This window comes from Macaca nemestrina, chromosome 7, assembly GCF_043159975.1.
Source record: "Macaca nemestrina isolate mMacNem1 chromosome 7, mMacNem.hap1, whole genome shotgun sequence".
In the NCBI taxonomy this organism is placed as follows: Eukaryota; Metazoa; Chordata; class Mammalia; order Primates; family Cercopithecidae; genus Macaca; species Macaca nemestrina.
Genome location: NC_092131.1, coordinates 175,363,306 through 175,651,663, shown reverse-complemented (window position 1 = coordinate 175,651,663; position 288,358 = coordinate 175,363,306). Strand labels below are relative to the sequence as shown.

The following is a 288,358-nucleotide window of genomic DNA, read 5'->3' as shown; positions in this document are numbered from 1 at the left end:
CCTGCCCTCCGCCCACTGCTCACACAGGGCCATGCCAGGCCAGGTGACTATCCCCATCGCATGGGACAAGCCTGCAGGATCCCTGGGCCTGGCCTCCAGCTCCTTCAGACCCATTCCCTGTTAGGCCCTCCCATCACCTTGGGGACACAAGAACCGCAGGCCACAGCTGCTCCTGGAACCGACCAGCATCTCCTCTCACCTGTGCAGAGGTCTGCAGCTCCTGCCTGGACTGCCTGGAAATGTTACAGCTGGCTTTCTCTCCACCTGTCACGAGCTGAAAGGCCTACGTAGCAGAATCCTTCCCAGACAGCAAACTACGCCCCTCCCCAATCTTCACATGCTCTCCCAAGTTGAGGGACCCACTTGCATTTCCATCTCTGAACAGCAAAGAAAGCGAAGAAAAACCAAACAGGGGGGTTGCCTATAAAAAGCTGTCTCAACGTTTACATCCTGCCCCACGGTGATTGGGAGCAGACCCCTAACCCTCCCAGGACAACTCCTGCTCTGGTTGTGTTGACTTCATATTCTGGCTTCTGAGGCCACTCGGAAGGCCCGGGGCACAGACCACCACAGTGCAGTGAGGACTGAATGGGCTCCATGGTCTTGAGAAAGAAACGCCCTCAGGAAGAGAAGAGAACTCAGAAGGAAGGTCCTCTCAGATGAGAAGGCGTGAAGGTCCCTCTCTCCCCGCGTGGTCCACGTACCAGAAACTCTAGACTGGCTTGGGAAAGCTCCCAGAAGGGAGGCCAGCCAGCAGCAGGTTATCTCATTTTTGTTCTTAGCTGTGATCCTTCCCCTTGTGCTCTGTCCAAAACTCTGGAAAAGTCACATTTAAATATTTCAACGTGACCTCTTGTGTCCAGGTGTGATACTGGATATTGAGGGAGAGCAGTGTGTCCATAGTTGGGCTTCAGGGATTAAAGGAGAAGGGGGCGTGCCTCTGAGCTCAGCATGGACAGCAACACCACTCGCCCGGATAACTTCATGACCCCTGGGGCACTGATGAGGTCCAGAAGATAGGGGCACGCATGTGACACATGGCTATCCTTCTAAGGGAGGCTTTCCAGTGCCTCCAGCCTCAGTGCAGGTTCCATTCACCTCACAGAAGCCCATGCAGGCTCCTGCCAGACGCCCACTTGCACACAACAGGACCCTCACCTGTGGGGCAGGATGTACATGGAGCAGGCGGCAGTGCTGCCAAATGTGGACAGGATTCTTCTTGAGTTTCAGATAAAGGTGGGGTGTCAGGAACACTCCAGAATGGGCCCTTGCGGCAGGGTCAGGGAAGATCCGTCTCAAAGGATGTTGCCTGGGCACTCTGGCCCTTGGGCCTGGATGGTAACAAAGTCTGGGCCAGGGACAGGCTGGGGACTGCAACTGGGTCATCTGTCCTATCCTAGACTGAGAGCAGGACCAATTTAGTGCCCATCAGTCAGAGTCCGCTTTGGAACCGAGATGGGGCCGCAGGGGAAGGCGGAGCAGCAGGGAGTACTCCTCTGGCTTTCCAGGTGAGGAAGGCTCTGTCTCAGAGAGGTCTGGGGAACTGTCCATGGTCATCCGGTTCCAGGGCTGGTATGTCCAGGCAGTGCCCAGGCTTGTCCTCTCTGCCCACCAGCCATGCCCAGACAGAAAAGCGCTAAAGTCACAACTGTGATCTGTGTGCTTTTATTTTTTTCTCTTTGTTCAACTTTTCTATCACCCCTGCTCCAGAAACTCCTACGTATGGCAGAGTGCTTTCCACTGAGCTCCCTTTTGAGGCGCTGGTCATCGTGCAAGCTTTTAATGCACAGCCATGCACACGGTGAATTTTTACACCATTTCCCTCAAAAGGCAGAGCCCCAGGTGAGCTCGGGCAGTAGGGGGTTTCCGGTAAGAAAGAGAGAAAACAGAAAGTCTCAGAAGCTGCAAGGACAGGCCTCATGGAAAATTGAATCGCCCTTGTCAAAAAGCAAACGCATGACTCCATACAAATATAGAATGGACGTGTGTCGCTGCTTTATTTAACTCATCAGTGAAGAGTCCAGCAGGAAGGCAAAGTTGGTTCAAACGGAGTTCATGGAACAAGGTCTAGAGCATCAATCAGAAAGGAAAGAGGGAAAATGTCACTGAAATAAGTTTGCCAAGTGGCGGCAAACCTGGCTGATGTCCTAAAGTGGCAAAAGGAAAAACAAAATAAGACTGAACAAAATGCTGAAGGCTTTGATATGATCTTCTCCACTGGACACCAATAGTTTGCATCTCTACTGACCACAAGCAAGTTCACCAGTCACCTCACAAGATCTAGGCTTGAATGGTGCAGAATCTAAAATGACCCCAGGGCTTTTCACCCTAATCCCTGGGACAGGAAACATGATGAAACACCTTGCTCACAGTTATACTCCCTTATCTGGCAAAGGAGATTTTGCAGATGTAATTAAGGCTACCAAATTAGTTGACTTTGAGGTCATCAAAAGGGAGGTTGTCTGGGTGGGCCTACTTTAATCACTCTTGCCTTGAAGGCCAAGAGTTTTCTCCGGCTGGTGGTAAAAAGAAAAGTCAGCAGGTGGATGTTGTGGGGCAGGGGGAGTCTTGAGTAGGAGGTTTTAGGTTGTTCGGATGGAGGGGCCATGTAGCAAGAACCTGAGAGCAACCTGAGGGAGCTGAGAACCAGACCGGTGACCGGGAAGGAAATGCGACCTCGATTCTACAATTCCACAAAAGCTGCCAACAACTTGGATGTCACTCAAAACTAGAGAAAACAAACAATAATTAAATAAAGCGGGGCAAGAAGTGCAAGAACAGCTCATCTCATAGTTCATTCATAACCTTCCCAGCTGGCTTCTGGATCCCACGATCTCTGCCCCATTCCAAAGAGAAACACACCTGACAGGACACCCTTCCATCAAATCAAGGTTGTGTTTTTCAAATATTTTTGACCAACACCTACACTGTAAGAAATATACTCAAAATTGTAGCCCAATACATGTGTGTGTGCGCGCACACACACGAACAGACACATGCACTTGAAGCTAAAGTTTCACAAAAAATACCTGATATGATGTACTACAGGCTGAATCATGTCCCCCGCTCCCCACTGCCGCAAAATTCTTATGTTGAAGCCCTGACCCCCAGGACCTCAGCATGTTCCCTTATTTGGAGAGGGGGGTCTTCAAAGAAGTAAGTTGAAATGAACTCATACGGGTGGGCCCTAATCCAGTAGGACTGGTGTCCTTAGAAGAAGAGGACATGAGGACAGACAGATGCAGGGGAAAGACCATCAGAGGACACAGGGAGAAGGCATCTTGCTGTCTACAAGCCAAGGAGAAGGCCTCGGAAGGAACCAACCCTCCAGGCACCTTGATGTTGAATCTTGAGGCTTCAGAACAGTGAGACAATCCATTTCTGTTGTGTAAGCCCTCCAGTCTGTGGGACTTTGTTTTGGCAGCCCTAGCAAACCTAATGCATGATGCATTCCAATAATTTCTAACCTATTCCTTTTCTTTCCTTCTTCTTTAATGCTGTTGGAGACAAAATCGATTCTAGGATCACAAATAGACCACACATGCAGGTTGAAGAACTGAGAGAAGTCTAAGATCCATTTTCTATCCCAGTAATTGAACACATATTACTAATAGCTTCAGAAATGAAAAAGTCCATATATATATATATATCCAAATGAAAAAGTCCATATATATCCAAAACAGAGAATCACCTTGAGGGAGGGAGGCTAAACGTAATGGCTTTAACAGAGGAAATGCATTTCTCCAATCATCCCTGACACAAACATAATGAATGATACATTCCGATGCTCTTTGAAGAAGTAAATGAACTCGAGTTGAAGAAGAGTAAAGCAACTTTTCCAGCTCCTTCTGAAGCAATGATCGAGAAAGGTCTTGGTATCTCCATGTCACGCTGCAGAGAGCAAAGCCAGGAGTGAGCCAGGATTGAACCTCTAGGCTTGTGCTGTCCATCCTGGAAATTTTGGGAAAGAAGAGTGGGTACCTCTGGGGCTGGGAGAAATCTCTTCTCTAACAAAAAGGCAAGAAATTATGCCAAGTTGGGTGTGGTGGCTCATGCTTGTAATTCTAAAACTTCGGGAGGCTGAGGATTGCTTGAGCTCAGGAGTTTGAGACCAGCCTGGGCAACAATAGTAAAACTCCGTCTCTACAATTTATTTTTTTTTAATTAGCCAAGCTTGGTAGTGTGTGCCTGTGGTCCCAGCTACTCAGGAGGCTGAGGTGGGAGGATTGCCAGGCATTCAAAGCTGCAGTGAGCTGTGATTTTGCCTCTGCACTCCAGCCTGGGTGACAGAGTGAGAAATTATACCCACATCAGGTGAAAACCTGCAATATTTCTAAGAGTAGAGTATTGCCAAAATGACACCGTCCTGCTTCCACGAAGAGCTGGAAAACCACAGTCTCGGAGTAAATATCATCATGATCTTCCACATCACATACTGCATGTAACAGGAGGGGTTAGAATAGTCATGAGAATATGTGTCTGGAATGTCACGGCTTAGTAAACACATCCCACAGATAGCATGTTGAGGCCTATTGGATCTCTCATGAGTTGGGTGTTGGTGCACAGAGGGGCCTGTACAGGGTGAGGGTCCCACGCCCTGGAGCCAGGTGGGCGTGAGGGCCAGGGCCACATGGTGCGTGCCCCCTATCCTAGCCCAAACCTGCGGTGAGCCTCTACTTCTTAGAGCTCACTCTGTACTGAGGGCAAGACAACACTGCTTTAAGCTGCAGTGGGGGGTAAATATATTAGTCCTGGGAAGCACTTAGAATGGTGCACATCCCCACCCCCACCCCTTCTACCCCTCACTCCCCCAGTCCCTCTGTCCACCCCATCCCACTGTTTCTGTCCCAGGAGTGTCAGTCCTTATTATGTGAACTCGAAACACCCAAGGCCCTTGTGAAAATGCGGGTTCTGTTTCAGTGCCTGGGGTGAGGCCTGAGATTTCACTTTCTTAACTGGCTCCCAGATGATGCTGAGGACGCTGACCTGTGGGCCCTGTTTTGGGTAGCAAGCATCTAGAACATGCGACAGAAACTGCTTGTTCCTCAGAGACAGAAGAGGTTGAGTACAGTTAAGCAATTTTACATATCTATTTTTTTAAAAAACATGCTTGGATGTCGCCGTGCAGGAAGTACAAACCAAGGGCTGTGTCACACCTCCTGGCCAAGCCAATCACAAAGTAAAATTCCTGTGTGAGTCCACTCACATGAGGCACCTAGAATTCATAAAGACAGAGTCTTTGGGGAGGGAAACATGGTCTTTAATGGGGAAAGATTTTTAGTTTTGCAATATTAAAGAGTTCTTGAGATTGGTTACACAACAGTATGGAATGTGTTTAATCCCACTGGACTCTACACTTAAAAAATGGCTAAAATAAGTGCCTTGGAAGACCGAGGTGGGAGGATCACTTGAGGCTAGGAGTTTGAAAGCAACCCAGCAACAGAAACCGTGAAATCTCCCTCCAATGAATACCCTCCACAAGCTACCCCAAACCAACATGAACACAAGGTTGTGTGAAGGTGCGCTTGCTCTTCAGACACCTCAGCACAGTCCTCTGACTTCCTTCCAAGTGGATTGCTGTCATCTCTACAAAAATTTAAAAAATAACTGGGCATGGTGGCATGTGCCTACAGTTCCAGCCACTGGGGGAGGCTGAGGTGGGAGGATGGCTTGAGCCTGGGAGTTCTAGGCTGCAGTGAGCTGTGATCACACCATGCCACTCCAGCCTGGGCAAAAGCAAAATCTTGTCTTAAAAGAAACCAAAAAAGGCTAAAATGGTAAACTTTATGTTATGTGTAGTTTACCAAAATTTTTAAAAATATATTTTTTAAAAGATTTCTTCAAGGAGTCCTCCCTTAGGATACGATGGGCCTAGAATGAAGATCTCTCTCCTCTTCCCTTGTTTCCACCAGGGGCTCATCAGCGGTGGCTTGAGGCAGGACATACACAGAACTGTGAAATCTCCATCCAAGGAATGCCCTCCACATGCTACCCCAAACCAACATGAAAGTGAGGTTGTGCAAAGGGGAGCTTGCTTTTCAGACACCTCAGCACAGTCCTCTAACTTCCTTCCAAGTGGGTCATGGCATCTGATGCCCTATGGAGCTGGTCCTGCACCTTTAATGTTGGGGGTGTCTTAGTCTGTGTGTGCTGCTATAACAAAATACTGCAGACTGGGTAATTCGTAAAGAACAGAAATGTATTCTTTCACAGTTCTGCAGGCTGGGAAGTCCAAGATCCAAGCACCAGCAGGTTCAGTGTCTGGCGAGGGCCCAGGTCTCTGCTTCCAAGATGGTGCCTGTTGCTGCATCCTCTGAAGGAAAGGAAGGTTGTGTCACCACATGGTGGGAGGCAAAAGCACAAGCCAGCTGAATGCTCTGTGAAGCCCCTTTTGTGAGGGTCTGATCCCACTCAAGAAGGAAGAGCCCTTGTGGTCTAATCACCTACAAAAGTCCCTCCTCTTAATACTATGACATTGGCCATTAAGTTTCCACACCTGAATTTTGCAGGGGACACGTTCAAACTGTATCAGAGGGCCTCACAGCCAAGCAGAGTTCACTTGATTAAATACATACATCTTGGTACTGCAATCTTGTTATATATCAAATACAGGCACAACTGGGGAAAATCAGGAGATGTTTTTTGGGGATAAGAAGGATAAAAGTCCAACCTTATGTAGTAAGACAGTTTATCCTTAACTGGCCAAATGATAATTCTTCCTTACTGAAATCAGTTACTATCCCATCCATCCATCCATCCATCCATCCATCCATCCATCCATCCATCCATCCCTCCCTCCCTCCCTCCCTCCCTCCATCCATCCCAGCTGCTGGCTTAAAATGTGTCTTACCTGAAAGCTCTCTCAGACCACAGTGTGGGACAGAGGCCTTCATGAGTGCTTCTCACACCAGCACAGAACTTTGTATTATTCTTACTTGGAGGATGTCAAATTAAGTTTATTCTTATGAAAAGAAATTGTTCATGGGAAAGTCACAGGTTTTAAGAGAAATGAAATCAAGATGCCCGTGAGTTGCGCATTTAGAATGCTAGTGGCTATCTTCAGGAGTCTGTGACAAATGGTCATGTCATCAGGCTGTCAAATGCTCCAGCTGCCTTCCTAGACTCTTACATAATTCCCAGACCAAGATAGATCCCATTCTCCTTTTCTACATCTTCCCGCTGCAAACTCTGGCCTCAGATAAGAATACTGCTTTGGCAGGGGATGTACTGTTATTAGAAATAAAGTTAATTAGGAAACCTTTGTGTCTAACCTGTTGAATGTATGAAGTACAATTCACTTTCTGCATCAACTCTCAGAACTGTCTGTGAATTGAGCGGCAGGGGTGAGGAGTGGCAGGGGTGAGGCTGAGCTCACAGGAGGCTAGGTAAGCATTTTGCTTCCTGGGATTCAAAGAATTAGGTCCATGCTGTCAGGGCCCAAGCTTTGCTCTCCGTCTCTTGCTGCCTGGACATCTCTCTCCCCCGCTGTGTCCCTTGGACTGTCCTGGGACAGCATCCTCAAGCCCTCCCCTGTCTTCCATGTCTGCTGTGCCCCATGAATCGCAAGGAAGCCCATTCGCCTCCATGCAGCCAATCAGCCCTTAGCCTTTCTCTCTTTTTTTTTTTTTTTTTTTTTTTTTTTGAGACAGAGTCTCACTCTGCGGCCAAGTTGGAGTGTGGTGGCGTGATCTTGGCTCACTCTAACCTTTGTCACTGGGGCTCAAGTGATTCTCCTGCCTCAGCCTCTCAAGTAGCTGGGACTACAGGCACACACCATCACACCTGGTTAATTTTTTTGTATTTTTAGTGGAGACAGGGTTTCACCATCTTGCCCTGGGTGGTCTCGAACTCCTGAGCTCAGGAAATCCACCCACCTCAGCCTCCCAAAGTGCTGGGATTACAGGCATAAGCTACCACGTGCGGCCCGCTCCTTAAATGTTTCGAGTGTTTGATGACTGACCATTAGATTTTGGTGAATATTAGATTTCGACACATAGCATGCATGTTCTAACATCTTAGAACCATTCTTTAAAATCAAATACAAATTTAGAGGAAGGGACATGATGTTTTTTCCAATAAAAACAGGAAAATGGACTTGGCAATGACTGCCTCTTAGGCAGTAAATGATTGAAGAGTGACTTCATTTCAGAAACATAGCTGCTTTCATCTTTTGGTAAATGAGTCTATGACCTTTCTCAGGGCACATAAAATAAGGCTAGACATTTTGATAAAACTTACATCTTTATTCAAAGTCCAGGAAAAGAATCCAAATGGAACGCAAGGCAGTGTTCTTCAGGCTAAGCCTTTTTTTTTTTTTTTTTTTTTGAGATGGGGTCTTGCTGTGTTGCCCAGGCTGGAGTGCAGTGGCACGATTTCATCTCACTGCAAGCCCTGCCTCCCGGGTTCATGCCATTCTCCTGCCTCAGCCTCCCGAGTAGCTGGGACTACAGGCGCCCGCCACCACACCTGGCTAATTTTTTGTATTTTTAGTAGAGACGGGGTTTCACCCTGTTAGCCAGGATGGTCTCGATCTCCTTACCTTGTGATCCACCCACCTCGGCCTCCCAAAGTGCTGGGATTAGAGGCGTGAGCCAACACGCCTGGCCAGGCTAAGCCATTTTTATTGAGCATTTACCCCCAGAGGGAGTTCTACAACCCACTGAAAGCCAGGCCTGACTGCATCCTCCCAACTCCCTGTTGTCAAGAAACCCTGGGCTGGGTACGGTGGCTCACCCCCGTAATCCCAGCACTTTGGGAGGCCGAGACAGGCAGATCACTTGAGATCAGGAGGTCAAGACCAACCTGGCCAATATGGTGAAACCCCTTCTCTACTAAAAACACAAAAATTAGCCGGGTGTGGTGGTGCATGCCTGTAATTCCAGCTACTCGGGAGGCTGACGGATGAGAATTGCTTAAACCTGGGCAGCAGAGGTTGCAGTGAGCTGAGATTGTGCCACTGCATTCCAGCCTGGCTGAGAAAGTGTGACTACTGTCTCAAAAGAGAAAAAAAAAAAAAAAAGAAAAAAGAAAAAGAAAAGAAACCCTGTAGCTAGCAATGTAAGCTGCGCTCCACTAGCTGGCACTGTCGTTCACAGCACACTGCAGGCCTCTGCACCTTTTGCCTCCAGTTTACCACGGAGCCCTGTGCCACTCAGCCTTCAAGTCGTGTCCCTCCCTTCAGAGGCCTTCCACGGAGCTCAGCCCCTCCCCAGGACTTGGAAGACGGTGGCAACAGACGAATCTACATATAGGCCTGGCATGTGTGGGCTGCATCAGCTGGAGTTTGAAGGAGAGAATCCGATTCAAAAGAGAGCCGGGAAAGTGGTACTGAGAGAAGCAAGGCAGATGGCAGCGCGGAGTCTGAGAGCCAGAGGGGCACTTTCAGCCTCAGGAGACGAGCCTGGTGCAGGTCTAGGGCCTGAGACGGGGCAGTGGCGGGCAGAGAGTGGCTTCCTTCCTTCTTCCCTACTGTCTCCCTCCCTTTCTGCCCCCTCAGGGGCAGCCAGCACACAGAGCGCTGCCACCCTCCTTCAGGTAACACTTCATGCTTCACGTTGCCCTCTCTGTGTGGCCCCAGTTAACACACAGTATGTAAAACAAGGCGTTGAGGTGAGACCTCTACTGAATTACAGTCATACTCTGTCACGGTCCTCGTGGCACCTTTTCTTTGTAGACTCAGAACAAGACCCAGAGCACATGGGACGATGAAACCTGAGCGTCAGGGTGGCAGGAGCTGTCAGTGAGGAGTGAAGCAGAGAGAGAGGGACAGACAGCACCACCCACCCTGCCACGGTGCAGTCAGTGAAGGCAGGGGCTGGGCGGACTCAATGCATTCACCCAGTGAGTGGGTCGCTCTAAAACACCATCATTTTTTTCCAAGGCAATATTAACATTGGCAGCTTTTAAGAGCACCTCAGAATCTGCTCAGAACACATGAACCCCTGCCTGACTCCTAAACCATGGGATGATTTAGGAGACCTGAGTGATGTGCCCAAGGGTAACAGCTGAAGGAGAAGGGGGCGGACACGGTGTATTCCCAGACATTCCCCACTCCCTGTCAGCTCCGGGATCATAAGCCTAGGTGGCAGCCTGGGAGTGGTGCCCTGGGAGCCACATTTGTTTTCGTAGTACTATGCTTTGCTAATGTTTGGGAGGAGGACAGCTAGTACATCACACACGGGACAGCTCTGCTGTGCACCGGGACAATCCCCCTTCCAGCTGGGAAACCAGTGGGTTCTAAAAGGACACTGAACACTTTCCTCTGGAGCGGAGCAAGGCACTTTTCGGTTTTGGCAGCCCAAGGACGAAAAAGCCCAACCACATCCTTCAGTGGAGGAGAGACGGAAAGTCGATTTTAGGGACTCACTCTCCACCCTTTCACTCTCCACATCGCACAGCCACCCCCAAGACCAAATGGACAATTGTAGTGTTATTTTAAGATTTAAAATGTTCCAGAGTTCTGAAACACCCTTGAGAACTTTCAAAACAAGCTATTTCTGTCCTTTGAAGGTTAGGCCAACATTTAAACTTCTACCTGAATTGTCCAGCTTCTAGCATAGTCAAGCACTTCCCAGCTTCTCCAGAGAAAGCTGTGTTCACGATGAGAAAGTTCTTACTGTGCAGTGATGTGGGGTGACACTGCTGGGGGTGGGCAGAGCCCCAGAGAGACTGTTGGAGATCACATGTTTCCACAGGAGTCCTGAAGAAGTGCAGAGGTGGAATAAGATCTCCTTCTGTTGGGCTTCTCCCTCTCCACCAACACGCTCTAAGCTCCCTGAGAAGGCCTAACATTGGTGTGGAAACCATATCTTCATACTTCTGTGGGTCACAAACAAATTTATACACGAACAAGACAAAAGATCATTTCTGTTTCTTTTATGAAATAGAATAATTGTATGCTTTTTCTGTTACCAAACGCAAATTCACTGAACTGTAGGAATTTTAAAATTTACGAAGTTAATCATGAATGCACTCCAACCTCTTTTCTTCTAACTCAGCCTTAGAATGTCAGAGATAAGGATGTTCATCCTCAATCAGGGGACTGGCCCTTTCTTTCTCCTGCTCCATTCTCATGCAGGAGTGATTTGTATGCACAAAGGACTATGTTAGTGAAGAGAAGCTGATGCTCACATGAGGGTCAGATGCCTCTATGCAGTTCACAGTGAAATATGAAAATGAACGTCAGCAAGCAGTTTGGTACAAAATGGGATATCCCTACAAATAGCTGGCATTTATTGAGGACTCACTATTGCCCCAGAGACTTTCTAAGTATATTTACTAATTATACTCATGGGGTAGGGTTTCTCAACTTCAGTAAGATTGACACTTTGAGCTGTGTATTGTAGCATGTTTAGCAGCATCCCTGGCCTCTTTCCACTAAATGCTAGTAAGATCCCCTCCCAAGTCATGAAACGAAAACTGTTTCCGTACATTGCCAAATGTCCCCTGCGAGTTAAAACCACTATGCCATAACCCCCAGGTGAGAAACCACTGCCCTATGACTGTCCCATGAAACATGAAATGGTTGGCAGGCCTGGAAAAGTTACTTGGACCTAAGCTATGAACTGGGAGAAATGTTCCCAATGTCTCTGAACACAATAGTGTATGTTGGGAAAAGCCCTCCAGGGAAATTAAGGGGGCAAATTCTGGTTAAGAAAGAATTCTGGAAGTGACATCTGCAAGATGTCAGAACAGGAAGTGCCAGCCCTTGTTCCCCTCAGAAACACTGATTTAATAACCATCCATAGATAAAATTACTTTTCTGAGAGCTCTGGACTCCAAGAGAGAGTATTCAACACCCTGATGGGGCACAGAAATGAGAAAAGACACATTGAAAAGGGTAAGAATATTCTTACTTTACCCGACCAACCCTCCTCCAGGCCAGTAGAATGCAGCACCAAGAGAGATCTCCTTGGCCCATAAGTTCTCCCATGGGGGAAAGAGAGCATGCAGTGAGCATCTGACTCTTCTGTAGCCTTTTGGTTTACTGCCTGAGAGGCTCACTTCTGTTATGTCTCACCCAGAACACGGAGTAAATCAGAAAGGCTAGATTGCCTGGGGACTGCTAAGAACAACAAAAATAGATGAGGGCTCTCAACAACCAGCATGCAGACCTCAACAGCATGCTCGTGGTGCACAGCAGCAGGCCACCTGCCCATGGATCCCAGCAGCAAGCCTGCTTACCCACTGACCCCAGCAGGTGGCCAGCGTATAGATCCCACCAGCCAGCCCACTCAGAATCTCTGGCCAGCCTGACTGGTGAAGGGCTTTCCCTGCTGAAGTCAGCCTGTAAAGATTAAAAGAGATGACTCTTTCTTCAAAAGTACAGGCACCAATGCAAAGCCATAAGGATCACAAAGAATCAGGAAAATACAATGATGCCCAAAGAACACAATAAACCAGTAACTGATCTTTAAAAAAATGGAGACCTAAGAACTGCCTGGAAAAGAATTCAAAATATGTGTCTTAAATAATCTCAGTGAGCTATTAGAGAACACAGAAAGAAAGTCACATGATATCATGAAAACAATACATGAACAAAATGAGAACTTCAACAAAGACATAGAGATGATAAAAGAAAATAAATTTTGGAGCTGAAGGACACAATGACTGAACTGAAAAATTTCAGAGGAAACTTCAACAGCAGACTTGATCAGGTAGAAGAAGCATCAGTGTGCAAAAAGAGAGATCATTTGAAATTATCCAGTCAGAGGAACAAAAAAAAAAGAAACAATTTTTTCAAAGTAAAGAGAACTTAAAGAACTTATGAGACATCATTAAAGGTACCAACATATGCTTTATGGGATTTCTACAAAGAGAAGAGGAAGAGAAAGTGGTAGAAAACTTATTTAAGGAAATAATGGCTGAAAATTTCCCCCATCTGGGAAGGGAAATAGACATCTAGTTTCATGAAGCCCAAATAACCCCAATTACCCAATTAGAAGAGTAAAAAGAAAAAAGAATTTAAAAAAAGAATGAATAGGGCCTACAAGAATTGTGGGGCACCATCAAGTGAACTAATTTCCACATAACAGACATTCCCAAAGGAGACAAAAGAGAAAAGGGCCTAGAAAACATACTTAAATAAATAATGGCTAAAATTTTTCCAAATCTGAAAAAAAATGACACCATCCAGGTACAAGAAGCTCAGAAGTTACCAATAAAATTTAGTCCAAAGAGGAAATCCTAAAGGCACATTATCACCAAATTTACAAAAATCAAAGACAAAGAAAGAATGCTCAAAGCAGCAAGAGAAAAGAAACATACCAAATGCAAGAGATACTCAATACAGCTTTCAGTGGATTTCTCAGCAGAAACCTTGCAGGCAAGGACAGAGTGGAATGCTGTATTTGAAGTACTAAAGGAAAAAATTACCAACCGAGCATATTGCGCCCAGCATAGCTATGCTTCAAACACTAAGGCAAGATAGACTTTCCCACACAAACAGAAGCAGAAGGAATTCATCATCACCAAATCTGTGTTATAAGAAATGCCAAAGTTGTACACATGGTAAACACAAAGCAAAAACCTGTAATAGATATATTATAAATAAATGGCACAGAATCAAAACATACCACTAGAAAAAAATCACTTAACCATGAAGGAAGACAGTAACAGAGGGAAAAAAGAAGAAAAGGTCTAAAAAACAACCAGAAAACAAATAAAATGGTGGTAATAGACCCTTACCTGTCAATAATAACCTTGAATATAAATGGATTAAATTATCCAGTTAAAAGACAAAGAATGACTGAATGGATAAAAAGCAAGACCCATGGCCAGGCAAGGTGGCTCATGTGTGTAATCCCAGCACTTTGGAAGGCCAAAGTGGGCAGATCACAAGGTCAGGAGTTCTAGACCAGCCTGGTCAACATGGTGAGATCCCATCTCTACTAAAAATACAAAAATTAACCAGGCATGGTGGTGTGCACCTGTAATCCTAGCTACTCAGGAGCTGAGGCAAGAGAATGACTTGAACCTGGGAGGCAAAGGTTGCAGTGAGCCAAAATCATGCCATGCATACCAGCCTGGGCGACAGAGCGAGACTTTGTCTCAAACAAACAAACAACAACAAAAAACAAGACCCAGCTATATACTATCTACAAGAAACTCATTTCACCTAAACCTGTGTGATACAGCAAAAGCATCTCAAAGAGGGAAGTTCATAGCAATAAATGCCAACATAAAAAGGTAGAACCAGTGGAGGAATGTGGAACCATGGCCACTATAGTTGCTGTTTGCAGTGGTCTGGGGAGGAAGAAGTTGACACACCTCGTAATGGCTGCTGTTAGCCTTACACATCCCAGGACTCACGTGGTGCTATGGAGAAGAGGTTGTTCACAATATAAACAGATATCCACCAATGAGGACCTGTCCATTCCAATGGAAAATTCTTATAAAGAAGCCCTTAAGAAATGTATCTTGTGTGGAAAGCATGTAGATTTTAAGAATGTACAGCTTTTGTCCCAGTTTATTTCTCCATTTATTGGATGCATTTGTGGAAGGCACAAAACAGGTCTTTGTGGGAAGAAACAGAAAGAAATCACAAAAGCAATTAAGAGACCTCAAATAATAGGGCTTATGCCAGTTACATACAAGGATGCTGCATACCTCAAGGACCCTAAAGTTTGTAACATCAGATATCAGGAGTAAATTATACCATGTTACCACTAATAAACTTATTTTACAGTTAAAAAAAAAAAAAGGTAGAAAGACTTCAAATAAACAGCCCAATGACACACCTCAAAGAACTAGAAAAGCAAGAACAAACCCAATGCAAAATAATTAGAAGGAAAAAAATAATAAAGATCAGAGCAGAAAAAAATTAAATTGAAACCAAAGAAAACCATATAAAAGATCATTGTTGTTTTGTTTTCTGTTTTAGTTTACAGAGAGTTTATTCAAGCACAAAGATTTAGGACTGTAACCCAGGACATGCTTCCAAGTTGTCTTGGGGAGTGCTCCAGAGAACAAGCAACAGACTCAAGTTTTTAAAGAAAACAAAGGATGAATCAGGAGAATGGGCAATTACCAAAGTTGTTCATCAGCAATTCTCATTGGTTTACGAAAATGACATTGGTTAATGATTGGCTATCCATTGTTCAATGATAGTGTGTATGGCATTGTATGGCTACTTGCTGTCAGTTAGTCTAAAGCCCACATAGCAGGTGGCTTCAAGAGGTAATTATCTCACTCAAGCGGTAGTGAGACTTGACTGCTGTTACATTTTAAATGCTTTTCTGAGCCTAAAAATTTAAAGATTTATTTCTCATTTCTCCCTTTTGAGCAAAATCTTTCTTTTTGAAAGAACTGATCAAAATCTGAGTGTCAGAAAGCTCACTTCTGAGAGTCCTGTCTCACACTGAGGCGGGAAGGAGGAGAAGTCTCAGTGAGGAATTTTTATTTTAAGAGCACTCAAAAGTAAAATTAGGATGGCATCACAGAGTGGCAAAGAATGGGACCTCAGTAAGATCCTTGATTTATCACCTGTTCAATCATCTCTAGTCTTTGGAAATGCCATCATTTCAGTTTTCTTGGAAGAAGTAATATATAAGGATTATAAACAAAAAGAGAATTTGTATGAAATAATGAAAAAAACAAAAAGACCAGTTTCATTAGGGAGCCAACTGAAAACATCATGAAGAAAATTAAATCCAGGTTCTTCTTTAGAGATTTGTTGTAGCCAAGAAATAATTCAGAGCTTAGTCCAAATTGTAAGAAAATAATAATAACTCAGAAACAGTGGTCAGGGCTAGAATCTAATAAAAAATGTGTATCGTTTCCTGTGAAACAGTTTTTCTTTCTCTAGTTCCCCATTTTTTACCAAAGGTAAATATTAGTAGGACCAACTGACTTCTAAAATAAGTGTCCACATGACATTTGACCTGCTTATTTGTATGAAATACAACAAGAATAGTGATTAGCCCTAAAGACAGCTTTGTAAGTTGGCTTTACTGGAGCTTTTTCGTAACAAATTTCAGATTAGACTTCCAAAGCCTCTTGAGGCTGGGAAGCCAAGCCATGAATTCACCATTAGACTTTGCTGTAATACTTACACAAATTGGGTGAATTCCTGTCTTCTCAAGGTCCCTAATTATCCTGAGGTTCCTGGGCCTGTCTGAATTTGATATTCTTTTCTTACTGTAAGGTCAGGAACCTTATAAGAGAACCATATAGACAATGTACCAGGCCAGTCTTTCTCCAAGTCTATTGGTCTTATAAAGCCAATTTCATTCCCTCAAGGCAGTCTGGTCATATCCGAAAATGTGACATTCCAGTCATTATGTTGTGGAAAACAGATTCTTATTGAACTTATGAAAATATCTATATTGCCATAAAATAAGAACATTCAAATAGTTTCCAAATTTTGGAGAAATCAGGTCGAAAGAAAGGCAAATGTTTTAACTTTGCTCATAAAACTCTACTTTACCCAATTGCTATAAGCTATAAATACCTCAAAAAGAAAAAAAAGTTTGGCTCTGAAAACAAAATAGAAAAAGAATTGGTAATGTTTCAACCAAAAATGTCATAAAAAGCATTTCAGTTTTCTATCAGTTCAGTCCCATGTAATTAACTTTTGTTCTGCTTGATGTTGGGTTAGCAATCCTCATGAGAACATCAACTTTTTATCATTATTATTATTATTATTATTATTATTATTATTTTGAGACAGAGTCTCCCTCTGTGGTCCAGGCTGGAGTACAGTGGCACAATCTCAGCTCACCTCAGCTCAATCTCCACCTCCTGGGCTCATGTAATTCTCCCCCCTCTGCCTCCCGAGTAGCTGGGACTACAGGCATGGGACGACGTGCCTGGCTAATTTTCCTACTTTTAGGAGAGACAGGATTTTGCCATGTTGCCCAAGCTGGTCTTGAACTCCTGGGCTCAAGTGATCCACCAGCCTTTGCCTTCCAAACTGCTAGGATTACTGGCACGAGCCACCACGCCAGGCCCACATCAGCTTTTTAACTGAAGTCCTGAAAGTCTTTACCTATTCCCATGGTATTATCTTGAAAGTTATGAGAAATCTGTGTTCACAAGTACTTGTCAATATTCCTTCTATGAATTTCCTTTTGCTGACTTGTCAGATTCTGGGTTCCCTTCACTGCAGCTTCAAGCAGAATGGCTTTGGTGTCCTACTCACGGTGCCAAAACTACAGGGTCCAAGGGAAAATGTCCCCTTTGCCTCCTGAAAGGTTACAATAGCTACTGCAACCTTCGACAGGTTCAGCTGGACAAAAACAGTCCATGCCCATACCAGGATGCCAGCTGTCAGTGAAGCAGCAGGAGTCAATGGAAGCCTGCTTCAGGTCCCATCTTGGTCACCCAAAGGTCAACTTATGCTTACTAATTTATTAAAAAGGATATTAAAAAGACACAGATGAAAAAGTGCATAAGCTAGGTCTGACAGAAGTGATTCAGAGCTTCCACGCCCTCCCTGGGCATGCCACTCTCTGGGAACCTCTATGTGTTCAGCTCTCCAGAAACTCAAAAATTTGTTTTTGTGTTTTTTTTTTTTTGAAAAGATAAACAAAATCACCAAACCTTTAGCTAAGTAAAAAGCAAGCAAACAACAAACAAAAAAACAAAACAAGAGAGAAACAAATAAATTAAAACAAAAATGAAAAGGAGACATTACTACTGATACCACAGAAACATAAAGGATCATTAAAGACTATTATGAACAACTATATGCCAACAAATAGGAAAATCTGAAAGAAATAAATACATTTCTGCACAAATATAACCTACCAAGATTGAACCATGAAGAAACAGAAAACCTGAACAGACCAATAACAAGTAATGACATTGAAGTACTAATAAAAACTCTCCCATTAAAAAAAAAAAGTCCAGGACCTGACAACTTTGGTGCTGAATTCTACTAAACATTTAAAGAACCAGTACCAACCCTACTCAAACAATTCCAAAACATTGAAGAGAAAGGAATACTTCCAAAGTCCTTCTACAGTGTCAGCATTTCTGCAATACCAAATAAGGATACAACAAAAAAGATAAGGATACAGCAAAAAAAGATAAGGATAAGGATACAACTAAAAAGAAAACTACAGGCAAATATTCCTGATAAATATAGATACAAAAATTCTCCACACAATACTGGCAAGCCAAATTCAACAACACATTAAAAAGAATATTTATCATGATCAAGTGAGATTCATTCCAGGGATGCAAATATGGTTCAACATATACAAATCAACAAACATGATACATCACATTAACAAAATGAAGAGCAAAAGCCATATGATCATTTAAACAAATGCTGAAAAAACATTTTGTAAAATTTAACATTGTTTCATGATTAAAACTCTCAACAAGCTGTATAAAGAAGAAACATATCTCAACACAATAAAAGCTATATATGAAAAGTCTACAGCTAAAATCATACTGAACGGTGAAAAAGTTGAAAGCCTTTCCTCTGAAATCTGTAACAAGACAAGAATGCCCACTTGCACTATTTTTATTCAATATAGTACTGGAAGTCCTAGCTAGAGTAATTAGGCAAGAGAAGGAAATAAAGGACATCCAATATCCTTAACAAGCATCAGTACAAAAATGCTCAACAAAATCCTGGCAAACTAAATCCAGCAGCAAATCAAAAAGCTTATGCACCATCATCCCCAGGTTGCAAGGTTGGTTTGACATATGCAAATCAATAAATGTTATTCACCACATAAACAGAACTATGGATAAAAACCACGTGATTGCCTCAATAGATGCAGAAAAGGCATTAGATAAAATTCAAAATCCATTTATGTTAAGAAGTCTCAATAAACTAGACATTGAAGGAACATACCTCAAAATAATAAGAGCAATCTATGCAAACCCACAGCCAACATCATGCTAAATTGACAAAAGCTGGAAGCATTCCCCTTGAAAACCGGCATAAGACAAGGATACCCTCCTTCACTACTCCTATTCAATACAGTATTGGAAGTTCTGGCTATGGCAATCAGGCAAGAGAAAGAAAGAAAGGGCATTCAAATAAAAATGAGAGGAAGTCAAGCTATCCCTATTCAAAAATGACATGGTCCTGTACTAGAAAACCTGAGTCTCAGCCCAAAAGCTTCTTAAACTGATAAACAGCTTAAGCAAAGTCTCAAGAAACAAAATTATGTGCAAAAATCACTAACATTTCTATACAACAACAACAGTCAAGCCAAGAGCCAGATCAGGAATGAACTCCCATTCACCACTGCCACAAAAACAATAAAATACCCAAGAATACAGCTACTAGGGAGGTGAAAGATCTCTACAATGAGAAGTAGAAAACACTGCTCAAAGAAACCAGAGATGACACAAACAAATGGGAAAATATTCCTTGCTCATGGATAGAAAGAATCAGTATCGTGAAAATAGCCATACTGCCCAAAGCAATTTATAGGTTAAATGCTATTACCATTAAACTACCACTGACATTCTTCACAGACCTAGAAAAAACTATGTTAAAATTCATATGGACCCAAAAAACAGCCTGTATAGCCAAGGCAATCCTAAGTACAAAAATCAAAGCTGGTGACATCACATTACCAGACTTCAAACTATACTACAGGGCTACAGTAATCAAAACAGCATGATACTGGTACAAAAACAGACACATAGACCAATGGAACAGAATACACAACCAGAAATAAGACCACACACTTACCACCTTCTGATTTTTTACAAACCTGACAAAAACAAGCAATGGGGAAAGGATTCCTTATTCAATAAATGGTACTGGGATAACTAGCTGGCCATACGCAGAAGATTGAAATTGGACCCCTTCCTTACACCATATACAAAAATTAACTCAAGATGGATTAAAGACTTAAACGTAAAACCTCAAACTATAAAAATTCTGGAAGATAACTTAGGCAATACCATTCAGAACACAGGCATGGGCAAAAATTTCATGACAAAGACACCAAAAGCAATTTGCAACAAAAGCAAAAATTGACAAATGGGATCTAATTCAACTAAAAAGCTTCTCCACAGCAAAAGAATCTATCAACTGAGTAAGCAAACAACCTACAGAATGGGAGGCAATTTTTGCCTGCTATGCATCTGACAAATGCCTAATATCCAGCATCTATAAACAACTTAAACAAATTTACAAGAAAAAAATAACCCCGTTATAAAAGCCGACAAACGACATGAACAGACATTTTTCAAAATAAAGCATACATGTAGCCAACAATCATATAAAAAAAAGCTCAAAATCACTGGTCATTAGAGAAATACAAACCAAAACCACAATGAGATACCATCTAATACCAGTCAGAATGCTACAATTAAAAAGTTAAAAAATAACAGATGCTGGTAAAGTTGTGGAGAAAAAGGCTTGCTTATACACTCTTGGTGGGAGTGTAAATTAGTTTGGCTATTGTGGAAGACAGTGTGGTGATTCCTCAAAGACCTAAAGACAGAAATGCCATTTGAACCAGCAATCCTATTACTGGGTATATACCCAAAGGGATGTAAATCATTTTATTATAAAGACACATGCACATGTATGTTCACTGCAGTACTATTCACAATAATGAAGACATGGAATCAACCTAAATACTCAAGAATGATAGACTGGGTAAAGAAAATGTGGTACCTATACCCCATGGAATACTGTGCAGCCATTAAAAAAAGAACGAGATCATGTCCTTGGCAGGGACACGGATGGAGCTGGAGGCCATTATCCTTAGCAAACTAACACAGGAATAGAAAACCAAATACTGCATTTTCTCACTTATAAATGGGATCTAAATGATGAGAACAGATGGACACATAGTGGGAAACAACACACACTGGGGCCTTTTGGAGGGTGGTGGTTGGGAGGAGGGGGAAGGTGAAGAAAAACAACTAATAGGTACTAGGCTTAATATTCGGGTGATTGTTGGGGAACAGGCCCCCAAATCTGGCCATAAACTGGCCCCAAAACTGGCCATAAACAAAATCTCTGCAGCACTGTGACATGCTTGTTGACGGCCATGACGCCCACGCTGAAGGTTGTGGATTTACCAGAATGAGGGCAAGGAACACCTGGCCCACCCAGGGCAGAAAACCGCTTAAAGGCATTCCTAAGTCACAAACAATAGCATGAGTGATCTGTGCCTTAAGGACATGCTCCTGCTTCAGATAACTAGCCAGAGCCCATCCCTTTGTTTCCTGTAAGGAATACTTTTAATAAATCTATAATCTATAGAGACAATGCTTATCATTGTCTTGCTGTAAGTAAATATGTGAGTAAATCTCTGTTCAAGGCTCTCAGCAATGAAGGCTGCGAGACCCCTGATTTTCCCCTGTACACGCTGTATTTCTGTGTGTGTGTCTTTAATTCCTCTAGCGCCACTGAGTTAAGGTCTCCATGATCGAGCTGGTCTCTGGTCTCGGCAGGTAATGAAATAATCTGTACAACAAACCCCCATGACATGTTTACTTATGTAACAAACCTGCACTTGCACCCCTGAACTTAAAATAAAAGTTAAAAAAGAAAAGGAAATAAAAGGCATCCAAATTGGAAAGGAAGAAATCAAACTGTCCTCGTTCACAGGCGACATGATCCTGTATTTAGAAAAACCTAAAAAACTCCACCAAAAAACAACCGGAAGTGATAAATGAATTCAGTAAAGTGGCAGTATACAAAATCAACACACAAAAATCAGTAACAGATTTATACACAAAGAGTGAAGAAAGTGAAAAAGAAATCAGGAAAGCAATTCCATTTACAGTAGCTACAAAAAATACCTAGAAATAAATTTAACCAAAAGAGTGAAAAATCTCTACAACAAAACCTGTAAAACACTGATGAAAGAAATTAAAGAGGATATAAACACACATGTGAAAAGATATCCCATGCTCACAGATTGGAAGAACTACTATTGTTAAAATATTCATACTACCCAAAGTGATCTACAGATTCAATGCAATGTGTATGAAAATACAAATAGCATTTTATTTTATTTTTTTCTGATACAGGGTCTCATTCTGTCACCCAGGCCGGAATGCAGTGGCATGATCACAGCTCACTGTAGCCTCAACCTCCCAGACCCAAGTAATCTTCCCACTCAGCCTCCCAAGGAGCTAGGACTGCAGGAAGGTATCACCACACCCAGCTATTTTTTAAAATTTTTTGTAGAAACAGGGTTTTCACTATGTTGTCCAGGCTGGTCTCCAACTCCTGGCCTCAAGCAATCCTCCTGCCCGAGCCTCTCAAACTTCAGTGATTACACGTGTGAGCCACTGTCCCCAGCCAGCATTCTTTAAGAAATAGAAAAAACAATCCTACAATTTGTATAGACCCACAAAACACCTTGAATAACCAAAGCAATCCTGACCAGAAACAACAAATCTGGAATCACTATCTGACTTCAAAATATACTACAAAGCTATAGTAACCAAAAGAGCATGGTACTGGCATGAAAACAGACACATAGACAATGGCACTGCAGAGAGAATCCAGAAATAAATTCACATATTTACAACCAACTCATTTTCAACAAAGGCACCAAGAGCATGCATTGGGAAAAGGACAGTGTCTTCAGTAAACAGTGCTGGGAAAACTGGATAGCCACATGCAGAGTAATGGAACTAGAACCTTATCTCTTATTACATACAAAAATCAAATCAAAATGGATTAAAAACGTAAATCTAAGATATGAAATTATAAATTTATTGAAACAAAGCATGGAAAAGAGATTCAGAAAATATGTCTAGGCAAAGATTTTTTGGTAAGACCTCACAAGAACAAGCAACACAAGTAAAAATAGGACAGGTGAGGTGGCTCATGCCTGTAAGTAATCCCAGAACTTTGGGAGAACAAGGTGGGCAAATTGCTTTAACCTAGGAGTTTGAGACCAGCCTGGATGACATGGTGAAACCCCTTCTCAACAAAAATATATATATATATAAATTAGCTGGGTGTGGGGCATGTGTTTATAGTCCCAACTACTCAGGAGACTGAGGTGAGAGGATTAGTTGAGCCCAGGAGGTTGAAGCTGCAGTGAGCTGTGATCACACCACTGCACTCCAGCTTGGGGAACAGAGTGAGAGACCCTGTCTCAGAGAAAAAAAAAGTAAAAATACACAAATGGGATCATATCAAGCTAAAATTTCTGCACAGCAAAGAAAACAACCAACAGAGAGAAAAGATAACCTACAGAATGGGAGAAAATATGTGTAACCATCTGCCAAAGGATTAATAACCAGAATATTAAGGAATTCAACTCAATACTGAAATTAAAATAATCTGATTTAAAAATGGGCAAATGATCTGAATACATATTTCACAAAAGAAGACAAATAATCAATAGGTATATGGAAAAAATGTTCAACATCACTAATCATCAGGGAAATATAATTCAAAACCGAAATGAGACACCATCCCACCCTACTTTAAATGGCTATTATCAACAAGAAAAAAACAATAGCAAATGTTAGCAAAGGTGCAGAGGAAGCGAAATGCTAGCACGCTGTTGGTGAGAATGTAAATTAGTACAAACACTAGGAAAACCATGCGACAGTTCCTCAAAATGCAAATCCAGCAATCTCACTGCTGCGTATACCTCTACAAGAAAGAAAATCAGTATATGAAAGAGATATCTGCACTCTTGTGTTTATTGCAGCAGTGTTCACAATAGTCACGTTATGAATTTGACCTACGTCCATCAATGCATGAATGAGTAAAGAAAATGTGGCTTATACACAAACGGAATTCTACTCACCTTTAAAAACAAGGAAATTCTGTCATTTGCAGTAACATAGATGGAACTGGAGGACATTATGTTAAGTGGCATAAGCAAGGAACAGAAAGACAAACATCACATGCTTTCAGTCACATATAGGAGCTAAAAACATTGAGCTCATGAAGGCAGAGAGAATGATGATTACCAGAGGGTGAGAAGGAGAAGGGGAAGGAAGCAATTTTAAGAAGTCTGGTTAATGTGTACAAAATTCAATTACAACCAGGCGCAGTGGATATTGCCTGTAATCCCAGCACTCTGGGAGGCTGAGGTGGGAGAATTTCTGAGCCCAGGAGTTTGAGACCAGCATGGGCAATATAGCAAGACCTCATCTCTGCAAAAAATAAAACTAAAAAACTAGCCAGGTACGGTGTTACATGCCTGTAGTCCTAGCTACTTGGAAGGCTGAGGCAGGAGGCAGGAAGGAGGATTGTTTGAGCCTAGGAGTTTAAGGCTGCAGTGAGCAATGATCATAATACAGCACTCACAGACTGGGCAACAGAGTGAGACCCTGTCTCTAAAAAAAGAAAAATCAGTGGAGGGAGGTAGAAATTTTAAAAAGTAAAAATAGAAATTCAACTACATAGAAGGAAAAAGTTCTAGTGATCAATAGCACAGAAGGCTGACTATAGTTCACAATTTTTTTTTTTCTTTGAGATGGAGTCTCACTCTGTTGCCAGGCTGGAGTGCAGTGGCGTGATCTCGGCTCACTGCAACCTCTGCCTCCCAGGTTCAAGCGATTCTCCTGCCTCAGCCTCCTGAGTATCTGGGATTACAGGCACATGCCACCACGCCCAGCTAATTTTTTATTTTTTAGTAGAGATGGGGTTTCAACATGTTGGCCAGGATAGTCTTGATCTTTTGACTACGTGATCCACCTGCCTCAACCTCCCAAAGTGTTGGTATTACAGACGTGAGCCACTGAGCCTGGCCCACAATAATTTATTTGTACGTTTTGAAACAGCTAGAAGAGAAGATCTGGAATGTTCCCAACACAAAGAAAGAATAAATGTTTGAGGTAATGGATATCCTATTACCCTGATTTGGTCATTATACATTGTATACGTGTATCAAAATATCACATATAACCCATAATTACATATAATTATTATGTATAAATGAAAAACAAAGAATTTGGAAGATATTTCAAGACAAATGAAAACAAAAACACAACATATTAAAACTTATGGGATAAACCAAAAGCAATATGAAGAGGGAAGTTTATGACAATAAATGTCTATAAAGCAATAAAAAAAGAACAAATATCTCAAATAAACAAGCCAACTTTACGTTCAAAGAACTAGAAATAGAGGAACAAACGAGGCCCAAAGTTAGCAAAAGAAAGCAAACAATAAAGATGAAAGCAGAAATAAATAAAATAGAGAATAGAAAAATATCAGATAAAAATGTAAAAGACTATGAGTTGGTTTTTTTAAAAGATAAACAAAATCAACAACTCCTTGACTAGACTAAGAAAAAAATAGAGAAGACTGAATAATATCAGAAAGAGGAGACATTAAAACTGATACCACAGAAATAAAAAGGAATCGTAAGATACTACTATGAACAGTTATATGCCAACCAATTTGATAACCAGAAGAAAAGGATAAATTCCTAGGAACATACAACCTAAGAAGACTGAAATCAACAAGAAATAGAAAGCCTGAAATAGAAATCAACAAGAAATAGAAAGACCGATAGCAAACAAGGAGATTGAATCAGTAATAATAATAATTTGGAAAACCTTCCAACAGAGAAAAGCCCAGGACCAGACGGCTTCACAAATACATTTTACCAGTCAAAGAAGAACTAACCCCAATTCTTATTAAACTATTTTTTAAAAAATGAAAGAAGAGGGAACACGCTCAAATGCATTTTATGAGGCAAACATCATCCTGATTCCAGTGCAGACAAAGACAACACAAGAAAACAAAACTCCAGGTCAATATCTTGTGAACACTGATGCAAAAATCTTCAATAAAATGTCACCAAACTGAATTTAACTACATACTAAAAGGATCATACACCATAATGAAGTGAGATTTATCCCTGGGAGAAAGGATGGCCCAACATACGCAAATCAATCAATGTGATATTGATTATTGACAAAATAAATGGTAAAAATCACATGACTGTCTCAGAAATGCAGAAAAAATATTTGAAAAAAATTCAATATTTTTCATGATATAAACCCTCAACAAATTAGGTATGGAAGGAACTTACCTCAACACAACAAAAGTTAGTTATGAAAAGTCTATAGCTAACATTATACTCAGTGGTGAAATACTGAAAGTTTTTCCAGTAAAATCTGGACCAGGCAAGGATGCCCCCTCTTGCCACTCCTCTTAAACACAGTACTGAGAATTCCTAGCCAGAGCATTTAGGCAAATAAATAAATAAAAGGCATCCAAATTGGAATGGCAGAAGTAAAATCATCTCTGTTTGCAGATGGCATGACCTTGTATGTGGAAAACCCTAATGATTACACACACACACACACACAGAAAAACCATTACAACTAATAAACAAATTCAGTATACTTGCAGAATATAAATCAACATATAAAAATTAAGGCTAGGCACTGTGGCTCATATCTGTAATCCCAGCATTTTGGGAGGCTGAGGTGGGCAGATAGCTTGAGTGCAGGAGTTTAAGATAAGCCTGGACAGCATGGCAAAACCCCATCTCTACAAAAATTACAAAAATTAGCTGGGTGTGGTGGCATCCACCTGTAGTCCCAACTACTTGGGAGGCTGAGGCAGGAGAACTGCTTGAGCCCAAGAGGTCGAGGCGGCAGTGAGCCATGACTATACTATTGTACTTTAGCCTTGGTGACAGAGTAAGACTCTGCCTCAAAAAAATAAAATACAATAGAGATGTAGAAAAAAGATTAGTTGCATTTCTATACACTAACAACAAACTATTCAAAAGGAAAATTGTATTAGTTCATTCTCACACTGCTAATAAAGACATACCCAAGACTTGATAACTTATAAAGGAAAGAGGTTTAACTGACTCACAGCTCTACATGGCTGAGGAGGCCTCAAGAAAATTACAATTATGGTGGAAAGCACCTCTTTACAGGGCAGCAGGAGAGAGAATGAATGCGGAACAAAGGAGAAAGCCCCCTGTAAAACCATCAAATCTTGTGAGAACTCACTCACTCTCACGAGAACAGCACGGGGGGAATCTGCCCCCATGATTCAATTACCTCCCACCAGGTCCCTCCCAAAACGTGTGGGGATTATGGAATTACAATTCAAGATGAGATTTGGGTGGAGACACAAAGCCAAACCATATTGGAAATGAAAGAAACAATCCTAGTTACAATAGCATTAAAAATTAGGAATAAATTTAATCAAAGAGCTGAAAAACATGTACACTAAAAACTATAAAACACTGATTAATTAAAGCAGATGCAAACAAATGGAAATACATCTCATGTTCATAGATCGAATGATTAATACTGTTAAAATGTCCATATTACCCAAAACTATCTCTATATTTAATACAATCTTTGTTTTTCTTGTTTTTTGGGGGGGTTTTTTTTGAGATAGAGTTTCACTCTGTCACCCAGGCTGGAATGCAGTGGTATGATATCAGCTCACTGCAATCTCTGCCTCCTGGGTTCAAACAATTCTTGTGCCTCAGCCTCCCAAGAAGCTGGGATTACAAGCATGTGCCACAAAGCTTGGCTATTTGGTTTTTGTTTTTGTTGTTGCTGTTGTATTTTTAGCAGAGACGGAGCTTCATCATGTTGGCCAGGCTGATGTCGAACCCCTGGGTTCAAGTGATTCCCCCACCTCAGCCTCTCAAAGTGCTGAATTACAGGCCTAAGCCACTGCAATCAACCTGAAATCTTTGTTAAAATCCCAGTGTATGTTGTACAGAAATAGGAAGGGTAATTCTAAAATCATATGGAATCATAGGTAAAGCAATTTAGAGCAAGAAAAACAAAACTGGAAGTATCACATTACTTAATTTCAAAATATATTACAAAGCTGCAGTAATGAAAACAATATGGTACTAGCTTATAAAAAGAGATACAGACTAATGGAATAGAATAGAGAGTGCCAAAATAAACCCAGGCATATACAGTCAACTGATCTTCCACAAGGATGTAAGAATACACAATGGGGAAGTGGCAGGCTTTTCAACAAACAGTTTTGGAAAGATTGGTTACTCACACGAGAAAGAATGAAGTGTATTATTATCTCATAATATACACAAAAATCATCTCAAAATAAACATTTAAATATAAGATCTGAAACAGTAAAACTAGTGGAATAAAACATAGAGTTTTAAAAAGCTTCTTGACAATGGCCTTGGCAATGATGTCATGGATATGGCCACCAAAGCATAGGCAACAAAAGCAAAAATGGACAAGTGAGATTACATCAAACTAAAAAACTTCTGCATAGCAAAGGAAACAACAAAATGGAAAGACAACCTACATAATGAGAGGAAGTATTGCAAACCATGTATCTGATAAAGGGTTAGTGTCCAAAATACATAAGGAACTCCTACAACTTATTAGCTGTTTGATGCAGAACTGTACTGCATTCTAACAGCAAGCAATGTTCATTCACGGATATATGAATTAATTGGGAAAGAATTCTCATCTGTTTCATTAAGTGATGCATTCCCAAAATAATTTTAGTAATTATTTAATAACAATTGTAATGCATTTGTTGTTTTGATCAGTTTACATATGTGACAGAGAAGTATGATAGAATAATCAATAAAAAACATCAAGAAAAAATCAGTATTACAATAAAATTGTGTGGGAAAGTAGAAAAAATAAACAGAAGAAAAAACACAATTTACAGTTGCCAAAAGTTTTGTCCGTGTACTTTTTTTAAGGATGATAGTGTATTTCATATTACTGGAGCACTTAGATTATATTGTGTACATTTAGAGTATATACATTTACTATGTATATAGAACACATATTAACATATATAGTTTATATGTACATAAACACACATACACACAGAGAGACAGTAATACTGTTTCCAGTTTTTACTTTTAACAAAATTGAATCAAGTAGTCAGATTGAAAATGATTTGTTTACTGTAGCCTTGTAGTATAGTTTGAAGTCAGGTAGCGTGATGCCTCCAGCTTTGTTCTTTTGACTTAGGATTGTCTTGGAGATGCGGGCTCTTTTTTGGTTCCATATGAACTTTAAAGCAGTTTTTTCCAATTCTGTGAAGAAACTCATTGGTAGCTTGATGGGGATGGCATTGAATCTATAAATAACCTTGGGCAGTATGGCCATTTTCACGATATTGATTCTTCCTATCCATGAGCATGGTATGTTCTTCCATTTGTTTGTGTCCTCTTTTATTTCACTGAGCAGTGGTTTGTAGTTCTCCTTGAAGAGGTCCTTTACATCCCTTGTAAGTTGGATTCCAAGGTATTTTATTCTCTTTGAAGCAATTGTGAATGGAAGTTCATTCATGATTTGGCTCTCTGTTTGTCTGTTACTGGTGTATAAGAATGCTTGTGATTTTTGCACATTAATTTTGTATCCTGAGACTTTGCTGAAGTTGCTTATCAGCTTAAGGAGATTTTGGGCTGAGACAATGGGGTTTTCTAACTATACAATCATGTCATCTGCAAAGAGGGACAATTTGACTTCTTCTTTTCCTAACTGAATACCCTTGATTTCTTTCTCTTGCCTGATTGCCCTAGCCAGAACTTCCAACACTATGTTGAATAGGAGTGGTGAGAGAGGGCATCCCTGTCTTGTGCCAGTTTTCAAAGGGAATTTTTCCAGTTTTTGCCCATTCAGTATGATATTGGCTGTGGCAGCATGGTACTGGTACCAAAACAGAGATATAGACCAATGGAACAGAACAGAGTCCTCAGAAATAATACCACACATCTACAGCCATCTGATCTTTGACAAACCTGAGAGAAACAAGAAATGGGGAAAGGATTCCCTATTTAATAAATGGTGCTGGGAAAATTGGCTAGCCATAAGTAGAAAGCTGAAACTGGATCCTTTCCTCACTCCTCATACAAAAATTAATTCAAGATGGATTAGAGACTTAAATGTTAGACCTAATACCATAAAAACCCTAGAGGAAAACCTAGGTAGTACCATTCAGGACATAGGCATGGGCAAAGACTTCATGTCTAAAACACCAAAAGCAACGGCAGCAAAAGCCAAAATTGACAAATGGGATCTCATTAAACTAAAGAGCTTCTGCACAGCAAAAGAAACTACCATCAGAGTGAACAGGCAACCTACAGAATGGGAGAAAATTTTTGCAATCTACTCATCTGACAAAGGGCTAATATCCAGAACCTACAAAGAACTCAAACAAATTTACAAGAAAAAAACAAACCACCCCATCAAAAAGTGGGCAAAGGATATGAACAGACATTTCTCAAAAGAAGACATTCATATAGCCAACAGACACATGAAAAAATGCTCATCATCACTGGCCATCAGAGAAATGCAAATCAAAACCACAATGAGATACCATCTCACACCAGTTAGAATGGCGATCATTAAAAAGTCAGGAAACAACAGGTGCTGGAGAGGATGTGGAGAAATAGGAACACTTTTACACTGTTGGTGGGATTGTAAACTAGTTCAACCATTATGGAAAACAGTATGGCGATTCCTCAAGGATCTAGAACTAGATGTACCATATGACCCAGCCATCCCATTACTGGGGATATACCCAAAGGATTATAAATCATGCTGCTATAAAGACACATGCACACGTATGTTTATTGCGGCACTATTCACAATAGCAAAGACTTGGAATCAACCCAAATGTCCATCAGTGACAGACTGGATTAAGAAAATGTGGCACATATACACCATGGAATACTATGCAGCCATAAAAAAGGATGAGTTTGTGTCCTTTGTAGGGACATGGATGCAGCTGGAAACCATCATTCTTAGCAAACTATCACAAGAACAGAAAACCAAACACCGCATGTTCTCACTCATAGGTGGGAACTGAACAATGAGATCACTTGGACTCGGGAAGGGGAACATCACACACCGGGGCCTATCATGGGGAGGTGGGAGGGGGGAGGGATTGCATTGGGAGTTATACCTGATGTAAATGACGAGTTAATGGGTGCTGACGAGTTGATGGGTGCAGCACAGCAACATGACACAAGTATACATATGTAACAAACCTGCACAATATGCACATGTACCCTAGAACTTAAAGTATAATAATAATAAAAAAAAAAAGAAAATGATTTGTAATGGATTATTATGTAATTTAGGGCATATAACTCCAAAGACATCTAAAGTATTGAATATCGTCATAACATACATGTTATATATATACACACACACACCATACAGTATGTTATGCAAATATATATACCTATATACATATACCACATATACTCTGTGTGTGTATATATATATAAAACATATACTACATGTATATATATTAAGTGTATATAAATATATATATAGTTAAGGGTCAATGTTTCTGATATACCAAAAATTACATTCTTTTCAGATATTTAAACTTGGGGTGAAACACGTCAACAGCCATCTTTGGAATGTGTAAAAAGGTATAGTTTTTCAGTGTATTCCAGTAACTATGATGTTTGAGTGGGTATGTTTTTCTGACATACAGAGGTGTACATCTTCTCTATGGTTGAATCCCATGTTTGTTTGTGCCATTACTTTCGCTGCCTTGGTGCTTAGCTAGTCCTTCCTCGTTTAGTTCTATCTTCTAGGGGTTTTAGTAGCTCCTTGGGAGTGTCTTTTAACAGAACAATCTCTGACGTCTCTCACTGATTCCATTTCCTAGTAACATCAGCACTTACCTTTCTGAGACATTTCTCAATGTCTTCCCACCACGGCCTGCAAGCCTTTGTGCTCTCCTTAAGAGAGTGTCCTGTGACTGCATACCATCTAGCATATTTTTAAGTTGATATTTAACATTTTTATCGTACATTGAAATAGTTTCAGCATATGGCATATGTTGACATTACAAAAATTACATGCTCTTTTAAATGTGTCCGGTGGAATCTAAACAGCCTGAAAATTCTATACCCACCATCCCCCAAATTTAAAAATGTGTGAATATGGCTGGGTGTGGTGGCGCACGCGGGTTATCCCAGCACTCTGAGAGGCCAAGGTAGGAGGATTGATTGAGCCCAGGGGCTCCAGAACAGCCTTGCAACACAACAAGACCTTGTCTCTACAAAATTTTTTTTTTTAATTAGCTGAGCATGGCAGAATGTGCCTATAGTCTTAGCTACTCAGGAGGCTGTGGTAGGAGGATTACTTGAGCCCAGGAGGCCAAGGAGGCAGTGAGCTGAGATCACATCACTGGACTCCAGACTGGGTGACAGAGTGAGACCTTGTCTCAAAAAAAAAAACAACAAAAAAAAGTTTGTGAACAATCTCCTCCTTAAGTACCCATTTTTCTCCTGCAACTCCTGTTTTCATTCCTCTTCCTCCACAAAATTTTATTATAACAATTTCTTACACTTAAAACTCTGCTGTACGTCACACTATCAGGTTTCTTGCTACAAAAGCTATGGATAAAAACTTAAAATTTTAATTTTCTTCAACATGTCTCTAAATGTTAAATAAGTTTTTCCAGTTATTGTAAATGATTTATTCCAGTTATCGTGGTTAACACTCAATTCATAAAGGTAAAATGACTACATTATAACTTGATAATTATTAATAGTGAAAATATACACTTATCAGAAACACGTAACGAGATAAATGATACCAAGACTGTTTTCAAATTACTTTATGTATCCGTGGATGAATATTACTTACTGGTAGCATGAGATACGATTCGGTATCAGTTGGATTCCTATTTCTTATATAGGTCAGCATGGAGAAAAACTTTACATGAATAAACACATCTGAATGGAAAGTGTTTTATTGTAAAGATTCCACTCCTTCAGAGTTATATGCTGAAAATTACATGACGATTGATCATAAAAAAATATTTTTGAGACAGTCTTGCTTTGTCACCCAGGCTAGAGTGTAGTGGTACAATCATGGCTCACTGCAGCCTCAAACTTCTAAACTCAAGGGATCCTCCCACCTCAGCCTCCTGAGTAGCTGGGATCACAGATGTGTGCCCCCACGCCCAGTTAATTTTTATTTTTAGTAAACATGGGGTCTCACTATGTTGCTCAGGCTGGTCTTGAAATCCTGAGCTCAACCAGTCCTCCCACCTCAACACCCCAAAGTGCTGGGATTACAGGCATGAGCCACTGCACCCGGCCTAAAAATTTTTAATGATCTAATCCATCAGTTTATAAATTGACTAGATCCTCCTTCAGTTCATGGAAAGCAAAGAACTAGAACAATCTGACTTGCCAGAAGATTAGTAACACAACCATTAGTCACTCACTTTCTCACACTTTCCCAACACTGCAAATATCCTCTGGTGGGCGGGCTGCGCCTATGGCCAGGGAGGCCTTCCTCCTCTGGGCTGATGCAACATTGCCCTGCATGGAAAGATCTGCTTGGGGAGGGAGCTGGGTGCTGAGGAGGAAAGCGGGGAAGAACTGCGTCTCCATCATGGCCTGACCAGGAAGATGGTGTTAGGTTCTAGAATACAGCTTGCTTAACACTGCCTGTGCCCTTGCAAACTTTGTGTCTTGCTGGGGTTTGTAGATCCCAGTCTGCAAATGGCAGCATTGTGTAAATCCCAACTCCTTCAGGCAAGGGCAAAAAGCACATCACCTCAAACTGTGTTTTGTGTTCTTTCTTTTTTGGCAGGGGGCCTAATGTTTTATAATTTACTTATTCATACATTTAGCAAACTGTTACAAAGGTTCCTACACCCACCTGACCCACCCTTCAGCTGAGAGCCCCACTCATGCTTGGTACCCAGGAAACTGCAGGCCTGGCCTGGAAGCACAGCAGCTGAGTGGCACATTGCAGGGGATGAAGAGCCAGGAGGATAAACCAGCCTGGGGGGACCCTGAGGGCAAGAAACATGAGATGTCCTCCAGGGGAGAGAAGCAAGAAGCCAGTGCAGGGAGGATCAGCCTGGAACCCAGACTGACAGCTCTTCCTTTCCAAACACAGCCCCCAAGAGACGGAGAACCCAGGTCACCCCATTTCCAGACAAGCAAATGCCACTGCTTTTGTTCTTTCACAAACCTGGTTCCCTTGACAACTAAGCTAACTCCCCAGCTACTCAGGAGGCTGAGGTGGGAGGATCACTTGAGGCCAGAAGTTCAAGACCAGCCTGGGCAACATACTGAGACCCCCATCTCTATAAAAAAAGAATATAATTAGGTTACAGATCATATTTTAGTAAACTTGTTTTCAGCACAATGTCTAATTTTAAAAACAACAATGTACTCTTAGTAGTCAGACTTGGACTATTGCTGTTGTTTAAAAAAATACAAACACCTGGCTGGGCGCAGTGACTCACGCCTGTAATCCCAGTACTTTGGGAGACCGAGGCAGGTGGATCACAAGGTCAGGTGATCGAGACCATCCTGGCTAACACGGTGAAATCCCGTCTCTACTAAAAATACAAAAAATTAGCCAGATGTGGTGGCGGGCGCCTGTAGTCCCAGCTACTCAGGAGACTGAGGCAGAAGAATGGCGTTAACCCAGGAGGCGGAGCTTGCGGTGAGCTAAGATCGCGCCACTGCACTCCAGCCTGGGCGACAGAGTGAGACTCTGTCTCAAAAACAAAAAAAAAAACAAAAATACGCATACCTTTTTCTCCAAAAGAGATGATTCTGAAAGTTTTCTGGCAGGAAGCATCTCTAATGTAACTGGAGTTAATGAATGATGACTTAGGTAAAAGACACTTTCTACCCACGATGGCATGCCAGCCTCCTGGTCCGCCAGGGAGAGCTGTGGCCTGCAGCCCAGGGGTCCTGAGGGTGAGCTGACCCAGGAGGACCACGTGGACGGCTTCACGAGATTGCCTCAGGTGGAACGGCACAGCATGGAAGGCAAATCAGAGGAGGAGTGACCTCTTCTGTGGTTATAAGGAAGACAGGTGAGGCCGAGAGCTTGAAGAAGGGCTTGCCGCTGTCCTGACATTAAAAGGCTTGCTCATTATGGGGATCACGAAGCTGTTTCTTAGGTTGTTTGGACTCTTTGTGGAGCACAGATGTGACACCCTCACATCCTGAGGCTGGCATCTCGGGTTTTTTGGCGGTGAGTCCCTGAAGCCCCCTCGAGTGAGCCAATGACAGGAGTCCATGGGATACTTGGCCAGAACCCACATCCCTGGAACCTGGGCTGTGTGGGGCCCTAGACTAAGATGTTTCCTCGACCAACCTCCAGCCAGGCTCCTCTGAGCCCTCTTCTCAACAAGGCCTCCACCCTGGCCTATCAAGACGTCAGTTAACACTAACACAGCATCCAGCAGCTCATGGCCACAGCCCTAGAACGACACCAGCCCCACTTATTTATAGTCCCTACCTCAGGAAACTCAAGGCTGCCAAAAAATTCCCTGTTCCAGCCAATACCTGCAGCTACGGCCCGTCTCCAGGCCTCTGTGGGACATCTGGAGCTAACTTCCAGTGCCAGTTAGCAGCCCAGTGGGGCCAGCCCCTCCTTCCTGGGCTTTGCAATTTCTCACTTCCTGATTCCAGCAAGCCTTCCCTCACCCCTCCCTCCTCCCTTGGAAACATCCACTCACTTCTGTACACATCCAAACTGACTTCAGTCCACACTGCAACCTCTTCCCCACTTCAACAGTTACTGCTGTGGAAATCTCTCCTGACCCTCTCACTACTGCCTGGCTTTGTCTGTCTTTGACACTCTGGGTTCAGGTAGGACAGGGTGTGCCCGGCCACAGCTCCCTCCAGTGGCTCGGGCTGGCCGGCTTCCTGCCGTGTGTGAGGTTTCGGAGTGGCGGGTTTGTTCCGCTTTGCGTCATAGTTTTCAGTCCCTCCCAATATCCCGACCTGTGGTCACCACAGTCAGCCCAGGCCAGCAACTGACCCTGGTTGGAGGTGAACACCATGGAGCCCCCCTCACGTGTATAAAACCCTGCCCATGCCCCAGCAATGGCCACAGGCTTCTCACCTCCATTCAGCCCCCCTATTTGGATCCCTACCTTTAGCCAGCTAGCCAAGCCCTCGTCGTAACCCAGTATTTGTATTCATTCTCCAAAGAAATTTTGTCAAATGGGTCATGCGTTTCTTTTTACCCGCCTCTTAGTGGTTCGGCTTATGATCAGAATCTAGTGCTATTTTGTGGCCACCGGCCCCTCATTGGCCCCTTCCTCAAACCCATGCTGGATCTGGAGTGAAATGCCCTCAGGTTGACCCCTGCTCGGAGCCCAGGCCAGGTGAGACCGGCAGGTGGGTGCACTGGGAGATCACACCCTGGTTGCTGGAGGGAACCTTTGAGCTACAGCAACATGCATCAGTGTGCACCGAGCCCTTCCTGTGCACCAGCACTGCAACTAGAGCTTTCTAAGAATTGTCTCACTCCATTCCCCAAGAATTGTGTGGCTGGGGGGGATATGCTCACCCACCTTTTGCAGATGGCAGAGAGTCTTGCAGAGCTGCCAGCATTCCTGAGGCTCACACAGCCAGCCGTGCTGGGGCGGATGCTCCGGCCTTTTGTCTGGCTCCAGAGCTGGGTAGCGCCTTGTAGTACATTCCCAACAATTTCCTCATCGGGAGGTTTCCTAGCAAACCAACCTCCCTGCATATGTGGACACCGTGATGCATCAGCCCTGTCTGGTTCCTCCCAAGCTGAAGGCACCCACTCATGAACTGCCCTTGATATGTCGGGGCATCTCATGTTGCACTGGGTTCCTATTTCCATGTAACCACATTTCGCCACCTAAACAGTGCCTGTTTGTTATCTCATGGTTCTGGCAGATCAGGACTCCAGACAGCTTTGAGCGGAGTCCTCTGCTCAGAGTCTCTCAGGCTGAAATCCAGGCATCAGCACAGGCTGCAGGCTCATCTGAGGCTGGGGATCCTCTTCCAGCTCACTGGTGCTTGGCAGGATCCAGCTGGGCTGTAACATTGAGGTCTGTATATTCTCACTGGCTGTCAGCCAGGGGTCACTCCGAGCTCCCAGAGGCCACTCTCAGGTTTGGAGAGTGTCAATCAAAATATGACAGGGCAGCGGCTCACACCTGTATTCCCAATATTCACAGAGGCAGAGGCAGAGGCAGGAGGATCGCTTGAGCCAGGAATTCTGGACCTGCTTGGGTGGCATAGTGAGACTCTGTCTCTACAAAAGGACAAAAAGAAAAAAGCAAAACATGGCACCTGACTTCCTCAAGGCCAGCAGGAGGATGTCTATTGCGGCCTCTCGTCTCCTTTAAGGGATCACCCAATTAGGTCAAGCCCACTCAGGATAATCTCCTTTTTATTGACTCAAAGTGAACTGATCAGGGACCTTCAGTTCCCTGATCCACATTTGCAAAGTCCCTTTTTGCCTGTTCACACGGAAACCGTGTTGTCTTCACAGGACTATCCCACACTCAAGGAGAGATGCTATTCAGAGCATGTACACGAGGGTGGAGACGTTGGGAACCATGTTACAAGTCAGCCTACCGCACTCCCCATTTTCAAATTCTCCCAGCCCCTCTTTCCCGGGGCCACACCTAATGCTGGAATTCCTCACTCCCTCCCTGGAACTTAGAAGAGTGAACTTCACTCCCACTTAAAAACAAGGACAGCTAAACGATGGACCTGGTGTTGTAAAACTCAGGAGACTGTACTGCCTTCGTGCACCAACCGGTGACAGAGGAGTAAGTGAATCTGCGAGTCGGAGGGGTACACTCCACTTAAGACTCATGGAGGACGGGCACCCTCTCCCCACCCAGGCCCAGCTGCACACCGTTCTCACACTGTCGCTGTCAGACTGACCTCTGCCCATTCAAAGCATGGCACAGAAGCTTGGGCACTGCTTGCTTCCTTGCGAGGGCTGAAGTTTGTCCAGACAGATGAGGCTTTGCTCAACACCTCGGCTCCAACCACGTCACATGGTTCCTCCTCCGCAGTCAGCATTGCAGACTGGCTGAATCCCAAACGCCCCACGACTCGGGCAAAGGAAAGGCAGACCTTCTGAGACAGAAGGGACACGGCGAGTTATCCCAGGGCGGCTCGTGTAATAGGTATGATCCATCCACGAGAGTGACTGTCCACTCCCAGAGAACAGAGGGAAACGGTAAACAAGCCTGGACTCCCAGCTTACTCCACTCAACGAGAACTGCGCCTCGCCTGCTCCAGAGTTCCTGTGTGGAGCCTCCCCAGCATTCAACGAGAACCCACGAGAACTGCGCCGCGCCTGCCTGACAGTTCCCGTGTGGAGCCTCCCCAGCATTCAACGAGAACCCGCGAGAACTGCGCCGCGCCTGCCTGACAGTTCCCGTGTGGAGCCTCCCCAGCATTCAAGGAGAACCCGCGAGAACTGCGCCGCGCCTGCTCGAGAGTTCCCGTGTGGAGCCTCCCCAGCATTCAATGAGAACCCGCGAGAACTGCGCGGCGCCTGCCTGACAGTTCCCGTGTGGAGCCTCCCCAGCATTCAAGGAGAACCCGCGAGAACTGCGCCGCGCCTGCCTGACAGTTCCCGTGTGGAGCCTCCCCAGCATTCAATGAGAACCCGCGAGAACTGCGCCGCGCCTGCCTGAGAGTTCCCGTGTGGAGCCTCCCCAACATTCAATGAGAACCCGCGAGAACTGCGCCGCGCCTGCTCGAGAGTTCCCGTGTGGAGCCTCCCCAGCATTCAAGGAGAACCCGCGAGAACTGCGCCGCGCCTGCTCGAGATTTCCCGTGTGGAGCCTCCCCAGCATTCAACGAGAACCCGCGAGAACTGCGCCGCGCCTGCCTGACAGTTCCCGTGTGGAGCCTCCCCCAGCATTCAACGAGAACCCGCGAGAACTGCGCCGCGCCTGCCTGACAGTTCCCGTGTGGAGCCTCCCCAGCATTCAACGAGAACCCGCGAGAACTGCGCCGCGCCTGCCTGACAGTTCCCGTGTGGAGCCTCCCCCAGCATTCAACGAGAACCCGCGAGAACTGCGCCGCGCCTGCCTGACAGTTCCCGTGTGGAGCCTCCCCCAGCATTCCACGAGAACCCGCGAGAACTGCGCCGCGCCTGCCTGACAGTTCCCGTGTGGAGCCTCCCCAGCATTCAAGGAGAACCCGCGAGAACTGCGCCGCGCCTGCCTGACAGTTCCCGTGTGGAGCCTCCCCAGCATTTAATGAGAACCCGCGAGAACTGCGCCGCGCCTCCCGTGTGGAGCCTCCCCCAGCATTCAACGAGAACCCGCGAGAACTGCGCCGCGCCTGCCTGAGAGTTCCCGTGTGGAGCCTCCCCAGCATTCAACGAGAACCCGCGAGAACTGCGCCGCGCCTGCCTGACAGTTCCCGTGTGGAGCCTCCCCAGCATTCAAGGAGAACCCGCGAGAACTGCGCCGCGCCTGCTCGAGAGTTCCCGTGTGGAGCCTCCCCAGCATTCAATGAGAACCCGCGAGAACTGCGCGGCGCCTGCCTGACAGTTCCCGTGTGGAGCCTCCCCAGCATTCAAGGAGAACCCGCGAGAACTGCGCCGCGCCTGCCTGACAGTTCCCGTGTGGAGCCTCCCCAGCATTCAATGAGAACCCGCGAGAACTGCGCCGCGCCTGCCTGAGAGTTCCCGTGTGGAGCCTCCCCAGCATTCAATGAGAACCCGCGAGAACTGCGCGGCGCCTGCCTGACAGTTCCCGTGTGGAGCCTCCCCAGCATTCAAGGAGAACCCGCGAGAACTGCGCCGCGCCTGCTCGAGAGTTCCCGTGTGGAGCCTCCCCAGCATTCAATGAGAACCCGCGAGAACTGCGCCGCGCCTGCCTGACAGTTCCCGTGTGGAGCCTCCCCAGCATTCAAGGAGAACCCGCGAGAACTGCGCCGCGCCTGCTCCAGAGTTCCTGTGTGGAGTCTCCCCAGCAGCCATCAGCACAGCAGCCATCAGCAGAGCATGCAGCTTTAACTTGTGCCTATTAACTGATGTCTGCACGTGGTGAAGGAAGAAATTCACATGGTTCAGAAGGGCCCTCAGTGAAATCACACGCCTTCTCACTCCACTGAGGTAACCACTGGCCATAGCTTCTGGCTCCGGTTCTTCTGTGAGTTTCCATTTATGTCTTTTTCATGTAAGTCCTGAGAGATTTCCCCGGCTTAACTTCCAGATTTGCAACTTGGTGTTCAGCCATTCCCGATTGATTATCCTGCTCTAACCTCTGGCTCATGTTTCATTTATCATGTTTCAGAATTCCAAGAACACATTCTATTTCTCTAAGACTCCTTTTACATAGCAGTCCCTTGTCATTTTAAAGCTGTATCTTCCTGTAGTGTGTGTGTGTGGTGTGTGCATGTGTGTGTGTATACACAGTCACTTGTCACTTAACAACAGGGATACACTCTGAGAAATGCTCATTAGGTGATTCTGTCATCCTGCAAACTTCATGGAGTGTGCTGACACAAACCTAGATGGCGAAGCCGCCAACACATCTAGGCTGTATGGGACAGCCTACTGCTCCTAGGACCCAAACCCATACAGCATGTTACTGTGCTGAATACTGCAGGCCGTTATAACACAACGGTAAGTATTTGTTTATCCACATATATCTAAACATAGAAAAGATGCGGCAAAAATGTAGTCTAAAAGATGACAAATGGGACCGCTGGATAAGACCATTACCGTGAATAGGGTTTGCAGTACTGGGAGTTGCTCTGGATGAGTCAGTGAGTGGTGAGTGAATGTGAAGGCCAGGACATTACTGTAGAATACCGTAGACTTTAGAAACAGCATACACTTAGGCTGCACTAGATTTATAAAAAATAGTTTTTTCTTCAATAAGAAACTAACCTTAGCTTACTGTAACATTTCTACTTTACAAACTTTTAAATTTTTTATAACTTTTTGACTCTTGTAGTAACATCTTAAAACACAAACACGAAGTCTTTTGTTTCTTTATATTCTAATACTCTAAGCTTGTTTTTCTATTTAAAAACTTTATAAAAAACCTTTTTTAAACTCTCTTGTTAAAAGTTAAGACACAGCTAGGTATGGTGGCTCACACCTATAATCCCAGCACTTTGGGAGGCCGAGGCAGAAGGATTGTTTGAGCCCAGAAGTATGAGACCAGCTTGGGCAACATGGTGAAACTCCATATCTCTAAAAAATACAAAAGTTAGCCAGGTGTGGCAGTGTGCACCTGTGGCCCCAGCTATTCAGAAGGCTGAGGTGGGAGGATTGCTTGAGCCCAGGAGGTGGAGGTTGCAGTGAGCTGAGCTCACACCACTGCACTCCAGCCTGGGCAACAGGGCAAGACCCTGTCTCAAAAAAAAAAAAAAAGAAAAAAATGAAGACACAAACACACACATTAGCCGAGGCCTACAGAGGCTCAGGATCATCAATATCACCACCTTTCACCTCCATAACTTGTCTACTGAAAGGTTTTCGGGGGCCATGACATGCTTGAAGCATGGCTGAGATCGCCCACTGCACTTAAGCCTGGGCAACAGAGTGAGACCCTGTGTCAGAACATTAAATATATATATAAAGAACAAGCCCTTCTTCTGGAATACCTCCTAAGGGAATGCCTGAGGCTACTTTACAGTTAACTATTTTTTTTTTATAAGTTGAAGGAGTACATTCTAAAATAAAAAGTATAGTAAATACGTAAGCTAGTGACATCATCTTTATCAAGTACTTAGTCTTTATTATCAAGTATTTGGTACTGTATGTGATTGTATTGCTATACTTTTATGAGACTGGCGGTGCAGTCGGTTTACTTTCACCAGCATCACCACAAACACATGAGTAATTGCATTGCACTAAGACATTAGGATGACTACAATGTCACTAGGAAATAGAAAGTTTTTAGTGCCATTATAATCTTATAGGACAATGACTGTGTCCATCACTGAACAAAATGTTATTATATGGCACATGACTCTGTGTGTGTGTGTGTGTGTATGAGTGTATATATATATGTGTGTATGTATGTGTATATATGAGTGTGTATATATATGAGTGTGTATATACGAGTGTGTGTAAATATATGTGAGAGTATATATATATAGGCCATGTATATATAAACACAATATAAACAATTGTATTACACACATGCACTCAATTAATATCTGTGTCCAATTAAGTTTCCTCTGTTCTCTGGATTCCCTCTTGATCTTCCTCCCTTCTTGGTAGTTTTCCTCACACTTCAGGTTTTCTTTTGAGGACTGCAGAGTTTGGTACAGGTGGTGAGGAGGGCGGAACCCTCTGGCGGTCAGGTCAGGCAAGGTGTGCTGGTGGAGGGTGGGCCGTGGGAGCCTTGTCCCCAGCACGGTCAGCTGTGCCCCATCAGGACCAAGGGCAAAGGGTGGAAAGCAAGGACCCAGCGCCTTCAGTGAGCCCACGCAGTGATTCACCAGATCCCCCCACCACTGCTGCTCTTTTCCCTGAAAGACCCCGGCTTATTTCTCATGTCTCCCAGGGAAAAACCCTGCTGACCTTCTCACCTTCAGACTACAGTTTACCTCCTGCTTCAACACTCAACCCCACTCTCAAAGTCCTCTCAAGATTTCCTCAGAATTTGTGGCCCACTGATGCCCCTTTTCTGCGTTCCTGCATCTGTGTGTTTTCTTTCTTTTGAAAGTCTCTTTTCTGTCATTTCATTGAGTCTCCTGGAGGAGACGACAGAGCTGCAAGGGCCCTGCCGACTGTGGCCGTCATTGTCTCTGCACCCACTGCCTCTGCCCACCTTGTCTCTTGAGAGCTGGGGCTTGGGTGTTGGCTGAGGGCTTTGACACCCTCTTGCATTCAGTAGATGGAAATTCCATGCCTTCCCTGGGGAAGCAGAGACCATGGCCTGCACGTGGTTCTCAGTACTCAGAGGGCCTATAGTGGACACAGAGCCCAGGCCCCGCTTTCAGAGATGCTGATCCAAGAGGGTTAAGATGGACCTGAGACTTCAGCCAGGGTGCATGGGGATGCAATGGCAGGACTCTGACCACTGTCGCACAAGGCTGTTGAGGAGCAAAGAGGCCTAGGTCTGACCTCTGTCCATTACTTCCTCGCTGTGTGCCCTTGGGGGAATCTAGCTCAGCTCTCCAAGCTGTAGAAAGGAAAGGAGAGTGGTCCCTACCTTCTGGATTTGATTGGATGATTAAATGGTAAAATGCAGCACAAGAAAGAACATAGCACATGGCATGCGCTAAGTGGATGCTAGCTGTTAGAATGACCATCTACGCAGTTGCGTGAACCCCAAGGTTCTCCATGCTTGTGTGGCTGGTGTTGGCAGGTTTCCCCGGGTGCTGAGGTTGGATACCACTTCTGGGGTGTCCTCAGGAGCCAGTGGAGCATGGAGGACAGTCTCTTCCTTCATGAAGGCCTCTGGTTCAATGCCAGTGAACCCTGCCTGATGGCTTTTCCTGGTCTTTCGGACTACTCCATGGATGGCGGCCTGTCTGCAGTCAGTGCTCTTTTTATTTTAACATTTTTGTAGCGGCAAGGTCTTACTATGTTGTCCCAGGCTGTTCTCAAATGTTTTTCCTCAGGGGACCCTCCTGTCTCAGCCTCCCAAAGCACTGGTATGACAGGTGCGAGCCGCTGCACCCAACCAAGTCGTCAATTTCGGCAGCAGGCAGAATACTCTAACTCTCTCAGATAATTTTCCTGTTTCTCATCTACTATTCTTGGGAAGACTCAATACCAAATATATTAGAACTTTGCCCAGATTCGAAGAAAAGGCAGTGAGGCTACTGAGTCCTTCATTGTACTGTCTGATTGGATCAGGTGAATGCTGTGGTTGGGGCCACATTCACATCCCTGCGTGCATTCTCTTTTCTGGGTGCCTTTGCAGGAGAATGTTCTCCAGAGGGTACTTTGTGTCAACCCAGCACCAAATAAACAATTGTTCTCTTTCTTTTTCTTTTCTTTCTTTTTTTTTTTCTTTTTCTTTTTTTTTTTTTTTTTTTTTTTTTTTTTTCCACTGCAATGGAGGCTTCCACTGAGGGAGAGAGACTGGACTCAATCACCAAATATTTTTTATAAATATCTGTCCTTGGTAACTAGTGCCTTCATTTTCTGTGAGGAAAAAGAAGTAAAAAGTCACATTGTTAGGAACACTGATCTACAACTAGAGATGTAAGGACATCTTCAACACGAGGAAGAGTTGGATAATAACTCCAGAGATTCCCAAACAGCCCATGATTGCTGGATTCAGAACTGGGCCTATAAAGAGAACAGAGATCAAGACCAGAGCTCTAGCTGCTGCCAAAATGAGCAACAGGAGTTTTCCCCACTTTGAAAAGATGAGAAGATACCAGCTGGTGATAAATCAGGTGATTGCGATAAAATGGAAAGTTTTCCTTTCTGATCTAACAGGAGTGTCAATGGTTGGAAAAGAAAGCTGCTATGGAATATCAGTGTAGGTGGGTCAAAGTTCATCTTGATAAATATCAAAGGAAAAAATGACTTTGATTTAAATCATTGGTACATAACCCTTCAAAGGAGAAAGGTGGTTGCTTCAGAGGACCCCCTTTATTCTTTTATCCTGCTGTGGAACTGAAAGATGAAAACATCATTGTGACAAAATAGATGTCAATTTAAATAATGTCTACTCTGGAAAACATGATCTTATCGAAGAAAAAGGAGGGAGGGAGGAAGGGAGGAAAAGGAAACAGCACAGTGATTCTGAGAATCAAGGAGATTATTTCCTTCTGGCACAAATGCAAAAGCATGAGATTATTAAAAATTAGATTACTATGGAAGAATTTGTTTCCAATTCATCTTTGCTGTTATCTCAGTTCATATTTTAATTACATTCCAGGGAAAATTGAGTGATTTATTTCTCTTTTAAAAATTTTATGATGCACCCTCCCTGGTCCCCTGTGAGTCTGACCTGGACGCAGCAGGGCCTTCCTCACATTGCAAGTCTACAAGGAACACAGAAGGAACTTTCCTTGGACCACAGAGCCCAGTGGTGCTAGCATGGCTCACCGCTTGTGTTATACCCCATGGCCACCTGGGATTGGCTCTAGTATTGCAGACCATGGGCACCCTGGTCACCAAACACTCCTACCCCAGCAGCCTTGAGATCAGGAATGTGGTTGCCACCTGGCAGTGAGGCTGGGAGAGGCTGCCCTGTTAGAAGAGTTGAAGTCACTTTAGTTCAGATATGGAAAGTTTTTCAAAAGTCTTTTCCAAAAGAAACTACTTCTCAGTATTTCTATCATTCTTACATATGTACTTTTGGATACTGATTTAGAATGAAGCTTCCTTGCTGTTACTTTGTTCTCAGCTCTACCATGTGTTGGACTCAGTAGCACTCCCACCTGTTACATAGTTCACTTGAGCTATTGGTATGATGTTTATTAAACACAATAATAATAATATTCCTCTGACCCCAACAATGTTTAAAAAGAATTATACACCACAGCCAAGTGAGATTTATCCCAGGTATGCAAGGCCACGTCAACATTTAAAAGTCAATTAATGTAATCCATCACATCAACAGGCTAAGAAGAAAAATCTCATGGTTGTATTATAGATGCAGACAAAGTATTTGACAAAGTCCAACACTCATTCATGATTTTAAAAAAACCCTCAGCATACTAGGAATAGAGAGGAACTTCCTCAACTTGGTAAACAATATCTACAAAAAGCCTGCAGGTAACATATTAATGGCGAGAAACGAGAAGCTTTCCCACTAAGTTCAGGAAAAGCAAGGATGTCCCCACTCACCTCTGCTTTTCTGTATCATCCTGGAAGTCCCAGCTAATGCAATTAGACAACAAAATAAAATAAAGGTATGCACATTGGGAAAAAACTTCTGAGACTAGTGAGTGATCATAGCAAGGTTGCAGGATACAGGGTAAATGTACAAGTGGACTTTGAAATAATAACACTCCTTTGTGATCATTTCGATTTGAATTCCCAGTGCTTAAGTTAACATGCAACTTTTTTTAATTTTCTAGTTGTAAAGTTTCATCTTTCTGTTTTCTTCAGCTGTTCTCTGCCCCTGCCCTGTCTTCCATTCCAAGCCCACGGCCCGGGAGCACAGTGAGTGAGCAGGTCCCTCTTCCTTGCCTGTCCCATCCTCATGGAGAGCACACATCAGTCAGCAGGAGCTCCATGCAGTGCTTAGCTAGTCACAGCTGCCCTGGGAAACAATTACAGGTAAAACAATAATTTGCTTATAGTTTTTAGTGAAATGTATACTTCTGTGATTAATAAATAGAAAATGTGAAGGTCAAATGCAGTAAACTCTTGTGGTTTGGAACACCATATTTTCTCTTGGGAGAGAAGGAAATTAAGAACATTTTTTTTCCTCTAATTACACAACAGTAAAAAATTGATTCCCTTTGTGGTAGTGAGGATTGGTGGGGAGGGCAGCGGGGAAGGCAGGCTTTGAGAATTTTAAAGCATAAAAGATGACATTCCTTTAAAGGATTGCCACTTTTTATCACGTGATAACTTAAAACATAGAATTTGGAATTCATACAATAACAAAACTATGTTAGGTGCGCCTAGATCAGCTCACAGGTTCTGGTAGTGTTACACTCCGGTTCTCTAGAAGTGCTGCATGAAGAGTCCAAGCTAGATATAAATTTACTCATTTAACTTTATTTTAAAGAACACCAGGGTGAGGTTTTCTACTTTGAACACGAACCAGGTTAACTTGGAGTATGAGGCTCTAAGGATCCCAACTAGTTGATGACATTTTTAACATATTTTCAACTGAAATGATGAAGAATCACTTAGTACATCTGAAATCAACTAATCGTAACTCTTTCTATGTACATTAACCGTTACCAATGTTTATCTCCCTCCTGCCCCAAGATTTCAAAGGTTCATTATTTCCATAGCTGTAAAAATCCCAAATGTCTTATGTTCTCCCGTCTTCTGAGTCCAGCCCTCATTTTCAGTCTCGTTTCCTGTGGTATCCACGGCACCCCTTTTCTACCCCAACATTATTTGTTCCAGCACCAAAACTCATCACTGTCCCACAAACCCACCACACGCCTCCTTGCCTTCTGCTCTTCACACATGGCATTCCCTGTCTGGCTTTTTCTCCTCCACACAGCCTCTTGCAGCTACTAGAATCTGATAACTCTTCAACACCAATCGCAAATGCCACCTCCTTGTGAAAAGCTTTGAATTCCAAGTGAACATCTTCTTCTGTTCCCCCTTGACATGGGATTCCAATCTAGCATTGATCACACTCATTCATTTAATGTAATTCAGCGTTTTACTGGACCTTGGTGATTAATCCAGCTCCAGCACCGATGTTTAGGCACTTTCTATGAAACGGTTCCTGCCCTCTAGGAACTTAGGGTTTCTTCCTTGTGTTGTAGTACTTTGTGCTCATTCTTCATTAGATTGTAAGGCTACCTAGGGTAGTACTTTTCAACTTACCTTTGTGCCTAGGTTATTGACCAATGGTAAAGGAAGACAGGTATAAATGCAAATTAACTCACACCCAGGAGGCTGCTCTCTGTACCTGTGGGATTCCAGACACTCTGCCTTCAGAAAGCAACCCAGTAATTATAGAAGACCTGAATGTACAAGTTGATCATAATGTTCATATGGAAATATAAACAAGTAAAAGTCACCAGAAAAACTCTGGAAGAAATAACAAAGGACTAGCCCTGTCAGATATTAAAATATAGAGTTCTTTCTTTTTTTTTAGATTATGCTCATTCATTTATTTTTCATCTTATCCTCATTACATTGGGATAATGTAATGAGAGGAGGAGTCATGCACCAGTGTATAGATTGTGCTATTGCCTTACTTTCAGGAAGAATTAAGATCCAGGTTCTAATTGTCTCCAAGTTCAAGATCTGGAGGGGAGTCAGAAGAAGTTGGCTGTTGCTGCTGGGGGCTGGGGGCAGCTGGGAAAACAGCAGGAGGAAACAGGCACGGGGCTGACCCTTAGGTTCATGTTTCAGGACTCCCATCTGGGTATCTGAGGATCCTCCATGGAGATCGTACATGGGGGCTGACAGCAGCCCCTTAAAGCAATGGGGATGACAGACCCGGAACTGGTATCGGGAATTGCAGGAACAACCATATCTGCACTGAGAGGACCTGAAAAGACCTTGTCCTTCCATCTGTATCCCAGAATCCTGGCAGGGCCTCTCCATGAGGACAGGGCCAAGGCTGGCTCCTTGGCCCACTGCTGGCCTCATGAGTGGCCCAGTGTGAGTCCTGCTCTTTCCAGCACCTGTAGACATTGTTACCAGCTCCTGTTGGTGCCTCTCTGCTGGAGGCGCTGGGCCATTGTCTTGGACCATTCACGATCCTCTTCCTCAACCGTTTGCATTCAAGAAATCTCCATTCTTTTAAGAAACGCTGGATCTCCCGGTCACTCTTGGTTTTAATTGACTGCATCTGTTGGTTTTTCTGGTTCCTTGGTTTCTTTTTCCTTCTTTACTTCCTGGGGTTTTCTCGTAATTTCAGCCTGAAGGCTCACTGTCTCCATTTTTATTCCTGAGTTTTTTGTGCAGCCACAGGGTCTAAAAGCGCAGGCAGAGAGTTGGCACAGCCTGTGCTCTGCTGGAATTCAAGTGAGTCAGGAGTGCCCGAATGGAAAAATGTGTTTGCTCCTCTCTGCTCCTGACCAGCTCTCTCTGAAGCTTCCTTAATTAAATTTGCTAATTTATTTTATTAGCAAATAAAAGGATGGCAGACCAGTGAAACAGAATGTAAAGAGCTGAAATACAGCCAGGTACCCATGGAGATAGAGCAAATGATACAGACCCAAAGTCAGCAAATAAAAGATGGAATCCTCAAATAAATATTTTGGGGACAGATAGCTATTTAGAAGTAAAATTAAATCCATACCTTACTCTCCACACTAGAACAGTATATTACAAATGTAACAAAAATCTAAATGTAAACCAAGTGCAGTGGCTCATGCCTGTAATCCCAGCACTTTGGGAGGCCGAGAAGGGAGGATCCCATGAGGCCAGGAGTTCGAGGCCAGCCTGGGCAATAAAGTGAGACCCTATCCCAATTTAATATATCTTTAAAAATCTAAATGTAGAATATTAAGACTATCTAAAATCTAGAAGAAAATATAAGTAAACTTCTTTATCATCTGGAGTAAGAAAATCTCCCTAAATATAGCTCAAAATTCGAACTTCCTAATTATGACTCAAAATTCAAAATGTATGAGCTTCAAGTCAGTGACAAGTAAGAAAAAAATTAAAAATAAAGTAGAAATTCAAATTTTAGAAGCAATGAAAGACCAATAATAGAAAGATGGGCAAGACATCTAAATAAAGAGTGAGTTCCCAGGGGGAAAGCTGTAAATAGCCCTTAACCATATGAAAATATGATCAATGTCAAACAAAATAGAAGAAATACAAATTGAAACCAAACTGGGATCATTTCCCACTTACCAGGTTGACAAATGCAAACACTGATGACAAATGATGCTGAGAGGCCCTGAGAAGCAGGCATCCTCAGATATTGAGGGCGGCACTGCACAACGGTGAGCAAAACTGCATATGCGCTTACTCATGACCCTGCAAACACACTTCCTGGAATCTAACTTAAAGCTACATTTGCAAAAATGTGCAAACATGTAGGCAAAAGGGTATCTACTCACTGCAGCCAAAGGCCAGCCAGGGACAGCCCACATGTCAAAACAGCAGGAAACTGATGGAATACATTATGTGTGCAATGCAATTGTAAAAAGGAAAGAGGAATCTGGGCAGGGGTTATGTTGAAGTTGTTATATTATTCTCTTGAGTTTTGTATTTCTTTTGGGAAAAAAGTATCATACAATGTTAAATTCTGCACCCAGCCCCCGCCCCCAGGGAGACGGGTCCTGAGAGAAAGTCGGGGCATCTTTTATGAACACAGAGATCTGAGGGTGGCCTGTGCCTCTTCAGGAGCTCACAGCAGCCTTCTAGTTGAGGAGTGTTAATAGAGTTTCCAAAGTTTGAAAGTCACTGCTGTATAAGACTCATGCCTGGCTACTTTACAGAGAAATATTTTGTTGCCATCGCAATTCTTTTCCACTCTTCAAATTTATGAGCCTGGCTGCTCTTCAGACATCCCCTGGCTGCATCCACTTCAGCTGGCATTGTCCCTGGCTGCCGGCATGCAACTGCAGTGAAATGTGTTGCTACAGCTTGAGTTACCTCTTGCCTTTTCAGTACTGAATAGCCCCAAAGTCTCTCTCTCTCTCTCTCTCTCTCTCTCTCTGAGCCCTTAGGAAGCACTGCTCATGGGAGCTAGGGCATTACTAGGACTGCTAGATGTCTTTCGCAGCCAAAACACACAGCCCCCACAAAATCCCCACCCACTTGCCCCTGGCACTGAAAAGCAGCAGCCATGCAAATGAATACATGAAATGGGTAAAAGCTTTGTGTCCAGACAAAAACTTGCACAGGGATGTTTATAGCAGCTTTATTCATAACTGCCAAAACTGGGAAGCAACCACCATGTCTTTCAGCAAGTGGGTGGCAAAATAAACTGTGGTACATTCAGAGAATGCAATATTATTCAGTAGTAAAATGAAATGAGCTATCAAGCCATGGAAACACATGGAGGAAAGTGACACACATGTCACAGAGTCAAAGAAGTCAATCCGAAGAGGCTACCCGCTGTATGGTTCCAACTGAACGACATTCTGGAAAAGGCAAAACAATGGAGACAGGAAAACGATCAGTGGTTCCTGGGGGCTAGAGGAGAGAGAGGGATGGGTAGGAGGAGCACGGGATTTTTAGGGCAGTGAAACTACTCTGTACAATACTGCAACAGTGGATACAGGGCATTATACATTGGTCCAAACCCACACAATATACAACACCAAGAGTGAAGCATAATGTAAACTGTGGTCTCTGTGTAACGATGTATCAATGTGACTTCATCAATCATAAAGAAAGGTGCCACTCTGCTGGGAATGTGGACGGCCGGGGAGGCTATGCTTGTGTGAGGACCCTCTGCTCTTCTTGCTATCTTGCTGTGAACCTAAAACTGCTGTAAAAAGATAAAATATTTTTTTTTAAATGAGATTTTGTTGATAAATAGAATGTGTTAGAGAAGTGGTTATGTGCCCATTAAGTGGGAGGTATGTTATGCAGAAATGCCAGCTGCGTAATTTGACCATCTCATGATTTCTTATTCCTACAAAGACAGACGTGGCTCATAGCTTGGTCCACCCAATGCAGAAACAGTATGAATAAGCATTTCCATTCTAGCCTAAACACCTTCCCCCTAATGCTTCCAAATCCTTTATTTCCTTTCCCAACTCAAAAGCAGTAAATTGAAGGTAGTAGTTTTAGGATCCTATCTGAATTTTCCACATAACTAACTTTTCTTTTTTCTTAAATCTTGGCAACTTATGAATCTGCACATGTTCCTCTGCCTTGGAGACCTTAAAAAGATTCTAGTGGTCAGGCGCGGTGGCTCACGCCTGTAATCCCAGCACTTTGGGAGGCTGAGGCGGGTGGATCACGAGGTCAGGAAATCAAGACCATCCCGGCTAACACGATGAAACCCTGTCTCTATTAAAAATACAATAAATTAGCCGTGGTGGCGGGTGTCTGTAGTCCCAGCTACTTGGGAGCCTGAGGCAGGAGAATGGCGTGAACCCAGGAGGCGGAGCTTGCAGTGAGCCGAGATTGCACTACTGCCCTGCAGCCTGGGCAACAGAACGAGACTCCGTCTTAAAACAAAAAAAAAAAGATTCTCGTGACATAATAAATTCTGCCTTATTTCCACCCAAGATCAAAAGCTCTTCACACTTAGTTCCACAGGACTGTGGGGGCAGCAGGTGACCTTAGTGGTTGATGTGAATCTCTCAGAGGCTGGATGCCTCGGAAGAGATCAAGCCTTAGGTCTTCCTTCCTGTGCATGCCACTCTGCAGCTAAGTCTCAGAAGGGCATCTGTACTCACATTTGCAAAAGGTAAGCCGAGCATGATGGCTTGCACCTATAGACCCAGCTACTCCGGAGGCTGAGGCTGGGGGTCACTTGAGACCAGGAGTTTGAGACCAGCCTAAGCCACATAATGAGACTCTGTCTCTAAAAAACAAACAAAAACCAAATTGTTTTAAATTATCAAGCCATGGTGGCATGTCCATGTAGTCCCAGCTACTCAGAAGACTGAGGCAGGAGTTTGTTTGCTTGAGCCCAGGAGTTCAAGACTGGTGAGCTAGGATCAGGCCTCTGCACTCCAGCCTGGGTGTCAGAGAGAGACTCTATCTCTAAAAACAAACAAACAAACAACAACAACAACAAAACTTGCAAAAAGTCATGATGGGCATGGAGAGAAGGCACTGGCAAGGAGATGGCTCCCTACAAGTTTCTTACGTCTTCCCTTACACGCTAAATCCTGCCCTCTTTTCCTCCTACCTGGATAATGAGTTTCTTCCTTTGTCCTCTCTGATGTACATCCCACCCTCATTATCTTCCCTTTAGTCTACTTTCCATGTTGTCATTATGAAAACTCTGGGAAGGAAGGAAGCTTCAAAGTCAAAATCCCCTACTGTTCAAAATTATTTAGGAACCATGAAGTACCAGTTTTCCCCATCAGATGAGCAAAAGAGACAAATGGATATTATCTTACTGGTTTGGATGTAGGGACATAGCTCACTCCATGCGGTGGCAGATACAAACTCCATGCAGTGGCACAGCATTTTGGAAGGACTTCATCTATTCAAATTCAAAAGCGTGTTTCCTTTGATAGAGACATCAGTTCTAGGAATCTAGCCTGTATCAATTCAGTCAGTGCACAGAGGTATACATGTAATCTGTGTTGGGGTCATATTGTTTGCAATAGAAAACCACTTGTATGATCTAGATGCTTATCAGTATGTCACCGGTCAAGAAGGTTTTGAAAACACTTTGCTAGAGAATGCAACAGAGCTACCATAAAAGGTAAGATCCATACAGCCTGCAAAGAAAGATTCTCCGTATTGTACTTCTGCTGTTATATGATAAGCAAAGACCAGGGTCACATGCTGCTTTTGTAGTTCAGCCGTATGGACTCCCAAGGTGTAAACACCACCCTCCATGGAATCATGGCACCAGACTCCTCAGCAACCTCAAGGACAGGTTTCAGAGTAGCAACTGGACTGTGTCTCACATCCTTGCCTCAGCCCAGTAACGTTCTTCCTGCAGAATCTTACCCTGGCTCACACCTCTCTTTCATTCCAAAATACAAAGAAGAGCCATGATTCCATCTCAGATCAAATCTAGAAAATAACAGTTATACATCGAGGCCTAAAAAAAGAAAGAAAGGACAAATATTGTAAAAACAAAAAATATAGTGGACAGGCTAGGTGCAGTGGCTCGTGTCTGTAATCCCAGAACTTTAGGGAGACCAAGGCAGGAGAATTGCTTGAGACCAGGAGTTTGAGACCAGCCTGGACAAGAGAACAAGACCCTGTTTCTAGAAAAAAACAAAATAGCTGAGCATGGTGGTGAGTGTTTGTGGTCTCAGCCATTCAGGAGGCTGAGGTAGGAAGACCTCTTGAGTCCAGGAAATTGAGGCGGTAGTGAGCCAAGATCACACTACTTACTGCACTCCAACCTGGGCAACAGAGCAAGATCTTGTTTAAAAGATGAAGGAAGGAAAGATGGGAGGGAGGGAGGGGAAGGAGGGACGGAAGGAAGGAAGGAAAGAGGGAGGGAAGGAAGGAGGGAGGGAGGGAAGGAAGGAAGGAGGGAGGGAGAGAGGGAGGGAGGAAGGGATAAAGAAAAGGAAAGCTCACTAAGGAACCAATAATGAGGAAAGTGTGAGCACAGCTAACATTCAAGAACAACAGCCATTTGGAAAAATGGCTGCAAGTAACAAGCAAATAAAAAAGCAACAAAGTACAATTTTTACATAAGTCAAGAAACATAATGATAAAAACCCTGGGCTCCAGAGGCTCTGTGGAATCTGCTGTACTGTGCATACAAGTGAAGTCCCCACACCCTTTCCCCTCCCAGGCAGACACTTCCCCAAGCCAGGCATAAGCACCCAGATCTGCTGGCACAGAATGGGGAGGTTGGGCAAGACTGTGTGGGAACGGCACAGAGATGAGGGCCTGGGAGAAAGCATGGGTGACTTGACTAGAGGCCTTGAACTTCCCCTCTCACTGGCCTTTTTCTTCAAAACAAGCCAGCTGACCATCCCTCCACCCCTCCATGTTCCCTGCTGCTCCTGATTGATGGAGAAGAACAAACACATTCATTTCCTAACAAACACCCAAGTGGTGAGACAGCATGTTGATCTGAACCGACATGTTTATCATTCCATCTTTCCCCATGGCCTTATTTCATTTCGGCAGCTACTCGAGGTCTTGTCTTACCAGCTCTCGAATGTTGGCTGGGAGAGGAGGGGAGACCTAGTGTTGGAGTTCTCAGCCTTTGCATCCCAAAATAGACTTTTGAAACTTCATGTGGAGAAAGAGAGGCCTCAGGGAAGCTCATGAGGAAAAGGCGTTCCTCTCACCCACTTCATCCCAGACTTGGCAAAGATGCCAGAGTCCAGGGAAGGAGGAAAGGAGAAAACCAACACAGAGCATTCTGCACGGCAGGGGGCCTAGTGTCCTGCGCTGCACCCACAGGCCTGACTGAGCGAGGAGGAGCAGAGGGAACTCCCTTTTCCTTTCCCTCTCAACTTGGCCCAGTCCCTTCCTGGCTTCTGCCCACCACAGTCTTGGTTCCCTTTGATTCAGTGTTTTGTTATAGCTGTATTGGTTTCACTATCTTTCATCAGTCCTATAACCTCTCTTCCCAACTCCTCTGCCTCCCTTTTTCTCAAAATCATACACCTTTTTTACACTGACAGTTCCTGACGTACAATGGTTTGACTTAGACTTTTCAAACTTACTGTGGTGTGAAAGCAATACACACTCAATAGCAACAGTACTTTGAGGCCAGGCATAGTGGTTCATGTCTGTAATCCCACAAGTCTGGGAGGCCGAGCGGGGTGGATCCCTTGAGGCCAGGAGTTCGAGACCAGCCTGGGCAACATGGTGAAACCTCATTTCTACCAAAAATATAAAAATTAGCCAAGCATGGTGGCGGCGGGCACCTGTGGTCTCAGTTGCTCGGGAGACTAAGATAGGAAGATAGCTTGAGTCTCGGAGGTCAAGGCTGCCACAGAGCAAGACCTTGTCTTACAAAAAAAAAAAAAGAAAGAAATGGTAGCTGGAGAACACACACAACTGTTCTGTTTTTCACTTTCAACCATATTCAATAAATTATCTGAGATATTCAACGCTTGATTATAAGATAAGCTTTGTGTGAGATGACTTTGCCCAACTGAAGGCGAATGTACACACTCTGAACATGGGTGAGGTGGGTTAGGCTGAGCTAGGATATTCAGCAAGTCAGATGCATCACATGCACTTTCTACTTAAGATATTTTCCATTGACCCCCGGTTCATTGTGACGTAATCGCATCGTAAGCCGAGGAGCATCTGTATTATTACTATTATTATTATCGTTATTATTATCATTATTATATGTGCACACCAAATGTTTCTCAGTTTCTCATTTTCTTTTCCCAATTGTCTCATGTATTCATTTTTCAAATATTTATGGATAATCTATGCGCCAGGCATTGTTGCAGGCACTGGTGCTACAGGGGTGGACAAAGTAAACACGATTTCTCTCCTTTCCCTCTCATGGACCTCATATTCAAATAGGCTGGGGTGATGTAAAAATGGTATCAACACATAGACCATAACACCAGATGGTGATGAAGGTTCTGAAGATAAGTCAGTCTGGAAGAAGGAAGCTGCCAAACACAACTGGAGAAGTGTCAAAAAAGTACATGCCAGTAATCTCAGCACTTTGGGAGGCTGAGGCAGGAGAATTGCTTGAGACCAGGAGTTGGAGGCTTGAGTGAGCCATGGTCATGCCCCTGCACTCCGGCTGGGGTGAGAGAGACCCTGTCTCTAAAAAGTAATAACAAAATAAAATAAAAACAGACTGACTTGAATGTCCATGCATTAGGAAAGGTCTTTGAGAAAGCTGACAGCCTAATGCAGTGACAGTGGCAGTTAGGCATCAACTGCTCAGACTCACAGATCTACAGATTATTATAAGGTGGAATCCAATATGCTGTGTACAGCAACCGCATTAAAGTAAGGATATCCATCACAGCCAAAGGGCGTCTCCCAATAAGGGGCCAAGAGAGGGCAGGGCAGGCTCCTCATGCTCCCTCTGAAAGCACTCGGCCAGATGCACACTCTCTCAGATCAGGACCTAGGAGCTACAGAGGCATGCACTAGGCAGGCTGTTAAAGCCAAACCAAGAAGCAGAGCCAAATTGGGAAGGGGAGGTGCAAGGACCACAGAGACTGAGTGCAGGCAGCAGAGGCAGGCATGGGGGGTGGTTGTGAGCTTTGTATATGTATTTTGGTTCATCTTAGTGTGTCCACTTAATGGAGCTAGAATAAGTCAGCAATTTCCCTGTGATAGTCCATAATTAAAATAAATAATACCATGTTAACCAAAGAAAAGACAGTTGAATAAGAGGTTCTTGGCTTCATTAAGCCAATTAGGTCAGTTTCCTTCTGGGAAAGGCACAATGATTCCTACCGTGCCAGAGAATTCAAGTGAACCCTGACAGCTCTCAGGATTAGGAAGTATTTGATCAAGCATGGAAGACAGGTTTCAGGGGTGGCTAAAGAGTGTCTGAGCCTGACCGTGCAGATGCCACGTGTAACTACACTGTGGGAGGATAGCATATATGGAGAGTAAGTCGCCCAAAGGGCTTCTGATTTTTGACTTATTATAAAAGCATACTGCGCATTCCAGAAAATGCACACATCATAATGTACAGTTAAAGGATTACCACAAAGTAAATACCGTCATGCCAAGAAGTAGAGCACTGCCAACACTACGGAAAATCCCTTATGCTTTCCCCAGCCACTGACACCTTTCCTTCTTAAAGGTAACCACAAAAGTAAAAAGAAATGCAAAAACCCAGGTAACGCATGCTATTCAACTAACAGAATATTACAAAACCCCACAAAGTTTCCTTAGGGCCCTTTCCAATCATCTGCCACCCCTCAATACCAGAGGCAACCATTATAGGCTGTTTTCCAAGCTACATTAGTTTTGCCTATCCATGAACTTCAACTAAATAGAATCAAACATTAGGGAGTCTTTTATTTCTGGCTTCTTTCACTCAGCTTAATGCATTGTGATTCATCTATGTTCTTGAATGTATCCTTAATATTATTGAATAATAGTCTCTCATATGGAAATAACACATTTTGTTTATCTGTTCACTTGTCAATAGACATTGCAGTGGTTTCTAGTTTTTGGCTATTTTGAATAAAGCTGCAATAAACAACCCTTTTAGGTACATACATTTTCATTTATCTAGAGTACATGACTAGGACTAGAATTGCTGATCACAGATAAATATATTTCATTAAAACAGAAACTACCACACAGAGTTCCAGAGTGGTTGTGCTGATGCCGGACAGGTGAGCCCCCAAATTGGGGCTTAGCCTGGCAGGGTTCTTGGCTTCACCCAGGAAATAATTCAAGGGTGACCCAGCAGTGTTAAACAGCAACTTTGATGGCAGCACAGTGCACAGCAGCAGCAGCAGGGGTACTGCTCCTTGTGAAGCAGGGCTAACCACAGGCAGTGTGCCCAGAGTAACATCTCAGGGGAGTTCTGCAGTCATTCTATACCCACTTTTAATCACAGTCAAATCAAGGGGTGGATTATGCAGAAATTTCTAGAAAGGATGGTAACTTCTGGGTTGTCAGGTCATTGTCATGGAAAGTGGTGGTAACGTCTGGGTGTTGCCATGGCAATGGTAAACTGCCATGGCACTGGTGGGCATGTCTTATGGAGAGGTGGTTTTGCCTGTTGCCTGTTTCGGCTAGTCTTCAATCTGGTCTTGAGTCTGAGCCCCGCCTCTGGAGTCAAGTCCCGCCTCCCACCTCAGTACCAGCTTTACATTTCCACCTGCAATGCATGAGACTTCCAGCTGCTTCACATTCTTTGCCAATATTTGGTGGTATCATTCCTTTTCACTTGAGCCATTCTAATGTGTGTGTAGTTGTACCACCTGGGCCTAGAGTTTCCTTTAGGGGAAGGACTTTGATTTTGTTTTTATTTCTATTTTTATTCATTTTAAATTTGAAATGGACATTTGGACTGTTGCCCAGGCTGGAGTGCAGTGACACAATCATGGTTCACTGCAACCTCAACCTCCCAGGCTCAAGCAGTCCTCCTGCCTCAGCCTCCCAGGAAGCTGGGACTAAAAGTGTTCACCACCATGCCCGGCTAATTTTTTTTTTTTTTTTTTTTTAAGAGAGATGAGATCTCACTATGTTTCCCAGGCTAATCTTGAAATCCTGGGCTGAAGTGATCCTACAGCCTTGACCTCCCAAAGTGCTGGAATTACAGGCATGAGCTACTGCATCTGGCCTAGGACTTAGATTTTGAATTTAATATCTTTAACTGATATAGAGCTATTCAAATTTTCTCTTCATCTTGCACTGGTTTTGGTGAACTCTGTTTTTCAAAGAAATATCCCGTAACATCTAATTTGTTGAATGTATTAGAAGTCTCCACTATGTTAACTTGTTATTGTTTTAATAACTATACTTTGTAGTGTTGTAGTGAGAGTGTAATTTCATTCAACCTCCACTTGTTTGCTATCAGTGTCATATATTTTAAATTTGCATAAGTTAGAAACCTCACAATAGATTGGTATAATTTTTGCTTGAACAATTGTTTGCTTTTCAAAGACATTAAGAAATTAAATATAATACAGTATCTTTTTTATTTTATATTTACAATATCCAGTTTTGTCCACTTCTTTTCACCTGAAAGAACTTTTAGCTTCTCCTCTAATTCAGGTCAGCTGGTGGTGAATTCTCTCAGCTTTGTTTATCTTAAACTGTCCTATTTCACATTGATTTTTGACAGATACTTCTTCCTGGATATAGAATTATGGGTTGATGGGTTTTGATGAGAAGCAGCTGAGTTTATATGTCATTCCTCTCTATGTAACATGTCTGGTTTTCTCTGGCTACTTTAAAGATTTTCTCCTCTTTTGATTTTTTGCAGTTTGACTCTACTGGGCCTAGTTGTATTTTTGTTTTATTTATCCTGCCTGGAGTTTTCTGAGCTTCTTGGAGGCTTATGGAAGCTTATATTTTAACCAAATTTGGGAAATATTTGGCCATTATTTTCTCAAAACATGTTTCCGACTCATTCTCTTTCTGTTCTCCAAGACTCCATCTCTCCATATATTAGACTATTGAATATTGTCCTACAGATCAATGAATCTCTGCATACTTTTTCTCCCTAATATTAAGATTGGATAATTTGCATTTATCTATATGAATGTAAGCAGAGTATGCTTTGATCATCTTCAATCTACTGTTAGGTCCATCCAGTGAAATCTTCATTTCATACATTTTACTGTTCTAGAATATCCATTTAGTTCTTTTTACAGTTTCTACTTTTTCCACTGATGTCCCCTTTATTAAAATTTATTATGACCACCTGATGTAAATGACGAGTAGTTGGGTACTGACGAGTTGATGGGTGCAGCACAGCAACATGGCACAAGTATACATATGTAATAAACCTGCACGTTATGCACATGTACCCTAGAACTTAAAGTATAATAAAAAAAAATTTATTATGACCATTATGTATGCTAGGTTGCTGAGAGTCTTTTTCTTTTTGGTCTTCTTTTAGATCTGTGTGTTTTATTCTGGCAGTCAGTTAATGTACCGGTGGTTCAGCTTGATCCGGCTGAGGCTTGCTTCTGGACTTGGATATTGATATTGTGGGTCTAAAGTAGCCCTTACTCTTTCTTTCTTTCTTTTTTTTTTTTTTTTTTTGAAGCGGAGTCTCACTCTGTTGCCCAGGTTGGATTGCAGTGGCGTGATCTTGACTCACTGCAACCTCTGCCTCCCAGGATTAAGTGATTCTCCTGCCTCAGCCTTCCAAGTAGCTGGGATTATAGGCACGTGCCACTATGCCTGGCTAATTTTATATTTTCAGTAGAGACAGGGTTTCATCATGTTGGCCAGGCTGGTCTCGAACTCCTGACCTCAGGTGATCCCCCTGCCTTGGCCTCCCAAAGTGCTGGGATTACAGGCATGAACCATCGCCCCTGGCTGAGTAGCCTTTACTCTTTGACTGATGTAGTCCTGTTGCTCAGGCATGGCCTTGCTGTGGTCTCACTTGAATACTCAGAGTGTTCAGCATTCTGTTTCTGGCAAGGCAGAACTCCTGTGTCTCCCAGCTCTCCACGCACTATACAGCCTCTGGAATTTCCGTTCAATCTAGCAACTGCTCACTGCCAGGTCTTGCAATTGACCTACACATAAGCATAGCTTAGCATCTAGCCACTTAAGTGGACACTGTGCGGACTTTTAAACTCCTTCTCTGCGCAGTTCCCCATTCTTTCTGATACCCTGTCCTGCAAATTGCCACCCTGAGCTCCAAGCAAGGCCTCTATTATGCAGTGAGACCATCGATCATGCTCTGGGTGGATTCCACTTCCTCTCACCTCCAGCTGCAGTTTGGAAAATGCCCTCAGGTGGCAAACAGAGGCAATTTTGGTGCCCACCCTATACTTTCCTCTTTCAGGGATCACAGTTCAATCTTGCTGTTGCCCGGTGCTCAGAAACAATTGCCTTGGCTGGTCACCATGGCTCATGCCTGTAATCCCAACACTTTGGGAGGCTGAGACAGGAGGACTGCTTGAGGCCAGGAAAGCAGCCTGGACAGCATAGTGAGAACTCGTCTCTATAAAGTAAATAAATAAATTAGGTGGGTATGCAGCACATACCTGTAGTCCCAGCTACTCTGGAAGCTGAGGTGGGAGGATCACTTGAGCCCCGGAAGTCAAGGCTGCAGTGAGCTGTGATCGTAACCACTGAACTCCAGCCCGAGCTGCAGAGTGAAACCCTGTCTCAAAGAAACAAAATGTCTCATCTATTTTGCCCATATTTATAGTTGTCCATGGTGGAAAGGTTAGTCTGGTATCAGTGACTCCATCATATGGCAAGAAATGAAAGTAAATTGCCAAGAGTTTCATTGTCTTTTTAAATTTGTACTTTAATGATTTACAAACATCATCATATACTGGTTATATTTTACAACATGTTATCCAACTTTTAGAACAAACAAAAAAACACTTCAACAAATATAAAGTAAGGAAACAGATTTTTAAGTAGCTTGGTTTTCAAAAAATTCATTTTGAGGAAAGCAGAGTCATGGAAAGGTCTTCTGCTGGCGGTGCTGCTACACTACCTTCCGCCACGCCAGCAGAGCCCCTGGATGCTGGGATCTAAGTGCATTTGGCAGACACAGCTGAGAAATAGATGTGTAATGTTCATAAAAGAAACAGTTTAAAAATGCATGATTTACTCCAGTCTGTACCTATGTTTTTTATATTTTTGTCTTCTGCAGCCCTCTCATTTCCTTGGAGCTTATTAATTATTGCACTTGCCAGAGTCATCATTCTAATAATAAAAATGCTAAATCTAAACTTTCACTTTTTTTTTAACTGAAACTCTCAATTCTGCCTGTAATCTCAGCTACTTGGGAAGCTGAGGCAGGAGAATTGCTTGAACCCAGGAGGCAGAGGTTGCAGCGAGCCGAGATCGCGCCATTGCACTCCAGCCTGGGTGACTGAGCAAGACTCTGTCTCAAAAAACAAACAAACAAACAAAAAACAAAAAAAGCCCTCTCAATTCTACTGGAAAATATAGCCTAAGGTTCTTTTTTTTTTTTTTACTTTAAGTTCTGGGATACATGTGCAGAATGTGCAGGTTTCTTACATAGATGAACATGTGCCATAGTGGTTTGCTGCACCTATCAACCCATCATCTAGGTTTTAAGCCCTGCATGCATTAGGTATTCATCCTAATACCCTCCCTCCCCTTGACCTCCACCCCACAACAGGCCCTGGTGTATGATGTTCCCTCCCTGTGTCCATATATTCTCATTGTTCAACTCCCATTCATGAGTGAGAACATGTGGTGTTTGGTTTTCTGTTCCTGTGTTAGTTTGCTGAGAATGATGGTTTCCAGCTTTATCCATGTTCCTGCAAAGGACATGAACTCATTCGTTTTTATGACTGCATAGTATTCCATGGTGTATATGTGCCACATTTTCTTTATCCAGTCTATCATTAATGGGCATTTGGGTTGGTTCCATGTCTTTGCTATTGTAAATAGTGCTGCAGTAAACATATGTGTGCATGCATCTTTATAGTAGAATGATTTATAATCCTTTGTAACCCAAGTTTTATTTCAAAAAAAGTTAAAAGTTTCAACCAAGCCAGAAGATCATAACTACGGACAAAAGAAAGAGAACATGAAATACTCAGTTTTCTACATGAGTAGCTAAAGTATATAATATATGTGCATTACTTTTACTCAAAGTTACTTTTTTCTTATGGAGACAGACTCTTGCTCTGTTTCCCAGGCTGGAGTACAGTGAAATAATCATAGCTCACTGCAGCCTGCAACTCCTGGGCTCAGGCAATTCTCCTGCCTCAGCCTAAGAAGCTGGACTACAGATGTGTGCCACCATGCCTAGCTAGTCTCTTTGTTTTTAAAATTTTTTTGTAGATACAGGTTCTCCCTCTGTTGCCCAGGCTGGTTCTGAATTCCTGGCCTCAAGTGATCCTCCTGCCTCAGCCTCCCAGAGTGTTGGGATTATAGGCATGAGCCACGGCACCCACGCTCAAAGTTGCATCAAAGTTGCCTTTGCAGTATGGAAGCCATTTCTCTTTATTCTAACTGCCTCTAATGAAGCAAACATGTTTCATGTGTAGATTATCTGCAGCCAGATGGGGAAAGCATTTAGGATCTAGAACTTGTCAGATAATAGGTGTAAAATTATGTTTGGGTAGCTGAAGAGCAAAGGAAGTTGGTAGAATCATGTAACGCCTCACCACATCTAGGATACAGAACTAACACACTGACATAACTCAAACAAGAGCCTCTTTTACCTGGCCCACTGCCTCCGTCCGTGCTTATTCCTTACCACACCTAAATTCCAGACACTGAAACTCTTGCGAAAATACTTGGTGATCTTATGCTTTACTTCCACCGCTCTCTCTGCTGCGCCTCCTTCTTGTTTCTGAGTGGCAAGCTCCTACTCTCCTTTTACAACCCAGTCAAGGATGGCCTCTCGACTACCTCTCTCTGGGTATATTATTATTATTTTTTATTATTTATTATTTTTGATATGGAGTCTCGCTCTGTCGCCCAGGCTGGAGTGCAGTAGGAGATCTTGGCTCACTGCAAGCTCCGCCTCCCGGGTTCACACCATTCTCCTGTCTCAGCCTGCCTCGTAGATGGGACAACAGGCACCCACCTGCATGCCCAGCTAATTTTTTGTATTTTTAATAGAGACGAGGTTTCACCATGTTAGCCAGGATGGTCTTGATCTCCTGACCTCGTGATCTACCCGCCTCGGCCTCCCAAAGTGCTGGGATTATAGGCATGAGCCACCGCGCCCAGCCCTCTCTGGGTAGTATTAACAGTTCTCTGACTTCCAGAGCCCTTGGGAATCAAAAAGGAAGGGCTGAGGTGGTATATTACAGCAGAGATGGAAATGCAGTGGGAGGGAGAGCGAGACCACCCAAGACCACCCCACAGCAGGGAGAGTGGAGGAGGTGGCCTGGGCGGGGCCTCTGGCCTGTGGGCTGTTGAGGAGACCACAGCTGGCACTGAAAGCCTGCCTAGCCTCACCCTGTGTAGCTCCTGGGGGCGACACCTGAAAGCCGTGGAGGCAGGCAGTGCCTGCAGACAGGCCGGAATTGGCTGGAGCCTCGAATGCTGCTCCGCGTTCTGCCCTTTTTCCTTGGCTTGCTGCCCGCAGTTGTCATCCTGAACTTTCCGACAGGGAATTCCTTTCCTGTGTTTAGATATGATGCTGAGCCTTCTCAGAACTGCCCTGGTAGACATCCCTTCCCGGGCAACGGCCCAGAACGCATCTGTGTCTTTCTAAAACAAGGATGGGCTTCTTGACTCCTAGAGGGGCAACAGAGGGTGTGAAGGGAAAATTTCAGACTTAACACTTGAATGTGGCTGGGGAGGGTGATGTTTTGTTGTAATACATGTGTCTCCTCCGCTCAACATGGCTCCAGAGGGCAGAGACATAGCCCTGTTTAGCATGGCTGACGCAGCATATCCACCACTGTTTGTTGCTTGTCTGGAACTTCTCAGAACGTAAAGCGAACAAACACACTGCTTCCTTGCTTCCTTCCCTGAGAGTGTCTTTCCTAACAAGCAGTCACAAGTGGTCTGCAGACCACACCTGAAGTAGCACTGACTGTGTGCATCCTTGCACTCCTGGGGGTTATTACACAGCATGGCACATAGTGGGCGCTTCATGGCATTCTCTTTGTGAAATAGTTATTTTCATGAACGAGTTGAAGTTTAGAACAATCATGAGAGGACTCAGGCCTTCTCGGGAGAGTGGATCTTCTCTCTTCTCATCAGTAATCACTTTCCTTTCTTAATTCCTTCTTCAGTAAAATATAATAGCACATTGCTGTCTCTTGCTATCACCCTCTTTCTCTGTCTCCATCTATCTTATACATCTAATAATATATTACTTGTCCAAATATGATTTGATTATTCAATAAGATAAAATTGAATGTCCCTTTTTTCTTCCTTGTCTTGCTATCCACTATCCTCCTGCAGCTGGTCATAGCAACACTGACTCAACAAATGACTTAATCAGTCTTGCTTCTTAGGGATTACTATGGATTCAGCTATGTCCTTCTCAAATTTATATGTTGAAGTCCTAAACCCAAGTATCTCAGAATGTGACTTTATTTGGAAATAGGGCTGTTGCAGATGTAATTCATTAAGTTACGATGAGGTCATGCTGGAGCAGGTGGGCCCTAATCCAATGTGACTGGTGTCCTTACAAAAAGGGGGAATGTGGACACATACATGCGCGCACACGCACACACACACACATAGAGAGAGAGAGAGAGAGAGAGAATGCCATGTGACCATGGGGGAAGATACTGCAGTGATGTCTCTGCAAGACAAGAAATGCCAAAAATGAGCAGCAAACCACAGAAGACAGGGGAGAGACCAAGAATAGAGTCTCCCTCCCAGTACTCAGAACCAGCCAACTCTACTGGAGCCTGGATTTCAGACTTTCGGCCTCCAGGCCTGTGAGACACCTCGTTTCTGTTCATGCCATCTAGTTGGTGGTGCTTTGTACAGCAGCCCTGGTGAACGATACAGGAGTGTATTCTACACACTTGGTTCATATCCCACAAATGGGGCCTAACATGTGACCACACCTATCCTTTTCCAGCTTCCTTTCTTCACTCAGGAATGTGTGGACATCTTTCTTTGCCAGCACATTCCATTCTACCTCATTTTTCTGTACCCCATAAACATGTACAATTATGTGCCAATTATTTTTAAAACATTTAATGGACACATAGTATGGACTTATCTTTTCTCTGTTAAAATGTTGTGGCCAGGTGAGGTGGCAAACGCCCATAATCCCAACACTGTGGGAGACTGAGGAGAGAGGATTGTTTGAGCCCAGGAGTTCAAGACCAGCTTGGGCAGCATAGTGAGATCCTGTCTGTACTAAAAAAACTAAAAGAGATCCCTATGATGGACTCCTGTATTGAATCTGAGTGGTGTTCACAGGAAAAATTACATAGAACTAAATATACATACACGCATAGTAAATGTTGAAATCTAAGTTATTTTATTAATTTTAATGATTAATTACTATTTAATTATATGTTTATATTTTAAATAAATTTTGATATAAAATATATTATTTGACTATAATTATTTAAATATATCAACATTTAGTATATTATAAATATTTGAAAAATCAGGATTATTTTAATTTATTAATTTTATTAATGTTAATTTTCTCATTGTAATATATTTATATATTCATATGCTTTATAACTAGCATATATCTAACATATAATGTTTGTATTCCAAATGATATATCTTAAAGGTGGGCCGCACACACACACACACACACACACAATTTAAATTCCACTATCAAAATATAATCATGAGAGAGAGATCTACTCTGTCAATTAAAGATATTACTTCTGATGGCTTTCACGCAGGAATTAGCCAGGCATGATGGTATGCCCCTGTAATTCCAGCTACTCAGAACGCTGAGTTGGGAGGATCAGTTGAACCCAGGAGGTTGAGGCTGCCGTGAGCTGAGATTACACCACTGCACCCTGGCCTGGGCAACAGAGTGGGATCCTGCCTCAAAAAAAAAAAAAAAAAAAAGGAGAAGAAATAAAAGCAAAAAGAATTTTCAAATGTTATTTACCTTTAATATGATAATATGTTAGGCTTTCATGCCACAGAAATAGGACGTTTTTATGTCGTTCATTTGCTGTTTGTGGCTTCTGGGTCTTGTCCTTGTTTAGAGAAATCTTCCCCCTCTAACACAAATATAACACATACTTCTCTGGTATTTCCCCTCGTTAAAATGTTTTAATAATAAACACCCTAGGTTTAATTTTAGTTTATGATGTGAAATAAGGATTTGACTTTTCCACCCAAATTGTCCATATTTTCAATGCCATATGCTATACAGTACTTTCTTCACTCCATTGATTTCAAACTCCACGTTTCATCACAGACTAAATTTCCATACACACAGAAATGTTGCTGAGTTCTTATTTTTGTCCCTGGTGTGCATTCCTGCGTGAAAGCCACCAGAAATAGTATCTTTAATTGACAGAGTAGATCTCTCTCTCTCATGATTATATTTTGATAGTGGAACTTACATTGCTTCTGTGTGTGTGTGGGTGTATGTGTGTGTGTGTGCGGCCCACCTTTAAAATACATCATTTGGATACAAACATTATTATATGTTAGATATATGTATATATAAATATACATATATTATATATGTGTATATATACATGTCTATACCAATAACATATTTATATACATATAATATCATATAATATATATGTGTGACATATGCTAGTTATAAAGCAAATGACTATGCAAATATATTACAATGAGAAAATTAACATTAACAAAATTAAAATGATTTTTCAAATAATATTTACAATATAATGTTAATATATTTAAATAATTATAGTTAAATAATATATTTTATATCAAAATGTGTTAATCATTAAAATTAATAAAATAATCAACTTAGATTTCACCATGTACTGTGTGTGTATGTATATTTAGTTCTATGCAATTTTTCCTGTGAACCCCACTCAGATTCAATACAGGAGTCCATATAGGGATCTTTTCCACCACCCTTTATAGCCACAGCCATCTCCCTCTCTCCCCACTTTGTGAAAATTGGCACCACCAACTAATTTACCCTCCATCTCTGTTGTTTTGCTGTTTCAAGAATGCTACATTAGGCCAGGCACTGTGGCTCATGCCTGTAATCCCAGCACTTTGAGAGGCCCAGGTAGGCAGATCACTTGAGCCCAGGAGTTTGAGAAAAGCCTGGGCAACATGGCAAGATCCTGTTTCTACAAAAAATACAAAAATTAGCGGGGCGTGGTGGTTTGTATCTGTAGTCCCAGTTACTCGGGAGCCTGAGGCGGGAGGATCAGTTGAGCCCAGGAAGTCGAGGCTGCAGTGAGCTGAGTCACTCCACTGCACTCCCCTCCATGCAACAGAGCGAAACCCTGTCTCAAAAAAACAACAAATAAAAAGAATGCTACATTAATGGAATTGTATGATATGCAGACTTCAGAGATTGGCTTTCTTCACTCAGCACAAGTCTCTCAAGATCCATCCAAGTTGTGTGCTTCAATAGACCATGTCTTTTTATTGTTGAGTAGTTAATTCCACAGTGTGGATGCACCATAATTTTTTATCCTTTCACCTGTTGGAGGCATTTAACTTGTTTCCAGTTCTGACTATTATGAATAGAGCTGCTATAAACATTTACGTACAAGTTTTGTGTGAATGTGTTTTAATTTCTCTAGGATGAATGCCTACAAGTACAATTGCTGAGTTGTACGGTAAGCACATGTTTAGTTTTATAAGAAACTACTTTATCACATACATAAGTATGCTTAACAATATTGTGCTTCGTATTGCTAGTAGTATTAGTGCTCTGCAAAAATAGTATTGTACTGCACGTGGTCATCTGGGACCTACATCCAACATAATGTTTCCAAGATTTCTCCATGTTGTCATGTATAACACAACATAGTGAGACACCATCTGTACTAAGCCCAGGAAGTCAAGACTGCAGTAAGCTGAGATCATGACACTGCACACCAGCCTGGGCATCAGTGTGAGTCCCTGTCTCAAAGAACATGTTTGTGTGTATATATAAATATATCAAGCAAATGACATATCTTTGTTTTCTTTCCTCTCTTATTCCCTTATCATGTAACTATAAGATATATTGAGCCAGGTGCCTTGACTCACATCTGTAATCCTAACACGTTGGGAGATGGAGGCAGGTGAATGGCTTGAGGTTAGGAGTTTGAAACCAGCCTGGGCAACCTAGAGAGACCCCTATCTCTATTAAGAAGAAAAAATATTTTGACTTTATATCAATATTTAAGTATTGCTAATTTTACATAATACTATTTAAATTATGGGATATTGACTGGGCCCAATGGCTCATGCCTGTAATCCCAGCACTTTAGGAGCCTGAGACAGGAAGATCTCTTGAGCCCAGGAGTTCAAGACCAGCATGGGCAACATAGTGAGACCCTGTTTTTGTAAACGTACATATGTACATACATACATACATACATACATACATACATACATGGTTATCAGGAGAAGAGTAAACATTACTCAAGGACTCTACCTCCTCTTCTGGAGAAGGGATGGTTTAAGGAAATGCATATGGATGCTAAACTGACAAGGGGTAGATTTGTGAAGATTAATTTTAAATGTTAATTTGACTAGATTAAGGGATATCCGGATAGCTGGAAAGGCATTATTTCTATTTTATTTTTATATATTATGTTATGTTTTATGATTTTTGAGATAAGGTCTCACTCTGTCACTCGGGCTCCAGTGCAGTGGTACAGTCATGACTCACTATGACCTCAAACTCCTGAGCTCAAGTGATCCTCCTGCCTCAGCCTCCTGAGTAGCCTGGACCACAGGTGCATGGCACCACACCTGGATAATTTTTTTACTTTTTGTGAAGATGAGTCTCGCTAAAATGTCCAGGCTGGTCTCAAACTCATGGGCTCAAGCCATCCTCCTGCCTTGACCTCCCAAAGTGCTGGGATTACAGGCATGAACCATGATGCTCATGCAATTTCTGGGTCTGTTTAGTGAGGGTGTTTCCAGAAGAGACTAGCATTTGAATCAACAGACTGAGCAAGAAAGATCTGCCCTCATCTGATGTGGGCAGGCACCATCCAATCAGCCGAGGGCCTGGATAGAACAAGAAGGCAGAGGAAAGGCGAATCACCTTCTCTTCTGAAGTGGGCCATCCATCTTCTCCTGCCTTGGACATCAGCACTCCAGGTTCTCTAGCCTTCACACACCAAGACTTACAGCAGTGGCCCACCGGGTTCTCAGGCCTTTGACCTTGGGCTGAGAGCTACACCTTCAGCTTCCCTGGCTCTCGGACCTCAGTACTTGGACTGAGCCACACCGCCGGCTTCCTTCATTCTCCAGAGGACACATCATGGGACTTCTCAGTCTCCATAATCCTTGTAGCCAATTCCCACAGTCAGTCCCCTCTCATCCATCCATCCATCTGTCCATCCATCTATCCATCATCATCTACCTATCTATTCTATCTATCTATCTATCTATCTATCTATCTATCTATCTATCCATCCATCCATCCTCTATCTACCTATCATTTATCTGTTATCTATCTACCTAATCTATCATCTATTGTCTCTATCATCCATCCATCATCTATCATATCTATCCATCCATTTAAATATCTATCTATCTATCTATCTATCTATCTATCTATCTATCTATCTATCTAATCTATCCATCCATCTACCTATCGTCTCTATCTATCCATCAATCAATCATCTATCTACCTATCATTTATCTATTTATCTATCTGTTATCTATTTAATCTATCATCTTTATCATCCATCCATCTATCATCTATCATATCTATCCATCCATTTAAATATCTATCTATCTATCTATCTATCTATCTATCCATCTATCTAATCCATCCATCTACCTATCATCTCTATCTATCCATCCATCTATCATCTGTCTATCCTTCTATCTATCCATCTATCTATCTATCTGTCATCTATTATTTCTATCTTTCTATCTATTAATATCTATCTTCTTTCTGTTTATCTGGAGAATCCTGACTAATACAGCTATTTTATAGTTAATTTCTTGAGTTGAAAAAATAAATCCAGCTGGAATATTAGTTTGGAAAATGTATAAAATGAACTGGTTACTTTCAGAGTTCCATTTAGGGACATGGCATATTTTATAGATACTATTGGGATCTTTATCACATTCAGTAAAATTTTAAGTTGACTAGTCATGTGACAACATACTTCTCATCTATAATATTGGGATAAACATTCTTCTGCCTCAACGAATGGCCAGTAGGGTGGAGAAAATGACTAAAATGAAAAGCACATGCCTGGCTGGTGTTACATGTGCCACACAGGCCAAATATTACTGCTGCTGTTGTTTGCTATACTTATTTGCAAACATCTTGAACTAGTTTTTGTTATTTTTCCTTAAATATTTTATTCTAAAAAAGAGACCATTTTGTTCATTTATTGCATTTTCTAATTGTCTGTTGCTTGCATGGGAGTAACTTATTGATTTGTACATCTTTATCATATAGTTAGCCTCATTACTAACCACTTCCCTGATAAAACCACAGTTTATTACCTGGGCGTGGTGGCATGCCTGTAGTCCCAGCTACTTGGAGGGCTGAGGTGGGAGAACCACTCGAGCCCACAAGGTCAAGGCTGCAGTGAGCCATAATTGCGCCTCTGCACTCCAGCCTGGGTGACAAAGCCAGATCTTGTCTCAAAAAAAAAAACAAACAAACAAACAAACAAAAACCTCACAAAGTTGCAAATAGTGATAGATTTGGCCTTTATACCTATAAATATTACTATAGAATAAAAAAGAAAACTACAAATAAACTATTTTCCCTTGCAATTATGCTATCCAGTGTTAATAGCAGGTTTTGCTAACCTTGCAGAATCAGTTGAGAGGGTTTCAATATCTTTCTATACTGCGTTATAAATAAAATTGAGGAATAAACCATTTTGTAAACTTTGTCAAATGTTCTTCATTGCGTGGTTTTGGAGGATGAGATTCTGAGCACCCGTTCAAGATCTTCTGGAGATTGTTAATCTATTCAAAATATATGCTTATTCCTTATTAATTTATATTTTGTTTATTATATAAATACATGATCGTGATATCAAGGTAAATACTTTTTCTTTCAGCACACAAGCACAAGTGTTGTCTCTCTGAGTCTTTGCTTGCCTGGAAGTGGATGTGGAGCCCTGGGTGGGTGGTGTAGGAAGAGGTGCCTGGAGAGTCGCAACCCCAGCTGGGCTCAGCTCTCTGGTGTCTTCCTTCTGCCGGGTCTTGGTTTCATCATCTTAGTTGCCCTGTTAGTTCCCCGTGGCTTTAAAATATATTTTTTGTAAGCATTTTGTCCATCTTTCCTAGATGTCTCCTGAAGGGTTATCCCAATTTTCTTGGTCTGCTATTAGCACAGGCAAAAGCGAGAGGGATTTTTCTGGATCCACCCTCTCATTTTTGCCAGCCTCTTCTATATATTTTCGTTTCTTTATTTTATGCCCTATATTCTGAAAGAATTCCCCAATATGATCATCTAGATTGTTAATGTTGCCACTTTGTGTGTGTGTGTTTTTTAAATTTGTCACCTGCTATGCTTTCTACTTCCAAGACTTTTTGGCTGTTCCTCATTTACTTCTTTTCCATGGCAATTTTATGGATGGGCTGGTCTGCTGGATATCTAAGGACAGTAATGGTGATTTCTAATGTTATTGTCTGTGTTCTGCATTGGCTCTTTCTTCTCAGAGAGGGGGAATTCACTTGGGTGAAGTTTGCTTTTTTCTTTCATGCTACCAGTTGTTCTGAAACAATCCAGTGACTCTTGACTATAATATAGATTCATGCGTATCATGGCAGATAGAGACCAGAGGTCCTTAAACCCGGCTGCAATTGGAATCACGCAAGCAGCTTTTAAAAAATTTGGGTGCTGGGGCCAGGTCCCCATGTGTACGGAGTCTGGAGCGAGGCTTGGGCATTGCTTGGGCATTAGAAGCTCATCAGGTAACATTAAGGAGCGGCCGGTCTTAAGAGCAACCACTTGAAATGACCAGCTTGGGACTTGGAGTGGCATCCGGGATGTAGCAGCATAGCGGCCTCGCCATTCTCCCAACTGCGCCTCATCCTAGAACAGCCTGCTTTCTCTGATTTTGAGCCTTCTCAAAGGATCTACTGGAAAAACTCACTTTTTTAAAAAAAGCATCCTTGTCTACTTAACTCTGTAATGTGTTTTCTTTTTTCTTTTTTTTTTTTTTTCTTTTTGAGGCAGAGTCTCGCACTGTCTCCCGGGCTGGAGTGCAGTGGCATGATCTCGGCTCACTGCAAGTTCCACCTCCCGGGTTCACACCATTCTCCTGCCTCAGCCTCCTGAGTACCTGGGACTACAGACGCCTGCCACCATGCCCAGCTAATTTTTTGTATTTTTAGTAGAGACGGGGTTTCACCATGTTGGCCAGGTTGGTCTGGAACTCCTGACCTTGTGATTCGCCCGCCTTGGCCTCCCAAAGTGCTGGGATTACAGGCGTGGGCCACGGTGCGTTGACGATACATTTTCTTCCACGTGTTAGACTTTCCCGCTAATGCGTTCATCTGTTTTACATATTCCTGATTCCCTCAATATCTTCTGAGATATCTTTTCGTCTTCTGAAGGTGCTCGTCCCCAGTTCCCCAGCACAACTGTACATTTATCTTTTTGAAAAATATCTTTTTGTTGTTGTTCTTTTTTAAATTATACTTTAAGTTCTAGTGTACTTGTGCACAACATGCAGGTTTGTTACATATGTATACATGTGCCATGTTGGTGTGCTTCACCCATTAACTCGTCATTTACATTAGGTGTATCTCCTAATGCTGTCCCTCCCCGCTCCCCGCTCCCCACAATAGGCCCCAGTGTGTGAGGTTCCCCTTCCTGTGTCCAAGTGATCTCATTGTTCAATTCCCACATATGAGTGAGAACATGCGGTGTTTGGTTTTCCATTCTTGCGATAGTTTGCTGAGAATGATGGTTTCATATACACCATGGAATACCATGCAGCCATAAAAAAGAATGAGTTTGTGTCCTTTGTAGGGACATGGATGCAGCTGGAAAATATCGTGTCTTTTTAAAGGAAATTTAGTTTGGAAAAAGGGAGAACAAATTATCTCAGGCAGGCATTTCAAAATATGAATTCCTTAGAAACGATGGTATGTGGGATAAGGAAAAGCTTAAAAATAAAATATATAAATCTTTGCTTATCTCTCTAGCTTTTTTTTTTTTTTTTTTTTTTTTTTTTTTGACGGAGTTTCACTCTTGTTGCCCAGGCTGGAGTGCAAGAGTGCAATGGTGCAACCTTGGCTCACCGCAACCTCCACCTCCCTGGTTCAAGCGATTCTCTTGCCTTAGCCTCCTGAGTAGCTGGGATTACAGGCATGCGCCACCACACCCGGCTAATTTTGTATTTTTAGCGGAGATGGGGTTTCTCCGTGTTGGTCAGGCGAGTCTGAACTCCCGACCTCAGGTGATCCGCCTGTCTCGACCTCCCAAAGTGCTGGGATTACAGGTGTGAGTCACTGTGCCCGGCCAGAATTTTGTATTTCTAGGATTATGTATGTAATCATAGATTCAGCTTATTCAATCATTAGTGAATTACTTTTATCTAAAATTCCACAGCTCTGTATTTTGGAACTTTTTGGGTGATGCAGAGGTCATATTAATTAATAGATAGCATCTGTGCCTGCTTTTTCATATTACAAATTTCAGAATCTGGCTGGACCCAGGCCGGAGGATTGCTTGAACCCAGGAGTTTGAGGCCACCCTGGCAACATAGGGGGACTCTGTCTCTTTCTAAAAATTAAAAATGGAAATTATTCCTTTATTTATTTTTGAGATGAAGTGTTGCTCTCTCACCCAGGCTGGAGTGCAGTGGTGCAATCTCGGCTCACTGCAACCTCCACCTCCCTGGTTCAAGCAATTCTCCTTCCTAGGCCTCCCAAGTGACTGGAATTATAGGTGTGCATCACCATGCCAGGCTAATTTTTGTATTTTTAGAAGAGACGAGGTTTCACCATGTTGGCCAGGCTGGTCTTGAACTCCTGACCTCAAGTGATCCAGCCCACCTCGGCCTCCCAAAGTGCTGGGATTACAGGAATGGACCACCATGCCCAGCCAAAAAATTAAAAACATTTAAAATAAAAAATTTAAAAATGTCAGAATCTGTTATGCCTATTTGTAAGGGCAATCACTAGAGTAAATATTAAACAATGCTGTCAGGTTAAAATGTTTTAGACTGTGATTCTTATTGCATAATTACTTACTTCACCAGCCATTAGAGGTACTGATTCTTGGTACCTGAAAACTGGAAACAATCTTGATGATTGTCTCATTCAGTTCTTAGTTGGAAAGTAACACCCAGAGTCTCTTCTCTGTGCTCTGTTTATGCCCTGTGCGCATCTGGTGCATCTAGGTGCGATCTCATCACATAGCTCTAAACCGCAGGTGTCTCCCAGCATCCCCCACAGCTGTGTCACCAGTGCAGACCTTTGCTGTCATGTCTGAGTCTTCGATATGCCACTGCCCACTTGCCGTCTCACACTTAACATGGCTGATGCTGAGCTTGCATTTTCTCCTTAAACCTGTTCATTTATTTTCCTCACTGAAACATCCAACCTATTGGCCAGTCACATTAGCTCTACTTGGAAGACGTACTTCCAATTTGTCTATGTGTGTCTATCCACTGCCAGGTCTAAGCCACCTCTTAATTTACACCTCTCCTGCTCCAACTGTGCTCTGAATCGATTTTCTGTCTATTAAAAGAGAATATAAGATCCTCTCATCTCATGCCTCTCTGCTTGGGGCAGCCTCTGGCTTCCTATTGCACTTGGAGCAAATCTAGAGACTTGTTCCTTCCAAAGGCCAGTGAAGCCCCAAACGCTAGCCACTCCGCTGTTCCTTATGGCTACCCTTTCCTGCACCCAGACCTGCTCTTGACCCCAGACTACATCTCCAGCTAAGCTTCTCCCCTGATGTCAGATTCCTGCACCACTGCCAGCATGACTCCTGCTCCTGAGGGCTGGTGAGCACATCCAGTTCTGCCTCATCCTCTGTCTTCCCAGCTCAGTAGATGAAACTTGGGTTTTTAGCTGCTGGGCCACCCTCACCTCCTTTCTTGCACATCTCACAACCAGTCCAACAGCATGTCCCGCATGCTCTGAGGCCATGTCCCACCTCCACCATGGCCACCCAGCCTGAGCCTCAGCGCCTTTGCAGGATCACTGCAGTGACCGCTCGCCAAGACGTCTCCCTTCTTCTGCTCTGGCCCTCTACATTCTATTTACAATGCAGCAGGGGTGATCTCTGGAAACCTCGGTAAAGCCACTTGATGCCCCTGCTCAAAATCCTCCCAAGGCTTTCGCTCTCGCTCAAAAGCTAAAATCCTCACCAGGATCCAAAAGGCCCCACATGACCCCACTCGAGGCCACGTCTCCAATCTCCCACTCAGCTCCAGCCACCCCGGCTTCCCTGCTGAGCCTGAAATCCCTGAACGCACCCCCACCCCGCCCCGCGCTTGCCATTTCTTCCCTAGATGCCTGCACGGCTTGTGCCCCCAGGCCTCCGCTCGTGTTGCCGGGAAGCCTCCTCGGACCACCCTATTGACAGGAGCAGGAGCCCACCCCTCCCAGCCCTGGTTTCAGGTGTCCCTTCAGTTTCTGAGCCATCTTTGTTGGTATTCCCAGGTGAGGACTAGTGTTCTGGGGAGCAGAGACTTGCTATGTTTCCCAGGTGTCCCCATCGCCTAAAGCAGAAGCTGTGGGTTTGAAGGTTTTGGAATGAGTGTGAGGCAGCGGCCCCACCTGTTTCTTAAACATATGGCGATTTCTCCTTCTTTGGGGCCTTTTTGACAGAGCTTCCCCCTCTGTCTGGAAGCTTCTTCCACCTGATCTTGTCCCATTCAGGTTTCAACTTCAATGCCCCTCTGTGGAAACGCCCTCCCTCATCCCTCCCTAAGCCCTCCACGGGGGTCTCATGGTTTCTCGTTCGGTTGCTGCAGCTCCATGACAACGTCTTGTCTTCCCTAGCCCTCCGATGAATTCCTGTGCCTGGAACATTGCTGGGCATAAGGCAGGTGATGAGTAGGTATTTGCCAAACAAGGACAGTTACAATGGTTCGCAGGGCCTATGGCAAGCCCTTGTTAGAGCCCTGCGGTGCAGATGGCCAGCCCTGAGTTGACCAGACCACATCAGAGCCTTGTCCTCGTCCCGACAGGCCAGGGTCTTAGAGTCCAGCTGGCAGAAGACACCTGAGCTCAAAACCCCTCCAAGTTTCCCTGGATCACACAGCGTAGAGACCTTTCTGGAGGTGAGCAGCTGAGCTAGGCCCTCCTGGAAATCCTGACTTTGGACTGGGGAAGAGCAGGTGGAAGAATATTCCAGACTTGGGGACCATTGTGACTCACAGAATCTTGGAACCTTAGGGTGGAATGTGGATGGGATGAGCAAGGACTGTTCTGAGAAGGATAAGGAGACCTCTTGCCTTGGGGCTGGGTCTGAACCAGGGAGGGGCTGAAGAAAATCAGCAAGTTGGTGCCAGTTCCCCTCAGGGCCTCAAGGGACCTCTGCCTGAGGAATCAGCATTTGGCTTTGTAAGCACCAGGATACTCCTGGAAGCTCCAGGGTAAACAAATGGAATGAGGCGGTAATTACTTTGGCAACAGTGTGGACTGGCTGAAGCTAGCAGTCTGGGAGGCGCGGACACCCCTGGAGGGTTTGGGCCAAGGGTCCACAGGGGATGCCTGTGAAGACAGGAGGCCACTGTGGAAGTACAGGGAGGCCGAAGGCCTTGGGGGTCACCCGGTGGGCTGCTAGAGGAAAACAGGGAGCCATGAGATGTGAGGCTGCGAGGCTGCGGGTGCTGTGGGCCTTCATTCGCAGTTGATGCTCCGTTTGGGTTACTGCTGATTGACTGTGAGACCTGACTCCTTTCCCTGACAATACAGATTTCAGCCAAACTCTTCCCTGATCTGGGCCTCTACATCTTAAAAGCACACCCCTGTGACTGGGGGACGGGATTATTTTCTTCATACCTGTCACCACTCTACCTTCTAACACTGGGGAACATTGTGGATGGTGGCAAAACTGGGTAACTATGTAAGAATGTCATAACTGGACCCGGGTAAGCCAGGATGCGGGAGAAGAGGGCCTCCCCAAGCCAGGGTCCTGGGAAAGACTTAAGTGATTTGAGTCCATCCAGGGCAGGGCCTTGTTAGCAGGCACCCCCAGGAAGAGCCTGGGACCAGGGCCAACCCTCCAGCCACGGCCTCCTGGGCAAGAAATAACTGCTTCTCATCTCTGTACTTCTTGAGTGGGAGGCAAACAGTCATAGCCGTGGGACATCTGTGGGGTCTCACTGCGGACATGGGGGACTCCCAGCTCCTTTTTCCACGCCGAGCTTATTCTCCTGCCCCCTCTCGGATGCCCCATGATATGGAGGGAAGCCCTTCGCCCCACACTTCTGGGACACACTCCTGACCCTCCCCTCTTTTCCCCACAACCATCCTCGCCTCCCCCGCCGTCTGGGCCATGACAGCCACCTCAGAGCTACAGCGCACAAGGAGCGTTTCGGTCCTCATGATTTCCCAGGGAGGGAAATAGAGACTCAAATACCTGCAAACCAAATCCTATCTTTGCTATAGCGATATATTTCTCCTTTCCACGAAAAAAAAAACAGAAAAAAGAAAAAGAATTTAGGAGAGGAAGGACAGTGATGATGATGGTGGAAAGGAAACTGTCTAGTCCACCCAAGAACGGAATCTGAAAGTGGTGGTGGGGGCTGGGCAGGGGGGGTAGGGAAGAAGGTCTCAGAGGCAACGCGGAATCGCCCTTCCCAGGGCTCTCCAGGAACGGAGGTCCTCCGTAAAAAAGATTTAAAAAATTGGAGCACTGGATGCCATGGCTCCTTTGGATTCTGATTCCAGTTGATCAGCGGAGTAGGGTCCTAACCGGGGTCTCCCAGGTCGTTTCGCCGTCCAGGATGAAGCAGATCTGGCCCCTGGAAGGGCGCGCGGGCTGCTTGGGGACGGGGCGCCTTTTCTCGCGCCTCGCGGCGGTTTCCTCTCTCCTACTGCAGCCAGCGCGCGTTTGCAGTGTTTTGGGACCGGACTGATGCTTCTGGGAAACGAAACTAAACCTCTCTGAAGTTTCCAGCTCGGGCTTTTTTTGTTTCCCGCTATCTGGCGTGGCCCAGTCCGGGCGCGGAGCGAGGGCGGGGCCGTGGCCACCGCGGCGGAAACGACCCGGGCCGGGGGCGGGCGGCGCGGACAAGGGGGCCCTGTGCGGCACCCGCCCCGCCTGCGCCCTGGGGACTGCGGCCGGGCGGCGGGGCTGGACGGGAGTGGACGGGACTGGGCGCGGGCCGGGCGCGCTGACCGCGGTCTCCGTGCGTCCCGCAGGCGGGGAGCCCGCACCGCCGCGCCCGGGCAGCGAGTGATGATCACCTAAGAGGCCGGCGCAGGCGGGCGTGAGTGGCGGAGGAGCCGGGCGCGGCGACACGCGGCCATGGAGCGGGAACCGGCGGGGACCGAGGAGCCCGGGCCTCCGGGACGGCAGCGGCGCCGGGAGGGCAGGACGCGCACGGTGCGCTCCAACCTGCTGCCGCCCCCGGGCGCCGAGGACCCTGCGGCTGGCGCGGCCAAGGGCGAGCGGCGGCGGCGGCGCGGGTGCACCCAGCACCTGGCCGACAACCGGCTCAAGACCACCAAGTACACGCTGCTGTCCTTCCTGCCCAAGAACCTGTTCGAGCAGTTCCACCGCCCGGCCAACGTGTACTTTGTCTTCATCGCGCTGCTCAACTTCGTGCCGGCGGTGAACGCCTTCCAGCCCGGCCTGGCGCTGGCGCCGGTGCTCTTCATCCTGGCCATCACGGCCTTCAGGGACCTATGGGAGGACTACAGCCGCCACCGCTCCGACCACAAGATCAACCACCTGGGCTGCCGGGTCTTCAGCAGGTGAGTCGGGCGGGCGGGCGAGCGAGCGCTGGGTGGCCCGAGGCAGGGCGCCCCGGGAACTTGGTGTTGGGCGCGGTGATTGGCAGGGGCTGGGCGCTTGGAGGGCAGCTCCACTCAGGGTGGAGGGCCCGGCTGCGCGGGACCTGGGGCCAGCCGAAGCCACAGCGCCGCCAAGGCCCCTCTGCGCCCCGGCCGCGGCTAAAGGGACGCCCTGGATACGGGGACGCGTGGGGAATCCCCTGTCACCCCGTGTCGGAGCCAGAATGATCCCAGGGCTAGAAACCGACGGCCGCGGACATCCTCATCCGCAGCCGCCCCCATCTGAAGTGAAAGGCAGGGAAAGCCAGCCTGGCCCCCTGGCCTGAAGTCCCCGCCTCAGCCCTCGGCCGGGCACAGTGATCTGGGAACAGCCGGCACCAAGTCCCTGCCTCAGTCCTCAGCCGGCCACAGTGGTCTGGGAACAGCCGGCACCGGACAGTAGAGCTCAGTCTGATAACAGCTCGGCTCGGGACAGCAGCAAAGTGAAACTGCCGCCAAGTCCTGATGTGCCTGGCACAGCTCAGGTACCAGGGCAGGGAAAATAACAGCAGTGTCCATCCTCCACTGTGAGCCATGAGCCGTCAGCCAGGCACCGCCCGATAGCTGCCTGCCTAATTTTTTTCATCTTAACTTGCTTCCTCGGGGAAAGAGGCTATGGGGGGTTTGTGAGCCCTGCTACAGGCAGTACTGGGGTGACCCTGCGATGGACCTCTCCTGCTCTTCCCTCCCTGAGTTTTAGAGTCTCGGGCGGGCCTGTCCAGAGGCCTGCAGCCTTTTCAGCCTTTATGCTCTCCACCCCAAGAGAGCCCCTTGGTAGATCCATCTTGGAGCTGTGTGCAGCAGCCTGGACCACCTCAAGGCCCTGTCCCTGAGAAAGGTGGGTCGTCTTAGCTTTCCTCCAAAGCTCAGCCCATCCTTACCTCCTGCCTCACCTTGCTTGACCCTGTACAGGGACTGAGATGGGCTTCTGAATAGAACATTAGCGGTATCTGGCTTCCATCATGCATGGGGAGACCCCAGGAAGCCCTATTCCCTCTTAGTGGCAGATTGTTCCCCTAAAAGAGGAGGGTCACAGTGGTTCTTGCCTCTTAGAGGCAGGCATTCTTGAATGCCTTAGACACAGGCACTCATGGCTTGGATGAAGCCATGGATGTGTGCCTCTGTAGCTGAGTGCCTTTCTCCCTCCCAGCAACACTGCAGTGGTTATGCTCCATATTTATGTAAACAGAGTAAACGGGTTCAGAGAAGTTAAGTAAACCTGCCCAGTGTCACACAGCAGCAAGGTCGTAGTACTCAGATTTGACCCAGGTCTTCCCGACTGCACAGCTTTTCGAATATTTCTGTGCTCGTGTGAAACTTTTCTCAGAGTCACTGGAGGCGCTTGTTAAAATAACAGTTTTCCAAACTGTCTCACTCAGCAGGCCTGGGATTGAGCCCAGGAATGTATTAGATTAGTGTGCAGGTGACTCTTATATGATGGCTCACACTTTCAGAAACACCTCTCTGCCTGCTCCCAAGCCTTGCCCTTTGGCCAGTCAGCAAGCGTCACCATCATTGGAGCGGGCTGTGGGATTTCCTGGCACCTGTTCACCAGAAGCCTGAGCAGCGACAAGAGTGGCACCCCTTACACAAATGCCCTCAGTGTCCCCCGCGCGAGGCCTCCACCACATAGCCCTGCTGGGGCTCAACAGTTTTAAGCCTTTGCACAGATACCACTTCCTGTTATTACTGAGCCTGTAAACTCCTGTAGCCTCCTTTTTAGAAATACTTATGCCTCAGGAGAAATATAGTTTATTTTCGGTTGGCAAAGTGTTTTGAACCCATTATGTCACTTGATCCTTACAGTAACTATCACACCCATCTTGCAGATGAGGAAACTGAGGCTGGGATCTAAAAGCTATTCTCTTGCCTCTATGACCTTGTAAGGCTTCATGGGACTTTGAAACTTCAGCTTCCACTTAGACTACACTCATGTATGTCCCCGTCCCCTTCCACTCTGCCCTTGACTCCAGGCATCCTAACTCTCCCTCAGACTCTGTCTTTTTCCCTAGTGAAGGAACTGTCAGTGTTTTTCATTCACTTCCCAGCTGCCTTGAGGACAGTGGCCCCAATGCCCCATTTCTGTTTATTGTTCCCTGGGAAGGCAGGTCAAATTCTTCCAGTCCCAGAAAGGCTGTAAGAGGTGGTGCCAGGCCCTGGGAATAGAAGGAGGAGGAGGCTGGTTTCACCCAGAGTTTACTGTAGGGACAGATGGCACCGTAGGGCATGTCTACCAGGTGAAGTCCTGGATGGGGCTCCCAGCCCTGGGATGCAGGCTCCATGTCAGGTGAGGCCTCCCAGCGCAGGACAAGAGTCAGGGACGGTGATGTGAGGCCGGGAAAATGTTGCCAAGCAAGGTGGGGCAGAGGCCCAGTGCTGCAGTGAGAGATCGGGGGCGGCGGGTTGACAGGGTCAGGGCACAGAGCTAGAGAACAGGTTCTAGGGTGCACTGGGGTGAAGCATCGACATGAAGCCCTGGCTCTCGGGACCTGGCACCCAGCCAGCACAGAGGAGCCAAGGAAGTGACTTCTTGTCAGGCCAAGGTCCGTGCAGTGCCTTTGGTTGACTGCAGAGAAGATCAGAAGCAGGACTGTGAACCGTCTAGGTCTGTTTTGTGTGGCGCCGCCTCCAAGTGCTGCTGCTCTAGCTGCTGTATAGGAGTGTCGGTCCAAGCATGCAACGCATTGTTCACGGAGAGTGTGAGCAGACTTTAGCTAGAAGTCTTCCCTGCTGCCACTGTCCCAGAAGTGACTTCTTGGACATTCCCTTGTATGTGGATGTGCAGCCTGTAGTGTGTCATCATTTATGTGATTCTTTATGTGCTGTTTTTCAGTGACACCATCCTTGGGCCCCTTTCTGTGAGAATCCCCTATGGAGCCTGTTAGAAATGTAGCTTCCTAGGCCAGGATGCTTGAGGAGCAGTGCTCTGTTTCCTCCTTCTGAACCCATTTTCTCCTCATGGATCTCACACGCTATTTAGGAAAACCCTCGTGAGCCACACTCAGCAGGTTGGAGGAGCGCGGGGTGATTCTGGGGGTTAGGTCCTGCCTGTGGTGCCTGTGGAGGGGAAGGGCCCACCCACCCAGCGTCACTAGGCTGTGGTCCAGTGGGATGAGGAGGGTGTGGGAAGCCCCTCTGGTCATATGGACCTTGGTGTTGGCTAAGGCTGTTCAGAGAAGCCATCTTCCCACAGCCCTAGGTGGGAAGAAAGGGGCTCCCTGCGCTTGAGACCCTGCCACTCAGGGAGCCCTGGTGAGAGTCTAGGGTGTTGGGGCCTCCGGCTTTCACGTGGGGCTCGGACTTCCCTTTAGCCGACATTGGTGTCCAACACTGAGTGTGCAGCTGGAACAGGGTGCGTATCCCTGGGGGCTGAGGGCTGAGGGGGCAGCAGAGTAACCTCAGGGCTCCTGCTGGGCCAGGCTGGAGGAGGAGAGGGGAAGGAGAAGGGCACAGGGACTCAGCCCAGGCTGGGAGAGTGGCGGGCCGTTCTGCAGGCAGGAAGCAGAGATCTCCTATCAGAGGAAGACTGTGTGCCTTGCAGAAAGCACTCTCATCCACCTCTTCCACTGCAGTGGTTGGGGGGAAACCTTCAATCAGCAGACCTGGCGCCCTGCTCCCAGAAATGGAGTGTGCCTGGCAAGGGTGCTGCTGGAGGAGGACCTGGGCCAGTGACCTCCTCTCTCCCCCAAAGCCTGCCTGGGCTATTGTTATCTTTTTTTTTTTTTTCAATTTTCTCCCTTTTGCTTATATGTCCATTGTGATGACTTGAATATAACCTTATTGACACCTTTCAGTGTCTGTCTCCAGGATGATGTAACCAGCAGTGTTTCCGCAGGAAATAACCGGAGGCGACTTTTCCCTGAATCTTTTGGGCTCTGTGCTTGGGTCTGAGGGCGGTGTCTCAGTGTCTTTCCGTCATCTTTTGGGAAACAGGTAGTCAGGAGGTGTTCTCTGCCTATTTTGGAATTGCCCTACTTTTGGTCTCTTCCCCTCACTCTGATTTTCACTCCATTTTCCCAGTCCACCAGGGTTATTTATCCAGCCTGTGTCCCCTGCCCTTCATGCTTTGTTGTTTTGGAAAAGCTGAGCAGATGAGATGGTGAGATTCTCACTGAACAAAGTCCACCTTTTGTTTTCTTTTTTGCTGGGGCTTTTGTTTTTCATCTCCCCTCTCCCACTCCTCCTCCGTGCCTCTTTCCCTTCCCTTCCAGGTGAGCCTCGTGTCTTCCTCTGCAGCGTCCTTGGCTCTTTCAGGGCATATTCCCTCCATCCCTCCCTCTTAATGCAACAAGAGGCCAGCATTCAACACATCTTTCCCCTGGGAAGCACAGCATCTCTGTCATTGGAGTAAAAGGTTTGCAAAAGCAGAGACACCAGGACAAGACCCAGGAGTTAGGAACGTGCAGGGACCATGCCAGTTCTTCTTAAGCAGGGTTGACATTCCTGTAGGTAGGTTAGAGCACTGGGCGCTTGCGGAATATTATTTCAACATTGCCATTCACATGTTTGTTGGAAATAGTTTTTGGTACCTGTTACATGTCATATATTACTGGGCTCACGAGGTCACATTGCAGTGGAAAAAGAACATTTCTTTTCCGAAAACCTTGGTTGTCATCCAAAGGCAGGCTGGATCGTGAGGCAGTTCTTTTTCTGCTTGTTAATATGAGCCAAATGTTGTATATGCACAATTCCATTTCATCCTCCCAACGATCATGTCATTTCCACATCCCCATTCCACAGATGAGGAAACTGAGGCTTCAAGGTTCAATAGCTTGCCTAAGGTCATGCTCTTAGGGGATGGCAGTACCATGATTTGAGCCCAGATCTACACTGCTCTGATCCCATGTTCACAGTTATTACCTTACTTGCTATTCCCACCCCAAGAACAACAGGACTCATTAAAATAATTATTCTAGAAAATTTAACATACATAGAAATGTGCACATGTAGCAAACCACCATGTACCATCATCCAGTTTCAACAATTAGCAACTCATGGCTAACATTATTTTATCTGTATTCCCACCTACTCCCTCCTCCTCTGTCATTCTGATGCAAATTCAAGACATCATGACGTTTTGCCTGTAAATGCATTGGTATTTGTCTTTAGAAAAGCATGACTCTTCTTAAAACTAAACTGTAAATACCATTATCATACGTAAAAAAAAATTATTATTTTTAAGACAGAGTCTTGCTCTGTTGCCTAGGCTGGAGTGCAGTGGCGTGATCACGGCTCACTGCAGCTTCCATCTCTTGGCCTCGAGTGATCCTCCTGCCTCAGCCTCCTGAGTAGCTGGGACCACAGGTGCACACCACCACACCTGGCTAATTTTTCTTAAAAATTTCATAGAGATAAGGTCTCACTGTGTTGCCCAGGCTGGTCTCCAACTCCCGAGATCCAGCTGTCTTCCCAAAGGGCTGGGATGACAAGCCTGAGCCAGTGTGCTGGGCTGCTTTCCTAATATTGTTAAATACTCAGTCTGTGTTCAGATCTCCACTTGTCCCATAAATGGGATGTGTGCATTTCAATGTGTACGTTTGAATTAGCGATAAAGAAGGCCTACTCAGCAAGTGGCTGATAAATGTTTTAAGTCTCTTTTAATCTATAGACTTTTCCCCCAGAAAACTCTATATTCTCTTTCTTTTTTTCCCTTGCAATTTATTTTGAAGAAATTGGGTGATTTGTCCTGTGGGGTTTTCCAGGGCCTGAATACTGCTGATGATTCTGTGTGGTTTCAGGTAACATGTTCTTTTCTACTGTAATTCCTGTGCGTCGGTAGGCGGGCCGCACACTTCCTCTGCGTTTCCTCAGGCTCAGGTTTGAATTTTTGTTGTTGTTGTTGTTGTTTTGGTCTCCGCATTCGTAGATGGCGTTCTGCACTCCCGTTAGGAGACATGTGTGCTCACTTGTCTTTTTGTGATGTTGACAGTGATTGATGATCATTGCCTATATCCATTGATTTATTAGAGGTTGTAAAATGGTGGTGTCCTAATTTATGATAGGAAATACTTTTATAAAGAGACACTTCCCCTCATCTACTACCTGGTTTTGCAGTGGTCCAGCCTATATAGTAAAAGAGAAATAAGTGCTTGATATTGGATCACTAACATCTTCTAACGCTAACTGTATTTTAGTCCATTCTCAGGTTGCTATGAAGAAATATCTGAGACTGGGTAATTTATAAAGTAAACAGGTTTAATTGACTTACAGTTCTGCATGGCTGGGGAGGCCTCAGGAAACTTACAATCATGGCAGAAGGCATCTTTTCACAGAGTGGCAGGAGACAGAATGAGTGCCAGCGGGGGAAATGCCAGACACTTATAAAACCATCAGATCTCGTGAGACTCACTCATTATCATGAGAACGGCATGGAGAAAAACCGCCCCCGTGATTCAGTTACCTCCACCTGGTCCTGCCCTTGACACGTGGGGATTATTACAATTCAAGGTGAGATTTGGCTGGAGACAGAGAGCCAGACCGTATCAGTAACCAATTAGCTTTCTAAAATTCTTAAACTTTCTACTTTGAAATCGTTTTAGACTTAACAGAAAAGTTACAAAAATAGTACAGATGCATACCCCTTGCCCACCTTCTTTTAATTTGAACATTTAACTGCACTATAATTTTCAAAAACCAAGAAAATAACATGAGTACAAAACTATTCACTAAGTCACATTCTTTATTTAGATCTAAACGGTTTTCCATTAATGCATTTGTAAGTTTTGGTCAGTATGTTTACATGTTGGTCTTGTGTCCTGTCACCTGGCTAACTCATTTATTATATCTAATAATTGTTTGGTGGCTTCCTTAGCCTTTTTTATATAGAACCATTCATCAGTAATCAGAGATAGTTTTACGTATTCCCTTTTAACCTGATATCTTACATTTCTTTTTTTTGCCTGATCGCCCTGCCTAGAAGCTCCAGTATAATGTTGAATAGGAATGGCAAAAATGGATATCCTCCTCTTGTTACTGATCTTAGGGGGAAAGCATTCTCTTTTGCCATTGAGTATGATGCTAGCTGTGTGTGTGTGTGTGTGTGTGTGTGTGTGTGTGTGTGTGTGTGTTTTAATCAATATCGAGATTTCAAGCTGTGGGATTTTATAGTTGCTCTTTATCAGGTTGAGGAATTTCCCTTTTGTTTCTACTTTATTGAGTGTTTTTGTATCATGAAAGGATTTTGGATTTTGCCAAAGGCTTTTCCTATGTCTGTTGCAATGATCATGTGGCTTTTATGTGTAGTTCAATTAATATGACATATACTCACTGATTGATTTTCAAATGTTAAACCAATCTTGCATTCCTGGGATAAAACTTATGTGGTCATGGTGTGTACAGATCTGTTGTTATATTTTGCTGGATTCCATTGACTAGAATGTGTTGGAGAATTTTGCGTTTGCATTCATATGTGATATTTGGGATTGGGGGCAGTGTGTGTGTCTTTGTCTGGTTTTGATATCAGAAAAGTACTGCATTGGTCTCATAGAATGAGTTGGGGAGTGTTTCCACTATTTTCTTTTTTCTTTGAGACGGAGTTTCACTCTTGTTGCCCAGGCTGGAGTGCAATGGGGCAAGCTCAGCTCACTGCAACCTCCGCCTTCCAGGTTCAAGCGATTCTCCTGCCTCAGCCTCCGAGTAGCTGGGATTACAGGCACACATCACAACGCCTGGCTAATTTTTGTATTTTTCTAGTAGAGACCGGGTTTCACCATGATCAGGCTGGCCTCGAACTTCTGACTTCAGGTGTTCCATCCTCCTCAGCCTCCCAAAGTGCTGGGATTACAAGCGTGAGCCACCACGCCTGGCCTATTTTCTTTTTTGGAAGATTTTGTGAAGATTTGGTATTAATTCTTCATTAAATTCTTGGAGTAATTCAGCATTGAAGATAGCTTCAGTCTGAGCCTGGGCTTTTCTTTGTGGGGAGTTTTAAAAATTACTATTGCAACCCATTTACTTGTTATGAGTCTGCTGAGATTTACTTTCTTCTCAAGTCGGTTGTGATAGTTGTATCTTTCTAGGAAGTTGTCCATTTCATTGAGTTACATAATTTGTTGTTGTAGAGTTGCTGATGGTATGCGCTTGTAATCCTTTCTATTTCCATGAAGTCTGTAGTAATTATTGTGATGTGGTCTAAAAGCAATTTTCTTTCCCCCCATTCCTTCTCTATTATTAACTAGAATTCTTAGAATAGCTGCTTTTCTTTCTCATTGATTAGTATACTCTTTGACTGATGTCATTGTAGTCTAATGGAAATTTGTTTTATTCTGGGGATGATCAGTGGATATGAATGTAATTGATCCTTTTGCTCACACTGTTCCAGCTGTGGCCTTTGGGAGCTCTTTTAGGTTGGCTCTCCTGGCCTTCACAGGCCCCAGCCTTTCTTCTTTCTTGACTCCCCCTTTCTCTCTGACTACATGGGATGTTCCGGGCTCATCTATTTTGGCTGCCCCAGCTCTAGAATCAACCACTTCTCCTGCGGGCTATATAACTTTTCTAAAAAAAATATTATTATGAATTTGCGGATTTAAATATAATTTATTGGTTTTGGTTCATTGTAGTTATTATTGTAATTGATTTCTTTGGTCAGTAGGAACCAATCAAGTTGTCTCCCGAGTCTTTTTTTTTTCTGAGACAGAGTCTCACTCTGTTGCCCAGGCTGGAGTGCACCGGTGCAATCATAGCTCACTGGAACCACAAGTCGTCTTGTTTTTGGTTGTTTTGTTTTGTTTTAGCTGATTCTTTTGGATTCCACCAGGTCTTACTATTTTTAATGCAGTTCTTCTGTACCTTTCAGTGGCCTTTGAAGCCCCACCTGTCTGTTCCCAGGTGCTATCCCATGGCCTGCATGGTGCTCATTTAATGGTCATTCTTTGTGATGATTGTCAATTCTCAGGTTCCATCCTTCCTGCAAGGTAGGGGTCAGGGGTCTCATCTTGGGGGGGAGTGCTTCCTTTCCGATGTGTTGGCAGACATTTAACAATCACAGTGACTGGCAGTGTCCCTGGCACTGGTACTCACAGCCGGGTTTGCTGGTTGATATGTGATGCCCCCACCTGCCTTTCCCAAAGGCCAGTCAGGCCTTCACTGAGAAGCATGTTTGGAAGAACCTTTTAAAGACAGGGCTTCCCCACGTTTTGGGAAGGTTGAGAAGGGGCAGGGTGACTGTTAGACTCCTGCTGGTCACAACGTGGTGCTCCAGCTTCTTGTTGAACTCCTGCAGCAGGGGAGCCCACTGTGCACCTTTGTATAAGACTCACCTTGCCATATTTAGCACAGTGACAGAACTTACAGGAAATATGAAGAGCTATTTTGATTTCTGCTTTTTTAGAAGACTCTTAGCCTGACTTTCTGTGTTTACTTGTTTTGCATTTTCCCGGAGTGCAGTTTGTACGAATTCCCCTGCACATACCTTGTGGTTATTTTTCCACTGGGGATACTGTATTTTGGAATACTTTGCCTACCAAACTATTTTTATTAGGCAATTAAGAATTTTTATCCTCATTTTAAGTTAGAGACAATGAAAACGCCCTTGTAGGGCCTAAAGGAAAACTTCTCCTTTGTCCTCTGAATGTTTGCTGGAAATCAATTGACAAAAGTCAGATTAATAAGAGAAAAGGCATGCACATTTATTAACATGCATAGCACAGAAGAATTGTAGGAGAATGATTGCCCAATCTCAGTGGAGTATGGAGGGTTATATACCCTCTTTCTTAGGGGAAAGGGAGATGGGAAGTGGGGATGATTTTAGGGGAGTAGTAAATGGGTTTTAGGGGAATTCACTGTGCTTGAAGAACACAGCAGAGTCTGGGCCACAGGCTTTCAGGCCTGCAGAGCACACAGTGGTTTGTGACAAAAGCCTGTCCAGCCGTGTTGACAGACTTCAGTTTTTCTTCCCACAATATGAATTCAGTTAATACAATCTTGTTTTCCTCTTTGGAGTGTCTGGATTTTAGGGAGAGAAGGGAACTTCAGAGGAGTTCATCTTGGGCTTTGGGTGAGACAGAGGATTGAGAGGTGGGGTTGGGGGGTGGTTAGAGAGCCGCTGAGGATTCTTCCATTCAGCACGTCAAAGTGCCATATTTTGGGGGATTGGTTCCTGAGCCCCAACACCCTCAATGAGGTCAGACCCTTGCCAGCAGTTGGATGCTAGGCAGAATGCATTTCTTTTCATCCCAGTGTTCTCATTTAAATTGGAGGGAGGATGGCATTCAATAGGAGAGAGGATAACATTACTTTGGAGCGAGGATGGCATTTAACAGGAGGGAGGATGGCATTCAATAGGAGGGAGGATAGAGAGAGGATGGCATTAAATTGGAGGGAGGGTGGCATCAAATTGGAGAGAGGATAACATTAAATTGGAAGGAGGGTGGCATTCAACAGGAGGGAGAATGGCATTTAATTAGAGGGAGGGGAAGAGAGAGGATAGCAGCCTCTGGTGTGCTGTGAGGAATACGTGAAATAATGCAATGCCAGGCAGGCAGGTAAGAATTTGAAAAGGTTAGTTGCAACTCATTATTATTACTGTTACTACTGCTATCATTATTACTACTAAGATCTTTTGATCAAAATAAACTTCCTCAGTTTTTTAAATTTCTAAAATAGTTTTATTTTTAAAGATGAGGTCTTGCAATATCGCCCAGGCTGGTCTCGAACTCCTGGCCTCAAGCAATCCTCCCACCTCAAGCCTCCCAAAATACTGGGACCACACCTGGCCTGTCCACCTTGCTAAGACACTGAGTTGTACCTCCAAGCCTAAAGAACTTTAGGTGTCATTTAGCTGTGTACTTGTACCATGAGTAAATGGACAGCTTTTGGAAAGAATTTTGAAATATTGGGAATAGATCTGACCCCCATTGAGAATTTTAAGGACCACCAAGGATCCAGAGATACCCTCTATTGGCGCAAATGTCTTCTGACAAATGTACCTCACTAGAAGAAGCACTCTGGGGAAATGGTAAAATTAAAGCATTCTTTGTTTAAATGACAATGTGGCGTATATTGTAAATGAAATTGGATTTGATAATAACCTTTTTGGAGGAAGGTTTGTTTTGAAAACATAAAAGGAGTTAAATTCATTGGCTCATTTAATGATGTATTTGATTCATTTTTGCTTATCAACAGTTATAACAATTAAAAAAAAAAAAACCTAAAGTGAGTATTGGTTTTCAAAAGGAAACAACCTGTGGCAGGAATGGAGAACCTTGGAACAGACGCCTCCATGCGAGTCTTCTCAGAAAGGAGCTTAGTGGGTGCTTTGGAGGCCCGTGAGCTTTTGCATAGTAGGGAACTTCAGGTCCGCTCAGGGGTCTGCCGTATTTCTGTTTCAGCATCAGATCTGCCTCTTGTACAGGCATCTAGGACTTTTCTAGAAAGGTCCTGGGGTGCGAACGGACCTCAGCGTGGGCCAGGCCAGGCCTGACAAGGCTTCCTCCCCAAGTTCGGGGGAGTCCTCAAGAGATCCCTATTCATCCCTCCCCAGCCTCTGTCTGCTTTGCTTCCCCCAAGAAGTGATGTTTGGCATGGAAACTACTGCTTCTAAAAGAATCCAGTACACGAGGGGTTAACGAAACGGCAGGAAACCCAAGCTGTCACCGCACATTTGAACTGAGTCATTTGCAGAGTTTAAAACATTTCACTACTATGGTGTCCTGCCTTTTGTTTTTGTATACTTCTAACAACAGTTTAAAAAGTCAGGGGCAGGAAAGGTAAATGTAGCTTCCAAGTTCCATCCTTTGTTCAGATGTGACCCTGGAGTCCTTAGGTGCTCTGTGCAGGAGGGGAGGTGAGCGCGGCCGGTCCTGGGGGGCGGTGGGCGTGGTCTCGCCCTGCCCGGGCCGCGGAGTGAGTCACCCGGGCTGGGGGTGGGGGGAGGGAGGGAGGAAGGAGCTGCGCTGGGTCCGCAGCAGCCGGACGCCCTATGGTTCCAGTTCTCCAAAACTGGCCGCCGCGTAGGATGGCGCCTGGGGACTCGCCTCGCCTGTGGGCTGGCCCCCAGGGTGTGGCCACATCCCTTTTTCTGGGCCTTTCCCTCCAGGGCTCGGCTGAGGCGGCAGCAGACACAGCTGGGGCCTATCCTGCTGCTTTTTGCCAAGTTGGAAATCAGTTTTGTTTCAGTTACAAAACGCATCCACGCCGTCTGTCTCGGTCATCTCCAGTGCTGCACCGTGGCCCAGGAGCATTGTGAGAGGAAAGACGAGGCAGGGCGAGAGCGAGCTGGGGAGGCCCCTGTCCTGCTGGGTGCCCCCCGCTGACTCTGTCTCTCTCTGAACAAACCAACCATTTTTGAACATAACTCAAAGCGATGTTTTCCAGAATGTCTCATATACATGATGGGCTACAATTGTTCACCTTCACTGAACAGTTTCAAAATATACGTGGCATGTGATTATTTTCTCAAAAAGGGTAATCTTATCGACCTGCATGATTTAATTATATTTAGTTATGTATGCCTTGTCCTTCATAATTAATTGGTAGAAACCTAGGTAATGACATTTCATAGTGCCATCGTTATCACTGTCATTATTTTATTTATTCATTTTGCCAGGACACACTTTAGTCAAACCAGATGTGTGTGTCTTTTCCCGGCATTTAACTCTCATTGTGACTTGCATTGTAATATTTTCCATGTACACATTTCTTTTTTTTTTTTTTTGGAAAGAAAATCATTGCTTTTAAGCAGGATGGAAAGTTTGATTCATTCCGTAGAAGTCTGGTTGCTGCCTGTGGTCTTTCACATCCACGGGGAGCATGTTTGGGGGCCAGGAGGCCACGCTGACAGAGACCCTCAGGTTCTCTCTCGCATGGAGGTGAGAGCCAGAGTTGAGCTCAGCCCTGCAGCTGCACCTCGCTGCTCCTTGATCACGGTTAAATTCCTCCGTTTCTGGTCTTTTTCTCTATTTCTCCTTTCAGTTTCCTATCCTGTGTTAATTTCTCTGTAAAGCGTCTGGCCAGACTTAATGGGAATTCTTTCATAATGCGCCCTTGGGACTTGGAGAACTCATAGAAGGAGGGAGGGTGGTGTCTGTCATTCTTGGCTCTGTTCCCAACTACTGCAAGCAGTGACATCTTAAGTCAGTTCCTGCTTATTCAGTCCTGCACTAAGGATGTCTTTTTATTTTCTGTTTTCTGGTGCTTTGACATCTGGAGCCTTGCTGCCTCCTGAGGGACAGGCCCTCCCAGGGCTAGATAATTCCTAGAGATAGCAAACAGCATTGTTGCAGCATGCTTTCCGTGTGCAAGCCACGCAATCCAACGTCCACACCCTTGGCCCCCTCCATGTTTCATCCACTGTGCACCTGCTCTCATCACCCCAGGTCCAGCCACCAGGCAGCTGGGGACAGCCGTTTGTCCCAGGGTCTACCGAGAGGTTATTCAAACTAATGGATTCTACGCCTGCTTACCCCGCTTTCTCCTGTTCTTTCCCATGGAAGGCACAGAAAAGACTCCCTCCTCTAACCCCGGTCTTTGCCTCCTAGGACCCTGGTCTCCCCTATGTTCCCCCTCCCACAGCAGTAGGTGTGGCCAGCTCCTTCTCCGGAGGACTCTGAGTAACAAATCCTCTTTTCAATGGCAGTCCTCTCCTGACCTGTCAGCCCCACAGTGTTTGAATAATAATAGAACTTAAATTGTAAAACACCCCTGGAGCTACTGCCCTGGGTGAGGTCCCATGAGAAAGGGGAATGCAAGTCGGCTGCAGTTAAGTTCACTAATCAGCTGATGGTGCTTAGCTACCTCAACTGCAGCCGTTTCTAATTCCCCTTTCTCGTGGAAAAAGATGGGGAGATTATTCTGGAGTGAATCGTGGGCCCAGTGTAATCACAAGTCTGTAAAAGTGGAAGAAGAGCGGGCAGAGAGATCCAATATGAATACTACTTAATTTGCCATTGTCAGCTTTGAAAGTGGAGGACCTAGAGTCAAGGAGTGTGGGCAGCCTCTAGGAGCTGGAAAATGAAGGAAACATTCTCTCCCACAGCCCTGCTGAAACCATTGTTTTGACTCAGTAAGACCCATGTCAGATTGACCTCCAGAATTGTGAAATGACAAATTTGTTTAGCTGGTGCAGTGGTACAAGCCTATAGCCCCGGCTCCTCAGGAGGCTGAGGCAGGAGGATCACTTGAGACCAGGAGACTGAGGCTGCACTGAGCTGCGATTGCGCTACTGCACTCCAGCCTGGGCAAGACCCTATCTCTATAAAATGAAATAAATAAAATAAAACTCCCCAAATTTGTGTTACTTCAAGCCACCGAGTTGTCATAATTTGTTGCAGTAGCGGGAAGCTAATACATGTGTTCACTGCGGAGTCTAACAAACAGATACCATGTTTTTTGTTTGTTTGTTTTGCATCCTCATTTTACAGATGATTAAAAAAAAAAAAACTTTAGAGGCCAGGTCTTGCTATGTTGCCAGGCTGGTCTAGAACTTCTGGCCCTCACACAGTCCTGCCTCAGCCTCCCAAGTAGCTGGGAATACAGGCTCTCTCTGCCATGCCTGGCGGAAACCACCTTCTTAACTACAGCTTTTTGTGTGTTAATATTGATTAAGATCATTTCAGTTAAAAAATGGCTGTAGGCCAGGTGTGGTGGCTCACATCTGTAATCCTAGCACTTTGGGAGGCCAAGATGGGTGGATCACTTGAGCTCAGGAGTTGGAGACCAGCCTGGACAACATGGCGAAACCTCATCCCTACAAAAAAATATGAGAAATCAGCTGGGCATGGTGGTGCATGCCTGCAGTCCCAGCTGCTTGGGGGGCTGAGATTGCTGAGCACAGAAGGTCGAGAGTGCTGTGAGATGTGGTTATGGTTGCACCACTGCACTCCAGCCCAGGTGACAGAGTGAGACTCTGTCTCAAAACCAACAAACAAACAAACAAAAAAAGCCTGTAGCTGTTTCAATTAGCTAGGAATATGCAGAATAGCTCCTAATTGCTTAGTGGGATCATGAAGACCCCATGACCTCCAAAGATCATGATACGGTGGAAAAAAGGTGCTTTTTTTTTTATTGTTGTTCAAATACTTAGTGATAAAACTTCACATGTTTCTCCAGCACTGTGTACTTGCCGGAATTGTTTTGAACTTATATGGTACCATTCCTAGCTAGCTCTGTGAGGTGCTTATAAATCCTTCATTGTTCCTGTGAGGAAATGGGAGCCCAGAGAGGGAGGTTTCAGTCCAAAAGGGGCAGAGCTTGGGAGCAGAACAGGTGGCCTTGGGGCTCTGGGGTCCCAAGGGATGTTACTCAGGGCCACCGGCCGAGTGCCTGCGTGTGCTGCTCAGTCAGAGCCTCCTGTGTCCATTTGATCTTTGACATGTGTGTGGATGAGATCAAGTTGTTTAAATATTTCTGGCTTTTTAGAAAGTGCCTAACACCAGACAGTTATCCTGATAAAAGCCAATACCCAGAATTTAACAAGGATAGCTGACAAAGATGCTGTACGGATGCTTTGTAGAAAAATGCATGTTATTGATCCTTTTTAGTGTAGCTGGTTCATTACAGCCGCAGTCTTCAAATGTTTTTGATCTCACACCTCTACCAGTAAAAAGTGGGCATGTGTACCCAATGTGGGTGGGTGTGTATTTGTTTATAAATTATAGGCATGTAATGCATAAATATCTTACATTTATTGAAACATACAAAATATAAATAAAAAGAAAATAAACCCCAATTACAAACAAAGGTGGTCGTATTTTTGTGCGCCCCTGTGATGGTGTGTGTTTGTGTGTACGGGCCCAGAGCATCTTCCAAGAGCTTTATGTTGTGATGTCATTTGAGATCCCTGAAGGAACCCTGCACGTGTCAGGCACGTGTCAGTCACGTGTCAGTCACATGTCAGGCTAGCTGATTGTCATGCTGTCTGCTGTCTCTTTTATCCAGGGATATTTAGGAAGTCTCCAAGAATGCCCAGCAGCCTGGGGCCACGCGGTCCGCTTGCATACCCAGGGATGGGCCCTTCTGTGCTACGGGTGTCAGTTCTGAAGGTTGAGGCATGAGGCATGAGGCGTGGGGTGTCCTGACTCCTCCACTGCCTGGAAGTGGTCCACGTGCTGACCCGGGGCTTGCCACTGTCACACTGAGCTGCTGAGCTGTGCTCCACTGGCACACACAGCCTTATAACCTTAAGCGTGTTCTTTCTTGTGCTTTACTTTTAGAAAATTGTTTTACTCTGGTGAAATACACATAACATACAATTAGCCACTTAACCCTTTTAAGTGTGCAGTTCAGTGGAATTCAATACCTTCACCTTGTCGTGACCATCACCGCCACCCTCTCCAACACTTTTCATCCTCCCAAATGGAAACTTTGTGCCTATGAAACACTAACTTTCCCTTCCCCCACACCCAGCCCCTGGCAACAGTCGTTCTGCATTCCACCTCTAGGAAGTGGACTGCCCTGGGTGTCTCATGTGAGCGGAATCACGCAGTGCTTGTCCTTTAGTGACCGGCTTATTTCACTCAGCATCCTGTCCTCAAGGCTCGTCTGTGTTGTAGCGTGTGCCAGAGCCTCCTTTTTGACACGGACCCCATTCCATTGCATGAATCCATCACCACGTCTTGTTTATCCATTCATCTGTTAATGGACCCTTGGGCGCTTCCACTTTTGGCTACTGTGAATGGTGTTGCTGTGAACATGGGGGTACCGGTGTCTGTTTGAGTATCTTGCCTTTTTCGTCCATGGAGACATTCTGCATGGATTCCCGGACAGCTTCGTTGGGGTGGTACCTAGGGCAGCATGCACCCTGAGGACCCTCCCACGGTCGCATTTGTGCTGCTCTCAGGACCTCTACGGAAGTGGCCCCTTAACTCACAGTGCTGCTGCTGCCAGTGGAGGGGTGTCGGGCCCTGGCCGGGTGTTTACTCCCCTCCCTGCAGCCCTCTGGCCAGGGAGCCCAGGAGAGTTGCTGTCAGCATGGGCGGGGTCCGGTGCCCTGTCTGTAGTCTTGTTGCTTAGATGTTATCTCACACTTTCTCTCAAGCTTGACGCTCCTTGTAAGGTCCTGCTCTCTGGTGACAGGGACGTGACTGTGAGCTCGAGGCACAGTATGCGAAACAGTTCCGGGGAGGCTCAGTGTGTATGTTGGTGGAGGTGGCCGGGCCTCGTCACAGTCAACCTCAGCCATCACCCAGGTGGCGTCTGACACATGCGCGCGCGCACACACACACACACACACACACACGAACGGTCCATGCTGATTTCCTGATTCTGAAGGCTTCACTTGGTCTTCTTGGCCTTTTGTTGAATATGTCACTGCCACCTTTCTTTAATACATTCAGTCTGTGTCCCTTGTGAGTGCCCAGATTCCTGGCAGTCAGCAGTGAGATGCTGCTGCCAGCACTCCCTGCAGTTCCGGAGAGGCACCAGCCGGGGGGCTCCGGGAGAGGCCAGGTCTTGCTTGGTGAGTGTCCACCTCGTCACACTGTCTCCCGGTGTTTGGCAGGGGTTTGTGGAGAACCACTTTCTCCTGGTGTGTGGTAGGAGTTTATGGAAAACCTTTTCATTCATCCCTTTGCTGTGGCCCTTGTTCAGGCCGGTGCCCCTTGAGTAAAATCGGAGGCGTAAAGTGACTGGGGACGGGAGGGACAGGAAGAACGCCATGCCTGAAACCTGTCATTTAACACAAGCTGAAGCCACCTCATGTGCCTCCCAGTTGTGGTGCAGGCTGCCAGCCCCCTTCTTGTCTCATTTTGCAGACGGAGGCTAAGCGTGTCCCCAGACGGCAAGCCACAGGGTCCACAAGGCCTGGCTGCTTGGCAGCTGGTGCACGGCCAGGTCTGCCCTCCCCACTGCTCGCCCACCGCAGCCTCTGGGAGTGGTCCAGGCAGGAGGGGCAGGTGCCCTCTTCTTCCTCTGCCACTCAGGGTGCATGGGGCGGGCAGGAGGATCAGACGGCGGGGCTGCACCCTGAGTAAGTGCTTGTTCTCCCTACATTTTAAAAGCTCACAGGAAAATGGAGACCTTTTTTGAAAGAAAACAATTTCAATTATTTGATTTAGTTTGGATTACCTGGGCAATTAATATCCCTTTATTTTAAAATATGACCTCATAAAATCAAATAGACTAGGAACATGGTGATAAAATAGAAAAATATCTGTTAAACTTCCTTAGTTTAGGAAGACCCATAAAATTCCCTTTTACTTGCCTCGTAATTTAACTTGAGGTTGCAGTTTATGAGTCCTCCCTTTCGTAGAGGCTCCAGCTGGCAAAGACACGCGGTGGAGAGAAACGCGTGACCTGTTCCCTCGGGGTCCCTTCTACTGAATGGCAGATTCTCCTCCCGTCTTTATGAAAATGTTCAGATTGCAATGTTGTGGCACATACCTCTCGTAAATAACAAATACGTGAGCAAAGTGTATGACAGAGGTATGTTTTAATACCTGTGTGCGTTGTGGCCTTGTATCATTTGTTTCTGAAATTTTGACGCCTTCATGTTCTTGGGGTGATGGTAAAATCAGGTGATATCTCTATTTGATTTATCTTGAACACAAGTATCCAGTGTGATGGGCGCTGTCTCAGTTTTGGCGGTGGGTAATACTGTCATTTCAGACAAGCACTCTGAAACAGCTCTGCAAGACCACGGGAAGCAGGAAATCGACTAAAAGGGAGACTCCTGCCTGGTCCGTGTTCTTGAACTTAGTTTCTTGTGTTAACCGGAAAGCGCATCCAAAAATAGCTCCTAGAGTTAGTGGGGTCTGTGGCGGGAGCTGTGGGCATGGCGTGATTTTCCCAGATAGCTCAGATGGGAGTTCCCCTGTGGCAGCCAAAAGTCTGTCTTTATACTGGGGACCAGTTCTCCTCAGATATCCCCAACGGACCTTTTCTACTGTGGATGCCTGGATAAACTCTGAGTAGATGGAGTCTGGGAGGGATGTTGGAAGAAGCTGTATTCACTTGTAGATGTCTAAGGGGTCTGAGTCTGTGTGCTGCTTTTGCTGTGGTGCAGGATGCAAATGATGAATTCCTGCACAGAGAGGAGTAACTCTTTTCTGCACCAAGTCTGGGCTCTGGTTTGGGAAAATCTATCATCCTGTCTATATAGAGGCACCGTTCAGCCAGATTCCTGGAGAATTTATGATGCTCCCCAGTCCCCGTTTAAGTCACATCTGTCTCTCTCCACTTGCACTGAGGAGTTTCCTTCCCTCTCTGAACTTTGACATCGGTGGAGCTGTGCTCCCGGAAGCCTCTGCACACACTGATGTGGGTTTGGGTGGGGATAGGTGGAGTGCCGAGGTCACACCCCGGGACGGTGGGGGATGGGGGTGGAGGGTGGGCCTGCTGCTCCCAGGGTTCATGGTAACCGTCTGGTGCCGGGGAGGAGGCACATGGAGTAACTGCACCGGACATGAGTTTAGCTTAATGTCATGCCAACTGTTGGCACCTCCTGGCAGCCATTCAGAACAATAGGTTTTGAAATTCTGGATAATGGAGGGTGATCATTTTGATATTTAAGTAAGCCTGCATGGCCAGGCACCATGGCTTGTGCCTGTAATCCCAGCACTTTGGGAGTCTGAGATAGGAGGATTGCTTGAGGCCAGAAGTTTGAGACCAGCTTGGGCAACATAGTGAGATCCCGTTTCTATAAAATATATATATAAAAATAGCCAGGTGTGGTGATGTGCATCTGTAGTCCCAGCGGCTTTGGAGGCTGAGGTGGGAGGACTGCTTGAGCCAGGAGTTCAAGGTTGCAGTGAGCTATGATTGTGCCACTGCACTTCAGCCTGGGTGACTGACAGAGTGAGATTCTGTCTTAAAAAAAAAGAAAAGTCTGCTTGATTATGGAGTCAAAGACGTTTACCTATCTATGCAATCAGAGATAATATTTATGACTGAGACCTAAAAGACTCTTGACATATTCATTCTATTCATCCTAGTATGAAAATCATTTGGCTCCTATAGAAATATCCCCTAAAATACAAGGAAATAGAAAACCCGTGTTTTATTTTCTAGGCAGTGCACGGAAACATGGTAGAAAAATTTAAAAACAGGGGTGTCTGGTTTTAGAACAAGATGGTGTAGATTTATTTTTCCCTGCTCCTCCCTGTGATTACAGTAAATAATTCGACAGGCAACAGTAAAAGGACACTGAAAACTAATAGCAGGCAGACTGACTGGGGCTTCAGGACATGAGGGGTATCAACACCGTGAGTCCCTGGACTTCGGTTTTATCTCCCGTATCCTTCCAGCCTGGGCACGGGAAGGCCTGTAACCAGAACCACCAACAGGTATAGAGGAAACAAAATAAAGCAAAACCAAAAGGCTCTGTCAGGCCAAAGGGGAAGCTCAGTGAGACCTAGTGGGAGCCCAAGGCCCACTCCACACCCAAGCCACCAGTGGGCAGCCTGATGTCGTTGTGTGGACCCCCCCTATCCGGTGGCTCCAAGAGACCCAGGCCCGGGGCTTTTGCCCACCTACCCACACCACAGCAACAGGTGGCCCAGGGAGCTGCCTTCACTCCTCTATACAGAGCATTTACAAAAAGCTGACAACCAGTTTCACAGTTAAGGGTGAAAGATTGATTCTGCAAAACCAAAACAAAACCTTTTACAACTGAAAAATGAGCTCATTACAATGACAGGATACAAGATCCATGGCTATGAATTGACTGCATTTCTGTATCCCCACAATGGACTAGTGAAAACTGAAATCACAAACATAATACCATTTACAGTTGCACCTAGAAAATGAAATACTTACATATAAATTTTACAGTGCTCATATAGGATGCAGGATGAGCATTACAAAATGCTGAGGAAAAATATCAAAGAACATCTGAATAAATGAAGAGACTTCCCATGTTCATGGATTGGAGACATGAACATAAAAGTGAGTTGGTTTTCTCTATAATTATCTATAGATTTAACATAACTCCTATCAAAACCTCAGCAACGTTTTTTGTAGACATAGACAAGCTTATTCTACGTGGAAAAACACAGGTCCAAAAATATCCAGAAGTTTTCTCAAAAAGAATAATAAAGTGGAAGCTCTCACTTTTCCCAATATTAAAGCTTACTGTGGAGCTGCAGAATTTACGATAGTGTGGGATCAGCAAAGGGAGGGCACATATGTAATGAACCAGAGTGAAGAATCCAGAAATAAGTCCCAACAGATAGGCCCAATTAGTTTTGGACAATCAGTTCATTGGAGGAAGTTTAGTTTTCCAATAAATGGTGTGGGAGCAATTCGACATCCATTAGAAAAAACAAAACCTGAACCTCACAAACCTCATATAAAAATTAACTTGGTAAAGAGTATAGATTTAAATGTAACATGATAAAACTTCTAAAAGAAAACATAGAACATATTGAGGATCTAAGACTAGACAAAGAGTTCATAGACTTGACACCAAAAGCATGATCCTTTGCTGTAGGAAAGACCAAATGAACGAGAGTAGACAAATTCCAGACTTAGAATATTTGCAGATCACATCCCCGACACAACACTAATGTCTAGAATATGTAAAGAACTCTCAAAATCGAACATTAACAAAACAACGAATCCCGTTTTGAAATGGGCAAGACATGAGACATTCACTGAAGAAGGTACACAGATGGCAAGTAAGCACATGAAAAGATGTTCAACATCTTTACAAACCAGGGAAGTGCAAATTAAAGCCACTCAGAGATACCACTGCACATCTGTCAGAACGGCACAAATAAAAAAGTGATACCACCAAATGCTGCTGAGGGTGTGAGAAACAGGGTCTCTCCTACATTGCTGTGGGAATGTAAAACATACCCACTCTGGAAAATAGTCCCTTCACAAAACTAAAAACGGAATTGTCATATGATCCACCAGTTGCACTCCTGAGCATTTGCCCCAGATAAATGAGAACTTATTTTCACAGAGAACCTTTGCAGAAATGTTCATTGCAGCTTTTTAAAAATATATATATATATATAATAACCCAACACTGGAAACAACCTAGATGTTCCTCAAAAAGTGAGTGAAGAAACTGTGATCCATCCATACGGTGGAATACTAGTCAGTAGTAAAAAGGAACAGACTGTTGATAAACACAATGACTTGCATGGGCTTCAAGGAGATTTTGGTGAATGGAAAAAACTTAGGAGCTAAATGGTAAGAATTAGGAACAGAAAGAAGGGAACAGCGGACGCTGGAGTCTACCTGAGGGTGGAGGGTGAGAGGAGAAAGAGGAGCAGAAAAGATAACTGTTGGGTACTAGGCTTAATACCTGGGTGATGAAATAATCTGTACAACAAACCCCTATAATGTGAGTTTACCTATGGAACAAACCTTCACATGTACATGGGTTTGTTAGCTATGTAACAAACCCCAAAACCTAAAATAAAAGTTAAGAAAACCTAATTTCAAAAGGATATATACTGCATGATCCCATTTATAGAACATTTGTGAAATAACATACTTAGGGGGATGGGGGGCAACTTAGTGTTTGCCAGGGGTTGGGGATGCAGGAGGGGTGGGCGTGGCCCCCGAGAGGTAGCATGAGGGGGCCTTGTCCCCTTGGTACCATCTTGATTGTGTGTGGGTACTATTTTGGTTGTGGTTGGTTGAGAAATTGCACAGATGCACACATGCGCACACACATGCACACGAATGCACTTAAAGCTAGAGAAATCTGAATAAGCTCTGTTGGCTGTAGCAATGTCAATTTCCCAGTTTTGATTTTGTCCTCTGGTTTTGGGGCGTGGTAGCCTTAGGGGAGGCTGGATGAAGGGTGCGTGGGACCTCCCTGTACATTTCTTTGCAACTTCCTGTGAATCTATACTCATTCCAAAATAAAAACCTTAAAATATGACCATTGAGTTATTAATGGTAATGAGCCAGCATAAGAAGAAGACACCGAAATTCGGTGTGCCCAGCGCACATGTTGCCCAGGTGGGGCTCCTGCCAACAGAGTGCCCGGTGGTGGGAATGTGAGGCTTTCAGGACCCAGCACGCTCTGCAGAGCAGGAGAGAGGATGAGCCTGCCGCCTTGCTAAGGAGGGCTAGTGTAGATTTACCCTCTTTCCAGCAGAGATGAAGATCTTGGTCAGCGGCGTCTCTCACGGGTGTGAGGATACGCGTTAAGATTTATGAGTAACCTGAGGGCGAGTGGGAGGATGTCGCTTTTTTTCCCCGGACCTGTCCTCTAAGGAGGCTTGGCTCTCTAGTTACAAAGGGTACATAAAATGCTCTCGATGATTAGTTACATTAACTCCTGGAAATACCAAAAGTACTTTATTTTAATGTACTTCTTCTTGTAGTTATGAACAATTTGGATAATGAGAGTTGGAAGGGATGTGCTGATGCACATACGCTGGAGTTACTTACTATCCCTGCCTTGATCCTGGGAATATCACAGCCCTTCGCCTGTGACACTGGAGTTTAGACTGGAGCTAAGGTGTAGCCAGTGTCGTCTAGACAGAATGGGTATTGGATACAAGCCCGCTGTTAAGTCATTGCTGTCTCCTAGGTAAACATGCCATTGTAACACATTTATGAGAAATGGACGCCATAGAGAAATAAATGCTACACGGCGATGGGATATTCCTGAATGAACCAGCTTGCGGTTAGATGCATCACTCCACCAGACAAGTTTACAGTGAACTCGGGGCAGGTGTCTTGCAGTCATATGGGAAGACGAGGAAGCTCTCAATAGGAAATGCTTCTGCAAACACACCGCTCGCTCACCATAAAGAAAGGCTGCTTCTAACATTGCAGTAGTACCCTGGAGTACAGCCCGTCCTTTCCCCATTTTCTCAGGGGACATAAGTGCTAAGGAAGTGCCACATGCGGTGTCATCATCAAGCGCCACAACTCTCAAAGGGCTGCTTCTCTTAAAAAGCCCCAAGGGACTCTGCTGCAGAGTGAGTTTAAAGATGCAGAAAATCAAAACTTGATCTGCACTTGAGTAATAACACTCAGTTGCTGGATTACTGAGATGTGATTCTAGGATGGAGATTAAAGGGCGACACCTCAGCTCCCAGCCAAGCCCTGAGGCCCCTGGACTTTCATACTAACAGTGTGGTTAGGAAGGTTGCCAAGGGTGGCTTTGCTGGGAATGTGAAGGTGTCACTGTCACGTTGCTGGGCATAGGCAAGGCACTTGGAATGGACAGCCCCAGAGCTTTCACTATTGTCTCCCTGAAGGAATCTAAGGGCTGGGCAGACACCTAGCGTGCCAGGTGCAGGCAAGTCCTGGGTGACATGGGTGGTATATTCCAAAGTGTGTTAGGCCTCCTAGGTTCTTATTTCTGAGTAATAAGCATGCCTTTCTTTCTTTCTTTCTTTCTTTCTTTCTTTCTTTCTTTCTTTCTTTCTTTCTTTCTTTCTTTCTCTTTCTTTCTCTCTTTCTCTTTCTGTCTTTCTCTCTCTCTCTCTTTCTCTCTTTCTTTTTTTTTTTCAGATGGAGTTTTGCTTTGTCACCCAGGCTGGAGTACAGTGGCACAATCTTGGGTCACTGCAAGCTCCGCCTCCCAGGTTCATGCCATTCTCCTGCCTCAGCCTCCCCAGCAGCTGGGACTACAGGTGCCTGCCACCACACCTGGCTAATTTTTTTGGTATTTTTAGTAGAGACGGGGTTTCACCGTGTTAACCAGGATGGTCTCGATCTCCTGACCTTGTGATCTGCCCGCCTCGGCCTCCCAAAGCGCTGGGATTACAGACATGAGTCATCACGCCTGGCCGTAATAAGCACTTCTTTGAGTGTGTTGGCTTCACATAGAAAAATTAAAGCATCACAATTTCTGTTATGTTCAAATCGGGCCAACAAGTGCTGTCCAGACAGGGTATGGACTGCTCCTACCTGTCATCATCATTGCTCTCCACATTGGATGCTGTTTCATTTTAATGAAATGTATTAAGGTTAAAAATCCCGGGATGAGCTAGTTTTTCGTAAAACAATGAACGTTGTACATTAATCTGTGCAAACCAGCTCCGTGGCCCGGAGCCCTGGCAGCTCAGCTGTCCCTCGTCCATCCTCCACACCACCAAGGGGCAGTGAGAGGCTCCAGCATCCCTTCCTTCCAAGAGCACTGTCGCCGGGTCAGCCCTCCCCATCCGTCCTCCCCACTGCCCGGCTCCCCTTCCACCAGAGCCTGCCGCGTGCTCCTGAACAGTCTGTTAGCCCAGAGCCTCCCCCATGCCCTCGAGCTGTTTCCCAGGACCCTGCCAGCCAGCACAAAGCAGGAAGGTGCCTTTCGGGCAGTTTGCTGTTTGTGGACGTGCTTGCCTTGTGGTCCATTACCCAGTGGCGCTCCCGCTCGTTCATGTCAGATGGGAAATCCTCTGAGGGCTGAAAGACGCTTTCGGCTTTGATCTTCAGGTCAGCGGGACCAGTCAGCATCAACATCTACTACGTGGAAAGCCCTAGGCTTATGTGTCCTGCAGCCTTGAAACTTCCTGCCCTGTGACCACCATCTCTGCATTTCTCCCTCTCCCTGCCCCGGGAGCCTCCTTTCTACTCTGTCCAGGCGTTTGAGATTGTTTGTTAGAGTGAGATCACGCGGCATCTCTGTGTCTGGCTTATTTCACTTCAAGTCCTTCAGGTTCATTCAGGTCATTGCAAATGGCAGGATTTCCTTCTTTTTAAAGGCTGCATGGTATTTAATTGTGTGTATATACAGTTTTCTTTATCCATTCATTCCTCAGTGACTTAGGTTGCTTCCATATCCTGGTTCTTTTGAATAATGCTGTTGTGAACCCTGTTGAAGGGACATGTAGGAAAAATAAGTCTCAAGATCTAATGCACAGCATGAGGACTGAAGCTAATATGGTAGTTACTCTTGTATTATATACTGGAAATTGGCTAAGAGTAGATTTTGGGTGCTTTCACCAAAACAAATGAGGTAACTGTGTGAGATGATGGATGTGTGAATTTGCTTGACTGTAGTGATGATTTCTCTATGTATTTCACTATGTTATATGTATATCAAAATATAGTGTTTTGTACCATATATGTATATAATAATTTTTCAAGAAAAGAGAGCCCCATGGCAGGTGGTGTGTGGACCTGAAGGTAAATACTGGCTCTTGCCTTCCAGGGACTTGCAGGCCTGGGAGAGGGACAGCACCTGCATAGACGGTCTTGCTGGATGCGAGGCTCTTGAAAGTGACTTCTGCCCTCATCTCCTGTGAACCGAGACTAACAATAGTGCCTGCTTCCTAGGGTTGCTATGGGCACTGGCGCCCATAAGCCAATAGCTGCAAAGGACTCAGGACAGCTCCTGGCCCATGGTTGGCACTGTGTGTGTGTTTGGTAGAGGTAGGGACAAAGCTGTCTGAGGGAACAGGGAGGCTGCTAAGCTCTGGCCGCGCTGCCTGGAAGACACCCTCCAGAAGGTTCTGGGCCTGACCAGTCTTGATGTTCACCCGGGTAGGCAGGAGTTTGATGAAATCATCGCACATGATTGCCTGGCTTTGGTGTTCGGCCTACACCGTGAGTCTTAAATGCTTCTCGCTTTGCAGCCAGTGTTGCCACTCTGTTGTCGGGTGTGTTTCTCTTGCCAAACTGGACCTGTAGGATGGTGGGTTCAGACAGCCCGTGGAAAGGAAGTTGGAAAGAGAAGAGAATTAGCAAAGAGGAAAGGTTAGAAAGAGAGAGATGAAGACCTGTGTCTGGGAAAGTGGAGCAGGAATAGCATAGCAACTGAGAAGAAGAAAAAGTGGAATACTTCTAGGCTGGGGGCCCACACCTGTAATCCCAGTGCTTTGGGAGGCTAAGGCAGGAGGATCACTCGAGGTGAGGAGTTCAAGATCAGCCTGGCCAAAATAGTGAGATCTTGTCTCTACTAAAAATTAAAAAATCAGGCCAGGCGCAGTGGCTCACGCCTGTAATCCCAGCACTTTGGGAGGCCGAGGCGGGTGGATCACGAGGTCAGGAGATTGAGACCATCCTGGTTAACACGGTGAAACTCCATCTCTACTAAAAATACAAAAAATTAGCCGGCCATGGTGGTGGGCGCCTGTAGTCCCAGCTACTCGGGAGGCTGAGGCAGGAGAATGGCATGAACCTGGGAGGTGGAGCTTGCAGTGAGCGCCACTGCACTCCAGCCTGGGTGACAGAATGAGACTCTGTCTCAAAAGAAAGAAAAAAGAAAAAATTAAAAAATTAGCTGGGCATGGTGGCACGAGCTTGTAGTTCCAACTACTTGGGAGGCTGAGGTGGGAGGACCCGCTTGAGCCCAGGAGTTTAAGGTTCAGTGAGCAATGATGGTACCACTGCACTCCAGCCTGGGTGACAGAGTACGACCCTGTCTCTTAAAGAGAATATAAAAGTGGAATAGTGATTGGGAGGGAGGAGGATGTGCCCAAGGATGAAGGTCCCTATGGCAGGCCTTGTTGTGTGCAAAGGACCAGGCTCTGGCCCCCGTTCAGGACAACTGGCAACACCTGTGCTGACCCCAGAGCCAGAAAAGCAGCTGTGGTCCTGCCCTCACTGCGACCGGGGAACGAGCTGCTTTCGTGGGCTGCTGCTCCTGCGGGGGCTTTACTGAGAGGCACTTCACATACCATACAGTTCACCCAGTTAAAGTATACAATCAGTAGCTTGGTAATATGTTTGAGTGTCTGCAAGAGTTTTGCATCCATCGCCACTATCAACTTTAGAACGTTTTTAACTAATTAATTAACGTTTAAGAGATAGGGTCTCGCTCTGTTGCTCAGGCTGCAGTGCAGGGGCGTGATCATCACTCATTGGAACCTCAAACCCCTGGGTTCAAGTGATCCTCTCACCTCAGCCTCGCAGGTATAGCTGGAAGCACAAGCTCATGCCATCATGCCCAGCTAATTTTTTTTAAAACTTTTTGGTAGAGACTGGGTCTCACTGTGTTGCCCAGGCTGGTCTCAGACTTCTGGCCTCAGTGATCATCCTGCCTCGGCCTCCCAAAGTGCTGGAATTACAGGTGTGAGCTACTGCACCTGGCCTACCACATTTTTAGCAGAAATATGAACCCCATATTCCTTAGCTGTCACCCCCTAATCCTCCACAGATTTGCCTAGTCTGCATATTTCACAAAAATGGATCATATATAATACATAGTCCTTTGTAACTGGCTTCCTTCACATAGCATGTTTGCAGGCTCGTTCATACTGTAGCCTGTATCAGTACTTGAGTTTTGTTCCTTGCTGAATGGTATCCCATTGCATGGATGTACCACATCTTATTTATCCATTTGTCATTGATGGGCATTTGGACTGTTTCTACTTTTGGCTGCTATGAATAACACTGCTGTGAACATTTGTGTACGAGTTAGTGTATGGATGTGTGTTTTCATTCCTCTTGTGTATGTCCCTAGGAGGAGACTTGCTGGAGCACAGGATACCTCTCAGGTTTAACTGGAGAGCCCTTTGCATTCCCACCAGCAGTCCTGCGAGGGTTCCACTTTCTCCACATCCTCCAACGCTTTCCTGTCTTTCAGACTCTAGCCATCTATCGGGTGTGAAGTCACATCTCACTGTGGTTTGGATTTGCATTTTCCAGATGGCTACTGGTGTTAACCACATGACGTTTGACGTGTTTATTGGCCACTTGTGTATCATCTTTGGAGAATTGTCTCGTCAGATCTTTCACCCATTTTTAAATTGGGCCTTTTATTATTTAGTTGTAGTTTTTAGTAGATACAAGTTCCACTCAGATAATAGGACTTGCAAAAACCTTTCCCCATTCTGCAGGTTGTCTGTTTGCTTCCTTGATTATGTCCTTTGAAGCACAAACGTTTTAAATTGTTATTTTTAATTGACAAAAAATTGTGTATATTTATGGAGTAAAACATGATGCTTTGAAATATATATACATTGTGGAGTAATGAATAAAGCACACAGTTAATAGCATATAATAGCATAATAATAAATAATGACAATGTATTGTATACTTAAACTTGCTGAGAGAGTAGATTTTTTTTTTTTTTTTTTTTTTTTTTTTTTTGTTGAGACAGAGTCTCGCTCTGTCACCCAGGCTGGAGTGCAGTGGTGCGATCTCGGCTCACTGCAAGCTCCGCCTCCCGGGTTCACACCATTCTCCTTCCTCAGCCTCCCGAGTAGCTGGGACTACAGGCGCCCGCCACCACACCTGGCTAATTTTTTTGTATTTTTGGTAGAGACAGGGTTTCACCGTGTTAGCCAGGATGGTCTCATCTCCTGACCTCGTGATCCACCCGCCTCAGCCTCCTAAAGTGCTGGGATTACAGGCGTGAGCCACCGCACCCGGCCAAGAGTAGATTTTAAGTATTCTCAGCACAAAAAAATTAAGTCTGTGAAGTATGCAGGAATAGCATAGGAACTGAGAGGAAGAAAGAAATGAAATGGAATACTGGCCGTCGCGTGTTAATTAGCTTGATTTAGCCATTCCACTGTGATCCATTTTGTAATAATTTTTCACTCCAGAGTGAAGAGAAGTGTGGTAGGGTTACTCTACTGTCAAACTGCCCTTTAAATAAATGAAAGTGAGGGTTATCTCAAGAAATTCATGGTGAGCCGGCCTCAGACCAGTCATCTTCAGCTCTGCGGGCCCGGGCTTCTCTGGCTGTTTAGAGACCTCAGTGTTGCATTTCAGTGAGGTCTTTTGGGGACCATGGCCAGCATGCATGCATGCTTTTTATTATTTTAATTAAAGATAAAAATGAAAAAATATGAGCCGGGTGCAGTGGCTCACACCTGTAATCCCAGCACTTTGGGAGGTCAAGGTGGGCGCATTGTCTGAGGCCAGCAGTTTGAGACCAGCCTGGCCAACATGGCGAAACCCCGTCTTTACTAAAAATGCAAAAATCAGCCACATATGCTAATGTCCGCCCTTAATTCCAGCTACTTGGGAGGCTGAGGCACAAGAATCACTTGAACCTGGGAGGCAGAGGTTGCAATGAGCTGAGATCACGCCACTGCACTCCAACCTGGGCAACAGAGTGAGACTCTGTCCCTCCGCCCCAAAACAAAGAATAAAATAGATTTTAAAACTTTAATTAACATGTAACAATTATACATATTTGTGGGGCCCAGAGTGATATTGCCCATGTGTACAGCGTGTAATAATCAAATTGTGATAATCAGCATGTTTATCACCTCAAATACTTATTTCTTCTTATTGGGAGCAGAATCCTCTCTTCTAGCTATTGGAAAATACACACTAAATTACTGTTCACTATAGTCCCCCTGTGGTGCTGCAGGACATCACAGCTCGTCCCTCCTCTCCGGCGGTAATTTAGTAGCTGGTAACATTCTTTTTTTTTTTTCTTTTTGAGACGGAGTCTCGCTCTGTCGCCCAGGCTGAAGTGCAGTGGCCGGATCTCAGCTCACTGCAAGCTCCGCCTTCCGGGTTCCCGCCATTCTCCTGCCTCAGCCTCCCGAGTAGCTGGGACTACAGGCGCCTGCCACCTCGCCCGGCTAGTTTTTTTTTGTATTTTTAGTAGAGACGGGGTTTCACCGTGTTAGCTAGGATGGTCTCGATCTCCTGACCTCGTGATCCACCCGTCTCGGCCTCCCAAAGTGCTGGGATTACAGGCCTGAGCCACCGCGCCCGGCCTGGTAACATTCTTTTAATTTCCTTTCTTTGGGCAGAAGGCTAGATGATGCCTGTTTTTGTTTTATTTTTCTGCTTCACATGTAGTGCACGAAAGCGGAGTATATTCAAAAAAGGAAATGTGTTTGGAAAAAAAAAAAAAAGGAAACAAATTTACATAGAACCCATAAGCATAAGACAAAAAAAAATGGAATCTGGTCATTGGCAACCTTAGATATAAAGATGCCAATTTTGTATAGCACGTGCGACCAGCACGTGACAAATCTTCATGATGTCTTTGCCTTGCCCGGCACACTCACAGGCAGCTGCCTTTGCTCAAATGAGGCCTTGTGTCTGCTAGGAGAGTAGCACTCGGGTTTTCCGCCCATTGCTGAATGAGTTTCCTGAGGCTTCTACAACAGATTACCATACAGCAGGTGGCTTAAACCAACAGAAGTGTCTTCCCTGACAGTTCTGAGGCTTCAAGGCTGAGACCAGGGTGTGGGCAGGGCCGTGCTCCTGTGGAAGGCTCTAGAGAATAAGCTTTCCTTGCCTCTTCCTGCGTCTGTGGTGGCCGCCAGTCCTTATGTCCCCTGCCTTGCAGCTGCATTGATCTGATTTCTGTCTCTGTCTTCACATGGCTGTCCTCTCGCTCACGAGTCTCTGTGTCTCTGTTTTCTCTGCTTACAAGGATACTAGTCACTGGGTTAGGACCCACCGTACTCCAGTGTGACCTCATCTTAACTAACTATATCCGCAAGGATCCTATTTCCAAATACATTGACATTCAGAGGCTCTGGATGGACATGAATTTTGGAGGACACTATTCATTCAACACAGTGTAATTGCCAGTCACTCACTGGCACTGCCCTCCTGGCACTGGAGGGTTTTCGTTTGCTTGTTTGTTTTAGGCATTCCATTTTGCTCGTGAATAATGAGTTATTAACAGCAGGAGGTTCGGAAGGTTGTGTGGCTCTTTGGAAATAGGTGACAATGCTATCTTCTAGATCCCCTCACCTGGGTCAGGCAGTGAGGTGGTGCCGGTAGGAGCCTCTATAAGTGCAGATTCTCCTTGGTACCATGCCTTGCACATCATGTGAGCTCAGAGTTTGTGGATAGATGGAAACTCAGGAAACACAAAATATTGATCCATATGGTATTTAGCTGAATCTGTGAAGACTGTCATTGATTGCCAAGACTTTTGAGGATATTGCTAAGTCAGTGGCAGTCATTTACACTCCGCGAAAAGCCATTTTCACATCTCGACACACTGAACGCATATTTTTAGAGAATGACTAAATGCAGTTCCATCCCCTATTAGGAATTCCCTGCCCGCAGCATTCTCCAGGAAAATGTTGTCAAGGAGATTAACTGTCTACACGGGTGAGTCCAGCATTTTTCTGAGGTAGCACAAACACGCAGAGCCCAGTACAGTCCCAGAACTTGCCCAACAATGTGTAATTGCAGCGTGGAGAGAATCTCATACAGGGAGGAGCCCCCCAGGCCGCCGAGCCACACACAGCTTTGGAATGAGGTGGGAGAGGGCACGGGCAGCGGTCCCAGACGTCCAGACGCGGTGGAGGGTGCTGGGTATGCACGGGGTCCAGCCTGTCTACTGAGGAGCGGGCAGGGCATGGTGGGGAAGGTGGGGCTGGCGGCTGGGACTTTTGTTTGCATTTCATTGCAGACTCGTCATTTGCTGCAAATATGATTTTGGCCTTGAATCATGTAGCGTAGCAGCCAGACGAAGGGAGGCCCGGCACGGCCAAAGCTGTGTGTTGCTGTCCCCCTCTGAGAACAGAGTTAGTTCAGTGAATCACTTTTCTGGCTTCCTTTCAAAGTCTGAGGCAATGAAGTCCTTAGGTTGGAAACAGTGATTCCCGGGTAAGTGCCAAAAGCCTCATCAGGCGGCACGTTTACGAAAGCCACTTGTTTCTCTGGAAAAGGGTTTAAGATAGACCATCTCGAAGTGTCATGACCTCATGGGACAACGCACGGGGACAGAAATAAGTTGTCACCTCTGAGTTTGGGACTGAAGACCCCAGAGCCACAGTGAGGGAAGACGGAAGAGGGCCGTGGCGACCTGGGCTGTTAGAGATCATGTGGCTGGTGCAGGGACACAGGCCCCCACCGCCCACCAGAGAGAAAGGGTCTGGGTCTCTTCCTGAGAGCCTATTCGGGAATCTCCAGATTCTTGAACTGGTAGCGTGGTTTTCTTTGGAAAAGAAGGAAGGTGTAAAGAAGCCCAAGCCAGTTTCCTGCTTGGGAAATGCTGTTGGAAAGGGGCAGTGTGGTGCGAATTTTATCCTTCGCCACTCCTTCTAGCAGAACTGTGTGGTTTTGGAGAGGCTGGCCGCCAGTTTCAGGGCACAATAGAGGGACACTTCCACCCCTTTCAGTGACTTCCCAAGGTGGCTCTGCATAGCACCCCTTAGGGGAGCAGAGGCCTGGCCTCTGAGGCCATTCTGAGTGAGGCGAAGGTGGGGATGACCCAAGAAAGCCAGCGCTGCATGGCCGCACCCCGCTCCTGCATTTACCCCCAGGTGCCTGTGCTGGCAGCGGCATATCACCAGGCCTCCTCCTCTCTGTGGCTCCATCCACAGCTCCTGCTGGCCGAGGCCTTGGACCTGGCTGCCTACCGCACTTCTCCCCACCTGCACCACCTCCATCTCTCTCCAGACGGTGACCGAGGCCTCCTAGCTTACCCTAGACACCTGCCTCCACCCTGGCCCCAGCACACACTGAGTATCCTCCACCCAGTGGCCAAAGCAATTCCTTACAGTGTAAAGCAGACCAGGGCCCTCCTCTTCTTGGAAGCCTCCATGTCTTCCCTTCCCTGGGAGTGAGATCCAAAGTCTTTGCTTGACCCACAGGGCCCTGTACCTTGTGGCCCACTGTGTCCATTCCCCGCACCCTCACTCTCTGCCTCCCATCCCACCACGCCTTGGCCTCTTAGGACTCCGGGGCGAGCCCCGCCTCAGAGCCCTGAGCTGCTGCCCCTTTCCCCAGCTCTCTCCTGGCTCCCGCCTCGTTCAGACACCTGTCCCAGTGTCACACTCCCAGGGAGATCCTCCCTGAATGCCTCATCTCTGTCCCTACTCTGTTTATCTTTGACGCACTTACTACAGTCTGATCCACTTACGGATTTGTGCATTTAGCTGTTTCTCTACCCGCCCTCCTCCACATTAGAACATTACCTCTTGCTTTGTGTTCTGTGTGGCCGCATGCGTGGTTCCTGCTCAAGAAAAAAAATTTTTTGAAAGAACAAATAACATCATCACTCAATACTCATTTATTGACATATTTAAGACATTTTTACTGGGCGTCCCATTTTAATTCATCCTTAAAATGGTACTGGTCTTGCCTCTTCAGCCTAAGTTCAGGGAAAATGGATGCAAAGCTCTGATAGTCACTGATCTGGGTGCTGTGAGAGGTGACATCATCACAGGTGACATCTCCACTCAGCCACGGAGACGTTTGAACGGACCCTTTCTCCCAGGCAGATGTGACCAGGCTTTATGAAAACTTTTCTGTAAAGAGGCACTTCTCACCACATTGTTTTAATACACTTGTGTTATTACCAGAAAAATGGGTAAGAAGGAAATAAAATTTGCATGACTTCCTCCTCCTTACACCATGTTGGTTCTTGCAAACTGACTGGAGTCGTGTGTCTGTTACTCCTCCTTTCTCACACACATTCTAGCATTACGCATGATGTGGAACAAAGCTTTACTAATAAGGTTGCCAGGAATCACCAGCCATTGAAATACCTACATTTTTGAGTGAACAATTCCATTTCTATAAATCTATCCTGGGAAGATAATCTTTAATGCAAAGATTAAAGTACCCAAGGATAGTCAGTTTTTACAACAGCACATGTAGAACACAACATGAATGCTGCCAAATCCGTATAATAATTAGATATCATAGTTCACTTACTGGAATACTGTGTATTTATTAAACTATATTTTAAGATACTTTCTAGTTACATGGAAATGCTTATGACTGGATAAAGCAGTACAAGTGATGTCAAATATGGGATGTTAAATTTCCCTCTAAGCTCTGCTTTGGCTGCATCCTGTATGTTTTGGTGTGTTAAAAACAAACATTTTTGTTTGCGTTAATCTCAGAGTATTCCTAATTTCCCCTGTGATTTCCTCCTTGATCTATTGGTTATTTAAGAGTGGATTGTTTAATGTCCACGTATATATGTATTTCTCAAATTTGCTTCAGTTATTGATTTCATTTCTAAGCTCATTCCAAGAGCCTACTTAGGATGGTATCAATCCTTTAAACTTACTGAGGTTTGTTCTGTGACTTAGCTTATGGTCTGTACTACAGGACATGCCACATGCACCTGAGAAGAAAGTTTATCCTGCTGTTCTTGGGCAGAGTATTCTACAGTTGTCTGTCAGGTCTAGTTCGTTTATAATACTGTTCAAGTCTTCTATTTCCTTGTTAATTTCTGCTAGTTCTGTTTACTACTGAAAGTGGGGTATTGAATTCTCTATTATTGTTAAATTGTCTATTTCATCCTTCGGTTCTGTCGTTTTCTGCTTCATTTGTTTTGGGAACTTATTGTTAGCTCCATTTGTGTTTATAATTGTTATGGCTTCCTGATGGGTTGACTTTTTCTCATTATAAAATGTCTTTCTGGATCTATAGTATCATTTTTTTCTTTAAAGTCTATTTTTTTCTAATACTACGTAGCCAATCCAGCTCTCTTTTGGTTACTTTTTGCACAGGATAACTTCTGTCATCCTTTTACTTTCAACCTATTTGTGTTTTTTAATCTAAAGTGTGTCTCTTACAGATCACATATAGGTGGATTGTGCTTTTTAAAAAATCTATTCTGTCAGTTCTGCCTCTTAATTGAAGAACTTGACCATTTACATTTAATGTACTTACTGAGTTGGTAGGATTTAAGTCTGCCATATTGCTATTTGCAGTCTTTATGTCTTATGTATTTTTATTTTTCTATTCCTCCCTTACTGCCACCATTTTTGTTAAACAGATATTTTCTGTTTGCCATTTTTATCTCCTTGTCATTTATTTGATCACTTTTGGGGTTATTTTCTTGGTAATCACCTTGTGGGTTTTAATTAGCATCTAAATTTCCAGCAATGTAGGTCAGATTAATACTACCTTAATGACAGTGCCATGAGAACTTTGTTCTTGTGTAGCTCCGCCATCCTCCCTCCATTGTGCTGGTGTTGTCATGTCCTGTCAGTTACATCTTTTATACCTTGTATGCCCATCAACATAGATTTGTAAATGTTGCTTTATGTCTTTTAAATCAAGGGGAAAAAAGAGTTACAAAGAAAAACTACATTTGCATTTTATATTTACCTAGTAGATACTTTTACTGGTGCTCTTTATTTTTTCGGGTCTCTTCAAGTTACTGTCTAGTGTGCTTTCATTTCAGCCTGAAGGACTCTGTTTATTATTTCTTGTAAGAGAGGGGTCTGCTAGTAGTGAATTCTCTGTTTTTGTTTATCTGGGAATGTCCAATTTACCTATGTATTTGAGTAGTTTTTGCTGAATATGAAATTAGTGGCTGGCAGTCTTTATTTCAGCACTTTGAAGATGTCACCTGACTCCCTTTTGTCCTTCATGTTTTCTGATCAGAAGTCAGCTGTTAAACTTATTGAAGATCCCTCGTACGAGGTGCATCACTGTTCATTACTGAATGTAGGGTTTTGGGCTTTTGACAGTTTGATTATGATGTGTATAAGTTTAGATCTCTTTTGAGTTTTTCTAACTAGGAATTGTTTATTTAGCTTCTTACTTGTGCAGATTGATGATTTTCATTAAATTTTGGAAGTTTTCAGCCATTATCATTATCATCATTATTATTATTATTACTTTTTTTTTTTTTTTTGAGACAAGAGTCTTGCTCTGTTGCCCAGGCTAGAGTGCAGTGGCATGATCTCGGCCCACTGCAGCCTCTGCCTCCTGGATTCAAATAATTCTCGTGCTTCAGCCTCCTGAGTAGTGGAGATTACAGGTGTGCACCACCACACCTGGCTAAGTTTTATATTTTTAGCAGAGATGGGGTTTCACCATGTTGGCCGGGCTGGTCTTAAACTCCTGAGCTCAGGTGATTCCACTTTTTGAGACAAAGTCTGGCTTTGTTGCCCAGGCTGGAGTGCAGTGGTGCAATATCAGCTCACTGCAACCTCCACCTCTTTGCCTCAAGCCATCTTCCCACCTCAGCCTCTCAAGTAGCTGGGACTACAGGTGCACCTTCGCACCTGGCTGATGTTTGTGTTTTTATTTTGTAGAGATGGGATTTTTGCCATATTGCTCAGGTTGGTCTCAAATGCATGAGCTCAAGCAATCCACCCACCTAGGCCTCCCAAAGTGCTGGGATTACAGGCACGAGCCACCGTGCCCAACCCAGTCATTATTTTTCAGCTGTACTTTCTTCTTTTTGTCTCTCTTTTTTCTTTCTGGGACTCCCATTATTCATACATCTGTTTGCTTGATGATGTCCTATGGGACTCTGAGACTGTTGATATTTCTTCATTTTTTTTCTGTTTTTCATACTGAACAATCTCAATTGACCTATTTTAAAGTTTTCTGATTATTTTTTCTGTTTGCTCAGAAATCTGCTGTTGAGACCTTCAGTTTTTTATTTCATTTATTGTACTTTTCAACTCCAGAATTTGTACTTGGTTCTTTTTTTGCAATATCTCTTTATTGGTATTCTCTATTTGATGAGACATTATTATCATACTTTTCCGTAGACATGGTTTTCTTTCATTTTTTGGAAATATTTATTTTTTCTAGGAACTCCAACATCTGAGCTGACTTGGGGACAGTTTTTCCTGTGTGCATATAGGCTTTTGTTTTCTTATTTATTTGCATGTCTCATAATTTTTTTTGTTGTAGAAAATGACATTTAAAATAAAACAATGTGGAAACTTTGGAAATTGAATTTTTTTTCTCCCCAGTGTTTGCTGTTGTTGTTTGTTGCTGTTGTTGTTTATTTATTGACTTTTATGAACCAGTTATCTTAGGTCTGTATTCTTTGTCCTACGGTAGCCTGTGCTTGATTATCTTAGTGGTCAGATAATGATGGATGGAGTCTCCTAATCTTTGCTGATGTTATGTGTGCATGTATTGGGCACACCTTCAACTCGGAGCCAGGCGGTTACTTCTGTCTTAGCCTTCATTCCTGCTTGTGCAGGACCTCATGTCTGCCAAAGATGAGGGCGCATGGCCTTCTCATGTCCCTTCTGAGTGTGTGCATAGCTCTGAGCATGTGCATGTTCCTACCCTTGTGTGTGACCTTAGAGATTCCCAGGAATATGTTGGAGTTTCAAAGCCCTCTGTTAATATCACGTTCCTCAGGCTTTCTTTTTAAGATTTTGATCAGCTTGTTATTTGCCCCACTTCATAGCCACCATCTCAGATGTCCTAAACAACTGCCTCTAATTTGACAAACATCCAGTGAAAACGCTTTTCCTAATGAGTGAGTTCCAAGTCAGGTTAAATAAAGACAGACTTGTGAATGGGATTTTCCAGGGAAAAGCAGCCTGGTCAACTAATGATAGTTCTCTGCTATGGGCTTTGAAGGAGCTCCAACCTCATATTTTGCCCTTCGGTAGCTGGTTTCTTGTTTTGTTTTGTTTTGTTTTTTCCAGAGTCAGGGTGGCGTTCTGTCACCTGGGCTGGAGTGCAGTGGTGCTCACTGTAACCTCAGACACCTGGGCTTAAGCGAACCTCCTGCCTCAGCCTCCCAAAGCACTGGGATTACAGGCATGAACCACAGCACCTGGCCCAGTGGCTGGTTTTAAAGGCTACCTTGGAGCTGCAGTGAAGAGAATAGGAAACAGGGAAAGGTAAAACACCACAAAGCTCACTGTTCTTACTGAGTTTCAGCCATTTTTCTTGAATAAATGTTCTTGGATTGTTGCTAGTATTTGATTAATTTTCAGAGACCCGAAAAAAGTGGATTTTGACAATATTTTGCCTTTGTTCTTTCTCACTGCTTTTATGAAGGAGAGAATTTTTGGCGGTCCTTCACTCCACCATCTTCATTGACTTCCTAAACTTAGGATATTACATGTGTTTCGTTAAAATGAAAGAAAAAAAAAGTGAGAATGTTAAAAATGTAAGAAAGAGGGATGAGTTGAGAAATGTTTTTTCTTTTTTCTGTTTCTTTTTTTTTTTTTTTGAGACAGGGTCTTGCTCCCTTGCCCAGGCTGGAGTGTAGTGGTGTGATCACGGCTCTCTGTAGCCTCAACCACCTGGGCTCAAGCAACCCTTCTGCTTCAGCATCCCTAGAAGCTGGGATCACAAGCGTACCCCACCACACCCAGCAAATTTTTTCTGTTTTTTTAGTAGAGGTCTCACTGTGTTGTCCAGTCTAGTCTGGAACTCCTGGGCTCACGTAATCCTCCTGCCTGGCCTCCCAAAGTGCTTGGATTACAGGCATGAGCCACATTGCTAGGCTGAGAAATGTTTTTTTAATTACTATGTTCAGCGAAATTTTTTTTCTCTTTAATAGTGGGACGTGTAATCTATAAATGTTATGTTCATGCACAAGTAAGTTTGCCTTGTAGCAAATTTTTAGTAAGTGGTGAAGGTTGGTAAACTACAGCCCCCATTTTGGTAAATTCAGTCTTACTGGCATGCAGGCATATGCTGTTCTGCTAGTGCACTGTCCGTGGCTGCAACCATGCTGTGGTTGTAGAGGTGCATAGGTGCAAAAGAACGCACCTGACCTGCAGAGCCTAATATGTTTACTCTCTGGCTCCTTACAGAAATAGTTTGCCAACTCCTCATGCATAGGAATGTAAATAGCTATTTTTTTAGTATAGTAATGAATTGGGAAATGTGTTAACTTGCAGTTTGCTTATTTCTACGTGGTTATTTTTAAAACTCTAATGTCAAGAATGAATTTATTAGAACACTTTGGTTGTGCGCAATGTTATGCTATGAAAATTTTTTACTTGCCTTATAGAAATTAAAGATCAACAATAGTTGAATTAATTCAAGTAATGCTTTTGGTGCTCTGAATAAATTGTACAGTAACTTCCTTGGAAAACTTCTATTTGGAAACAGTGTGGTCCAGTCACTTATATCTTGGCATTTGGAATACAGCATAGTGGATATCTGACCCCAAAGCAGGAGGAATGCCTGTGTAAGGGCAGTGACCCCACAAAAGGACACCCGGGGGATGGCCTCAAGTTTTCAGTTCTTATTTGAACTTGGGCAGGCCACTTTTTTTTTCTGGTCTCAATTTTATCCTCTATTAAATGGGTGTAATATAACTCTTCTAAAAACATTGTATGGATTAAATGAGGTTATGTGTGACTATTCCTCATAAACTATAAGAGTTGAATAATTGTCTGTACTGTTATTATTATCGATATTGTTACTAATGTAACAATAGGTTTTTTCTGTTGCTGATGCCACTAGCCATACCAGTGAAGCCAGATTCTTTAAAATATTAAACCTTCCATTAATTTAAAAACACTATGCGCTTTCCAAGCCCAAACCCCAATTTCTGTTTCACTCTTGAGATTTCTTTTTTCAAAAATAAAACAAGTTTAATTTTAAAATGTTGCTTCTTTAAAGAGTTGATTTCTGAAAGTTTGCACATTGCAGAAGCATCAATAGTTCTTATTTTTTCATGTCCTTGAAAAAAAAAGAGTTCTTATTTAGGTTAAATGACTCATAATTTAGTGAAGGTAGAATTTACAATCCTAGATGGAAAGTCTAAGAAAAAATATTATATAGGAATCTAGCATGTTTTTATTTTAGGTTGGAATTAGCAATTCTATGTGGCTAAAACTTTGACTTACCGCAGTTAAACCTTATTCAACAGTGAATTGATGATATACTGTGTTGTATAAGGTATAAAAGGTGAGGGAAATAGTTATCTCTAAGGTAATTTTCTCTAATAACATTATTTTCTAAGCAGTAAGTTCTGTATGTGTGTGAGAGAGAAGGGTACAGAGGGCATGTGATTAGGTTTGTCCTTGGAGCGAGACAGGTCAGGGTTTTGTTTCTGCTCCTCTTAGAAGCTCGTTGTGTCAATTTGGGCATGACACTTTGTGCTCCCCTGTAAATTGGGAATATTACTTGCCTCATTTAGCCTTATCGTGTGATAGGCAAAGGTGTATCAGGACCCTGTGGTCTGCCCGCCACTCTGATCATTAGGCCAGCGGAAATGGGAGGGCAAAGCATAGGTCAGATCAGTAAAATTCACACCTGTCCCAAAGTTACATATCCAGACTAGAATGTTAATGAAATACTGAAAAACATAGGTTATTATTTATCATTATTTGTGTTTTCAGAAGTACTACCGAACAGCTTAGCATCGTACAACATGTATTTGTGAATAAGACATACAGCCGGCCCTCCATATCCATGGGCTCTGCATCCCTGGATTCAGATCCAAAAGTATTAAAGACAAAAATCACTGGGTCTACACTGAACACGTACAGACCTTTTTTTCTTGTCATCATTCTCTAAACAATACAGTATAATAAGTATTTACATGGCATTTACATTGTATTAGGTATTACAAGCATCTAGAGATGACTGAAAGTATATGGGAGGGTGTGCATAAATTATATGCAGACATTTTAGATCAGAAACTTCAGCATCTGTGAATTTTGGTAAGGGGGATTCCTGGAACCAGTTTCCCACAGGATTCCATACTGGAGGGCTGACTGAATTTTCATGACTCTAGAAGGTACACAGTATTTACTATAGATCATTTGGAACATAGAGTAATGTGGAGGAAAATAGCCATCATTTGCAGGCTTCTTTGCTATTACCAGTTTGGCATAGTTGTAGTTTTGTGTCCCATGTTTGTCCCAGCAATATTATGTTTCCTATGCCATAAAATATTCTGCAAAAATCTGATTTCTAAAGACGACAATGTTTCTGCTGTAAAGATTGTGACCATTGACTTCATTGTTTGTTTTGACCTGGGCATAGATCCTTGTAGACAAATTTGTACACTCTTCTGGTGATTTCAAGCAAAGCCCCTTCCAAAACTGGATGCCACAGTTGAAATGCTCACCCAGAGAGGCCCTCCCCACTCTCCCCTTAAATTTGGGTTTTCCTTTAAGGTAGGCAAAAATGGCATCTTTTTGTTTCCAGTTTTTATCTATTGGATAGCTCTGGTTTAATGTTGTTTCTTTAAGGTCGCTAGCCATATGCTTTTTTTTTGAGACAGGGTCTCACTGTGTCACCCAGGCTGGAGTGCAGTGGTGAGAACACAGCTCACTGCAGCCTCGACCTCCCGGGCTCAAGTGATCCTCCTCAGCTTCCTGAGTAGCTGGGACCACAGGCTCATGCCATGACAACCAGATAATTTTTAATGTTTTTGTAGGGGTCTAGCTATGTAGCCCAGGCTGGTCTTGAACCCCTGGGCTCAAAGGATCCACCTGCCTTGGCTTCCCAGCATGCTGGGATTGTAGGCATGAGCCATTGTGCCCAGTCTGTTTCTTCTTTAAATCACCTGTTTCTTTGCCAGTTTTTCTAAAAATTAAGGTTTTTTAAATTAAAAAGTTTATAGGATATATTGATATGACTATAATATATGTTTATTTTTATCTGTCAAGTATTGTTCCCCCTTTATCATTACTTCCAATTTTGTTTAGAGTGTTTTTGGCTCGTAAAGTTGAAAACTTGCATACCTTCCAATATATCAACCTTTTCCGTTTTAAGTACTTTTTAACTTAAAAAGTTCTTTCAAACCCTGAAATATGCAAATATTCGCCTACATTTATTTCTGTTTGCCTTATGGTTTTGTGTTTTAATTTATCTGAAACTTTTAAATGTGTATTCTGTTTGGATATAGGTGTCGTTTTTCCCTTCATATAATACATTTTCCCAAGCAGCATTTTTGAATTTTCTCTTCTTTACCAATGTAAAATCCTACCTTTATTGTACTCTTTATAAAACATTTTTTTCCCAGACCACTGCTATTATCTTGCACGCTATGCTGGACATTTATAAACATTTCAACACACAGTGGTGAAACCCCCCTCTGAAATTGTTTTCTTGTGTATTTTCACCTATTTATTTTTCCATGTAAGTTTTAGAATTATTGTCAGGTTCTCTCCCTGACTTTGGAGTTTTAGTTGGGACTGGTCTTCGGTCAGGAGAATCAACATCAGTATGGTATACTGTGTTTCTGTTTAAGACATGGTAGGTCTTTGTATTAGCCAAGTTTTCCGTTTTAAGTCATTCAGAAAGTACTGCCATTTTCTCCATAGACATTCTGTCCATTCATTTTGAAATTTCCTTCTTTAACTTTTGCAATTTTTGTGTTATGGTGAATGGACCTACCTTCCGTGGACAAACCCCTTTTCCCATGTTTTTTCAGCTAGTTATTGCCGATGCATATTGTTCATGTGAAGCTGGCTTATTTGTTGAAGGTTTAAAATTATAATCCTGTAGTTCTATTGTATTTTTATTTATCTATACGTATTTCTATTTATATCTATAATACAATGTATTCCTTCTTTTAGTGCCATTTTAAATTTTAAATGTTTAAAAATTTGTATAAATTGAAGGGGTACAAGTGTATTTTGCCTGGGGGTGAAGCCTGGGTTTTTAATGTATTTACCACATGTATATAATGTACATTAAGTAATTTATCATCCCTCACCCCCTCCCACCTTTTTAAGTCTCCAGTGTTACCATTTTACACTCTATATCCTTGTGTTCACGTTATTTAGCTCCCACTGGTAAGTGAGAATACGTGGTATTTGACTTTCTGTTTCTTAGTTGTTTCACTTAAGATAATGGCCTCTAGTTCCATGTATGTTGCTGCAAAAGACATGATTTCATTCTTTTAGTGGCTGAATAGTATTCCAGTGTATAGATGCCACATTTCCTTTATCCAGTCATCCACTGATGGACACTTAGGTTGATTCCACATCTTTGCTATTGTGAATAGTGCAGTGATAAAAATACAGGTGCAGGTGTCTTTTTGATATAATGATTTTTTTTTTTTTTTTTTTTGGGTACATACCCAATAGTGGGATTGCTGGGTCAAATGGCAGTTCCATTTCTAGTTCTTTGAGAAATCTCCATATTGTTTTCCATAGATTTGCACTAATTTACATTTCCACCACCAGTGTTTAAACGTTCCCTTTTCTCCACAGTCTCCCCAGCACCTGTTATTTGTTAACTGTTTAATAATTGCCATTCTGACTGGCGTAAGGTGGTAGCTCATCAGAGTTTCAATTTGCATCTCTTTGATGATTAGTGACATTGAGCATTTTTCATTTGCTTGTTGGCCATTTATACGTCTAGTTCTGAAAAATGTCTATTGATGTTCTTTGCTCACTTTTTAATGGAGTTACTTGGTTTTTCTAAATTTGTTTGAGTTCCTTGTAAATTCTGGATGTTAATCCCCTATCAGCTGCATAGTTTGCAAATGTCTTCTCTTATTCCGCAGGCTGTCTGTTCACTCTGTTGATTATTTCTTTTGCTGTGCAGAAGCTTTTTTAAAGTCCCATTTCTCTATTTTTGTTTTTGTTGCTTGTGCTTTTCAGGTCTTTGTCATGAATTTTTTGCCTAAACCAATGCCCAGCAGTCTTCCCTCGGGTTTCTTCTAATACTTTTATAGTTTCGGGTCTTAGAATTAAGTCTTTATCTTGAGTTGATTTGTGTATACAGTGAGAGATAGGGGTCCAGTATCATTCTTCTGCATATAGCAATCCAATTTCTCCAGCACCATTTATAGAAAAGGGTGTCCTTTTTCCCAGTGTTAACGATTTTGTCGACTTTGTGAGATCAGTTGAATGTATCAGTGTTCTCTTCCATTCCATTGGTCTGTATGTCTATTTTTGTGCCAATATTGTGCTGTTTTGATTACTATAGCCTTGAGGTATAATTTGAAGTCAGATAATGTGATGCCCCGGCTTTGTTCTTTTTGCTTAGGACTGTTTTGGCTATTCAGGCTCACTTTTGGGTCCACATGAATTTTAGGATTTTTTTTTTTTCTAATTTTGTGAAAAGTGATATTAGTATTTTGATAGGGATTGCTTTGAATCTGTAAATTGCTTTGGGCAGTATGGTCATTTTAATGATGTTAATTCTTCTGATCCATGAGCATGCAGCATGGAATGTTTTCCATATGTTTGTGTGAGCTACAGTTTATTTTATTAATGTTTTGTAGTTTTCTAAAAATTCTTGTTAAATGTTAACTTACTACCTTTCTTTAACCTATTCTTACATATTTGGCTTTTAATATATTTTTCATATTAAAAACTTACTTTAGATTTAACTTGCATTAGGAGTATCTCCTATAAAGAGCAAATATTTTGACTTTTATATATTGTTTGCATAAAAATCAAGTTAAATTGGAAATTGAAAAGTTTCCTTAAAGATCACTTTAGTGGGATTTAAGTTCAAATAAATAATAGTATGAGATATTTATGTGTTTCTAGATTTTTTATATATATTTGTAAATGTATATCACAGATGTTTCAAACAAATTCCATGCAAATCGCTTTTTTTAAAATAGTTTTTTAAAAGCCAGTCAAATTTAGCAGTAGGGGGATTGAATGCCAACTTCAGTGACACTAATGTTAATAAGTTCTGATAACCCACTACCATCTGACCAGCCAAAAATTAACTAGAATACTAAAACTAATTTCTAGTGAAAAATAAAAATGAATACAACTTTGTATATTTTCTCTAAAGGAATGTACATTGCAAATAGAATTTAATTTATCATCATCCTATTATTACATGTAATCTTTCAAATTCTTTAAACCATTTCATCTTAACAAGAGCCCCGTGTTGTATTGTTCTCATTTTAGAGACAAGAAATATGACCCCAGGAAAGGTTAAATAATGTGTAGAGGTGGATATCCATGTATTGAGTTGAACTGACCATTGAACCTTGATATTTCTTTTAAACCATGGTGGTGACCAGTGTCCTCCCAGCTATAATCGGAGTAGACTAGAGATTTGGGGGAAAGGAAAGAATAATTTATGTGCATTTGGGCAGTTGTTGTCTGCACTTATGTAAATTATTTTATCAGTCTTATTTAGACCCTTTTATAGGATTCAATATGCTAAGTGAAGTCGTATTTCCCATATTGCTAATATTTGCATTTCCATTGTCTTTATACTATCCAAATTGGAAATTGATTGTTAAACTGATCTAATTTAAATAAGAATCTTACCTTCTAGGTGCATACAAACCGCATTGTTCGTTAAAAGAGAGAGAAGCTGGGAGTGGTGGCTCATACCTGTAATCCCAGCACTTTGGGAGGCTGAGGTGGGAGGATCACCCGAAGTCAGGAGTTTGAGACCAGCCTGACCAATATGGTGAAACCCTGTCTCTACTAAAAATACAAAAATTAGCCAGGCATGGTGGCGGACACCTGTAATCCCAGCTATTTGAGAGGCTGAGGCAGGAGAACTGCTTGAACCTGGGAGGCAGAGGTTGCAGTGAGCCAAGATTGCACCATTGTACTCCAGCCTGGGCGACAGAGCAAGACTGTCTCAAGAAAAAACAAAAAACAAAAAGCAGAGAGAGAGAGTTGCATTATAGATAGTATATTATATAGACTAGCTAAATTGTAATATTCAGGCAGAATTTTTTTTCTTACACATTAACAAATTTTAGGTTAGAGGCCCACACCGTTTATAGCCAAGAGTGTAAGATACAACAGAACTATTTTGTTTGTTTTACAACTGGATTTTTAAGATCCATTTTTACTCCAGACTTTTCTTTGTAAGCCTCTTCTTTCCCTGACAAGGAGAATAATACATTGAAAGTGGAGATCTTAGATCTTTTCACTTTGCAGATGGGTCATACCTTAAAAAATAATGTGACAAAGACAAAAAATTATTATTTTTTCTCATTTCTTAATTCCTTACAATATCATACTGTCTCCTAATTGAATAGCATTATCACTGACACTGCAAGGTTAGGGAAACAAGTACACAAATCTTTCGCATGGTGGATTGTTACTTTTTAAAATGTGTGAACAGAATGGCAGTACTTTTGAAAATATTTTTTAAAAATCACTCTAAAAATTGCACAGTTCTGTATTTCATATTTTTACTAGGCCCATCACTTAACACAAACTTGAATTTATATCATATGTAGAACCAACTTTATTATTTAGGCACCATCAGAAAGGAAAAAGGTTTTCATTTGGCTTTCCATATTTCTCCACCTTTAATTTTAAAAGCAAAACTAGAAAAGCAGCTGGGTGCGGTGGCTCATCTGTCATCCCAGCATTTTGGGAGGCCAAGGTGGGGAGACAGCTTGAGGCCAGAAGTTTGAGACCAGCCTGGTCAACAAAGTGAGACCCTCATCTACAGAAAACAAAGCAAAATAAAACAAAACCCAGAGAAGCAACATAAGATCTTTCATTTCATTTATAATAATTATTGTTCTCCAAGTTCTATTTACCAACTTAAAATATTCTAAATTCTAAGTTTCAAATATTATTGATGGTAAATAAGCAAGTATAGCTCACTTTAAAAAATATTCTTAATTTTCATATAAGTCAATTATTATTGGCATTCTAGATCTTCTACCCTGTAAATCTTTGATTTTAAAATGTTTAATTTCTTCTTTTCTTAAAACTTTCCACCCTAGACAATTGTCAGATTAACCCTCAGATTATTAGCACAGAGTTAGAAAGGCAAAATTTCCTTACATTTGCAAGAGTTGGAACTAAAATAAGTCAATTAAAACACAAAGATATTCTATATAAAGCAAAAATGTGTTATTCTAAGCAGGCGAGCTAGTTGCTTAATAAAGTTAACGTTTCTTCTAAAATGGCTAACAAATAGCAAGTCTTTTAACATTTCCAACATTTTATTTTCGTGGAAAAAGCAATTTTTCACATGTGCAGAAAATGCAATGATTAAATAAGCTTAACAAAAGATTTTTTTGCACAGTTCATTTTTGGGTTTGGTTTTGGCCTGTGTTTCTGTAGTACCCAGTAGACATAATCTTGTGGATGCCTAACAGTCTCAAGAGGTGAACTCTTTTTTGTGGGGGTGGGGGGGGACAGAGTCTCGCTCTGTCGCCCAGGCTGGAGTGCAGTGGTGCGATCTGGGCTCACTGCAAGCTCCGCCTCCCGGGTTCACGCCATTCTCCTGCCTCAGCCTCCCGAATAGCTGGGACTACAGGCGCCGCCACCACGCCCGGCTAATTTTTTTTGTATTTTAGTAGAGACGGGGTTTCACCGCCTTAGCCAGGATGGTCTGGATCTCCTGACCTCGTGATCTGCCCGCCTCGGCCTCCCAAAGTCCTGGGATAAGAGGTGAACGCTCAAGCTTCTTTGCTCTTTAGGATTCTGCAACTTGAAGAACATTTGTTAGCAAGTAGCAAAGCCGATACATTTCAGTTTTCCATCTTCTGTGTGCCTGTTGTCTCCCGGCTTGGAAAGTAAGGAAGAGCTGGTGGGGAGGGCTGAGGACATTGAGGGACCGGAAGAAGGGCGTGTCCACACTGAGATGCTGCTGGGTGCAGGGGTACTGGAGCTCCAGGGATGGGGGGCACTGTGTGGCTGCGGAGCAGCTTGGCCCCCGGGGGCCCGGAGCCCATGGAGTCCAGTGCTGTCTGAGGTATACAACAAGGTACACGTGGAGATTTTCGTAACTGTCTTTCTCATATGTCTCCTTTTTTGAGAATCACTGGTTGGCATCTCGACACCCTCATGGAATAGACCGCCCATGCACTGTGTACATGCTATTTTAAAAGTGTCCGGAATAGACTCTTGAGGCAGGTAAGGAGCTACCGTTCCTCCTTTACACAATGAGAAGTCTGCGCGTATAAAATGAGAAAACAGGCTTAGAGTGCAGGAGCGGCCTGCCCGAAGTCACGTGAAACATTTTGAGCACTGATGATCTCCATTTATCAGTAATTTCAGCTAACTGGGTTGTTTAAGTGAGTAGGCATTTATTTGTGGTTTTGTTTTTCTTATGATAGAGAATAGTAGTCGGGTTTCATGGAACATAACTTCTGAGTGCCTGGTGGTGTGATGTCGACCTGGTAGTGGGTTTAGGGGATGGAGGGAGATCCATCTAATCAAGTTGATTTTAACAACCAGCAGGACACTCAGTTGTGCATCTTCTTCCTTAAAAGGACATTCTGACTCTTTGAGAGAATCTTCCTGTGTATACATTCTTCATAGGCCAGGTGGATTTTTCCTGTATATAAGGTACACACCATACACAAAAATGCATGTGTTGGTGCATTTCCCCACTGGCTTTTCATCATTGGTGCCAGGCTGTGACAAGCTTTGCAGTACCAGATTATGTGGCTGCCTCTGCCTTTTTCTTTTCTTTTCTTGGACAGAGTCTCGCTCTGTTGCCCAGGCTGGAGTGCAGTGGCATGATCTCAGCTCACTGTAAACTCCACCTCCCGGGTTCACGCCATTCTCCTGCCTCAGCCTCCCGAGTAGCTGGGACTACAGGTGCTCGCCACCACACCCAGCTAATTTTTTTGTATTTTTAGTAGAGATGGGGTTTCACCGTGTTAGCCAGGATGGTCTTGATCTCTTGACCTCGTGATCCACCGACAGCCTCCCAAAGTGCTGGGATTACAGGCGTGAGCCACTGTGCCCGGGCAGCTCTGCCTTTTTCTTCTGTCTGTCCTCAGATTTGGAAATAAAAAAGTGTTTGCACTTTTTATATACCAAATGACTTCCCAAATGAGACAGAACGGTTCTGAGGACATTGCACAGTAGCTTAAGTTAACTTAAAGAAGGCTTATTCACCTGTCTTTAGATGTAACTGACTCCCACCTGCCCAGCTTTAGGACTGTGGGGACTCCAGGGATCACAGTGAAGGGGGTATATTCCAGAGCGATTTTAAAGAAACAGAGGAAGATGAGGTTCCTGTCATCACAGAAGGTACTGAGGAAAAGGGAAAATGGGATTTGGATTCCAGTCCCGATCACGGTGGTCTGCAGACATCATTGGTGGAGCCAGGCAGAGGGGCATCCTTGCCATTTCTGGTGCCTTTCATTCCCTGTGTACACGCAGATTTTGTCTGGCATCATTTTCCTTCTGCCTGAAGGACTTCGTTGAACATTTCCCATGGTACAGGTCTGCGCATGAGGAATGTCTTTAAGTCTGAGCAAGTCTTTATTTTTCCTACGTTTTTAAAATACATTTGCACCGGTGCAGAGTTCGAGGCAGGCAGTTTTCTTTCAGTTCCTGACATGTGATGCTCCTCGGTCCTTCTGCTTCACTGTTTCCAGTGGGACATTTGCTATAGTTCTTACCCTTACTTTTCTGTATATATAAGGTATTAATGTCATTTTTTCTCAGTTTTCAAGACTTTTCCTATCACTGATTTTAAGCAATTTGAACATGGTGAGCCTGGGTGTCGTTTTCTTCATGTTTCCTGTGCTTGGGGTTTATTGGGTGTTTTGAATCTGTGGCTGTATGGTTTTCAGTAAATGTGGAAACATTTTGAGCATTATTTCTTTAACCATGTTTCTCTGTTTCCCATCCCACCAAACTTGAATTACAGATAGATTAGGCTACTAGAAGTTGTCCCACAGATTACTGACTCACTTTTCATTTCCTTATCTTTTAAAAAAAATGTCTGTCATATTGGATAGCTTCTATTGGTTTGTCTTTAAGTTCACTAACTTTTTTTTCTTTCACAATGTCTAATCTGTCATTAATCCCCTCAGTGGGTTTTTCATCTGAGACATTGTAGTTTTCACTGTAGAAGTTCAATCTGGATCTTAAAAAATTTTATTTTTTAATCCATTCCATGTCTCCATGTAACTTAATATTTCCTCTAGCTTCTTGGACACAGGGATATTTCACAAGCGTTTTATCTGCTGTCTATTCCTTTTATCATCACTACCATTCCTGGATCTTTTTCTTTTGATTGATACTTATCCTTATTTTAGGTTGTGTTTTTCTGCTTCTTTGCATGCCTGATTTTTTTTCATTGGAAATCTAACATTGTGAATTTCATCTTACAAAGTGCTGGACATTTTTATGTTGATATAAATATTCTTGAGCTTTGTTCTAGGATGCAGAAAAGTTATTCAGAACAGGTGGGCCCTGCGGAGCCTTGCTTTTCACTTTTCTTAGTTGGAATCAAAGCAGCCTTTAATCCAGGCATTTTCCCCTACCACTGAGATAATACCCCTTAGATTGCTCTACCTGAAGGCCTATGAATTTCTACCTTGACTGGTGAGATCAAGGACTATTCCTGGGTCTTGGTGAGCTTCAGAGAAACTTTCCTTTGCTTTTTACCATTGGGTCTTTCCCTGAACTTGGGGAAGTCTCCTCACATGCATGATCAAGCCTCAGGCACAATCGCAAGGTGTACCCTCCAGAGACAACTAGAGCTGTCCTCCTGAGGCACTGCCTTACAAACCTGAGCTGCCCATGCCTCCGTGGGGTTTCATTCAGGGCTTCGCAGGCTCTGCCTGGCTCCTCAGACGGTGAACTGGGACAGAGAGCTCACCTTGTTTTACCTTATTATAGGATCATTGTCCTTCACTTCCTGCTGTCTAAAAATCATTTCTTAATATGCATTTCTTATTTGGTGCAGAAGAGTAAATTCTGCACTTTCATTCTATCTTAGTGAGAAGTAGAGGTTTGTGATCACTTTCAAAGTGAAATTACACTTTGTCTTTCTAAAAATCTCACTCAGAGATCAATAGCGTGCTTGGCCACCCTTCCACAGCCAAGAGAGAATAATCAGGCAGTGTTTCAGAATCCTGTATTCCCCTGCGTTCAGAGAAAAACAAGAGGCAGCCCAGTAACAACAAAAATAGCTTGTTTTAATTTAAAGTAGAACAAAATGAGTATTTTTTCCTTTCTGTTTAAGTCGGGTCAATCGTAGATAAATTAAAGGGCTTTGATATCATCAGCAAAGCATTCTTACCAGTTCAGGAACAAATGCAACTGTTCTTGGAAAAGGGTTTGTGGGTGTACTTAGGGCGTCCTTGTTATTTTCCCTCGCTTTGAATGAAGAAAGAAACTTATTTATTTTTATAGTAATGTTTCCTCAAAGTGATTGTGTAGCAACCATAGAACATAACACTCTATGTTACAAAGCAGAAACAAATAGAGCTTTGTACTTAGTACAGGTCATGATACCCAAACTACAAAAGTCTTTTTAACAGGGTGAGGATCTGAGTGAGAGGTTCCTGTTTCCTGACTTGTTATTTTGAAGTGTGATTGATTCTGTGCTCTTCACCAGAGAAAAGTCAGAACTAAGGAAACTGTTAGCAACAGAAAAACTAAACTAAACTAAAAGTCATTTTGGTTGATGTAACTCCAAGGCGTCAGTTTCTTCGAGTGCCAACCCCAAACACTGGCTGCCATATTTGCTGCTGTAAACATTCACTCCATTTTAGGGGAGCGTGTTTGTGCCATGTAGGGTGGAACGGGGAGTGTGTGCTGGGTAAGAGCCACAGCAGTCTCTCCACGATGCTCTGCACCAGCTGGGGCTGGGGCATTCTGCCCACTGGCAATTTCCAGACATGTGCCTTGGTTTCCTCTGGCATCAGGGAGGGTCTGAGCTGTGTCGGCCCTTGCAGAGTGAAGAGCAGTCCAGGCAGGTGCAGCCAGCTTGGACAGATGCACGGTGGAAGGACAAGCCCACATCCTTCTGAACGAGGAAGCACTACGAGGTCAGGCTGGGTCAGACCTTGGTCTCCTTGCCACTGATAAACCACCATGCGTGGTCCCTGGACTCCTAACGCCTGTGGTGTCTCTGGGCTCCCAGCGTTTTCTCCCCACAATCTCACAAGTGGTTTTCACTTCCTTCTTGTAAACTTTCAGATCACATCCCACTTATGCACTGGTCTTGCTGCAAACACTTACCAAATAGTAGAGGGGAGTGTGCACTCCTCTAACAGGAGCTGCGATGGGCCCATCCACAGGAAGCCGGGAGGGGTGCCCGGGTGTGCAGTTTCCACACAGAGAAGTCAATGGAAGGCTTCTAGCATGGTTCATGCCATTTGGTTTGTCTCCTCATCTTTACCTCTTGTTCCTTTCTTTGTTTCCTCTTCTCCTTTCTTCTCCCAGCTCTGCCTTACGTCTTTGGGGATCCTTCACTCCCTTGATGGCCTAGAACTGGGCAGGAAGCAAGGTTTGCCTCTGTCCTCCTTCTTCCTCTCACTCACTCCAATCCTTTATCTGCGAAGAGTCTGCTGGAGCCCAGGGAAGTCTGTTTCTGCTGGGGACATCCCAGCCACCACCTTAGTGTCCCCAGATACTGACTTCCCCCTCCCTTTTGTGTCCCACCCGCACTGAACCGTCCAGGACCTATTTTGCTATTTTGTCTGGGGACTTAAGGCTGTTCATGGGCTTTAATCAATCCAAGGAAGTAAAATTCCAGCCAAGCTGCATTTAAGGTCATCTGGGGGAGACCCAGATGATATGTAATATGATCCCTCTGCCTCCTTCTAGCCCCAGCTTTGTTATATGTAAAGCTAGGCTTCTGCTGACTCTCAGATCAGACCCTCCTGGCTTTGCCTGCCTTTGTAAGGCTGTGGTTGCGCCGGAGGATGCGGCTGCCCTCCTCTTAGCTGCCAGACGTAATTGATGGTGTTTGGGTCTTGGCTGCACCTCACTTTCCTGGCTCTGAAAATGAGTCACTAACCACCTCGATTCCTCGCGTTGGAATCCCTGGAGTGCTATTTTCCAATGGAGGCTTTTACTTTCAGAACCTGGACAGCCCCGGGCTCCTGCTCCTGCCCAGGGCTATGCTGGCTCGTTTTTCAGACTGTGGTACAAACAGGCCTTATTGATCTTGTGCCTGTTGTAGGCAGGTATGAGGTAAAGCCCTGTTGAATATATAAACTGACTTTAGTTTGGCTACTGTTTTCTTTGACTGGCTTTCATCCATCTGTGTTTTCAACTTTTGGAAAACAGTCCCCGTGCCCAGAGTCCCAGTGGCACTGCGACACTTTGAAAATAAGCAATTAAACACATGATACCCTTTCCTAGGACATCCTCAGATTTAAAGGAACCATAAGAGCCTCGGGCTGGGCTTGAACTGCTGATAAGCAGTGGTGACTGCTGAGCAGTGCAGGTACCTCGGGCTTTGACCCACAGAGCCGTCCTCCCTGTGGGCTCTGCCCTCTCAGGTGACCAGGAACAGGGAACATTAGGGGATCTTGAGCCAGGCCCTCAGACTTTCTGACAGCAGATCTTAGTAGAAGGTCTGGGGGAAATGAGGAGCATGAGAATGGTTTTGCTGCTCTAGCCCCGCATCCATCAGCTCCCTAACGCGTCCCCATTCTGGGTCACTGGGAGTGATCAGGAAGTGATGTGGAAACTCTCACCAAGGGTTCCAGTCGCTAGGTGGTGATCCTAATGTCTAAGATTGGCTCCACAATGAACGTTCTGTCTTTTTTTTTTTTTGTAATGGCTTTCTTATGTTTGGATGGTTCACCATGCATATCCCAGATTTTCTGAAAGTGCTTGTAGCTCCCCAGCTTGGGCGACTCAGAACCCGCAACCACCAGGGCAGGCCACTTCCCCATGGGTGACCCAGGCAGCAGTGGTCCAGAAGTGGAACTGAGAATGAAGGTTGTGGGAAACAGGACTAGGTGTCTCCAATCCCTTCCTCACTTGTCATGCGTTTCAGGATCTTCCCATGCTCAGGTTACAGTATGTTGCTGGAGACCAGAGATTAAATGCAGGAGTGGGGCTGCCTCCCCGCCTTCCCAGCCCCTCCGTGAGGAACGGCACTGCTCTCAGGCACATAGTACATACATGGAGCCATGAGTGAGTCTGAGGTTTTCTCAAGAAGAAAAGGAAAATGAATAAAAATGAAAGGTTTAAAGCAGAAATTGAATTATGTATGACTTTGAAGATAGGCTTTACAAAAAGAATATCATTCTTGAATAAAGTAAATTTGCCCTGTTTATTCTTAAAAGCTCACAGCAAATTTTTGATGGAGCAGATGGATTTCTTAAATTAAGGTTTGATACTCCATTTGATTTTTTCCTTGTCTGTGATTTTAAAATAAAATTTATTCCTTAGAGAAAAATCAGAGTAAAAGGCATGTTCTCCACTCCTCCACCATGCACTAAGCCATCTCTGAAGGTTTGAGGAGTGCGTGCCTGGGTCATGTCTCACCCGCCCCGGATGTATGCTCCTCTCTCCCGTCTCAGGGGCTCTTCAGGTGACACCCTGCAGGGCCCTCCCCACCCCACACTCACTGGGGCTCTTACTGGTGGTGGCTTCATCCCACCCACGGCCACTGGGGATGCCCTGACCCACAATGTACACTCCTCTGTCCTTCAGGAAGCATCTGTAGGGCTCAGGTTTCAGGGACGCAAGAGGGACACTCTCAATTAGGCATCATGTCCCCTCTCCCCACCATGTGGCCCCTCTTCCGTTAGACCCTTACTGCCTGTACCTGGCTTCTCCACATGCCCCACCCTCATCTCGTGACCACACAGTGAGAGCATCACACCCTCCCAACTACATCCAGTCTTCCCTCAAAGCCCAGGGAACCCTACTCTAATGTTAACGCCTGTCCATCTTCCCCATCCTCTAACCCTAAACTCAAATCCCACCTCACTCAAGGACCTGCTTCGGGTCCCCTCAAAGAATGTATGGCATTTGGCATAAAACTGGTATACTAACATAGATCCAGGTCGGCCACCCAATGGGGGAAAAGAGTGGGGTAAAAATACCTAAGTTGGGAATCAGTAGTTACTTATGAAACTGTTCTCAGCCAGGCACAGTGGCTCACGCTTGTAATCCCAGCACTTTGGGAGGCTAAGGTGGGTGGATCACCTGAGCTCAGGAGTTTGAGACCAGCCTGACCAACATAGTGAAATCCTGTCCCTACTAAAAATACAAAAATAAGCCGGGCATGGTGGCTTATGCCTGTAATCCCAGCTACTCCGGAGGCTGAGGCGGGAGAATCGCTTGAACCTGGGAGGCAGAGGTTGCAGTGAGTGGAGATTGTGCCATTGCACTCCAGCCTGGGCAACAAGAGCGAAACTCCATCTCAAAAAACAAAAGAAAACTGTTCTCATACCTGCAAAATGAGGTAAACTGGAGCATGTTTCTGTGAGAGCTGTTGTGGGTTGTGTTGAGGTAATCCTTCCTTGCTGTTCCTCATGGAACCATTAATTTATGGCCAGCTGCTTAATCTAAAATTCCCTTCAGGACAGTAAACCCATGATGAGCCCTTGACCAAAGACAAATGCAACAGCGAGAACAAGCCTTAGACCCAGAAAATAACCTTGGGGAACAGGGAAGATTCATGGCAATGCTGTTTTCATATTGCAAAATTAAGGACATGTATTATGTCCAGAATGAAAACAAAGAGTTGAATCTCGAGGTGTGTTCTATCAGCCAGTGATACATCTGTCACTTTTGAAAAGTAAATATGACAGATTTAGCTTTAAATATTCTTTCATGATTGCTTATCGGGTTTTTTTCCTACTGGTATGTTCCACTGTGGTCTTCCTCAAAGAAATTGTTCAACTGACCTTCACCTCCACTACAAAACAGGGGCAGAATTCATACAGTCGTCAACACATACATGTTGGGTTCTTTCTTCTTTTTCTTTTTTTGGGCGGGGGGATGAAGTTTCACTCTTGTCGCCCAGGCTGGAGTGCAATGGCGCCAGCTCGACTCACTGCAACCTCCGCCTCCCAGGTTCAAGCAGTTCTCCTGCCTCAGCCTCCCAAGTAGCTGGGATTACAGGCGTGCACCACTATGCCCGGCTAATTTTGTATTTTTGGTAAAGGCAGGGTTTCACATGTTGGCCAGGCTGATCTCAAACTCTTGACCTCAGGTGATCCGCCTGCCTTGGCCTCCCAAAGTGCTGGGATTGCAGGTGTGAGCCACCACACCCAGCCCCTTGTGTTTTTCTTTTAAAAATATTTGGTGAATGACGACTTCATTTAAAACTGTTATTTCACAGGGAGTGTTCACCTGTCGTCACAAGAACTTTCAAAGCCTTCATTCATTGAGCTAGCAAAGCTCACTTTAATATCCCTGGGAGGCCCCCGTGGCTGGACACCGAGACAGGCGGCCTGAAGCCAGCCCCTGGCCGCAGAAGGGTAGGCAGGAAGGCCCCTGGGCTGGCGGGGGGACCACCCTGCTGGCTGCCCCACCTGCCTGGGGCAGGGTGCTCAGGACCGGGTGGAGCAGCCAGTGACGCTCCAGGGAGGAGAGAGGATGGCATTGGAGCAGATGCTTGAAAAACGTAAGGATGCCAGCAGGGGAGAGAAGAGTGAAGGCTGTTTTCCTTGTCTCACAGCCATCACAGCCATTCCTTAAAAGCCATGAACTTCTCACTCCTCCCGCTTGTGCTCTGTTATTGCTCCTCCAAAGCTGCTCTCTCCACCCCGGCAGATGCCCCTCCTTTTGATGGAAACACACGCGTGAGTGGAAGCATAAGCTGAGGTCAGAACGGTGCGATGTCCATGCACTAGAGAAAAATACATGCCCTTCAGTTTCTGGAGAAAGGGAAGGAGTTCTAGTTCGAAGTAAGCGAACATTTACGGTGGAGAGAAAGAGAAGAAAATGTACAGCTGACTTTTGAACAAGGTGGGGCTTAGGGGTGCTGACCCTTGACCCCTGCACAGCTGACAACCTGTGTTTGACTTTTGAGTCCCCTGCAACTTAACTGCTGATAGCCCACTGTTGACCAGAAGCATTACCATCACATAAACAGTTGATTAACACATATTTTGTACATTAGATGCATCATATACTGTGTTCTTACAGTAAAGTAAGCTAGAGAAAAGAACATGCTGTTAAATCTTGGCCGGGCGCGGTGGCTCACACCTGTAATCCCAACACTTTGGGAGGCCGAGGCGGGCAGATCACAAGGTCAGGAAATCGAGACCATCCTGGCTAACACAGTGAAATCCTGTCTCTACTAAAAATACAAAAAAATTAGCCAGGCGTGGTGGCGGCACCTGTAGTCCCAGCTACTTGGGAGGCTGAGGTGGGAGAAGGGCGTGAACCCGGGAGGCGGAGCTTGCAGTCAGCTGAGATCACGCCACTGCACTCCAGCCTGGGCAACAGAGCGAGCCTCCATCTCAAAAAAAAAAAAAAAAGAAAGAAAATCTTAAGGCAGAGGAAACATATTTACTACGCATCACATGAAAGTCGATCACCATAAAGGTCTTCATCCTCGTCATCTTGATGTTGAGCATGCTGAGGAGGGAGTGGAGGGCAGCTTGCTGCCTCAGGGGGCAGAGAGGTGGAGGAGGTGGAAGGGGAGGCAGGAGAGCCAGGCACACTTGGTGTAACTTTTGTTAGAAAAAACCCACATGTATGTGGACCTGTGTAGTTGTGACTGTTTCATGTAGTACATGGAATGAATGAAAAAATCATTTGTTCGATGCATGACCAAAAGGATATTTAATTTTCTGCGTTAGAAAATAAAAAGTGCTAAAAATTTGGCACTTTTCTGTTTCTTCTAAAGGTTGTAAGGGGCTGCTTGTAATCATTAAGGTAAATGGCTTGGGAAAACTGTTCCAAATAAATGACAGATGTTCCTGCCATCTTTGATTTCAAAATACATTTTCCTTTAGTCTCTGTTTGGGAATTGTGGGAATTACAGGTTTACTTTTTCTTCTCTTTTTTTAAAGTAAAGGCAAGACCTTGTTTTCATGAAGCAAACTGTAAAATGTTTGGCGTTCCCTAGACTGAAGTTAATTTTGGGGAAAAAAAAACAGCGCAGCCTTTGTGTTTCACATATGGGTTCAGCATTTCCTCAAGTTCTTCCCCTGTAAGACAGACACACCCCTCCAATCTGAGGGCCCAGAAAGTGCCAGAAAGGAATGCCACCCGCGTTGCTTTGGCTAAAAACTGTGACTTTTATCTGAGACCTACTTAGATTTTAGTGCATTCTGTTCCCCATCAAAATGTATAAGTAGCCAGTTCATTTCTGTTCTCACTCAGAGATAGCACAAAAATAGACGCATGTAAAGCGTGCTGCCGTGAGTGGGTACATACATTGCTAAGTGCTGCCATTGAAAAAATTCATTGTGGTAAAGGACCTTGTTTTCAACAATGAAGACAGCATCTCTTTTCCTGGATCGAGACCCGTAGGCACAGTGAAGGAACTTGGAGTTGTGTGGCTGGTGGCATCGCTCCAGTCCCTTGGAGGCACTGGCTGCCGCAGACCCGCGTGGGCTCCTGGCACACAGTGAGTCACCCGGGCCCAGCCAGTCATTCAAAAACAAACTTGAGAAGGATCACTGGGTGCAGCCTCTCTCCACGTGGCAGACGGCTGTCCCACAGGCTGCCAGGCCCCGTGTGTGGACGCCGGACTGGCTTCTCCTGGAAGAATTGTCCCCGTGATGTCCCACAGGGTGCTGGGCCCCGTGTGTGGACGCCGGACTGGCTTCTCCTGGAAGAATTGTCCCGGTGATGGCCTATCAGCTCACCATGGCTGCCACAGGTCTCATTCTGGCAATGTGCCTTTTATTTCAAAATGATTTTTCCTTTTCCTCCACACCCGCCTTTCTATTTTCCAAACGAAGCGCCTCTGCCTACCAAGGCTTTATTATAATTTAAGTAAATCTAAAATGCCAATGTTTAAAATTTCTCGTATTTCTATAATATTTTTTACTTGTAAAAGAACTTTCATATCAATTTTTTCAGCTATTCAACAAACACTTATTTGAAATATGTTAAATATTCAGTAAAGGCCTACTTTGTGCTGGAAGAATTCTCATTTGATTGTTAAAGACGGTGCCGAGAGGTGACTGGCCTGTTGTCGTTACCGTATTTCACAGACGTTACCGTATTTCACAGATGAGATGGCTCGGGGTCAGCTCACAGGAGTGAGATGCTTCTCCAGGCACATGTGTGGAGTGGGCGGCCGGGCGGAGCTGGACCTGGACCTGACCACCTGTTTAAGGCCTCAGCTCTTTCCACTCCACTCCGCTGCCTGTCACTTATCCTTTCCGTGTTTAGCCACATGTGCTTATTCATGCGTGTACACACATGTCACACACACAGACACCACACACTCATATCCATACACCACACACACACACACCCCGTGCACATAGACACACACACTACACATACACACACAGATGCACACACACCCCACACACATACCATGCACATAGACACACACTACATATACAGACACACACACAGGTGCACACACACACCCCACACACATATGCACTCACACATACCATGCTACATACAAACACAGCCTCACATCACAAACACCTCATATCACACACTAAGCACAATTATACCTCACACACACACACACCACACACATCCATACGCCACACACACACCATGCACATAGACACATACTACACATACAGACACACAGATACACACACCCCACACACACACCATGCACAGAGACACACCACACATAGAGACACACACAGATGCACACACACACCATGCTACATACAAACACAGCCTCACATCACAAACACCTCACATCACACAGCAAGTGCAATTATACCTCTCACACACCACACACTTGCATGCACCACACACACACACCATGCACATAGACACACCACACATACAGACACACACACAGAGTGTGCATGCTACATGCTCACAAACACAGCTTCACATCACAAACACCTCACATCACACACTAAGCACAATTACACACACACACTTGTATGAATACCTCACACACATGTGTCTTGGGGCCAAGCAATATGCAGGTGGACCAGCAGCAGCACATGCATGCCAGGAGAGGTGATGGGAGTCTGTGCCTGGGAGGACAGCGGCGGTTCCCAGTTACACTCAGAGAAGCCGAGGCCCACGGAGGTTTGCGAGTTGTCCATCATGGTAAAGACTGAGGGTCATTCCCAGGTTTTCTGAATCCACTGTTGAGTTCCACAGGCCCTGCCGGAGTGCCCACTGTGGACTGTCCCGGAAGTGCAAGCAGGATGACCACAGGCCTTGGATCCCGGGGAACGTATACGTGTGTAGAACAAGTGTTGGTGACGGATACTTGGGAATAGGACAGGACTGGCCCACCTGAGGCTGCGTCTGGGGATAAAGCTGCCCCTGGTTCACATGGACTCACGCAGACAGAACAACGTGGGCTCCTCATTTTAATTCTGTCACTTTCTTCACCGAGCTCTTGGTAGAGGGCGAGTTGTCCTAGCCATTCAGTCCTTGTACCTGAGAAGCAGGAGAGAAAATGTCCCAGCACCCGGGGGACACATGACATGGGCAGTGCCCACCTTGTGCCCCACTGTATCCTTGGCACCTAGCGTGTGCTCAGCAGAACCAACAGATGTTTCCTGAATGAACGCATGAATGAATGAATGGAGGAGCCCAGCAGGTGAAGTGTAATTCAGGTGTCGGAGAGGACGTTGTGGCGGAAGTGCCCGAGACAGGGAGGGAGGCACCAGCACAGACCACAGGGTCACAGGCCAGCTGTCTGCTTACTAACCATCTCCCTCCCCACAAGTGCCAAGATTGCTCCATCCCAGGGTGAGATGTGGCTGTGTCCTCGTGACCCGGCTTTGCTAGGAATTATCTCACCTTTCAGAGACACAGACCTTGGCCATGAGGGCGCCTGGAGGAAACTAGGTTCTGGGCAAAACCCCAAAAACGGCAGCCCCTACTGGTGTTGGCCACACCCTCATCTGTAAAATGCAGTTTCACCCTCATCTGTGAAATGCAGTTTCACCTACATTCTGTTCATGGTTTGTTTTAGGCAGATTAATGACCTCCGCAGATGTGTACATCCGAATCCTGGGAACTTGTGGATGTTTTAGGTTGTAGGGCAAAGGGGAAGTCAGGAGCTCCTCAATGACCTCAAGACAGAGTCTCCTGGATCATCTGGGTGGGCCCAGTGTAATCACAAGGTCCTCAAGGTGGAAGAAAGGATCAGATGAGGGAACCAGAGTGCCAGCGGCCCAGTGCGCAAGACTTGCCACCATTGCTGGCTTTCAAGACAGAGAAGGCGGCCGGCCGTGAGCCGAGGCACGCAGGTAGCCGGCAGAAACCAGGAAAGGCAGGGAAGCAGACTATCCGCTGAGCCTCCAGGAAGGAGCGTGGCCCTGCCGACACCTTAGCTCAGTGGGCCCTGTGTTGGAATTCTGACCTACAGAACGATGACATCATAAACGTGTGTGGTTTTCAGCCACTCGGTCTGTGGCAACCTGTTACAGCAGCCCCAGGAAGCGAGTTCATGGGTCTAGTGGTCAGAACACAGCACGCAAGGTCTGGGTAGCCCCAGCCTACAACAGGGAGGCTCACGGGCCTGAGAGAACCTGCTGGACGTTTATCAACAAAAAGCCTGCGGTGGGAGGTGCCGAGGAACATGGTCCTCGAGGTCTGCAAGGACCGAAACTGGGTGCCACAGCCTGGTGCTGAGATTCCGGTGTTCAGAACAGCTCAGTGTGTGCTGCGGTGCAGGCATACGCAGGTGTTTCCACAGTGCACTCTGCCCAATTTCTGTTCTGTTCTAAGGAGAAAGCATCCAGACGGAGAGTTCCCAGATAGAGTTTTGGCCCAAAAGCAACATTTTACTGAGTCAACACAGGAAAATTATTTTAAAAGGCTCTTGGGAGAAGAAAGATGGCTTTGTATTTGGTGCTGAACCCAAGTGGGCCACATGCCCTTGTCCTGCAGATCTCATGTTCTCCACGTTAACATAAAGGAGTTGAGGAGATCCCCGGCTCCGGAACACGGGGAGGTGTGGAGCCTTCCGTGCGGTGCAGGTGGCCAGCTGTTCACCACCTGACTCCGTTATCTGTGTGACGAGTCAGTAACTGGGGAAGTTTACGGAAACGGGGCTTTTGTATGCTGTCAGATACATCCATCGGGGTGCAGAGACTGGCACGGGGGCCTTCCAGCAGGTAGGCTGCGATGCCATTCCTGCCCAGCAGTGCCGAGCAAAGCCAGAGCAAGCCAGGCGAATCAGAGACACATGAGCATCAGGAGGCTTGAGAAAGCTGGAAAGTGTGTTTTCCCTGAAATGAAGCTGTCCCACACCGAACTGAACCACTGTAACATGCTGAGCACATTGAGGTCTCAGCGTAGTGACCACTGGTTGCCCAAGAGTTGACCAGGAGTGAGCATCGCACCTGCCCCCAGGACTCTCATCTGCCCTCATTCTCAGTGCTCTGCCTGACGCGGGGTGCTAAGCACTGCATGCACCTTAACACAGTCCCCCTGACTACCACCTGCCACACAGGCACTGCCACTGTTATCCCCACATTGCAGATGGGGACGCTGAGGCTCAGAGCCATGATTGGCTGTGACCTCTTAAGTGCTGGTGCAGCCATAATCCTGGGGGTCTGGCTCCCACCCTTGCTCCTGTTCTCTGGGGTCTGGCTCCCACCCCTCACTCCTCTTCTCTGCTGATCCACCTCATGCACCGAGCCCAAGTGCAGTGGAAGGGCCCCTGGATACCTGCATCAGCTCCCTCTGGGCCTCAAGGAGATGCTGGCTGAGTGGCCCTGGGCATTCAGAGCACATGTCCCCAAATTCCAGCATGCATAGGACAGCCTGTGGGTTAATACACATGTCCTCAAATTCCAGCATGCACAGGACAGCCTGTGGGTTAATACGCATGTCCTCAAATTCCAGCATGCACAGGACAGCCTGTGGGTTAATACGCATGGGGGCATAGACCCCACAACCAGCCTTGGGACACCATTTGTGCACCTAACTGCTCTCCTCTGCTGAGGAGAGGCTGTCACCCCAGAGGTCTCTCTCTTGAGTTAGTTTTGTAAAAGGAGAACATATTTTCCCTTCATCTGGAGCACAGTTACCAAACCCAGTGACTGAGCCAGGAGCAGCGAGCATCAGCATCTGGTAGCAGCGGGTTCATCAAACATCAGGAAGATGTGACAGACAGGCTTGACTTCTATGGGAATTCGGTTCCTGATGCTGTTATAATATTGGTAATAAAGTTAAACCAAAAAATAACAGATGAAATGAAGTCAGAAAGACATGGTTAAAATAGTTACTGTGAGCACCAGCTTTTGAAATTAGGGTAGGTGGGAAGCCTCGGGGCCCCCAGAGTGGTCTGCTGAACACAGCTTTCCACGCGAAGCTAAGCTGAGTTTGCATGAACATCTTCAAGCGTTCGTGTTTCCGCCTGGTGCTTGTACCTCGGCACACTCACTCTTCATTTGCTCCATTTGAAATTACTGTGTCAGAACGTAGCTTCTTGCGGGAAGGCCCACAGTGGAACAGTGCCAGGGAGCAGCAGCACCCAGCAGGCACGTGTGGAGTGAAGGAGCGCAGTCAGCCCCCAGCTACAAATGCTATGTCACAAGGGGAGGGCAGCTGAGAACTCAGGCGGGAGAGGAGAGGCTCTTGGGAGGCAGAAATCTGTGCTGTGTCCCCTGGGGAGGCAAGAACAGGGGACAGGTGGATATTGGAGAAGGAAGGAGCAGAGGACAGGCGGATATCGGAGAAGGAAGGAAATGGTTCTTAGGGTGTTCAACAGTTGCAGGGTGGGCCAAGGAGAGCAAGGGAAGCGCCTTATCTGTGCAGGACATAGAAAACTCACTGAAGCCCCATGGCAGCCTGCAGCCAAAGAAAACTCAGCAATGTCGATTCTGTCTTTAAATTTCAATGTTTCTTCCTCAGGGATATTCTTTCACTCGTTTTGTTTTGTAAAAAAATATTGCATTAAAATAGTATTCATCCTGATCCCTGAGCTGTTGCGTGCACCCTTGCGTTTTGCACTTGATGTGAGCGCCTCGCCTGCCTCACCCTGGCCCCCAGGCGAGTTTGGTGTCTAATGATAAGGTTCTTTGTCGCTTTTCCTCCTTCAGAATTCCTGAGACTGAGGAGGAGTTAGAGGCAACCATCAGTAGTTCCTATTAGTGAAGAATTGTTTCTGCTGTGTTGGGTTTCTGGGTTTGTTGTTGTTGTTGGCCAGGAAGAGATATATTGCATTTCAGAACTTTTACCTAATTTGTAAATGTACCAGTTCATAAATACTTAATTAAAAATTGATGTTTTTGAACTGGATTCCCTCACAGTGATGCCCTGAAACTATATGCACTTTGGGTTTGTGGAATTTTACGTCTATTTATTTATTTTTGAGACAGGTCCCGCTCTGTCACTCAGGCTGGGGTGACACTCAGCTGTGACATGATCACAGCTCACTGCAGCCGCGACCTCCTGGGCTCAAGCAATCCACCCACCTCTGCCTCCGGAGTAGCTGGGACCACAGGCGTGCACTTCCACGTCTGTCTTGAATTTTATTTCTTTGTGGAACATGCCAGTGAATGTTGTTTAGTTTAACTTTGTTTTTTGTCTGTTTGTTTTGTTTTTATTCTTAGTGAAGAATTTGGCTGAACCCCATTTTGGTTCAACTCTTGAGTTTAGGGTGCCTGGGCCGGGCTGCCCAGCCCTGAGTTTGTAGTGCCAGCCTTTAGAGGCTGTAAATTCCCAAAAGCTACATTTGAGCACCCGAGATGCCGCAGGCCACAGGCTGACACATCAGCGCTCGGGAGCAGAAAAAGGTTTATTCGATTCGGCCAAAATGTGAGGGCGGGACAGACAAGCTCCCAAATCCGACCTGCGTTTGGACGTAACTGAGGCTTTTATGAGGAAGGCAGGGACGCGAGAGAGGAGCCCAGGATGAAAGCTGCTCACCTTCCTGGGCCAGTCGAGCCAGACACCATCAAGGAGGTCTGCGTGATGGAAGGATCGTTGTTCTTTGAAAGAAAAACAAGTTCCGTAACCATTTGGAGGGCCCCCGAGTTAGGAGGTGAAGTTATGGATGACTAGTAATGCCCCTGTACCAAAATAACTGCGGGCAAGCAAGCATGGGGGAGGAAGGAGCAGCACAGAGAAAGGGAGGTCGGCTAAACAGGCGCCTTATGGGGTTTTTTTGGGTTTTTTTTTTGGGGGGGGGGACGGAGTCTCACTCTGTCGCCCAGACTGGAGTGCAGTGGCGCGATCTCGGCTCACTGCAAGCTCTACCTCCCGGGTTCCCGCCATTCTCCTGCCTCAGCCTCCCGAGTATCTGGGACTACAGGCGCCGCCACCACGCCCGGCTAGTTTTTTGTATTTTTAGTAGAGACGGGGTTTCACCGTGTTAGCCAGGATGGTCTCGATCTCCTGACCTCGTGATCCGCCTGCCTCGGCCTCCCAGAGTGCTGGGATGACAGGCGTGAGCCACCGCGCCTGGCCTGTGGTTTGTTTTTTTTAAAGTCACAGAGGCTCTGCTACGTGAGGACGGGGGAGGTGGTTTCTTCTATGGGGGACACAGAGCAAACCACTCAAGCCAGTGCGGGGGTCTCCGAGTGGGATCCCTGTACCGGGCTGGTGGGTGCGGGCGGCGCACGGCGCCCCCCTGAGGAGGAGCGGAGGGACGGGCACAGCTGTCAGGCCCGAGTGGGATCCCTGTACCGGGCTGGTGGGTGCGGGCGGCGCACGGCGCCCCCGTGAGGAGGAGCGGAGGGACGGGCACAGCTGTCAGGCAGCTGCACAGAATCACGGAACTGGTTTTGCCCCATGGTCTGCAGAGTTTGTTCTCCCCCTCGGTGTCTGAGGATGGCCCAGTTCACTCAGCGGTGGAGACCTGGGCTCCGTTTCACCAGATGGGAGTCCGGCACAGCACGGGGGGAAAAGAGCGAGCCTTTTCTGTGAACTTGAGTCTTTGCTGCCTTGCGCCGCCCTGGCCATTTGGTGGGACATCCACGTGGAGGCTGCAGTAGGCTGCCTAAGCCCCGGGAGCGTTTGCAGGGTCATTTAATTACACACGACGTCTGTCACCCAGGTGGGTCTGGGCTTTGGCCCCCTTTTCTATGACACATGACCTGCATGGGTGTCTGTTGAGGCTTTGGGATTCCTGCCTGAACCCTTCTGGTGGCTATGGGACCTCAGACTGCCTGGGGCAGGAGGAGGACTGGCAGGCGCTGGATTCCCCCACGTCCCCCAGCACTGGCTTGGGGAGGGGGCGGCCTGTTTGTAGAATTCAGACCCACCTGAAGCGCACACTGCCTCAGGCGCCTCCAGAGTGCTGAGTCGCCGCCAGGAGACTTGTTTGGAGTTTTGATGTTGTTGCTTTGGGGTCCGTCTCCCCTGCCAGGGCAGAGCTCTCATTGCTGAGACTGCCCATGTCAGTGAAGCTGAGGAGCTCCTTAACTCCGGTGATGGGAGAAGCCGGCTGAATGCAACCCGGGGCCTCCCTCCCTCTTCCCGTTAACTAGGCCGGATTCCAGATTTGTAACCCTGATGAATTTTGCAAGGGTTATATTTTTAAGAAGCTTAAAATGAAGTCTATAATAACACAGACGTCTTACATTTAACTCTCTTCTTGGAAAACTTATTGTGCTCGCTGGGTAACACACTCTCAGTTTAATCCCTGTAGACGTCCCTGGAGGGTATGACATAGATGAGGAGCCAGCCCAGGGTGAGATCGGGTAGCGTGGCTGTGCTGGCACGTGGAGGGTAAAGCGAGGGCTGAAGGTCTCTCTCCCCATCCTCACCCCCAAGGACGGCAGTCTCCTGATCTGCCTGCCCCAAAAGAGTGCCATCCAGAGGAGCCCAGCTCTGACCTCAGTGACAGGGAAGGATCTGCGGGCTGTGGAGCCAGGCTGCCCTTCTTGGAAGGCTGTCCCCCCGAGAGGGGCCCAAGGACCCACTGCCCGCACTCCGGAGCTGCAGCACTGGCACCTGGAGCCCAGAGCGTGTCATGTCTCCATACGTAGAGTCTGTAATTTCAAAGAGAAAACCTAGCACTAAATGGAAAAGTGTGGTGGAAAGTCGGAGAGTTGAGTTCAAGGGAGCACAGAACCTCTGAAAGGGTGGGGTAAGGGTAGGGGGCAGGGGCCAGGGCAGTCACCACAGCACTGGCCTCAGGGGCCTCTCCCTGCGGGGGCTGGCCTTTCGTCATGCCACTGAGGAGTCCACATTCACAAAGACATGTACTTTGTGAATTCTTTTCTGAAAAAATTATGTTTCCAACTTACTGGAACTTGCAACAGCACAGATGAACCTGGAGAACATTATCATCAGTGAAATAAGCCAGCCACAGAAAGACAAATACCGCGTGATCTCACGTACACGTGGAACCTAAAAAAGTCCAACTCACAGAAGCAGAGAGTAGAATGGGGGTTACCAGAGGGTGGAGGGGACTGGGGGGGATTTTGGTCAAAGGATACAAAGTTTCCCTTAGACAGGAGGAGTCGTTTTAGGATCTGTTGTATAGCACCCTGACCATAGTCAATAGCAATGTGTATTTCAAAATTGCTAACTGAGTAGATTTTAAATGTTCTCATCAGAAAAAAAGATGAGTATGTGAGACGTCAATGGTTTGATTTAACCACACCACAGTGCATACATGTATCAAAACCTGACATTGTGTCCCGTAACTACATACAACAATTATTTGGCAATTAAAATTTAAATTTTTTAAACATCTCCAAAGCTACGGAAGGAAGAAGGCCTCTACAAGGCCAGCTCAAATTACCGCTGCCACCACCTTCTGTCAAGTGTCACATTGTCCTGTGGCCTAGTTGGCCCATCCCAGAGGGATATCAGGCAGGTTCCAGGCAGATAGCACCTGCCCAGGACACATGTGGCTCTGATGACACTCCAGATGCCTGCCTCACCTGTGGAGGGTCCATGACTATGGGAGGAGGTCCCCCAGTGTGGGTGGGAAGAAGCCACGTTGTGAGGTGGGCTGGCAACTCCCTGATGACTCATGAGCACCACGTTTGTGCATGAATGGAGGCTTCTTTTCCGACTCCAGCTGCTCAGGCATTGCTGCATGCATGCACACAGGCCATAATTAGACCATGGCAGTGTGCGGGAAAGAGGCCGATGCCACACTCATATTTATAAGCTCTGAAACAAACTATTTTTTTTTTTTTGAGACAGGGTATCGCTCTTTTGTTCAGGCTGCAGTGCAGTGGTGCTATTGTGGATCACTGCAGCCTCAACCTCCTGGGCTGAAGCAACCCTCCTGCCTCAGCCTCCCAAGTAGCTGAGACCACAGGGGTACACCACCACACCTGGCTAATTTTGTTTTTGTTTTTTGGAGAGCTCAGGCTAGTCTTGAACTCCTGGGCTCAAGCAGTCTTCCTACCCTGACCTCCCAAATTGCTGGGATTACAGGTGTGAACCACCACACCTAGCTCTGAAACAAGCTATTTTCACATATTGTCCTGGTTCATTTTGTGTTGCTATAAAGGAATATTTGAGGCTGGGTAGTTTACAAAGAAAAGAGGTTTATTTGGCTCACGGTTCTGCAGGCTGTACAGGAAGCATGGCACCAGCATCTGCATCTGGTGAGAGCCTCAAGCTGCTTCCACGCATAGGGGAAGGGAGAGGGGAACAGAATCAAAAGGGTGAGGACGGGGGTGCCAGGCTCTCTTTAACAACCAGCTGTCACAGGAACTAATAGAGCCAGAACTCACTCACATCCCCTACACCCCCAGGGCAGTCATCTCTCCATGCGGGAGGCAGCCCCATGACCCAACATCTCCCATGAGGCCCCACCTCCAACGCTGGGGATCGGTCATCAGCAGAGGTCTGGAGGGGACAACCATCCACACTACAGCACATGTCAAAAATGTCCCAGTGTGTGTTATTACACAGGACTGCAGAGTGAAGGAATAAACTGATATCTAAAGAAATACTTCCGGACAGGTGTCTTCGTGCTGGTACCTGTCTGGCACACTTTGGGAAAGCAAGTACTCCTGCTAGGAAAGCATAAGGGTCGTAACACATGACTGAAACCAAAATCAGCTCATTCAGTGGCATTGGATTGTTATTCTCCTCATCAGGAATCCAAAAATGTTAAAACAGTTCTTGTTCCTATTTACAACAGGAAAGGTGTTCAATCTCAAATCACTGGGCAGAATGCAGGGAAGAGGCTGTCACTCTCTCAGCAGGTGGTAGGAAAAGCCCAAGGTCGCCGTTCATTAGGGGTTAAACATCGGACTGGAGGTGCCACGTTGGTGCAGGCCTTCCCTCCGTGGGCCTGTGTCATAGTCACATGGACAGTGGTGTCCTGGGTGGCCCCCAGGCCCCGGGTGGGTTGGGCTGTGTGGCCGTGATTCGTGCTGAGAAGGTGGGGATGCCCTGGCTGATTCAGCCCCTCAGGAGGGAGCACTGCTCACTGTTGTATGTTTGTGTGGTCACATAAGATACCTGGGATATAACCAGTTGTAACCTACACAATTTTCCCAAAGAAAAAAAAAAATTTTTCCTAAATAAAGATAGGAGAGAACCACTGTGATTCAGCAATGCCCGTTTCTCCGCACTCCCTGCCTCCCAGATACTCTAAAATTGGGCGACATGAGCCAGTTGAGTTTTGGGCCTTCCTTAGAACCGCTGTTCTGACTTCCAGCTGTGAGTCTTTGGGCGTTGACTCAACCCCCTCTATCCTCAGTGTCTTCGTCCTGATAACGGGAATGGCACACCTCCCAGGGACTGACTGGTGACCATGACTCTGCGATGGCCTTTGTGGAATCCGCGTGTGTGGCCTCCAGAGGAGGTGACCATCGGCATGGCCCTTCTCACCGTATTTCACCCAAGGAGGAAAACTGTTTGTAGTTAGTTCTGAGTTTCAGCCTTGTTGTCCATTCTCGGAATATCACTGGATGAAGTCCGTTTCGCCAGGGTACTGCTGCTGTCGATGCTTGACAGGGAAAATTGATGTTGGCTTCCAAGCCGGAATTCACAAAGGTGTCTTAGGTCACTGCACACTGTGCTCAGGGAAATCGTGTCTCCCTAGTACATTTTGATCCACACGTTAAAGTCCTCTCTATTCCCAGGGCTGGATCTTCCAAGACAGGGCAGTGTTTGTTTGCTTAAGGTACTTCACTGATCATACTCTGTAGCCCGTTACAATTTAGGGATATTTGCAGTAAATATGTTACAGAGAAATATTGTTGTAATATTTTTTGGAGATATTTCTGGAGTTTTTTTTTTTTTTTGTCTGCTTGTATTTGTTTATTTATTAAAGAGGTTGCTTTTGTGATTTCTAATTCTGCGTGGTAGGAGAAGCTAGCCTCTGGGCAGGGCGATGTTAGTAAGGGACTGCTCGGAGGGTGTGTGCTTTCCGTAAGTCGTTGCGAGAGAAGCCTCAGGGAAAGGCACATCTGAGGGCTTTGACCCAGGCTGCCACCCTCACATGAGTGAGAAAATCAATCTCTGTCTGGTTTTTCATCCCCTCATAATGAAAAATGAGAGAGAGGGACCTCATAATCAGTGGAGCCTTTTCACCTTCAGAATTCTGATTTAGAGGAGTCGGAGGGCTCTGGGAAAATGGTGTCCTGGACAAAACTCTTCTCTCCCTCCGTACGCATCCTGAATGAGGTAGCTGCCGTATCCCTGGGCATCTGCCCATAAACATCCTGAATGAGGTAGCTGCTGTATCCCTGGGCATCTGGGGCAGGACTTGGGTTCCCTGGGTCCCTGGACAGCACTGGTGCGGCGTTGAAGAACCCTGGGGTGAGTCCTGCAGAGCAGAGCATCTTGGAGAAGACTTGGGCTTGCAGAGGTCTGTGGGCCTCCAGTGGAAAGGAGGTCAGTTGTGTATGCAAAGGCGACTGCAAGCCCTGGTTCCCCAGGCTGATTTTCCCTTGCTCCTGACATGGGTTTGGGGAAAGCTATGTGCTCACAACCCTTGGGAGGCCGCTTCACCTTTTCTAAAAAAGGGATCTGCCATCACTTTAGAAAGCTGACCCAAGCGTGCTATGCTAACCAACACAGTCACCATTCATCCGCAGCGTCCTGGCAGCCAGGGAGCGGAAGATGGTTCGAACAAACAGAACTCACACCCCGCGAAGTGGAGCTGCTGGGGAAGACCTGTGGCCACTTACAGAGAACTACGTATAATCACTCAGGGAGTACGATGAGCACTTAGAAGGGGAAGTGGGGAAGGTGGTCCACAAAAATAGGAACAAAAGCTGCACAGTACTCAGGAAGAAACTTAACAAGAGGCTTAGGACCTTTGTGAAGAAAGTGGAGAGATATCTTTTGAAAGGGTGTAAGCATGCATGAGGCAGTGCAGCATCTCCCAGGGTCCTGGGTGGGACGGGGGAGCAGGTGTGATTGCAGTACCCGTTCTCCCAAGAGCAGCACACATTTCTATCCGGAGGCTTCTCTTGGAATTGAATAAAATGGCCTTAAAGTTTATGATGCCTCCAAATAGCCAAGACAGTCTTAAAAATAAGATTGAGGCCGGGTGCAGTGGCTCATGCCTGTAATCCCAGCACTTTGGGAGGCCGAGGCGGGAGGATCACCTGAGGTCGGGTGTTCGAGACCAGCCTGATCAACATGGAGAAGCCCTATCTCTACTAAAAATACAAAAATTAGCTGGGCATAGTGGTGCATGCCTGTAGTCCCAGCTACTTCGGAGGCTGAGGCAGGAGAATCACTTGAACCCGGGAGGTGGAGGTTGCAGTGAGTCAAGATCGTGCCGTTGCACTCCAGCCTGGGCAATAAGAGCAAAACTCCATCTCAAAAAAAAAAAAAAAAAAAAAGATTGAAAAGGAACAACTTTTTGTACCAGATATTGGAACTGAGGCTGCAGGTGAAGTTGTACAGGTAAAGATGGTCTCAGCAATCAGAGCCCTGCCCTGATAGACCCCAAAGCCACAAAATTCAAACTCCAAACAAGTCTCCTGGAGGTGAATTAACACTCTGGAGGCGCCTGTGTGTGCGCCTGAAGTGCAGTGTGCGCTTCGTGCTCTAAGATCTGAATTCTAAACACGGGCCTCATCCTCCCCAGGCCGCTGCTTTGGGGGTTGGGGTTGGACATCCACATAGAGGCTGCAGTAGGCCATCTAACCCCCTGGGAGCATTTACAGGGTCATTTAAATACATGCAGCATCTGTCACCCACGTGGGTCTGGGGTCGGCCCCCTTTTCTATGACAAACGACCTGCATGGGTGTTTTTTGAGGCTTTGGGGTATACCGCCTGAGCCCTCCTGGTGGCTATGGGACCTCAGACTGGCTGGGACAGGGGAAGGGCTGGTGGCCACTGTCTTTGCAGAAAGCAGAGCAGGACCTCCCCAGTGTACTGCTTCAGGGCTCTGTCTCTGGGCTCCACCCTGAGCAGGTACCTTTGCATGAAGACTCCTCTCAGCGCTGAGGCTGATGGTGGCACTGATCCAACATACTGTGCTATCGTGACATATGAGGTTGACATGAGAGAGGACAAGTAGATTACTGGAACCTAATAAGCCCAAATCAAATGATATTATCTATAACAGGGTGGGTGTGTAGGTTCAGTGGGAAAAGAACTAGTCAGCAATATTGACACAATTGGCTGTCTGAAAGAAACAGCATTGGATGATCAGGTTGTAGCAGAGGAAAAAGAACATCAGTTGGTTTGACCATTTAAATGTTTTTTTTAAATACTCTGCACTCCTCCCACAAAAACCAAACAAGCAATACTTGGAAACAACATGTATAATACAGGGACATAGGCGACTATCTTAGCCAGGCCTGGAGAAGTCAGCTATATTTAACTATATAAAAATCTGAAAGGATTATAAAACAAAATTATGCCACAACTAGAAATTTTAAAACTGACAAACCATGGCTCTTAGAGAAAAATATTTGCAAGGCAAAAGACAGAAAAGGGGTTAACATTTTCATTATGAACGCTCTCACAGGTTTCGTTGTCAGGAAGGGAGGAAAGAATACAATAGAACAAATGAAGGAGGCCAGGCATGGTGGCTCACAGCTGTAAGCACAGTGCTTTGGGAGACTGAGGCGAGAGAATTACTGGAGCCCAGGAGTTTGAGACCACCCTGGGCAACATAGCAAGACTCCATCTCTACAACCAAGTCAAAAAACTGTTGGGCATGGTGGTGCGTGCTAGGTACTCCCAGCTACTCCAGAGGCCAAGGTAGGAAGATTGCTTAAGCCCAGGAGGTCAAGGCCGCAGTGAGCTATGGTTGTGCCAGTGCAGTAAGCTAGATTGTGCCGCTGCACTCCAGCACAGTCAGCAGAGTGAAACCCTGTCTCTAACTAACTAAATAAATAAATGAGAAAAAAAAAAAAGAAAGATTGAAGGGGAAACATGCAGAGTTAATTCACAGAGGAGCCTGCCAAGTGGTCTGGGTGGCAGGGAGATGTACATTAAAAGTATAGTAGATGTCCAGCCATAGCCAGGTGTGGTGGTGCACGCCTGTAATCCCAGCTACTGGGGAGGCTGAGGCAGGAGAATTGCTGAACCCGGAAGCTGGAGGTTGCAGTGAGTCGAGATCGTGCCACTGCATTCTAGCCTGGGTGACAGAGCAAGACCCTGTCTTTGTTTAAAATGCACACACACACACACACACTTGCAGGGAGGTTTTAAAAAGACAGAAGAAAGCAGCTGGTTTTGCAGAAAAAGGGGCCTGGGGATTCTTAGATACTGATGGAGGAGTGTGAATTGCTATAGCCTCTTAGGAAAAAATACTTAAAACACAAAACTTCTCCATAGGCATAAGGAGCACACAACTCCTGCCCATTTCCTGAGATTGTCATACCGATAAATAAATTAATGCATTCAAGGTAATTTCAAGAAATTACCTTGAAAACGCTAGAAGTGCCCCCGAGTGTTTTCCATCCATTACTAGTGGGCAGTATTATCGAGATGTCTTGAGGTCTACTAAGATACTTTGAGAATGTACCATTATATCCAGAAAAGACCACAGTAGAAATGATTTGTCGGAAAAGAAAAGTTTCATGTTAAAACTTACTAAGAGGTTTGTAAGTGATCTTGTTTTTAGGCATCATTTTGCTTTCGCAAACTAGTGTTTCCTGGGGAAAATAGATTTAATTTGGGTGTTCAGTGTTGCATTGTAGTGAATAATTGTGTGATGTGAGCATAGCACGGTGTGTCACTTTCTCTGGGCTGAGAAACTCTGCATCCTTTCTTCATTCTAGAAAGAGGCCAGAGGCCCTGCCTTCTGGGGGTGAGTTCTGCTGGGACAACGTTCAGCCCTTTCCGACTTACCGCTAAGCGACCAGTATTTTCCATTCCGCTTGATCCATTTGAGTAGTCTGCTCCATGCACACATGTGCTTCCACACATCCGGGACATTGCTTAGAGCTCACGTCACCTCGAGGAGACATGCAGAATAGAAAGTAGTTCAGAAAATACATTTTGTGCATCTAGTCTACACTGCCGTATTTTTGGCAATTTTGCTATCAGAAGATTCGCTCCAGAAAAAGCACTCCAACTATCATTTCTCCCTGCCTCTCACTTTTGGTATTAGATTCAGAATCCATTAGCACGTCTCACTGAAGGCGCAGATGTTTCAGTTTATGGTGGAAGGAAGACACATTCTGGGCGTTACGCAACATGCTTGGCTCACGGTCCCGCTGCGGATTTTGCCATTCCTGTTTCAGTGCTGAGTTCTCACCTTCGCGATTTTAAAAATATGTTGGTTCTGTAAACATTTACTTAATAATCCATTTTCCAGAATGTTTGTCCCGGGTGTTTTAAAGCAGCATTTCTCAACCGGGAGCGATTTTGCCCCCCAGGAGGCATTTGGCAATATCTGGAGCCATTTTAGGTTGTCACGACTTGTCGGGAGAGGGCCCTACTGGCATCTATAGGGAGAGGCCGGGGATGGTACTCAGCAAACTGCAGAGCCCAGAGCCATCCACCATCAAGGATATCCCGCCCCAAATCTCAACAGCGCTGACGGCTGAGAAACCCTTGAAAGCTACTGTTGCTGGCTTTCTGGGCTTTCTGCTTCTCTGCCTGTTGTATAATGAGTGTATATTAAATCTGCAATAATTTTAGAGTCTTGTTTGGTCTTTTTAAAGTGATGTAAAATTATTTTTTCTCTCTCTCTCTGTCACACACACACACACACAAGCACACTTCTTTATTTGTCCAGCATCTGAAAAATACATTCCATAATGGGTTTTCTTATTCCCAAGGCATCGGGCCTTGGCACTAATGATTATTCCACAAGATTCTTGGATCTCTTGTGGTGATCCTCCCATTTAGGGCTCGTCTCACTGTGTCCTGGTTTCACATTTGCGCTGTTTGTTTAAAGTATTACGCACTTCTCCTGTTAGCTGGGCAAAGGAGTCCCCCAGGCTGACCTCACTCGGGAGGCCTCAATCTAGTTGGTCTGCATGTTAGGTTCATTAACATGTCTTCTTTTTTCTTAAAAAATGTATTCTGGCCAGGCGTGGGGACTCACTCTTGTAATCCTAGCACTTTGGGAGGCTGAGTCGGGTGGATATTTGAGCCCAGGAGTTGAAGACCAGTCTAGGCAACATGGTGAAACCCCGTCTCTACAAAAAATAAAAAACAGATTAGCTGGGTGTGGTGGTGCACACCTGTCGTCCCAACTACTTGGTAGGCTGAGGAGGGAGGATCCCTTCAGCCCAGGAGTTGGAGGCTGCAGTGAGCTGTCGTCACAGCCCTGCACTGCAGCCTGAATGACAGATCAAGACCCTGTCTCAAAAACAAAAAGCCCCACAAAATAACACGTTACCTGTTTTGTCTATAAGGCACAAAGCATCCAGATTCTTCTAGGTTTAGTCAAATGTAACACAGGTTTAATTGAAGCTTTCTCTTTGTAGGGCTTAACTGTTCTGTTCCAGTGAAATAATCCAGAATGATAGTAAACACATAGTCATATTTTATATACCCCCGCACCTCAAGCAGTGCCGTCTGCGTTCTCCATTTCATGGAAGTCCTGTGAGCAATCTTACCATCTTTCAAATTTAAAAAAAATCAAAATAACAGCTCTTGCTTTAATTCCAAACCACAAATCAAATGTAAGATGTAGCACGCTGCTCATTTGTACTATTTCTGATTGTATTAGTCAAAATCAAATACTCACTTCAACAGTAATGGTGAGGAAAAACCATGCTCAAAAAGAAAACACGAGATGTGAAGTCAAAATAGTGGCCACAACCTCTCACTTAATTGAGCAGTCACTGTTGACAGTCCGGTGACAGCCGGAAGAGCACGAAGCGGGTGGGACAGGAGCAGAGGGCTACCAGGAAATGGGTCAGCGTCTGCTGGGGGAGACTGTAGCGATACTGTAGACCCCCGTTTTGCAGATCAGGAACCCGGGCACTCGGAGTCGAGGCTTCTGGGCCAGCGCCCTGTCTTGCTGGGGGTGAGTCATCCAACGCACTTGAGACTGTGTGTGCACCGTGGTTTTGTGACCCTAAATGAAAGTCGTGGCCAGATGTGAAGCATCCTTGTTAATTATTGATCACTCCAAAAACAGCTGTTTAGCGCTGCTCCCACACGTTTCCTGCAGGAGGGATTTTGTGAGGAAGGGTATGGCGGCTTTGTGCAGAAGAGACCTGCCAGGTGGCCCAGCTGGGGCCCCTCGGTTGTCAAGTGTGCCCTGCCCACGTCGGGAGCCACCAAAGCAGCCTGAAGCCAGGAGAATCAACACCTCTCCTGCCCTAGCGGGAACTCTCTCAGAGGCTTGTTTAGCCCAGAGGGAAGTCCCCAAGGTGAGCCCGGGGGAGGGCAGTGTCCTTCTGTGGCCACAGCTCAGATGGTCCCGACTGCAGGTGGTCCCAGTGAGGGAGGAGCTCACCCCTCATCTACGCAGGCCGGTGAAGGGGGCACGTCCCAGTGTGTAGCCAAAAAACCCACAGTTTGGTGACTCCTGATCTTGGACAAGCCCCCTCCAGTTGCTTGCACATTGGCAGTGGTTTTGGCAAATGGACTGAACTGTGTTACTCCATGTCTGCGTCAAACACTGGCACACATCTGGAACTGTCTGCCTTTCCTCCACCTTTTGTTTTTGTTTTTCTTTTTGAGAAGGAGTCCTGCCCTGTCATCCAGGCTGGAGTACAGTGGCACGATCAGGGCTTCCTACCACCTCAACTTTCCCAGGCTCTCGTCCCTTCTCCCACCTCAGCTCCCTGAGTAGCTCGGACCAAGGGGTGCCAACATACCTGGCTCATTCTTGTGTATTTTGGAGAGATGGGGTCTCACCATGTTGCCCAGGTTGGTCTTGAACTCCTTGAACTCTTGAACTCAAATGATCCTCCCACCTCAGCTTCCCAAAGTGCTGGGATTACAGACGTGAGCCACCGCGCCTGGCCTCCACCCTTTCTCAAACATAGTGATATTTTATCTCAGACCACATTAGTCTCTGCACTGCATAATTTAAAAGGGAAAAATGGAAGAATTTTTTGCTTAGCATTTTACAGTCTTCATGAGATATTCCTCCTTTAGCTACCGGATCAGATGTGCTTTCAAAACCAAATCTCTCTAAGGCTTCCAGACTCTGGAGTCACCCAGGTTTGTGTGACTTTGGGGAGGCCAGTCTCTGCGTGTTTGGTTTCCATGTCTGTCAGTGGGATCGTACTGTCAGGATCGCGGGAGGGCTCACTGAGGAGAGACTGACATGTTCCGTGCAGGCCTGGGGCATGATAGGATACCTAGCACAGCCTCGCCGATTGTTTAATGTTGTTATTACTATTAAGATGATAATGATGTCTCAATGCTGAGAGGAATTTAACGTCTAGAGCTCCTGCTCGTGTGGCCTAAAGACCTGTCCCAAGCTCTTAGTCATCCATGGCCTTTGTAGGGGAGGTCCACTTCTGAAGAACAGTTCTGTCTTTCAAAAGACTACATGGTCTCGCTACAGCTGGGCATGAAGTGTGCTTGAGTGGTGAACAAGAGGACCGTCTATCTACATGGATGTGCCACTGGAAGTTACTGTCTCCAAAAATGGAGTAAAACTGCGGTGATGACAGGCACACGTTCGAGATGTCCTTCCAGCCATGTTCACTCGGCCGTGGGAGGTGAAGGCCGAGGTGTGGAGGCAGACCTGTGGCTGCCGGCGGGGGTGGCAGCACCCAGGAACCCTGTGCCCCCCTTTCCCCCGTGTGGTCAGCCCTGGCCCACCCCGATGCCGTGTGCTGGCGTGGCACCTCTCTGCCCCCCGGCCACTCCACCAGCTTCCCTGCCTGGGCACGACCTTGCCTGCATGGCCTGTCCTCAGCCCTCAGCTCTCCTCCCCACACTTCTCCCTGGTGCTCTCAGTGACGGCATCCACAGTGGGGGCTGCTGTCACGTCTGTGCTTAAGACCCCCAAATATTTCTGTCTCCGTGTGCCTGTCTTCAAAGCTGGAGACACCTCCTGAGAGCCCGCCTCGCACAGCCCCACCAGCTTCTTGAACTCAAAGTTGGTCACCGTTGGACTCTGTCCCTTCTCCAAGCAGACCCTGCCCCTGGGCAAGGTGGGTGGTGCCCCCCTTCCAGCCACTGGGGCCGGAGACCCGGACACCCGCTCCCTGATGTCCTCTTCAGTAGCACAGGCAGACTTCCCCGGCCAGCTGTTCTTCCTGTCTCTAGAGGTCTGTGCTGATAAAAGCCCCAAGAAGGGCGTGCTGAGCGGCTGGTGTTAGAGTGTTGTGCCAGTGGGGTTGATTTCTGTCTTGGGGGTGCGTAGAACCTGCAGGTGGGGATAAATTGCAGGGTGAGATGCCCCTCCTGCCACCCATTGCTTCTGCCTGCCCCTCAGTTTCTGTCAGTACAGTCTGTGAGCTGCTCCTTCCAGCCAGAGTCACGAGAATGGACGTTATTAAGGGTATTCGTCAGTTCGGGCTGCTGTAGCAATGGACCACAGATGGGGTGACTTCAACAGCAGGAATGTATCACCTCGCAGTTCTGGAACCCGGAAGTCAGACACCGAGGTGTGGGCAGGATGGGTCCTCCTGAGGCCGCTCCCCTCACCGTGTTCCCCCTGTCCTCACAGCTGTGTGTGCACGCCTCTGCTGCCTCTTTCTCTTATAAGGACACCAGCCACTTTGCATTTGGGCCTAGCCTTATGCCTCATTCTAACTGGAATCCTCTTTAGAGCCTCTCTCTCCAAATAGTCTCTGGGGAGACACAGTTCAGGGAACATTAGGAAAGGCTGGAAAAAAAAAAGATATACCCCCATGGAAAGGAGGGCTACACATACGTAAATACAAACACATACCTATATCTGCCTATATCATGAGATATATATCTATGATATAGTTATATATACAAACACATACCTGTATATATATCTGTATCATAAGAAGATTAAAAATCAGGGAAATGCAGCCAGTGATGACATGGCAGGGTCGATGCGGGCCCAGGCTCCTTGCCGGGTGCTCCAGCTGGAGTGGTTGCAGGGTTTGGACCCCCGAGGCATCTCTTGCCTTTTTGGTCTGCTGCAGTAATGAGGGGCCTGTCCCGCTGTGCCTACATAAGGGGTTCCTGAATCTGAGTCTTCCAGGGTCTGTCCCTGGTAGGGATTCCTGTGAACTGCAGGGCCTTTTTTTTTCTTTTTTTTGAGATGGAGTCTCGCTCTGTCACCCAGGGCTGGAGTACACTGGCGCGATCTTGGCTCACTGCAGCCTCCACCTCCCAGGTTCAAGCGATTCTCCTGCCTCAGCCTCCTGAATAGCTAGGATTACAGGCACGCACCACCACACGCGTCTAATTTTTGTATTTTTGGTGAGACGGGGTTTCATCATGTTGGTCAGTCTGGTCTTGAACTCCTGACCTTGTGATCCACCTGCCTTGGCCTCCCAAAGTGCTGGGATTACAGGCATGAGCCACTGTACCTGGACAGGACCTTTTCTTAGAATCCAGCGTCCTTTCTGCAGCCCATGAGGAACCCTCTCCCCCGGCCCCGCAAACCAGGACAGTGATCTGAGGTCTCCACGTGGCACCCCGGTCTCTCCATGTGTGGAGGGTCCTTGGGGGGAATCCCCTTCAGAGCCTAGATGCCTCCCCTGAAGTTTCTGTTGTAAAAGCCTCCTGGATGGGGCAGGCAAGCTATTGTTTTATGATTACAAAGCAGATGGAAACCGACTTTATTTTGGATGAGGGTTATACATGGAATGTAGTTAACATAAACTGAACTGAGACAGGGCCTTGCGGTGTCTCTCCTCCTCCGCCCAGGGTGAGGCCCAGGACAACCCGGCCTCCTGGGGACCCCATCGCCACAAAGCCGGCCCCGCCGATGCTCCGCACAGGCTGCCTTCCGCTGTGAGCGAACTGTGACTGAGCGTTGGGTAACATTCTTCCAAAGGGACAGGCCCTTTCAGATGGCTTCGTGTCCTCTGTAGGAGCCCAGCAGGTGCTTGTGAGAAGGAAGGACGAAAAAACTTGTAATGACATGAAGTCAAGGCTTGACCTTTGGAAGAGCAAGTAGGCACATGGCTAGACATGTCAGTGTCTCAGTCATCAAAGCTTCCTGTCTGTGCTCGAAAGAGGTCAGATTGGCCGTCGCAAGCTGGGTGGCCCGTGGTTGGGGGTCACTGCCATGCCTCCTCTCAGACCTCGGGCTGGGGCCTGAGGAAGGAGCCTCTGCATGGCCAGAGGACCCCATGGTTGCCTGGACAGACCATGCTGGGACCACATGGCCTGCAGGTGACCGAGCTTGCCGCAGTGGGAGAAGCAGCTCTGAGGAACGCTTGCGTGAGCCCAGGAAGAACAACTTTGGGACCACTTTCAGGGGGCTTGACTCCACAGCCCCCAAAGGGCGCTCTCTGGTGGCGACAGCTTGCCTTGCGTTTGTTTTTGAGGACAGAACCGCATCGTCTAGTATCTTTGTTCCCACTGTAGTGCCCCGGAGCTCTGCTTTGTACGTAACTGATTTGGTGGATCTTGAATTAGAGGATTTAAGAGCACAGAGGTTTAAAATGAAAGGGGATTCTTCTCCCTTCAGCCTCTAGGGCAGCCGATGGCTTCCTGGGAGCCTCTTGAACTTTGCCAGGGGGTCCCTCAAATCCACACAGGGGAATAAAATAGAAGTGAGAAAATTGGTGCGTGGCTTCCTAGCTCTGCAGACTCCCCAAACTTCTCATCCAATGCTCAGGCAGCTGACAGATGTGGCCAACACAGTCCACCTCCAGATCCAACTCCTGACTGTTTTGGAATTCAGGCGAGAGTAGAGTTTTATAGGGGGTGTAGGGTGGGAGGATTAGTAAGATGGTTATGGTTAACATGAAATGCATTTTAGTGCTTTTTACTCTTTTACAGTATCGTCCAGAGGGTAGGTTGGTTGGTTTGTATGTTTTTGAGACAGGGCCTCACTCTGTCGCCCAGGCTGGAGTACAGTGGTGTCATCAAGGCTCACTGCAGCCTTGATCTCCTGGGCTTAAGTGAGGCTCCTGCCTCAACCTCTCAAGTAGCTGGGACTACAGGCTTATGACACGATGCCCAGCTAATTTTTTAATTTTTTTCTTTTGCAGAGATGGGGTATCACTATGTTGTCTAGGCTGGTCTAAAAGTCCCAGCCTCAAGCAATCCTCCTACCTTGGCTTCCCAAAGTGCTGGGATTACAGGTATGAACCATGGCACCCAGCAACCCGGAGGATTTCTTGATGAGATTTCCTGTTGTAACATATCTTTTTCAGATAAATTTGTGTCCCTCCACTTATTTAAAGATGGCCAAAAACTGCCTTCAAGGAACTCTTACAAATGACCTTTGTGGCATTAGTTAGCCTGTTATTCCAGGAAAAAAAATTAAAGAAGAAATCTGAAAATTATGTTTTAATCTAAATATCTGTTGATAGTGACTCATAGGTTCTGCAGGCTGACTGTATTGGGCATTGTTCTAAGCAGGTGGCTTGGAATGTGTCCCTGGGAGGTGAGGGGGCCTTCCAACTGCCAAGTGTCTCGTAACCTGCTGCAGTTTAAGTCCTGTTTCCCATGGCTTCACGTGTTTTAATTATGTTTTTTTATTATGATGAAACACGCAAAATATAATATTTAACATTTTAACCATTTTGCATTTTTTAAATTGTAAAATGCACATAAAATGCCGTTTTAACTATTTTTAAGTGTACAATTCAGTGACATTAGTGATACTTACAGTGTGGTACAATCATCACTACGATGTATTTCCAAAACTTTTCCATCACCCCAAACAGCAACTCTGTGTCCATAAAACGATAACTCCCCGTTGTGCCTCTCTCATCCACTGGTGGCCCCTAATCCACTTTCTGTCTCTGAATTTGCCCACTCCGGGCACCTGGTATTAAGCGGAACCGACAAGAGTTGTCCTTTGGTGACTGGCTCATTTTACTTGGCGTAGTGTCTTCAGTATTATAGCATTTCTCTTTATGAGATAATACTCATAAAGGATAATACTCCATTTTGTTTGTCATTCACCTGTTCATGGATACATGGATTATCCCGGCTCCTAGCAATTCTGAGTGATGCTGCCGTGAACACTGGCTTGCTATGCCTGGTCGAGTCACTGCGTTCGGCTCTTCTGAGTGTAGAACTAGGAGTGGTCATTTTAATCATTTAAGAGTGAAAAATTCAAGTGCATTCAGTGGTGTGCAGCTGTCACTAATTCCAGAATATTCATATCTTCGTAGAAAGAAGCCTCTTGCCATTAAGCTGTGACTCGTACTCCCTTGTCCCCCAGCCCTTGGCAGCCGCAAATCTGCTTTCTGTCTTTATGCATTTGCTTGTTCTGTGTATTTCTTGTAAATGGAGTCATACAATATGTGGCCTTTATGGATACTCTTCTTTTACTTTGAGTGGGCTTCAGTGGTATGAATATTCTTTCTTTTTCTTTTTTTTTTTTTTTCCCCCGTGACGGAATATCACTCTGTCGCCTAGGCTGGAGTTCTGTGGCATGATTTCAGCTCACTGCAACATCCGCCTCCCAGGTTCAAGTGATTCTCCTGCCTCAGCCTCCTGAGTAGCTGGGATTACAGGCATGCACCACCACACCCAGCTAATTTTTGTATTTTTAGTAGAGATGGAGTTTTGCAATGTTGGTCAGGCTGGTCTCAAACTCTTGATCTCCTGATCTGCCCACCTCGGTCTCTCAAAGTGCGGTCTCTCAAATTACAGGCGTGAGCCACCACACCCGGCCAAATATTCTTTTTAAAACACCTGTTTATTATGAAAATTTTCAGCCTATGCAAAGGTAGAAAGAATTGCCACATGAGCCCCACGTGCCCATCACCCAGATCCAGCCGTGACCGATGTCTCGTGAGTTTCATTCATCAAAGTCTGTTTTCCAGGGAAGAAAAAAAGTACGTGAACCGATTCTGGAAAGAAATCCACGTGGGAGACTTTGTGCGTCTTCGCTGCAACGAAATCTTCCCTGCGGACATTCTGCTGCTCTCCTCCAGTGACCCCGACGGGCTGTGCCACATCGAGACCGCCAACCTGGACGGAGAGACCAACCTGAAACGGAGGCAGGTGGTCCGAGGCTTCTCGGAACTTGTAAGTGACCCACATTTCCAGGGCCTCGCAGGCACCACAGCCACACAGCGTCCCCGTGACAGCCTTCCGGGGCTCAGAGCACCTGCATTTTCCTCTCTGTCAGACCAGGTTGTTTTCCCTAGTAGATGAGTCTGAGGGTCCGAGAGGACCCCTGACCTACCTGAGCCCACGACCTGCCTGTGACTGGGAAGCAGGACTCAGTTTTTCTGACTCTGATTTCCCTTGTGCATGTCTAAGTTTCTCAGAATGTTATTTGTTCCTGTAAAGTTACAAGGACCATTTATGACCAGCTGATGGTCAACACGTACCTAACAGTTTCACCTGTTCACTAAATGGCAACACAGCAGGAGTCACAGCCTGTCCCCACCAGGATGCTCAGGAACATTTTCTCCTCAAGGGTGTTTGGGTTCAGCGCCAGGTCTTTGTAGCTGAATCCTGCCTCTGGTGTGCCCCGGCCACCGTGCAGCAAGGTGAGGGGTGAGAGGCTGGAGGGAAACAGATCTGACAGCTGCACTCACACACCGACTCCGTGGGGCTGCCCCAGGGAGAAAGGGCCGTACTCACCAGGTCTGTCCCGGGCTGCGAGGTGCTAATGCCAGGTGAACTGACAGGGCAGGAGCCCTCAGAGATCAGGAAGTCCCTAGAAGGAAATGGGCCTGGCCCGAGCCTTCTCCTCCCGAGCCCCCTTTTCCCAGCCCTGCTCTGGCCTTGAAGGGTGGGGAAGCCGGCCTCTGGTTCACAGGGAGGACGCCGCTGGGGTTTTCCTCCTCTATCAGGCAGTGCCCTCCCGCATCGGCCTCAGCACCAGCCCATCGGGCTTCCCTGGGGCAGTGGGCTCTGCCCTCTGTGGACCTCAGCGAGGGCACTGTAGGGAGTAGGGGGTGAGCAATCGGCTGGGCAGGATCGTGGGGGGCTCTAGCATCCCTGCCTTCGCTCTAGATGCCCCCGGCCACCGTCACAAGGGGAGACGCCTGACACACTTGCAGCAGACCAGGTACTCCGCGCCTCGCCCGCCCAGCCCGCCTGCGGCAGGTGTCACTGCCGCACGAGCATCTGCCTGAGTGTTCCACCCGTGCTGACTTCCGCCATGACTTCCTCATCTACTTTTTTCTTTTTACCTTCTTTTATGCCAAGTGTATTTTTGTGAACTGCCTCAAATCTTTTTGGAATAAGGCAACGCAGACATAAAAATTTAAAATAGTGTTTTTTTGTTGTTAATGGAGTGATCTCATTTAGATCAGGAGAGTTGGTGAAAGAGTAGGGACCCTCGAGGCACAGCCCAGCAGCGCCCGGCTTCTCCATGACTGCACTCCAGGGTTTCGTGATAAGTGAGGGCCCCATCCACTGCCACCCCCTTGCCCCAGCCCTCGTGCTCCCCGCCCCCACCCCCCACCCCGCACCCCCCATCCCCAACCCCCGCTGTCTTCAGTAAGTCATGGGCGTGAGCTGGCCTCACTCTCAGCTTCTCCCCTAGACCTGCCCCGTCTCCTCTGCAGGGATGTGAACTCACGCTGACATCAGCCAGGGACGGCACCCCCCTCAGTTCCCGAGGTCCAAGCTAGACTTAGGGGCAGGCAGAGGGCTGACAGCTCAAACATCACCTCTGAAAGGGGCAGCCCATGTGCACAGAGGGTGAGAGCCACTTAAACAAATGCAGATGAGTATCTAACTGGTGAAACCTCACACAAGGTGGAAAATACTGCAGAATTGAAGCACTGGAGGGTAGGGCATGCATGCTTGGCGTGGCAGGTAAGGGAACGCCACAGACAGAGCTCCTTGATTAACTCTCAAGAATGACTTCCTCTACTGGGCGCGGTGGCTCACGCGTGTAATCCCAGCACTTTGGGAGGCTGAGGCAAGTGGATCACTTGAGGTCAGGAGTTCAAGACCATCCTGGCCAACATGGTGAAACCCCATCTCTAGTAAAAAAATACAAAAATTAGCTGGGCGTGGTGGCGCATGCCTGTAGTCTCAGCTACTCGGGAGGCTGAGGCAGGAGAATCGCTTGAACCCGGGAGGCGGAGGGAGCCGAGATCACACCACTGCACTCCAGCCTAGGTGACAGAGTGAGACTCCATCTTAAAAAAAAAAAAAAAAAAAAAAAGAACTTGCCCATTTCCTATCTTCTGATCTTCAACTTCTGAACCCAGTCATATCTACAATCCTCCCCCGCCCGCTTTTTTCCCAAACAATAACCACAGCACTTCATAGCTCAGTGGTGCTTTATAGAAATGAGCTGCTTACAAGTTGGATGTTTAAAACTCGAGGATGGCTGCAGACACATCTACGTCACCCTTCTCAGGGCCCCGGGAATCCGAGGAAGTAGCTTTGAGCCATGATCTGGTCAAAATGGCCAAATTAACAGCCTAAACAATTCTGAAGGTTTTTTAAAAATTGTATTATTAGCACCAGAATACTTTACTTGCATGCACATTCTGGTCCCAATTACCTTTTTTCCCCCACTTTCTGGTTTTTGGGCGTTTTTTTTTCCTCTTTCCCTAAAGGTCCAAAGACATTTTTTTGGTATCCAAATTCCCATTTATGCATTACATTCTGAAATCTATGAACCACCCCACTGAAAATAAAGGAAGCAAGTCTCTGACTTTTAAACCCCAGCAATTGACAAACCACAAATGCCAAGAACATTTAAGTACTCTGTGTTTCAATTAGTTTTTTTATAATATTGAGTTAGCTTGTCTCGGACAGGTTAAGAACTGGTAATAATCTGTGTACTGACTTATGTGAAATACAATATAATATTTTACCGGTTTAATGAATGGTCAGTTGGAAGTGGGAGCCCTTTTGCAAATCACTTAAATTAGAAGTGGCATTAATGCAGGAACTTGGTGTATCCAGCAGGGTCCAATCAGGAGACAGAAACCACACATGATTCAATCAGGGAAAGTCTAATGTGAAGAATTCTTAGTTGAGGATTGAGTTGTAAGAAGTAATGATAAGTGAATTATATCTCAATAAAGCTGTCATCTTTAAAAAATAAATAAATAAGAAGTAAAGAGGACTCTGAAGAATATAGGAGTCAGGAACAGTGGCTCACGCCCATAATCCCAGCACTTTGGGAGGCTGAGACAGGAGGATTGTGTGAGGCCAGGAATTCCGGACCAGCCTGGGCAACACAGGGAAACCCCATCTCAAAAAAAAAAACAAAAACAAAATAGCCAGATATTGTGGTGTGCAGCTCTGGTCCTAGCTACTTAAGAGATTGAGTGGGAAGGATGGTTTGAACCAGAAGTTTGATGTTGTGGTGAGCTGTGATCATGCCACTGCACTCCAGCCTGGGGGACAGAGCCCCTATCTCTGTCTCGAATATATATGTATATGGGGAATAGCTGATGAAGGGACAGCCACTGCCCCTGGCTCTGAGACAGACGTGTTCTCCTACTCATAGCGCCCTCCCAACCCCTGACCCATGGCAGCGGCTACAGCCTCAAATTGGGGGATGGCAGAAAAGGTACTTAGGGGCTTCACTGATGGAACCTGCTGGAAGCCTTCCCTTGGGGGCCGGGGAGGCCATTGCCAGGGAGGTGCCAAGCATGGGAACTTGCTAGATGCCAGGGGCTGTTGGTCCCTGGACACTGCTGGAGCCAGGCCCTCGCTGCAGTGGATGAAGACTGGTGGCAGCTCTCTGGACAGCAGCGCCGCGGAGCCCCACCTTTGAGAGGGTGCATGAGCAGCAGCCTAGGCTCGAGAGGGCCCATGTTGTCTGCAGGAACCTGTCCTGGGTACCCCAGACTGAGAGGTGGGGAAAGAGTGGAGCAGGCCAAGCCCTGGAGAAACGTGGAGGGGGTGGGCAGTGCGGAATGGGTATACATGCACACACACGCATGCACACGCACACACACCCCACCTGAAGACCAGCCACAGGACCAATACCTGGAGGACTCAGGCCTATTCACCAGCGATGCCCAGTACGGAGCAGTGAGATGAATCCAGGAGGCTTTTGTTAGGGGGTTGGGGCCATCTGAGAGGTCAAGGGAGGTTCTAGAAAGAGGAGCTTGAAACTCACTCTGAGGACCAGGATGGAGAGGTCTCAGGTGCCAGGCACTACAGGGAATGATGTCGGTCAGAAGGTGCCCCAGAGGTGGAATAGGGTTGTATTTAATGAAGAGCATTGGAAAAAGTGCAGTGTTGAGGGGCTACAACAAAAGCCTGAAGGCATGGCCCACCCAGACCCCAGAATCTGAAGACAAGGCCTGGACACCGGGCTGATGGCTCCAGGACCTTAAATCACCCCGCTGTTTCACCTCTGGAAAAAGAAACAGAGATCTTCAGACGTAAAGATTTGATGTAAAGGTTGGAGTTGAATGGATGTTATCCAAGAATTGAGAGAGGCCCCTGTGTGGAGCATCACACTCTCAGGCAACGACTCACATTTGTTCAACCTCCTGCGTGCCAGGCCTGCTGTATCTCCCACAACTGTAGTAGAGAAAACATTTCTAAACACAGTTTCACAGAGTTTTCAGTATAAATCTTGTGAGATAATGATTATCACACCATTTTATAGATGAGAAACAGAAAAAGTGAGGTCAGGAGATTCTGTCAAGGTGCCTCCCCTCCCCCACCCCGTCCACCAGTGTGGATTCAGAGCGGGTGCCTCCGCTTTGCGTGGGGTGTCTGCTGTCTGTCACCCGCACATTCGTACAGCCCTGCAGCCCTGCCACGAAGGTGCATACGTTCAGACGTTCTGTGGGTAGCAGTTTCTAGTTCGTCTGTAACATTTGTCATTTCTGCAGAACTCGGAGATCCCTAGACTGATAATTTTATATAAAACTCAGTGTTTTCAAAGACTCATTTTTGTAAGTTTTAATTCATTCAGCAGATATGTATTGAGCATTCATTAATATATGTATTGAGCATTTATTAATATATGTATTGAACATTTATTCTAACCCCATTTTAGGAGGGGCATTGATGAAAACTGGGAGCGTCTTTCCCCTCATGGCGCTTACATGATCTGGGTGAAAAGTTAGATAGATGGTTGAAGTCTTCGGTGCTCACTGTAGACGAGAAACAGGGATATGAAATGTCAGATGAGTGTGGGAATTTCAGCCGGGGTGAGGCGGGGACAGGGCCAGCCTGCTTGAGAACAGCTGGAGAGTCCAGACCCAGAGGACACGTCAGTCGAGAAGCGCCGTCCCAGAGGTGACTTCCGTGTGGGTTAATTTACTGAGAAAATAGTTTCCAAGTTTGTCTCTTGGGTGGACCTGTTTGGATTAGTGCCCACAGTCCCAGCCACACCCACGTGCTCTGTGCAGCGCTGTGGGGAGCAGTCATTGTCAGGCTTGCAGGAAGATCTGCTGCTGATTCTTCCCAGGCCTGCGCAATGTGTGCACGTGTGTCTGTGCACACTGGTGTATGTTCCAAATAAGGAAGAAAGATGAAAGGAGTGTGGAAACTTCCTAGGCTGGACAAACACTACTATTAAACACGTACCTTCACAGTCAGGTCTGCATGATGCCAGGACGGAGACAGAGCTTTGCCTCTACTTTGTGAATACCCTGTGACCAGTCTCTGGGGGCCCGGTGTATTCAGGCTGTGACTCGGCAGTTTTCTTTACGGAGGAGAGTCAGTCCTGCCCCAAGTTACTTGACAGAATTCGGAAGCTTAGAAAATGACTCTAAAAGTCCAAATATGTAGAAGACAAAATATTTTTTTTTAAAACTGCTACCTACACATGCTTCCAAAATTGTCTTTATCACAGGAAAACTAGAAGTGAAAAAGTACAATTTGCAAGGTAGTTTTCGTACCCAAGTCTCTTTTCCCTGAGCTTTTCAAGTTGTTAGTCTTTAATGAAATTTAGCTACATTGGCCATGGGATTGAAGGAGGCAGGATAATCTGTCATCGAAGTGGAAAACAAAGACACCTACCTGGGTGTGTTAATTAGATGGATCAATTGTAAGCCTTTACGAAGAGGCTTACATGTTTTTCTCTTATATGTTGAAGGATAGTCAACGAGCTCATAAATTATACTGAGACATTTTTGTTTTTATATTTAACAATCTCATAATTTTCTTGAAGGACATTAAATGTGGTAACAGGAAAGACAGAAATAAATGACTTTGACAATACAATAACTTTATTTAGATTAAATTTTTAATTCCAGCAAGTGCGGATATTCAAAGAAATTCAGTTTGGTAGGTAGGTGATATGATTACTTGAGACATACCACGTTTTCTCATATTAACTCTGTTTATTTCATGGCAATGTAAGTTTGGTCCTAAGATTTTTGTTTTTAATTCTGGTGACTTCACATTGGATTCTTTGCCTTTAATTTATAGTCTATTCAATCACCATGTACAGAGTACAGCACCAGCACTCTGATCTTTTTTTTTTTTTTTTTTTTTTTTTGAGACTGAGTTTTGCTCTTGTTGCCCAGACTAGAGTGCAGTGGTGCGATCTCGGCTCACTGCAACCTCTCTGCCTCCCAGGTTCAAGTAATTCTCCTGCCTCAGCCTTCCAAGTGGCTAGGATTACAGGCATGCACCACCACTCCCAGCTAATTTTGTATTTTTTGTAGAGATGGGGTTTCTCCATCTTGGTCAGGCTGGTCTCGAACTCCGGACCTCAGGTGATCCACCCATCTCGGCCTCCCATCTCGGCCTCCCAAAGTGCTGGCATTACCAGCGTGAGCCACCACACCCGGACCTCTGATCTAAATGAATACGTTAATGCCATGAAGTTGATAATAATTTGACTAGTCTGAAATATTTATCCAAAAAGATCTTATTATATTGTGTGGAAACTTAAAAAGTTTTGTGTGACTGGAAATGATTTCTTATTCCAGAAGTAAAAAGAGAACCAAAGCAGTAAGATGTTTTAATTCTGTTCAAGGCAGCATATAATGTGAAATGCCTTTTTTCTCTTTGACTATATTTTCACTGTTAAAAAAAGGGGGGGAATTTAATACAATTTCCAATTTTCCTAAATGCAGTTTAATTGCATCAGCAATTGCAAAGGGTTTGAAACTTTCTCTGTGTGTATGTGTGTTTCTGGAGCAGGGATTTCCTTACCAGTGGGAAGAGCTGACAATGTGAGACTGACTTAGTTAACAGTAAGTGTCTCCTCATGAGTGAGTGTGAGTGTGTGTGTGTTTGTGTGAGTGTGTATGCAGACAGGTATGAGTGCAAACATTCTTCCAAGTGAGTGTGCAAGTAAGTGCAAGAGTGTGCAAAGAAGAAAGCAAAATGAAGTGGTTTTGCTTTATTAGGTTATCACTTTCTATTATCTCTAAATGTAGGAGAGGATAAACGTTCCCTCCCGGGCTGAGATAGAGTGTTGTAGAAGTGGATTGCTCTGAAGACAGTGCTCCCCGGGGGAATCTGGAGTTTCCAGTCTCGCTATTGAGGACCTGCTGTGAGCCCATGCATTAGGTGAGGGGTGCCCACGCGATCCACCTCTGCTGACTGGACTTTGGAACCTTCGTCCCTTGGTGGAGGCCCTGTGCTGTGTGTCATTTCCCTTCTGCTTGTCTTGTGAGCACGGCTTACAACAAGAGGGAACGTCCGTGCGTCCACAGAGCACAACGCAAGACCCGTCGGCACCCCCTGGCCTCCGCAGATGTGTGAGTTACCCTCGTGTTGTGAAATGGTAGGAGCCGGCTTCGCTCGTTCAGCCTATGCCGCGCTTTCGGTTTGCGTGTGCTCCTCCAGTGGAAGGCTGTATCTTGGTTCTCACTGTGGTGTTAGGGCTTCCTCAGAGTTTCACAGCAGAGTCCACAGCAGCAGAGATTCATGGGCACATTTGCAGTTTCATATAGTCACGTAAACCAGAACTTAAAAGGGAATCGACCTTTAAAGAAAGCAAGAATTCGACTTCAGAAGACACTGTTACCTCCTGGGATGTGGATGCAACTGGGCTTCCTGACATCTCAGTTGCGTTTAATGTTGAAATTAATTCAAGGCTTTTTCACCGTTGCTAATGAATAATCCGTGTGCCAAGGAAATGACTTCATAAACCCCAGTGAGACTTTTCAACAAGCTGAGATCAGGCCTAAGACAAACTTCTTTAGTTTGTCAGTTTTTACAAAGCCCTTTTCAGTAGTGTGTCTGTCCGAATGTCTTATGTTCCCCACCCCCCAAAACTGTAAAAGGACAAGAAATGTGGGTGTCATTGCTGGTGGTGAGCCGTCTTCCCTGGCGTTGCGGAGAGTGGGGGGTTGGGTGCATGCCGGGGGATTCAAGGTTAGGAATTGGGCCAGAGCTTCAGGGTCGTTCCACTCACCTGTCACAACTGACCTTTGCCGCACTGGCACCAGCCCTTGGCGAGAAACAAGCCCTTTCACTGGTGTGGTAAAGAAGGCCAACTTCAAAGCACTATGGATCTAGGTTTGTTTTGGACAAAACTTCAAATAGCTGGTTTGCTCATCCGGCCTTTATCAAGCATTCAGGAGCCTTGACCACCAGGCAGGAAATTCTGCGAGGACAGACTCTGAGGCTGACAGCTCCACCTCGGCCCAGCGAGCCTGCACGGGCCACGGAAACCACCCTCGGGGATTTTGAGTGTTGTCTTAAGGCTAAAAGTGGGCACGGAAAGGTCTCGGGTGCCAAGTCAGGTTCCGAAGCTGAGATCAGACTGTTGCAAGCATCAGAGCCGTCAGGGCCTGGTGGGTGGGTGGGGGACTTTGGGAGGAGAGAGCCCTACCTTTTCTGCAAGTCGCCTGTGGACCAGAGATTCAGCCCCAGCCCAGAACCTGGAATTGGGGTAGTTCTGAGTCGGTGTTCAGAAAGCCAGTAACCCCTGACGACTGAAATGAGTGACTGAGGCAGAAGTATCAATCAATTGAGGTTTGTTAAGCCAGCTTTAGGATGTGTCCCGGTAAAATAGGAACCACAGACACCTGTGGCTGCTTTCTGAAGAGATTTTTAGGCCAGGCGTGGTGGCTCACGCCTGTCATCCCAGCACTTTGGGAGGCCGAGGCAGGTGGATCACCTAAGATCAGGAATTCGAGACCAGCCTGGCCAACATGGTGAAACTCCGTCTGTACTAAAATACAAAAATTAGCCGGGCGTGGTGGTGGGCGCCTATAATTCCAGCTCCACGGGAGGCTGTGGCAGGAGAATAGCTTAAATCCAGGAGGCAGAGGTGGTTGCAGTGAGCCAAGATCATGCCACTGCACTCCAGCCTGTGTGACAGAGTAAGACTCTGTGTCAAAAAAAAAATAGGGGGGCTTTCAAGAGGTGTAGTATTCATACATTTCCTTAAAGCAGGAGGAGGCACGCAGGAAGAGGGGCAAGCCGCAGCCAGGGAATGGTCACTTTCCTTTGAGACTTCAGTTGGTGTTCAGTAAATGCACATTTTTCCATCAGACAAAGTGAATGTGTGAAGAGAAACAGCACAGAATCAGTTATGCGGACATCTCTGGGTGGGTGGAGGAAGGAGCTTGTCTTTGTTCTGTACCTGGGAAGATAAGCTTGTAGTGGACATTACTAATGTGGAATCCAACAGACTTTAGTTTTAGAAGCTAGACTGAGATCGCAGACCTAACGTTTTTTCTTTTTATTTTTTATAGAGATAGGAATGTTGTTCCTATCACTATGTTGTTCAGGTTTGTCTTGAACTCCTGGGCTCAAGCAATCCTCCTGTGTTAGCCTCTCAAAGTGCTGAGATGACCGGCGTGAGCTGCCATGCCGGGCTCTTCATGTTATGACTGGCGCGTGTTTGTTTATGGGTGGCCAGCAAACAGTGTCCTCATGTGTGATCTTGTCGGGCATGTTGTGCTGCACCCCTGTTAACCTCAGTGGGGAAGGCACAGGTCCAAGAGGCGGAAGGAGAGACCCAGAGCCAGGAAGTGTGACATGGGGTTTGATTAGGGGCTTACACAGAGGGGAGAGAGTCTGGTGGTGACAGGCTGAACAGGAAAACCACTACCGCTTATCACAGCATGCACTTTCTACAGCATCTTCACCTAATACCCTCGCCCAAAAGACCTCCACCTGGAAGCCTTCATTTTACCCGAAATTCAGGGCCTCAACCCCCTGTGCGGCCCGAGTTCCACAGGACAGGTGGGGGCTCAGATGCTTATCACAGACGAGGAACAAATCTCTGGGTTGGCCACGCCCAGATGTCCTAGCTCAGCACATACACACAGGCACATCTGCCATGCAGTCACCTGCAGGGCAGGCTGGAGGTATTGCTGTCAGGTGGGTTTGCCCTGCAGGGCAGCCCTGCAGAAATGCCTCTTTCCTGTCCCTGGGGCGTTGGATGATGCGTAATGCCAGTGACAGCCGTTCATCTGGAACAGTGTGTTGCCTGACTCCACCTCTGGGCCTAAGTTTGGGGTCCTGAGATTTATTATTTTCCTTTGCAACCCTCTGGTGAGAGTGACGACCCCCACTACTCCTTTCTCCTGGCTGGGTAACAGTGCCAGCTGACACTGGGCACTCGAGTGTGTCAGGCCCTCATTCATTTAGTTCTCTTGGCAGCTCTGAGAAGGTGCTGTTATTACTCCCATTTAGCAAAGGAGCCACTGAGACTCAGAGGGAGTCAGCCCCTTGGCCGGCCGGGGCCCAAGTGAGTGGTGGGCCAGGTTCGCGGCCGACAGCTGGGGTACAGGGCCTGGCTGTGAAGCCCCTCAGGGCCATCTCCTCAGGGCAGCATCACCACTGCTGTCACCGCTCAGGCTGATTGGGCTGGGCTGGGCCGATCGCAGCTGTGGTCCAGTCGGGAAGGAATCACAGGTGGCCGAGAATATTTCTGCACCTCCGAATTGAACTCCTGCTGTTAGTATTGGTGGTGGGTGCTCCAGACATGCGGCATGCGGCATTTTTGACATCCCAGGCACTGGCACGCGTAGGTCGATTTGATGGGCTGGAAGGTTTTGAAAATGTATGCTGTAAATGCAGTGTTTGGCTGCCCACCTGCACTCGCTGGCCTGCACGTGTTGGGGGAAGGGAATTCTTAAGTCCCTGGCTCCTGTAGGTCACATTAGGGGATCTGCCTCTCATCCAGTAAGGACACAGGCCTGCGGTGGTGGCAGCTTGGTGCACAGGTCAAGACGTGTCCCTGAGCCGTGACAGTCAGGCTGATGTTCCAGTCCCCGGAGAACACATGGCCCCGTGACCCCAAATCACTGCAGCCAGGAGCACCAGCCGTTCCTGCTGGGTCTGGCACTCGGAAACTCACCTTTCCACCCCAGCATGGAAGTCTCCTGAGGAACCAGAAAGAAAGGTAGACTTTGTGTCTGGGCGAGGAGGAAGGGACCACCCCGTGATGGCTCTGTGTCCTTGGGACCCACCCAGCAATTTGGGGTCATCTCTGCTCGCTTGAGGTTTTAGTCTGCAGGAGTCCATGAATGCGGACACCAAACGAAGTCTCAGCTTCAAGCCCTGGGGGGTGTCCTGGCTGAAATCCACAGGCAGGGACGGCTGAAAACATGGGTGGGGCCCCTCTCCGCCTTGCCCGGGTCGTGTTTTAAATGCGTACCTCATAGTTGGCTTGGGCTGCCATAACAAAGTGCCATGGATTGGGGCAGCTTAAACCACAGAAATTTATTTTCTCACAGTTCTGGAGTCTGGAAGTCTGAGATCAAGGTGCCGACAGGGTTGGTTTACTTGAGGCGTCTGTCCTGGGCTTGCAGGTGGTCGTCCCTCTGTGTATGTCTGTGTTCTGATCTCTTCTGTAAGGACACCAGTCCTGTTGGATCAGGGCCCACCTTACTCACCTCATTTAACCCTTATTACCTCTGTAAAAACTGTCTTCAAATCAGGGCACAGTCTGAGGTATCCAGGGTTAGGATTTGAACACATGAATCTGGGGAGGGTAGAATTCGACCGCTCTCAGTGCAGGTTCAGAGTGAAAGTAACCGCCATTCCTGGATGGTGGCGTCACCATGCTGATCACCTCAGATCAATCCATTTCACTGCATCCCAGTTCTCTCCACTATCAGGAAGAGGAAAATGCTTTCTCGTGATGAACCTACAGCTAGAAACTGCAGCTCCAGAAAGTTAGCTGAAGGCTGAGGCACCGGGGCAGGATGGCCACTTCCCCGGCTGGCTGGCTGCAGCCTTCAAGGAAGCTGATGGTTACGGTTAGTATATGCATGTCCTTTTTTTTTTATTTTGAGACAGAGTCTCGCTTTGTCACCCAGGCTGGAGTGCTGGAGTGCAGTGGCGCCATCTCGGCTCACTGCAACCTCTGCCTCAGCCTCCTGAGTAGCTGGGATTACAGGCACCTGCCACCACCCCCAGCTAATGTTTTTGTATTTTTAGTAGAGACGAGGTTTCACTATGTTGGCCAGGGTGGTCTTGAACTCCTGACCTTGTGATCCATCCGCCTCAGCCTCCCAAAGTGCTGGGATTACAGGCGTGAGCCACCGCACCCAGCCTACATGCATGTAAAAGTAAAAGCTCTGTGGACGACAGTGGATCAAAAGGAATGAGGATTTTACTATGGGGCAGACTTCAAAAATCTGATAGGAGTGTGTTTCAGTATCGGAGTGTGTGTACATGCACGTGCATGTGAGAGTCAAGGCGTTAATAAGCAATGTCAGGACAGAAACTCTACTAAACATTTCCTTTAGAAATAGTGAGGGGAAACCTTTCAACCCTTAACTAAAATCTCCTTTAAAAGTTCTTACCATTTCCTTCAAGGAAGACATAATTTTCCACTGGAAGCAATACGTAGTGTTCTCCCTGTTCCCTGCTTGTTTAACATTACAAAAGTAATCCAGACTTGTTTTACACCAGTAGTGAAAAGAGGGCTCTACCAGGCATGGTGGTTCACACCTGGAATCCCAGCACTTTGGGAGGCCAAGGCAGGAGGGCCACATAAACTCAGGAGTTTGAGACCAGCCTGAGCAACACATTGAGACCCTATTGCTACCAAAAAAAAAAAAAAAAAAGCCCAGCTACTTGGGCAGGTGAGGAGGGAGGAGCACTTGAGCTTGGGAAGTTAAGGCTGCAGTAAGCCGAGATTGTGCCATTGCACTCCAACCTGGATGACAGAGTGATACCCTGTCTCAAAACATAAAGAAATAAAATAAATAAAATACAGAGAGAGAGAGTGCTCCACTGAGAGTCAATCAGAAATTGGAAACACAAGGCCGGACCCGGACCTGGACCTGGGGTTGAAGCACTTGGGGTGGACAGGATGGGAGTCCAGTCCCCAGCCAGGAGCTTTGCCTCTCAGTCCACACTTGCGAGTAGAAGGAATTAGGAAACGCTGCTTTTCTTTTAAACAGACGACGCCATTTTTTCTCTGATTACATCTTTCACAGAAAGTCCCCAGTAATGACTGTGAGCCATAGTGATGGGAGTAGTGGCACAGGAGCCCCTGCCGCTCACCAGCCCATAGCTCGGGAGGCCCAAGCCACTGACCTTCCCTCCATCCCAGCTGCTCACGTGCTGACTGTATCCTGTGAATGGTCCAGCCGTTTCGTCGTCATGCCGGCCCAGCACTTGGGGTTCCCTCTGACCTGGCTGTCCCTCATCCAGTGCAGAGCACCAGCTGCCAAGTCCTGTAGATTCTACCAGTGCAAGTCCAGGAACCAGTCTCACAGGGGTGAGGGGACTTTGGGAGCCAGCCCTGGTGCGCCCTTTGGACCCCCTTGGCCCCATGTTCACCCCAGTGTCTCCCAGGTCAGGGACGCCCAGTGCCTGCCCATGCACCCATCCAGGTTGGCGTGTTAGGTGCATCTCAGACAGAGGGCCCGCAAGGGTCCCATACTGCAGCAAGCACACCTACCTCCATCTGCAGCACAGTGCTTCAGAGAGGTGACAGCGGCTGGGAGCTTGCTCACTGCAGCGGCCGCAGAGAACATCTGCCGGCACTTAGCACAGGCAGCTAGCACACATAGTTTTTACACCCTTAGTGTCTCACTGGCCAAGGTGGGATTCCCCTGAGGAGTCCCAAAGGCCTGGGCTCACGCCTGCATTCTGACTCCCTTGATGTGGGGTGGGCCAGGCACTGGGGTGCTCCAAGCTCTTCTGCACTAAGAATCACCACCCTGAGATAAGTACAATTGCTTCCCTATATTAGAAATAAAGGGGTCCAGGTCTGGACGGGTCAATGGGCTCACCCTACTGTGCAGCCAGTCAGAGGAGGGGCTGCACTGCAAACCCAGCGTTGAGCTCCAGATCCTGTTCTTACAGCACTCCCCATGCCTCTCTTCCTGAGCCCCAGTTCATCCAGGTCTCCCAGCAGACTCGCTGTCCAGGATGTGGCACAGCGTCCATCCATCCTCTTTGCTTCCCGGTGACAGCAGCCATGCGTGGCACCTCCTTCACCTTCTCAGGGTGCCACAGCGTGTCCACCCATCTCCCCTCTGCAGGAAACCCTACGTTCTGCTGTAGCACCTGCCAGAATGATGCACCAAAATTGCAGTTCTAACCTCGGCACTCTCAGGTTGAAAAGCCTGCAGCAGTGGGTGTCGCCTTTGAACACCATGGTAAAGTTAAGGAATGGCTCTCTAGACCAGAACAGGCAGAAGGGAATTTGATTGCTGCCCACACATCTGACTGTAATGTGCTATGTAGCAGAGCAGCCCTCTTTAAAGAAACTGCTGATGCCAAGAAACCAAGCAGGGCAAAGTGTGTGTATGTGTCTGTGTCTGCCAGTGCATGTCCATGTACTCAGTTATGTGGGGCCCACTAAAGTTGTTTTGTTTTTTGTTTTTAGAAAGGGTTCCACTAGTTTATAGTATTGTCAAAACCCCAATTAGAGTGTTTTTCAGGAGTTTTTTGGGACTGGCACCTTCTCAAGCTGCAGCTCTAGTCCCATGGCACCTGGCTGTGTTCTAGGACGTTTTGCTGAGGCCCAAGGAGCACTTGCAGGCGGCACAGACACTGAGCTCAGGGTGCTGCAATGGAAGCGGCTGGGTTGGGGCCTGGAGGCAGTGTTTGAGCACGTGGTTGTCAGTGCGTGTGCGTACCACGTGGCCCTTTCTTGTCACCGAGAACTGCCAGGAGGAAGATCCAATTACAGTAGAGGCTGGTGGAGCTTCCTGCCCTCCTCACTTCTTCTCCTGGCTTCGAGGGAAGCCCTGTTTCAGGAGGGGTGTGGGCCGCTGGGCTGGGCCTGGGGAGGGAGACGCTGGTGGAGCATTCGGGGGCTCGAGGATGTTGGGTCTGAGGGCTTGACTACAGCACAGTGAGGCACTTGATTATACAGGCAGGCTACAGTGTGGCATGGAGAGCGAGCTTTGGGGTCTGCCTCCTGCATTCGCTAGCTTGTAATCCAGGAACATCATTTGACCTCTCTGGGCCTCAGTTTCAATATCTGCTGATACGGTTTGTCCCCACCCAAATCTCAACTTGAATTGTATCTCCCAGAATCCTCATGTGTTGTGGGAGGGACCCAGGGAGAGGTAATTGAATCAGGGGGGCCGGTCTTTCCTGTGCTATTCTCGTGACAGTGAATAAGTCTCACTAGACCTGATGGGTTTATTAGGGGTTTCCAGTTTTGCTTCTTCCTCATTTTTCTCTTGCCGTTGCCATGTAAGAAGTGCCTTTCACCTTGTGCCGTGATTCTGAGACCTCCCAGCTGTGTGGAACTGTGAGTCCAATTAAACCTCTTTTTGTTCCCAGTTTCGGGTATGTCTTTATTAGCAATGTGAATACGAACTAATACATCTGCAAAATGGGAATGATGTCAGAGGTGCTTCTAGCCTGCCCTTTGCACTGCACCTGGCGGGTGGTGAGTGCTCAAAAGGGTGGCTGTCCTCGGCACTGCCCTGCTGCTGCTCTCATTGAAAGGCGGGCTCCTGGAGGAAAGGCAAGGCCGGCGCCAGGAGTGAAGTTGTAGAGAAAAGGGTTTGTGTTTCTGTGAGAAGAACCTGATGAATACAATACCTCTGTCTAATCCGCAGAGCTGGAAGAATTAAGGTGAGGCTGGAGAGTTTGGGTGTTAGATGAGAATTGGCGGGCCAGGGCCAGGAGCTTCCAGCCTGAGCTCTGGGAAGGAGGAAGCTGCGTCTCAGCGATCTCTTCCTTGCCCAGGACTTCAGGAGTGACCTGCCCACCTGCACATAAGAGCGGGACAGCTGTAGAGCCGCAGTGAGGGATGTGACACCATCAGAGGCTCTACACGGGCAGAATTCTGGAATGTGGGTGTTCAACGCTGAGTCTCTGACTTTAACCTGAGCTTTCTTGGTGCCAGAAAACCAGATCAAGTTGGACACGCCGAACGTTCTGGAGGCTTCTGAGATACCGGCGGCAGGGGCAGGCGCCGAACGTTCTGGGGGGCTTCTGAGATACCAGGGGCAGGGGCAGGCACCGAACGTTCTGGGGGGCTTCTGAGATACCAGGGGCAGGGGCAGGCGCCTAACGTTCTGGAGGCTTCTGAGATACCACCGGCGGCAGGGGCAGGCGCCGAACGTTCTGGAGGCTTCTGAGATACCGGCGGCAGGGGCAGGCGCCAAACGTTCTGGAGGCTTCTGAGATACCAGCGGCAGGGGCGGGCGCCGAACGTTCTGGAGGCTTCTGAGATACCAGCGGCAGGGGCAGGCGCCGAACGTTCTGGAGGCTTCTGAGATACCAGCGGCAGGGGCAGGCGCCGAATGTTCTGGAGGCTTCTGAGATACCAGCGGCAGGGGCAGGCGCCGAATGTTCTGGAGGCTTCTGAGATACCAGCGGCAGGGGCAGGCGCCGAATGTTCTGGAGGCTTCTGAGATACCACCGGCGGCAGGGGCAGGCGCCGAACGTTCTGGAGGCTTCTGAGATACCAGGGGCAGGGGCAGGTAGACGTGTTTCTAATGGAAGTTCTGATGCTGAAAGGGAATTATTTGATCACATGTTGTCGTTATTGGCAGGTATTCTACAGAGAAGTGGAGAATATTGGATTACTACGCTAGTGGCTGTTAAACATAGTCTCTCCACGAAGCCACCAGGCCGTGCCAGGCAGACACAACACCCCCCCGTGTGCTGTGCTGACTTCATCAGAGGGCTCCGCAGGGCTGCTGGTGCTCCCCAGAGACCCTTGACCTCAAACATCAGGGCTGTTGAAAGTCTGGGCTTCAAGGAGAAAATCATCTAGAAGCAAGCCCTGATGCTGTTTGGTGTGTGTCCTGCCTCCTCACTCGCATTCAGCAGGCAGACGCTTCAGCCGGGAGGTTTAATAGAGTGAAGTGCATTTCCCTACCTTTCCCTACAGTCTCAGTGCCCTGATGGTACTCATTTCCTGGGCCCAATAACAGAAGCCAGAATTACCCTCTGCCATTAGCAGGCTGGAGCTTTTAGCTTATGGCACTCCTAAAGCCGAAGGTGGAGCCTCTGCGGTTTCTAGCATCATAGGCTGAGTGATAACCTTTGCATTTCAGGTGATGGGAAGAAGTGAAGGATAGCTCAGATTGTTGGAAAGGGAATACCTTGGTCTGTTCCTAATACTGTAATTAAATGACCACAGACTGGGTCATTTATAAATAATGGACATTTATTTCTGACAGTTCTGGAAGCTGGGAGTACAAGATTGAGGCGCCAATAGATCTGGCATCTGACAAAGGCCCTCTTCCCTGACCTGCAGACAGCCCCCTTCTCTCTGTGTCCTCACATGGCGGAGAGAGAGGCAGAGCTTCGAGTGTCTCTTCTTAGAAGGGCACTAATCCCACTCAATGAGGTTCCACCCTCATGCCCTAATCACCTCCCAAGGACCCACCTTCAAATACTATCAAATTAAGGACTAGGTTAACATATCCATGGGGGACTCAAACACATACATTTTAAGGGCTAAGTTTTAACATATACATTTTGGGGGACTCAAACCTGCCACCTGCAGCAGGGAACACCCTGAGTCCTGGAAGCCCACGCTGCACCGTGCATCTTAGGCTGGAAAGCTCTTTGCCCAGGAGTCCTCGTTTTCGTAAGTCTTTGTCCGGTCAGTGGAGTAACAGCATCAGCCTCACCCGTTGCCTCTAAGAAATGCAGAGTCCCAGGCCCCGCCCAGACCCATTTAGACAAGGATCTGCATTTTGACAAGATCCTGGAGGATTGATGTACCCATTGGAGACTGAGAAGCCCAGTGTTGCATGGGTGTCACCTGGACATAATTAGGCATATTCTTCTCTAATTGTCCTTGGTTTGGGATGCAAGTGGGATGATCAGCTTCTGTGATCTTGCTCTCCTGACGTAGTTGATATTTTCATACTTCACTAATTAAGGCACTTAGAAGACACAGAGAGGTTATCTTTTACAAACAGTGTACTTTTGAAAAGCTCTGAATAAAATAAACAGTGTTCTCCTATAGATATCATTTTAGGGATGCTTTTTTCCCATTGCCTGTTGATTGATCCACAGGGGAGGAGCTTATAGCTGGCCAGCTTTCATCTGCAAAGTAGTTAATTATTAACAGCACTTATTTGCACTGATCCTGTGCTTCCTGGAGTGAATCATTTTACAGCAGGTGCCGCAGAATCAGTGTCTTGCTGTGTCCTGGTCTTCATTAACCTGCAGCCTGTGTTCCTCCAGCTTTCCCAAATAATGAGCGAGAACAGACATTCACAGAAACAATGTTTAATCTGGGCACCCTGTGGCCCACTCAAGTTGACACATAAAATTAACAATCATGTGCATGGAAGCCTCAGAGGCTTCCTTCTGGGAGCCCAGTGCTGGAAGGGATGCTGGAGAGCCAACTTCACCAGGAGGAAGTGAGTCTGGATGCAGGGGGAGGAGCCTGGCCATCTGCTGTCGTCTGGGATGAGTCGGACTCACTGGTTGCTGATATTCAAGACAAACAGATGAGCGGATGTTAAATTAGTGATCTAGAATTAAAAGGATGCCCAGTCCCACTGAAAATAATTTATTTCAAGAATTCCATGGGCAAGCAATTTAGGGATGTAAAATAACACCCTTATTCTCAGCAGGTTAATTTTGCTCGAGAATGAATTGCAGGTGGAGGAGCAATTATTTTCTTACAAAAATAAGCTTCGCTTTCCCTAAGTTGAAAATAGCCTTGGATAAGTCAGATGACAGTAGTTTCTTAAAGACAGGCAGTTCATTAACTGGTTGTTTTTAGCTGCTCAGTAAAAGTCTTTCAGAAAATCAAAAGTTTGGGAAAATTTGTGCCACTTGAAAAAAAGCATCGTTAGTTAATTATCGGTTGAAAACTGTAGCCGTTCTTTCATTTTTTAAACAGCCTTATTGAGGTCTGACTGACGTAAAATAAACCGCACATATTTAAAATGTATAATTTGGCCAGACTCATGCCTTTAATCCCAAATCTTTGGGAGGCCAAGGTGAGAGGATCACTTGAGGACAGGAGTTGAAGACCAGCCTGGGCAACGTAGCAAGACCTTGTCTCTACAGAAAATTTACAAATTAGCTGGGCATGGTGCCACATGCCAAATCGTAGTTGGTTAGGAGGCTGTGGCTGGAGGATCCCTGGAGCCCAAGAGTTCTGGTTTGCAGTGAACTACAATTGTGCCATTACACACTAGCCCACACCGTAGAGTGAGACCCTGTCTCTAAAATAATAAATAAATAGGCTTGGGCACAGTGACTCACGCCTGTAATTCTAGCACTTTGGGAGGCCAAGACGGGAGGATCACGTGAGCCCAGGAGTTTGAGACCAGCCTTGGCAACACAGTGAGACACCATCTCTACGAACATTTTTCTTTTGAATTTGCTGGGCGTGGTGGTGCATTCCTGTAGTCCCACCTACTCGGGACGCTGAGGCAGAAAGATTGCTTGAGCCCAGAAGATCAAGGCTGCAGTGAGCCATGATTGTGCCACTGCATTCCTGTATTAGTCCACTCTCAGACTGCTAATAAAAACATACCCAAGACTGGGTGATTAAGAAAGGAAAGAGGTTTAATTGACTCACAGTTTGGCATGGCTGGGGAGGCCTCTTGAAACTTAAAATCGTGGCTGAAGGGGAAGTAAACACGTCATTCTTTACATGGTGACAGGAAGGAGCAGTGCCAAGCAAAAGGGGGAAAAGGCCCTTATAAAACCATCAGATCTCGTGAGAACTCACTGTCACGAGAACAGCATGAGGGAAACGGACGCCTGAGTCATTTACCCCCCACTGGATCCCTCCCACAACATGTGGGGACTATGGGAGCTACAATTCAAGATGAGATTTTGGTGGAGACACAGCCAAACCATATCATTCCACCCCACCCAAATCTCATGTCCTCACATTTCAAAACACAGCCATGCCTTTCCAACAGTCCCCCAAAGTCTCAATTCATTCCAGCATTAACCCAAAAGTCCAAGTCCAAAGTCTCACTCAAGACGAAGCAAGTCCCTTCTGCCTATGAGACTATAAAATCAAAAGCAAACTAGTTACCTCCGAGATACAATAGGGGTACAGATATTGGGTAAATACAGCCATTTCAAATGGGAGAGGTTGGCTAAAACAAAGGGGCTACAGGCCCCATGCAAGTCCAAAATCCATAGGGCAGTCATTAAATCTTAAAGCTCCAAAATGACTTCTTTTGATTCCATGTCTCACATCTAGGTCACACTGATGCAAGAGGTGGGCTACCACGGCCTTGGATAGCTCCACCCTTGTGGCTTTGCAGGGTACAGCCCCACTCCTGGCTGCTTTCACAGCTGGCCTTGAGTGTCTGTGGTTTTTCCAGGCGCTTAGCGCAAGCTCTCGGTGGATCTACCATTCTGGGGTCTGGAGGACCTCGGCCCTCTTCTCACAGCTCCACTAGGAGCTGCCCCTGTGGGGACTCTGTGTGGTAACTGTGAGTCAATTAACCCTCTTTCCTTTATAAATTACCTAGTCTCGGGTATGTCTTTTTTTTTTTTGAAATGGAGTCTCAGGCCGGGCGCGGTGGCTCAAGCCTGTAATCCCAGCACTTTGGGAGGCCGAGACGGGCGGATCACAAGGTCAGGAGATCGAGACCACAGTGAAACCCCGTCTCTACTAAAAATACAAAAACTTAGCCGGGCGAGGTGGCAGGCGCCTGTAGTCCCAGCTACTCGGGAGGCTGAGGCAGGAGAATGGCATGAACCCGGGAGGCAGAGCTTGCAGTGAGCTGAGATCCGGCCACTGCACTCCAGCCTGGGTGACAGAGCGAGACTCTGTCTCAAAAAAAAAAAAAAAAAAAAAAATGAAATGGAGTCTCGCTCTGTCGCCCAGGCTGGAGTGAGTGGTGCGATCTCGGCTCACTGCAAGCTCTACCTCCCGGGTTCCCGCCATTCTCCTGCCTCAGCCTCCCGAGTAGCTGGGACTACAGGCGCCTGCCACCACGCCAGGCTAATTTTTTGTATTTTTAGTAGAGACGAGGTTTCACTGTGTTAGCCAGGATGGTCTCGATCTCCTGACCTCGTGATCCGCCCGTCTCGGCCTCCCAAAGTACTGGGATGACAGGCATGAGCCACCGCGCCCGGCTGGGTGTGTCTTTATTAGCAGTGTGAGAACAGACTCATACAGTAAATTGGTACCGAGAGCGGCCCCAGACAACCACTGATCTTCTTTCAGGCACTGTGGATTATTTCGAATTTTTAAGAGGTAGAATTGAATAATACAGTGTGTCCTTTTTTTTTTGTCTGACCTTTTTCTCTCAGTGTAAATATTTTGAGATGTATCCAAGTTGTAGGTATTCATAGTTTATTTCTTTTTATTGCGAGTAGTATTTGGTTGAGATATATAGTATAACTCAACTATATATCTTTTGGATTCATTCATCTGTTGATAGACATTTGGGTTGTTTACAGTTTTTGGTTGTGATAAACAAATATGCTATGAAAATTCATACGAAAGTCTTTGCAAAGACATGGTCTTTCATTCTCTCAGTCACATCTCTTAGATAAATCCAGAGGTGGAATGACTGAAACATACGGTAGGCACATGTTTTATGTATGTATGTATGTATGTTTCAGTCACCAGGCTAGAGTGCAGTGTCATGACCATAGCTCACTGCAGCCTCAAGCTCCCGTGTTCAAGCCATCCTCCTGCCTCAGTCTCCCAAAATGCTCACATTACATGCGTGAGCCACCGTGCCCAGCCTCATGTAATTAATTCCTGCTGTGATCTTGCTTAGTACAAACCCATCAGTTTCTTCATTCTAGTTTTGGAAATTCAGCCCAATGCTATGAACTCAAAATTATTAGAAATTATATACTTGTCAGAGTTTTTTCATTCTTTCCGTTCTTTCCATGAACTGCCCTGAAGACATAACACTTTAAGACTGTCAGTGCTTGCAAGAAGCTTTCAGAAAGGCATCTGAATAAAGCAATTACTATGAACACCAAGGCTTAAAATGGCCATGGCAATGCAGTTGACAAAGAAATTTGGTTATTCGTGAACCAAAATTATGACTGATAGCATTTATACGAAGACATAGATTTCTAGGAACTTTATATGATTTTGGAACATCTATTAATAACACATCCATATAACTAACTCGAAGGCTAAACATCATTCCATATTTTGACAGTGCTTCCCATATAATTTAAAATATTCGATAAGCCCATGTTGGCTTAATCGCTTTCTTTTACAGTTCCTTTCAGAAGTTCCAGGGCTTTCTGGAATGTCCTAAAGTTAATTTGCGTCAAAAATTTTTTGAAAAGTTTGTCAAATATCCAAGGTTTAAATTACATAGCTACTCAGGAGGCTGAGGCAGGCGAATTGCTTGAACCCGGGAGGTAGAGGTTGCAGTGAGCTGAGATCGCACCACCTACTCCAGCCTGGCGACAGAGCGAGACTCCATTTCAAACAAACAAACAAAAAATTACATGATCAGATAGGAACATAGATCTTATGAAATAAAACCAAAGTGTCAGATTTCAAAGACACAAAGCACAAGAAATTATCTTGATTAAACATAGAATCAGTTTCCTAGGCCAGTTACCTAAAAGGTAGAGAAAAACATTTCACTTTTTTTTTTTTTGAGAGAGGGTTTTACTCTGTTATCCAGGCTGGAGTGCAGTAGTGTGATCTTGGCTGACTGCCACCTCCACCTCCCAGGCTCAAGCGATTCTCCACCTCAGCCTCCTGAGTAGATGGGACTACAGGCATGTGCCACCATGCTTGACTAATTTTCTTAAAAACTTTTTGTAGACACAGGAACTCACCATATTGCCCAGGCTGATCTCGAACTCTTGGTCTCAAGCAATCCACCCCTTCGGCCTCCAGAAGTGCTGAGATTACAGGCCTGAGCCACCACACCCGGCCCACAGTTTTCTATTAAGGGCAGAGCAATGCTCCAAGAAAACCTTGTTCTAACACAGAGGCTCAAACTCCTCCCTCCCGTCAGTGTACTTTTCGTATTAATGCTCAGTTTTTTAAAAACTTAAATTTTCTAATTTTAGTCAATCTGATCACACATAAAATTCTTTTCATGAGGTTAATCTTGCACAAACCTACATCTTGCTTAAACCTTCCATTTTGTCCTATGCCTTCTACCTGAGGATAAAAATTTACTTGCCTTTTCCCTTTATCATTTTGTTATATATATTGTTATATATAAAGTTTCGGTGCTGCAAAAGAAATAGCACTCGAAAATAAAATTTTCCTTTTAATTCTCAGCAAGGCAAGTTACTTCTGTATAGAAGGGTGTGCCCTTACAGATGGAACAATGGTGAGTGCACATTTGGACAAGGGAAGGGAAGGGGTTCTTGTCCCTGACACACGGGGCCCCTGCTGCTGTGTGATTCCCCTATTGGCTAGGGCTAGACTGCACAGGCTAAGCTAATTCCGATTGGCTAATTTAAAGAGAATGATGGGGTGAGGGCGGAGCAGGTAGCAGGTAATTGGAATGAGTTAGGGTGGAGCAGGTGTTCAGAATGAGTCAGGGTGGTGTAGGTAATCGAAAAAGGTTGCTTTATGAGGATGTTAAGTTTAAAAGTAGAAGGCAAAGAATTGAACATACTGACATATTAACTCTTTGAAAAGAAATTTAGAACTCATCTCTAACAAGTTTCACCACACAAAGTTATCTCTCATGCAAAATAAATAAATTACTCTTTTTTCAACTTTTTAATCTTTTTACCAAAAATAAATCCTCATAGTTATACCATTTTTCCCATCTCTCCTATTTACTGCTCCTTTCTGCCTTTTTTCTATTTCCTTCTTAAATCTGTATTTTGATAAAAAAATCTCAGAATAACTTTTGAATTAGATAGAATTGCTCTTTTTTAACATAAAATATATCCACCTATCTTCTCAAGATTTTTCTCACCAAAAACACATCTTACTTTCTTTGTACATTTTGCACACAAAATTGTTTTCCTTTTCTCTAGTAGTTCTAATTAGATATATTAATTAGAATTTTAACCTCTAAATTTTAACCTTTATGATTTGTGAAAACCTAGGAAATATGCAATTTTTATTTGTCACATACTAACATTTTATGAATTTACATTTTATAATTACTGGAAACATGTAACTTCCTCACAGAACAATTGTTTTATGTTTACTAACAGACCCAAATATATTTATCTACTCTCTACCATATAAAAATAAGATGTCAAAGTATATAAACTTTTAACTTATGCTTAATGATGAATGCTTAGTATTTTAACTTATCAAGAAATGACCTAAACATTTAATGAGTATCTATTACTTAATTTCATTTTAATGTTTTAAGTTACCAAAAAGATTTTTTAAACTATGAAGAATTCATTTATAAATATTTATAGCTGTTTGAATGTACCTAATTTACTCATTTTAACAGTTATATTTGAGCTGTTCATGAAAATTTTATGAGACATTGAACTAAACTAGCCATCATCTCAAGTTTTCCCTGTGAACCATTTTTACAATATGCAAATGTTAGCACCTAAGCAAAAACCCTAAAGTTAAATACACGGGTATTTTGCTGACGAGAAGACACAACTGTTTTAATTAAACCAGCAATATTAAACCAGTTTTGTTTACCAAAGATTTACCCAGGTAATGTGAATCAAAAGTCATTTGAGTTGTTGTTTCTTTCTGATAGAATATTTGATTTAAGCACTCACTTTCCTTTTCTTTCTTTCTTTTTTTTTTTTTGAGACGGAGTCTCACTCTATTGCCCAGGCTGGAGTGCAGTGGCACGATCTTGGCTCACTGCAAGCTCTGCCTCCTGTGTTCATGCCATTCTCCTGCCTCAGCCTCCCGCGTAGCTGGGACCACAGGCGCCTACCACCAAGCCCAGCTAATTTTTGTATTTTTAGTAGAGACGGGGTTTCACCGTGTTAGCCAGGATGGTCTTGATCTCCTGACCTCATGATCCACCCGCCTTGGCCTCCCAAAGTGCTGGGATTACAGGCGTGAGCCACCGCGCCCGGCCAGCACTCACTTTTCTTTAAGCCAATTAATCAGAGCTCTCACATATTTTGGCAGGGAAATATCACATACATAGAACACATACAGACATATAGACAGACACACAAATAGAAGCAGATCTTACAAGATTCTTCATTTGCCAGTGTTCTCTCCTTCCTTTGACTGTCAGTCTTCTGCTTCCCTGTTCCATTGTCCTCAACAATTGCTAGCTAGGCAACCCTAAATTTGCACTCTCAAAGGGATGGCTCCCAAATGAAACAAGGTAAACAATGAACGGAACTTATCATTTGCCAAAACAAAGAAGGGGTAAAGGCCCAGTTAAGGCAAGATGGGCAGGAAATGTACATTAAAGAAAGGTAAGGTTTGTCATGTAAAGGTTGAGCCGATGTCTTTCCCAAAGTAAAAGTTTCTAGTGGTTTAAGTACAGAGAAGGAGACACCCTTACAAATGGAGGTTTCCTTTATAGATGCAAATTTCTTTTACAAAGAGTTTCAAAATTAGCTAACTGAATGTCAGAAAATTGTATTTTAAAGACAGGTTTAGTTCCAGAGGTGGACTTCTCAGCTTTGTTTGTTAATTAGATTATTGCCTTAGGGGGTAGAGCCTGCTAATGAATGGGCAAAGAATATTAGGTCGAAGCCTCCTGGTGCTTCCCTCAGAGGCCCATTTGTCCTGGTGGTTAACATGGAGGCCATTTTCAGAGGCTGGGCAGACTGCTCTTAGGGGCTTTCTTGGGAATCTTTGAGACGGCCCTTTTCTAGTGGCCTGGTTGTTTGCACAAGTGGCAACAATGTTTTGGAAACTGTTGTTTAGGGGTCACCTATTAGAAAGTGCTCCAGGGCAGTCCCCAAACCATTCTAGCTTGTTGGTTACCATGGAGCTGAAACACTCTGGGAATGGCTCTCAAAAGCTAATTTGTGCTGTTTCAGCACTGCCTGGCCCATAAGCAGTCCAGTGAGGCTTCTCAGGTTCCTCTCATTCTCAGAAAATATCAGTGTGCCTCTTTCATTCACTTTTGGGCCTCCCCAGGTCCCACCAACACGTGTATTAGTTGGTAGCGGTCAGGTATCCAGAGGTCATACGTCACAATTAAGACCTTGAATTATTTAGAAAACTTTCAAAGGTCTTTCCTAGGTTTAGGAAGTGTTTGAACTATGGCCCTGGCTCTATTTCTGTCTAGGGAGTATAAGTCCGTTGGGGATTATCTCCTGAATTTTTGGGTAGTTCTTACAAGGAAACTGTTTAACTGCTATTTCAAAGGAAAAAGGCAATTCAGACAGAGTGTTAGCCTATGAATATTCAGGAGTAGACCATGAATATTCAGACAAAGTAGGATAGGGTATGGGGAATCTCTTGCATTTTTAGCTTTTCATTAGCTTTTTGTAGTGAATCTTTATAAAAGGCTATTTTGGAATCCTGTTATCTCTTTGAGGATCCTGAATGCCAATAAGAATCCCATTCCCTCTGCCCAATTTGTGGAGCCCAGAACTCAGGTACATTTCTTCAATAAATAGTTTTGTTCATCTGGAATGTTTTACATAATGGCTGTTGTAATTCTGAATTATCTTTAGTAAGATTTTTCCACTTCTGTAAATATTTGCAGGTTACAGGGCCAAATATACATGAAAAAGGCAGGTCTGCAAGAAGGCAAGTACTTAGAGCGTGAGAAAAACGAGGGATCCCACTTTTATGTTGGATCTTGGGTCTCTCAGGGCCGGGATAACTTTGCCTCTGAGATCGCCTTGACCAACTTAGCCAACGATTTTCCATTTTCTGTCTGACCCAGACACCTAAGGCTGTCTTACCTATGTGTGTAAGAAAAAAGAACACACGGATCTAAATCTGTGAATTCCAAAAGCTGGAATTCACGCCCTCCTGCAGTAGTAACCACTTATGACAACTGCTGTCAGTTCCCTTTAAAACTGCAGCCCGGTGGCTCACGCCTGTAATCCCAGCACTTTTGAGGTCAAGGCAGGCGGATCACAAGGTCAAGAAATCAAGACCATCCTGGCCAACACGGTGAAACCCCATCTCTGCTAAAAATTCAAACAAATTAGCTGGGCATGGTGGCACGCACCTGCTGTCCCAGCTACTCGGGAAGCTGAGGCAGAAGAATCTCTTGAACCCAGGAGGCGGAGGTTGCAGCGAGCCGAGATCATGCCACTGCATTCCAGCCTGGTGACAGAGCGAGACTCCATCTAAAAAAACAAACAAACAAAAATAAAATAAACAAAATAAAAAACTGCAGCCCATGAATGCACAGTGGTTCACACCTGTCATCTCTGCACGTTGGAAGGCAAAGGCGGGAGGATTGCTTGAGGCCAGGAGTTTGAGACCAGCCTAGGCAACATGGCAAGACTCCCATCTCTACAGCATTTTTTAATCTTGTCTATACAAGAACAAAAAATTAGCTGAGTGCGGTGGTGTACATCTGTAGTCATAGCTATTTGGGAGGCTAGGGTGGGAGGATCCCTAGAGCCTAGGAGGTCAACGTTACAGTGAGCTCTAATCACGGCAGTGCACTCCAGCCTGGGTGACAGACCCTGTCTTTAACATATATATATATAAGCTTCAGCCCTTTATTTATGCTAGCCACGGATGGGGGGCAATGTACACTTCTGTTCAGCCATATTCTTGGGAACTTGACTCAAGTCTTTTATGGAACTAAGCACAAGAAGTTCTGAAAAATGGAGCAAAAATTGCAGCCCTGCCCTTAAGAGTGATTTGTTCAGGGGTGCAGTTAGGGGTGCCTTTTCCTGTGTTCCTCAGGGGGTCTCAGGGAATCAACCTAAGTGTCCATCAACAGATGAATAAATAAAGAAAATGTGGTATACACACACTTAATGAAATACTATTCAGCTTTAAAAAGAAGGAAATTCTGTCATTTGCAACAACATGGATGGAGTTAGACAACATTATGTTAAGTAAAATAAGCCAGGCACAGAAAGACAAATATCCCATGTACTCACTTACACGTGGAATCCAAAGCAATCATACTCAGAAGCAGAGAGTAGAACTGTTGTTACAGAGGCTGGGGAATGGGGGAGATAGGAAGATAGGTGATGGTCAAAGGGAGCAAAATCTCAGGTAGACAGGAGGAATAAATATACATTTTTTGAGTTCTGTTGCACAGTGTGGTGAATATAGTTAGTAATGGAATATTATACATTTCAAAATTACCTAGAGGGTAAATTTCAAACGTTCTTACCACAAAATCTTTAGGTACGTGGAGTGATAGATACGTTAACTAGCTTAATTTAGTTATTCTATATTGTATACACAAATCATACCATTACTTTGTACCCCATAAATTTATACAATTATAAGTGATTAAGTTGACAACAAAAATCACAAAATAAAATAAACAATTAGAGAAAACAGCATCTAGAATAATAAAATACTTGGAAGAAATTTCAGCAAGGAGGTGAAAGACTTATATACTGAAAACTATAAAATGTAGCTGAAAAAATTTTAAAAGACTTAAATAAATGAAAAGACATCCTACGTTTCTGGATAGGAAAATTTCATATTGTTAGGATGCCATACTACTTAAAGCAATCTACTGATACAATGTGATCTCTGTCAAAACCATAATGAATTTTTGCAGAAATAAAAAAGGCAATCCTCAAATTTATGTAGAATTACAAGGTTCCCCATATAGCAAAAACAATCTTGAAAGAGAAGAATTAAGTTGGAAGATTCACATATCTTGACTCCAAAGTTTACTATTAGACTACAGTAGTCAAAATAGTGTGGTCTACCTGAGATATTGTACCCTTTGACCATCATTTCCCCATCTCCCCCAACTCCCAGCCTCTGTAACCACAGTTCTACCAGTTCTACTCTCTGCTTCTGAGTTTGGTTGCTTTAGATTCCACACATAAGTGAGTGTATGAAATATTTGTCTCTGTGCCTGGCTTATTTTACTTAGCATAATGTTGTCTAATTCCATCTATGTTGTTGCAAATGACAGAATTTCCTTCTTTTTAAAGCTGAATAGTATTTCATTGTGTATATATACCACATTTTCTTTATTCATTCATCTGTTGATGGACACTTGGGTTGATTCCATTATTGTGAATAATGCTTCAATGAACATGGGAGTGCAGACATCTCTTTGGCAAACTGATTTCAAATCTTTTGCATAAATACCCAGAAGTGAGATTGTTGGTTCATATGGTAATTCTATTTTTAGTTTTGGGGGAACCTCCATATAGTTTTCCATAACGGCTGCACTAATTTACATTTCCGTCAACAGCGTATGAGTGTTCCCTTTGTCCACATCCTCACCAACATTTGATATCTTTTGTCTTTTTTATAATAGCCATTCTGACAGGTATGATAGCGTATCTCATTGTGGTTCTAATTTGCATTTTCCTAATGATTAGTGATGTTGGGCATTTTTTCATAAGTCTTTGGGCCATTTGTATGTCTTCTAAGAATTGTTTATTCAGATCCCTTGCCCATTCTTTACTTTGATTCTTTGTTTTCTTGCTATTGGGTGTTTGAGCTCCTTGCATACTTTGGACATTAATCCATTATTATTCAACAATAGCTTGCAATAATGGATATATGGCTCGCAGATATTTTCTCCCCATTCGCAGGTTATCTCTGCACACTGTTAATTGTTCTTTTGCTGTGCAGCTTTTAAGTTTGATATTACCAAACTTTTCGATTTTTGTTTTTGTTGCCTGTCCTTTTGGGGTCAAATCAAAAAAAAAATTATTACCCAGACAAATGGGAAGTATTTTGTATAATATGAGTTATGGTAAACTTGTTGACACTTGTTTTAGGACCTAAAATATTGGTCTATCTTGCTAAATGCTCTATGTGCCTTTGAGAATAATGTGCATTCTGCTGTTTTTAGGTGGAGTATTTTATAGATGTCAAACAGGTAACACTGGTTCATGGTGTTTTTCAAGTCTTCTGTGTTCTTGCTAATTTTATGCCATTTTTTTTTCTGGAAATTATTGGAAAGGGCTATTGAACCTCTGAACATAATGCAGATATGTGTATTTCTCTTTGCAAGTCTATCAATTTTGCTTCATTTATTTTGAAGCTTTGTTGTTAGGGGCATTTTGGCCCTTTTTTAAATCTCTGGCAATATTCTCTGCTTTGAAACTTACTTTGTCTGATAGCAATATAGCCATTTTAGCTTTCTTTTGACTAGTTTCAGCATAATCTTACATATTTGCATCTTGTATTTAAAGTGCATTTTTTTAGCAGCAAGAAATTGAGTGTTTTGCTTATTTTTTTAAAGAGTCTCTGCCTTTTAATTGAAATGTGTAAAGCTTCTGCATTTAATGTGATTAATGCCATGATTAGATTTAAGCCTATCACCTTGCTAGTTGTTTTCCCATCTTCTCTTTGTGACCTTTTTCTTCTTTTTCTCCTTCTTTTTTCTCTCATTAGTTGTACCTCTTCATTAGAGGTTACTTCAAGGTTTGTTGGATACATCTTTAATTCATCCTGATCTATCCTTTCAGTGATACTATTTCAGTTCACATATAGTAAAAGAACTTTGCAATGGAGTCCTTCCATTTCTCTCCTTCCAGACTTTGTACTGTCATCATCATCATCATATGTATGTTGTAAACAAATGTTATTATTTTTGATTATACATTTTGCTTATATATTGCAGAGATAATAAGAAAAAGTCTTACATACTTACCCATGCTCATAAAAAGAGCACTAAAGTCACCTAGAGCTTAAGGGTGAGCTTGCTGTCAAATAACAAAACAAACAAACAAACACAGTTGCCTTTTCCTGTGCACTTTATTCTTTTGTGTAGATCCATATTTCCAACTGATATTTTCCTTTTGCCTGAATGGCTTCCTTTATCATTTTTTTTCTGGTATGGATCTGTGGGTGATGATTTTTTTTTTCAGCTTTTGAGTATGTGCAAACATCTTTGTTTTACACCCTCCTTTTTTAATTTTGAAAAATATCTTTACATGGTACAGAATTCTAGGTTGATCGTATTTTACACTTTGTGGCTTTAAAGATGTTGCTCAAGTGTCGTCTTGCTTGCATTGTTTGTAATGAAATATCTGTTCTTATCCTTACTTGTGTTCCTTTGTACATAACACAGCTGCTTGCAAGTTTTTTTTTTTTTTTTTAATTACTGGTTTTAAGCAAATTGATCATGATGTGCTTTGTAATTTTCTTCATAATTTGGGTGTTTGAGATTCTTGGATCTGTAGGTTTATAGTTTTCATTAAGTTTGGAAACTTTTCAGTTATTATTTACTCAAATTTTCCTTCATACCCTTCCCCTTCTTTGGAGATTCTAAGTAATAGAATATTGGCTTCTTGAAATTGTTTTACAACTTACCAATCCTCTCTTTTGATTCTTTTTTTCTCTTAGTATTTCAGTTTGGATAGTTTTGGTTACTATTTTTCAAGTTCACTATATTTTTCTTTTGTAGTCTCTAATCAGCTGTTGATCTCATTCAGTTTATTTTTTGTGTCAGATATTGTAGCTTTCATCTCTAGAAGTTCAATTTTGGGTCTCTTTTTTACCTTCCATGTCCCTACTGAAGTTTTTGATTATTGGAAAGCCAGCATAATTACTGCTTTAATGTCCTTTTCTACAAATTCTAACATCCATGGCTCTTCTGTGTTAGGTTAAGCTGACATACTTATTCTCTTTATTATGGGCCTGGTTTTCTTGCTTCTTTGCATGCCTGATAATCTTTAATAGGTTGCCAGATATTGGATTTATTATTAGTTTTTACAGTGCAGCAGGTGGAGGCAGGCACTGACCCCAGATCTGTGTAACACAGTACACAGTTCCCTCTATTTCTCTCTTGTTTGCATCATCTTTAATCTCTCAATAATACTTTATGGTTTTTCAATGTTGAGATCTTATACACTTTTATTGAGATCTTATACACTTACACACTTTTGTTGAGATCTTATAACTTTGTATTCCTAGCAAAGTGATTTTGTTAGCTTATTACAAATAGTGTGTTTATGAGTTCAATGTGTTTACATGTAGTAAATATAGTATACATGCATGTGTATGTATGTTCATACAGTCTATAGAGACATAGTAGATGATCTTGTATCCAGAAACTTTGCTAAACTCATGTATTAATTTCTTTTTTTTTTTTTTTTTTTTTGACAGAGTCTCGCTCTGTTGCCCAGGCTGGAGTGCAATGGTGCTATCTTGGCTCATTGCAACCTCCGCCTCCCAGTTTCAAGCAATTCTCCCACCTCAGCCTCCTGAGTAGCTGGGATTACAGGCACCCACCACCACACCTGGATAATTTCTTTTTTTTTTTTTTTTTTTTTGTATTTTTAGTAGAGATGGGGTCTCACCAAGTTGGCCAGGCTGGTCTTGAACTCCTGACCTCAGATGATCCACCCACCTCGGCCTCCCAAAGTGCTAGGATTACAGGTGTGAGCCACTGCACCTGGCCACTCATGTATTAATTCTAATAAGTTTCTAAGATTGTTTTAGATCCTCTATACAGTCGTTTTATTTTTGGATTATGATAGCATTATTTCTACCTTTTTAGTCATTATACTTTTATTTTTTTTCTTACCTAATTGCAGTGGCAAGGACTCCAGTACAGTCCTAAATAGAAATGGTGATATCAGACATTCTTTCCCTGATACAATGTGTAAAGGGAAAAATTTGAACATTGTACCACTATATATGATATCTTATTAGGATATTGGTGAATAGTCTTTACAAACGAATGATTCTTTTATTCTTAGTCTGCTAAGAGAAAGTGTCATGAATAGATGTTGAATCAAATGCATATTCTGCTTCAGTTGATTTGATCATATGATTGTTCTCTTTTTGTGTTAATGTGTCTAGTAACATTGATTTTTCTAGTGCTATACCAATCTTGAATTCTTGAACTATATCCATCTTCCTAATGTATTATCTTTTATGTATTTCTTGGATTCGTTTGCTACTGGTTCATTAAGGATTTTTGCCTAAGTAAGATAGACTTGTACTTTTGTGTTTTTTAATGTGTTTATTGTGTTTTAGTATCAAGCCCATGCCAGCTGCATAAAATAAATTAAGAAGTATTTGTTCTCACTACTGGAAGAGTTTATATAAGTGAATATTATTTCTTCCTCAAATTTTTGGCAAATTTACTGGGGAAACCATCTGAATCTGAAGTGTTTTTTGCAGAAAGATTCAAATTACCTTTCAATTTGCTGAATGTTTTTTTTTTTTTTGAGACGGAGTCTCGCTCTGTCGCCCAGGCTGGAGTGCAGTGGCCAGATCTCAGCTCACTGCAAGCTCCGCCTCCCGGGTTCCCGCCATTCTCCTGCCTCAGCCTCCCGAATAGCTGGGACTACAGGCGCCCGCCACCTCGCCCGGCTATTTTTTTGTATTTTTTTAGTAGAAACGGGGTTTCACCGTGTTAGCCAGGATGGTCTCGATCTCCTGACCTCGTGATCCACCCGTCTCGGCCTCCCAAAGTGCTGGGATTACAGGCTTGAGCCACCGCGCCCGGCCCAATTTGCTGAATGTTAAAGAACTATTGAGAATATGTCAGGTTTTTTCTACTCTTAAATTTTAGAAACTTGTATTTTTCTATTAATCTGTCCTTTTTACTTAAATTTTCAAATGTATTGGCATTCAGTTGTTCACATAACACTTTTAACCTGTTGATGTATGTAGGATTTGTACTGATGTTCCTTTTTTATTTCTGTTTTTATATAATTTTTACTTTTTTCCTAGATTTGTCTTTTAATTAGTTATTTTTATTTTTTTTCTGCTACTGTGTTTAGTATACTCTTCTTTTTTAAGTTTCTTTGTTGTTTTCTAATTTTTGAGATAGGTGCCTAGCTCATTAATTTCTCCTTTTAGTATTCCTTAATATATTCAAGTAGACTTTTAATTTCCCTGAAAGCAAGCAATATCCCACAATCTTTGATACATAGTACAAGTTGAACATGCTTTTTTTTTTTTTTTTTTCCCTTTGAGGTGGAGTTTTGCTCTTGTTGCCCAGGCTGGAGTGCAGTAGCGCGATCTTGGCTCACTGTAACCTCCACCTCCCATGTTCAAGCGATTCTCTTGCCTCAGCCTCCTGAGTAGCTGGGATTACAGGCTCCCACAACCATGCCCGGCTAATGTTTTATATTTTTAGTAGAGACAAGGTTTCATCATACTGGCCAGGCTGGTCTCCAACTCCTGACCTCAGTTGATCCACCCGCCTTGGCCTCCCTAAGTGTAGGGATTACAGGCATGAGCCACCGTGCCCGGGTGTGAGTACTTGAAAAGACTGTGTGTTCTACAGCTGTTGTGTGCAGTGTTTTAGACGTGTCCATTAGGTTAGTTCATTAAAAGTGACATTCAAATTTTACGTAACTTCCTGATTTTTTGACTGTTTTATGAAATAATGATACTTGACGATAAACGTGATAAACTCAATGAATCAGAAAAAAGGCAAAAATGGAGAGAAAAAAGAATACATTAGGAATGTTACCAAGTTTGTGAATTTGTTTTATGTCTCCTTTGTTTCTGTCCATTTTTGTAATCTATAATTTGAGTTTATGCTATTAGGATTATATACATTTAGACATTTTTATTTTTCAAATGAGTTGAACTTTTCAAATGAAATTCATGCTTTTTATAGAGAGACATGCTTTTTGATTCAATATTACCTTGTCTAATATTAATACAGGCACACTAACTTTCTTTTTGTTACTCTTTGCCATGTATATCTCTTTTGGCTTTTCACACTGTTTTCTAGTATCTACATACTTTAGGTCTTTCTTTCTCATCAATATAGTTTTGAGTTTTTAAACTCAGTCTGACACAGTCTTTGGATTTTCATTAAAATATTTTTCTTGATCCACTTTTAAAGTTACTACTGGTATATTTGAGTGTGAAGCACCCATTTCTTATTTTTATTTGTCCTGCCTGATGTATTCTTTTTTCTCTCCATTTTCACCTTCTTTCTGATTCATTGAGTTTATCATGCTTTCTTCGGTTGGTTTGGAAATTATATGCTTCTTTACTGTAATATTGGTGGTTACATGAGCGATTACAACATGCATCTTTGACTATCAGTATTAAATGTGATTTGATTTTTATTCTCTTTCTGAATAATACAAGGACCCTTTTTAAACAAAAAACATCTTTTTATTCTCTTCCAACTTATATACTCGTGTGTGTTGTAATTATATCAGTTTATGAATTGCCAGAGACACTATTATTTAATACAGTCAACATGCTTTTATATTTACTTTCTTATTTACCATTTTTGTTGCTTTTCATTTCTTCCTGCATCTTAGTCCTTTCATCAGGGCCAGTTTCCTTCTCTCTCTCTCTCTTTTATAGCAGAGACAGGGGTCTTGCTCTGTTTCCCAGGCTTATCTCAAACTGCTCGCCTCAAGCAATCCTCCTGCCTTGGCCTCCTGAAGTGCTTGGATTATAGGCATGAGCCACTGTGCTTGGCCTCCTCTTCTAACACTACTGTTTATTATTTTCTTTAGTTTTTGTGTACTAGTAACAAGTTTTATCCATTTCCCTTTTTTATTTATTTGTTTATTTTTTTGAGACAGAGTCTTGCTCTGTTGCCCAGGCTGGAATGCAATTGTGCAATTTCTGCTTACTGCAACCTCCACCTCCTGGGTTCAAGCTGCAACCTCCACCTCCTGGGTTCAAGCGATTCTCCTGCCTCAGCCTCCCGAGTAGGTGGGATTACAGACACGTGACACCATACCCAGCTAATTTTTGTACTTTTAGTAGAGTCGAGGTTTCACCATGTTGGCCAGGCTGGTCTTGAACTCCTGACCTCATGATCTGCCCGCCTCGGCCTCCCAAAGTGCTGGGATTACAGGAGTGAGCCACCGTGCCTGGCCTCAATTTCCCTTTAGGAGTTTATTTTCTTTGGTTTTCATCATTTTAGTGTCATGTGCCTAGGTATAATCTCTCTTCACTGACCCTATTTAAAGTTCTTGGATCTGTGGTTTGTTGCTTTTTAGTCAGATTTACTACATTCTCAGCTATTATGTATTCAGTGATTGCTCCTGCATCATTCTCTCTCTCTCTTTCTTCTGGGGCCCTGATTACACACACGTTAGACTTCCCTCTATCCTTTATGGTTTCTTCCCTCTCTTCTGCACCTCTCATCCTTTCATCTTCCCATGCTTTATTTAAAACATTTTTCTCATGTTTCTCGTAGTTTGCTAGTTTTCTCTTTGTGTTTGCCAAATCTGCTAATAAGTCATGCAGTCAGCTTTTAATTGAAAATTTCATGCAGGCTCTATTTTTTCCAAATCTCTTAGGTCACATTTTATCATTTCTAGCTGTTCTAAAATTTCAGGTGCATCTTTAGCTTTATGATCACAGCAAGCATGCTTTTAAACTTCCTGTGGGTCTGTTCCTATTCTTATTTTGTTGGTTCTTCCATGATGCTTTACATCCTGTTATGCCTGGTTATCCCTGAGTCTGTGTCTGACATTGTACTTGGAAATTGATTTTTTGCAAAAAATTTGAGGCCTTGTATTTCATATATATATGAAATATATACACACACACACACACACACATACATGGGCACACACACGCACACATATATAAAGAAGACTTTGCTGGTTTTGTTTAGTACCTAGGGGTTCTAGCAATTTAGAATTGTTATACTCCATATTTTACATTGAGAATTTTCTGGGCCATTTGGTTGACTCTAAGCTGGGCAGCAGCTGCACAAAAGGAGCTCAGCAGTGTTCTGGATGTGTTTGATGCAGTGACATCATGTTGGATTAAGTTCATGTCGAAGCTCTTTCCTGCAGTTCACTTTCTGTGCGATGCAGTTCTTCCTGGTGGTGTTAGACAGCGTAGGAGTTTAGCAGGCCCCTCTCTTGGTAGGTTTTATGGTAGACAGAATAGTGGTCCCCCGAAAGATGCCCACATCGTAATCCCCTAAACCTGTGAATATGTTGTGCTACCTAGCAAGCAGAAATGAAGGTTGTAGGTGGAATTAAGGCTGTTAATCAGACCTCACTATCCAAGTGGTGCAGCGTTAGACACACTCAATCCCCACACGCTGATGACTTCAGAAATGGAAGGAAGCCAGAAGTCAGGGACTGTGACTCCAGACGCTGGAACGAGCAAAGAGATGGATTCTCTCCCAGAGCCTCCGAAAGGAACACAGCCCTGCCAGCTCCTGACCGTAGCTCGGTGAGACCTGTTTCCGACTTTCCACTTCCAGGACTGCGAGGTAACAAATGACTGTTGTTTTAAGCAACCACATTTGTGGTCATTTGTTACAGCAGCCACAGGCAACTAACATGGGCCCGGAGCACCAACGTGTGTCTACGGGCTCCACTCAGCCTCTTAACTGCATCTTGCAGAAGCTGTAAAAGAAACCTCAAAGCCCAGCCTCAACTCTGGATTTTTGTCTTTTTATTTCTTGGCTTGTTCTTCACTTTCCTGTTAAATTGTTCTTACCTCCAGGCAGCTGCCTTCAGTTTTCTGTCCAGCGTCTCTGTTTGCCAGTAACTGGAGGTTTGGTCCAGATTGCCCAGTTGGCTGGTGCTGGCGAACTTTTCGTTGGAATCTGATGACTGAGCTAATCTGGTTGTGCTTTAGAATTTCATAATTCTGTTGGCATTTTAGTCTTGGAATCATTCCCCAGATTAGCACAAGAGCTTTCTTCTTAGCTGACTCCTCTTTTTGTATTCTCCATCCCGACTGGCCTCTAAAATAGTCGTATGGTCTTCCTCTCTGTGGCTACCAATGGCCCAGTGGTCCGTGGAACTCTCCCTTTAGGTCCCTTTTATTACAAATACGGAGGCTCCAGACCCATTACGCTGTGCAGAGAGAGCACCTTTCCTCCAGCAAGGCTGTCTACTCAGTGATCTCCGAAGCATGACACGTTCACACCCCAAAGGTGTGCCTCTGCTCACACCATCACCCCCACCTGGAGTGATGGAAGAGGCACTAAGTGGCCTGTGGCGGTGGAAGCAGACTGGCTTATGTGGACCCGACTGTGCGGATTAGCTCAGCAGAGCGGCTGCAGGCGGGTTTCATGCGGGGCACCCTGTTGGATTAAGCACACATACGTTCAAGAGGGCAATTTTAATGAACAGCCCTCGTCTAGGTTTGAATTTGGTGTTCTGTGAAACAGCTCTCATTACCGACTGTCTGAATGCACAGCCCGTTCTTAGTCCTCTTAGGTGCCTTTGGCAGAGGAGAAAGCAAGGCTTTGCTGACAGCCTCAGCCCACTGAAACAGCGTGGAGCGTTTGGGGCCCGCAGGGAAAGAAAGCGTTTTGATTTTGAGACTTCAAACTCTAACCCCGCACTGTGAACCTTTGAATTTTGCCACCATCTACCAAGGCTTTTTGACTGTGAAACAGTCAGGAGGCAAGGGGACAAAAGATGAAAGGCAGGAAAGGCAAGGCGGGGCTGGTGCCTGCATTCTCAACTGGAATTTAGCAAGGGAAAAGCTGCCTTTCTGCTCAGAAACTGAGGGAGGACCACTTGATTTCTAATACTCATGCTTGTGGCAGGAAAATCTCCAGTTAGAAAAAGAAGGCAGAACCCAGACACCCCTTGATCAGTGTCTCCGAGGCGTGAGCCTCCCAGAAGCCACCTGTGGACCTGTGTGAGGTTGACTCTGAAAGAGGACTATGGAGGCCCCGATGCCAGTCCTCATTGTCCCCGTCACCTTGTCACCGTGGAGATGAGGACCACGTCAGGCAGGGACGCCGCACTCACAGAGTCCGTCACGTGCTCTGTGACGTGCAGTGGAGTGTCCTGCTGTGCGTGGCTGGGCCACCCTACTTATCACCTCCACCTTTAGGACACCTTAAATACTACAATCACAGCCGCTATTGTAGATTACACTGCTGTCTAAATGGGTTTCATGGTCATTTCTATTCAGTATCTGTCTTGGGACATAAACCCCTAGAGTAACACTGAATCTGTGGAACTTGGAGAAATTATCAGTCTGAGTTAAGTTTCCTTGTACGTTTGGTGTTTCTTGCCACCAGGACGCTTTCACTTGGGTATATAACGGATTGAGTGCCCACTGCGTGTCAGGAGACACCGGGGTGGACAAAACAGACTACTTTTCTATTTCAGTTTAGCAAATTGAAACTGTTCACCTGACAATACAGTCTTGGCTGTGAACGAGTGAATTCACTCATTCATTCAGTATTGGGATCGGGCCGTCTGCCCTCCTTTGAATTTCCACAGCACTGACCATCAAGTGGTAAATACAAATTAGATGGAAATACAAAATAGTAATAGTAATAATAAAGAAAGTACAAAACAAAAGAGTTGGGGGTAATTATTCCATTAATTTGGGTGAAAATGCTTGGCTTAATTTAATTAAGGTATTCTCTACCCATGATCAATAAGTAAGGAGCTAAGGAGCTAGATTAGGGACTATGAAGAAATCATTTTATATTGCTGCCAGGGGAAACGTGCCCACACTTTAAAAAGAGGAACTATGCATTCTGGAACACAGAGACGCCTCGCCAGGCCCTCTTGGCAGATGGTGCAGCAGCCAGGGGCTCTAGGTCCCCAAGAGCCCAGCACGGAGTTCTGGGGTGATTCGGAAGCTTGTGGCACATGAGATCCTTCTGAAATAAGCATTCATCACCCTCTGACCATGTGTGTGCCAGGCACTGCGATGGTCTCAAGGGCACAGAGTACCTGTGCTCAGGGAACCTGTGGTCTAGTGAAGGAGGGATGGGAGCCAGCTCCAGCCACACCCAGGCTCAGGGAACCTGTGGTCTAGTGAAGGAAGCAGAGGTTTTGATGTCTGCATGGGGACCAAGCAAGTTCGGAGCTGTGACACCTGCCTACCCTACCAGGGGGCTGTCAGGAAGGCTTCTCCAGAAAGGACAACATCCTGAATGCTAAATGATGGGCTCTTCGCCTGATGCTGCAGGATGGGAAGACAAAGGAAGCCATGCAGAAAGGTTTGGGCTTCCTCAGGGATCCCTGTGTGCAGGAATGGGTGCCGGCAGGGGTGGCAGCCGAGGCGTTCAGCGCCGTGACCCTCGGCAGAACTTTGCTGTTGCATGGGATGAGGATTGCGTCCTGTAGGGCAGCAGCTGTCTCCAAGGCTTTGCTAAGGTGGGATACTTCTGTAATCAGACGGGGATCATTCAGTCCAGGGACAAATAGGCCCATAGCAGGCAGCGAGACCAAAGCCGGGTAGGCAGTGAGAGGTATCGTGTTTGTCCACTGAGAGCCTTCGAGGACCATGTCCTGGAGTGAGGTCAAGGCTGGAGGTGAACCAGGGGGACCTCAACCTCCTTGTGATCTAGGAGTATCATGACAGGCAGAACGGGATCGAGATGCAGAGGACGAGAATGTGCATGTTCGCCATGTCTTCTCGCTGGTGCAGGTGGTGGCCCTGCCTGGCTGGCAGGTGCCGCCTCTGTGCTCTGTGCATTATCTCACCAGGCTTCTCTCTGCCCACATCGTCCAGAGACCCAGACAGGTGGCCTCACTCAGAGGTTTCCACCTGGAGCATTAGGCAGGGTCCCTGCTGATGACCCAAGTGTGCACCTGTGCTGTGTGCTCACCCCATTGCTGAAGCAATATGAGCCTCTTTACTTTAGTTGTTTTATGATAGAAAAAAAATAACAGTATCCTCTTTAATGGACTGTAAATGCCCTTTCCAACATCACTGCTTCTGTTTCAAGATGGAGGACATCTGTATTTGCTTTTGTTGAGTTACTTAGTAGCAATTCACTTAATGCAAATGTGAAATACAAGGTTGGTAATACGGTCTCCCCTGTGAATCAGACCATTCATTCAAGCAGCAATCTGGGCACTGCTGAATTAGACACACGCCTCCCCCATGTGGTTGAAGAGGGGACGCAGCTGTTCTACCTGGAGGAGGTCCCAGGCATCAGGAGGAAGCAGAAGCATGCCGGAGGGCTCTGGGCATCCCTGGAGCGCCTCTGCTGTGGTCTCTAGCAGAAACGCAAGTTCAGGGGCAGGGCTGGGGGGGCTGTCTGTTGCACCACTGTCCCGCCTCTTTCTTTCCACCTAGTAAGGTCAAATCACTTTGCCCAAAGAAGCTTCAGAAATATTTGTAAGACAGCAACAGAAACGGTGAGCACTTTCTTTCTTGCCAGTGAGATATTTATTTGAACATGTTGTTGCTCTGCAGCGGGCGAACCCTTCGCATTGTCCGCTTCCTTTCATCTGAGATGCTGGGGTGCTGCGGCAGAGCTGTAGAGCGCAGTGCTTCAGCTTGAGGCTGCCTTGTGTGGCAGCACCCTTGCAGGTGATGCTGTTTCCGCAACAGTGAGTCCGTCGTCCCAAGCACAGGGATTAATTGGAACCACCTCTGCATCCTACAGAATTGTGGACTTATAGGGCAACAGAGACCCCAGAGATCCGAGTCCAAATGCCCTCTCTTCACTTGCCAAAAGTCTCATTTATTAATCAGAAGAACTAGCACTAAGTCCCCGGGCTCCTGATTTTTTACTCTGTTTTTGGGTGGGCTCTGGTAAGCCCACATCCACGGGCATTGCTGAAGATGGAAAGAGGGTATCTACGATCAGATTAAGGTATGTTGAACTGAAGCATGTTTTCAAAACATTAAAACTTAAATTTTGGAAACTTAGAACTTTAAAAAGCAATGAAGGCCGGGCGTGGTGGCTCACACCTGTGATCCCAGCACTTTGGGAGGCCAAGGCGGGTGGATCACCTGAGGTCAGGAGTTCGAGACCAGCCTGGCCAACGTGGCAAAACCCTGTCTCTACTAAAAATACAAAAACTAGCCAGGCGTGATGGTGGGTGCCTGTAATCCCAGCTACTCGGGAGGTTGAGGCAGGAGAATCACTTGAACCCAGAAGGCGGAGATTGCAGTGAGCCAGGATCACACCTCTGCACTCCAGCCTGGACAACAGGAGTGAAACTCTCTCAAAAATAAAAAATAAAAAGCAATTTAAATTTTGGGGGATATTTCTGTAGAATCTGTTACACATTTTCTGGCTTATTTCCACAATCTTTTTCTGTTAATGCCAGATTCTCTCTGCAGGTATTGATGGTTGAGCTGATGGCTCAGAGGCCAAGAAAGCTCCAGTGCATCACTCCAAGACCACTGTGACCTTGGGCATGATACTTAAAGATTCTAAGTTGAAGGTGGTGCGAAAACCGACTTTCTGGCAGGGTTGCATGATAATTGAAGGGCACTTAGCACAGCGCCTGGCATTTGGCAAGCCTCCCAAAACTCGTAATGATGTTGATGGTGACGATGATGAAAACGGCAGTGCCCTTAGGAATTACTGGTGACGGAGACTTTATGTACTTGTACTGAAATATGTTCAACTTGATGATTATTTCATTTCTTCTCAGTCAATTATCAGAGTTTGTTTATATCCACTTAAAAATTTTTAAATTGTGTCTCCCATCCAAGTACTGACCCTGCTTAGCTTCCGAGATCAGTTAAGATTGGATGCATTCAGGGTGGCATGGCCGTAAATGAAATTGTTTATCATGGGAAAATATGCATAACATAGAATTTACCATTGTAATCATTTGTGAGTGTACAGTTCAGTGGCATTAAGTTCATTTGCACTGTTGTGCATCCATCACCACCATCCATCTCCACAATTGCTTCCTCCTCCCTAGCTCTATATCTACGTTTTAAGAAGAATGGAGTTAGTGTTCTCAGAGCAGAAGGGTGGATCTGGGGCCTCCAGCTCTGTCCATGCTCCAGGGGGCAGGTTGACAAGTCTGACTGGTGGATAACTCGGGCATGACCTCAAAGCTGATTTGGAATGAGGCAGGGGTAGACATGAGTGCATGGAGGGATAAATCAATATATTTCCTAAGTGAGGAGTGTGTTGCTGTATTGGCTGTTGTTAGAAATAAACACCGTAAACAGGATTTTCCTCATTCAGAAGGTGTGCTGTGGACATGAAATGCTTTTTAAATGAGAAACTCAAAGTTGGCCCCTGTGTTCGTTTACCGGGGCTGCTGTAATGAAACACCGCAGACCGGGCTGCTTGAGCAGCGGAGGTTTATTTCTCGCAGGTCTGGAAGCTGGACGTTCGAGAGTAAGGGGTCAGCAGGGTGGTTTCTTTTGAGGCCTCTCTTTCTGGCTTCTCCCTGTGTCCTTGCATGATCTCCCCTACGTGTGTCTCTGTGTCCTGATTTTCTCTTTGTGTAAGGCCGCCAGTCATGTGGGATTAGGGTTCACCCTGATGACCTCATTCTAATTTAGTTACCTCTTTAAAGACTTCATTGCTAAATAAGGACACATTCTGAGCTACGTGGGGTTAGAACTTCAACATATGAGTTCTAGTGGCGGCGGACGAGGGGCTCCAGGTCAGCCCATGCCAGTCTCTAGAGATCCCTCCAGTTCTAAAACTCCTCCAAATCCTCCCCAGTTCCAGAAGGAAGCAGAGGGAGCCAGGCGTCCTGTGCCTGGGGCCGCCCCTGCGCACGCTCCCCAGGGCACGGGATTGTTGGTAGAACATTACACACACAACTCTGAAGTCCCAGAGACAGAATGTCCTGCTGTTTCTGAGCCACGTCCATGACATTTTTCTTAGAGAGAAAGAATAATAAACAGAGACAGAATATTTTTAAGTCCTACCCTCCTTGTCTGCCAAGAATAATCCTGGTGTTCTCTGGAACTCACTGCCTTCATGGCCATCCTGTACTTTGTATCTGTAAATGTCTGCCCTGGAAAAAGCCATCCACTGGTTTCAAGATAATCCGCAGGCTTTAAATAAACACAAGACTCCTTGAAACAGAGCCTCGCTCTGGAAATAGAGCGAGAGGCCGTTTCAGTCCAAGGAGAAGAGAGGCTGATGGCTAATTAAACTCCAAGAAGTGCCTTTTAAAATAGCATTTTGGTTTCAGTTATTGAATCGAGCTACGATTATCTAACGCACACCCCTTTTAATGTACGCTTTGCACTGGGAAACAGTAGGAACTGAGTTTTATTCTGTGCAGGGAAATGTGTGGTTGTGGCAGAGCCATAGTCACCTGGGGTGGTGTCAGGCGTGTTTATGCCATTTCTTGATTTCTAACCACCTTCACTTTTTGTGTGTGTGAACAAAGATAATTCAGTTTTTTACCTTGTTATGACACTTGATAGATTACGTAGAATGACAGGCCTGACCAGAGAGCTAATAAAAAAGAAATCTACTAATTGTACTCATTTATACTGAAAGCTTATTCCCTCCATTTCTCTCCCTTCTTCCTCCTTCCCCCGACTCCTAAGTCTTTCGTATGAGCCAGGCTGTGTTCTATCTATCAATGGAAAAATTCAAAAGACTTTTTTGTGGTGAGTTGTCAGGTTTTTTTTTTTTTTTAATTGAGCAGAATGCTAAAGAAATTGTTGACTCCCTCGTTGGCTATGTAAATCTTTTTCATCGAAGATCCATGAAGATCGTGTAGTGTGTGTTGAAAAAGTAGAATTTATTATAAGCTCCTGTTCTCCAGGTGGAATTTGCTTCTCTAAGTCTGTAAAAATGGGCAAGTGCCATGTGTCTTAAAAAATTCATTCATCCCTTTGCTTCATTGATGGCCTCCTTTGCTTGATCACCTGTTCCCTCATTTTGCAATAGAGCTGCAGTCATGTCTGCTCACTTACTAGCCAGTAACCAGCATCGGTCCCCCAACTGCCACTCATTATCAAATGATTAACTGTTATTTATTATACAGTGGAGAAGGCCGTGCCTCAGCTTTCCACAGATTCATAGGCTGAGTTCTTCCCCCGTGAAACTTGCCTGCCGCGGATGCAAGACAGAAAAACAAGTGCCTTTTGGAACGGAGCAGCCTGAGCCCGGATTTCTCTAACGTATACGTGCTGTTATTTTAGGTCTCCGAGTTCAATCCTTTGACGTTCACCAGCGTGATCGAATGCGAGAAGCCAAACAACGACCTGAGTAGGTTTCGCGGCTGCATGTGAGTATCCTGCGTCTGCCCGCACGCATCCTTCTGTTTGATAACTATATAGGCAGGTGCATACACTCGCTCAGTTATAAAGTATGCATTTAATACTCTTTGCCACGTGGTGTAGCTGTTCGGGAATGTGGCCCAGCACCTGAGCCTTCTTGGCTGCTTTTGGAACTGGTGGGTAAGAGCCTGTTGTCAGTAGAAGCTCGCCACGACCATCTGTAAGGAGGAGGTACCGCTTTTCCTCCCGCTGGCAGGCACTGGGAAGGTGATAGGGTGTGAGCAGAGACGTTGCTGACCACACATGGCCCTGTGACGTGGAAGCAGGAGTAGGCCGGGTGGAGTTTCGTGGATGTATGCTTCCACTCAGTCACTGAACAAGTATTTATTGATACCTGCTACATGCTGGGCGCATTCAAGGCACTGGATGTAATGTGGTAAACTGAATAAACAGAAGTTCCTGCCTTTGTGTTTATTTCATTCTAGTTAGGGGGAAAGACAGACAATTAAAACAAATAAGCATAACCTAGAGTGTGTCTGGTAGGCCAGCCCCTTCCTGCTCCAAAACAGAAAGACAGGTGGATCAGGGCACAGGCCTGGCCCTGTGTTGGCACTTGCTGAAGCCGCGTGATGGGGAGTAGTAGAGACAACCTTCATGTCTGTTTGGAAATTTCCATGATAATCCAAGTGTGTGTGTGTGGTCAGTGGTGGGGGGAAAAACATGGAAGAGAATAGGCAGTGTCAGGACGGAGCTGCTGAGTGGCCTGCCAGGGCCCTTGGGGATGGTCTCCTGGAGAACCAGCCTGTGACAGGGGCATGACACACATGGCGTTCCACTGCCCTCAAGCACTGTTCAGCTATCACGCCTCAGCCACCTCCTGTGGGCTCAGCCCTCTCCCCTGCAGTACAAGGGGCCGCCTCCTGGCACTGTCCTACTTGGAGGCGGGGATGGATCATTGATGCCTGCAGCCGCTGAATGGCCCAGGCAGTGGTCTCCCCCCCCGCCCCCCACAGACACACGGAGGTGTGGGGACGATCTGCTTCTGAAAGTGGCCCCATTTCTGAGAGCTTTCAGTGTGAGTTTGAGTCTTCTGATTTGCCAGCACCTCCAGCCTTGCTGCCTGTGCCCAGCACACAGTGGCAGGCGGTAGGGCTGGGGATGACTCAACAGAAGTGAGCTCTGCACAGCAAAAGCTGAAATTCGTCTGCAGCCAAATGTTGACCCCGTCACCCACTGGAATTGCCCCGTAACCTTCACACCACACAGCCCAGAAATACTGGCAGATTTGCCTCTTTGAGGACCAGCCATTCCAAACTTGAAACATGAACCGTTTGCACTTGGAGAACAGAACTGAGCTTGGGTTTGTAGCAAGAAGACCCTAGCCTGAATAGAGGCTCTTCCTCTTCCCTGGGAGGTGGCCTTAGGAAAGTGATTCTGTCTTCCTGCGCCCCGGCCTTCTCCGAATCCTGGAGGTATCATCGGCTGCCTGATACCAGGCTGACGTGAGAGTCCAGTGAAAGAATGTACGTGACGTACGACACGAATTAGAAAGTGTCGCGTGTGGAATGCTCGCAGTAGGAAAATCTTAGAGACAGGAAGTGGATTGGCAGTGGCCAGGGTTTGGGGGTGTGGAGTGAGATAGGAATGGGAAGGGACTGCCCATGGGTCTAGGGTTTATTTTAGGGTTGTGAACATGTTCTCGTTAGTTGGGTGTGGTGGTGCACTCCTGTAGTCCCAGCTACCTGGGAGGCTGATGTGGGAGGATCGCTTGAGCGGGGGAGGCAGAGATTGCAGTGAACCATGATTGTGCCATTGTACTCCATGCTGGGAGACAGAGCAAGACCCAGTCTCAAAAAAAAGAAAGAAGAAAATGTTCTCATATTAGCTGGTGGTGGTAGTTATACAACTCTTGATGATACAAAAACAAACAGAAAAAAAAGCTAGGCTGTGCAGTGGCTTAGGCCTGTAATCCTTTGGGAGGCCTAGATGGGAGGTTCACTTGAGGTTAGGAGTTTAAGACCAGCCTGGACAATGTAGTGAGACCTTGTCTCTATAAAAATCACACACAAAATAAGTTAGCCTGGTGTGGTGGTGCGCATCTGTAATCACAGAAACTCAGGAGGCTGAGGTGGGGGGATGGCTTACACCCAGGGGATCCAGGCTGCAGTGAGCTATGATCACAGCACTGCACTCCAGCCTGGACAATAGAGTGACCCTATCTGAATCACATCAAAACACAGAACTGGATGAACTTAAATGAGTGAACATTATAGTCTGTGAAATATATCTCAAGCTGGCAGAAAAATAGTGCTAGGAGCCTCATTATTCAAGTGCCCTTTAAGGCTGCATTCTTTGGAAGGATCCTCATGTAGTTAAACCCTAATGAAATCTTCAGAGCTAGGATCTGGAAGTAACATCGTTCCCCACCTTCTCCAGCTGTTCCCGGCACTCACTCCTCAGCCCCTGCCCTGAGGTGTCCTCGCCCAGAGAGGCCTCCTGGGAATGGAGACCTGGCTCAGCCTGACCCTGCTTATTATGCACAGCCAACTTTATGGCACGCGGTCACCTCTGAAGCCACAAACCAATCAAACATTTGCATTTTCCCCTAAAGAATAAAGCAAAGAGGTTGGCTGGTTAACTGGTCATCTGATGTAAAATTCCATTTGACTTTGTAAAGCCGGTTCGCTAGCTCTCTTTTCAGACCTGTCAACGTTTGCTTAGATTCTTGAGTGCTTTGATATTGGATGCATACGTATTTATAATTGTTATGTCTTCCTGCATAATTGACCCTTCTTTGTCTTGTAGGACAGTTTTCAACTTAGTCTATTTTGTCAGATACAAGTATAGCCAGCCCTGTTCTTCTTTGGTGACCATTCTTACCCCCACAGAGCAGGGTTCTGAGCTGCAGAGCCTCCTGCAACCACACAGGGCTGGCACGAGCACAGCTGCATTTTGGGGTAGACTCTTTGCCCTGGTGGGTGACACCCTCCAGAGACCATGGTTAGTAAAGGCAGCAGGGCTGTCACTAACAACAGAGCTGTCACGGTCCCTGCCCCCTCCTACCTGGTGTCTGGTGGGAGCCTTGTGCAGGCTGTATCCAAAATGCCCTTACTGCCAGTGACCAAGCATTAAATAAACTGCATCAGCTAGATTCACTCAAACCGGAATGTTTTAATTCCACCTTGCCACCTTTAGTTGACATATTTATATCTTAAAAATATTGAACATCAGCACAAAACAGTTTGGTAATTTCCATACTTACTTTTGTTAGATAAACAAAAATCTGAACATATTATTTTAAAGAAAATTCTGCCCAGGATTTGCCAGTGGAAGCAATTATCTGTCATTCCTTCCTCCCAACTTATGTCAGTCAGGATCCACTTAGGAAGCAGACTGAACACCCTGATTCATATAGATGAGGAAGGATGCTTGCTAAGGGCACATCTCTGCTAAGGTATTTAATCTGCAGGCGTGGGTGGGTGTAGGGGACGTATTGGGGACAGAGCAGACACTGGATTAGTAGCCGCTGCACAGTCATTGCCATGAGGCCCCATGAGGTCGTTGCCAAGAGTGGCCCTGGGGGACTCAAGACGAGGGAGATGCCTGGGGAGACTCGTAGCCCCGGTCAGGGGACACTGCCAGCCACTAGTGTTGCCTCTCCAGGAGAGAGCAGGGAATAAACTTCCTGTCTTTTCTTTCTTTTTTTTTTTTTTTTTTGAGACAGAGTTTCACTCTGTCGTCCAGGCTGAAGGGCAGTAGCGCAATCTTGACTCCCTGCAACCCTCACCTCCCGGGTTCAAGTGATTCTCCTGCCTCAGCCTCCCCGAGTAGCTGGGATTACAGGCATGCACCACCATACCTGGCTATTTTTTTTTTTTTTTTTTTTTTTTTGGTATTTTTAGTAGAGATGGGATTTCACCGTGTTGGCCAGGCTGGTCTCTAACTCCTGGCCTCAAGCAATCCTCCCACCTCAGCCTCCCAAAGTGCTGGGATTACAGGTGTGAGCCACCGCGCCCAGCCTACTCCCTGTCTTTTCTTGCTCTCAGGCACTCCTCCAGTGTCCTTCCCGTCATCCCCACTGGATGGACCCAGCTCAAAGCCAAGGGCCAGGCAGCCTTCAATGTTTGCCAAGCTCGGAGGTAGGCATTGGGGTGTGCAATGGACAGGACATGAGCAGCTCCTATTTGGAAGCAGAGACATGGAAGGAATACTGCCAGCCGGCCTGGCTGGAGGGCCTGGGAGTGTGGCGTGGAGGACTGCCCTGAAGGCAGCAGAACCTGAGCCCAGGCCAGAAGGCCGGGCTCCCTCAGGCAGAGGCCAGCACAGAGTCCACAGAACATGCTGTGTGGGGGTGGCTGGGGCAGAAAAGCACAGAAGCCACCCCTTCTGTGGGCCAAGCAGGGGCTGTGGAGCGGGCTGGGCCCCGCGTCAAGCTGGAGCAATGAGGAACCCCGCAGGGGACACTCACATGCACACACTCGAAGATTGCTCCGGTGCCTGTGTGAGGAACCCAGGCCGGTGGAGCTGAGGCCAGCAAGCGTGTGTTGCAGGCTCCAGCAAGAGAAATGCAGACGCCTAAATCAGCAGTGCTGCATGGAGATAGAGAGAAGGGGACATGGGTTAAAGACACAGCCAGAGTAAGGTTAACGTGGAGATGAGGTTGAATGGATGTAAAAAATGAGGGAGGCGTCACGGACGGCCAGTGACCATGCCAACGTGGAGCCATCACCTGGGTACCGCGGAGAGGAGGGTCTGGGGCTCTGGTTGCTGGAGGCGATGTGACCTAGGGAGGAACTGGCTTGGAAACTGCTGTCCCTGGTGCCGGGCTTGCATGCTGCTGCCTGTGGCTGTGGAGGAGACACTGAGCACTGTTGCCCTGCACCGCTGTGTTGGAATGGGAAGATTCCCACCCCGGTTGCGGACCCTCACCTTTCTTAATGTGCTGGGACTCAGATGAACGAGACCCATTACCAACAGCAGGTGTGATCAGGAAAACGTAATATCTTCTGAGAAGAAACACGGAGCAGGAGGTACCAGGCGAACACGGCCACTTCCCATGGAGCCTGCATGGGGCACTGTTCAGTGGATGGCTGGTGTTCTCACCAGACGGTTCTCTCATCCAGTTTTGATTTGGAAGACATGGGTCTGATGAGTCAGCAGACCTGGGGACTTGGACCGCATGAGGCCTTCTAAGTGGCTTAATTAAATGTTAAAGGATGTGTGTGAGTGCTTGGGCCGCTGAAACACTGCCACACACTGGGTGGCTTTACCAACAGACTTTTGTTGTCTCCTGGTTCTGGAGGCTGGGAAATCTGAGATCAAAGTGTCTGCAGGACCGGTGCTTTCTGAGTCTCTTTCTCATTAGCTTATGAATGGCAAGATGCCTTCTTGTGTTTTCACATGGTCTTCCCTCTGTGTGTCTCTGTGGCCTGATCTTCTCTTCTTAGAAGGACCTAGTGCTATAGAGTAGGGCCCACACTAAGGACCTCATTTTTTTTTTTCTTTTTGAGACGGAGTCTTGCTCTATCACCCAGGCTGGAGTGCAGTGGCATGATCCCGGCTCACTGCAACCTCTGCCTCCTATGTTCAAGCAATTCTCCTGCCTCGACCTCCCGAGTAGCTAGGGTTACAGGTACCCACCACCATGTCTGGCTTATTTTTGTATTTTCAGTAGAAATGGGGTTTCACCACGTTGACCAGGCTGGTCTCAAACTCCTGACCTCAAGTGATCCGCCTGCCTCAACCTCCCAAAGTACTGGGATTACAGGTGTGAGCCACCATGCCTGTCCAAAGGACCTCATTTTAACTTAATGATCTCTTTAAAGACGCTGTCTCCAAATACAGCCATATTCTGTAGTCCTGGGCGTTAGGGTTTCACCAGCTGAATTCTGAGGGGACACAGGTCAGCCCGTGACAAAGGAGCTGACGGATGACATTCCTGTGCGCATCTTTGTGGAGTTGAGCCTCCTGCCTGTGTGGTCCTGGGCCTGTGTTGCCCTCGGCCGGGCGCCCTCTCTCTCACAAGCCCAAGGCAGCTTCCAGCCCAGGCACCAGGCACCTGATGGTGATGTTCTCCAGCCTCCCCTTTCTGATGTGGGGCTGTTCACACAGGAGTGCGCTCCCGCCCCCCACATTCCCTTGTCCTTCTGGCATGGACCTGTGTAGGTCAGTGCACCTGTATAAAGTGCCGAGTTTCCGTCTGGCTTGGACTCATCAGAAATCACAGTAGTTGCTCAAAAGTCAGTGTCACAATTAAGAACATTTAACGTAGAACATTTTTCTTGTTTCTATTAAGTTTATCGTTCGTCCTTAATAAGCATAACCTGAACTTGGAGACGATTTGTTATTTTCTGCTGTCCCAGTGCAATGGTGTCTTTGTCTGGCTGTCGCTGGAGAAGTCCATGGGAGACACGTGGTGGTGGGGACCTCACTCCAGAACTGTGGAGCAGAGTTTTGTACCTAAGGATGTCTCATACCTGTCAGGCTGTCAGTGCTGTGGCTGCCAAAGTGGTTTGCCGTCTCGAATCTCTCTTTAAAGGAAAACCTTACTCCGTCTTGGAATTGCCAAGGGAGCAGTAGACACAGCGGTGGCTGAATAGCCCTTGTGCGGCCCCCTGTGTCTGCTCTGGTGAATAACCCTTGCTGTGGGTAAATAACTGACTTGTAGAAAATGTATCCTCCCAGCTTGCATTTCAGCCTTGCCTTTACTGTTTAGCTTCTCTTCTCCACGAGGACATAGGTTTATTTCCCTGGTCAGGAGGCTAAGAGTTGGCAGGAGGGAAACCCCTGCAGGGGTCCCTGGTGAGCCGCTGAGAGACACACAGGAAGCATTTGGGCTGTGAGAGTGTGGGGAAGATGTGTGGAGCAGGTGTGGGTGTGAAAAGGTGGCCTCTTGGAAGGCACTCCCTTGGTGGCCCTGCCTGGGGTGGGTTAGGCTGGGCCCCTGCTGTTGTTCTGGAAACCTGAAACTATAGCAGGCCTGGGCTACAGTTCCGGTTATGAGGCCTCCCCCTGTGACAGCCAGATGCACAAGCATCTGGCTCCTGGGGCCACATCTGTCCCAGTGCGATCCTAGCCCAAGGCTGCCCAGCCAGCCTGGGTCATGAGTGGGCCAGGAGGACAAATTTGAAAACCAGTAGCTTAAGCTTGGACTGTCCCTCCGAATCTAAATAGCAGTAAAACAGAATTTATAGAATTGTCTCATGGAATTTACCACATTTCAGACCACATATATTAATATTTCTAATAATTTTATAACTTCTTGTAAGAGAAAAGGATGTTAAAAATGAAACCAATATCATCCCCTTTTGTAGAAAGGTGTTTGTTTTTTTATGACAGCTTGAGGCTGTGATTAGGAGTAACATTTCCTGTGTTGAGCAGGAGATGTGCAGAGACCACGTAGCAAGGCCTTCCTTGGCCGGTTAGGAGTTTGCCCCTCCTAGCGGTGGTCAGTCCTGGAGTGAAAACAATTGCATCTGCAAAACAAACAAACACCAGGCCCTGGGGCTGCTTCTGGATGCCCAGTGACTAGTGAGCAGCAGTCCCGTCTCAGCTCTTGCAGAGACCCACAGGGCGAGTCACCCACCCTCGGGGCCCCCGTCCCCTTCCCAGTCCAGATCCGGGCATCCCCAAGCTTTCATTGTGTCAGGGCCTTCCTTCCTCAAGGCAGTGCCGCCCAAGACACGAGGTACATGCCTGCAACCACGTGACACGTGCCAACCGCCCCTCCACAGCATACATGACAACGGGAAAAAAGCCGGGCTGTATAAAGAAAACCTGCTGCTGCGGGGCTGCACCCTCAGGAACACGGACGCCGTCGTCGGCATCGTCATCTACGCAGGTAGGCTCGGGCACCTGGCACCACCTGCCGCCAGGCGGCACTGTGTGCTCCAGCCCTTCTCCCTCACTGCTTCCTAAGCATCACGTGGCCGGGCGCGGTGGCTCATGTCTGTAATCCCAGCACGCTGGGAGGCTGAGACGGGCGGGCAGATCATGAGGTCAGGAGTTTGAGACCAGCTTGGCCAATAGAGTGAAACCCCGTCTCTACTAAAATCACATAAAAAATTAGCGGGGTGTGGTGGCCTGCGCCTGTGGTCCCAGCTACTAGGAAGGCTGAGGCAGGAGAGTCTCTTGAACCTGGGAGAGGGAGGTTGCAGTAAGCCGAGTTTGCACCACTGCACTCCAGCCTGGGCAACAGGGCAAGACTCCATCTCAAAAAAAGAAGAAAAAAAAAGTGTAACATATCCCCATTGTAGAAAATTTGGAAAACTAAGAAAACGGAAAGGAGCAAAAGCAAAAATTCTTTGAATAGTACCTCAACCCAAAGCCTTCTTTCTTGGCACGGTGGTGTATTTCTTTCCATTTCTTTCTCCACAATCATTATACATATGAGATTAATTTCATTTTATTTTATTTATTTTCCGACCTGTTCAACAGGAAGGAAGATTAATTTTAAACCCTGCTTTTTGGACTGAGCTTCTCACCTAAGCACCAGTGAATGGCAGCGTGGAATTCCCTCCACGCCGTCCGTGCAGCTGGTCCCTTACCTCTGGGCTCTGACTTGCCGTGTCCTTTGTCCTCCCTAACAGGACATGAAACCAAGGCTCTGCTGAACAACAGCGGGCCCCGCTACAAGCGCAGCAAGCTGGAGAGGCAGATGAACTGCGACGTGCTGTGGTGTGTCCTCCTCCTTGTTTGCATGTCTCTGTTTTCAGCAGTGGGTAAGTCTCCTAGACAGATCGGAAATAAGTGGGGGCTAGGCGCAGTGGCTCACGCCTGTAATCCCAGCACTTTGGGAGGCCGAGGTGGGAGGATCACTGGAGGTCAGGAGTTGGTGACCAGCTGGCCAACATGGTGAAACCCCATCTCTACTAAAAATACAAAAAAAAAAAAAAAAAAAAAAAAAAAGCCGGGCAAGGTGGCAGGTGCCTGTAGTCCCAGCTACTCGGGAGGCTGAGGCAGGAGAGGTGGAGGTTGCAGTGAGCCGAGATCGCACCACTGCACTCCAGCCTGGGCGACAGAGTGAGACTCTGTTTCAAAAAAAAAAAAAAAAAAAGAAAAAGAAAGAAATGAGTGGGCTCCAGGTGGGCTGCCCCCAAACATGCAAGCCTAGCACTCTAAAGTTAAAACCCCGGTTTTCACCGACTTGAACTCAAGGGCAGCCTGCGTCAGCACAGGCCACATGGAAACGCCAGGGTGAATGGGCATGGCAGAGGATAGCTGTCCCTCAGCAACCATGGCGGGTCGGTTCCAGGACTCCCCCACCATACCAAAATCTTCAGATGCTCAAGTCCGTGATAAGAAGTGGAAGAGTATTTGCATATAACCTACCTATACCTTCCTCTGAACTTTAAATCAGCAGTCCCCAACCTTTTTGGCACCAGGGACTGGTTTTTTTCTAAGATAATATTTCCACGGATGTGGGGGTAGCAGGGGATGTGGTTTAGGGATGAAACTGTTCCACCTATCAGGCACCAGTTAGCTTCTCATCAGGCACCAGTTAGCTTCTCATCAGGAGCGTGCAGCCTGGATCCCTCCCATGCACATTTCACAACAGGATTGGTGCTCCTGTGAGAATCGAATACTGCCGCTGATCTGACAGGAGGCGGAGCTCGGGGGGAATGCAACTCGCCTGCCACTCACCTCCAGCTGTGCTGCCCAGTTCCTAACAGGCCGTGGACCAGTACCAGTCCGCAGCCTGGGGTTAGGGACCCCTGCTTTCAGTCACCTCTAGGTTACTTACAATGCCTAACACAATGTCAGTGTCATGTAAATAATGGTTATACTGTGTTGTTTAGGGAATACACACAGACAGAATTTTTTTCTCCTAATATTTTTGGTCCACGGTTGGTTGAATCCATGGATATGGAACGCACAGATCCTGAGGGCTGACTGTAACGTTATTTTCGGAATTGACGATTTCTTAGTGGAAGAATGCTTTCATCACAGCAGTGGTGGTAATTCCAGGGGAATAAGTATCAGTAAGCTGGTGTTGAACTAAGGCTAAGAGCTGGAGAAGCACAAATGTTACTAATGGGAACTTCATGAAAAGAGAGATCAAAAAATGGCTTTGAATCGTAAGAAGGGGCTAGCAGTTAGGTTCCATGTGGGGCCACACCAAGTGGGTGTGAGGTGGTCTTAGCCCAGTGGCATGAGATACAGATGTACGGGAACTGAAAAAGGTTCCGTGACCAGACAGGTGCGGGTCCAGTGGATTAGGCAATGTGCACTACTGTTGGCTTCCCAGAGCCTCCCATATGTGAATTGTGAATCTCAGGAAAGGGCAATAATGGCAGTGTCCGAGCCTACTGACTGTTTTTGCTGCGCATTTCATGAGACTGGTGTTTCGTGAGCTGTGTGTTAAGAAATTCCGTCTTGGTGCCTCACACTGTCAGCTGCCAACACACGGGTAGCTTGTGTTGGGACAAGTGGTGCCACTTAGCACCAACAATGGGAAACTCTCAGTGTGAGGAAGAGACCAAGTCCCACCTCCTTCCTGAAGTTGGATTGAAGGTGCCAAGAACATTGTGTGTTTTCTCTTTCTGACATGGCAAAGCTGACTAAGAAAACCAAATGTGCTTGCGTCAGGTAACAAATATTAAAGTTTTGCTTTAATATACGCTAGCAATGTTCTTATTTTTCCATTGGATGAATGACATTTCTCTTTGAACTTTACTACAGGACATGGACTGTGGATATGGCGGTATCAAGAGAAGAAGTCATTATTTTATGTCCCCACATCTGATGGAAGCTCCTTATCCCCAGTCACAGCTGCAGTTTACTCATTTTTAACAATGATAATAGTCCTGCAGGTAACAATACTCAGTATTGTACAATAATTGCTTTACTTTTATGAAGAGAACTTAAAATCATCATACTCTGTTCAGAATTTCCTATAAATTCTGCATCTGGGAGGACAGCAAATATATCCGCCTGGATTCTGCCTTTTATTTTTCATCCTAAATCGTCTATGGGATCTTTCCTTGGGGGATTTTTAAGTCAAAATTTTCCTTTTCTGTTCTTAAGATTCTTGTACTTTGAGGGTTTGGTTTGGGTCATTGTTTTCATTTTGTTGTTTTTCCTTTCGGTTACTTTTTTAAACAAAATAGATTTTATTTTGGAATAATTTTAAGTCTTTGCAGCTTTTCTGTAAATCTTAAAATTATTCCAAAATAAAATCTAGTTTTCTAAATAAATTTTACAGAGAGTTTCCATACATCCCTCACCCAGTTTTCCCTAATGTGAATATATTACATTGTCGTGGTACATTGTGAAAACTAAGAAGCCAACTTTAGTCCTTTGCTTCGTTTTTTTCTTGTTTCTTTTTCTTTTTTTTTTTTTTTTTTTTTTTTTAGACAGGGTCTCGCTTTGTTGCCAGGCTGGAGTGCAGTGGTGCGATCTTGGCTCACTGCAGCATCTGCCTCGTGGGTTCAAGCAATTTTCTTGCCTCAGCCTCCAGAGTAGCTGGGATTATAGGGGCATGCCACACACCTGACTAATTTTCGTATTTTTAGTAGAGATGGGGTTTCACCATGTTGGCCATGCTGGTCTCAAACTCCTGACCTCAAGTGATCCACCCACCTCGGTCTCCCAAAGTGCTGGGATGACAGGCGTGAGCCACTGCACCTGGCCTAGTCCTTTGCTTTGAACAAAACTCCAGACTTCTTTCAGATCCCACTAGTCCTTCCATAAATGTGCTTTTTCTGCTCCGGGATTTAGTTGAGGTTATCCACACTGCATTTGTCTGCACTTGTTATTCTTACTATTATTATTAATTTGCACACCTCCCTGACGCCTCCCAGTCAATGACTGGCTATCTATGCCCAGAAAGGTCTGTGAAAGAGTGGGGAGGGTCCCAGAGTCCAGAGGACGAGGGGGCAGTGAGTTCACCACCAACCTTCCTGGGAACTGAGTGACCAGAGGACATTGGCTCAGGCTTTGCCTAGGAGGGAACCTGTGCTGTCGCTTATATGTGCTTCATACAACAGGAAACAGTCTTATTTAACTGTCTAAATTAGTTTTTTAAAAAATGCAAATTTTGTTCTAGCCTTGAGTTAGGACTGCAGTTGGTGTTTCATTAACGTACTTCAGTTCCCAGGAGAACCCAGTTAGTCTGTGGATGATATTCTGAGTCTGTAAACATTAGTTCAATACTGTTACTCTACCAAAATAAATGAGTAAGTAAACATTATTTTTGAGGAGAATTGTTCTTAAATTATGAAGGCATCACTGAATATTTTTCTCAAAGCCTCGTTCCCTTCCCTCTGCATTGTACAAGAAGAGCACAGAACCGGCATCTGAAGGACGACTGTGCTGTTTGCACTGTCCCCGGAACTTGGGGTTGTACTCCTGGGAGATGGGAGCTCAGGGAAAGCCCGGGGGTCGAATGCCGCCGTGGAGTGTGGTGTGAGGTGACCTTGCTTATGAGGACTGACTGTGCCATGACTTTTTTTCTCTTTTCTCTCTTTCCTGTCCTAGCCTCTCTCAAGCACAACTTGCTTGCTTCTATCCAAGCCATGGGCACCATACTTCCAGACACGATAGTGGATCCCTGCTCTGCAGCTGCTCCATAAGCTGTCCTAGTTTATTCTCTTTGCCAATACTCTAATGCTTTTCCAATACTGACTCTCAACCAGGCTATTTAAGCTCTTCAAGGTACAGTATAGTCGCTCCTTCCTTGCAGTTGTAGTCATTTGTTATTTAAATAGATTGATTTCCCGGCTCCCCGGTCCTCACGGTCATTCGTCCTGTGTGCCTTGTCTCTTCCAGGTTTTGATTCCAATTTCCTTATACGTTTCCATTGAGATTGTTAAAGCATGCCAAGTGTACTTCATTAACCAGGACGTACAGTTGTATGACGAAGAAACAGACTCGCAGCTGCAGTGCCGAGCTTTGAACATCACGGAAGACTTAGGGCAGATACAGTACATTTTTTCAGATAAAACTGGCACTCTGACAGAGAATAAGATGGTTTTCCGAAGATGCACCGTGTCTGGTGTAGAATATTCTCATGATGCAAATGGTGAGTCTGGAGGTGTGGGGCTCTCAACCCGGGCTGAACCAGAAAGCTGCTCTATCCAGAGCTGCTTGGAGACACACACACACACACACACACACACTCTCTCTCTCTCACACACACCCCACAGGCTTCAGGGATTACTGATTTTCAAGGGAGTATAAAGACGTGGCTGTCAGAGCAGCTCAGGTGCCTGAAGCCCGGTGCTATTTATAGAGCAGGCACTGGCACGGCCGCCCGCCCTGTTCCTGCAGTGTCTGGGGTGCCAGGCATCCGCCAAGCAACCAGGCAAACCACCCGCGAGGAGCTCACTTCCAAGGCATCCGGCCCCCTTGCTCTGCCACCTTCCAGGGCATCCGGTCCCCTTGCTCTGCCACCTTCCAGGGCATCCGGCCCCCTTGCTCTGCCACCTTCCAGGGCATCCGGCCCCCTTGCTCTGCCACCTTCCAGGGCATCCGGCCCCCTTGCTCTGCCACCTTCCAGGGCATCCGGCCCCCTTGCTCTGCCACCTTCCAGGGCATCCGGCCCCCTTGCTCTGCCACCTTCCAGGGCATCCGGCCCCCTTGCTCTGCCACCTTCCAGGGCATCCGGCCCCCTTGCTCTGCCACCTTCCAGGGCATCCGGCCCCCTTGCTCTGCCACCTTCCAGGGCATCCGGCCCCCTTGCTCTGCCACCTTCCAGGGCATCCGGCCCCCTTGCTCTGCCACCTTCCAGGGCATCCGGCCCCCTTGCTCTGCCACCTTCCAGGGCATCCGGCCCCCTTGCTCTGCCACCTTCCAGGGCATCCGGTCCCCTTGCTCTGCCACCTTCCAGGGCATCCGGTCCCCTTGCTCTGCCACCTTCCAGGGCATCCGGTCCCCTTGCTCTGCCACCTTCCAGGGCATCCGGTCCCCTTGCTCTGCCACACCAAGGGACCAAGAGATATCTCTGTTGTCACCCATCCATTTTCTGGTCATAAAATCCTCAGAAGGGCACCGGCTAATTCATGCTTCATTCTCTCCCCTGGAACAGTGTTCCTGGGAACTGGAAAGATGAATCGCCTCACTCCCAATTATTGAAGTGGTCTCCACTCCCACCTCTCCCTTCCGTATCTGTGGCTGCCTCCTTCCAACCTGGTGCCTCTGGGGAGACACCAGCTTCCGAAACCCAGGGTGTGACTGCAGCCAGCACCCCGCCCCAGGCAGGAGAGGGTGCGGACCAGGGTCCCTGCCACGGCTATGCCTGGGGCTGCAGCGCCTTGGGAGTGCGCACCCTGCACTGCGGCCTGGGGTCCATTTCCTGCCTGTGACAGAAGCCGAGTGCATGCTACGGAAACAGCAAATTAAAACCGGGCAGAGGGAATGCAAGCGGGCGTGACTAGGAAGCTGCTCTTTAGAAGGATTTAGTGGGAGGCCTCTGTCGAATACTTGACACTTTTGTGAGTTTTATAAAACCAAGGATTATCATGATAGCCACCATCTTCCTCAACATGAAGTGAAGCAGTCATAGTAAACAGAAGGCAGAGGAAATTACCCACTTTGTTTAAAGTTTTATTTGCCACCCAGAATAGATGATCGGTGACAGTACTCCATCCACTCGCCCATCCTCCCTCCCACCAGCCTCCTTTGGCCTCCCCCTCCTTTTTACCCTTCTTCTACCCTCCTCTCCTCTCCCTCCTTCCTCCCCTTCCCCTCCCGTAGTTGCTAAACCTGGTGCAGCACAGTGCATTGTGTGCTCTTCTCAAAAACGGAACTCAGCAGAGTCCTGAGGGGATCAGAGATCCGGGCAGTGGGTTCTGCAGCAGCCCTTAAAGCCGAGACCCAGTTTCAGACAGACACGAGGAATAGGTTTTGAGATCTGTTGCACAGCCGGGTGACCCGAGGCAATAAGAATGTATTACACATTTCAAAATGACTGAGAGGGTAAATTTTAACTGTCTCACCATAAAAACATGATAGGTGAGTAAAGTGACAGATTTGTTAATTCGCATGATTTAATCATGCCGCATTGTACGCATATATCAGAACGTCACATTGCAGCCCATAAATGTATACAATGCTGATTTATCCGTTAGTAATAATAATAATAAATTTAAAAGATAATAATAAAGTTGGAAGCTCAGGCTCCGGGGGTAGGATCCCAACTAAGATTACAGAAAGATTCTGACAATTGCCAAATGCTACCGGAAAACCAGAGGGTTTCCTTGCCTCAAGACACGGGGGGCTTCCTGGTGATGAATGAAACCACGTGGGTCTCAGCAGCGTGTTTTAGAGAAGTGCCTGGATCAGCTGCTGACAGGCACCCAGGCAAGGAGCGTCATCAGCCAGTTATCTTACGATCTGACCTTTCCGAATCTTCCTCATAAAGGAGTTCAGATGGACTCTGAACCCCAAGCTCTGCTCACGGACCAGAACCAGCTGTGGAAGTCCTGGGTGTACCCCCTCTGACAGCTTGGCCTGATGACCTGGAGCTGACCGGCTGTGCATGCCTAGGAGGGAACATTACCTGCTCCTGGGCCTCATCTTCCCTGAGGGCATGGAAGGCATCCCTGGGGCCACTGCCAATCAGAACACCAACACACCAGCCATGGCCCCCACAGCCTCTGAGGGAAGGAGGGGCCCCTGAAGGATGGCTCCATGGAGCTCCGGATGTGCGGGACCGCTGCTGGGGGAGGGTGGGACGGGCCAGTCCGTTTTCCTGGAGGCTGAAGCCCAGCCCCTCACTTCATGCTGGACAGAGTCATGTGTCCAGATTTTGTGTGTCCTTGCTTACGGTGCACTGGGCTTATACCACCCAAGAGCTGGTGAGATGTCTGCAGGACATCTGCTCCTGGAATGAGGATCTCCCTGAGTTGGAATCCTGGCATTGGCAAGTACTCGGCCTCGTGACGGTGGGCAGGTGACTTCCCCTTTTTTATCCCCCGTTTTCCTCAGCTCTCACAGAGGGCCTGTTAAGAGATGTGCGGTACAGGGCCTGGTCCACGCGGCTGGCCAACTCCACAGGCATCTCCTTCTCCGGCCTCTTGACAGGCCCCTGCAGCTTTAACTCAGCACCGTGCCTGTGCTTGATGTTCTGATGAAACGCTTGTTCTGATGAGTAAAGCTCATGAATGGTCCTCTTTTTGCTCATCCACGGTGAAACAAGCTGTCCTCACTGGGCAAAACCCAGAAGACTGGTTCAGAGCCATGGGTTAGCAAGAAGCCGCGGTGCAGCCACCTCTGCAGGGGATTCGCCCTGCGTTCACGGGGTCATGGGGAATTTGCTCAGCAGGGGCCTCTACAGGCTTTTGAGCGACATCACAGTCAAGATCCCCTTGGATGGAATTTCAAAGCTGAGTCCAAACGCTGGCTGGCTGTAGGGGTCCAAGCTGTGCAGTCTAGGAGAGTGAGCCCCCCGTGCCACAGCATTTCATCCAGACAGGGGCAGATGGTGCCCACCGTCCATATGGGCAAGGAGCTCAGCACCAAGCGAGCACGGTCATTCCAGCATGACTGGAAGGCCTGCCACCCTCTGTCCTGCCTCCCTCCTCCAGCCACCTGCCACCCTACCCCATGTACACCTGGGCTCTACCTGAACAAACCAGCTGGACGTCACCCGTTCCCCTTCCCCTAAGTCATGCGACCTTAGAAAGCTCCTTACGTTCTCTGAGATGAAAGTCAGTCTTCTCATTTGTGAAACAGTTGAGAATATCAACCTCCCCAGGTTGCAGCTAACTGAAGATGTTCTCTGTCCCTTGCTATTAGAGATCAAGGGTGGTGAATCCTCTGGGGCTGCCCTGCCGGAAGCCTCGTGGAACCTAAAACACCCTGAGTGGGTTCTGTCCTCCCAGCCTTTCCCCACGATGCCTCACCCTGCGCCCTCTCCCCACAGCGCAGCGTCTGGCCAGGTACCAGGAGGCTGACTCGGAGGAGGAGGAGGTGGTGCCCAGAGGGGGCTCGGTGTCCCAGCGCGGCAGCATCGGGAGCCACCAGAGTGTCCGGGTGGTGCACCGAACCCAGAGTACCAAGTCCCACCGGCGCACGGGCAGCCGGGCCGAGGCCAAGAGGGCCAGCATGCTGTCCAAGCACACGGCCTTCAGCAGCCCCATGGTGAGTGTACGGGGCCTCCTGCTAGGGCGCTGCCACGTCCCTTCCCCATTTTCACCATCCCCTCCGCTCGTGGAAGGTGTCCGTATTTAATCCTACAAATACACTGTCGCTGGGCGGCTTGGCTCTACTCAGCAGAAGCTTTTCTGGCCAACACTTTCTCTCCACCGTTGTCTTTTCCAAGACACTGACGGGGCCCCTTTGCCACGGCTTCTAAGGCTGGTTGATTGCTGGCGACTCACCCAGAAAGGGTGACAAAGAGGAAGCCGGTGCTGCCAAACGAAGCAAATAAAAACCTCAGGACAAGATGACAACCGCTAAAAAGCAAAGCCAACCCCTCCCGAGGGAGTTTTAATTAGACGAGCCCAAATCCATAAAATACTTTCTGCCTGGCCTTGTCAGCCGCCCAGACATGAATGGACCACCCTCATCCAGCAGGGAGAGGCGCAGAAGTGAGCAATGACCTCTGAAAGAGGCGTTCACTTCCGACATGTTTCACCAGCACAGCGGAGGGGAAGAGTCCCCCTTGCTCGCTCCGTGGTGGCCTCATTCTCTCATGTGCTCCTAAACCCACAGAGAAGCTGCCATCTAAATAGGGGTGATCTAGAGTTTTGGACGCTGTCCCCTCGGATGGGGGCTCTCACGCTTGGCAGGAGGGAGGCTGCATTGGAACGAGGTTTCCTGACGGCATTTTTCAATATGAGTCAAGAGTATTTAAAGTATTCAAACTTTCTCGTCTAGCAATTTCGCGATTCAGCCAAGGATTGCTACATGTGGAAGTTTATCAATGTGTAATTTACATCAGCAAAACTGAAAGAAATTTAAGTATCCAGTGATAAAGAGGTGGTCAAATAAATGATGACATGTCCATTTAATTGTGTTTTTAAATGATTTTTAAAAGCCTGGAAAACTTCAGACAATTAATAATGCTTTGGAGATAATGGAAACCACCAATATGTACATAAAATATTTTGATTATGAAAAATTTAAATGTAGAGTGAAAAGACTAGAGTGCAATGCTGAAGCATGTTTTTCACAAAGTAGATAGAAGTTATGTATATTTGTGCAATTAAAATCATAAGTAATTTACAATTATAAAACGACATATATGTATATTAGAGATGAAGTTCTGTTTACAGCTTATGATAAAATCAAAGCACCTTAAATAGTCATGCCCCAAGACCCTCGGCAGACTACTGGGTGGGACTCACTGCCAGCCTCCCTTTCTCCCCAGGAGAAGGACATCACGCCTGACCCGAAGCTGCTGGAGAAGGTGAGCGAGTGTGACAAGAGCCTAGCCGTGGCGAGGCACCAGGAGCATCCGCTGGCCCACCTCTCGCCCGAGCTGTCTGACGTCTTTGATTTCTTCATTGCACTCACCATCTGCAACACAGTCGTCGTCACGTGCCCGGATCAGCCACGAACAAAGGCAAGTTCTGGAGGGTCCCTGAGCTTCACCTTGACCTTGACCTTCTGCACTGTGGGCCATGGTTGTCAGTCCTCCTGAGGGCAAGCGCCCGGCCCTTTCCTGCAGCAAGTGCTCTTAGCACATCCTGACCTAGGGCGGATGCAGCGGACACTTCATACTGAGCAACACAGCGCTGTGGTTCTGCAGCGTCGGTCCCGGGCTGCGGTGGGCAGGGGCTGGTTGGGGCCAAGTGGAAGGGGACAGCCCACCTGAGATGCCTTCTGAGCCTGGGAGGGGAGGGACACAGGGCAGCCAGCTAGGCCAGCCTCAGGTAGGCAGGTGGGTATGTGGAGGCCCTGCCTGCCTGGGTCCTTCCTTCGCTGCCTGGCCTGGGGCAGGGCCGGAGGGAGGCTGCCCGGGACAACCTCTCTGAGCTTCAGGGTCCCAGATCCACACAGGAGAGAGGACAAGACAGGCCGGGGCCCAGCTTCTGGGATGAGGAACTTGCACGTGGACCCTGACTCTACCAGCCATGTAGGCGGAGACGCATCGGCCTCTTCCCTGTGCCTGGGGTGCCTGCCTGGGCCGTGGGGCCATGGGGAGGATTTATGGGGGCATCGAAGATTGTTCTTCAACGAGAAGCAGTCGAGAATTGATCAGAGGCTACTTAGGATACTAGAAATATAGCAATGCTCAAATTGGTTTTGGTTCAGTCTGACATTAAGGTTTTCTCCCGAGAGAGGAAAGGTTGTATATGTGAAGGCTCTTCTATCACCCAGTGCACCCCAGAAAGCCCTGCGGTGGGCTAGGCAGTGTGGGGGGCACGGAAGCGATATGCATATGGAACCAGGCAGCTTTGAATGTTTGAATGGGGTGGGTGTGTGTCATAGACCTCCCAGCTCCCGACTCTCCCAGGATCCCTTCCCAGACTCCTGGGTCAGCCCTTGGAGTAGGTTCCTCAGCAGGTGATGTGGGGTGAACAAGGTGGCCTGTATTTTCTCTGCTGCGGCAGCGTGTCTGGCAGTACCTGGACCCGGTGACACCAGTGGACAGGCCTGCCACTCAGAGACCAGCAGGCTTGAGGCTTATGCTGGCAGCCCTGGGCTGGAGCTCCTTCCCGGAGCCACATTTCATCTCCTGGCTGCCTCAGCATCTCCCATCTGGCCTCTGGGCTCTGCCCTCAGCATTAAAAACCCTTCTGGTGTGTATCCCTGCAGAAGTGCCCCTTTTCGGGTTAGACCCGCCTGACAGATGTTAAATCAAGGGTGAGAGACCACAGCATCATTGAGGCTTATGCTGAAGGTTACACGACTTGAGTTCCACCTAGGGAACAGCCTATCAATCACCCACACTCAGGCTGCAGGTAAACATGTCTCTGGGTGCATTTCTGTTCCCATATATTGGTTGGTGAGCGCCACCTTCGAGGACATTTGGAGCTAGCAGGGATTGCCATGTGGGTGCCTGTGTCTCCCAGCTGGCTATGTAGCGTATTTACAGTCATGGCAAGACCAAAGGAAAAGCACCTGTATCAAAATCTGGCTCTGTGCGCCTTGCTTTACCAAACACCTGACTTTTCTGGAGGCTGTTACTGTAATTCAGAACTTAGGATGCAATGGTAAAATTGCGGTTTTAAGAATTGCTAATTCAATATTTTGGTTGTTTTGACATTTGCTCTTTCAATAAAGAGCAAGAAAAAAACATGGCTCTGTTGCTCTGTCATTGAGCTTTTTGAAACTTTAACAGTTTGTGTGTGTGTGTGTGTGTGTGTGTGTGTGTGTGTGTGTAACTCATTTTGTTTCTTACTGTGGTGGTTAAAATATTGTTTCCATGTTTGGGATCCTCAATTTGTCAGTGTATTTAATGTGCTTAGAAAGATTATTTGGGGACTGGAAATGTGATTTGTATATTAAATTCTTATAGACATAATTCAAAGGAAGTATAAGCTGATGGTTTGTTAAATGGCTTTTTAATTGGAAAAAAAATGCCCAGTTTTGTGCCAGGCAGTGGTGAGCCTGCTCCTCTGAGCTGTTTTTTGCAAAGCAAGGGGACACTGTAGTACAGGGACAGCCCCAAACGAAGCCAGCAGATGCCACCAGCTGCAACTCCCCTGCATACATCAGGGCCTCCCTGATGGGCCCTCAGCAATCACGTTCTGAAAGAATGTTGCATAACCTTTGCTTAAGAGAAGTAGAAGAGGCCAGCGGAGGATCTCAAGGCAGGAATACTGTCTCTGCCTGCAATTTCAATGCATGCCTGAAATCTGGGAAATAGGAAATGTGTGTTCTGAGACCCCGTGGGGAAGTCAACACCATTGTTCCTCCAAGTGCCTGGAGCATCCTGTGGGAATCAGGGTGGGGCCTCTGGGGGACATAGCAGTTCCCTCACCTGCCTTCTGACCATTTGTCTTGCAGGTGAGGGTGAGGTTTGAGCTGAAGTCCCCCGTGAAGACGATAGAGGACTTCCTGCGGAGGTTCACACCCAGCTGCCTGACCTCAGGCTGTAGCAGCATCGGGAGCCTGGCCGCCAACAAGTCCAACCACAAGTCGGGCTCCAGCTTCCTGTCCACCCCGTCCAGCGACGGCATGCTTCTCAGGCTGGAGAGCCTGGGCCAGCCCACTTCGGCCATCACCAGCAACGGCTACAGCAGCCAGGCGGATGACTGGGTCTCGGAGCTTGCCCAGGAGCAGGAGCCAGAGCGTGAGCTGCGGTACGAGGCCGAGAGCCCAGATGAGGCGGCACTAGTGTATGCGGCCAGAGCCTACAACTGCGTGCTCGTGGAGCGTCTGCACGACCAAGTGTCTGTGGAGCTGCCCCACCTGGGCAGGCTCACCTTCGACCTCCTGCACACACTGGGTTTCGACTCCATCCGCAAGAGGATGTCAGTGGTGATCCGGCACCCGCTTACCAATGAGATCAACGTCTACACCAAGGGGGCCGACTCAGTGGTCATGGATCTCCTGCAGCCCTGCTCTTCAGGTACCCCCACCCCTGCCCAGCTGCACCCTGGCTTCGGGGAGGAAGTCCTGATAAATATCCCCACCCAATTCCTTCTCTTGAGTAAAGTGATTTTCATTAATCCTTTTCCAAAAGCAGTGCCCATCAAAGAATTGCACGGTTTCTTCAGATCACTGTTTGCCTGTTTGAAGGGTTTGGACTAGAAAGTATTCAGGGGGCTTCCGTGCCTGGACACCCCCACCTCCAAGAACTAGGGGGACAGAGGATACTTGGAGAGTGTCAGGTTTTAAATTTGAACGATGAAGGGTGAGAATCTAGATAGTAGCTCTGGAAAGCTTCCTGCCCTGTGGACCTGGTGCAGCTCAGAGATCCAGGCCACGGTTTGTGGGCTGCCTGGAGCCACGGTGGGGGCCCAGGAAGTGAGGGATGCCGGCCTCACCCACTGCCCTCTGTTCTGGCACTTGGGAGGGGAAGGGTCAAGCGCCTCTCATAAAGCGAACCTGGCCACCCACCTCTCCCTCTGTGCTCAGAGGATGGAGAAGTGCAGCCTCAGCTCCGGGGAACTGAGCTGGGTGGAGGTGAGGATGCTGCAGCAGCCTAGGGGCCCCACTGAGGCTCTACTGCCTGCCACAGGCTTCCTGTTTTCTGCACCCTGGAAGCAGCTCTGGGCAGCAGCTGCTGGGAAACGCTATCAGCCAGATGCTCCCTTCTGGAGCTCCGAGTTGGAGCTAGGGAGCTAGGGAGCACTTCACCTCCCACTGGCCTTTCTTGCCAGCATCTCAGTGCCCCAGGACAGGACCCCTGGCACAGAAGCCCAGGACCGTTCATGATGGAGAATTGGATGGGAGGAAGAGCTTCATACAGGAAATCCATGTCCCCATCACAGAGCTGTGACCTCCAAAAGGCAGCTGAGCTGAATCTGCAGATGTGTCTCTGAGAGGAGTTTGGATGACCTTCCGCGATGACAGCCATTGCGGGGCGAGATTTCGCCTTTCTCCTGCTGCAGGGCCTCTGCCCTGGAGTCGGCGAAGAATCCAATTCATGGACAGATTTTGAGTTCTAGGAAGCTGCTTCTTCGGAAAATGGATTCCTGTTTACATCCACACAAGAGAAAAACATAAACAGGGCAGTTATCTGAGTGATTTCATTCTACAGCAAAAAACTCTCTCTGTCTTACTCTACAACCTTGGGTTCAAGACAACTGAAGGGGTCCTGGGCTTCAGACTTCACAGCATGATGGGTGATGTCTAAGGGGAAGGCATGGAGTGGCCCTGGCATGTGGGGGCTGCCTGGCGCTGGCAGGTGAGGCCTGTCCCAGCCTGTAGAGCAGGGAGCCCTGTAAGCTGTGCGAGGAAGGCTGCAGCAGTTGCCAGGCTTGTACTTTGCTGGCAACGTGTTTTTTTACATGAGTAGAAAACCTCAAAAGCAGAACACAGACAAAAAGAACAGCTGTCAATGACGTGTCGCTAATACCATTAGCCATCATTCCATAAAAGAAGGACGAGATTTCACATCCACCCTGTCCCCCCCAAAAAATCACCAAGGATATCCCAGAAAACTGGATGCCTTTCGATTGAATAAATTTGGCATCATGACCTGCTCACTCTTCTACCCCTGCTTCTTGGTACCTTACCAGGGTGGATAGAGCTTATCAGGAGGCAGGGCTCCCCTCCCTGTTCACTGGCAGGCACTGAGGCCATGGCAGAAGGAGCAGTGGCGGCCTGGCCTCCACGGGCCCCTGAGTGAGCCAGGGATTTCCTCGTTCGTCTGCAAGTTGGGAAGGCCCTTGATGCCGGTTACAAGACCATCCACACTGCTCTCCTCTGACTCAGAATCGACCTCACAGTCGGGGTCGGGGAGCCCCTACCCAGGCCGGGGAGCCTCTCAGGCCCGGCATCGTCAGTGTGGCTTTGCTGTGGCTCTCAGGAAGGGAGCTTCCCATAACCAGGTAACCGCAGATAAGAAAAAGGACCTGAAATCCATGGCATCATGGAAAGGCCAGGTAATGACATTGTCACAGCTCTCTCCTTATCAAAACCATGACATTGATGGGGAAAATTAATCAAGGGCTTGCGTTGATCTCTGCCTTCCTCTGGGAATTTTCAAGCAGTGCACGAAGTCAGATTCGGATAAGGAAGATCTACGTGTCAACATTGGGCAGGTTAAGGTTCAGGAAGTTCAGAGATCCCAGCGGTTTCCCAAGAGAATGACTACAGGATGGCCCTGGAATCCCCTTGAAGTTACCCACCTGCGACCACCCACCCTTATGCACAGATCGTTTGCCTTTTACTGGGGGAGTGGTGGAGGGATGTGGACAGATGCAGACTCATTACAGAGGACTCACTGTGCCTGGCGATCACTCTGCCTGTGCAGGTCAACTTACCACCTACGTAGATCAATTTATCACCTGTGTGTAGGTGACAAACTGAGAGGGCACAGAGCTGTCCCACTCCGGACTTAATCTGATGCCCTCTTTAGAGGGCTCAAAACATTTTCACCAGAAGAAGCCCGAGTTGGCTGAGCAGGTAGTGGGCGTGACTGTATTACATCAGGAGGATGCGGCCACGGCTTACCTGCCCTGGCAGGTGTGGTGTCAGGCAACAAGCAGGGACTCCACCGCAACCCATTCTCACAGATCTCTGTTCAAATCCCAGGTCTACACTTACTGGCTGGGATGACCCTGGACGAGTCACTCACTCTTTCTGTGCCTCCGTTTCCCATTTACAAAGGAAATCACAGTGCCTACCTCTCATGGGAAGTCCCCACACGAGCCCCTAGCTGAGAGCCCTCTGTCACGTAGATGTCCAGCATCCACTCGGTACCTTCCCAAGTCTCTGGCTCCTTCCCGTTAAGATTCACTTGCTTGTGGTTTGGTGGCATTGCTACTTTGTGTGGTCTTTAAGGCGTAAACCTCAAGCCACTCTGCCATCTCCCAGAGCGAGGACAGAGAGTTGGCCTTAGCCCACTGCCTAGTGTGGGCCTCACACGTTGCTGCCATGCAGTAATCAGTACGTATTTTTTTTATGACGAGTACATGCATGTACAAGCAGGTACTGCACCTTAGTTTACCATTTTAATCAGATAACTCCTTGTTGGGGAAATATCGCTTGTAAAGCTTAGAAGAAATGGAAATATCACTTGGAACAACATTAAAACACATGGTAAAATCACGAAGAGAGGCTACCCTCATCCCTCTGAGGGCCTCTGCAGGGCTGCAAGCACTGCTCACCAGCTGTCTCCTGGTGGGGATATCAGGTGCAGCCCACTGCCAGGCGCAGCTGTCTCGGCCCTGCTGTGTCTGAGGTCGGTGGGCACCGGAGTCATCTTTGCAGACTGTGCCTGGAGCTGTGTGCTTAGACCCATCCACCCCCACCCAGATGTGGCCTCGGGGCTGCGGCACAGAGCTCTGTCCCCACCCAGCAGGGGGTGCCGGGCAGCACTGGTCCCGCTCCTGTGGGTGGTGTCACTCCTCACCCACGGAGCTGAGTTCCAGGCACAGAATTCCTCCTGTCGCCGTAGGGAGACGAGACACACAGGACCTGGCTGGCTGTGGAACATCAGAAAGAAGGGGCTGATATTGCATGACCATCGCCAAAAATGCAGTGTGAACATTGCCATGCCTCCAGCCTGAAATCAGCCACCCCCAGCGTCACTCCAGCAGGTGGAGAAGAGCGGGTCTGACTGAATGCCTCTGGGGATCCACACTCTCGTTCCCCAGTACATTCTCCTTCGGAGGTTCCCCCAGCTCCTCAGTGATGGTCTCCTTGGAGCTTGAGTTCTTCCCATCCTCTCCTACCCTCCATCAGAGTGTAGACAGATCCCAGCCTCCACAAGGGCCCCACCCTCCAAAGTCCAGCCTCGGTTTTCTGCAGTGACTGCTCAGTGGTAGGTGCAGCAAGACGTGTAAGGGAAAAGTCACCCAAGAACGAGGCGCAGATCTTGCCAGAAGGGGCACAGGTGTGTGTCCATGTCTGCAGGAGGGGACGACGGGCTCAGCCGCTTCTGCCTGGCAGGGCCAGGTGCTCCCTGTCACTAGGCCCTGTGCAGATGGCCCTGCACAGAAACACCCCAGTGTCTACCTGAGAAGCAGACGCCTGTGGGGCCATCTCCTCGTCTGGGGCACCCAGGGTCCCGAGTGGCCCGTCCCCCCTCTGTGGGCTCAGTTCGTTTCGTTTTTGGAAAGTGTGGTTAATCTCAGTGTCACACCCAGTACCACCACATGTCCCAGTGCACACCACATGTCGCCTCTGCCCGGAACAATGGGACAGCTTTATCATGAGTATTTCATTTCCAAAGCCCCTCAGATAGGCATGGCTTTGCTCGAAGAACAATCTGATTCTGGGAAAAGGTTATCTGCGTCTTCTAAGAGTGTTACCATCATACCAGGAATACAAAGATGAGTTTGAGCATCATCCTTTCAGGAAATGTAAATACCTAAAGCAAAGGATCCCAGGGCAGCTTTTTTTCTTCCCCATGATCAACTCCATAAAGAGCCTTTTCAGACTTTTTTTTCAATTGTCCCCTCATGGCCTTCTAATAACATAGATATGCTGTGTATCTGTTTATGTTCTATATGTGTACTTAGACTTTACATAGAAAGGAGTAAGATTCTTCCACCTCCAAGAACCAATGATCACTCCCTTGAAGGCTCCGTCACCCCCATGGAGAATGCAGCATGGCCAGGCATGTAAAAGCGTCTCTTACCAGGTCTGCTTTGTCAGGCGGTAGACTTCGATTAGCAGATAAGCCTTCCTGGGCCAGGGGCCTCATAACTGGTCAGTAGTGTTGCCAGATTTCACAAACAATGTGTATATATATAGAATGTCCAGTTAAACTTGAATTTCAGATAAATCATTTTTTAAGTAAAAGTATGTCTTATGCCATATTTAGACATCATTTGTTATATCTGGCAGTGCTACTTGTAAGGATCCTACCGTTCTGAGGATAGAAAGTGCACTTCCCATTAAGTAAGACTTTTCATTAACAGGAAGAACGTGAGCCTCCATTTAATAGGCTGGGCAAAAGGATGCCAAATTGCTTTTGATGAAGTTTTTATTTTCATGAGCTGATTTCAACAAAGGTTGTTAGAAACAGCCAAACATCAGCCGGACGCAGTGGCTTACACCTGTATCCCGGCACTTTGGGAGGCCGAAGTGTGCGGATGGCTTGAGCCCAGGAGCTTGTGACCAGTCTGGGCAACATGGCAAAACCCTGTCTCTATGAAAAAATAAAATAAACAGCCAAACATTTGCATATTGATGAGATTCTTTTTTAAACGTAACAGCTCATTTTGGCTTTGAATTCTATATGAAAACTTGTGCTGTATTCGCAAGTAACGAACAGACACGGGGTAAATCTCAGAGTGTCTGAAGATGGTTCCGCAGATGCCAGGTCTTACCCATATTTCTGCTTATTCTCCAACCTAGTTGACGCCAGAGGGAGGCATCAAAAAAAGATCCGGAGCAAAACTCAGAATTACCTCAACCTGTATGCGGCGGAAGGCCTGCGCACCTTGTGCATCGCCAAGAGGGTGAGTGGGGGCGGCCCCGCGAGGGTGCCTGTGCCGGTGGGCGCCCCGCAGTGAGCAGCACCTGGTGCAGCACTCAGCAATGGATCTCCCACAGGTTCTGAGTAAAGAAGAGTATGCCTGCTGGTTGCAAAGCCACCTAGAAGCAGAATCCTCCCCGGAAAACAGCGAGGAGCTCCTCTTCCAGTCTGCCATTCGCCTGGAGACGAACCTGCACCTGTTAGGTAATTAACTTGCGAGCCGCATGCCTAAGAGCAGTGTGGAGTTTGCAGGGGCAGCCCTGGAGGGGTGAGAGCTCTTGTCAGCAGCTGCTCCGCAGGCTGGCCTTGGTTAGGGAGCTGCCTGGCCGGACGCTGGTGCAGCCGAGGCGGGAGGGTGCTTGCCTGAATCTTCTCCCAGTGTCGTTTCTGTGAGGCACAGCTGCTGCCCGCCAGGCACCCCAAGACAGCAGCTGCCATGCTTCCCCTTAACCTGCTTTCCCACCAAAAATAGAGACAAGGAGTGAGGTTCCCGACAGTTGGGGGTTCAAAGGATTTTTCCCTTGGGAAACAGGGAAACTTTTGGAACCCAGAGACTGCTGCACTTTGCATCTTAGGAATGTTTCACGGATTCGAGGTGGATGAAAAGAACATGGGCTCATTTTTTTCTGAAATATGTCCACATTTCCTACTGTGTTCATCTTGGTACTTAGTAAATGCTAACTAGTATCAGTGATAAATGAAGATATTTTTTATGTTATTGCTTAATACTTAAAATATTTATTTTCCTATTTATTAAAGCATTCATTAAACTAGCTGAGTCACTGTATACGTGCTCTGTGTGTCCTCGAGGAGCTGGTGTTGAGGGTGCTGCACCCCCACCTCCATCCCGGGTGCTGTGGGTCAGGTGGTACCTCTCAAACACAAAGCCCTGAGGAGTTCATCTTCACTTCACACAAAAAGGCGGTGTTCACTTGCCCTCTTTTTCTGGGCAGAGGAGTTGGGATAGCTATATATTTATATCTACATTTCTAGCATAATACATAGTTAAGGTTTGCATTTAATAGCGTAATGTACACTAGGCATAACATATATCTGCACACATTTTATGTATTATTTGCCCATAGTATCTTATAGAAGGCCACACATTACTCGGAAAGCCCTGGGATCCAGGAGTCCAATGGCACCACGAGTGGCAGCCCTGGATGTGAATTAAATGGAACACCTGAGAAATGGCTGTGCCTGTTTTAGGCCCCGAAGTTTTGGCTTACTAAAACAGGGCTGCTGTCGTCTGGACTGACTGGGCTTCCCCAGAAGACAGTAATGTGCAGGCCTGTGGGGTAGGAGCCATCCGCTGGTTCTCCCAGACGTGTCCGCCCGGCCTCACTGACCAGCCTGGCTTTTAACCCTTCACTGTGGGGCACCTTCCCCAGGGAGCAGCTTTTCCCCCCGACAGCACTAACTTCTCAAATGGAGGGATATTGACCCTCCGGTGCCTTTTCACAGTGTGTGCTGGTTCCACCCCCTGGAGTCATGCAGACAGAATCTCCTCCCTTTTCCGCATGATGAAACCTTGACTATTTGGGGACATGGCTGTGAGTCCCAGCCTGCCCTTTCTCCACCTTCCCTGCTCTCAGAGCCCAGGAGCCCTGACTCATTTGTCCAGCCCTGCTCTGCCCCTGCAAGCTGGTTGTGCAAGTTGGCCAGGCAGGCTGGTCGTGCAGGCTGGTTGGGCAGCCTGTGGCTCAGTCCTTTTTGCATCCAAGTTCTGCTCTGTGGGGCTGGTAATCCCAGTGTTTCGGGCTCCCGTGAGGGTGAAAGGAAGGGATGATGGGAGGCACTGAGCGTGGCGCAGGCACAGGGCCTGGCTCTGAGCGGTTGTGCGGTGATGAGTCTCCTGTTGGTGCTTCCACACCGTTTGCACCCAGCTGGCCTCTCCTCTGCCCACTCTCTCTGGTGATGGTGCATCTGTCACCTCTCTTGGCCCGGATGCTGTAGCTCTGTTAACATATCCTAAGTCATTAACAGCCCCTGCTGCACCGAGGCTCATAGTGAACTTGAGATCCAGTCATCTTAGGTCTTCTTCACAGGGATTTCTTGCTTGGATTCTGTAATTTTTACTTGGGCAACTGTGTGAAGATCTAAAATCAGAGTTTTCTGATCCCCTGTTCCGCTTCCTTTGATTGGAGTAGGGATCCTGGCCATCAGCATTTCTCCAAACCCTGATTCCACCACGTCCCGCTGTCATCCTTAGGTGACACTTCCCTCCAAGTGCACATGAGGATGGCTCTGAGATGTGTTGGTGATGGAACTCCTGGGTTGCCCACATGGGTGCCAGCCGTGCACTGGAGCCTGCTCACGCCTGCTGGCAGAGCCCGTGGATAAATTTTGAAGCATTTTGGAGTAGCCCACATAAATGTTCAGGAATCTCACGTTGCCTTTTGATGCTATGTTAGTAGATTGAAGTCAGCCGAGGTGGGAGTATTTACACCACAGAAATGAGCAAATGCAGTCAGTCAGCCTCCCTCCCACAGGCCGGTTGTTCACCACTTACCATCTCCTGCTACCTGGTATGTTTATGTTTCAAATGACGAGGCCTGAGCCGGAGAGTACAAGAGCCACCCACCACCTTAGTGTTCACACAGCTCAAATGCGGACACTGTGTTCCAGCTCCTCGGCTTCATTGAGAAAAGTGAAGCCAGCCACTTATATATTTACTATTCCAAAGCCAAATACTCCTTTCTAAGTCTTTCCATGAAGGTGCTTTCTTTTTTTTTTTTTTTTTTTAGCTTTGAGACAGAGTCTCACTCTGCCACCTGGGCTGGAGTGCAGTGGTGCAATCACAGCACACCGTGAGCTCAAATTTCTGGGCTCTAGTGATCCTCCCGCCTCGGGCTCCTGACTATCTGGGACCACAGGCGTGGGCCACCAGGCCCAGATGAATTTTTAATTTTTTTGGTAGAGATGGGGGTCTCACTCAGGCTTGTCTCAAACTCCTGGTTCAATGCGATCCTCTTGCCTCAGCCTGCCTAAGTGCTGGGATTACAGGTGTGCACCCCTGCACCAGGCCCAGGTGCTTATCTTAAATAGCATCAGAGAACCATACATAACTATCTTTGGCAGAAAGATCTCCATGCTCTCCATGCTCTTGAAATTTTCTTTTTCTTAATGCTCTGGGCAGGAACCTAAATTCAAAGGACACTGTCTTGCTCATTTTCCCTGGCGTCCTTGCTAGTTTCTCTAAATGTCTAAAACTTCCTTGTTGGTGAAATCCTTTCCCCTCCCATTCAAAGCTGTGTGGCACCAAGCACAGTGACGCTGGGCTCTGCACACTACCAACTCCTATGTTATGATACTCAGAAATGCCAGGCCCTCCCAAGGGTCAGGTCATAAAGACAGTGGCATTTACTCAGAGTCACATAAATTATATCACGAACAAGTACCTTGGAAAGCTGAAGAAAGCCACTGTGCCCCAAATCATCTTGAAAGGCTGCTCCCTGCAGACACTCTTTCCTCTGCCGCGTTTCATGCCAAGGTGGGGGTCCTTCCCATAACTCCGTTTTTCAGTTCAATGCTAGTCTGCACGTGACTCAGGCTCACACCTTATAAAGGTGAGGGTTGTGGGGTGACCCAGTGGGAGGCCCATGAGTTTGACCAATTAGCTCCTGAACTAAGAAGTTCTGTTTTCAAGGTGTTAGCTTTTCCCTGTGAAACAACAGACACCCTCCGTATGGGAGTTTCCGGCAAAGCCTTCCCTGCTTTCTTTCTTGGCAGACGTTTAACTGAGGGACTCTAGCCGGGCAGCTGGCATACGAAGGTGGGACGCACAAGATCCTTGCGGCCGGAAGTTGCCATTTACAGAAGAGTGGGCAACTGCCTGGGTTATGTTTCAAGCACTGTAGTGGAAGTGTTATCCTGGCAAATTGTCAGTAATCCATCAAGGTTAGCCATTATTAGGCTTACTCTGTAATCACTATTACTATCATTAAGTATGAATGAATTACTGCGAACACACAGAGGAAGGCAAGACCATCCCTCTGCCCTCCCCAGACATGAAGAAACCTGTCACAGTGCAAGTGACCCTCAGGATGAGCCAGTTCCGCCTTCCCCTCCCCATGCCTGCCATCTCGTCATTCTAGAAGAAGGAGTAAGGGCGGCTTAGTTCATTTGCGCTGCTGTCACACAATACCACAGACTGGGGGCTTAAGCCACAGACATTTACTTCTCACAGTTTTGGAGGCCGAAAGTCCAAGATCAAGGCCGTGACAGCTTGCAATGTCTGGTGAGGGATCTCCTCCTGGTTTGCAGGCGGCTGCCTCCTTGTGGCGTCCTCACACGATGGGGAGATTGAGAAATCACCTCTCCAATGCCGATTTATTGATTGATTGATTAAGACAGAGTCTTGCTCTGTGTCCCAGGCTGGAGTGCAGTGGCGTGATCTCAGCTCACTGCAACCTCCACCTCCTGGGTTCAAGCAATTCTGCCTCAGCCTCCCAAGCAGCTGGGATTACAGGCACCCACTACCACGCCCAGCTAATTTTTGTATTTTTAGTAGAGAGGGGGTTTCACCACGTTGACCAAGTTGTTCTGGAACTCCTGACCTCAAGTGACCCACCCCCCTCAGCCTCCAGAAGTGCTGGGATGACAGGCGTGAGCCACCGCACCCAGCCCCAGTGCCTCTTTTTATAAGGACATTGATCCCATCGTGGGAGCCCCATCCTCATGACCTCATCTGAACTTAATTACCTCCTGCAGGCCCCACATCCTAATACTATCACATTGGGGATTAGTGCTTCCTCCTATGGATCTGGGGGACACAAACGCTCAGTCCATAGCAGCATCCCAGCACAGGGCACAGCATGGTGTCGAGCAGTAAAGGAGCCTCAGTCAGGGCTCGAACCCGGGGCCTGGGGGCTGCAGCTTACTTCCAGAGCGGGGAAGACGGAAACCATCTCACCAAGATGTAAACAGATTAAACAAAAAAAAACAAAACAAAACCCAAGGCAGGCCTAAGCACATTTCTGCAGTCAATAGTAGATTTTTCGCAACATACTGAGATCAAAAAGGCAAAACCCGCCTCTCGACTTCTTTATGTTTGTGGAAAAAGCATATTTAAGATAATCTTGGTTTCAAGACATAATGGGCTTGCCTGTGAAGCCTGTTTCTATAGTGACTAGTAATAAGCATTGTTGAGACTGGACATTCTGAATTTCATTCACCAGAAGCTTTGTATGGGATGGGCAATTTTTAAGGCTGTATTTTTATTCCTCCAAATAATCATCATTCCCAACACCTTCCCATATGCTTTGCTTTCAGGTTATCTGTAAAGTTACAAGTTAGAGATAAGTCGAGGTACTTTGGTGTAAGTACATATAATTATACTCAGTGACTCACAGTTACTCCTACGCACTCTGGACTGAGTCACATCGAGAGAGCAGTCAAAAGTGTCCACCACTGTCCTGAAATGGTCCCACAAAGGACTTCCTGTCACTGCATGGCAGGCAACTGGCAGCCCAGCCCCAGGCAAGGTCCAGGCAACAGGGACTGTACCAGTGCCTGCCTTCGGTGTATCTGGTGCATGCCATTTGCACCCCAGCAGGATTGGGGACGCACGTGAGAAGCGGGTTCGCTCACACTGCTGTGCATTTGACCAGGTGCCACTGGGATTGAAGACCGCCTGCAGGACGGAGTCCCTGAAACTATTTCTAAATTGCGTCAAGCGGGCCTGCAGATTTGGGTTCTCACTGGTGACAAACAAGAAACCGCCGTCAACATTGCGTATGCCTGCAAACTACTGGACCACGACGAGGAGGTCATCACCCTGAACGCCACGTCCCAGGTAGGTGGGTTTCAAGTGGCTCTGCTTCCTTCCCCTGGGGTGGTCCATGTTCATCGTGGTCCCCTTGGCAGAGACTCTCATTCCTGGCAGCTGCTGTGAGAAGGACCTCACCCTCTGCGTTCAGGTTTAGGACGTGCATGTTATTGTCTTGGAAGAGGTGAAGTTTGCTGGAATTCTTAGTACCAAAGGAATGCACATGTGGACTTTATTAATACGAAGTTCAGCCTGCTTTCTCCTGACATACTGTCCAAGTCATCAGAGAACTTTCTCGTGAGGTCCCATGTGCTTCTACAGTGGAGCCAGGACAGTGGTCCATTTAGCACTGACCACCTCAGGACCATCGCAGGCACTGAGGACTTCGTTATCCAGTCGGATTTGTCTGTTTAAATCCCCAAGGCTATGGGGAATAGCTGCCTCATATACTGCCCTGGTCTGGGCTCTGAGTCCTCACAGGAGTTCCCACTCAAAACTTCTTGCGCTGGCTTTCAGGCTTCTTGAATGGAGCAGGGAACCGTCTTGTTGTGGCTGATCTGCTCCTCCCCAGTGTGGCCAAGGCCACCACAGCCTCTCTGGGGCCACACTTAAGAGTCCCCCCAGCCCCTCTTAGGTCCACAACTGCACCATCAGCAGACACCAGCCTGCTTTTCAAAGTGCTGTACTATTTCGCTCAGTATCTTTTCCAGCACTGCACATTGACATTGATTTTCTTCAGCTAGCCCCTCTAATGGGTGTGTAATGGTATCTTGTTATGGTTTTAATTTGCATTTCACTAGTGTCTAATGAAGTTGAACATCTTTTCATGTGCTTATTTTCCATTCATATATCCTTTTAGATGAATTGTCTAGTCAAGTATTTTTCCATTTTCTAATTGAGTTGTTTTCTTAAGGTTCAGTTTTGAGAATTCTTTGTGTTTTCTGTATGCAAGTCCTTTGTCAGCTATGTGATTTGCATATATTTCATCCCTGTCTTATTTTTTAATATTGTCTTTCACAAAAGCTTTTAGTTTTGATAAATTGTTATTCTTTTTAGATTTAATTTTATTTTATTATTTTATTTTTTTGGAGATGAGGTCTCACTCTGTTACCCAGGCCAGAGTGCAGTGGTGCCATCGTGACTCACTACAGCTTCAATCTCCTGGGCTCAAGGGATCCTCCTGCCTCAGCATCCTGAGTAGCTAGGACCACAGGCGGGCACAAGCATACCTGGCTAATTTTTTTATTTTTTTAAGAGATGGGAAGAGGGGGTGTCCCCATGTTGCCCAGGCTGTTGTTGAAATCCTGAACTCAAGTGATCATCCTGCCTCGGCTGAGATTACAGGCTTGAGCCACTGTGCCTGGTCTGATTCCTCTTTTTTTTTTTTTAATTGTATGGATCATGCATGTGGTGTCATGTCTTAGATGTGCCTAATTATGAATATTTTCTCCTATGTTTTATTCTAAAAGCATTACACGTTAACATCTTGTCTATAGATGCAGTCCATTTTGGATCACATTTCATGAAAGGTGTGAGGGTTAGCTTAGACTTCGTCTTTCCACATGTGACTGCCCAGTTCCTCCAGTACCATTTGTTGAAAGCGTCTTTTTTTGGTTGCAAGCGTCTTTGTCAAAAATCAATTTGTTATATTTGTGTGGGTCTGTTTCTAGACTTTCTGTTCTGTTCCATTGATTTGTTTGTCTGTCCCTTCACCAATACCGTGTGTATTGATTCATTGTAGTAGTTTGATTACTGTAGTTTTTTATAAGTCTTAAAAATTGGTAGTGTTATTCCTCCAACTTTATTCCATTTCAAAATTGTTTTGGCTAGTCATCTTGTTTGCCTTCATGTATGAATTTTAAATTAATTTTCCCATACAGAAATTCCTGCTGGAACTTTTATTTGAATTTTGTTAAATTTATGAACCAATTTGGGAAGCATTGATGTTTTTATTATGTTGATCTTCCATTCTGTAGAGTTGGTATATCTCTACATTTTTTAAGTCTCCTTTTATTTCTTTTATCAGCATTTTATAGCTTACAGCATACACATCGCATACATGTTTTGTTAGATACATACCCAAGCACCAATGCTCCTCAACTTATGACAGGGTTATGTCCCAGTCAACCCATCATAGGTCAAAAATGTCATAAGTTGAAAATTTATTTAATACCCCCAATAAACCCATCCAAAAGTTGAAAATTTGTAAGTTGAATCATTGTAAATCAGGGACCATCTGTACAATGTTTTTGGAGGTTTTGTAAATAGTATTTTTAAATTTTTATTTTCCATCTGTTTATGGTACAGTTTTCCCTTGGACGCATAGGGATTAGGGATACCAGTTCCTCTGTGTGGTCAAAAATCCACATATAACTTTTGACTCCCCCAGAACTTAACTACTCATAGCCTACTGTTGACCAGAAGCCTTACTGATAACATAAATAGTCAATTACCACCTATTTTGTATATTGTATGTATTATATGCTGTCTTCTTACAATAAAGTAAGCTAGGGAAAAGAAAATGTTAAGAAAATCTTAAGGAAGAGAAAACATATTTGCTATTCATTAAGTAGAAGCAGATCTTCACTGGCTGTTTCCTTGGTCATCTTTATTCTGCCATTGAGCCCATCCAGAGAGTTTTTAAAAATAAAGTCTATATATAGAATTGTTTCAGATTTAGAGAAAAACTGTGAGGAGAGTACAGAGTTATTTCTCATATCTGCCATATGTAATTTATTCTGTTCCTCATCTCGCATTAGCCTAGTACATTTATCACATCAAGAAGCAATGCTGATACATTATTACTTTCTAAAGTCCATACATTGCCTTGGTTTTTACCTAGTGTCCTTTTCCTGTTCTGGGGTCCCATCCAGAACACCACATTACATTTATTTAGTCATCGTGCCTCCTTACACTCTTCTTGGCGGTGACACTTCCAGAAACTTTCTTTACTTTTAATCATTTTGACCATTTTGAAGAGCGCTGGCCAGGTATTTTATAGAAGGCCCCTATATTGGGATTTGTCTGATGTTTTTCTTATCACTGAAGTGGAGCTAAGGGTTTTAGGGAGGACAGCCACGGAGACCAAGTGCCATTTTCATCATATCCTGTCGAGGGTACATGCTGTCAACACCATGCCACTGTTGGGCTTGACCTTGTGATTGTCAGGTTTATTCACTGTGCTCTTTGCCTCTTCCATACTGAATTCTTCTGAAGAAAGTCACTGTGCACAGCTCACAGTTAAGAGTGTGGAGTTACAGTTTTCTTCTTGAGGGCAGAGTATCTACATAGATGATTTAGAATCCAGTGAGCTTTTTATTTCAGTTAATTATTTCTGTCTAAAATTTCTATTTGATTTTCCGAAATATCTTCCTTCTTTTTGGCCAAGACTTACTTTCTGTTCATTTCCAGCACATTCAATCTTACTTCTTAGAACATTTGGATAATGGCTGTTTTAGTCTTTGTTGATAATGTCAATATCTGTGTCATCTTGACGTTGGCTTCTGTGGATTGTCTTTTTCCACAGAGTTAAGATTTTCCTGGTTTTGTGTGCTAAGAAGTTTTGGATTGTATCATGGGCATTCTGAATATTATGTTATGACACTGGCCATTTTTAATTTCTACGGAGAATGTGGATTTTTTTAAGCAGGTGATCAACCCTGTGGGGTTTGGGCTGTGAGCTCTGGGTGTTGGTTTCAAAGGCAGATGTGTTTATAAGACTTAGTCTTGCATTTTTGCCCTCCAGAGGTCACCTTGGAACTTGGGTGGCAGTCTGTTGCAGAGTTTGCCTCTCAAAGGCTTTGTTATGGGTGAGGCCAGGAATTCATAAACAACATTATGGGGTCAGTTAGCCAGGCTTCTCCTTTACAATTTTTCCAGTGCCTTCTGGTTCCCCAGGAATCCCCTTTTCAGTCTTCTGGCAGGAAAGGTGGAGTGCATCACCCTCTTCTTCCCATATTTCCTGCCTTTCCCCTGTGTCCAGCACCAAGTAGGGGCAGAATAGAAGACAGAGCACCACAGGCTGTGATGGAAAGGAGGATCCAGCTCCCTTGGAGTCTGCAGCAGCAGACGGCTCTGCCACTGCCATTCCTGCACAGCCACGGAAGCAAAATTGCCTGGGATTGGGTTTAAAATAATAGAGAAAAAAGAATAAATAAAACTGCAGACTTCCTCATCTTCTCAGAGCATTGAGAACCTCCTTTTCACTCCTCAAGCCAGAGCCAGAAGGTGTCTCCTGGAGCTCTCTCTGTCCCTGCCCTGGGGCCCACGTCCAGGTTCCCTGGTGCCTTGGGCCAAGCCAGGGGCCACCAGAGTAACAGTGACATACCCACCACCCAGTCAGTGTCCTTCGCACACTTGTCTCCTCTCCCAGTCCCTCGCCTGCTGCTCACTCTCCGAGCTCCACGGTAGTGACCCCATGCGTCCTGCCCGCACGCCGGCTGCAGTCAGTGGGAGCTCGGGATGGAGGAGGAGTCTCCACTGTTGTGCAAGTCCAGGGAGCTCATGTACTTCCTGTGATGGCATCCTGCATTCTCCTGCAGGCCTTCCCCAGTTAACTGCCGTATCCCACCCCACGCCTTGGAGGCAAAGCTCTCCCTCTCTTGTCCATCTCCACACTTTTGCATATCCCGGCTGGTGATTTGCTGCAGTCATGAGTGTGTGTGCATCAACTCTCTGTTGCCCCTATGGCAGTAACTGTGTCTTTTCAGTCTCCTTTTCTCTAGTCTGGCTTCGTTTTCTGAGTACAAAGGATCCTCAGTAAGCGTGTGTTGAACGCAGCTGGATTTCCGTGGTGTGTCTGGTCACTGAGTCAGCAGACTCACCGTTTGCAGAGGATCGGGGGCTGCTCAGGCTCGCCGGAGCGTGTTTGTCCCTGGAGACCGTGGACCCTCCTGTGCCTCCTGCTCCTGCCCCTGGTCCCTAGTGCTGCTACCACCACAGGTTTTCATCCTCTTTCTGGAATCCAGATCAAGTTTGCCTATTAAAAGCCTCCGTAATTGTGCTTTTTTCCTTTTCCTGGCTGAATTGGAGAACTTAAGGAGAATACTGAAAATTCCATTTCTTTACGGGCTAATCATAACAAAGCCTTTTGCAGAGCTCTGTGTCCTGCAGTTGGTCCTTGGTGAGTTAGGTAAGGGCCTCCAAGAACCATCAGGAAGTACATGGAGGGCCCTCAGTCTAACTATCCAGCAATTTTGCAATATACAGTCCAGCCTCCCAAAGTGAAGATGGTCCAGTCCAACCTCTGCACTGTATCACCGGCGATCAAGTAAGATCCTAGAGAAACCTAAACCAGTTCAGTCTCTTCTATGGGGAAAGTCATCCTCTCTGGCTGAATTTCCGGAGGGTGGCCTCTGGGCAGGCAGGTACTGCAGCCCAGGGACAGACGTCAGCTCCAGAGGTGTTGAGCCAGGGCAGGGATGTTTGTGGCATGACTCTGAGGGAACTGCGCTGTCCTCTCACGTCCCTTTCAGGAGGCGTGTGCAGCCCTGCTAGACCAGTGCCTACGCTACGTGCAGTCCAGAGGCCTCCAGAGAGCCCCTGAGAAGACCAAGGGCAAAGTGAGCATGAGGTTCTCCTCTCTCTGCCCACCCTCCATGTCCACTGCCTCTGGCCGCAGTCCCAGCCTCGTGATCGATGGGAGAAGCCTGGCCTACGCTCTCGAGAAAAACCTGGAGGACAAATTCCTCTTTCTTGCCAAGCAGTGCCGCTCCGTCCTCTGCTGCCGGTCGACGCCTCTGCAGAAGAGCATGGTGGTGAAGCTGGTGCGGAGCAAGCTCAAGGCCATGACCCTGGCCATAGGCAAGTATCCCTGCTGGCCGGACGGCCTCCTCCCGGCTCGACCCCAACTTCCTCTACCCTTCGTGCTGCACCACGAGATGGGCAAACACTTCCTCACCTTTCCTTCTGTCTGTAAAATCACACCCAGCGCGACAGAGCAGGCAGCATCTTCCGAAGGTAAAGCTCACATTGGAAAGCCACAAAAGAGAGGAGCAGAGTTACAGGTTCATGCTGTAAGGTCAGTAATCCAGTGCTGCTTTACGGCAACAAGGGTGCTGCTTTACGGCAACAAGGGTGCTGCTTTACGGCAACAAGTGGCGCTTACCCTGTTTCTCTGGAGGCAGCACACTAGAGACCTGCCTGTCCCAGGCTGTCCTGGCCACAGCAGAAGGCACTGCACACTCAGCCTTACCCATGCCAACTTAGAAGGAAGGCCCTTTGCAGCTGCTTCTGGTCACCATGAGCCCCTGGGTGTCCAAGGCTTTGTAACGCCTAAGGGTCCAGAGGCTTGGTGACCAGAATTCCCACTGCCTCCCGTCAGCTGTGCTGAGGGTTCTGGGACAGGCTTCAGAGTAAATAAGTCCATCCTCAGATATGCATCGCTGCTCACCAGTTATTTAATAACACCAGTCATTAAAGGACTGTGTCTCTCATGGTAGTTTTTCCTGGCAGACACTGTTGACCTGGAGAGCCCTGTCTGCTCCTCTCCAGGGATGGGATGGTGGCCACTCGCCTCCTTCCAGGCCATCCTCTCTGCCCACTTCTGGGCAGGCAGAGTCTCTAGCACAGGTTCGGGGGCTCAGCAGCACCACCTCCTGGTGAGGGCCAGGAAGGAAGCAGTGGCCGTGATCCCCACATGCCAACAACTGGACCTCCCTGTAAATAGAATCTACTGTAAATAGAATCTCCCTGTAAATAGAAGCCTAGGTGAGAATTGGCTCAGAAGTAAAGTACCCTCACCAATCCATCAGCCAGTGTTGGCAGTATTTTCTGCAAAAGGTCTGTGACAGCCACTGCTTGTTGACATGGGGATTGCCACCTGCCTGTTCACAGTGGGCACCTCACCTGGCCAGAGGAGACTGCTGTTGAGCCTGGGTCATGGTGGGAGTGAGGAGAGCGAGCACTGGCCTGAACACGGTCGTCATGGGGACCCTGTCCTACGCACCCTGAGGCCGGTAACCGCTAAGGAGAGTGGGCACAGGGCACGCGCTCAGAAGGCCCAGGGAGCCTAACAGCCACGTCCTGTCCTGAGGCCATCCTTGCCTTCATGTGCCTGGGGTGGCCCTCAGGTTTCCCTGAGGAGCTGGAAACGGTCTTCAGGCTGACCTGCACCACCCCCATCCCAGCCTCCTCCTCTGAGCGTCAGTGTCCTCCCTGGGAGCGTGAGGACAACGTCAACCCTGAAAGGCCACAGTAAGACATGAATGATGTTTTTCTGGCCTGGCCAGTGCCCAGCTCAGCCACGTAGCCACTGGTGTCTGGTATTCCTTTAAGAAGTGGAAAGAAAGCCTTAGCTGATTAAAAAGAAAAGGAAACACAAAATGGAATCTCAAAAGAAAAAGGGAAAGCAATGACCGTAAGAACATTAGCGCATGGCTGGGCATGTGGCTCACACCCATAATCTCAACAGTTTGGGAGGCCAAGGCAGGAAGATCACTTGAGCCCAGGAGTTTGAGACCAACCTGGGCAACACCAGTGAGACCCCATCTCTACAAAAAATAAAAAAAAAATAGCTGGGTGTGGTGGCACCTACCTGCAGTCTTAGCTACTTGAGAGGCTGAGGTGGGAGACTCACCTGAGCCCAGAACGTTAAGGCTGCAGTGGACCATGATCACACCACTACACTCCAGCCTGGACAATAGAGCAAGAGACCCTGTCTCAGAAAAAAAAAAAAAAAAAAAAAAAAAAAACAGCTGGGGTAACATGGTGGGCGAAACCCCATCTCTACTAAAAACACAAAACCTGGCTGGGTGTGGTGGCACGCACCTGGAGTCCTAGCTACTCAGGAGGCTGAAGTGGGTGGATCACTTGAGCCCAGGAGGTTGAGGCTGCAGTGAGCCATGATCATGCCACTGCACTCCCACCTAGCCTGGGTGACAGAGTGAGACCCTGTCTCAGAAGAAAAAAGAAAGAAAGAATGCGTTAAAGCACCAATGTGACCTACTCCTAGTGCCCAGTGGTTTATAATATAGAGTATTGTTGCATACCATATCTCATTTTAAATGGGACATTCTGGGGAAAGCTCTACAGATTTCTATTACTTCAGAGAAGCACAGTTTGATATATATTGACTGATCGCTTAATATTGGTCTCAACATTATAAAGAACAGGAAAATCACAAGGAAGAGACATCCTGTAGTCACACTATGAGTCACTCTAACTTTGTGTATCTGCACATTTTCTCACTTGTGCAACTTGGGATGTATGCCCTGATTTGGGCCGTTCTGCTGTCCAGTTCCAAGAATGGTGACCGTCACAGAGTGATAACGACTTTATGTCTCTGCTCCCCTTTCCCCGAAGGTGTCCAGAGCTCTGACCTATGACCTGTGTTGCTAAACATTTTCTATCAAAAAATTGACAGCGTGACGAGAAGTTCTCCTTTATTGCACCCCTAGAGGGCCCCAAAGTGAGCACAATGGCTAATACTGTGGCAATCCATGTGCAAAAAAAAAAAAAAAAAAAGAGCTCCACAATATGCTGGGCTCAATTTAACCTCCTTCCTTTAGTTTAGAAACTGCCCGGGGAAGCGTGCCTGGGAGTAGCCTTGGCTGCTTGGCTGGTGTGGTTCGGTAACTAATGATGATGAAGATGATGATGGCATCTTTCCTTGTGCCAGGCAGTAGGATGAGGGCTTTACTGGCGTAAGAGTGACACGGCAGAGCGGGCACCGCGTCCCAGGTGGCTCAGCTCTAGCCTGCTTTCTGAAACATCTCCTGGTGTGTCTGGCTTATTCTGAATGCTTAACTCTATTCTCCCAGGGTGAGTGCTCTACTCCTTTATCCCCCATCTTCCCCAGGACCCTTTCACAGGACTGAGTTCAGTGGGGACCCCCAAGGAAATCTAGCACATTGATTTGATCCTGTGCTGTTTCTAGAATCAAACAATTCTTCCTGCCTTTGCTGTTTCTAGGTGACGGAGCCAATGATGTCAGCATGATCCAGGTGGCAGATGTGGGTGTGGGAATCTCCGGCCAGGAGGGTATGCAGGTACAGACCAATCAGGCTATTCTGTGGGACCAAGTGGCCCTACTGGCCTCCTGTCCTATCACCCTGTGGGCTGTCCCCACGTTCCTCTGGGCTCTGTTGAACGAGGCTAAAGAGTTTGCCCTCGATACAGCTGATGCTCAGTACAGCTGCTGAGCCAATAGTGGAAGGTCTGGGGAAATACCACTCTTCCTGTTTATGAAGCAGTGTGCAATAAGCATGTCTTCCCATGTCACAAGTCTATTTTTGTGAAATAAGTGGTTCCGAGAGAGGCAAGGTGAGTCATCGCCTTCCGTCTGGCTTTCGATGGCTCAGTCCCAGCAGGCACGTTTTACTGTCCGTGAACACTGAGCAATACCATCTGAAAAAATGCCTTTGCTGTAGGTGGAGCCTGGCGTCACTGTACAGGTGGAATGTAGCCATCCTCACTCCCACGGAAGTTCACCTCTGCGTCTTTCCTCTGCCGCTGTGTTCACTCTCGGTCTGGGAGTCAGACATTGAGCAAATGACTTCACTAAAAATGTGCTGCTTTTAGATTAAGTATTACAACGGTGTCCAACATTTGGTTAAGTATGAATCACAACTTTTTTGGATTGGTGGAAATTTTAGGGAACAATTTATCCAATGTTCTGAAAACCAAGATGTAGACACCACTTACTCACTGGTTGATTCATTCGCTGATTCATTGGTTCCATCAGTAATTATCTGTTGGGCACGAACTTCGTGCCAGATCTGTGCAGAGCTCATTAGTAGTTTTAGCTGACGTTCCGCCCTCAAAGGGAGGGTCCTAAGCTAGATGCACCGTAGTTCCATCATGGCTGGTCCTTGACACTTGCCATACTCCCCCCACTGTCCTCTGACTGGAATCTCTGCATTATGTTACTCACACATTTTTCTTCCTCCAGAAAACTGAAAATGGTGTTCACGTGTGGCTCACCTTTGTGTCTTCACAGTGCCCAGCGTGGCACCTTGCACAAGGGGAAGCTCAAGAAACATTTGCTAAATAAATGAACAAAATACAGGGGACCCTTGAACAACACAGGTCTGAACTGTGTGAGTCCACTTATATGGGGACATTTTTCAATAAATATTTGGGAAATTTTTTGGAGATTTGTGACAATTTGAAAAAACTTGCAGATGAACTACATAGCATAAAAATATCGAAAAAATTAAAGAGGGCCAGGTGTGGTGGGTCACGCCTGTAATTTCAGCACTTTGGAAGGACAAGGCGGGAGGATCACTTGAGGCCAGGAGTTTGAGACCAGTGAGGCAATGTGGTGAAACCCCATCTCTACTAACAATGCAAAAACCTCGGCGTGGTGGCCCATGCTTGTAGTCCCAGCTACTTAGGGGGCTGAGGCAGGAAGACCACTTGAGCCTGTGAGGTTGAGCCTGAAGTGAACTATGATTGCACCACTGCACTCCAGCTTGGACAATACAGTGAGACCCAATCTCTCTCTCTCTCTCTCTTTCTTTTTTTTTTTAAGGAAAAAAAAAATTAAGGAAAAGGTAGGTATGTCGTGAATATGTGAAATACATGTAGATTCCATTGTGTGTGTTTATCAACTGTTTATGTGATCAGTAAGGCTTCCCATCAACCGTAGGCTCTTAGTAATTAAGTTTTGAGGGAGTCAGAAATTACATGTGGATTTTTGACTGTTCGGGGGCGCCCCTAACTCCAGTGTTGTTCAAGGGTCAACTGTAGTTCATTCATTCTGACTTTTTTGGCGTTGCTTCTGTTTTCACGGTTTCCTGTACTGAAAATCTGATGGGGGCAGTGCCTGTTGACCTCATATGCTTGGAAACTCTACTAGTAAACATCTTCTGGATCAGACACTTGAATATTGAGCAGGTGGCTGGGGAGGGGCCGGAGCTGCCATGCCTGCTCCCCTCCTCAAGGTGGGAACAGCAGCCCAGGCCCTGGGGCGTGCGTGAGAGGTGATGGGAACAGCTGAGCCACAGGGCAAGTGCCCGGAGGTGTAGCTTTGAACGGGCGTAGCTGCTGGCGAGGAGGTTACTGGGCACTTCCGCACATATGTGAAGCTGCGCATCCTCCCTGGGGATGTGTTCGGAGAGATAGGGACCAGGCTTGATACCTTTCCTTCCCATCCTGTGCACTTGGGTTTTCCAGCACTGGGACCCTGTTGCTTGCATTTTAGTCAGTCCCCGCTGAGCCCTTTGAGAGACGAGCTGTGGGATGCTGATGCCGGAGCTGTCAGAGCTGAGCCGTGGAGAGTCAGACAGGAGGAGTAGGTGCTCCCCAGCTCAGCCAAGGTGGGGAGGTTGTCCCAGGCAAGGGGCAGGAGGAGCAGAGGAGATCTCCCAGCTCCTAGGAAGCTCTGTCTTCGTGAGCTCGGGCTCATCTTTGTGAGCTCCTGCACCCTCTAAAGCCAAGGCTGGCTGGGAGCCAGGGATACAAGATGACCCCAACATCTCCAATCCTGCTCTCCTGAAATTCCCAGAAAAGCTCAGAGGCTTTGGAAAGGTCACTCTGACGGAAGGACAAGCGTTGTATTTGAGGCCTGGATTTAGGGGAGGAAGGGGCTGCAGAAGGCTGGCAAGCCAGGCGACCTCAGCAGGGGTTTGACTGTGGTTCTCAAGGGCGGGGGTTTCTTCTTCAAAGGCAGCCTAGAGTTTGGCCTTGCAGGCCATCAGCCTCTTTTTAACACTTGTCCCTTTTGACTGAACTTTTCAGACAGATTCTGTGGAGGACGGGGACTGTGTCTAACGGTATCTGTTTCTCCAAGTCTGTGGCTGGCAGTAGTGGAGTCCTAAGAGATGATTTTTGAGAGAATGAATCGTGGGGTTAATGAGTAAAGCATTACAGAACACGAAAAGACTTGTAAGCCCCTATGTGTTGACAGGAAGAGGCAGAGGGACATTTGCTGTGAAATCCTTAACTTTTGGTTCAGAAAATTGATGTTCTAAGGTTTTGTGTATCATGACACTATTCCATTTCAAGCATACCACTTGAGGCATAATTTACTGCTTTCTACATATTATTTGAGTAGAGGGAAATCAGTTAGATGTTAAAGGCAGATTGGCATTTTGTTTAGAATAACCTGATGGTAAGGAGAAATCTAACTTTTTCCGCCATTTTGTTTGATTTTTTTTTCCTGAAGACATTTATTGTAGAGTGGGTTTCAAATTATTCTGGGGACAAAAGGTATCATTTGGTGGCGTTTTCCAGCCTAGTTGGCTTCATCGCGTAGGCACCTTGCTTGATGATGTGCAGGGGAATCTTCCACGGCAGGGTCCTGCCTGTCCATGGAGGAAATGTCTTCTCCACTCCCTCCTGCACACAGCCACCACCTGCACCCGGCGTCCTGGGTTGGGAGTGTGTGGGAGGCCAGTGGAGCCGTGGGCCTGGCCTTGCCCATCACCAAGGCTCCTGGGGAGAACAGCCCAAAATGCACCTCCCAGGACAGGGCATGTCTGTCTCTGATACATATGGCAGGAGCAGCTTGGGGTCATCCTTGGGTTGTGATCATGGACTGATTTAGAGGAAAATGACGTCCAGGGGTGAAGAAAGGCAGATAAACTCCATGCATCTCTGTGTTTTTTCATTTGTTGAGAAAACAGCAGGAAAAGGAAAACATTTTAAACCCCATTAATGACACACATTTGAAAGCTTAAATGAATCCTATAAGGTGACATCCCTGAACTAGCGTGTTGGGCGAGATTGCCTCTTTTGTAATGGAAGGAGATGCTGAGGGAGATGACAGCAATTGAGACCCTGGCCAGCCACGCTCCCACTGTGATCGGAACGGGAATTTTCCTTGCCTGTTGTGTACCTTGCATTTTGAGAAGAGAAGACAAGCTTTACACCGGGTTGGCATCGCCAGTAACAGGAATCCTTCTCCCTTTGAAGGCAGTGATGGCCAGCGACTTTGCGGTGCCGAAATTCCGATACCTGGAGAGGCTCTTGATTCTTCACGGGCATTGGTGCTACTCCCGACTTGCCAACATGGTGCTGTACTTCTTCTACAAAAACACAGTAGGTATTGGATACCTGCCTAGAATTTTGGGATTGGAAGATTCGGTTCTTAGGACCATCGCCTGAATGAGGCCAGTGGGCTGTCCACGGCCTCCCATCTGCTCCATCCTCCTGTGCCTGTGCGAGTGCCCCCTGTCCTGGGCTGGCTCTGCGCTCTGCAGGCTCAGAGTCTAATTCAGGGGCATGAGAGCAGCTGCATCTCTATGGAGAGGTGGTGGAAACAGGTAGATAACACTAGCAAGTCCACTGACGGCTACAGAGTGAGAAGGGGTGTAGTAATGAGGCTGGCAGTTTGCACGGGGGCACACAGCTGGTAAACCTTCAAGGCTGCATTCAGCCCAGGCCGCCCGGCTCCTCCTCCCAGGCTCCTAACCACTCTGTCCGTGGGTTTCTCAGGTATCCCCAAACAGGAGTCCTCTAGTCAGCATTTTCTCTAGAGTAGACAGGAAAAATCCAATCAGTACAAGTGTGCTTTGTGGTCTGGGATCAGAATAAGGGAATTCAGCCACACTCTGATTCCCATACTGAATGGCCTCTGTTGGGACACACCCACACCAGGACAGGCGACAGGCGGCAAGCCCCCAGGTCAGGGAGACTCAGACCCGACAGGAAGGGGGTGCCCATGGGGCCTTCCCACTCTCTCCCACCTCCCAGGCTTGCAGAGCAGACGTACCCCTCTCGGATGAGCTCAGTCTGTAGCTGAACTGACCGTGCTGTAAAGTCACACCCAGGGCAGATTGGCTGCAGACATTTCTGTCTCTCTGGGGACTCTGCAGACAGCCTGGTCATTTCATGTGGATCTTCACGTCGGACTCCTAGTTCCTTCTTCACTGCTGCTTTGGCAGATGGGCTCCTCCACAGCCCTGCAGGACGGACCGCATGGCCGCTTCAGGGCTCTGACCCGTTTGTAAGCGATTTCTAGATATTTTACTGAGGAGTTGCTGGGCTGCTGCTGCTTTTGGCTGAATGTACAAACAGGAGACAAAATAAACTCTTAGGATAAGTCATCTTCCTGGGTAGTCCCATAAATCTACCTGAGTAAACACCAGAGCTCCAGTGTCAAGACTATCCTGTACTCTTCTGAAAAACAAACAAAATAAAAACTGTATTCTTTTTCCAGTTCCACATAAAAACTCTCCAGTTAGCTAGCTCTAAACTGTCATTGGTTGTTCATGTTCTTTTTCTTTTTATTTTTTGAGATGGGGTCTCACTGTTTTCTCCCAGGCTGCAGTGCAGTGACACCATCATAGCTCACTGCAGCCTCAACCTCCTGGGCTCAAGTGATCTTCCAGCCTCAGCCTCCCAAGCAGCTGGGACTACAGGTGCGCACCACCACGCCCATCTAATTTTTATTTTTTATTTTTTATTTTGTAGAGACAGGGTCTCGCTATGTTGCCCAAGCTGGTTCTCCATGTTCTTAATTGTTTTTCTGGAGGCTACACCTGCCTTTCTTTTCCCAACCTCTCTTTCCCCCTCGTGCCCACCCCCTTCATTTTTCAGAGCATCTTCTAGCAAATGCATACAGATGCTCAGACCCAGTCAGGGCATGTTTAACTTCTAGGTTTGGTCCGACATTAATTCAGATTAGGTTGTGCCTGGGACTATCCGAGGAGGGCTGTGTCACACCACTCCTGGGCTTGCCGGCTCCTGCCTCCTTTCTCCCAGCCTGGCATTGAATCCCCAGAGCTTCGAGGCCTCGAGTACACAGTTGTAAGCCTAGAGGTTCTCAGCTCCCAAAGAAGTGGAGGGATGAATGGGGGTGGGCAGGGCAGAATCCAAGCGCCATTTCTATCACTTATTAGCTGTGAGATCTTGAGCAAGTTAATTTCTTCTTTGGATTTTTTTTTCTTAAAGACAGGATCTGATTCTGTTGCCCAGACTGGAGTGCGTGGTGCCACTATAGCTTACTGTATCCTCAAACTCCCAGGCTCAAGCAATCTCCCTGCCTCAGCCTTCTGAGTAGCTGGGACTACAGGCCACCATGCCTAGCTGTTTTTTTCTAGTTTGTAGAGACAGGGTGTTGCTATGTTGCCCAGGCTGGTGTCAGACTGCTGGTCTCAGCTATCGTCCCATCTCTGCCTCCCCAAGTGTGGAATTGTGGGCATGAACCACCATGTCCAGTCTTCTTTTAAATCTTAGAAAACAAAACGAAGCCTGTGGGTTGAGCCAGCCGATCCCTAATTCCCAGTTAAAATGGCTCAGATCGAAGGGAGGGCAAGAATGATGTAGGCCAAAGCATTAGACATTTCAGATGCAAACAAAGCCCCCAGTGGCCACCTAGAATGGGCACAGCCTCCTGCTTCCTGCGATGAGTCCCTCCCCATTGAAGGCTGCAGAGAGGAGAAGAGGGGGCCTGTTTTTATTCCATAAAAACGCCAGACCTTTGTTAACAAGCGTTAATCTACACAAGGACTTCAAGGATAATCACTCTGCCTCCTGAAATGAGAAATTCATTAGTTTTAGGAAGAAGTTGGCCTTTCTTTCCGATAAAAAGCGGAGAAGAAAAGTTTCCATAGCAACAGTGGTTTGGGAAGAAAGCTTTTTGGTACTATAGGAAAAAAATCTCAATTATCTGAGTACTTCTCTTTCTCTTGACTGCATTTGCTACCGATGACTCACTAGGCCAAGCCTGTGGGGGTGAGTGAGCGAGAGCCAGCCGTAGGAGTGAGGAAGGGAAGAAAGTCAATGAATAAAAGCCAAATGTTAGTTTTCAGTGTGTAGGGGAAAGGCTGCAGATTAAGACATTTAAATCATTGTCTGACACAGGACTTGGAGGCTATGTGGCATGGTGGGTTATTTCAACATAAACTGTTGTTTCTTATGATCTTCACAAGTCACTTTCAAGTCAAGAAACCAAAAACTCAGGGAGGTGAAGTGACTGAGTCAGGGTCAAAAGGGTAGATAGTTGCAGCTCCAGCACCAAGCGCAGGCTTTGCGGTGCCCAGCAGAGAACGTCCGTCCAGCGTCAGAGCTCCCTGCTGGGACTGCACCTGCCCTCCAGGCCAAGACCCATCGCAGCTGAACAAGTTGGGCTTCTTACTCACACCGTGACCTCAGCCAAGTCATTTGATGTCTTGGAACTTCAAATTCCCTCTCTGTATGTGGGGTGAGAGCACTCGCCCTGTCTGGGCCCCGAGCAAGGGAACTAACGATGCCACTCACCACCACACACTGTAGGCGCACACCGATAGCTCGCCAGGAACTCTGGTGAGTGCTCGAAATGCATTGGGTCTCTTAATGCTGACAGCAGCTGCATTGGCCGAGTGTCATTGGTATGTCCATGCCATAAGCAAGGAAAGCGAGAATGAGGGGTTCATGCTCTGTGCCCAGCTGCATAGCTCATGAGTGTTAGAATGCTTTGCAATCACTGAACTGTCATGCCCACCGTATAAATGCACTCAGGCCGCTGATATTCAGGGATCTAGCAATAGTGAGAAGAGATCTGACCTTCTTCCCACCCCACTGAGCAGGGGCCGAAGGTGGCTGTTCCACCTCCCTGAATCTCACTTTCCTATTCTGCTGAGCCGGGTAGCTGTAGCTATGAGGATCAGAGATGATACCTCTCCCTCTCCCCCCAGCAGAGGTCCCCGTGGACAATCAGGTCACCGCAGCGACGTTGATGAGGTCGTTGGCTTTGCTATTGTGCTTTTGTGTGTCCTCCCCTCAGTGGGAGTCAGTCACTGCCCACTGCACCTCCTCAGAGAGTATGCAGGTCACTAAAGAGGAGACAGGAGCAGAGATATAGCCACAGGTAGGCTTTGTCTGGGGTCACAGACAGAGGAGGGCCGCTAGGGAAGAAGCCACAGCTCATACCCAACTGGCCCTCTTGAAATGTGAGCAGCCCTAGAGCCCTGTGAAACCTTGATTTTGTTTTATGTTAATGATCCAGAGATTGTCAAACACAAAACCTCATCCCCGCAAGGGCTGCTCCCGGAAACTCCCAATTCCCACTGCCAGTTCTTCTTTCTTAAGGGAGTGAGGAGGGTGAAGGGAAGGAGGAAGAGGGAGAGGCGGAGGCCGGCAGCAGGACTCAAGGTCGCAGCTGTCTTTGGAAGAATTGCTGCCAATACAGTTAATCTTGACTGTGAAACACTACAGGCCTGTCAGCTCCCTCGATGAGAATCCTCAGCAATGACTGAAGTCTCGCCTGTTCCTCTTCTTCCTTTCTCGATTTCAGATGTTCGTGGGCCTCCTGTTTTGGTTCCAGTTTTTCTGTGGCTTCTCTGCATCTGCCATGATTGACCAGTGGTATCTAATCTTCTTTAACCTGCTCTTCTCGTCGCTTCCCCCACTCGTGACTGGGGTGCTGGACAGGGATGTGCCGGCCAACGTGCTGCAGACCAACCCACAGCTCTACAAGAGTGGCCAGAACATGGAGGTAAAGTTCCCCGGAGTTTCCGCCTTCCACCTCCTGAGCTCTGCCCCCCACGTTCACTCTTCCAAAGCGCCAGTCCCCCAGCCTCCCTGGGGGAGATGGACACCCTGGACAAACAGAAATTCTAGAACTCACCATGCTAGAGGAAGGAGAAAAAGGGCTGCTCTCTGCTTGGCTGTGGTGCATTGAGTGTCGTAAGCAAAACTGTCCCCGCTCCAAGAGTCTCCAGGAGTCCAGGGAAAGCCCAGAGTCCAAGTCAGTCACAGGGGATCATTGAGGCTGGAGGGGGGATGTTTCTAAAGCAAGGAAGAAAATGTGACTGACTTACTTTGGAATTAACAAGAAGACAAACCCACAGGGAAGCCACTGAGCCACTGAAAGAGCAACTAGATTTAAATACATATTGACATTAATATACCACGTAGATTCACACACTGATGACCAGCTGTTTCTAGCCAGCCATTAAAGTAAACAGTAAGGGCTTTTCTTTGCCTTGAATTATTCCATGTGGGTAAAAAGAACATGGAGTCTCATTTCTCCCGCAATAATCCCTAATTCCAGATTCATTCACTGGTGAGTTAACTTCCCTTGGCCACCTCTGTGAACATTCAGTTGCCACAGAAGCAGGCTGCATGCACGGGGTGCCGGGAGGCGGAGGGCCAGGGAGGGGAGCGGGGCCTCTGCTTGTTACCTGTTGCTTCAGGGGAATTCCCATCCTTGGCCAGGCCTCAGCCTCCACGGCCACCTGCAGAACGAAGACGCTGGGAGTGTGTCCTGTCCTGTGGAATTAGGTGGCCCACGAGAGCCCAGCCAGCACTTTCCCTGAGTGCTCAGCCAGAGCTCCTTCCCCAGTCTGTGTCCTGCAGGTCCCGTGCCAGCTGCTCTCGGACTTGGCAGGGTCAAATACACAGTTGGTCACCCGGGTAATAGAGACTGTTCATCTATATCAAGGTTATTTTCATTTCTGCCCATGGGCATATAGTTTTTTGCTTTTAACATTGGGACACGTCCATTGTGTGATTTTAAAATCACTCTTAAGAAACATTCTAAGGGACCCGCCACCAAGAGAGGCAAAACCTGGTCAAAGTGGAAGGAATGCAAGGGCTCAAACTGGGGGAGAATGCCTGGAATTTCAGGTGCTATTCCTACTCGAGAGACGTGTTCCCTGGGAGGATATAGAAAGCAGTTTCATCTTTTTTTTTTTTTTTTTTTATGAGACAGGGTCTCGCTCTGTCACCCAGGCTGGAGTGCAATGGTGCGATCTCGGCTCACTGCAAGCTCTACCTCCTGGGTTCAAGCGATTCTCCTGCCTCAGCCTCCCGAGTAGCTGGGACTACAGGCGCCCACCACCTCGCCCGGCTAATTTTTTTGTATTTTTAGTAGAGACGGGGTTTCACCATGTTAGCCAGGATAGTCTCCATCTCCTGACCTTGTGATCTGCCCACCTCGGCCTCCCAAAGTGCTGGGATTACAGGCGTGAGCCACCGCGCCCGGCCAGTTTCATCTTTTTACTGTGAACCTGGAGCCACCGAAGCCCGTCTTGTTGGTGCACGCATTCCCAGTGACTCGGCTGCAGATAGTTTTGTAGGTGTTTGCTGGTGCTTTTCGCCAGGCCTCTGGGGCCTCCCATCTCCAGAAGTCCTGAGAGAGTGAGCTTTCCCCGGGTGCTTGCCTTGTGCATTCGCTTATGTGTAGCATCCTAGGAAATGTCATTCGAGGTGTCAACCTAAACAGCAAACAGAGAGAGGCTCTCTAGAAGAGAATGGTGTGTATTCGGGAATAGGGCATTGCAATGGGAATATGTGTGCTGCAGTAAACTATGTGCATATTTAGGGAGGTAAAGGAAGACATATGTATTTAAAGGAAAAAAACTTCATGATTGTTTTGAGATGCTCTTTCCTTGGCTACAAGGATAAACAACAAAAATGATGCCTGTCTGAGGTTGGACAGACGGTTGCTGGGCACATGTCCTTACAGACATATTTTTTGTGGATCTGATCATTTTTGTTGTCAGACATTTATGCATAAGAACCCTCCCTTCATGGCCTTTCCCAGCTCTCTTCCTCAGGGCTGGTTTTTGTTGTTGTTATTGTTGTTGTTTTTAACACAAGTGACTCCACTTTTATTCTAACTGCTTTCACAGAGGATGCCAGCACTTCACTGTAACATCACTGATTGTTTTTGTGTCCCAGGAATACCGGCCGCGAACGTTCTGGTTGAACATGGCTGACGCCACCTTCCAGAGCCTGGTTTGCTTTTCCATTCCTTACCTGGTAAGTTGGCCCCCGGGCGCAGTTTTTCTTACCAGCTGCCTCCAGGGACCTACAGATCCAGGACCCCGCTGTCTTTCAGGCCTACTATGACTCGAACGTGGACCTGTTCACCTGGGGGACCCCTATCGTGACGATCGCACTGCTCACTTTCCTGCTGCACCTCGGCATTGAGACCAAAACCTGGGTAAGCGCCGCCTGCGTGGCCACGTCTCAGAAGGGCACTGATGCCGTGGACCCTACACTTCCCTGCAGATTCGTGAGGTCGATGTGAGTAGACAGGAGACTGCAGAGCTGACCTCAGTGTGATGAGAAGGACAGTGACACGTTCCCGAGCCCTGTGGTGTGGGGAGCTGGTGCAGCCCAATGCTCGCACGTCCCCAGCCATGCTCATCTCCCTCCCGCCTCTTTCCCTCCTCCACCACCACATTCTCTCCTTTCCCTCCTGTCTTGCCCTCTCGCCCCTGACTCCATCTCACCTCCTGTGCATCTCCCAGGGTGGTCCACGGGTTCCGGAGGCCTCACTGAGCCCCACCGGTGACCCGTGTCATAGACCGCAGTGTGTCCGAAGGCCTCAGAACCTCACACCTGCTCATTGATGACTGGCGCATTTTTGTTATTGTCATTGTTGTCACTTTCAGGTGGAAATAAAAACCCTTTCTTTCTCATTCCCCCTCAGACCTGGCTCAACTGGATAACGTGTGGCTTCAGTGTCCTTTTGTTTTTCACCGTGGCTTTGATTTACAACGCGTCTTGTGCCACGTGCTATCCTCCGTCCAACCCTTACTGGACTATGCAAGCCTTACTGGGTGACCCAGTGTTTTACTTGACTTGCCTGATGACACCTGTCGCTGCACTGCTGCCCAGGTGGGTGTCAGAGTGGGATGGTGCCGCTGAGCCCTGAGTGAGCCCAGACAGCATTGGCATTGCTTCTGCCCTGTGAGGGTCTCTGGAAGCTCAAAGACACCACCCACAGCAATACCTAACCTTTTGTTTTAATGTGCTCTTTCTAGATTGTTTTTCAGATCCCTTCAGGGGAGCGTTTTCCCCACCCAACTTCAGCTAGCACGTCAGTTGGCCAGGAAGTCCCCCAGGAGACACAGGACTCCCAAAGAGACCTTTGCTCAGGGATGCCTCCCGAAGGACTCAGGAACCGAGCACTCAGCAGGGAGGACCGTCTCTGTGCCCCTGTCCCAGCCTTCTTGGCACACACAGCAGCCAGCCTGCTCCCCAGAGGCCAGCGGGGAGCCCAGCACGGTGGACATGAGCATGGCATTGAGGGAGCACACCCTGCTGGAAAGGCTGAGTGCACCGGCGCCCAGGTCCTCCACGCCAGGGGATGCTGTCCCGGGAGGGTGTCCTGAGGAGTCCAAGGTGAGAGCTGCCAGCACCAGCAGGGTGACCCCGCTGTCTTCCCTCTTCAGCCTGCCCACCTTCAGCTTACTCAACTGGATTTCCTCCTGGTCACTGGTCAGCAGGCTGGGGAGCGTCCTACAGTTCGCCCGGACGGAGCAGCTTGCCGATGGACAAACGGGACGTGGACTTGCTGTCCAGCCCCACTCAGGCCGATCAGGACTTCAGGGGCCGGACCACAGACTACTTATAGGAGCATCTTCAAGGCGGTCGCAGTGAAAACCTTGAAATGGCCTTTTTAAATATATATAAATAAATGTTATTATTATTTATGTTTATTATTTGCACAGAAGAATTCTAGGGAGATGTATTCCTAAATGTTTCCCAGGCTAATACAGGAAACAAGAGGTACCAAAAAAGAAAGTTTATTTTTTAAAGTTCTGAGTAGAGTATATTGAAAAGAAAAAGAAGAGCTTTAACATATATAAAAGTTTAAAGAAGAGTGACAATTGAAAAGTGTGTTTAGATTTATTTTTTCATCTCATTTTTAAGAACAAGCAGTGTGATTTGTTTTCTTCAACGTGCATGGCCCTGCTTTCCCTGGGTACAAACGTGTGACCACTCAGTGAATGCAGGCAGGTGCGAACACGGGGGAGCAGTGAGCAGAGATGGCAGAGGGCACAGCACGTGGCCCCCAGACGCAGAGTTCCCCCACGGGCTTCCAGTCCCACCGACACAGGAGGGCTGGGCTCTGCGTTATCCAGGTGAGGGAAAGGAGACCTCAGGAAACATTCATGGTTGCGTGCATCCCAGCATTCCGTTCCGGGCAGGCATTTCACGAAGACCACTTAGGTGTTACAGCCTGGTGTAGTATTTTGCCTGTTAAATCATAACAAGCAATAAACAACCTTCACTTTGCAAAGAGAGTGTGTCCAGTTACCACTGGTGTATGAAATGATTAATAGCTGACCTCACAGAGTATGATCTGAGGGCACTTCCGTAAGGCAAGTCCTTTTAGAGGCGATGAAGAAAACAGCTGCCTGGCACACACCAAGGCTGCTGCACAGCGGCCACCGCGGCACCCTGCACCAGGCCATCAGCACCGTGTGCCAAGGAGCTCGGCCGACTTCAGGCATTTTTCTAATGAGCCGTTAGTTCTGTCCCTCTAAAACTAGAGAAGGAAGGGGAGGAAATGATAACAATCCCAGGCAATGCTGTGGCATGTCCTCTTCTGAGTCCTCCTTTCTACTTGTCAAACAGTTGTTAGTTGCTGGCTCTGCTCAGCACTGGGGCTGTGAAGGGTGTGCTTCCTGCTGTATGAGAGAGACCTAGGGCCTGTTTGGATGCCTGTCTTCAAGGACAGCAATGCAGAGAGGGCATAGGATCTGAGGACAAAGAAATTCCTAAGCACAGCATATCAGGAAAGAATGGCTCATTCCACAAGGAGTGTGGGCCATTGCAAGTCACAGAAAATGCATCTCATTCCAGTCCAGCAGAAAAGCAGGCACAGGCTCAGTGCAGGTCCCAAGAGAGGGTGCCTGGACTCAGCAACTCAGACCTGGGCTTTTCTCCCTTATCCCTCCCTTGTCTTTCAGGGGCTGGCTTTCAGGCTTTGTCCTGGGGCTGCCTCTGTTCTTGGGGATGCTTGGCCGGAGTCACCCTCAGGACTGATCCATGCGTCACTGTTCAGAAGAGACAGAGGGCCCCTCTCTCCACATTCCAGAGTCCCGGTTTCCTCAGCCTCACCCTGCAGAGCTTGCACAACATCCTCAGAACCGTTCACTGGCAAATGGAGGGGAACGTCCTGACTGGGACTCCCAGCTGGAGCTGGGAGAGAAATCCACTTCCCTCAGAACACCTGAGATGCGGCATGAGTGGGCGTCAGAGGAATCTCTGTGCCCTGTTAAATGGGGCAGACAAAGCGGTGGTGGGGGCTTCAGCAGCCAGCGATCTCCGACTGAAGGTGACAGCCATCCCCACCCTGCCCAGCCCGATGCCACCTCCTCTGTTCTTGGGACAACACATAGGAAAAGAATCTCCTTGGGAAGGTGGCAGTGCTCCCTGAATTAAGGGAATGGTTGTGAGCACCAAGTGCAAGGAGCAGACGCGTATTTACGTGTGTATCTGAGAGTTCCAGATGCCCAGCTTCCAGACGATCCTGCGCACACGCCTACCTTCTTTCAGAGGACGTCTTTCTCCTCTGGAGAGTAGATGCTCGCTCTTGGGAAACGGAATGACCTTGGCGCTGGCTTCAGGAATATGCATCCCACAGTCAGTTGAGAGAAATAAATGTTGTAAAGGGCATTGACAGCTGCTCTTAGGATGGGGAGTATTCACAGAAATCCACAATTATAACAATTCATGCTGAGCAACTAAGTTTGATGTCAAAATGAACATAATATGGGGGTGAACTTCATGATTATCTCAAAAAAAGCAGTAGGTGAAATAGGTTACCAAATCCTAATAACGAATCTAAAATAAGTAGGAAGGCTGGCTTCCTAAGGCTTGGTGACAAAATAGCTGGATTAGTCATTGGACATTGTACAGTGTGCCTAACTCGTCAAAGTCAAAATCAATTAATTCTAAGTTCTTGGAGGTCAGATACTATGTCCTCTTCCCTATCCCTGGCACCTTGCACAGAACCTACCAGTTGGAATACGCTGAGAAAATGTTTGAAGAATCTAAGAATGAGTGGTAAACCTGAAACGCTGAAGGCAGTCCTGTGATAATCAGAGGTAAAGGACAATTGCTTCCTGTAACCCATTATGATTTAATATTTTCTGTAATTTCTGGCTAATATAACAAGACTTGCATTCTTCAAAAGAAGGCGTGTGAAGTATAAAGACACTGGGTTGAAAATAAATGGGTGCAAAAGAATTTTACCTATAAGCAATATGTAAAAGAAAGGAGACATAATTATATTAATATCAGACAACACAGACTTCAGGCCATAAAGAGGGATGTGATCATGGTAAAAAGGCCGGCTTCTTGGGACATGAGAATCGCCCAAGTGATACACCCCTAATAACCAGAGCTTTAAAATACATGAAACTAAAATTTACAAAAAGGAGAAATAGACAAATCATGAATATACCCAGACTGTCTTTCAGTCATTTATAGAATAGACAGAGAAAAACGTGGGTGTAGGAGTTAGAGGGACATAGGCAATTTCTTTATTTGTGACTAGAAAATGCAGGCCCAGCTGTAAGTGTGCATGGCGGCAAGTGCTTGGATGTAACTACAAGCAGAGCTTCTCCCCTGCACGTAGAAGCTGCCCAAGCCGTGCAAGGCCAGGGAGGCGCAGGGAGGGGTGCAGAGTGCAGAGAGGAGCAGGAGGAGAGACCCGGAAGAGCAGTGAGCACAGAGAGGGTCCCGGCTCCCTGACTCGTTGGCCAGGAGGCACCTGCCCTCATTGTATCTGTGCCTTCAGTAAGGGGCTGGGACTCAGCTCCGCCCTCCTCCTGCTTTCCTCGAATCTCTACTGAGAACGCCCCTGTTTGGAACTGTTACCTCGAAGGCACAGAGACTTTCGTAAGCGTTCACCCTGCCACTGCTGCAGAGCCCATGTCCAGGGCAGCTTCCCACACGCAGGGTGAGAGCACATTTGTGGATCACAAAGCCAACTTTGACAGCACCAGCTTTTTGGTCCCTTTCCCTCCCCCTCTCCCACCCTCTCCCCCTTACCCTTTTCCTACGGGGTCTCACTCTGTTGCCCAGGCTGGAGTGCAGGGGTGCGATCACAGCTCACTGCAGCGTCTACCTCCCAGGCCCACAGGGTCCTCCTGCCTTAGCCTCCCAAGTAGCTGGGACTACAGGCACCTGCCACCATGCCCGGCTAATTTTTGTATTTTTTGTAGAGATGGGGGTTCACCATGTTGGCCAGGCTGGTCTGCAACTCCTAGGCTCAAGCAATCTGCCTGCCTTTGCGTGCCAAAGTGCTGGGATTACAGGCGTAAGCCAGCTCCGCCTGGCGTTGTTTTCCTTTAATGAAATGATGGCCTTTGGCGGTCTGAGCAAGCCCTGGGAAAGACAGCCTCGTTGCTCCCTCCCTCCCAGCCCCTGGGTTCATCTCACTCAGAAGGGAAGCCATCTCCGGGGCCTCTCAATGGCGTGGCCACTGGTACACGGGCCCTGCGAGCCCCACCCAGAGGATCTTCCTGTTGCAACTCCTTTTTTATCTCAACCTAACCTGGTGTCTTACTGAATGAATCCCTTCTCATGTTTGTATTTAAAAGCACTAAAATACTTCGAAACTGTTTGACCTTAGTTTATACCTAACCTGGGGCAAGTGTTTTGGAACAACAGAAGTGACAACAGTGTTGACAGGACATGTAGAATGGTCCTGCTGTTCTCCGGTCCTCATTAATCCAACCACAGCTGGAGGCCTTCGCTGGAAAGTGGACGACCTGGCTCAGACTCCGGGCGGCACAAACCAACACCTCCTGAGCCAGGCCCAGGCTCAGGTCCAACCAGTACACTATGTGCCTCCAACTTTGCCGGGAGACCATCCGCAGCTTCCAAAATTCCCTGAGCAGCGCGCCCACACCCACAGCCAGGGCAGACTTCGGCCGGCTCTTAACGTTTTCTTCCTAATGAGGACTTTGCAGCGTCCTCTGCTCTTATTGAAAACAGCACACAAAGCCCAGGTTGTTCCCTGAACTGCAAACCTGTCTGCTTTTCACCTTTCCCAGCCTCTCTGGCTGGAGGGCAACAGCAACCGTGGGGAGACCGGGGAGGTCCCGCGCCCCAGGCTGTCCTCCCGTTTCTCTTCCGGCTTTCAACACAGCTACCTTCTCTAACGCTACAGGCAGGTTCGTGCTCTACTGCGGAAAGTGGTATTTCCTAGCTCGCAATTCGATTATTTTAGAAAGGGATATCTTTTAGTTTTACAGATTTTATGTTTGCATCTCAAAGTTAAATGACCAAAAAACCATAATAAATAATGCAAGACAGACCAGTCATGCTCCTCCCGCAAATAACCCACAGAGAAACGCAGACGGGTTCTGGACAGCCAGGGTGACCCATCTGTACTTTCGGGATGAAGCCGCCAAGTTTCTTTTTATTTATTTATTATTCCCAAAGCCATGAATTCTAAAGGGGACTGGCCAGGGACACAATCACTAAATAAAACAAAGAAGGGGGTCCTGACTAGCTGGGCCGTCGGAGTTAACCAGGCATTTCTTATCAATAGCAGTCCCTACGCTGGGAAGGCAGTAGAGGTGTGTAGACAGGTAGTGCCACGCGTCTTTCTCATCCTGAATCTCCTTCCTCCAAGCTCAAGGCCTGTAATGAAGACCTTTACTCTCAGGCCTTTGGGGTACAAGAAGCTGCCATGGTTATTCTGTTTGGAAAACACCTCCAGAGCCCTGACCCCACGGTGCATGAGTGGCTCTGCCTCATCACCCGGCAGCCCTGAGGGGACCCGGGCGAGCTTCCTCCTTGCCCTCCAACCGTGCTGGGGCATCAGAGCACCATGAAACTCATGCCCACATGCACTTTGATGGAGAGCGTCCCCGGCTGGGGACACACACCAAGGCTTGCAGTCACATTCTTTTCATCAGTCTAACGGCGGTGATCGTCCACAGACACGCAACCTCCTCATCTCCCATCACACTCCCTGGCCCAAACACAGCACAGCTGGAGCCAGGAAATATCCACCAAGCAAATGCCCATGGCTGCCACACACTCACAGCTGTCTCCCTCGGCCCCTGCACATGCAGGTGACCAGGATGGCTCTGGACAGGTGGGGCACTGAGGCAGCCCAGCCAGGCTGCCAAGACAGGCTCCTTAAGCCGAGTGGAAATTGTATGTTTCACCTAAGACCCCCAGAGAGAAGCATTGCCACCACCTCCCTTCTTCAAATGCAAGGAAAAAAATCTCAATACTTTATTGTTCTCGGGACTTTTGAGCATGACAGTCTCAAAAAATGAGCCAAACCAGGCAAGAAAGTGTGTGCAAGGCCTTCTCTGGGTGACAGTGACGAAGGGCGAGTCCTTCAGAACACTCCACTCTGGAAGCCTGGCCCGGTGCAGAGCGACGTTTCTGTCATTTGGAAGGCCAACGTTGTCCCCCAGCTGTCAGGTCCAGTGCATGGTTGTGAGAGTCCTATGTGTGTGGCCACAGATACGAGGACACATTAGAGTAGTTTGAAACTGAAGAGAGCAAACTGCAGAATGAGGACAGTCCTGACAAAAACGTACCTCTTTTCCAGCTGGTGGAGCTGAAAGCCTTTGGCACAGGAGCAGCAGCTGCATAAGACTGACACCCAGGAAGTCCTACCTCTCCTTGACGCTTATTTGAAATTTCTGCCAAGGAGTGTCCATGACAGTGGGTAGCAGGGGCCTCCTCCAGCCCTGCCCAGTGCCGTGGGGGAGCCGGGCAGGTTTTGCCCGAGCTGTCCTGCCCAACCGGAGTGGGTTGCTCCGCTAAAACCCACCCTCCACATTGGGACGAGATTCCAGTTCATCCTCACGGCTGACCGCTGGGGTAGCAGCCCACCCTACACCCTCAGAGCCACTGAGGGGCCCTGGATATGGCCTTGTGTGCTGCTCACCGGCCCTGCTCACTAGTCCTTGCCCCTGTGACCCTCCTCCTCCTCCTACCCCAGGGTGTTACACTTGGGATGTAACCGTGCACACATCTGTACAAGTGTCTCAGGAGCGATGACCACAGGTCGGTCCTTAAACTAGTAACTCTCTGCACACCTCATCTTGCCCTAGGACCCCCTTCTCCTTCCCAGGCACCATGGTTTTTCTTACCCTCAGTCTACCCTTGAAAACAACCATCGAACATATCCTACAGGAGTTTTTTCCATTGTTTTGGTCATCATCACTCATAACAAGGATAGTCAAGGCATACTCAACATCACTAATCAATAGAGAAAGACAAAACCGCAGTGAGATAGCACCTCACCCCCATTAAGAAGGCTTTCTGGATCGTTTAAACGTGAAGAAATGACAGGAGCTGGTGAAGATGTGGAAGCTCCAGAGCCGTGTGTGCTGCTGGAGGGAATGCAAACTGGCACAGCTGCTGTGGGAAACAATACGGCAGTTCCTCCCAGAATCAAAGGCAGAGTGACCATCTGATCCAGCAATCACACTTCAGGTATCTGCCCAAACAGTTCACAGCAGGGACTGAAACAGATACTTACACCTCCATATTCACAGCAGCATTCCCCACAATAGCCAACAGGTAAACGTAGCCCATGTCCGCCGACAGATGAATGAACAAACAAAAATATGGACTCTACGTAGAATGGGATATTATATTATTCTATCTTAAAAGGAGGGAATTTCTGACACATGTATAACACAGATGAACCTAGAGGACAGCATGCTGAGTGAAGGAGGGCAGTCACAAAAGGACAGGCTGGGCGCAGTGGCTCACGCCTGTAATCTCAGCACTGTAGGAGGCTGAGGCCAGTGAATCACCTGAGGTCAGGAGTTCGAGACCAGCCTGGCCAACATGGTGAAATCCCATCTCTACTAAAAATACAAAAATTAGCCAGGCACAGTGGTGGATGCCTGTAATGCCGGCTACTCAGGAGGCTGAGGCAGGAGAATTGCTTGAACCCAGGAGGTGGAGGTTGCAGTGAGCCGAGATCGTGCCACTGCACTCCAGCCTGAGCAACAAGAGTGAAACTCCGTCTCAAAAAAAAAAAAAAGAAAAGAAAAAAAGGACAGATGATGTGACCCCTCCTATATGCAGTGCGTAGAATAGTCTAAGTTGTGCAGACAGGAAGAAGAATGGGGGTTGCCAGGAGCTGGGAAGGGGGGAAGGGAAGTTCGTATTTAATGGGCACAGAGTTTCCATTTAGGTCGATGAAAAAGCTCTGAGATGGACGGTGGTGGTGGTTGCACAGTGCGTGAAGGTACGTCATGCCCCGGAACCAGCTATATGCTTTAAAGTGGTTAAAATAATAAATCTGAAGTATGTGCAAGTTACCACAACAATTTTTTAATTAAAAAAAAAAAGGCAAGAGCACCTTAGGGAATACAATTTTAGATTAAAATATTTTCAGAGCACTCGATTCTGAGACAGAGCTCGGAGAGGCTGCCAGGGCCTCCAGCCCGGGCCTGCTTGGCGGCAGGGCTTGCCTCATCACCCTTCGCTTCCAGAGCCTCTGAAAGTTCATCTCCTTGTAAAATCAACATGACAGTAAATGTGTCTGCTCCGCCTGGGAAGCCCTGAGTAACTTGTTGGAACCCAGGTGGCCATAAATCTCTGCCCTGAGTTATGGCCTGAGATGCAGGAAACACGTGGACGTGGAGGTCCAGTGCAAGTCATTCTGCTATTTTTAGCTCCCACTTTCTCCCAGAGAAAGCTAGGGGCTGACACCTGGGGACGGAAGCTATCAGAAGAGCCACGCTGGGCAGGACAGCTCCCCTGGGGCACCCAGCCGGCCTCTGCAGACCTACACCGGGACACCTTCCCCAACCCTCAGCCAGACGCTTCTGCTGTACACACACTATATTTCCTTTGCAGGAATTACTGCCTCTTGGTAGCATCTTGTTTAGTTTTTACCTGCTTCTTATTTCTCTGCCCCTTATCCCTCCCCTCCCACTAAGGTGGGGAGTTTCCATCTCAAAAATCCCATAGAAGAAATGAGGAGAGAGGAGAGAGAGGGAGAAATTATCTGATAGATGAGACAGTACTTTTCACGGTTAATTGAGGATGATTTTCATAACTGGCAAATGTCATTCTGATCTTTGATATTAGAACATCTGCACCGTCTCACAACAGGAAGCGCAGATATGTTCCTCGGGGTTTACCTATTTTTAGCACGAAGAGCACACACTCCACCAGCTGTCTCGTGTGGAAAATGTTAGCTTTCCAAACACACGCAACTGGGTTCAGCATTTATAAATAGATTCAATAAAAGGAGGTTCCATTAGGTCTATACACTAAAACTTGAATTTATTAAAGATCCTCCAGGGCCCCCCTTTATTTGGTCTCTTCTTGAACCATGCCCTGAGAGCAAACCATGCAGTTTGACTGCTGAAGATAATACACATTGTTTTTTGAAAACAGAAAGGTAATATGATATTGCTCTGTGTGAAAAAGGAGCTCGATTCTTGGCTGCACCTAAGCAGCCGCATAGTGACCCCTTGAAAGGAAGTGTACGTGACACATTCGGAGACCGGGGGCCCTCCTCCTGGAGGAGGCTGTGTGCACAAAGCCTGGTCACTCTGGGGGCTTGGGGAGAGGTCTTCACATCCTCAAACCCTGCCCCCGAACCCAGGAAACGCCCCCCTGGCGTTCCTCAATGCACATTCCAGATTTATCGGACGGCACTGGAGTTAAAGGAAAACCAAGCCCGTGGTGTATTCCAGTGACAGATCAGAATAAGCCAACGCTTCTGGTGTGTCACAAAACCGTCAGCGCACTCCTAATGCTGCTCTGAACCCTAGAGGGAAAATCGTGCCTGCCTGAGCCGGAGAGTGTGAGGCTCCGGGCTATTTTTAGCTTGGATTTCTCACGCGGGTTGGCCACGTGGGGCTGCGGCTGCTGCCTCCCTGCTGGGGATCCTGCACAAGGAACCAGGATCACATGTCCCCTCCCTCTGGAGGTTCCCTCGTTCCCGTTCCCTCCCCCAGCCCTGACAGGGATTCCCAAATCCGGCCAGGGGTGGGAATCAAATGCAGAGACCCCAGCCCGGGGCTACAGAGGCGTCTCTTTAAATGAGGATGTCGTCTCCAAGACAATTGTCCCATATTTTCCTAAATACACATATATATGTAGTTACATATAATCACCTTTTGAAGAAGCTGTTTCCATGTGCTCTCATGGAGCACCGCACAGTGTAAAGCACGCTCTAGCGAAGTGATGGTGAGTGGGTGCCCACAGGCTGAAGGTGCGTGTGAGTAACCTCTGAGAGGGCTTTAACGAATGCCACCCTCAACACACACACACACACACACACACACACACACACACACACCCCACGACTGCGTGGGCTCTGTATGCGGCTTTAATAAAACTGTTTCAGAAGGAGGTGATATGAACTTGGTTCTCTCGAAGCAGAAGCACCGAGGTTTCTCTGTGTGGCAGCCTGGTCCTTACACGGTTAGGGGGAGGGAGGAGCAGCTGGATGCGAACCATATTCTTGGATCTAAATAAATGTATTTTATACACGGTTTCATCTCTGCTGCATCCCTGTGCTTTGGAGTCAGCTGACTGGGGCGTGGGGACGGGGGAGAGGAATTCAGGTTCTTCCATTAGGACCATTAGATCAGCCACCTAATGTGATGTGACACCCACACATTTCAAAACCAAATGAAGCAGCATCCTCCAAGCACCTGCTGACGTGTCTCTCATGATGAGGCAGACATCCATCAGAGTGATTTATGCAGATGGAGCGCCTCAGCCCTCATAAAAGCCTGTAAAACGTATTCTAATTTCACCCAGAGTGCAGATGGGAAACATCGAGGCCCAGCCAGGGTAATGAACGTGCTCAGGTCCCATGGCAGCACGTGGTGGAGCTGGGACTAGAGCCCAGGCAGGCTGGTGCATGAGTCTTCATGGCTACATTCTAGGATCTCGGTGGAGGAAAGGTTCCACAAACAGGAATTTCCAAATGTAAGTCAAAAATATGAATTCCATTTGTGCATAGACATACCGATTGTCATTCTCAGATCCTGGCCTCTGGGGATAAAGTAAATTTAAACAAACACTTTAAAGATAATTCTGGGGGGACCCATGTTATTTCTAAATCAGGGTTCATGTAGCACCCACTGTCTAATTCAATTCACTCATCCATTCATTGACGCGTTCAACCAGTGTGCACTGAGCGGCAGGCCTGTGTCAGGCCCAGGTGCCCCTGCAGCACCCTCAGTGCACTCACGGCTCCACACTTGGGCACTTGGGCCCTGTCCTGTCCCGGGTGAGTTTGGTGCGTTACTGGAGACATGAGCTTAGTGTCAGGTGTGTCATCAAGTGCTGCGAAGGGGCCACATGGGGCAGGGGCTGGCGGTGAAGGGGGGATAGGGGAGGAAGGGAGGGAAGGCTGGGGTGGATCTAAACCAGAGTGGGTGCAAATATGACCTTGGCATCAGGAGAAGGCATTGAACTTTGACCCAAAGTAAAGTAACAAGAAGGGGCTTCGTACTGTGGAGTTGTGTGGAAGGGAGGGAGGGACGGGTTTGCCCCAGGCCTCCAGACATGTACAGAGATACACACAGTGGTATGCGCCATGAGGACAAAACTGGGACCAGCAAATGTGGTGGATTTTCTCTAGAATCATCTGCCCTTCCTGCCTGTCTGCTGTCACCCACTGGGTAGCAGGAACAGTCTAATGTTTATCCGTCCCCTCCAGGCACCTCTTGGGGCTACTCCTCAGTAGGGCTGCTTCTCCTTGCTCTCATCCCCAAGTCTCTTCACCCCGTTCAGCCTCTAAGACGAACCTTGACTCTGTGAGGGGAAGGTCTTGCAGGGACTGGGGCTGTGGGGGCCCCGGGACCCACTGGAAGGTGCGCTAGGACCGTCTTCCACGTGTGCAGGCTGCGGGGCTCCCACTGCCTTGACTGCTGACATCAGGCCTGTCAATCTGTGGCTCTCTGGGCTTGCACAGGATCCGGCAGCCTTCCCCCAGGGCCAGCATACTGCACAGGCGGTGTGGCCTCGGGGGCACGTGGTGGATGCAGTCAGGCCTGGGCTCATGGAGAAGGGGTGACGGGTGCTGCACTGCAGGAGCCTTCCCTGTCTTCATGCCGTGGATCCCCAAGGTCATCTGCGGAAGACCATGGACTCCTCACACTCATGCTTCTAAGTGTATGAAATGAACTACGTCAGGTGACAGAGAAAACCAATGACACTGAAACAGCAAAATAAGTTTTAAAAAACCAGCTTGCTATATGACAACATATGCGCATTATTAATGCATTAAATCATCTGGAACCTGGTTTCACAGCTGCTGCGGTTTTGGAACAGTGATGAGCACACACGTGTGTCAGGATGACCGCAACAAGCGTAGTGTGAATGGAAATAGCTGATGGCTGTGGGGACAGAGTCCCCAGGACAGACGGCTGCCAGAGAACATGCAGGACACCAGTTCAGTTTAAATTTCAGATAAACAATCAATAATTTTTGTAGTGTAAGTACGTGTCAAATATTGCGTGAGATATACTAAAAGTTTTTGTTTATCTGAAATTTATTTAGGCATCCTGTATTTTTTATTTGCTGAATCTGTCAAGCATTGCCTACCAGTACTGGCAATGTCACAGTCGTTTATTTCGCACATTTATATTGGAAATAAATGCTAACTTTTGGTTAGAGATTAGTGACAATAAATATATTTTTCCCACCCAAGTGTATGGACCTCCCTTGGTCAGGAAGCCCTGGCCCACCACCATCCCTCACCAGACATTTGGGCGCAGGGCATCAGCCCACGGCAGGCACCTGTTTTCTGTTCTCACCATCATGCTTCATGGGCTCTAGACCCTGTTTACCTGTTGGCCTGGCCTCACCTGGGGTCTTGCTAGTGTCCTGGACCCTGAATGTCTGCGGGATTATCCAGATACTGTTGGGCTGACTCCTTACTGGGGCCTCAAGCCCATGGTCAGTCCCTGTAAAACATCATCTCTGCCATCTCTGAGTGTGTCTCATCTGTGCCACCCAACACTCTACCGGACGGAGATTCTTCTTTTATTGGGATCCTTTTCTGGATTATAAGTCCCATGAAGACTGGAGTTAGATCCACCGTTGTATTCTCAGCTTCTAAAACAATGCCCTACACACAGTAGGTGCTTAATACTTGCTGAACAAATAAATACATAAAATAACAAAGAATCACAGGCCTCTTATTATGTTGCTGATTATGATTATGTTTGTCATTTGTGTGTAAAATGTGCTGAGAGAGGTAAAATGGAGCCATTCGATAGAGCCTTAAAAACCGTAGGGATAGGCCGGGTACAGTGGTTCACGCCTGTCATCCCAGCACTTTGAGAGGCCAAGGTGGGTGGATCATGAGGTCAGGAGTTCGAGACCAGCCTGGCCAACGTGGTGAAACCCCGTCTCTACTAAAAATTCAAAAATTAGCCGGGCGTGGTGGCATGTGCCTGTAATCTGAACTACTTGGAAGGCTGAGGCAGGAGAATTGCCTGAACCCGGGAGACGGAGGTTGCAGTGAGCCGAGATCGGGCCGTTGCACTCCAGCTCTGGGAGACACAGCAAGACTCTGTCTCGGAACGGGGGAAGAAAACTATAGTGATAAATTTTAATTTCATGAACTGGGAACTTCAGAGCCATGATGAGCTTCTTGGGAGAGAGGGATATATTTGTAGTGTCGATCGAGAAGGAGTATTTTGGGTATCACTTCTGGCAGAGCAAGTGGGAACGAGGAAGACAGCACGGTGACTTCTCTCAAGACTACTGTGCACTAGGAAATCTGTTCCAAGCTCCCTTCCATATGGAAGTGACGTCATAGAGACCTATTTTCTTCTCTTGGGTCTTCCTAAAATCTGCATCTGAAGCAGCTTCCATAATGCTCAATATAACCTTCCTCCCCAGATCTGGAAGATGAAAAGTCCACCCCCTCCAAGACAGTAGCTGAAGTTTCACATGAAAACGAAAACCTGCCTCTGGGGCAGAGAAAGCTGAAGTTGGAAAGGCCATGATTTTCCGGCAGTAATTGCCTTTCCGGTCCCATCATCGTTTTTGTTCGTTCAGATTCTCAGTCGGATACATTCAACACATCTGAGCCCAATATGAAAGGGAGCTGTAACGATCACAGCCGTAAATAAGCTCTGGGTAACCCGGAGGGGTCCAGTTGAATCTCAAGTGTGCAGACATTCAGACGTGGTACCACATGTGGCCTGGATGAAGTGAGAAATCACCTTTCCATTCCGCACAGACACCTCCTGAGCTCACAGGCCCCACATCCCAGGTCAACCCCGACCCCATCCCTCCCTTACTGTCCCCATCTCTGACCCCATCCAATCCTTTCTGAAATCCTCTTAGTTCAGCTTCAAAATGTGTCCAGATGCAACTGCCTCTCCCCACTGCCACCCCCAACCCCTGCACTCACTCCCCTGGGACTGCACTCACAGTCCGACATTTGCTTCCAACAAAGGGGGCCAGATCTCCTTGACTTCCTGCATATGGCGGGGCACACGCCACACTAGGGAGCTGCAGGCCCTGCTCCTCCATGCTCTGTGAGGCCCCTGCACCCCATGGAATACTCATGGTCACCCCACCTGTTCTACTAGGCTCAAGCTTTTCTCTTTCCTCCATGCCTGCCACCCTCTTCAGATAAACTCTCTAATTCACTTTTACACAGATGCTCTTTGGTTCTGCCCTGCCATGAACTTGGGGGTTATCTTTGTCTTTGTCTTGTTCACTTCAGTATCCCAAGTGCCAGGAGCAGTGCCTGGTTCACATAGAGCGTTCCATAATTATTTCTACAATGAATGAGTGATGAAGCAAATGAATGAATGGATTCAAAGATGGGCGAGACAGATGACTCAGACTTCGTTTCAGGTCATTTCCATCTGGCTAACTACCAAACCAGCAGACTAGCCCTGTGAAGGATACACCCAATGTCAGAGGAAAGACTTGGGCTGGGCACATTCTCTCATTCCCACAGGGGAACACTCAAGTTCTCGGCAAGGCCTGTGCAGAGTGAGTTTGACAGTCAGAGGCAGTTTGTCCCTCTAGGCTGGGGCCACGCCAGCCTTCAGGGTCCCCCTGTTACGGTAGAAGGGTTTCTTATTCCATAGTCAGAGACTTGTGTGTGTCTCCTGCTTGTGATGGGGCCAGGGCCATCGCTTCCTGTGTAAAGTGACGGATTCTTAGAAAACTGCTCCTAGCAATAGAGATGAGCCTCGAGGACATTATGTTAAGTGAAATAAGCCAGGCACAGACAGGTCAATACTGCATGTTCTCACATGTGGGAGCTAAAAAGGTGTATCTCATAGAAATGGATAGCGGTTACTAAAGGATGAGAAGAGGTAGGATAATGAGACATGAGTTAACAGATATGAAATTACAACTAGATACAAGGAATAGATTCTAGCAGTAGGGCCACGTGCAGTGGCTCACGCCTATAGCGGATTGGGAGGCCAAGGTAGGCGGATCACTTGAGGCCAGGAGTTCAAGACCAATCTGGCCAACATGGCAAAACCCTGTCTCTACTAAAAATACAAAAATTATCTGGGCATGGTGGTGCACGCCTGTAATCCCAGCTACTTGGGAGGCTGAGGCACAAGAACAACTTGAATCCGGGAGGCGGAAGTTGCAGTGAGCTGAGATTGTGCTTCTGCACTCCAGCTAGGGCAACAAGAGTGAAACTCTGTCTCAAAACAAAAAAAAAAACAACAGAAAAAAGAAAAGCCATGATATGCTTTTTATTTGACGTGGCATGCCCACCCTGTCCCTGTGTTTGCCACCACTCTCAGCCCCGTTACACAGCAGGGGATGTGTGAGGCTGTGGGCAGGAAGAGGGTATCTCCTCAAAAGGTGCAAAATTGGCTTTTAGGGCAGATCAAAATGGCAATGTCAAAATGTCTCATACTCAAGCAAAGCAAGATGATCTTTCCATTGACCATCATCACCTGGGCACCTGGAGATCCCTGGTGCATGGAGAGGTGTCCACCACGGGACCTGTCAGATGCACCCACTTGGAAAGCAAAAGGCCAGCGAGTGGGTTGGGTGGCAGGCAGTGAGATGTGAGCTTTGAGCGGTGTATTCTTCTCTCCAGGCCCACAGAAAATACAGGTGATCTGTCAGGTCAAGTCCTGTTTGCAGCGAACAGTCAGCTGGTTTAGAATGTCCACCACTGAGGAAGTGTTTCCCAGATGCCAGCTGCTGTCAGGGCCTCTCTCCAGATGCAAATTAGAGAAAGTGGCTGACATTTGATTGAGAAATAACTTAAGCACAGTATTAAGAATCTCTAAGTACTACTTCATACCCATTAGAACAGCTATTGTATTAAAAAAAAAAGAAAAAGAAAAAGAAAGAAAGAAAGAAAAGAAAATAGCAAGCATTGGTGAGGATGGGGAGAAACTTAAACACTTGTTCCACTGGTGAGAATATTAAATGGTAAAATCACTGTAGAAAAACAGTATGGCAGTTCCAAAAAAAAAATAAAAAAAAACAACCAACCAAACAAACAAAACACATAGAATTACCATATGATTCAGCAATTCCGTTTCTGCATATGTACCCAAATGAAGTTAAAGCAGAGATTCAAACAGATATTTGCACATCCATGTTTATAGCAGCATTATTCACAATAGCCAAAGAATGGAAGCAACCTACGTGTCCACCAACTCAGTGAATAAACAAGATGCAATGTGTGCATACACAGGAGTACTATTCAGCCTTGAAGAGGAAGAACATTCTAACACATGCCACAACGTGGGTGAACCTTGAGGACAGAATGCTCCGTGAAATAAGCTGGTCACAAAAGGAAAATGCTGCATGATTCCACTTAGAAGAGGTAGCCAGGGTACTCAGATTCAGGGACAGAAAGTAGAATGGTGGTTGCCAGGGCTGACAGGAGGGGGAATGAGGAGTTCCTGTTCAATGAGCACAGTTTCCGTTTAGAAAGATGAACGAGTTCTGGAGGTGAATGGTACTGACAGTTGTGCAACAAGGTAAACGTGTGATACTTAATGCCATTGAACCATACACTTAAAAATGGTTAACATAACATAAATGTTACCATCTTATATTTTACCATAATAAAGAAGAAGAGGAAGCAAAGGAGGAGGAGGAGGATCAGAATCTCTACGTGGATTTTCTACAGAGGAATTGTGCAGAAACTTTCCCCTTAGGTCTCCCTTTCCTGATCCACTGTCCAGTAGACTTGCCTGAGTTCCTCCCCACTTCTGGAGTATGCATCGCCTTTAAAACTCAATCTTTATGTCTACCCAAGGACTGCATGCTCATGGTTTAAGGTGCCCAAAGAGGACCTAAACCATGACATTTAAAAAAGGCAGTTGCCAATGCTTCCCTCTCCCCCTGAGGTTGAATTCTCCTTTCAACCTGGTTCTTCTAAAGTTCTAAATAAAAATGCTTGTAGTCCTGTTTATTGCTTGATTATTTTTAAGCATTATCCATTCACAGTCTGCTATGAAATGAAAACTTAGCACTTACCTGCCCCTCCCACCCCAATGCTTCCAATCTATACCCATTTCTGTTAAATCAGTTTTCATTGCTTATATTACATTTTCAACACTGAGCCGAATATACTACTGGGCCAGTCCCATTTGCTGTCTCACGTAAGTTTTTATAGTTGTTTGGAGTTAAAATTGACTGTTCCCTTTGCCTCATTTTCTATATAGCTATCCCTAATTCATCTTGTCCCACCTAATGGGACAGTAAAATGCCTCTCAATGCTATTTTCCACACAAACACATCAGGTAATGGGCCAGTTCGGGCAGTGTACTGGTGCCACCTCCTACTGGCTGAAAGAGCCTGCTGTTAAATATTCAGGAATTCTATAATTTAGGTGCTCAACACAGCATGCTGGGAGCTTTTACAGTACAGAAATCAGCCAATGCTACAAGTCAGGTTTTCATTTGTTTTTGCCAGGGAGCCGTTTCCCTGCATAGCAGGGTATCAGTTCCATCTTTCCCTGCAGGACCCTCTTCTAGCCCCCTCCTGCTGCTGCCCTGTCCTTCACTTACCACCTGGAGGGGTCCCCTTCACCCTCTCCAGCACTGTATTCCGTTTCCTGGTCAGATATCTCTTTCTTCTTCATTCACTCCCCATTTTGGGTGAAATCTTCCAGTAGCTTCCTTAGCAAGTGTGTACTGGAAATACATTGTGTGATCTATTAAAGAGAAAAATATTCCTGACACTTGTTACGTGAAAGGTGATAAGGAAGACTTTGTTCAAGGGGGGCTACCACAATGGGGTTTCGTAGTAGGCAAGAGACACTGGCTCAACTCTGACTATAATAAGCAAAAATGTAGATTTGTAGGCACGGAGCAGGTGTGGAGGGCTGGTGGGTGGAAAATTACCAGGAGTCATTCTTTGCTAAGGCAGTTCTTTGCTAAAATGACCTATCTGGATTTTTGCTGAAGGTAGCCAGGGTGCCAAGATGGCAAGAGTGGTCAGACTAACGGTGGGGATTTTCACTATATGACTCAGCCGGATTCTTCCTGAGATCAGAGTAAGTGGACCAAGAACAGAGCCCAAGGTCGGGTCCCAGTCAGAATCCACAGGAGCTGGACTAGAGTTAAATCAAGGTAAGAGCATTGGTCAGGTCCTTCGCATGCTTTATCCTTGCTCATAATTGACTGATAATAGCTTGACAATGAAATTCCAGGTTGAAAATAACTTTCCCTTGGCATTTTGAAGGCCTCCGGTGCTTTCCAACTTGCAATGTTGCTACTTAGAGGTTGGTTGGAAGCCATCCTTGTTCCCAGTTATTTGCATGTGATTGTTATTTTGTCTTTCTGGAAGTGTTTAGGATCTTTTCTTTATAGCTGGTGTTATAAAAGTTTTACAGTGACATGAGTTGCCTTGGAAAAAATACTTGAAAACAATTTTCAGTATTTTCCAGGGAAACATAACTGACACGTTAAATCTGAAAACTCTTGTCCCTTCATCTTGACAGTTTTTTCTTATGCTATTGATAAATTCCTCTCCTCTCCGTTTTTTCAGTTATTCCTTTATGGAATTTATAATTCTTTGTGCATTTAGAGTGTACTTTTTCTCTTTTCCTTCCTATTTACACCTTTGTCTTTTGGAATCTATAAATATTTTCTAGGATATTTCATTGACTTTTTCTACTCATTAAAATTTTAAATTTGTTATACTTTTCTTATTTTTTAAGTTTATTTTAAAATTTTCTTTTTCCTTTTAATTAATAGAGATGGGGTCTCACTATGTTACCCAGGCTTGTCTCGAACTCCTAGGCTCAAGCAATCCTCCTGCCTTGGCCCCTTACAGTGTTGGGATTCCAGGCATGAGCCACTGTGTCCAGCCTATAATTTTAATTTCTAAAAGCACTTTCTTGTTCTTTATTATTTGTAATGGCACCCTGTTTTTTTCATAGGTGCAGTATTTTGGGAGATACACTTTTCCCTGTTTGTTTTGAGCTCTAACTTTCACGTATGATGCTTTCTCAAATGTTTGATGATTCTTTGTATATATTTAAAAGTAAATGATTGAAATCTAATTGGAGATAACAATTCTCCTTAGCGCGATTGAGCTGAGACCCGAGTTAGAGAAGCTGCAGGCCTTTACTTTGGGGCTATTTAGTTACTGCAGTAATGAGGCATCTGGTGTGCACCCTGGGGTGGTGTGGACCCAGCACAGGTGTGTCTACTTGTGCTGTGGAGGAACCCCGGGCAGGACTGGAAGCTCTCCCCATCCACAAGGGACAGGTAACCTGTTCTCACCGCAGTCTCTCACCCCTCTCTCCCTCTGCCAGAGTTCACAGGCTTCTGGACGCATTTATCCAGTGTGGGAGGAGGGTATGTGCTTCTGCAGTCAATGCACCCCTCTCCTGGTGTTCTGGGGTTCCCTGTGCCCAGGCTTCCGGGGCTCTGCAGGGAGACTCCGGGCTGTTTGCACATCTCATTGGCGACTGGCTCTCTGTTCTTTCCCCGCTGCCTTCCTTTCCTCTGATCATCGGATGCTCTTGTCCACTAGGACGGTCTGTACACTGTTTTCTCCCTGACTATAACTTCCTGCGGTTCCCAAAGGAGCTGAGATAAATACGGGTGTTCAGCCTGCCATCTTTAACTGGACGTGTATTATCCATCACTTTTCTTGCTCTTTTTGTCTTGCATTCTGTCCCTGGTAGGAGCATCCCTAGGCCTTTGCCCAGGAAATCCCTTCTCCTGGACTCTGGTCCCATCTCTCCCCGATGACGTAGTCTTTCTTCTTTTTGGTTTTACACCTGTCTTTCTTTTTTTTTTTTTTTTTTTTTGAGACGGAGTCTCGCTCTGTTGCCCGGGCTGGAGTGCAGTGGCCGGATCTCAGCTCACTGCAAGCTCCGCCTCCCGGGTTCCCGCCATTCTCCTGCCTCAGCCTCCCGAGTAGCTGGGACTACAGGCGCCGCCACCTCGCCCGGCTAGTTTTTTGTGTTTTTTTTTAGTAGAGACGGGGTTTCACCGTGTTAGGCAGGATGGTCTCGATCTCCTGACCTCGTGATCCGCCCGTCTCGGCCTCCCAAAGTGCTGGGATTACAGGCTTGAGCCACCGCGCCCGGCCACACCTGTCTTTCTTTACTGACTGGTTCTCAGCCTGCAGGCATGCTCGCTCCCCCACCCCGCTCAGTCAAAGGTGATGAATTTTCCTGGACCTCTTCTACGAGACGGACACTGAGGCTGCACAGATGACCACGGCACACGCCGGATCCCCGCCGGACACGGAGGTAGCTGAGTACGGGCAGGGACAGGAGAACCAGGCCCCGGCTGCGCAGGAGACGGCAGTGGGCGCTGCACGCGGGGCTGCAGGAGCAGAGGCTCCGGGGGCGCAACGGGTCGGGAGGCCTCCACAGGGGAGAGCCCGGGAGAGTGAGAAACGCTCTCCAGGAAGCTAAGGAATGTCTTTTTTTTTTTTCTTTTTTTTTTTTTTAGACGGAGTCTCGCTCCGTCGCCCAGGTTGGAGTGCAGTGGCGGGATCTCAGCTCACAGCAACCTCCGCCTCCCGGGTTCAAACGATTCTCCTGCCTCAGCCTCCCGAGTAGCTGGGACTACAGGCTCCCGCCGCCACGCCCGGCTAGTTTTTGTATTTTTAGTGACAGGGGGGTTTCACCGTGTTGACCAGGCTGGTCTCGAACTCCTGACCTTGTGATCCGCCCACCTTGGCCTCCTAAAGTGCTGGGATTCGGACTTGGGCCACCGCGCCCAGCCGGAAGCCAGGGAATTTCCGAGCTGAGGAAAGAGCTTGTGTGAAGCCCTCTGAAGAAGGGCCTTCCGCCTGTGGCGGTGTCTGCCCCCACAGCTGCACTGCAGTTGCTCTCTCAATTATCGCCGGCGACTTCGGAGTATCCCACAGGTGTCTCCTTTTCGAGTTCACGGCTCCGCCGGCTCCCCCGCGTCCACCAGGGCTGTCGCTGACACTGAAGCTGCTCGGGGGGAGCCGCCTCCCCTCGGTGTTCCCGCGCGCCGCTGGCTGCCCCCTGGTCTCCACCTGGGCGCGCCCGGCTTCCAGCCAGAGCCTCCCCTCTCTCTGTGCCCTGGGTCTTGCGGCGCCCACCCACTGCCAGCCCTTCAGCAGCCCCCAAGGTAACTCTCAGGCTAGCTTCCGGGGCTTCTGCCGTGTGTGTGGAGGAGACGCGATGTCCTGGATGCCCCAGGAATCTTAAACCCCAAGCGTCCCAGATCCAGCTTGTCTGCCCTGGAACCTCTGTTTCTGCGTAACTGTTGCTCTTAGTCATACAATCAATGGCCTCAGCTCCCAGCTGAAAACGCTCCACCCCGTCTTAGATTCCTCTCTTGACAGAGCAAGTCTTTCACCAAATTCCACTGATTTTATCTCAGAAATACCTCTCAAATTCATCACCTCTCCTCCACTTTGTCCCACAGTCCAGGCAGAATCTTCCTCCCTGTCCCTGGTTGCCCAGACCCTCTCCAGGCCACCACCAGCATCCTCTTTCCGAAGCTTACACGGGCCTTGTGTCTGAGTCTGTGCTGATCAGAGGCCTTCCACAGCTCCAGGGTCCGAACTATGGAGCCTGGCAGGGCATTCACAATCTCACCACGCCTGTTTCCATCCACCCCTGCCGCCTCACACCCACCGTGAAGGGTCAATACGCTTCGCAGCTGTTCATCTACAGCGGTTCCTCCCCTTCTGTATATACTGGCAGGACGGCAGGACGGCAGGACCCCGTGCCCTTGAATTTAGGTGTGACCATGTTACTCGCTTTGACTACTAAGATGTGAGTGAAAAGGACATGTGTGGCTTCTGCAGAGAAGCTTTGAAGAGCAGCATGTGATTCCCTGGGTTCTCCCAGACCAAGGAGACAGCGATGCCATAGATGGTGGTTCCATCAGCCCGGGACACTGAGAGACACCCTAGAGCAGAGCCCACTGCCAATAAAGATGATGTGAGAATGAGCAATACTTCCACCTTCCTTCCTTAAGCCATGGTAACCTGAGGGTTGTCTGTTACTCAGCATTATCTAGCCTGCTCTGACTGAGAAGTCATTGATGTCTCAGTGTATTAGAGCTCTCCAGAGAAACAAGGCCAATTGGATATACATATATATATATATCTCCATATATATATCTCCATATATATATCTCTCCATATATATATCCAACTTATATAGATATAGGAAGAAATTCATTATGAAGTATTGGCTCATGTGATTATGGACACCAGGAAGTCCCATGGCATGCCTGCTGCAAGCTGGAGGCCCAGAAAAGCTGGGAGTCTCATTTCAGTCCAAACCTGAAGGCCTGAGAGGACCTGATGGCATACATCCCAATCCGAGACCAAAGGTGGAGAATTGGAGGGCCGTGGTCTAAGTCCTATTGTTACCGGTGGGTCTGTGTTCTTAGATGTCCCAAGAGGGTGGCGGCTGTTCCCAAGATGGCAGCAAGCCTTTTGTTCTCTGACTTGGGGTTCTTGGCCTCACAGATTCCAAGGAATGGAACCTTGGGCCATGCGGTGAGTGTTATAGCTCTATTAGAAGCCGTAGGTCACGGAAGAGAACCGTGGAACCCAGTGACTAGTGTTCAGCTTGATGAGCACAAACCTGGGCACTTAGCTGCACAGGAACAATGGTAAGCCTTTAGCCCAAACGGAAGTGGCAACGGGCACCTCGCTGGATCAGAAACGCAGCAGACGCCGTGCCGGATCCGGAGGGGTGGAAGTCAATTGAGGGTCTGCGATGACGGCAAACAACAGTGGTGGATGGTGAGCAAAAGATCAGCTTGAGCCGGAACAAACAAGGACCAGAAGAGTGTGCAGCTGGAAGATTTAATAGAGTGAAAACAGAGCTCCCATACAATGGGAGGGGACCCAAAGGGGGTTGCCCCCCACTCCCAGCTCCAGTGCCTGAAGTTTCTATCCCAATCATTGTCCCTCCCCCTGTGCTCTCAGGTGACAGATGATTGGCTTTTTCTTTACCTCCTGCTTTTAGCCTAATTTATATTTTAGTGAGCCCTCTTTACTACCTGATTGGTCAGGTGTGGGCTGAGTTACAAGCCCCGTGTTTAAAGGTAGGTGCGGTCACCTTCCCCAGCTAGGCTTAGGAATTCTTAGTCAGCCTAGGAAATCCAGCTAGTCCTGTCTCTCACTATTTGTGTCTGAAGGCCCGGAAACCAGGAGCACTGATGTCCGAGGGTAGGAGAAGAGGGATGGCCCACTCAAGGAAAGAAAGCCCATCTGCCCTTCCTCTCCCTTTCTGTTCTGTTCAGGCCCTCAGCAGATGGGATGATACCTGTCTGTACTAGTAGGGGCAATCCACTTTATTCTGTGTACTGATTCAAATGCCAGTCTCTTAAACACCCTCACAGACACACCCAGAAATCGTGTTGTACCAGCTCTCTAGGCAGCCTGTGACCTAGTCAGGCTGGCACATAAAATTAATCCCGGCACTTGGCTTTGTCCCCTCTGCCTGGAGTGTCTGCTAGCCTCATCCTTTTCTCATAACAAAGTCCCTCTCATTCCTCAAGCCCCCTCTCCCCTTGAAGTTCCCATAACGGCTGGATCTCCCCTCATGCTGCCCTAGCTCCTTGCCCACACCTGAAGCCTCAGTGTTCATCTTGTGTTGCTTTGAGTGCTTTCCTTCATGTGTCCCCTTCTCAGCTGTAACTTCTGCAAGAGCGAGAGCAGCTTCTTTTTCACCATCAGCCCACAAAGAACCTGCCGAGTGCAAGAAGACCCCCCCCCCAGTAGACACCATGGCCTGTTTTCAAAACTTTATATTCTGTCCAATTTGACTAACCAGCTTCTCAAGCCTCCGGAAATTATTTTCAGAAATCATCAGTTAGTCTAAAACTGGCCCACCAAATGGATTGTTTCTAATTTTATTCAAAATATAAAAATTCTGCCTTTATATAATGGATCAATTAAGGGGAAATTGCATGATATACATAACAATTGTTTTCTTCACCAAGGTTTATTCTAGAAGCTTTCGAGCCTATTATAATACAAAAGCCAGCGAGCTCTGGGAGGCAGGCAAGGGAATGCATTTTATTCATGTTTGCTTCCCAGAAGCTCACACAGTGCCCAAGCTAGAGGAGGTACTCAGCTGACATTTTCTGAATTAGATTTAATGAACAGGAAAAACGGCTTGTAAAAATGAAAGTGAAGTTCCTCTTCCTTTTCCCTCCTACCTGCCTGCTTTGTCTAGTCAACTGAAGAACGACGAGGTTCATATATTTGGAAAGGAGAGCTTTTTCTCATACAGCGTTGCAGCCTGCGCGGTGGTCATTCTGACAGGCTGAGAAGGGTAGCCTCTGGCCAGAAGCCAGAACAGGCACCTAGAGAGTGAGAATAAGAAGTCAGGGATTTATGCTAAGCAGCGTGCCCAGATATGCATATTCAATAAGCATGGGAGGAGTCATGAATATTTATGAAAGGAGAAATGTGCGCATGTGCAGTCGAGCTTTGTGCCTCTCCATAGGACCCATGTTCAAAAAACGGTGTTCTTAGCATGATCCGGGGGTGGAGCTTTTGGACCTCTGACGTCAAAAGGTGAACAGAAGACCCCTCCTCACTGTGCATCCTCCCTGGACTGGCCAGAGCCAGTCTGCCGTTGGTGGTCTGTTTTCAGGAAGAAATGCTGGTTGGTTGTGCCCAGGTGTGGTGGCTCACATCTGTAATCCCAGCACTTTGGGAGGCCGAGGTGGGCAGATCACTTGAGGTCAGGAGTTTGAGACCAGCCTGGCCAATATGGTGAAACCCCGTATGTACCAAAAATACAAAAATTAGTCGGGCATGGTGGTGTGCACTGATAATCCCAGCTACTCGGGAGGCTGAGGCAGGAGAATTGCTTGGCAGAAGGTTGCAGTGAGCCAAGATCGCACCACTGCACTCCAGCCTGGATGACAAAGGAGGGAGGGGAGGGGAGGAGAGGGGAGGGGAGGGGAGGGGAGGAGAGGGGAGGGGAGGGGAGGGGAGGGGAGGGGAGGGGAGGGGAGGGCCAGCCAGGAAATCAGTTATCTTTCTCTAGGGGGCCCTTGGCCAAGAGGAGGTTCCGTCCAGTTGGTTGTGGGACTTTTTATTTTGTTTTATTTCTCAGTCTTATACAAAGTCTTTTGTGTTCTTTAACTTCTGAAACCAAATACAGGGAGGGTGTATCGACTTACTTGTTTTATAAAAAGTGTAAACCAAAAATAAAATCCTAAGCCCTCCAACCAAATGAATGGGCCCCCTTCATTGCTCAAGAAAACCCCAGAGAAACTTGAGAAACTGAATCCCCAGTTATGACGGGAAGGGAGGTCAGACACACCTTGTTGTACCTCCTGCTTTTTGGCATTTAGGTTAAAATAGAGATTATAAGACTGGCGAAACAGACTCTTGTGCCAATAAGATACCAAATTATAAGCAAGACCTGAAGTCATGCAAGTCAGGGATTCAGTCATGCCCGACACACCATGAAATCGCGTTAGACAGGTTTCTATTAGCGCAGTACGATGTGGCTTACTTTCCATCCTGACTCTGGTGTAGTGTCACATGACAGCCGACCTGAAGGAGATCAAAACATTTTTCTCCAAAATATATTTCTTTGACACATTCTGAAATGGCTGGTTGGGTGTGGTGGCTCACACCTGTCATCCCACCACTTTGGGAGGTGGAGGTGGGAGAATTACTGGAGCTCAGGAGTTCAAGGCTGCAGTGTCCTGTGATCATGCCAATGCACACCAGTCTGGGTGACAGAGTGAGACCTTGTCTCGAAAGAGAGAGAGAGAAAGGAAGAGAGGGAGGGAGGAAGGGAAGAAAAGATTTTAAAAAAGGCAAAAAAAATATTTTTTTGGCTGGGTGCAGTGGGTCATACCTGTAATCCCAGCACTTTGGGAGGCTTAGGTGGCAAGAGTGCTTGAGGCCAGGAATTCGAGATCAGCCTGGGCAACATAGTGAGACCTTGTCTGTAAGAATAATTTTAAAATAAAAGTAAATTTTAAAAAATAAATGAAATGGTCGCCACAAGGCCAACAGATTGAAATAGCCCTACAAAGCTATCTTTTGTGGGGAAAATTTGGATCTGTAGAAGATCGCCCTTAATGCAGCCAGGTCTTTCCTTTCTAGGCCTTTCCCAGATCTAGGAGAGATTAACTGAGAGCCTGATACCTTTAAGATCTGAGAGGAGATATTCACCATCTATTCTCTCCAAGGGCTGACACATAAGAGCCTTCCTCTACATAACAAGAACTTTGGCCCCCAACCCCCTTATCTTAACTCAACCATTCCTTTCCACTGACTTCAAGTCTTTAGTCAAAGCTTAATTCTTTCAACCAATTGCCAATCTGAAAATCTTTGAATCCACTTATGACCTATACCCCCTTGCTTCAAGAGCTCCTGCCTCTTTAGGCTGAACCAATGTGTACCTTCTATGCATTAATTTATTATTTCACCTATAATTTCTGTCTCCCTAAAATGTATGAAACCAAACTGTAACCGGACCACCTCAGGTGGACTTTCTCAGAACTGTTTCCTGGGCCATGGTCGCTGATATTAGCTCAGAATAAAACTCTTTAAAATACTTTACGGAGCTGGCTTTTTCCGTTAACAAAAGTGTATGCTGAATGCCCTTGGGAGCTGCAATTAAAGAAGAAGGAAAATGGAGAAGGAAGAGGAGAAAGGAGGGGAGGAGGAGAAGAGACATGAGGGGAGAGGGAGGAGGAGGAGGAGAAAGAGAAGGAGAAGAAGATGAAGGAGAGGGAGGAGGAGGAGAGAAAGAAGACAAGCGGAAGAAGAGGATGATGACAAATATGACACAGGAAGAAAATAAGCAAGGAAAAAGGTGCAGCAGGTCGTGCGCAATCATAATAAAAGCCGTAACTTCCTGAGCTTTGAATCCTTGGGGCACCTCTCCTCGTAATCTACGAGCCTTACATCAGCCTGGTGGTGAGTGCTCCTGCTGCACAGATGAGGAAGAGGACTCAGGATCAGACAGCTGCTCCAGGCTCTGAGGCCTGGAGTGGAGCCTCTGCCTTACCCT

At 46.5% G+C, this 288,358-nt stretch overlaps 1 protein-coding gene, 1 long non-coding RNA gene and 1 pseudogene across 2 annotated transcripts; 2 read left to right on the top strand and 1 right to left on the bottom strand.

Moving 5' to 3' along the window:
• The first annotated feature begins 14,214 nt into the window (after nt 1-14,214).
• LOC105499076 (small ribosomal subunit protein bS18m pseudogene) lies at nt 14,215-14,649 on the top strand (annotated as a pseudogene).
• Nucleotides 14,650-76,417: 61,768 nt separating this feature from the next.
• On the top strand, nt 76,418-262,209 carry LOC105499078 (ATPase phospholipid transporting 10A (putative)). Its single transcript, XM_011771496.3, has 22 exons — nt 76,418-76,545; nt 78,352-78,906; nt 162,312-162,516; nt 207,470-207,555; nt 215,281-215,387; nt 216,136-216,267; nt 218,228-218,358; nt 220,316-220,568; nt 224,412-224,629; nt 225,861-226,055; nt 228,446-229,010; nt 234,416-234,519; nt 234,614-234,740; nt 240,149-240,333; nt 245,781-246,108; nt 249,217-249,293; nt 253,162-253,287; nt 257,465-257,665; nt 259,855-259,935; nt 260,015-260,119; nt 260,612-260,799; nt 260,946-262,209. Exons 2-22 carry the CDS (start codon nt 78,458-78,460, stop codon nt 261,562-261,564), a joined length of 4,482 nt encoding a protein of 1,493 aa, XP_011769798.2. The 5' UTR covers nt 76,418-76,545; nt 78,352-78,457; the 3' UTR covers nt 261,565-262,209.
• LOC139355510 (uncharacterized) lies at nt 253,479-258,224 on the bottom strand. Its single transcript, XR_011606279.1, has 3 exons — nt 257,798-258,224; nt 253,961-254,249; nt 253,479-253,720 (listed from the first exon to the last, which is right to left on the bottom strand). It is a non-coding gene; the product is annotated as an uncharacterized lncRNA (long non-coding RNA).
• Nucleotides 262,210-288,358: the final 26,149 nt, after the last annotated feature.

Bases quoted from the DNA above. Each gene is read 5' to 3' on its own strand.
- LOC105499078 (XM_011771496.3), top strand. From the start codon at position 78,458: ATGGAGCGGGAACCGGCGGGGACCGAGGAGCCCGGGCCTCCGGGACGG. The intron at 78,907-162,311 runs GTGAGTCGGGCG...TCTGTTTTCCAG, and splicing joins GGCTGCCGGGTCTTCAGCAG to GGAAGAAAAAAAGTACGTGA. The intron at 218,359-220,315 runs GTAACAATACTC...TGTCTCTTCCAG, and splicing joins CAATGATAATAGTCCTGCAG to GTTTTGATTCCAATTTCCTT.